Below are 288,358 nucleotides of genomic sequence, written 5' to 3' on the forward strand. Positions count from 1 at the left end.
TTGACCTGCCAGAATTTAACAGAACTTTTACTTGTAAAAACTGGAAGCACCTGATTTGTGGAATAGTGGGCTGTATTTCCTTTGAGTGTAAGATCACAAGCAGAACAGGCCTGTAACTAAATGGGGAAATGAAACTTTTAAAAAAGGCAAACCACTGTTTGGCTTCCAAATGTAGCATCCAGCGTTCTAAAATGTTTTCACTTATTCAAAGCTTAAAAGGAAACAAACTAGGTCAGGTTATTAGAAGTCCTCTTGATTCAGGAAAGCACAAGCCCTAGAGGCAAATGTCGGCAAGAGTGCTGCAGACATTGTGAGCTTGCTTACACCATGTTTCCAGAGACTGAGACTTTAACTAACTTCAGATCTTGATTTAGTTATACCTTGCAAGAGTTACCCAGAAGCTGTTACCAAGCTTACCAGTGTCCCTGTTTACATATGCACATGAACTCACATGTAAAAAGATATACAAAAGATTAAAAATAAAATTGAAACAACAACAACAACCCATATATAAAATCAATTCGAATCCAATGCACATAGCAACTGGGATAAAAGTTCCTGAGGAAGCCTACAAGAGGTTATTAGCTCCGCACCTCTTCCTGTGAAGTCACTTCCTGCCATGTGGCCATAGGAAAGTTACAATTTGGAAACCACTGGAAATCCTAGAACATCTAGCACCAAGATGAAACTGTTCAACCTGTCAGATGGGTTTTAATAGGTAGGAGAAGCTGTATTAATTGCAATTTATCCTTCAACCCACATGTGTGGGTTGAACAGACAAAAAACATTAGCTTACCACTTGCATCTAAACAGGGAGCTGAGCAGAGTTGTACGTCCCATCCTTAGCAGCAAACTGAAAGCATAGGAATTGGGCTGTGAAGCATTCCTTGAACAAAGCCTCTCCTCCTCACAGAGGGGAGGATTTATGAACGGGAACCGTTCCCGCGGCAGCAGGGGGGCGTGTTCGGCCCCCTGTGTCATCTTCCAGCTGCTGCGCTGCTCCCTTGGCTGACCAGCCAATAGGGCTAGTCTGGGGAAGGGGTTTAGCCACATTCAAGCGGCCGCAGCAGCCTCCGCGCCTCATTCAGCCCCCGGAAGACGTCGGATCACCCGCCCACCCACCCTTTAGGCTAGGTTCATGTTTTCAGCCTTGCTACGGACTTTGGTTGGTCACCCTGGTTGCCCAGGGGGCCTGGTAGGAGCTTTTATCCATTTGGCTAATTGGCACCAGCCTCTTGGTTTTTCGCCTACCTCATAGCAATTCGTCACAACTTTTGGGTATTGGCGGTTAGGCATTGGAATATGTGTTGTGTGTTGGAGGGCGGGGTTTGGTCATCACCTACCCCACCCCTTGTAGGGTATTCCGTTAGAGGAATCCAGCAGTCATGGATCCTGTCCGATGCCCTGTTGGTGGCTAGGGCCATGGCATGACCCCCGGTGAAATCAGGGGAAGCTTCCAGTTGCATTTGCATCAACAAGCTCCTCCCACTGTTTGTTAACCTACAAAAGACCCCCGCTGCATGGGTGGGGTCATGTATAGGTTGTTTTATCCAGTGCCTCAGCCAATACCACTCACATGTTGTAACCAATAAAAGTTGTGGCCTTTTTCAGCCCATTAACCTAAAATTCTTGTGTCCTTGTCTTTTATTTACCACCACGCGGGTTTCGGTTCCTCGACTCACAAGTCCAGCTGCAAAGCAAGATGGCTCCCCTTTCTTACCCCACTTAACACAGAATCATAGAGAGACTGAGAAGTTTAAAATATGATTTACTTGCTCATAATCATGCACTGGTGCTCAGCAAGAGCAACAGTAAAAACTATGCAGGTAAATATATATTTACAGTAGAAACAGCAACAGGCATGTGCCTGACCTGGAGCAGGTGGGTATATGTCTGTTCCCACCACTGGTCAAAGAGGAGAGAGTGGGGGCGGGGAAGGAAAATACTATATGTTCCTTCCCTCTCAGGAGAGATGTGGAAATGATATCACACAGAGCCATCTCTATCACATTTCACATTTCTGCGGTCCGAGTCTCTGCCAATGGTGTGCAGAGTTCCAGCTGAACCAAGCTCACCAGTAACAAGCGAGAAAACAGCTGGTAATTAATTCTGGGTTCTGGGCTGTTTCCTTTAGGGATTAATAATTCCAACAGCAAAACAATGGTCATTATTACCTAACATATTCAAATATAGTTGGAATACAAAGTTAGCGCAAGCATAAAGTGACCCAAGAGTACATCAGGACAATAAAGATATGTATAGCCTTTGCCTTACTCATTTAAAGAATTGTGATCGTTTTTAGATAAGAACCCTTTCCTAGATCTCATTGTTATAAAAGACCCAGGGCACAAGGGACACTTAATTTTTGAATATATATTTTTCTGCATCGTCTTTAGTGAGAGTATTTACCCAGGATGGATAATTAAGATGCACAAGTTACCAAAAATTTGTGTCAGAATTAAGCAGTCACTACATGGCTTTGGGCAATAATTGTTGTAAACTCTAAATGTACATTGGTGAATACAAAGTGTTCTTATAATAATTGTTCAAGTACTGGATTGATTTTCAAGTGAATGTGTGCTCAGGAATCACCTCCCCCAACGCACACACACACACACACACACACACACACAAATACCTCGTAACATCAAGCAAACCAAACAGGATCAGGGGTCTCATTCTGAATAATTAGAAGTTGTGTTTAACTGTAAAAATGTTCCCAAGTGACTTACAAAGAATTCCATGGTGTTTTCTTAGAAAACTAGGCTTGAATTCAGAGCAAGATGTCCTATTTTAGCAGGCATTTAAAAAAACCCCAAACAAATTCTAATCACTAACAGATCAAATCTAATGAGATCACGCATAAGAGTATTTGGCAGAGATAGAAGACAAATAGACACAAAATAAATTATAGTGATGATTAATAAATTGCATAATTCACTACACTAGACAGGAAGAAAAGATCTGCTTTTATTATTCCCTATGTAACTATGAAGACTAGTTTGTGTTAGTATGACATGACACAAGAGAATGATAATTTTAATCATTGTAATGGGCAAAAAAATCCACATTGTGTGTAGATAAATACTTATAATTAGGATACTATTCTTTCCTAACAGTGATTTTTTACATTTTAATCAAACACCAAAATCTTCTAGAATGGAAAAAATGCATTTAAACATCTCCATTGTATTAAACAGCTTATTATACCAATACCTATAGTATATGGAAGATATAGCTAACGAAACCAAACAAAATTTTCATTTGCAGATAAGGTGACATTAACACTTCCAACAACTTTAAAGCAATCTTGGAAAACTAGTTGTTCCTGGGTAGAAGCCCTACATCAGGCATGGCCAAACTTGGCCCTCCAGCTGTTTTGGGACTACAATTCCTGTTGTGACGTGGGGTTTGTGATTTCAGCTCTCTTGATATAACATGCTGGAGACAGTTCTCTAGTAACACTTCTTTATTAAAGCAACAAGACTAAAGACTGGGGAGAGGAAAGCTACATTTATAGGGACAGGGAACTAGCAAGAAAGGATACATTTTGGAGGGAACAATATCAGGCAATCACAGTCCTGCCTTTTGGAGGGAACCAATAAGACAGAGGATCCAAATACAGCAGCTTAAATGGACCAATAGTAGCTGTGCCCTCTGGAACCAAAAGGCAGTTACTTTACCCTAATGCAAATACAGACAATAATAATACAGATATAAAATCCCTTGACTCAATACACAACACCCCTCCCCCCCTAGTGAGCACAGCAGACGTAATCTCTCAGGTACTGTGGGGTCCTACAACTTCTACTTGATCTCCTGACAACAGGTGTTGCAGGTTCTGGATTGGGTGTTACCTGTGGTAGAGGGGCTGCTCTAGGGGTTTCGTCAGGAACAGATGGAGTCCCAGACATCTCAGGATCCCCTATCTGTACCTCGTCATCATGAGGACTAGCAGACCCTGGTTCATTTGTTAAAGCCCCTGGTGACTGCACCTCTGGGCCATTTTCACTCTGGTCTTGCAGCTCTGCGTCGTTAGCCAGGGATGAATTATCTGGCTCCTCCCTGCTGAGCGCCCGGCGCCTCAGCTGATCTATATGTCTCTTCCACACTTGCCCATTTTCCAAGGTCACATAATAGGACACAGGTCCACTAGCCCGGGTGACCACACCAGCCACCCACCGTGAACCTCGTGAATAGTTCCTCACCCAGACCAGATCTTCAGGGGCGAGATACCTTGTTGTGTCAGTCTCAGCCTGGGGGGTTGCTCTTGAATTACGGTTTGGCATTTTATCCGGGTGGACATAATCCAGCACCGTTACCAGTCTCCTACCCAAGAGCAGCTCAGCTGGCGACTTGCCCGTTGCGGTACACGGCGTCGCATGCTGCAAAAATAACATTCGCGCGATGCAAGCTGACCAGTTACCCTCCATTAAGCGCGCAATGGATTCTTTGGCTGTTCTTACCATGCGCTCAGCCTGCCCATTGGAGGATGGGTGAAAGGGCGCGGATGTGACCCCTCTTATGAAGTTATCAGCCAAGAATGCCCTGAATTCTTGGGATACAAAAGCTGCCCCATTATCTGATACAATGGTCTCAGGTAACCCGTGGGTTGCAAACAGCTGCCTCAACACCTTGATTACGGCAGCTGATGCCATGCTAGGGACCATCGCCACTTCTAACCATTTGGAATATGCATCAACGATAACCAAAAAGACCTTTCCTTGGAATGGCCCAGCAAAATCTAAGTGCAGCCGGCTCCAGGGAGATCTGGACTGCTCCCACCAGTGGACGGGTGCTCTGGCCACTTCTGGCCGCACCTCTTGGCATGCCTTGCATGTTCGTACCCATTGTTCTATGTTCTGGTCCATTCCAGGCCACCACACATAACATCGGGCTAGCGACTTCATCCTGACCATTCCCGGGTGTCCCATGTGAAGCGTCTCAAGAACCCTGTTTCTCAGTGGTGCTGGGATGATCACCCTATCTCCCCACAGGAGACAACCCTTATGCATGGACAACTCGTGCTGCCTAGTTGCATAAGGCCTGAATTTGTCTTCATGCGGTGGGGTGGATGCCTGATGCATCAATTTTAAACCCCAAGAAATCCACAGTTGGCACCCCAAAACTGCATTTTTCCTTTTTCAGTTGCAACCCCACCTCCTTGAACTTGAGCAACACTGCACGAACACGCGCAACCAGTTCCTGTGGGTCTTTTCCAGCAATCAAAACGTCATCAAAAAATGGCAAGACCCCCGGCAGACCTCTTAACAGGCGTTCCATGAGCCCTTGAAAAATCCCTGGGGCCACACAAACTCCAAATTGTAATCTGTTAACTCTGAACGCCCCTTTATGTGTGACAATAGTCTGTGCTTCCGCTGATTGTGGGGTTACTGGCAGCTGTTGGTAAGCTTGTGCCAGGTCAATTTTGGCGAACACCTTGCCCCCAGCCAGTTTAGCCAACAGATGTGATACGACTGGAATGGGGTATGAGTTTCCCCTGAGTGCCTTATTGATAGTGCATTTGTAATCTGCACAGATCCTGACTTCCCCATTTGCTTTAAGGGGCGTGACGATTGGAGTCTCCCACTTAGCAGAGTCCACGGGTGAGAGAACTCCCTGCTTGACCAATTTATCCAGCTCTGCTTCGATCTTGGGTTGCAGTGCAAATGGCACTCGCCTTGGTTTGAGTCGGATTGGGGCCACCCCAGGGTCCAACTCGAAGTCAACTGGGGGCCCTTTATAACAACCCAGTTTTCCATTAAAGAGACCAGCAAATTCTTTGCATAATGCCTCGCTCATCTCAGGGCAGGTTTGGATTGAATTAAGCCCTGATATACTCAGTCCCAGGGCGGGGAACCAGTCAGTGCCCAGGAGACTGGGGCGACTGCCCTTCGCAATCACCAGTTTGAGTACAGCCTGTTTGTCCCGGAACTGTACTCTCACGGCACACATTCCCATAACATGGATGCGGCCCGCTGAGTATGACTGCAAGGTTGCCGGGAAGGGTTCCAGAGGGGGCAACTTACCCCTGGGGAAGAATGTCCTCGCGGTCTGGTCCGACACGATAGTGAATCCAGATCCGGAGTCCACCTCCATGTCGCACTGCTGACCCTCAATCTTCACCTTGACGTGTGCCTTGCCTTGCGCTGGGAACTGCACGACCCTCCCATTGATCTCCGTTACGTAGTGGCAGTCCTTTAGAAAATGGGTTGCTGTGGGCGGTCTGCGATGCTCCAGTCTAGGTGCTCCTGTCGCTCCCAACGCCGCCGATCTACAGACCCTGCCGATGTGACCTGTCTTCCCGCACGTCCGGCACATAGCATCCCGGAAACGACAACTCTTCCGCTCATGGTTTCCGCCACAATCTGGGCACCTGCCTCGGTGATCTTTGTGCACTGTGCAGGCCTGACGCACTGACTCGACCCCACGGACTGGGCTCTGGCTCGGAGTAGCCTCTAGCTCGTCCATGGCATGCACAACTTCTATCTGTGGCTTAGGGGCCTTGCGACTGGCATCAAGCTCCTCTCTTTCATAATTCTCCGTGGCGGTGGCCTCCTTCAAGGCTGAAGCAAGGGTAACCTCTTCTTTAGCCACGATGCGTCTTCTGGCTTTCTTGCTGCTCAGACCACCGACAAACCGATCCAGGAGAGTCTCTTCCAGATTTTGGAAGTCGCAGTGCTGAGCGAGCTTCCGCAGTTCAGCTAGAAATGCAGATACAGACTCCCCAGTACGCTGCTGCCTCTTATGAAACTCCATCCGCCGGGCCATCTTGGTCTCAGTAGGCGCCAAGTGGCTTGTTAGGCAGGCAAGAATATCTTTGAGAGATGTCTCACTTAGCTTCGCTGGAGCAAGCAATGCCTTGGCCAGCTTGAAGGTCTCAGGCCCACAGTAGCTCAGGAATGTGGCCCTTCTTTTGCTGGCATCGGTGATCCCTTGAGCCTCTGCGAAGAACTCGAAGCGTTCGACGTAGTCTTCCCACGTGTGGGGCTCTGATGGCTGGAAGGGCTCCAATACCCTTGGACTCTCCATTGTCCTGTGGCAGGGTCGTCTTCTCAGCTGGCCAGTGAGTCTTGTTCTTAGCTGCAATCCGGACTCTGAGGCAGGGCTGCGTTTAACCGCTCCTCAGCATTCCGGATCCCACCTTCGTCGCCAGTTGTTGTGACGTGGGGTTTGTGATTTCAGCTCTCTTGATATAACATGCTGGAGACAGTTCTCTAGTAACACTTCTTTATTAAAGCAACAAGACTAAAGACTGGGGAGAGGAAAGCTACATTTATAGGGACAGGGAACTAGCAAGAAAGGATACATTTTGGAGGGAACAATATCAGGCAATCACAGTCCTGCCTTTTGGAGGGAACCAATAAGACAGAGGATCCAAATACAGCAGCTTAAATGGACCAATAGTAGCTGTGCCCTCTGGAACCAAAAGGCAGTTACTTTACCCTAATGCAAATACAGACAATAATAATACAGATATAAAATCCCTTGACTCAATACACAACAATTCCCATCATCCCTGACCACTGTTCCTGTTAGCTAGGGATGATGGGAGCTGTAGTCCCAAAACAGCTGAAGGGCCAAGTTTGGCCATGCCTGCCCTACACCTTCCCTGCAGACCTCTAACCTCCAAGTAACACTGAGAGGTAACCTTCAGTTCCTGGAGCTAACTATTCCTTACAGTGGCCACATGGGCATCCTTTCTGGTTTAACCCAACAACATTCAATAATGACATTAGCAAGCTATGTCAGAAAAAGGTAGCTGCCTCAAGATGCAGGCATACAGCAGTGCATCCAAAGCAGTGTCCTTGCTCCAAATATGGTGGTGTTCCCATCAAGAAAGAGTCGGCTTTTAGAATGCTCCGTGCCATCGTGACACTCAGTTATTTTGGCTTGCTCAGCTACTTCAACACACATCCTAACTGGGACTTGCAGCTTCCTGATTCAAGTCACGGTTTAGAGCTATTTAAAGCACATGGAATCCACATGGTAGAAGCTTTCACTGTTATGTTATGTGTCAGCTCAAACATTTCCATGGCCTTCTTCCCCCTATGTGCCTGTTTTCCAAAGGTACCCAGCTGAAGATAAAATGAACCATTTGCAAGCAAAGTGAATGATGTGCTTAATCATTTTCTATATAACTGAATTCTATTCTCCTTCTGTCTTGTTTCTTTGAACTTCACATTTTTCCTTTCTGTTTGTTGCATACCATTATATTTCTCTCCCCCTTTTGCCACTCTATCCATATTGTATGCCTTGCTCACGACACTGGCCTTTACAGCACTGACAAATTTAAGCATCTCTCTCTCTCTCTCTCTCTCTCTCTCACACACACACACACACACACCAATCTTCAGTGAATGCAGCAGCACTAAATCCATTTATCAGTCATATGTACTCAAGAATAAGACAGAGTAATAGCAATGTGCCCCATCTCAAATCATTTCCCCAAATTACTAAATGCACTATGCTTTTCTTTCACATGAAAGATGATGGGGAGTAGATGATCACTGAATATTACTGCAGGTTAGACAGCCTGTCTGGAAAGAAATAGCTACATTTGCCTACAGTCTGCTGGTAAATTCTATAACATATCAATCACTTTCAGTATATAATTTTTCTGTAATAGTTTGTCACAACACGTGCTTTGCTAACATCTACCTAGGAATCCAGAGCAGCAGTTTTAGAAACATACCTTTCAATATTTCGTAGAAACAATTAAGCTTTTATGCTTTACGAAGTTTTCCTAAGTTAGTTTTTTTTTTAAGAACCCCACTCATAGAAAGGTTCTGATTACATTGTACTCTAATTTGAGCAAAATTACAGCAATTTGTTTCTCTCCCTTGTTTCATCTTGCCTCTGACTAGTATTCTCTCTATTCAGTCATGGTGACACACACACAAAGAATATATTCATCTTTGCGGTGCTGGGAGGGGGGGGGAGCTGTTAGCAAATGTCTGGAATAATAAAAGAAATGACATTCACATGTTGAACATTACCGATTATCATGTAACAACTGTTTTGCTGTGGTTCCCCCCCCCCCTTTAAAATACACACCAGATATGCACCAGCACTTTGGTCCATCTGGTTTTCAATATATGTGTTTTTAGTGTATTGTGTGACAAAAGCACATTGGAATGGTTATGGCAGATTCATTCCATGATCTAGCCCAGCAATGTCGGATCCAAATATTGGAGAATGTCCTCAGTGACTCATCTCTCTGAGTGGGCCTCAGGTCATTCCCCTTCCTGTTTGGGGCCAGGACAAGAGGGAGAAAGCAAGGTGAACAGAGACTATTGCTCCTGCTCTTTGCTCCTGTCACAGAGCTCACTTGTTTGGAGGGATTAGGTCAAGGGGCAGCCACTGCACAGAGGAGCAGAAGCATGAACAGGGTCAAGGGACATAAAGAGTTGGCAGTGTGTCGCCGGCTGCGAAAGAGGCCACAGCATGTGCCCAACAATGATGTCCCCTAATGGAAAAAAACTTTAAATTCTATGTGAACCACTCTGAATCTTTTCTGTGAACCTCCCTGAGACCTCCAGGTATAGGGTGGTATATAAATTCAATAACTAATAATAATAATATGTCTATTAAGCAGTAGTAACTCCATGAAAATAACACAGAGAAGTGAACTGGGGAGGGGGGAGGGTATAGGTCAGGATTCACTGCCAGACAGGGAGAGAACTTGAACAAGTGGAAAAGAACATGATTTTTCTCCTAGCAGCCAAGCAAAATAAAGCATTTTCAGTTTACTTAGGTGTTAAATATTTTTAAAACAGCAATGCTTAAGTGTCCACAGTACTTTTGCAAGAGAGGAGGATGAGGAAGAAAACCAGAACTCTCATTGGCCACTCCCCTGTGACCTCTTAGTGGGCACGCACTGACTGGCTGTAAGGTCATAGAATCATAGAATCATAGAATCATAGAGTTGGAAGAGACCACAAGGGCCATCGAGTCCAACCCCCTGCCAAGCAGGAAACACCATCAGAGCACTCCTGACATATGGTTGTCAAGCCTCTGCTTAAAGACCTCCAAAGAAGGAGACTCCACCACACTCCTTGGCAGCAAATTCCATTGTCGAACAGCTCTTACTGTCAGGAAGTTCTTCCTAATGTTTAGGTGGAATCTTCTTTCTTGTAGTTTGGATCCATTGTCTCGTGTCCGCTTCTCTGGAGCAGCAGAAAACAACCTTTCTCCCTCCTCTATGTGACATCCTTTTATATATTTGAACATGGCTATCATATCACCCCTTAACCTCCTCTTCTCCAGGCTAAACATGCCCAGCTCCCTTAGCCGTTCCTCATAAGGCATCATTTCCAGGCCTTTGACCATTTTGGTTGCCCTCCTCTGGACACGTTCCAGTTTGTCAGTGTCCTTCTTGAACTGTGGTGCCCAGAACTGGACACAGTGCTCCAGGTGAGGTCTGACCAGAGCAGAATACAGTGGCACTATTACTTCCCTTGATGTAGATGCTATACTCCTATTGATGAGGCCCAGAATTGCATTGGCTTTTTTAGCTGCCGCGTCACACTGTTGGCTCATGTCAAGTTTGTGGTCAACCAAGACTCCTAGATCCTTTTCACATGTACTGCTCTCAAGCCAGGTGTCACCCATCTTGTATTTGTGCCTCTCATTTTTTTTTGCCCAAGTGCAATACTTTACATTTCTCCCTGTTAAAATTCATCTTGTTTGTTTTTGCTCAGTTCTCTAATCTGTCAAGGTCGTTTTGAAGTGTGATCCTGTCCTCTGGGGTGTTAGCCACCCCTCCCAGTTTGGTGTCATCTGCAAATTTGATCAGGATGCCCTTGAGTCCATCATCCAAGTCGTTGAAAAAGATGTTGAATAAGACCGGGCCCAAGACAGAACCCTATGGCACCCCACTAGTCACTCTTCTCCAGGATGAAGAGGAACCATTGATGAGCACCCTTTGGGTTCGGTCAGTCAGCCAGTTACAAATCCACTGAGTGGTAGCATAGTCAAGACCGCATTTTACCAGCTTCTTTACAAGAATATCATGGGGCACCTTGTCAAATGCCTTGCTGAAATCAAGGTAGGCTACATCCACTGCGTTCCCTTCATCTACCAGGCTTGTAATTCTGTCAAAAAACGAGATCAGGTTAGTCTGACATGACTTATTTTTCAGAAATCCATGCTGACTATTGGTGATCACAGCATTCCTTTCTAGGTGCTCACAGACTGTTTGCTTAATGATCTGCTCCAGAATCTTCCCTGGTATTGATGTCAGACTGACTGGGCGGTAATTATTTGGGTCCTCTCTTTTCCCCTTTTTGAAAATAGGGACAACATTTGCCCTCCTCCAGTCTGCCGGGACTTCGCCTGTTCTCCAGGAATTCTCAAAGATGACTGCCAGTGGTTCTGAGATCACATCTGCCAGTTCTTTTAATACTCTTGGATGCAGTTCATCTGGCCCTGGAGACTTGAATACATCTAAACTAGCCAAGTATTCTTGTACTATCTCCTTAGTTATTCTGGGCTGTGTTTCCTTTGCTGAATCATTTGCTTCAAATTCTTCAGGTTGGGCATTGTTTTCTTTATCGGAGAAGACTGAGGCAAAGAAGGCATTGAGGAGTTCAGCCCTTTCTGTGTCCCCTGTTTGCATTTCACCATCTTCTCCTCTGAGTGACCCCACTGTTTCTTTGTTCTTCCTTTTGCTACGAACATACCCATAAAAGCCTTTTTTGTTGCTTTTAACCTCTCTAGCAAGCCTGAGTTCATTCTGTGCTTTAGCTTTTCTGACTTTGTGTCTACATGTGCTGGCTATTTGTTTGAATTCCTCTTTGGTGGTTTCCCCCCTTTTCCATTTTTTGTACACATCCTTTTTTAATCTTAACTCAGTTAAAAGTTCTTTAGATAGCCACCCTGGCTTCTTTAGGCACCTTCCATGTTTCCGTCTCATTGGTATTGCCTGACGTTGTGCTTTTACTATCTCCCTCTTAACAAACTCCCAGCCATCATGAACTCCCTTTCCTTTTAGTATTACTGTCCATGGGATCTCACCCAGCACTTCCCTAAGTTTTATGAAGTCGGCTTTCTTAAAGTCAAGAAATTGAGTCCTAGTATGCTTGGCTGCTCCTTTCCGCTGTATAGTAAACTTCAGAAGAGCACACCCACACAATGCATTTAAAACACATTGCTTTCCCAAAGAATCATGGTAACTGTAGCTTGCCACGCACACAGCTACTGTAGCCTTATTGGAGTTCACCAATTGGGTCTGCGTTGCTCCTGGACAGGAGGAAGGAAGTCAAATGACACCGAGGGTTGATTCAGAGAAAGAGTTCTTTATTTCTGCTCTCCGGAACAGCAGAAAGGCATCTGTGTGGTGTATCCACAGCAAGTCCAAAGAAATGAGAAATTTCATGCAGTATATATTTCCTCCAGGCACCCTCTCCCTCCTTCCCCAGGAATCCAACCACGTCAGCCTATATACGCAGGTTGACATCACATATGCTCCTGCTCCGGTATTCTTAACCATAAAAGGGTATTCCTTCCTGTACTTCTGACCATAAAAGAGTATTCCTTCCTGTACTTCTGACCATAAAAGGGTATTCCTGTTCCTACTCTTATCTTGGAGCAAGAGGTCACCAACTCCAAGAACACACTCTGGCGCTGTTCCCAGAGTAGGTCTGTGCGTCAGGACGTAAGATAAGACCTAGACATGTCACCCCTACTCCACTGAAACAGCCAAAGTCATCCTTGCCGTCATGAACTGATAAAGGAGATGACTCTGAGCACTTGTTTATACAGCTGGGTTTTTGTTTATATATTGACTTAGAGCTCAAGTGAATGGATTTTAGCTAAGGAAAAATAGGGATTTTGGTGCCCGTTTCAAGCTGCCTGCACAGTCAGTTTTGTGTTTGGGAAACCCATTCCTTCACTACAATTTCCTGCACCCCCTTCTTTGGGAGAAGTCACATGCTTTGTAGTCAGGTCCTTTGTACACTGACTAGAATTAGGCTTCCTCAACCTAAGCAGCTGCATCAGAAGATGAGGGTAAACTGGATAGCTGTCTGTCAGAGATGCTGCAGTTAAAGCCAGAATTGTGGATCCTGCACTCACTAGATGACGTTCAGCTCCATATATCTATGACTCTAGGAAGAGAGGAAGACCTTACCTGAGACCCCCAGCAATCTAATTATGAGGAGGGTTGAAATTCTGTGCACCATTTTCTGGGAGTAAGTCCCCTTGAATTCACCACAACTTACTCCCAAGTATAAGTGTATAGGACTAGGCAACATCTCTGCTAAATATCAGTTTCTTGATATCGCACATCTAAAGTGCTGCACGAAGACAAGCAAACTGGCAGAAGCATAAACCCCCTTTGCAGATGCGATCATGGCAGTGTTGACAGGAGCATAAATGCGATCTTTCTCTCCACAGTGGAATTTGAGAGACATCTATTTGCAGTGAGTTCAGGGAGCTACAAGGGATAAACGGCACAAGTCCTCCCCCACCCCATTTCACAGGAAAATCTTCACTCCATTGGCCTCAATTGCAAAACTGCCATTACAGCAGCACAACTAAAATATCACTCATCAGAGCCTTGGCAAAGGAAGAAAGCAAAAGAGTTTTCCATTCTGACTGAAGAATATGGTGATAGTCACCAGGCTGATAGATTAAGTGAATAAAAGTGGTCTATTTCCCAAAGTGTGCTCTAGACATTTCTTCCTGGTTCATTCTTCACATGCCATTTCCCAGGGAGCCATTCTGCAGAGAAGCTGGCAGGCTTTCCTCACTGAAGCCAGCAGAAAGAGCAATATTATGTGGTCCACTGGGAGCTTAAACACCAATCTGTCTTCTGTATACACAGTCTCATTGAACTAAAGTGCCAAGGAGATGAAAGCACTCCAAGCAAATGCCTGATAAGACTCTGCTTCGCTCTCCCTCCTGGACTTATTGAACTGCCCAGATGTACACCCTCAGAGGGAAGATTCAAACACTGAATTTTACTTTAAAGGCTGACTTTGCTGGAAGCTAAAATCAGAGATCCCCACTCTTATTTTTTTAATGTATTGTTAATGTTCTCTAAATGGCATCTGAAGATGCATTTCAAAGAAGCATCATTTATTTAAGTCTTCCCTTATCAAGCAAATGTAACAGAGGAGGAAGAAGAAGACAAACAGCCAATTCCCAAAACCACAAAGATGAGTTTGTGTTGGAAAGGGTGGTATTTGGGGCAGAGAACCATAGGCAGAAAATGCTCAGGAGGAGTACAGACAGTCCCCATCTTCAATGGTAGAGCTCTGTGTATCATGCAGTCTGACTACATTCCTTAAAGTAGAATGTACAGGGTATGGTGAGGAGTGATGTTGTCTCATTGCCAGTGTTGTTGAAGCAGTGTGGATTCTATTCAACTGCCAATCCAGCTGGCTTCTCATGGGCCAGCCCTGGTGGTAGCATTAAAAATAAGCTCACTTTGTGACTGCAGCCTATCAATATCTGGCTCATCATATATACAGTTGGAGGAGTCTCATCGTGGAATTGTGGTTTTAAGCAGTGGCTGCATAGTAAGCAATCTTTTCCAGCTTGAATTAAAACTCCGTACAAAAAATGCCTGCAGTATGGTGTGAAATCAGCTTCTCAAAGGATTCATTTGGATTATTCTTTATCTAAATAATTAGATGGTAAGTTACCCATGAAGAATACATGGGTAGCCCTGGTAGATCTGACCATGGGTCCATCTTCCAAGTCAACTTGCCCCAATCTGGTACTTTCCAGGTGTTTTGGACTACAGTTCCCATCATCTATGGCCATTGGCCATATTGTCTAGGGCTGGTGGGAATTGTAGTTGAAAACACCTGGAAGCTTCAGGTTGGCAAAAGATGATGCTGAAGTCCAGCATCCTTGTTCCATTATTGTGAGTCAGAAGCCTCCAGAAATTCTTAGGGCAAAGTATAAAGGTAATAACCTCCCTTTTTTGCCCCAAGACCTGGTACTCAGAAGTTTACTGCATCTAATGTAGAAGGTCCATTTAGCTATCACAGATATATCTGTTCAATGTTTTTTTTGTTGTTGTTGTTTTTTCAAAATGTCTATGGTGGTAGCTATCACAACTCCAGTGCTGCTCTTTCTGGGTAATGGAGGCAGTAGCATGGGATCTGAACACAGGATATAACTGGATAACATAGGAAATGTATTCCAGTTCCATATGCAGTTTGCCTGTCTTGTGCCAGGTTGCTTTTTCCATGGCTAGCTAGTAGATGGGTGTAAGATGCAGCAGAATGCTCCCATCAGCCACCCACTATCAAGGATCCCTCAAATCGTTGATATCAGTTGGCATTGTTTATGTCACAAATCCAGGAAATGTTGGGGGGGGGGGGAACCACCACTGGAATTGTGGCTGCTGCCACTTGTTTCTCTAGTACTGATAATGGGTCCATAAACAAAATCCTATGTGTTGACTCTGTACCAGGAATAAGGAACCCGTGGCCCTCCAGATACTATTGGATTGCATCGTCTATCACCTTGACCACTGCCCATGCCAGCTGGGGTTCATAGGAGTTAAAGGCAGACATCCAGCATACAGTGTTGCTGGTCCCACGCTGCAGAAATCTCTTCCAACAAAGATTCAGCAGACACCCTAGCGTTTGACTTTTAGGCATCCCTTGAAGAGCTCTTTATGATGACAGGCTTTGTTGCTGGTTTTTTATTATTTTTATTAGCCCATCAGTGTGTTGTTTTTAATGGCATTCCATGTTTTAATCTTGTACACCGCCTTGATATTTTATGATATGGTGGTGTAGAGTAGAAATACTTTTATAAATAAATAAAATTATGGCCAATGTCATCTAGAGGGCCAGTTCCCCATTCCCTGATCTATGCAAAGTGATGCATCCAAAATAAGGTGCAGGATGGGACGTGAATGCTACAGATTTTCTGTATGGGTGAAATACTGTCAGTGCCCAACAATAGATCATATTAAGATTCTGGAATGATGGGCAGATCTCCAGAGCATCATCACCTTCTTTATCTGCTAAGCCTGAACTTCATTATAGCAGGCTTCATTTGATATTATTCTGTTGTCTTTTTAATCAGGGCTTGTTTATTTGAGCAAAAGCACAAATGCAGTTGGGACCTAAATCAAAAGTTATTTCTGAACATACTGACAGGGCAGGTGACGGGAACCATTACGCGTCCCAATATGTTTGCACAGAAAAAGAAAATGCTGCTATGCATTTTTTTTCCCCAAGAGAAGAAAGAGAAAGTGCCATAGTTCAAAGCAGGACTGAAGTCCTCCATTTAAAAGGAGGGTCATGAAGGTCTAATTTATAGCCTGGGTACCTAAGGACAATTACAGCAATGTGGTTGTGGTGCACTGTGGAAAGAACAAATAGTCTCTTTTGTGTGATGCTGAAATAAAACCGTAGATAGGAGTCATTCTTTGATGCCTTGCTACTCCATACCCATGGGATTGGGTTCTGAGCTAGAGCTGGAGCTCCTTTTTGCCCTCTCTATTTTGGGACACACACACAAATTAGCTAAAAAGCAGTGTAGAGGCTATAAAGGATGATACAAATGTCTGGCTAAACACACTGATAGACAGGAAATAGGTCAGAATGCATTAGACATTTTTTGAAACTAATTTAAAACTGCTCAGAACAAGGCAAGCGGGGGATAAGAACTGTCTTGCCGAAAGCTTAGAGGAAAAGAGTGCAAGTCTAGAGAACAATATAATGTGGGTCAGAGATAACACTGCACAGGGAACTGAAGTGCTAAAAAGAGAAATTTAGCAAAAACTTTTAAAACATGATAAGTTCTTATAGGAAATATAAGTGCCTCCCAAAAGCTAAACTCTGCTGTTTGGGACTTGACTAAACAGTCAAAAATACCTGTGACAAATCTTCTTAAAGGCAGGGGGTTGCAAGGTGCTTAAAAGATTCAGAATCCTATAAACAACAACAACAACAACAACAACAACAACAACAACAACAACAACAACACCTATTTTCTTAAATTAATCATTAATATCTTGCTCTTCCTAAGAAGACTGTATGGTAAAACAATAACAATAATGTAAACAAGTGAAAGTAAACAATACAACCCACAGAAGTCCAAATAACTGAGAGCTCAAAAACTATGTTTAAAAAGAAAATATTTAACTTCTCCCCAGAAAGAGGAATAAAGATCAGAGATGGTGGGGCCACCACAGAAAAGACCCTCTTGCATGTTGTCACTTGATGAATAGATGAAGAGTAGAAGATCTCGGTTCTCAAGCAGGAATATATGGAGGAAGGTAGCCCTTCAGCAGTCTAGTCCCAAATTGTTTCAGCCTTTATAGATAAAAATCAGCACTCTGAACTGTGTTCAGAGGGGGTACGAAAGAAAACATAACGTCAACCATATATCCAACTCACATTAAAACGCCTGACTGCAGCATTATGAGACAATAAAAGTTTCTAAACAGTCTTCAAGGGCAATCCCACAATTCATGTTACAATAATCGAGGTGAGAGATGACTAAGACATAGTTCACCAGATATGTCGGAAGGTTCCAGAAAGGAATGCAACTGCCTCACCGGTCTTGATTGTCCAAAGCACTTCTGGTACAGTCAAGACCTTGAAATTTGACTCCAAGGCCAGTTCCAAGAGTATCCCTAAACGACCAGCTGAAAACTCCGCAACACCATGCTCAGTGTGCAGTTTCTGTAAATAAAGTAGGCTCCCATCTGAGCATTTGAGTGGATATATATCTGATTGTATATTTAGGATGATAATCTCGAAAGGCCAGCCTATTTTTGGATTTCCTACATCAAGCAGCAGATTAGATTACAAGGGCCCTCCAACTCCATGATTCTATGAATGAATGCTTCCTCCAGTCTGAATCTGCCAGAGAAAGATATATCAGCTGCTCCCAAAGTGGCTAAAATAAATATTAATGAGAAGATTTATGATTAAGTCAAAGTGCTTAAGAGACTCTTCCTTGAAATGAAAACACCACGACGTTCCAACTGATATGAAGTGCATAAAAATATTACAAAATTAATCAGTTCAAGCTATCAATTAAACGTGGTGCTTGAGTCCTTGCCCATTTGTACTATTTGTGGGAGAAGATGATGGAACAGATTAAGTGCTGCTTTGAATGTAGCAAAATTCCTACAAAGGTCCACAAATTCCAATGCCAGGTTGTCACTGGTGATCGTCATCCTTCAGCCTGGCAATAACTTGCAGCTAGTGACTGGCAGATACAGTCTCATACCTAACTTTGCACTAGGATTTGGGGGCAGCAGCAGTGAGGAGTCTCCCTCCAAAGAACAGTGTGATGCCAGACCCTCCTCCCCAAATATTGTAAGTCTCCCTGCATTTCATACAGGAAGGGGGGCAGAGACAACTCGCAAAAATATGGATCACTGATTCCCTTGCAGAAAGCCCTATAATATAGGAAAGATAAAGAACTCCATATGTGATTGTCTGTTGAGCATATCCCACTGTTTTATTCTGCTGGAGCAACGTAACTTCACAACCAATTTTGCCCAAACTTACTTTTTCATATGAATTGTAATGGAAGTTGGTACAGTGGACATAGGAAGAAGACTTTTGTGAATTAAGGAATAGAGATGGACTTAAAAGGTGTATCTTGCAGAGATAGCTAACCTGTTGAGATGCCCAGGTGTAGTGGCCTGCACAATCAGCCAAGATGTCTCCTGACACAAACTACTTTAGCCCTGATGTTAGCAGGAACATTTGTTCTCTTGTGGGGAGAGGATGGTGGGAAGATGCCCAACCAAAGCTGTTCACAACCCCAGCTGCTTATACTATTTCTTCTTACCTACATCCCTATGAGCCTTCCTCCATGCCCATCATGCCATATTACCATTTCTACCCATTCACTCTTGGGAACTACGTATCTCAAAACCTTGTGAATCATTTTGAATACAGAAGCATTGCTTCCCTCAATCTATGCCTTATTTGGATAGGAATCAAGTTTCAGCTATATAGACAAAGGATCGGTCTTTGGCATGCTGGAGAGGGTGAAAGGCAATTGGTACAACTTTCTGTAAGTGGTGGACATGTGAATTAGTGTAGCCATTTTGGGAAAGGGTATTTACAGAAATAAGCAAAATTACAAACCAGGACATACAACGCAAGCCATGAATAGGTATTAATCATTTTTAAAGAAACCCAACTTAAATTGGTACACAAGGAACTTATCACTTTTATTCTGGTAGTAGCACAATTATTTATAGCAAAAAAACTGGCAAGGACTTGATCATATGCACGTCACACAATGGAAACAGAATGTATGGACAATAGCTTTATCTGAGCAACTAATTAAGAGACTGCGTGCTCTGAATGATGCATCTGATGCTGATGATTTTATAATGAACACCCTGATGACTGGCACTCACTAACTACAAATATAGGTTTATGGAAAATTTTGATGCATTAATATTCTGTTCCGGGGGAGGGCAGAGGAGGAGGAACCAATTGATTTGATAATGTTGATAATGTTTATGTTCATGCTTCTATTTGCGCTTGAAAATTAATTTTTAAAATTACATTATTTTAAAAATCAAGGTTATACAGTGAGATTTTAGATGGTCAAGCCTGAAGCCTTATGGATGCAAGGCGAAACCCACTAAGACTTCAGGTCACTGCAAACTCCCACCTTCCTGAAGGCAAATAGAATGAAGAGATGGGAGGCATTTTTACTCATTGATCTTGGAAACTGAAATTTCAAGCAAGAGATTATGCTACCATTGCCAAGAAAGCCACAAAATAGTTAGGCACACACAGAGCTCTGCTAACCTCTGCAGATTCAGGACACTGGAGGCAACTGAGCCCTTTTCTATCCCAGAGGAGCACTACAAGTAATATAAATCACAATATATGTGTGGTACAAATATTGGCAGCAGGTGACAATCACAATACACCACCACCAATATCCTTTAATATGATCATGCTTTTATCTGTTCATATCTGGTTTTAAAATACATAATCTTAAAATTCCTGGTCTAGGTAAATCATAACTTGTTGAAGCTCTTTCAGTTGAGAATATTATCTTACGATTGTTTCCCCCCCAATTAATTACGCTAGTGCTTTAATGCGTTATATTAAATGTGTTAGCATTTGAAACATAACTTGTTGATTACTTATAAGCTCAATACGAGCACTTAATTGTTTTACTTAATTGGTTAATGATAACAACTTGGTTAATGATATCAAGTTGGTTTAGGTTAAGTGGTAGATTCCTTAAACTACAAAAAAAAATAAAAAATGGTCCCAAATATTCACATTCAATGGTCCCAAATATTCACATTCAATGCTGTATTTATAATTGGGGTGGTGGTGAGAGAATTAAAATATATTTTATTTTATTTTTGAAATTATTTCAATGCTAATGAAATAACTTTGGAGCATGTATCCAGAGACAATTCTCCAACCAACTATCAATTCAAATCTAAAGGGAAATGTGTACAAATCTAGGTTTACTCTGAGTGTTTACTTGAATAATATGTTTGCCTGTGAAATTGTTTGCCAATGCTAAGCCTATTAGCCAGAGTTTATCTACCTCAAAAGGCTCTGCTTTACAAGAAAATGAACACAACACAAGGTTAAGGGAGACAAATCGCAAGCAGAATTAAATATGGTTTGTTGGGATTCAACAGGACTGATTGGCAGGTTTCTTAAGAATCAATGCTAATCAGTTTCTTCTAACAGTTCAACAAAACTAATAGGAACATACATTTTGTTCCCAGAGTATGGATGAGCACACTTGCTCCACTCCACCCTGTTCATTGCAGTCCTCAGTATCTTCTACAAGTTGGATGATGAACATCTGCAATGGGGAGCTTGCTCTACTCTGGTAGGCTCCTCAGTCCTGATGCTTCAGGGTTCTAAAACTCAGTAGCAGATAGTGTGATGTGGCATCCGCCATTCACCTGACCTCTGGTCAGTTGCATTTCTGCTGCTTACTAGGACAGAGGGGAAGAGGTGAGGTGGTAGGGGAGCCAATCCAGTACTCCTGCCAGTGAGTTTGCACTGTGCCAACCTCACTACCATTTCACCCCAGTCAGCAACACAACCTATGATAGGTCAGGTGCGTGACAGCACCTTACTGGACCACCCACTACTGCTGAAACTGGCACAAGCAGAGATTCCCCATTGCAGTTGTCCTACAAGTTGCAGAAACTGTGAGTGTGCCAATCTCTAAACGGCCTTGGCCCAGTATACCCGAAAGAGACTCTCCACTCTCATTGTTCAGCCCGGACACTGAAGTCCAGCTCTGAGGGCCTTCTGGCAGTTCCCTCACTGCGAGAAGTGAGGTTACAGGGAACCAGGCAGAGGGCCTTCTCAGCAGTGGCATCTGCCCTGTGGAACACCCTCCCGTCAGATGTCAAGGAAATAAATATCTGACTTTTAGAAGACATCTGAAGGCAGCCCTGTTTAGGGAAGTTTTTAATGTTTGATCTTTAATCGTGTTTTTAATATTCTGTTTAAATATTTTTTATTACATTTTTTCCAGATAGAAATACAAAATCAGATATACAAAGAAATAACAGAAGAGAAAAAAGAAAGAAAAAGAAAATCATCTTTTCAAAGCATTTTTCCATAACCAACCGGACTTCCCCACGTCTCCCTCACCGTGCGTTCTTTACAATAAAATTTTTCAGCAAATTATAACCTTATTTCGTGCATTCTTTTGTTCTTTCAAATACTTGTACTTTACGTTTAAAATACTTATTGTCAATTTACACTAATAACATATATAATATCCTTTTAAACATTAGTCCTTTCATTAATATAACTTAATTTACCATACCTTAATCTTATTGCTGGAGCTGAATTTCCCTAATCATGCGAATTCTTAACATTCATATAACTTATAAAATTTTTGTAAATAATCTTTAAATTTTTTCCAATCCTCCTCCATTGCTTCTTCTCCCAAATCTCGGATCCTGGCAGTCATTTCGGCCAGTTCCATGTAGTCCATCAATTGCGTCTGCCACTCTTCCAGTGTGGGTAAATCTTGAGTCTTCCAGTATTTTGCAATGAGAATTCTTGCTGCTGTAGTTGCATACATAAAAAAAGTTCTATCCTTCTTTAACACCTTCTGGCCGACAATGCCCAGTAGGAAGGCCTCTGGTTTCTTGGGAAAGGTGTACTTAAACACCTTTTTTAACTCATTATAGATCCTTTCCCAGAAGGCCTTCACTTTTGGGCAGGTCCACCAGAGGTGAAAGAATGTCCCTTCAGCCTCCTTACATTTCCAACATTTATTATCAGACAAATGATATATCTTAGCCAACTTGACTGGGGTCATGTACCACCTGTATATCATTTTCATAATATTCTCTTTCAAGGCATTACATGCCGTGAATTTCACGCCAGTGGTCCATAACCTTTCCCAGTCTTCAAACATAATGTTGTACCCAATGTCCTGAGCCCATTTTATCATTGCTGATTTGACTGTCTCATCCTGAGTGTTCCATTTAAGCAGCAAGTTATACATTCTCGAAAGTACCTTGGTCTTTGGTTCCAACAATTCTGTCTCTAGTTTCGATTTTTCCACCTGGAAACCTGTTTTTTTGTCCAACTTAAAAACCTCTTGAATTTGAGCATAGTGAAGCCAATTTTGCACCTTATTCTTTAATTTTTCATAACTCTGCAGCCTCCAAGTTTCTCCTACTTTTTCTATAATTTCCCCATATTTCGGCCAACCAACCTCCATATTGGGTTTTTTCCGGGCCTTGGCCTCTGCTGGTGATAGCCACCTCGGAGTCTTACCTTCTAATAAGTCCTTGTATTTTGTCCAGACCATAAATATTGATTTTCTGACAATATGATTTTTGAACATTTTATGAACCTTTGCCTTGCCGTACCACAAATATGCATGCCAACCAAAAGCATTATCAAACCCTTCCAGATCTAGGACATCAGTGTTCTCAAGAAGTAACCAATCCTTCATCCAGCAGAAGGCCGCAGCTTCATAATATAATCTCAGGTCCGGCAGGGCAAACCCCCCTCTTTCTTTCGAATCAGTTAATATTTTAAACTTTATCCGGGGCTTTTTGCCCTGCCAAACAAACTTGGATATATCCTTCTGCCACTTTCCAAAACATTCCACTCTGTCCACAATCTGTAGGGTTTGAAACAGAAATAACATTTTCGGCAATACATTCATTTTTATAGCTGCAATTCGACCCAACAAGGAAAGTTTCAATCTTGACCAAATTTCCAAATCTTTTTTGATTTCCGACCAACATTTTTCATAATTGTCTTTAAATAAATTCAAATTTTTAGCAGACAAGTGAACCCCTAGGTATTTCACTTTTTTTACCACACTTAGTTCTGTCTCCTTCTGAAACCCATCTATTTCTGAAGATGTCAAGTTTTTCCCCAAAACCTTAGTTTTTTGCTTATTCAACTTAAATCCCGCCACCCGACCAAACTCATGAATCAGTTCTAATACTCTTTTTGTACTAGATTCTGGCTCCTGTAATGTTAAAACCAAATCATCTGCAAACGCTTTCAGTTTATATTGTTTCACTCCGACCTGTATTCCTTGTATCGACCGGTCCTCCCTAATCATGTTCAATAGCACCTCCAGGACTGAAATAAATAAAAGAGGGGATAGGGGGCACCCTTGTCGTGTCCCTTTTTCAATTTTGAACTCATCTGTCACCACATTGTTCACTATCAGTTTAGCTTTTTGCTCAGAATAAATTGCTTCTATTCCATTTTCAAACCCCCGTCCCACTCCCATCCCTTCCAAGTTTCTCTTCATAAACATCCAAGAAATGTTATCAAAGGCCTTCTCCGCATCGATAAAAATTAACACAGCTTTCGTATTGATATTAGTTTGTAAAAGTTCCAAAATATCAATAATGTTCCTAGTATTATCAAACAGATGTCTCCCTGGGAGAAAGCCTGCCTGGTCCTTGTGAATTACTTCATTAAGTATTTTTTTAAGTCTACTTGCCAAAATATCAGCAAAAATTTTGTAATCCACATTTAGGAGTGAGATGGGACGGTAGTTCTTAAGCTGAGTCTTTTCAGATTCCAGTTTAGGTATCAATGTGATGAAGGCTTCTTTCCACGTTTCCGGTGCCCTCCTCCCCTCCATAATCTGGTTACAAACCTCCATTAGTGGTTGTATCAAGTAGTCTTTTAGTGTCTTATAGTACTTGGAGGTAAGTCCATCTGGGCCTGGAGATTTGCCTAGTTGCATATTCTGAATGGCACCCTCTATTTCCTGTTGTGTTATTCTATAATTCAAGATTGTCCTCTTCTCCTGAGATAGTTTTGGTAGACCATTAACTTTTAAAAATTGGTCTATCTCAGACACTTCCTGAGGCCCTTGTGTATAAAGTTTTTTGAAGTATTTCTGGAAACACTTTCTAATTTCTTCTGGTTTCTGAATATTTCTCCCTTCCACCTCTAGATTAGTAACAAAGTTCAATTTTTGTCTCTTTTTCAACTGCCATGCTAGCAGTTTTCCACATTTATTCGCCGATTCAAATGATCTTTGTTTCATTTGTTTAATTTTCCATTCCACTTCTTGATTTATCAATTTCGCATATTGAGCTTGGTGGAATTTGATTTCTCTTAAAACCTCTTTTGATTTTGGTTTTAGTCTCAGTTTTTTCTCTCCTTCTCTTATCTTCTCTAATATCCTGTCCTTTTTTCCATTCCAAAGTTTTTTCTTGATTGTGTTCTGTTGTATCAGAAACCCTCTCATTACTGCTTTACTTGCGTCCCAGATTGTTCTCTTTTCCACCGAAGTGTTCAAATTAATTTCAAAATAATCCTTTAAAGTTTTTTGGGCCTTCTTCACAATCTCCTGATCTCTTAATAGGGTGTCATTCATTTTCCATCTGAAAGAACCGGTTGGAGTAAGTCTCAATTCCACTTTCAAAGCATTATGGTCGGAGCAAGTCTTTGGGCAGATTTCCACTTTTTTAATCTTGGGTGCCAGTCCTCTAGTTGTCCATATTTGGTCGATTCTTGTCCATGACAGGTGGGCCTCAGAAAAGAATGTTCCTTCTTTACCTAAGGGGTTCCTTGTCCTCCAAATGTCAATCAAGTCCATGTTGTCAGTTAGTTCAAAAAAGGTTTTAGGTAGTCTGCCGTCTTTGGTTAAATTTTGATTTTGTGACTTATCCATGTGAGTAGAAACCACCCCATTCATATCGCCCATCATTATGATGTTGGTATAGTCCAGATAGTCCAGCATTATCTCATGCAGCTTCTTGTAAAATTCCGATTTCCCCTCATTTGGTGCATAAATTCCTAAGATCAAAAATTTTTCTCCCTGTGTTTGTATTTCAATTGCCAAAATTCTTCCTTGCTCATCTTTAAATAAAAATTTCGGTGACAAGTTCTCCTTTGCGTAGATTACCACGCCTCTTTTTTTAACTCTATCTGATGAAATAAATTCTTGGCCTAGTCTTTTGTTGATTAGCACTTTCCTGTGGAGTCTAGTCACATGCGTTTCCTGCAAGCAAATAATATCCAATTGTTCTTTTTTCAGAATATGGAAAATCTTTCGTCTTTTTTCCGGGGAATTCCCGCCATTTATGTTCCAACTGTACAGCTGCAGGGACATTCTGAATCAATCTGTTGTTCCTATAGTGGGGTGTCTTCCTTTTCTTCTGAACCCGAGGGTGTAGGTGTCGGTGCTATTCCAGGCAGTGGCGGTGGCCAAGAGGCTACTGCTCCCTTCTGAAGGTCTTCTCCGTGGTCGTGCAGGAACTTCTGGTTATCTTCTGTTGTTTTAATTTTAACTTTCTTTCCTTTAAAATTAAAAGATAAGCCTTGGGGGAACTCCCACCTATACGGAATCGCGTTTCCTCTCAGTAGTCTTGCTAGGTCTGTATATGTGGCTCTGAGGTCCAAAAGTTGTTTAGGAATATCTCTATAAAATTCTGCTCTTTTGCCTTGGATATCAAGTGATTTCTTAAAATGGAGGCCTAGTATTTTATCTCTCTCCTGCTTGGATCTCAAAATAATCAAACAGTCTCTGGGCTTGTCCCTCCTCACGACTCTTCCCAATCTAAACGCAGTTGTAATCTTGAAGTCTTTGTCCTCTTCTATACCCCAGAACTTAGAGAATTCTGCTGTCAGATAACCAATTAAATCTTCCTGTTCAAGCTCTGGGATAGCTCTTAATCTCAGATTATTTTCCCGGTTTCTCAATTCCACCATAGACAGGTAGGCCTGCTGGTCACTAATGTGCTTGTGTAGTGGCCTTACCTCCCCTTTTATAGCCTCAACTTTCTGGTTTGCTTGTTCTGCTTTTTCATTGGCTGCTTCAGCCAGTCTCCGATTTTCCACAGTTGCTTCCTTAAGATTCCCAATAACTTGTGTATGTTGTGCAACTTGGTCAGACAATTTAGTAATAGAGGATGTGGCTTGATCTATTTTTGCCGATTGGTCATCCACCTTCTTGTTCAATATTGCAAATTGTTCTAGCATTTGTTTTAAGAAGGTATCCGATCCTCCTTCCGCCATATCCTCTGATGCAGGCTGTGCAGTTTCCTTTTCTTGTACTCCCAAAACAGCTGGGACAGATGATCTACGTGACTGAGTAGTCAAAGTTGTTTGCACAAGTTGGGCTTGTCTTGCTTTCGTTTTAGCAGATCTTGTTTTCGGTTGGCCACTCATTCCACACCTGTCTATGAGTCAAGGTCAAGTTGTATATTGTCCCATGGGAAGGACAGTTCCAAAGTGTAAATAACAAAGCAGCAGATAGTCAAAATAAAATTTGTTCCCAGGCACTTGTAAATCCAGAACTCCACTAGGGGGAGTATTACTGTAGTTCATAAAAAGGAAAGAAATTTATCCGCCATTAAAGTCCCTGCAGCCCCAAACAATTTAATTTACCAAAAGTCCTTCATAAACTTTTTTAACTTACAGAGCACTTCCCAAGCTGCCACAAAGTCTCAGAAAAAAGGTGCCAATAACAGTTTCTTTAGTTGTATCTTACCAGTAACACTCAACTGTAACAGTTTCTATTTTAAATACAGTTTCCGCAATGGCAGCTCTCTTTTTCTCCTGTCAGTCCGAGATTTGGTTCTTAATTCTTTATAATCCACAAAGGGGAGGAAAGTCCCATTTAAAATCCAATGCACTTAGAAATAAAAGTCTTTTCTTTTTCCTTTTGTAAGCCAATTCTGTCAGCACACGATAGTCCCAAATTTATGATCTTTTAAAGCTGCTTCCCGCTTGTTAAACTCTTTGCCTTTGATCTTTAAAACACTGCCGGAAGACGGACTTCCTGTTTATCGTCTCCCGCTTTCAGCCAAATTTAAAGTTTTTAGTCCCAAAATGATTAATCCTTACTCACGAGTAGGTAGTTTAGAGCCTGATGTTTCAAGAAGAAAGGTCGGCGCTCATCAGCAGCAGCCGCGCGGCTTCGCTCCCGCAGAAAGAGCGATGAACTCACAGCACCGCTCCCCCTTCCACGTTTCCGGAGCCCCTTACGGGGTTCCTTCTTCGCTTTTGGGGTCGCTCCTGGTGCCCGCCGAGTCCCACGGCCACGGGCTCACTCTGCCTGTGGTTTTTCTTGATGGGTCACCGCTGTGCCGCAGCGGACGACCCTTTTCTGCGGAGCCCCTCTTCAGAGACCGAAGAGGACCGCCATTGCTGTTTCGCGCCGCCTCCGGAAGTCCCGTGTTTTTAATATTCTGTTGGGAGCCGCCCAGAGTCACATCTTGATTCTGTGATCTAAAGCAGTGGGGGAGCTTCAGGCCTGAGAGCCAAATGTGCTCCCCACAGGCCCTCTACTTCCAGGTCACACTCTCCACTGCCTTTCTTTGCACCCATTTAAGAGTGATTTTGTCTGGCTGGAATATGCCCTAGAGTGCTCCCACTGCATTTTGTGTGCTTGGATGCAGGACAGAGGGGGGTGTGTGTGTGTGTGTGTGTGTGTGTAGAAACCAGCCTACTTAGCAGAGGTAAACATTTGCATCAATTGCTCTGCTCACTTTAGGCCTGCTCCCCACTTCCATGTGCCCTGCCCCAGTCCTGGAAAAGTCTAGAAATGCATGCTGAAAAATTTCACCACCCCAGCTAGAGGGTAAAAAGAAATTGCTGCTAGATTTTTAACAGATTTTGGAAAACAGATTTCAAGATAATTGTCAATGGACCTAATAATTCACTGACAGTCACTTTCAATTTAAAAACAGCATCAAGGGGAAGTGGGAGTGGGAAATGGATGGTGATGGAATTATAGACAGCAGTCAAATTGAAGAGTTTACCATCAAGGCTACATGCCATGATACACAGAGTAAATTTCCTATTCCTTCTCCTAGCTAGGGCTCAAACCTGACATCAACAGACATACTGACAGAACCCACTTAAAGGCAAAATACTGTTGATGTGCCAGCTAAAGAAAGCAGAATCTCAAGCCTACTAGACTAATAAACACTGCCTTCATGTTCTACTCTGCAAATCAGTGTATTCAGTAAGAGAAAATGTTTGCTATGGAAAATATCACTTTCCCTGTCTCTCCTTTCAGTGGGATTAAACCCCTGTAGACTCCAGTAACATAAGCTTTGAAGAAACCCTTGCAAGTTCAAGGGGATGAGCCACACATTAGATTTGACTGCACTGCTTTTTAAAATATTTATATGCAGACAGTGTTCTAATGATGAAGAGATATGGCGGATTGGAAGCAATAGGAAAATAGAACTTCCTAATAACCATCCATCATATGAATGGCAACAGGAACCCCTTGCTCATTATACATGTCCCACACTCCTGAACCGGAGGAATGTTTGGTGTTCGTGAACCAACAAGACACCTTGACCTGATTAGGTCTCCTTCCTCTCAAGGAGCTAGGCACACACACTTTCCTTCCCCCAAACAACCTTATAATTGAGAGACCCAATACGACAACAAATAATTAGGCAACCAAGCAGAAGTGGTGTGAGCTGGAATGAAGGCTGGGAAAAGCAATAACTAATAGGATGGCTCACCAGAGACAAACAACACGAAACATCCACCTACATATAACCACCTCTTGCCTTAGAAATAATTGTATTATGTCACCCTCTCCATGTCTTCCACGCTATGCAGATCACTTTGTGGAAACATTTTGAATTTAATAACCTGCATCACAGCATCACTCATTATGTCCACTAAAAAAATAAAATACAGAAGGAGAGAGAAAATAATGTAACTAGGGAAACCTGCAAAGTTTACAGCAGTAGAGAGCTCTTCAAGATAGAGTTACAAGGCCAATTGTATAATGGAGGAAAGTAAGCTTATTATTAGGTGTTCTGAGATAAATTGTTGGCATGAAAAAGAACAAAAATATAGGATAAAATATAGTCTCACATTACTTCTCACACTAGTCCTCTCTACACTCAAAAACACCTTTACTGATACAGACTGCCTCCATAGACCTGTTAATTTACTTCCTTATGAAGATGATATGATCCTCAGATTTCCTATCCTACATGCTCATCTAATCCCAGTAGCTGACACCCATGGAAACACCTCCAGCCTGCCAACACCCAGGTGTTGTGTGCTTACTGTCAGATTGCTGGTGAAGAAGCTGCTGGTGACCTATTCCTGGACCACAGCTGGTCCTGATGGACCACACTGGCTTCCCTTCAGTGACCAGTGGAACCTGAGAAGGATCCTATCTGGCCCCACTGGAATGATGCCTCAGGGCCATGCTGTGTACCATGGGGCACACCAACACAACCTTGGCTACCTTCTCAGATGTCCTAGTCATATAGTGCTGTAGTGGAAACAGAAGCACCACTTCTTCAATATCCTGAATTCATGCCCCACAACCATGTAAGTCACCTGCTGTGCCTGTCTTAGCACAGGGCAAGTGGGATGGGGTTGGCAGCATGTGGTTCCCCCCAGCCCACTGTGTAATGAACAGTTTCTCAGATATTAGATGCACTCTATCCTCCTGCCCTTAGGTGCCACCTCTTGTAGCTATCGGAATGTGTGTGCATTTGGTTGTTGCTCCCTGCTGATGCTTCCTCTCCATCCACCACCTGTTTGCTTTCTAGCTGGAGGATGCCTTCCTTTGGTGGTACATAACTTGGGGGTACTTCTGCATCCATTGCTGTCACTTGAGGCTCAGGTGGTAGCCAAGCTGTACCCTTATCTGGATGGGCATAGCCTAACGTCAATCATCTATGCTCTGGCAACCTCTATGTTAGTTTAGCAACTAGGTTTGTTGTTGTTTAGTCATTTAGTCGTGTCCGACTCTTCGTGACCCCATCCATGGACCAGAGCATGCCACGCACTTCTGTCTTCCACTGTCTCCTGCAGTTTGGTCAAACTCATGCTGGTAGCTTCGAGAACACTATCCAACCATCTTGTCCTCTGTTGTCCCCTTCTCCTTGTGCCCTCCATCTTTCCCAACATCAGGGTCTTTTCCAGGGAGTCTTCTCTTCTCATGAGGTGGCCAACGTATTGGAGCCTCAGCTTCAGAATCTGTCCTTCCAGTGAGCACTCAGGCTGATTTCCTTAAGAATGGATAGATTTGATCTTCTTGCAGTCCATGGGACTCTCAAGAGTCTCGTCCAGCACCATAATTCAAAAGCATCAATTCTTCGGCGATCAGCCTTCTTTGTGGTCCAGCTTTCACTTGCAACTAGGTTAGCAACATGTTATACATATGAGCCACCCCAGACCCTGAAATCATCATCTGAGGCCCTTCTTTGTGTCCTTCCTCTGTTAGAGGTCCAGAGGGTGACAACACAGGAATGGGCCTTTTCTATGGTGACTCCCTGTTTGTGGAATGCTCTCCCCAGGGAGGCTTGCCTAGCGCCTTCATTCCATATCTTTAGGCACCAGGCAAAAACATTCCTCTTCTCCTGGGTCTTTGGCGAATTGAATAATCTATGACATTTTAAACTGGCGGGTGCTGGTTGTTTGTTACTGCGTTATCTATTTTTGTTTTTTTGTGATGTAAACCACTTGGTTATCCGCAGATGAAGGGTAGTATAGAAAACAAACAAAACTATTTTACACCTTTTTTATTTTAATGAAATGAAGTGTGTTTTCCTCTCCTGAGTACCTAAAGGGCAGAGCAGCTGTTCCATAGGTGTAGAGGCAGCATCCTCCTCACAGCATCATTTGATTACAGGATTGGTCTGCCCAAAGCTGGCATCAAGCCTGGCGATTTGTTACTTCCCAATTTGCCAGGTCAAATTCAAGTTAACATTAAAAGAATTGAGCAATCTGGTCCGGCACAGCTGTGGCATTCCTGTCCTACAGCAAATCTTCCCCACTGCCAAGCACCAGGTTTTGAGCAACTTCTTACAAATGACAGAAGACAAGTCAAAGCCCAGTTTGAGGGCATGGCAGGCATGTCACAAACTCAATTGCAACAAGGGATGTAATTACCCTTTATCCTTCTAAGGCAGAAGCATCTTGCTTCTTCTTTTTATTGACATTCCAAAGCATATTTGAAAAACAAGAAATCTACTTTTTAACTAGATTTCCAGAAGATATATATCACTTTTTTTTTCCTTCAGAGAGAGGAAGAGGATTGTATTTCCCAAAGTCAGGTTTATTGATTAGTCTTCTAAGTACATTATAAAACTAAAAGACATGTTCACTAACGGCTGTATATACGCTGACTCTGCAGACCACTCGAGATCGTATGGGATATATTTTCACCTTCTAAAGGCCCATGTTCAAGGTCACTAAGGCTATTTCTGGTGAGCTTTAATATCATACTTCTGCACGTGCTAAATCCTAGATATTACGCTATTGACTTACAAAAGAATGACTTTTTTTCAGCTTGACTACTTTCCATTCACGGAAATTTATCGTCTTTGCTTCAGTGCTTTTATTGGAGGCACTCGGCAAAGTGGGAAAGCTCCAAATGAATTTTGCAGGGACCCGTTTATGCAGCAACAAAGTGCAACTTTTCTGGAATGCATTTCTTCAAACTTTTTCTGACCCAGGATAGAAACTGTATTCGTAGAATGGGGTGATATCCTTTCTGCACAACGAGCTCTCTGACACCAAGGTGCCCTCCACACATTGCAGAGAGCAATAACCCAAGCAGAGATTACACATGAAGAAGTGTTGTCACACCATTAATCCAGCTGCCTCTGTACTGTCTGTCTACTTTTCCTTGCAAAGGCTCTTCAGGGTCTCAAGCAGATCACTATTTCCCGAGATCCTTTGATTGGGGATGCAAGATACCAAAAGATTAGGACTTAAGGAAAGACCCATTCCCTTTTAAAGGCAGCCAAAGGACAGAAATTTTTTCACCAAATGTACAAAATTTCCAGACAGGAAGCAGTGATATATAAATGTATCACTTGATAGAAAGTGGTAGAAATAGCAGCAGCTTATGGATGGAATCACCTCCTCAACAAAATACAGCTGTGCTTTCAGTGCTTACTGAAGACCTCTCTGTTCATCCAGACACTGTCATGCATTTTATTATGATGGTTTTATTGGAATTTTTTTGCACTGTTGTGAACCATCCTGGTATTGTTGATGAGGGTAAGAATAGAAACCTTCAAAATAATCATCTAATTTAAACTTGTATGTTTCAGACAGTGGTCCCAGCAAGAGGAAAGGGTTGTAATTCAGTGAAGCTTTTGCTAGGCAGACTCTAGGGACCTTCAGACAGGGTCCAGGAGAGGAGGGTGTAGGGGGTGCATCATATCCCTGTCTGGGGTCAAAAAGGGGTGTGTGGGAGCCAAAGAAGGGAAGTCAGAGGTTCCTGGGAACTCAGAAACTGCTTGCATATATTGTGTGAAGACTAGCATCTACATTCTGTGTAAACCAACATGAAACACTATGAAACTTCTTCTCCCGCCCAATTCCTCTTCTGCCAACTGCCTACTTCTCCCAGAGAAGTCCCGCTGAAAGATGGTGCAAGAAGATGGGCTTGCTTTTCCTCTCCTGCAGGTGACTCACTCTCCCTACTGAGGGGACTGCCATCTGCCAGTGAAGGGCAGCAGGTGTCAGTGCTAACACACAGGGGTCAGCAAACGTTTTCAGCAGGGGGCCAGTCCACTGCCCCTCAGACCATGTGGCAGGCCAGACTATTTTTGGGGGGGGGGGAATGAATGAATTCCTATGCCCCACAAATAACCCAGAGATGCACTTTAAATAAAAGCACACATTCTTCTCGTGTAAAAACACCAGGCAGGCCCCACAAATAACCCAGAGATGCATTTTAAATAAAAAGACACATTCTACTAAAAACACACTAATTCCCGGACTGTCTGCGGGCCAGATTGAGAAGGCGATTGGGCCGCATCCGGCCCCCGCGCCTTAGTTTGCCTACCCAATGCTAACAGCAACTAGCCTTCGAGCTGAGGCGGGCGAAGCAGCGCATTGCCACCATTTTCATCATGAACTGGTGAAGAGCTGACTACGTCTGTTGAAATTATCTTTTCCAAACAACTCTCCTAAGAATCAAGAGGTAGTTAATATTTGCACTGATGCAAATTATATTTGTAAAGCTATAATAAAGGCAAAAAAACCCCCAACCCACTAAACAAATTAAAAAAAACACCTCTAAGATATTTCATTGTGCTTTGCTTTATTAATAACTGAGTTCCAGCTGAAAGCAAAGCCTTGGTCCCAAGAGCAGTAAGAACATGACTCGTCAGAGGTTCCAGTCAGGAGAGAAAGAGATTGGTTTGGACAGTTTTGGAATCATGGAGAAGCCTGCGAGAAGAGGGCTGCGAGAATGGAGCTGGTGGTTCTCAAGAATGAGAAGCCATGCTGTGAGGTGATGGTGGTGATTCTTCAATCAAGTATAATAACAATAATAATTTATTATTTCTACCCCAGCCACTCTGGGTGGCTTTCAACAAAACATTAAAAATAGAATAAAACTTCAAAAATAAAAAAATTTCCCTAAACAGGGTTGCCTTCAGATGTCTTCTAAAAGTTGGATAGTTGTTTATTTCCTTGACATCTGATGGCAGGGCATTCCACAGCGTGGGCGCCACTACCAAGAAGGCCCTTTGCCTGGTTCACAGGTAGCACAACCCAGCATCAAACAGTGGTCTACCCACAGGGAGAATTTCAGTAGGCAGTCCTTGTAACATCTGAACCATCACTGAAGTAAGAAGCAGCAGAAAGAGCTGGAAGAAGAGGGAAAATGCTATATAGTATCTAATCCTGGTTTGGCAGGGATGAAGGTGTCAGGGAACTGCCATCAGTGCCGGAGGGAGAGAGCAAAATCCAGAGGGATTCCAGAGAGCGTCCCGGGATTGGGAGAGGCAGCCCATCTTCTGGGGAAGAGAATCAGCGTAGCACCAGTGGAGAAGGGGGGCAGATGGGGGAAGCGGCGAGGTGGTCCCATGACTCCTTGCCGGGGACCAGCGGGGAGAGTAAAAGACCTCCGCTGCCTACACCCTCCTTGCGCAGAAGGCTTTTGCGCAGAGAGAGTAGGAGGAGACTAGGCGTCAAAGAGCTTCTTTGCTGGAAGAAGTTTAAGAAACGCCCACTCACGGATTCTGCCAGCGACTGAGTCAGCCACGGGTGAGTGGCTGTCCGGACAGAGGAGGTTCACTTTGGCAGCCCAGCCAGGTGTTTGCACCCAGCCAGGGAGATAGGCACCTGCTTACGCACGAGCAACCCCTTAGAACCATTACATTTATCTTTAATCCTCAAATTGAAATGTCATTATTTCCTTTTCTTTTTCATGCAAAAAGTCTATGGGAGGTTTCCAACCTTTAGTAAATGTTGACAATGCACAAAGATGGAAAGACTCATCATTACCAACAATTGCTAAAATTAATGGAATTAGCCGAGATGGCGAAATTGACATGTTTAATCTGATTAAGAACTTTTCCATGTACTAGAAAAAGTAGCAAAGCAGAAATCCTAGCTGACCGTGTAATTTGGAAGCTTTGTTCAGAATTCAAAATAAGGTGGTGGTGGGAAACAGCACAAACCAGAATTCCAAGAAGAAACGGCACTTTAAAGTATTTTATACATAATAACTGCAGGGAACATTATGAATATTAATGCAGCTTAAATACTACATATGTATTTTCTTTTTTGGCATTAATCTTTGCCTGCTATCAGTCGATTACCCACACCATCGGTTACGCACGAAATTACATTTTTAAATCTAAGCCTGTGTAAACACAACTATCTTTCCAAAAGAATATGCAAACACAAAAACTTTCTAAACATGCAGCATTCAGCAGATTAATGTTCCAGAGCATTAATTCCAGTGGAAAGCTAAATCCCAAACCAGCTAATCGTGCTAATCGTACTGCACTCTATCTGGTGTCAAACGACAAGCGTCTGGATTTTAGCTACGCTGGCATTTGCTCATGAAAATTGGTGAAGGGGGAAAGAACAAAAGAACGACAAAGTTCCCTCTGGGCTAAACAGAAGAAGTAACAGCAGAAACAATAGCAGCTTGTTGTTATGGGAGTTTAAGAGTCAGGGCTCTGTAGTTAATTGGCTTGCTCTCACTAGTCGTTCGTGTCGCTCCAAGAATGGAAATTAAGATCAAAGAGAAAATGGAAACTTTTAAAAACAAATTAACGGGGTCAGACACTGGGACACAACCAAGACTTTTGGGTGCCTGAGGCAAAGGACAAGATGGTGACCGTACATTCAAAGCACGACAGTACCACTTTAAGCAGACATGGAATTCTGGGAGCTGTGGTTTGTTAGGGGAGCTGTCAGTTGTTAGGGGACTCCTATTTCCCTTCCCAGGGTTCTAGGGGAAGAAGGTTTGATCAGCAAACCACTAAAACTTGTGATCCATTGCAAGTTCTGAAGGAAGACCTTTTCCCTCCCTGAATAAGCAACCCTGTAGCCCAGAGTTGCCTAAACTTGAGCCTCCAGCAATTTTTGGACTACAATTCCCATCATCCCTGACCACTAGTCCTGCTAGATGGGGATGATGGGAGTTGTAGTCCAAAAACAGCTGGAGGGCCGAGTTTGGCCATGCCTGATGTAGACCAGAGAAGTTTGAGAAACCCTGCTGTAGCCTATGGGGCTAGTCAAGCACAAAGACCAGCTCCTCCCTCTGCAGATTCAAGTCAGGTCCAAGGATGCAGCAGTTACACAGCATCCACACCTATCCCACATTCTCCAACTCCTTCAGGGGTGTGGGCTGTACTGGGCTTTCAGGAAACCACTATGGACTAAGAAGTATCCCGAAACGCAAAATTCTTTCCCATCTGGCAATTGGAAAATGATACTCAAAGATTGGCCCAAAGTGTCCCCCCGGTTGTTCAAAATTCAGCCGAGCCGCTGAGCCACAAATCCCTCAAGCGCAAATGTCTTTGTGTATAGATAGTAGTTGACTGCTTGGGAAATAGCTTTAACCTGCACTTGAAAAGGAACCTTTCACGTTGAAACCCCACGTGGTGATTAATGTAGCTATTTCCATTCCTTGCAGAGCACAGTATGTTCAAAAGGATAATTAGCCCAGCAAGGAGTTCTACACCTCAATACGGCCTCTGCAATGCAGACATTTTAGCTATATTACAGTGCAGCTACCCCCCCCAAAAAAAAAATCTAATGAGAGGCAGATACTCATAAACCATCAAACTATTCTTTTTGACAAAATAGCTACAAACATTGCAGACAACGCTCGGCCATTATATAAATATCGGTGTGATGACAGAGTCGCTTGATTTTCGAAAGATTTTCAGAATAGAAAACAGCCTTCTCCTGATCCTTGTGTCAGAACCTTCAGAATTAAGTGCAGCTCATATAGTCATTCAAGTGACAAGGAAGCAATGTGGTCATGTTTCTTAGCCGTGGGGATATTTCAAATCGTACTAACTGCACAATACAAAGCGCAGGATGGCCGTGATGTTTGCATCACAATATGGCACAGGGCTGGTTCACATATGCATGGGCATTGCACAGCACAATGGCACTGGATGAGGTACAGCTGGAAACTGACATCATTGAAATGTGTGTGTGAAAGCAGGTTTCTGCAGCCACTGTTATGTATTTGGATACACATCTGCAGTGCCATGCTTGTCCCAGCTTAATCGAACGCTGAATGCGTAACTAACTTCTGAATCAGGAGAGCTGGCTCAGGTGCTAGGCCTGGAAGTGGTGATGGGTTGGAAGAGTTTTCAATAAGATTTATGATCATCAGGGATTGGGATAGCCATGGGAGCAGTCTTGAGTTGTGTTTTAGACCAGGTTTTCCCAAACTTGGGTCTGTAGCTGTTTTTGGACTACAACTCCCATCACCCCTTGCTAGCAGGACCAGTAGTCAGGGGTGATGGGAAGTGTGGTCCAAAAACAGCTATAGACCCAAGTTTGGGAACCTGTTTAAGTACCCAAAACTGATGCTCTTCTTGCTGATGTTTCCTCTTTCACTTTTATGTACCTTTCAAGGGGGAGAAAAAGGTGACCATTCCCACCCACCCATGATAAAGAAGGCGATGAGCAGGAAGTTGGAACAGAGGTTTTGTAGGCTCAGGGAAAATTTGCAGAGGCACTGTGGTAACAACCCCAATCTCGACATACCAATGATCCCGTAAGGCAACTTCCTATTTTCCTAAACCAAGACAATTCTAAGAGCCATGGAAACTAGACCCATGACATTGCATTTCTTTAAATTCCAAATTATTGAAAACAGGTGCTCACAGCATTGCTCACTTTTTGGTCCTGGACACTTTTAACTGAACCCCTTACAGAACACCAAAGAAGCAATATTCACTTATGAGGCCGCCTCCTATGCTGCACAAACCCATAAACTGCTCGCATGATGCCAGAAGCTGAATATTCTGTCATATCTTTACCACATAGCAGTGAAGTCAGAACAATTCTTTAGACCTACCTTGGTGCTTCCAAAACTTTCCTTCAGAAACTTCAAGCTGACTGGAGTGATTGGTTGCTTCATAAAAGACATTTGCTTCCTGTGCAGCAGAAAAATGCTTACTCATTTTTCGAGAAAGTAAGTGGAAACTGCCTCAAGAGGGGGTGTTCATCAGTTTCTTGCTAGTAAAGCTGACATGATTGCCTCTTTACCTGCTGATATTACTTTGCACCTGAAAAGATGAAAATGTAAATGACACATTTTGCAAAAGCACATTTTCAGAAGAACCTGGCGCTCTTTGAAGATCATCTACTTGGGATATGCCTGCATTTTCCTTAATCTGTTCAAGGGGGCCAGAAATTGGTAAGGCAATATCCACTATTGGTCAGGCAATTTGACAATGAGATGACACATTCTGTGGTTTCTAAAATGAGTCTAAAATCCAAATACATTTTTTCCTCATGCAGACAGCGCTTCCAGCTTCTGACTTGAAGATTTACAGATGGGGGGAAAAACTCAGCCATGGCTGATGATGAAGCAGGTGCTCAAACAAAGTTAAAAGGCTTTCTGCACGCATATTTTCCCCCTATTATAAATGATTTCCCAGAATTGTTAAACATTTAAAAACAATTATTTTAAATAAATGATCCCCCAAATTGTGCCTTGCTCATGTTGCCATAATGAAAATATTTTAGTAAAGCACTTCAGACAAAAATATAATCATAAAGTAATTGTAGCAAGGCATTGTTAATTTTGTGTACTGCATGGATTAGGGCCCATTTGTTGTTGGATCTAAATTTTCATCAGACCCAGCCCAGGGATGATGGAATTGCCCATTCAGATATTGCTGAACTACAACAGTTTCCTCTATTGCAAGGTAATTCATACATTCTTCTCTGTGGGTTGTGATTGTGTGGGGGGGGGGTTTAAAAAGTTAAATACATTATAATGGGAATAAATGATCACCCTGCACAGGGCTTTCTTTTGCAATTTGAGAAGCCCTTTCTTAATATCAGTTGTCATGTACCACCTACACACTATGCATAGGCAATTTGATTAAGATTCATTATGGCTAAATTGTGTTAAGTGTTTGATAGTTAGCCAGACCATAGCTATCACTCTGTCATAAACCTTAACAAGATTAAATTCCCATCCCAGCTGTTCATTTCCTACAGGTATGTGTCAGAAAAATCTCTGAAAATTTACAATGCAATTCTATGCACGTGCACTTAGAAGTAAGTCCCTCTGTGCTTTACTCCCAAGCAAGGGTGTATAGGGTTGTAGCACTCTGGATCTTCAGGTTGCAAACACATTTCTGCCTGTTTTCAACTGGAGCAAGGAATTTGGACAGACTATTAGTGGGGTAGGAGAGCTGAAAATAATGCCAATATATTTCACATCTGGCAACCAATGCACTCCTTTGGTTTCAGATAGTACATGGATAAAAAGGTAAAGGGATCCCTGACCATTAGGTCCAGTCGTGGCCGACTCTGGGGTTGCGGCACTCATCTCACTTTATTGGCCAAGGGAGCAGGCGTACATGGGTAGAAGAGTCTAAAAAAGCACAGGGCACAAATTATCATAGCCCTCTAGGAGGCTTAGTTTGGTCAAAACTGAGTACACACTTCTAGAGGTAATGCTAAATACAATACATTTAGTAAATGAGCCTCCATAGGCATGAAAATTTGTGTCCCAAGCTTCTTAGACTTGTCTACCCATGTACTATCTGAAACCCAAGAGGTGCACTGCTTGTCAGATGTGAGCTTTTTTCAGCTCTCCAAGCCCACTATATAATTTACTCCAATTCCTCTTTGATGATCCTTTGAAAGATGCATGTGGCTTTCCTTCACAATGAACGAAACAAAATACCCTGTGCTTCACAGAAGGATTGTACAATAGTGACCACAAGCTTTTGGGGGCAGCACAAAAAGAGAGAGAGGAAACACATCATATCCAGTCATCTTACATCTTGGCTTATGCTTTTCAGAGTCTGACACCAACCTGGCCCCAAACAATCCATGATCCAAAATCATGCCCACAAAGCAGTGATTGCATACTTTTAACTAGGAAGTAGATTTCCACTTTGATAAGATGTCCAGGTTCCCCAGCAAGAGGATGTAATTATACAACAGTTAAAATGCTCATTCATTATAGTGGCACAACCAGAATCAATTTATCAACTTCTTGGGAACATGGGCAGAGTTGCCTAAGCGCCCATTCACCATAGTTAAAAAACTGAATAAGGTGGAAATGTGGGCCTCTATAATCCAAAAACAGAGTTCATTTTATTAAATGTATTAAAACTGTATCCCATCCCTCCTCAAGGAACAACTGTTATCCATTCTATAACCCTGTGAGGTGAAAAGCTTTGTTTTGTAAGGAAGCTAGGAGGGTGCTTGTGAAACATGCACCACTCATAAACGCCATCTCCAACTCATTGAAAGATTCCATTCTCTGAAGAATTTTACACATCACTTGGGAAGACAGGCAAACTAATGCCAGTGGAAGAAGCAAAGATCACCAGTGTCAAAAGCAATGATTCTTCAACATAAACTTTGTTGGATTGGTCATGTTGTGAAGATGCCTGATGATTGTCTTCCAAAGCAACTACTCTATTCTGAACTTAAAAATGGAAAGCGTAATGCTGGTGGTCAACAAAAGAGGTTTAAAGATTCTCTCAAGGCAAATCTAAAAAAATGTAGTATAAACACCAACAACTGGGAAACACTGGCTTGTGAATGCTCTAATTGGAGAACAGCCTTTACCAAAGAAAGGTGTTGTGTGCATTGAAGACGCTCAAACTCAGGACAGAAGGGAGAAACGTGCTAAGAGGAAGGCACATTTGGCAAACCCTCACCGTGATCATCTCCCGTCTGGAAACCTATGTCCTCACTGTGGAATGACGTGTGGATCCAGAACTGGCCTCCACAGTTACTTACAGACTCACTGTTAAGGCTGTGTTCATGGAAGACAATCTTACTTGGCTACAAGTAATTGCCAAAGAAGAAGTAGAAGTTCTCTGTTATAGTCAGAAAATGTTTGCTTTCAGATCAGATTTAGAAGTGATGCTAGCTGGCACACTTTCAGTAGTTCCTCATGCATCTTTCATTGAACACCTGAAGAGGTCTATAGTCTCCTCCAAAAATCCAATTTATCAACAGTGTGAATGGAATCATTAAAATAAGGAGGCTTTTCCCAGCTCAACTGACTATCTTGTCTCATGTATTAGCCCTTCAGCCCCCTCACATCAACAATCAATACAAGAAGGTGGTGAGTGGTTAAGCACTTTTTGACCCTGAAACTGAAAATAACCCTAACCACAGAAGTGACACATTTGGCACATGCTCCCTATGTAAAATGAAGCCTATGACCTTTAGTGGATTGTATCAGAAGGAGTGGTAGGGAGAATCACAAGAGGAGAGGAAGTGCGACTACATAGGAGACAAGCAGAGATGGTGAATTGGTGGCTTTCCAGATGTTGACTCCAACTTTCATAAGTCCCAGGCAGCATGGCCAATAGGGTGGAAGACCACAGAATCCCCAGCCCTGCTGCAGAGAGTTAGAATTTGGGTCTGAAAGGTTCCCAAATTAGGCTGCAGTCCTAAACATACCAAGGAGAAGGCATGGAGCCGAAATTCGATTCAGATCACATTTAAAGGCATGGCCTACATAATCTGCATTTCCCAAAACAATATGCAAATAAAATACAGCCACCCTTCAAAATTCACACTTCTCCAAATTTTGCAATGCAGCTCTGCAGCCTAGGAGTGTGTACAAAAGTGCATGTACCAAGGTAAAGTGTAAACAAAAATGTATTTATGTGTGAAAATAACTTACAGAAATGCAATTAATTAGGAGAGATTTCTTCGGGGGGGACACTGTATATTAGGCAAAATTACATGTAAAATGTGTATTAGGAGATATTTGCACTAAAATGTCATGAATTTTCATGAGGATATTAAAAAGAATTGCAAACTGATAGAGGAAAAATAAGAAACAGGGAAACATAAATAGACACATTTGCCCACTCCTAGTAGGAAAAAAGCCCCATTGAGCACAGTTGGATTTCTATGTAAACATGCATGGGGTAGGGTTGTTAACAATTGCAGTCATGCAACTGTTTGCCGATGCTTTTCTAACCAGTTAGTTTTACACATAAAATCCTCCTCCAGTTACATAATTTTTTAGCATTATAGGTGCATTAGTACATAATTTATTGTGAACCCACAACCAATGACTACTTGAATTATACACAATGGTCACTGGGCATTTGGAGCAGCAAACTTGCCGTCCATGAACAGAAATACATTTGATGGGACCCGGCATTTTTCCAAGGGAAATATAATGGATCATAACAGTTTTCTGAAAGCTTTATTATTCTGTACTATGACTGGCTATGCAGTCAGTTCCATTTATTTAAAAGTACACTGGAACCAAATCTGCAGGCATTTAAAGAAGTTAAAGCAAATTACATAAAATGAGAGGAACAAAAGTACTTAGAAGTCAGCCTAAAATTATTGTCTTTAGAAGTTTTCAAACTGAGACTCAGCATTTCTTTCAGTAAGTCAAAACTATCATTTTCCCCCAGTTATCTGGCATCTTCACTTTCAACCAATTTCTTCCTATTGATCAGAATTAAATCTAGAACAAGGGTTGCTATTTCATTTCATTTTCTTTTCTTTTATTACAGTTGGTGTATTTTGTTCCTTCCTATTCCTCTTTTCTTTCCTTTCTTTCCTTCCTGCTTTCTTTCATTATCAATCTACTTTACCTGGCAGCAGGTTTCAAACAGGAGTCTTTCTCAACCCCACTTGGAGATCCTAAGGAGTGGATTTAAGACCTTTGGCATGCAAAATTGATCAACAGAGAGAGTGTTTTTACTAAAGCTCTCAAAGCCCTGGCATTGTTAACCATGCTGCACAATAACTGCAACTCCTAGATAAGATGGTTTGCACCTGTGATGGCTGATTGGGGAAGGCCAAAGGGAAAACCAGGAGGCAGGATCAAGTCAGAAATCAGGACCAAATAGAAGGTAGAATAATCAAGGACACAGGATCATTGCAGAGCTCAGGAAGACAATGTGGCTCATGCAAGGCTTAGCTGGAAAAGGAATCTCTTTACATTTCATCCTTCCCAGAAGAACCTAGTGGTTAACCTGTGTCAGCCTAGTGGCTGAAGAAGGGGGCCACCTGCAGTTCAGAAATTCACTACATGGGGCATATTAGATCCAGCAACTCCTGAAACTGAGAAATGTTGTGTCAGAAAACAGCCTGAAACATCAGCAAGAATGTGTTGCACTGATAGCACTACCCAGTGCTAGAAGTCACTGCATAATTAACTAGTGTTGCAGCTGCCACTATCAAGGAGAGAATTACTATGGTGACTGCCACATCACAGCATGAGCCTATCAAAGTGGCATGATTCAACGATGCTGGATCATTTGAAGCTGCATTTCTTTCAACCTTATTTAATTTATTTACTTATGAAAATATTTACTTATCTATTTACTTTATATACTTACCATATATATTTATTTCATTAAAAACATATAAGTGGTTTACAAAAATACATAAAACCATACAGTAACCATATTGGTTGCCATCTGTCTCGGAAGACAATAGGGGAGTGCGCCATTGGGCACCGTTGGAGAGTTACAGCACCTGCTGTGGCTATAGAAGAGAGACATGCTTTATTGCAGCTAGGGCACATGAAGACATCTGGTTGTGCTGATACAGGTGTACCATGGCATTTCTTCTTTCTGTGCCCCTCCCAGCAGTTATTACTCCTCTGGTCACTGATGTGAATGCAGAACCTGATTGTCTCCAGGCACTATGGTCATCTACAAGGGATTCACACATGGCAGGGCTGATGTTGCCAGCCTTTATGTCACATTTTCAGCCACCTTTGTAATGGAAAATTGCGTTGCCAGTGGGTCTGGTGCCTGAAGCCAGCTCCCCATAGGACACGTCCTTGGAGATCCTGCCATCTTCCATTCTGTGGGCATGACCAAGCCAGCGAAGATGTCGCTGAGACAGGAGTGTGAATATGCTGGGAATGTGGGCTTTGCACTGTGATGCCCAAAATCTTCCTGACGCAGCACATATGGAAAGTGTTGAAGCGTCGCTCCTGGTGGTGTAAGTTGCCCATGACTCACTTCCATAAAGCAGCATGCTCAACACTCAAGCCTGGCAGACCTTCATTGGTCATCAGCATCACATTCTTCCATACCGTTTTGGAGATGTGAGCCATTGCTGTAGCTACCTTGTCAATATGCTTGTCCAGTTAACCACTGACAGAAAGGTTGATAGTTCTGGTGGTTGATAGCCCAGGTAGACAAAATCGTCTCCCACCTTAAGCATGTGGTCACCAGTGCTGATGCATGGAGTGCTGGTGACATCCTGACCCAGAAATGTTGGTCTTCATCAGACTGGTGGTAAGGCCAAACTTCATGCAGGCTTGGGCAAAACAATTGATGAGACTCTATAGAACTGTGCTGTCAATGCTGCATCGTCTACAAACCACAGCAAAAAAACATTGCCTGCAGCATAGGTCTGGCTGAATAGAAAAGTTTCCAGCAAGCATTTCAAAGCTGAAACCTTAATGCATCCATAACAAAGCACAGGGTCCACTTTATATACTAACTCAATTAATCTTCTTCTGTTCAGATATAGTTTTAGAGGTTTACAATTATAGGCTCATTTCTCATATTTATTGCACATTAACACCCAGTTGTATCTGTCTCCTTTGTCTTTTGCCTCGCTTTCTGTCTGTGGACAAATGCTGGCTTCTTCGGCCAGTAAAGCGAGATGAACGGCGCAACCCCAGAGTTGTCCGCAACTGGACCTTTACCTTTACTTTTTTTAAAAAAAGCAGCACCATCAAGATATAAACTATGGATTGTATCACTTCGTGTCCTTCTGCTCACACAAGTCCAGCAAAGTCTTCCACCAAGAGAAGCAGGAAACAGTCAATATAGCTAATCCCCCTTTCATCTGAAGATTCCCTAGGTGGGTGGACAAACTTGGATACTGTGGCTTGCAACCCAGTTTCAAAAATGTGATTTCAGACCCAAAGCCACGAGAATGTTGGTTTCTTTGTTTTGACATATTTGACATGTATCAGTGTCCTAGAAAATATTGGGTTGGATCCGGAGCCACACTTTGGAACCACTGAAATAAATGAGACTTAAATGAGTTAAACTGATTCAACAGAACCTAAGTGTGACCATCCTACTCTGCATCTAACCATTTATCTACAGCTCAAAGTTCACATTTTAAGTGCATATGGGAAGGTAGGCTGGGCATTGCATGGCATTTTAAGGCCCATAGGGATGTGTTTACTTTCAGGGCACTAGAGACAAGATGCAGCCACTCATCCACCAACTCAGTTCAACTTATTGAAAGCCTAAGGAAGGAGACTTGAAGTTACAGCCCCAGCAGCTCACCCTAACAGCATTAGGAACAAGGCATCCCTAACTGCCCAAAACAAGACAGCAATTTATCAGGCCAGTTATCAGGAAACAGGAACTGCCCCTTGTAAATACGAATAGTCAGAGTGCATGTTGTCATAAATTATAACTGCTTTGGTTTAGTTATGCTGATTAATAGCCGAGATAAAAGCTGAGCCCTACCGTGGTACAGCAGTAAACCTGTCAATTAAGATAAATGCTTTTTTATATCCCTGTAGAATGTTTTGTTCATACCTGGTAACAGCAGTTGTGAAATGTGATAAAAGAATGATTACAAATAAAGAGAGCATGTGGTGGTGTACTGTACTGTTTTAAGAAATTCTTCCAAAACTTGACACACACACACACACACACACACACACACACACACCCAAGATGTTGTTGGGACACCAATTCCCATCAGCTAACATGGCCAATGAGGGTTGTACAACTCTTGACAATATTATTGGGAGGGCACCAGGCTGGGGACAGCTGTTTTCAATGGATCCTCAAATGAGGACATCATCATTTTATATCTATCCAAGCTCAAAGTATAGGTCTCTTAGCAACCATAAGGGCTCACAAAATCTACTTTTGTTCTCCTGCTGTTAACCCCCATACTACAAGAATGTAATTTAAAAGTACATGACAAACTGCAAACATCAAGGATTTCATCAATACAAAATAAAAAAATCCTTCCAGTAGCACCTTTAAGACCAACTAAGTTAGTTCTTGGTATGAGCTTTCGTGTGCAAGCACACTTCTTCAGATACACCAGTGTGTATCTGAAGTGTGTATTCTTCAGATACACCAGTGCTTGCACACGAAAGCTCATACCAAGAACTAACTTAGTTGGTCTTAAAGGTGCTACTGGAAGGATTTTTTTATTTTGACTATGGTAGACCAACACGGCTACCTATCTGTAACTTCATCAATACAAAAATTGATACAGATAACATCAGACCAAGAAAAATATATCACGGACATGCCCAAATCACATGACTTAAAATCATAGAATTGTAGAGTTGGAGGGGTCATCAAGTTCAAACTTCTGCATTTGATGAATGTCCAGAATTAAACCTCAGGAAAGACTGGAGCCACTGTACAACAATAATCCCAGTATCACCTGCCACAAGGCAATCCAGAGGGATACCATACACATTTCCCCATGCCATCAGTTTTCATTTACTTTTGATAAGAATTTGGAAATAGTCCACATGCCAGTGAAATTAATGGCCAACCACCACAATATTAATGCTTCTGGATTACAACTTTTGTGAAGGTGCCATTAAATAGAACAATATATTGGTGGGTTACAGTTGCAGCCATAAATATATGTACCTATGTGGGGAAATTAATCTCTGTGCAGATAGGGTGAAATTGGAAATTATTGTTTAAAGAATGAACAACATCTGGGCAATACAGATTGATTCACTGCACTCAAGCAAATATTTAACAGTGAATGTTTTTGTATCCCTGCCAGGGCTATGCGGCTCCTCTGCCAATTCATAAACAGATTAATAGATAGGGAAATATTAAATTTTGGGAAATGTAGATATGCCAGGCAATCTACTTTAGCCTTCATTTAATGTTTAATTTCTTAATCTCAAATAGTTTAGAATCAAAAGTCTGCTGTTGACAGCACAATCCTATACATGTCTACTCAACCTAAGTCCCACTGCGTTCAACAGGGTTAGCTTCTGGGTAGATGGGTATAGGACTGCAGCCTAAAATCCCCAAATACCTGCAATACTAAGGGCAATTATAGGAAGGGAAAAGTCATGTTTATGCTCTCCAATATGCCTATGCAAATTGACCAGTAAGTACCTCCATCATAGCATACAGATAAGGTAAAAGAAAAATCAAAGGGAGCTTAACTAATCAGTTTCCTGCTATCTGGAAGTAACAGCTGGAGAAATATAATGCCCTAAGCTCTTAATATCGCTGAGATGATGTGATCTTATCCGATGGGTCTGTCAAACTGATTTCTGGTATATTGAACTTTGTAAGAAGCACACCAAAAACTGATAGAACGGTTTTGATGTAAGCTCACAGGATTCTATATCTTCAGAGGTAAAGAAAGGTTTAACTTTCACAATTCTTTGCTGGAACAGAGAAAGTTCACACGGTCAGACTCCAAAGCGCAGCTCTGACTCTCTGAATGAGTTTTTATTTTACGAAAATAAACCAGGGCTCCATTTCTATTGTAACTTTTTTTGCTGACGTCGATCTACCAACATGTGTTCCAAATGTTATTACCTAAACAGAAGAGCGCCTGGGAAGCCCAAGAGGTATATCACACAGAAGGTGGAATAAACTCAGACCACCTCCACCAAATATATGGAATTCAAAACATGCTTCATTTTTCAGCTACTTTTCACTACCAGTACTAGCAAAGAGAAATGTTGGGACTAGTCCTTGGTTGGTACTAAACCTTGCTGCTGATTGTTAGAAGACCTGTGTATGTATATAACCCTTCCCCACCTAGCACACCACAATGGGGATGAGAAGACCCCATCCCAGTTCAGGGAGTCGGGAGGGGGCATGGCATAGATTAGGTCCACCAGCTCTAGGTTCCTCATCACTATATTGTATCTTGTAGCATTTAGTCTACGGTGAATTAGCTTTACCCAGGGCTGTTGTCTTCTGTCCCCAACTGATACTGAAAAGTAAATGGCACATTGGTTACAATTTTGGCAAATCTGTGATTCATTTTAATGAACGGCTTCTAGTCATTGCTGGCCAAGTAGGCACAGAATAAGGATAAATGCAGCAGTTGTCTCATAGAGAAAGATCGAGCCAGTATGGAATAGCAGAAACGATATTAAACTAGGATTGAGGAGACCACAGTTCAAATCTCCAATTGGCCAGGAAGCTCACTGGGTGACCTTCAGCCTGTCACTATCTCCCAATCTAACCAACCTTGAAGGGTTGTTCTGAGGACAAAATTGAAAAAATCATGGGTGCTGCTTGGGGTCCCTTCGAAGAAAGGAGATAAGAATAGTTACACAGCTACAGTCTGTGCATAAGAAAAAAATCAGGATCAGAAAGGTATTTAAATAGCAGTGTCAGAAAGAAATTTTAGGCTGTGTGAGAGAACTTGATGTTTTTTCTAGAAAATTCTCCATCTAGAACCTTGTCTATGGAACATGCTCAGGAGTATTCCCCTAGCCTAGAAATTATATCCCTAGTTTAATTTCCTGCCAACCGTGCCTCTTCCTTTGCAATCTTTTTATATTTGTTAAGGGCATCCAATAATCACAAAAACCTGGTTTGTATACACAGCAAACTTAACAGCACACTCCCAATCTGCAGCGAATCAAGATATAATCCTAACTATTTATTGAAATGCTCGTTGCATACCCTGCCAAAGGCTTCCTCATTGTTGCTGCTGTTACTACGATTCATTTGGTGAAACTGCATTGTCCGGATCTAGTTCTTACAAATAGGTACAATTCTTGTCATTTGCACAGGTTGTGATAGAAGGAGCCTGCAGACAAATGTGGCCAGACTCCTGTCAATTATTTTGTAATTTACTGGCCCGTAGCTAGACTTAATTTGGCTCCATTTATATACCTGATCTTTTCACAAGTGACAAGGTGTCTCTTCCTATCAATCTAATGAACCTATATGCCGTGCTTATTTATATAGCTTACTAACTAAATCTCCAATGAGACAGATAGGAAAAACTCAGAAAAAAAGAATAGAAAATATTGTTGCATGGCTGATAAATACATCAGGGTTCATGCTGAATCCTAATTTTGATGAATGGCACCTTCCATAAAGTTGGGAAAGTCTGACAGCTACAAAAGAGGAAACACAGAAATACATGGGTGTCTGCTATACTGTCTCTTGATGCATAACAAAAATATATATGATGGCTTTACAATGTTTAACAATAGGAAGCCTCTGATTTAAAAGGGCCACTGCTGGCATTGAAAGAACAGAAGGCACTTTACTAGCACATGGATGGCGGTCCTTAATTTCTGCCCATTCCTCCCTGATTGCATCACATGTGTACTTTGCAAAGGGTCCTCTGGTCCTCAGTTGTAGTAATACAGGGCTGTAGCATGGGGGGGAAGAGAAAGGAAATCCCCATTATACACACAAGCCTTGACTCATGCCTCTCTAGATCCAAGGACGTGTGTGTACATGCATGTGCACATATGTGTATAACCTAGCTTCCAATCATTGCTCAACTGTAAATTCCTAAAGTAGCCTTGTAAAAAACCATTGCACCTCAGCTTCAGCTTCCTGCGTGGGGAAGTGGAGCAGCCACTTATGGTGTGGCCAGTGTGGTGTAGTGGTTAAGAACGGTAGACTTGTAATCTGGTGAACCGGGTTCGTGTCCCCACTCCTCCACATGCAGTTGCTGGGTGACCTTGGGCTAGTCACACTTCTCTGAGGTCTCTCAGCCTCACTCACCTTGCAGAGTGTTTGTTGTGGGGGAGGAAGGGGAAAGGAGATTGTTAGCCGCTTTGAGACTCCTTAGGGTAGTGATAAAGCGGGATATCAAATCCAAACTCTTCTTCTTTTTCCCGTCAGTAAATACAAAGGATACTGCCACTCCAGGGAACTTCACACACATTCTCTACCCAAAGGGAGAGGAAGCATTGTCATTTTTGACAGGACTGTCAGTTCGGGATGGATGGGAAAATGAAGACCTTCCTCAAACTAGAGACACACAGCACACCATTCTGCATACCTCTGAGTGTTGGATGACAGGAAATTTCCTCCACACTCCTGATACAGAGATTCATGAAGCTGCCTTGTACCAAGTCAGATTTTTTGTTCATCTAGGGCAGTAGTATCTACTCTGACTGGCAGCCACTCTTCCCGAGCCTCTGTTAGTCAAAGGCCTTTCCCATCATCTGTTACCTGATGCTTCAAACTGAGGATGCCTGGGACTGAACAAACCTGGACTCTTTCATAGGCAATGCATGCTATCAGTACCATAATCCATAAGTAGAAGCCTGGTTCCTTGTACAGATCATTCTTACTGGATCAGGGTGATATCTGTGGAGCTCCTAAGAGAGGCAATGAATCCTGTATTGCTGCTTGAGGTGAAATGGGATGAGCTACTCTGCCCTGCCGCCTCTCCCACCACCACCACATCTGCTGCTGCTGCCACCATCGCCAACACTGCCCGCTCGGCTGCCGCTGTGCACCCTGTCAATTTTAGGCAAGAGTGCATTGATTTCAGGCAAGCTCTTTCACAAAATGGGTGTGATCTTGCCCAAAATTGGTACCGCTGGCAGCAGCATTTGTCCAGCACTGGCAAAGGCAGTGGGACAGGCTTGTGCCACCTAAAGCAGTGGCCTCACTCTGCCCAATGACTGGGCCAGCTCTGTCCTAAGGCTACAGTTCTAAGCTCACCCACCTCGGAGCAAGTCTCATGGCAGTTACTTTGATCATAGTCAATCAGGATCATAATAAAATAAATTGGTATTTCAACAGTGTTTCCGGTACAATCCCTTGCATGCCTCCTCAAAAGTAAGTCCCTCCGAGGTCACTCATGCCTAGAATTGCACTGTAAAAATTCTACTGAAATGCTGTTTTATTTTGTTGTGATACTGATTGGAAATGATTTATGGGATTACCATCTCAAGCCCAGAGCAATTACACAGACCAGTGGAGGGATTGCATTATCCTCATCTAGGGCCATGTAGAATACTGAACACAATTGTATGGACTAATTTAACAGTTTGCGCGTCAACGTATTTGCTCATATATTTGTTTGCAAACCTTCAGAATCTTAGCGCCGTCTCTCTTCCACACAGGTCAAATGGTGGGCTGTCATTTCAATTATTTGAAAACATGCTCCTAGGCAAGGGTGCAAAATAATATTCTGTGTAACTAAGTGACTCTGTCAACATATATATATATATTCAACCCCAAGGGAAAATAATATAGTAAGCCAGAGCTTTACATCATACTAAAGTATAAAATTGACTATGCAAAAGCCTTTGACTGTGTCGATCACAGCAAACTATGGCAAGTTCTTAAAGAAATGGGAGCGCCTGATCACCTCATCTGTCTCCTGAGAAATCTCTATGTGGGACAAGAAGCTACAGTTAGAACTGGATATGAAACAACTGATTGGTTCAAAATTGGGAAAGGAGTACAACAAGGCTGTATATTGTCTCCCTGCTTATTTAACTTATATGCAGAATTCATCATGCGAAAGGCTGGGCTGAATAAATCCCAAGCCGGAATTAAGATTTCCGGAAGAAATATCAACAACCTCAGATATGCGGATGACACAACATTGATGGCAGAAAGTGAGGAGGAATTAAAGAACCTTTTAATGAGGGTGAAAAAGGAGAGTGCAAAATATGGTTTGAAGCTCAACATCAAAAAAACGAAGATCATGGCCACTGGTCCCATCACCTCCTGGCAAATAGAAGGGGAAGAAATGGAAGCAGTGAGACATTTTACTTTCTTGGGCTCCATGATCACTGCAGATGGTGACAGCGGCCACAAAATTAAAAGACACCTGCTTCTTCGGAGAAAAGCAATGACAAACCTAGACAGCATCTTAAAAAGCAGAGACATCACCTTGCCAACAAAGGTCCGTATAGTTAAAGCTATGGTTTTCCCAGTAGTGATGTATGGAAATGAGAGCTGGACCATAAAGAAGGCTGATCGCCGAAGAATTGATGCTTTTGAATTATGGTGCTGGAGGAGACTCTTGAGAGTCCCATGGACTGCAAGAAGATCAAACCTATCCATTCTGAAGGAAATCAGCCCTGAGTGCTCACTGGAAGGACAGATCCTGAAGCTGAGGCTCCAATACTTTGGCCACCTCATGAGAAGACTCCCTGGAAAAGACCCTGATGTTGGGAAAGATGGAGGGCACAAGGAGAAGGGGATGACAGAGGACAAGATGGTTGGATAGTGTTCTCGAAGCTACCAGCCGGAGTTTGACCAGACTGCAGGAGGTAGTGGAAGACAGGAGTGCCTGGTGTGCTCTGGTCCATGGGGTCATGAAGAGTCGGACACGACTAAACGACTAAACAACAACAACAAAGTATAAAAATCAGTGAAACCAACAAGTAGGGGCCCCTTCAAAAATTGTTTTATTATGCATTCATGATTATTTATATTAATGGTGGTATCGAGGCAATTAGATATTATCTTGCTTTCAATACTAAAAGTGCCTACAAAGCTTTTGAGGACATACTGCTTCAATTCCAGTAAGTGCATGTCCTGTAACTCCCCTTGAAATCCTGTAACTTTTATACCACAAATGTTCCACATGGGTGGTTCGCTCTTTGTGTATAAGACTGCCCCTCCAGACCGCAATAATCTTGTTAAATACTGGAGAAGCATCACAGAGCTACTAATAAAGCAGAATTATATATGGACAGCCTAGTGTAAATCCACTGCAAATGCACTGCAAACCCACCAAAACAAAACAAAACACCATTCTGGAGGGATCTGAAAATGATTGCAGGAAATACTAGTCTAAAGGGACCCTTTTAAAGAGGAATTCATTATTAGCATTAACAGTTTGAAGTTGAATCAATAGTTTATGTAATGTCATATGACGTAAGAGTGCTTGAAGGTCAAACTCTGAGGACACAATTTTCTTCCAAGAAGCTGCGGAGGTATGAAACACTTTTCCTTTTCTCCCTTTCCAATTAGGTCCCCTCCCCACAATGGCTTTTTCTCCACGGGGATTTAATTGTCCCTCATTTAAATTTCAATAGAGGGAAGCTGCTTGGCAGGGCAATAAATGGTTAAACATGTCTCCTTTTCCCCTTCTTTTGCTGCTACTCTAATCTCAAGTTTTCTCTCCAAAATTTGTTTTTCTGTTTCCCAAGGGGGGAATCAGGATAATATTACAAACTTCTACATGAAACATTCACTTTGGCCGTGAGCAGCAGCATCACTTTTGTTCTTACCAGTCTGGGCGATTTCATTGTAAATTGGGGAGATTTTAGTGGATTAATTTTCTTGTTTTCAATAGATCAGTTATAATATATCTGATAATCCCTTAACTAAATAACAGAGACCAATCATTAACAATTTATTATTCTTGTAAGGGATCATGTGGCCCACTGCACACCCTCCAATGTCAAAACATGAAAATAGGGACTGTTTCTTGAATGTGCTTATGCACTCAATGTCCATAAAAGAAAGTTATAGCAGACAATGAAGGAGCTGGCTTTAATGCTGCATTAAACCATTTGAACCATTTCAAGTTAAATGAGTCCTGGAATATTCGTTGAAGTAAACCTAAGGGAAGCCAGTGGAACTAAAAGAGTATATTAATATTACTGTTGAGTCATGAGAAAGCCACCTAAAAGCTAATAGCGTGTCACAGTGTGGGGAGGTGGACATCATCAATACAGGCCTAAACAATTTGGGACCCACCAAGCTAAAAGCAGACCGCCATAAGGACAGCTAAGATACAGCAGAGGCCTCATACATAAGCTATAAAGCAACCACCATTCAGTTCTGGACCATCTGAATTGATCCTTAATAGCTACTAATTACACATGTAGTGAATGGCAACGGCAACAACAACAACAACAACTTTTGTTGCAAGGTAAAGACAAACAAAAAAGGATGAGACCTACAACCAATTCTTGGAAACAATCCTACACTCATAAAAGTAACTGGAGGGAAACTTATGGTTGTGTATAGGCAACTCCCTTACCATTGACAATTACAATGGTACCTAGGGTTACAGATGCTTCAGGTTACAGACGCTTAAGGTTACAGACTCCGCTAACCCAGAAATAGTACCTCGGGTTAAGAACTTTACTTCAGGATGAAAATAGAATTTGTGTGGCGGCAGTGGGAGGCCCCATTAGCTAAAGTGGTACCTCAGGTTAAGAACTGTTTCAGGTTAAGAACGGACCTCCAGAACAAATTAAGTTCTCAACCCGAGGTACCACTGCATAGTGTAATCCAAATGCAGTCTACTCAGAACCAAATCATACATAAATCAATTGACTTTAATCCCAGATAAATGGTGTTAGGAGTACACGCCTTAATTTAATTTGGAGTTAGGAACTGCACCTTTCCACAAAGCCAAATGCTACTATGCCCCTTTAAAAAAGCAACAACTATTTGTGATCCCAATTGTACAATCCATCACATCCAGGGTACTTCATGTAAATTAATGTTGTATTGAGAATTAAGTGTGTATCAAATGAGCCTAACTTATTAACTATTGTTATTGTTGTTATTATTATTATTATGTAAATTGCTTATATACAGTTTAATTATCAAAGTTTCTAAGCTGTGCACATAAAAATTAAAAAACATAACATGGATAAGATCAATTAAAATTAATCATAAAAACAAGAAACTTCCTTAAAATGCTTGTTGAAATAGAAAGGTATTTGTTAAGCACCTGGAGTTCAACAGAGAGCAGGCCTGTCTAATCTTAGTCTGGAAGGAATTCCATACAACTCCCAGTGCAAGGTGTATATGAGCTGTGCATCTGACGTCAAGGTAAATAGATCTGAACAGGCATAGATCTGAAAGTCAACAACATTTGGAAACCTCTTAGTGAATATTTTAATTCTATGGACACAGGAATTTAATTCAGGGAGACAAATGGAACATGATAAGATAGAAGAAAAGGAACTCAAATTAAATTTTGATTGCGTCAACCAAAATTCTAACCAAAATTTGATTGCTTAGAACAGAGACTGTTGGCTTTATGCACATTACAGAAACACAGTTTGCTGTTGTCCTCCATTTATGCCTGCTGCACGTATCACCACTCGTATATTGTGAGTATCTGTTTAAATGGAAATGCATTTTTTACCTGCCTACTCTCCCCCTCCTTTGCTTGCTTTTACCTAGGCCTGCACCTGATGAACTGAGTTTTACCTCCAAAAGCTCATGCAGAAAACCAACTTGTAAACTATTAATCCAGTGCTACTTGTCATCAGCTCCACAATACTGTCAGGATTGGGCTTGGGTTGTCAGGCACAGGAGGAGGAGGAAATAGGGGGTGCCGGTTGGTGGGAACCAGGGATGGAACAGAGGGCTCTCCCCACTCTTCCTTTACTTCATCTGTTTTGGACAGGGGAGTAGGGATGCCAGCTTCTTCCCCAACTTCCCAACTAAGTGGAACGTCTCAGTGGAGGTTGTAGGCAACCATGGCGGGGGGAAGCACCTTAGGAGGAGGCAGCAAATGATGAGAAGCCTGAACAGGAGAGTGCAATATTGTTGCCTGGAAACAGGCACTACCTCTGCAGAGCAGAGCACTTGCAGCCACCTCAGAAAAGCATGTGTTTTCAATCCCAACATTCCCACAAAGTGAGTGAGTCTCATGAGTGAATGCATCACACCTCACCTTCAAAAGCTTGGCAAGTGGGGTGTGGAAACTGTTGGGACATCTGCATTGCTTCCATCCAGTTCTGAACATCTTGACTGATTCCTGAACTCCTGAACTATGATTCCTGAACGGGTCTGCTGCCAGGTCTGTACTGTTACTTGCCTGAATAAAAATCTCTTTCTTACTTATACATAGAAAAACCTCTGTCTGTGTGGGTTTGGTGAGAGGCAGGACACTACTTCATACTTCTACTGATCTTCATCAAAGACTAATGTCACAAACACTAAAAATTTGAATTTCCAATACTTTCAAAATACAGAAGGTTATGCAACACTAACTAAACCCATATACAGTGGTGGTACCTCAGGTTACCTACGCTTCAGGTTACAGACTCCACTAACCCATAAATATTACCTCAGGTTAAGAACTTTGCTTCAGGATGAGAACAGAAATCGTGCAGCGGCGGCGCAGCAGCAGCAGCAGGAAGCCCCATTAGCTAAAGTAGTGCTTCAGGTTAAGAACAGTTTCAGGTTAAGAACAGACCTCCAGAACGAATTAAGTTCTTAACCAGAGGTACCACTGTACATGTAAATTTGGAAAAAGTTAAATGAGTAGCAAGTTCCACATTGCAAAAGTGGACTCCAGATGACTGTCTATGGACACATGTGATATGTTTGTCCAGGTATGTATATAAGCTGCTGTCAGTTTGGTTAGTGCCTGGGTGAATTCTTTGCAAGTCTTAAGTAAAATAAAACTTATTCCTATTCAGGAAGGATGTTCCTAACCACCCAGCATAAAGTTACATGGGATGGGGGAGGAAGGCACATATGTGAGGATAAAGAGCAACGCTGATCATGACTCTTGCTATGCAGAAGAAGAAAAATATTATTAAAACACATTAAAAGACGCTTTAGAACATCAGCAATATGTAGCCACTCCTGATTTGCTGTGTTCTACTGTCCTCCAATGGATGCTCTTGATAATACATTGCTGATCTATAAAACCAGCAAGTTAGAATTTCAGCTTCATGCTTTAACAATGCTATAATGCGAGATGGAGCGTAACACTAAACTGAACCGACACCTTAAATTATTCTTCTTGGACTCTGAGAGTTCTCTTAATTTGAACAAGTGTCAACTAAACATTCATTTCCACAAATATATGATTAGATTTATATTTTTAGTCAAATGGGTAAAAAGAAAGATGTCTGATAAAGCAGATAGGTGTTTTGACTTGATAATCCTGGAGGAAAACACAGAGAAAGCCCTACTCATTCTCTATGCCTACTGAAATTTTCGAAGCTATCCTTTGCACAGTAGCATTGCTGCAGCACAATTTAGCCTGGGGCATACTGTAAATTCAGCATTGAACTGGCAGAAAATACTGATGCTCAATTATTCACCAATATTGTAAAACAGTGACCTATAAGATCAGATCATTAGTCACACTACTTTCTCAGACTGAGTGGTTACATTTAGATCTCTCAGCAAACAATGACAACATGCTTCAGGAGGCATTGGGCTTGTGCATTCCCCACTCCTTTGTGTATGTGCCTCAGACTCACACACTTCTTCGTTTCTTCCTTTCCTTCATAGTTTGGAGCAGCTTTCTATTTCTATTTCAGATATTCAGTTTAAAAGCTAGAGTGTCAAATCATAGTTCAATCGTCTGCTTTCTTAACTAGCTATGGTTTTTGCAAAGCAGAGTTTCCCAAATTTGGACAAAATTGGAAACGGTGGTTTGTTCCAAACTACAAGGGAAGCTTTAAATTACCTCCTCATTGGTGAATGAGGAAGAGAGGGTGAGAACTTGAGCCCAGTGCTCATCCTCATAACCATAAACCATGTTTTGTCAGTACATCTGAATCAGGCCAGTGGTGAACACAGTTTGTCAAAGCTCAAACTTTTATAAATTTACATACACTCAAAAATGTTGCAAAAGACACTAGTTGACTTGGCAACTATATCAACTGAACATGCCCAGGCACCAGCACTTGACCTGAAGGAATTGGTGACAAAATTTGCAAAGGAAAATGCACAGAAAGTGTGGTTTTGTGTGCCTGAAATTGAATTTTTTAAGACTTCAGTTCACAAGATTATTCAAAATGATTTGTGTGCTAAAACATTTTCTTTTGTATTTGAGAAACATAATCAAAGACTGTTGTATTGCTAATTCTTCCAATGTAAAATAAATGTAGCAGTTTCAAGTTTTGTGCTTTTCAAAAAAAATTACAACCTGTTTTTAAAAACCATAGTTAGCATTTTTTAAAGGGGGCTGCAAGTAGCTAGCCTTGCCCAGGGAGCAAAATAGCTTGGCACAAGCACTGTGTGGAGGTAAGAGAAAAGCAAAGCCTGGTGGTGTCTCCAAAACACATATATACACAATTTAGAATATGAATTTGGTATTCATGTATGTATTCCAAAGCAGATGCTATTTGCCTGATAGTTATTCTCCAGTTTAGATAATAACCTGAGCCAGAGAAATATTGATTCCAGTCTCTCCTGCCACCATTTACCTGCTAACTGCAGCAGTGGCAAAAAGAAGACTGTATTTCTTATGCCCTTAGCTCCACATTCTTGGGCCTAGAAAGCTGCTACAGCGTTGATACAGCTACCAAAGACCCTGGGAAATTAAATTTCTCCAGATCACACAATGTCTTTAGTATGGCTATATTTGATCAGAAAGATAAAGGACTGGAAGCAAGTTGGAGTGGATTATTATTATTATTATTATTATTATTATTAATTATCATCATCAATTATATTAATTTATATACTGATTAATTGCAAAATAGTTTTTAGGTGACTTGCAAAGCATGAAAACAATTACACAAACACTGAACTAAACATATTCATAATTAAAATATACAATAACATAATAGCATTAAAACAGCACAACAGTTGTCAGATTTTCTGCTTTGGGAGCTAAGGGAACTTTCCCTGAACATTCTCCAGTTTCATAATTGCTATGCAAATTCCCAACAGAAAGAAGGGAGTTTGCCCATCACTGAAAAGGTCTAAGTGTAACACAGTTTGACAGAACTAGAGGGGAGAAGGCAAAATGGATTTCCCTTGCTACTCTCAAAACCAGTAGAGGCTTAGGAGTGTAGATGCTCATGCACCATGAGCAGCAAAAAGCATACTGAATTAAATATATACCTTCTTAAAAAATGAAACTGCCCGAAACCTCACAATTACAAAACCACCAAGCATCTTGTAAAGATTTAATTTGCACTGATGTTGTTATTACATCACAATAAACTTGATTTGTACAAATGTTGTCCATTGTGGAAAACACGCACTCCATGTATATCTTCGGAAAGACCTGATACGACATACTGTGCAGCCTTATAAAGGTTTGATAGAGTCAGAGTCTACGTATTTCAAGCAGTTGCTTCCCACACCCATCTTCAATGAATAGTCACTTGTGACTGTCAGGAACACAAGGAAGCAAACTCTGGTGTCTGCAAGAGTTGTTGCCAATATCTTATTATTGGCTGAGATCACAGCTTCAAATGATAAAACAGAATCATTGTTACATCGTAGAGGAGGCCTTGAGGGGATGGGTACTGTTGCCCTTCCTTTGATGTGTGGAAGGCTGGACAACACTGATTTCTTTCCAGCATTCTCAAAAACCTAGCTTAGATGGCTTTAAAGGGAGAAAGACAGCCAAATATTGGCTTCAGTGTGTCTGGGGACAAAAGCAGTTACATTGTCTGTACAGAACACCAACATATGGCAAAGTATTTGTGCTTCATATATGCACTTTGGACCTTACAAGCTGTCCAAGAACTGATATTACGGTATTTATGAAGCTAAGTAGATGTAGTCCAATCAATTTCTTAGATGGGGTACCACTGAAAGCCCCATGTAAGTATTTCTGTATTACATATTTAAAGGTTTATACTTTACATTTGCTATATTGGTGATTAGAGATAGCACTCCTCTAAATATCAAAATAATTGGGGGGGGGGGAACCACCGGGAGAAGCTATTGCCCATGTTCTGCTTTTTGAGCTTTGAATAGGCATTAGTTAGCATATTACAAGAAGCCAGATTACAAAAGGCTAGACAGGTTTTGGTCTGATCTAGGTAGGCTCATCTTATGTGCTGAGTGGAATTTCCCCAAGTATTTCCCCAAGTATTTGTACCACTGGGTTAAACAGAAAGCTCTGGGTAATCTGTTTAAACTGGTAATTTACATATTAAAATATCCTACCCTATTTATCCCCATCAATGTCCATAAATAAAAGGCTTAAAAACACACCCGCAGCATCATTTGTTGTCTGCCTTTGCTCACAAATGTCTCTTTCAATTATTTTACATGGAACTCCCTTTCTCAATTAGCTTTCACTTTCCTCTTTTCACATTCAATCTTTCAAGTAACCTCCCAAGCTCTGCGCGCAAGTCAAGTGGGAATGGCATAAATTGGAGTATCTAAATTTAGCTCCGTAACTAAGAGTTACTATAGCAGATGATTAAATTCTCTCTTTAAAAATTCTAGACTTATTGGCTTCCTTGGGAAAATATCTGTATAAGTAGGTTCATGGGGCATCAGTGGTGCTCATCACTCTGAATGCCATGTATGTTTTAGATAGGCGGCTGCACAGTAATGTTAAGCTGCTGTTTCCACCTAAAAAGAAGCTTCTTTCAAATGAGTTTTGAAGGTTATATAGTGGAAAACCTTGGAAGGAGTTTCAATAGAGCTTTGGCAGGCCAGTAAGGACCAGTCCCATTCAACTCGCATCCCACAAACAAGACAATGTTTATTGGAAATGTTACCATATTGGTCCAGCTATAAGCCTCCCATAAAGCCTGTCTGTAGCCCTAACATGTAACAGGCACCTGTGCAGAAGGACACGTGATGCTTTTCCTAAAACTGCCCAAAGTTCCATGCACTTCCCAAGGTCTCGTCTTAAATTAAGGCTGCTCTACCTGTAAGAGAGCAATTATAGGCCACACCCTGGTTTGATACAGGCCAGCTTTATGGAGAAAGTGTGGCCTCAATATGGTACATTTTCCTGACAAGCATATTCTACCATGATAAGAAACATGTCATGAGAAATGTATGTATGCCTGTATACCTGAAGGAGCATCTCCACCCCAATTGTTCAGCCCAGACACTGAGATCTCAGCCTTCTGACAGTTCCCTCATTGAGAGAAGTGAGGTTACAGGTAACTAGGCAGAGGGCCTTCTTGGTAGTCGCGCCCACCTTGTGGAACGCCTTCTCATCAGATGTCAAGGAAATAAACATCTGACTTTTAGAAGAATTCTGAAGGCAGCCTTGTGCAGGGAGGTTTCTTGAGATTTTTTGTGTTTTAATAATTTGTTGAAAGCCGCCCACAGTGGCTGGGGCAACCCAGTCAGTAGGGCGGCATATAAATAATATAAGCATTATTATTATTATTATTATTATTATTATTATTATTATTATTATTATATTACATTCCCATTAAAACTTGCCCCAGGGGCAAAAATGTGTGAAGAGGGAAACTTCCCTCTTGCCAAAAGACCCATAGGGAGGTTTTATTCTGAGTTCCTTATACTCAAGAAATAAAGCATGCTAATAGAATTTTTCCAGCTGGCCTGCAATAGATATACTGGTGCTGGGTTATCATGCATTGGCCTGGAATGGATATGCTGGCTCAGTGCCTAATTAAAGAAAGGAAAATTTCCCTGGAAATGGAGTGAATTGTGACAGGGGAACTCTGATTTATATTTTATTCAGGCAGTGGCACAAAGGCACAAAATCAAAACAGTGCGTTCTTTGGCTCTCCCCCCCCCCCCCACAAAAAAGTCAAAGAGAGATCTAAGCAGGGTTACTTAATTAAGCTGAAGGGTAGCCCAACGCCTCCCTTGATCTGCTGCCTCCAGTGAATGCAAGAAAATAATTGTGGCATTTCCTTTAGTCAGCTCCAGAGAAGGAAAGCAACTATTAACAGCCTTTCAAAGACGTTATTGTTTTAAGGGATTTTCTCTGGTGTTAAAACTAAACTTCAGGTCTACTGCCCAATTAATGAAATGTTACATCCAAGTCTGGTGCATGTTTACCCAGAAGTAAATCTGACCTTCTTCAATGGAGGCATACCCCAAATAAGTATGCCTAGGATCTGAGCCTTCATTACGGTAGTTGTATTCATGTTAAGGTTGGTTGTTTTGAATAATGCTATAATTTAAAAAAGGAAAAAGGCTGTCCTTTTAGAGCTAGGACTCAGCTACATTAGTAAAGAAAATGTGCTTTATTTGAATTATAACACTGTGACACCAGATGGCGCTGTGGAGTCCTGTCTTTCTCCAACGGGATTTCCCTTTTAACTGAATCGCTTTTTTGATATGTCTAGATCCAGGCCTAGTGTGGGGAGGAACTGGTCCTCCAGACCACATAGAATCATAGAGTTGAAGGGATTACAAGGGTCATCTAGTCCAACTTCCAACAATGCAGGAATCCTTTGCCCAACATGGGGCTCAAACCCACAACCCTGAAATTACAAGTCTCATGCTCTACCAACTGAGCTATCAGGTCAAGATGTTGCTGAAGTACAACTCCCCAGCAAGCATAGTCAAAAGCCAGGGATGATGTAGTTCAGCAACATCTGGAGGGCCAATGTGAGCACCATATTCCTCTACACACCTGCACATATGTGCAGAATCATGAAGAAACATGACACATTCAAAACAATAGCCAGAAGATATGTTTTTAATATGGGTGCATCTTTGAAACCCTGTCCATATCTGTTACTAAAGAATCCTAAAGTAGTCATCTCAAGTTTGGGGGTTCGGAAACCGCCCTAAAGAAGGAAACCCAAGGAAGCATACCTGGGACTAAACCTCATTGAACTCAATGGAATTTAATCCAACGTAGAGCAGCAGTATTAAGGAGCCAGGTGTGAGCCAGGTCTCTAACTGCTACCTATTGTGAAATATTAAAAGATGATCTGTATTAACTGTGGCTGTTCAGCTGAGATGGACATATTCTGAAATGTTGGTGCTGTAAGCAGAGTTATATATATATATATATATATATATATATATATATACACACACACACACACACACGCACCACAGAACAGAGCATTGTTATGGTTGAACAATAGTTCTGAGTGGCAACACCTTTGAGTAATTTGGCTGTGATTTAACATATATGCAAATTCCTCGAGTTTCTGACTGCATAATAGAGCAATCAGGAGAGAGAGAAACGGCAGAAGTGTTGCCCTGTTGCTGTCTGTCCATCTGTTACACTTGGCAAGATAGTGGATGCTCACTTATGGTCTGTGTTAGGTCTGCTTCCTCCAACGTCGAAAGCAAATGCAGGAGAGAGCAGAAACTTCTGTCCTCCTGAATTATTCCTCTTTCTTGAAGTTCTCACAGTAATATCAATAAGCACAAATCCATTGGAATCCAGGTTCTGAAACTTACTGGTAAGCTGTAAACTAAAAGACTTCTAGAAGATTCACTAGAAAATGGCACAGTCCTGTGATACTACTTTATTCTCAAGTAAAGCTATGAGGCCAGGTTATCTCCCTGAAATATGTATGTTGCCTGAATAGTCTAGCTCCTTGTCAGTTTGTAAGCATGATGTCAATATCAACAATTGTCCTATTGTGGCATTTGTTAGTTTTCGTTTTTACTCATTTAAAGTTAGTCTTCCTTTTTACTTATTTACTTCATACAAAATACCATACCCTCTAACATTTCTCTGGTGAAAATAGGGAAATGCATGTCATTTTGGATCGCCCAGTCCTTGTCTAAGGAATGGGGCTTGTTAAGCCATTCCATGAACCAGTGCTTTTTTTCTTTAAAAAAACATTTAGGGGTACTCTCATTTTCCTATTCATATTGAAATACTGCCCCTCAATGAGGCCAAACTTAGATTCACAAAATGTCTAGGGGCATGTGTATACCTGCGTCCCCCCCCCCACCGAAAAAAGCACTCCTTTGAACCATTCTAGCATTGGTGGAAACACAGTACAAACTTTCATCCTCTTGAAATTACCTCAGGGCGAAGCTTTGATTTGGTTCTGGGGGAGCAGGGCAAATACTAATTTACCAGCACCCTGCCAATTAGCATGAAGACCAACATGGCAGAACCTCCCCACAAAAGCTTAGCTGGTACAATCCACCTGACTTTTGCTATTCCTCTGTTTTGGTTACTAGCTTCTTGATTTAGGATTGTATTCTTCAAGTTCTTTCCATAACAATTATGTGATTCCTCATTTACTACCTGCCATGTACCTGAGAATGCCAACACAGAATATAGTATATTCCTTACTATAAAATTTGTATAATACTTCTGAGTTTACCGTAACAAAATTAAACTTTCTGTGTACACTAAGCATACTCAATTTTTAAAGAAAACATACACACACATTGCACTGAGATTAGTTCAAAGGACTCACATATTATGTAAACAGATCTTCCCACTGGAAAAATGTATGTCCAGATTCATCTGTAAGAATAATTCAGTCTGATACTTTAGCTCCTCCTTGTGGCAAGCCCTTGGTTATTATAAAGTAAATATATCACATAAAATGTTTAGGAGTTGACTAACTTCAGAGTTCTTATTAAAGAACAATTAAAATCAGTGTTATAATATAGCAATGGTGGTTTTTTTTAATGATATAACAAAGGGAGCCTTAATACAATGTGTACTGTTAACCACACAAAATAATATTCGAAGTGTGGTGGTAGAACTAATTCATATTTTTTATTTAAAAACTTCTTTATAGGCAAACAGAATCAGCAGTCCCAACACAGTAAACTGACCTGAGACATATTTGCATAAAAATGATCTCAACACAGACTCATTGTCTGATTTTAGAATAGCCAACTCTTGAAATAAAAAAAATGAACTAGGGTGGGATACAGTTTTTTTTGTCAGGGAGAGCAGGTCCTGGGGCTGAGTGAAGCACAAAATTTGTCCAGCCATCTAAAGTGCATAACCTTTTTAAGTGAGGGGAGATGCAGGCCAGGTTGAGTTTTTCCTCCCTAGTCAGTTAGCTCCCCATCCTTTTTAATTAAACAAAATAAAACAAATTTCAATATTTATACTGATTCCCCATTGTCTCAAATAGGAACTCACCAATTGGTAGAAGGAAAATTTGTGCTGTATGCATTTAATAGAATCCAGTCTGAATAGGGCCTTCAGCATGTTATTCTCCCCTTGAGCTTCAGAACTGCTGTTCAAAATATTAGACAGGCACTAGGCATAGATAACAGACTTTCCAGAGATAAATTCAGAATGAAAACTCCCAGGCTGGCAGTGACAGCTGATTCAAATGTAGTTGAGAACCAATAAAGCAATAATGTATGACACAGAGACACATATGTCATAATAAACCTCAGATACATAGAATAAAAAGAATATGTTAAAAATGAGAGTTGTACAGATAGAAATAAAGATAATGTTCAGCTCAAGTTGAGAAGCAATTTCTTAGTATTCAGCTCAGCAGGCAGAGAGCAACAATTTTCAAACACGATGCAAAGTGACTTAGAAATATATTTCATTTCCAAAGCACCATAATCTGAATCAGTGCTCTATAAATAAAGAATAGTTAACATCAATACTTTGTTACCAGTTATTCCAGCCAAAGCAAGCTGTATAGCAGGGGTCCTCAAACTACGGCACACGGGCCAGATCCGGCCCGCCCGCAAGGCTCAAGGCTCGGAAGCGGCTGGGCAGGAAGAGTCCTGAGGTAAAATCATGCACGTGTAACGAAGCCCTGGTAACACTGTTGCTACTGCCGCTGCTGGCTGCTTGATATCGGCACGCTGCCACTTTAAGCTGCCGGAGGGCAGGACGGCAGCGAAGGAACCCCTTCATGCCAGCCCTTACCCTCCTCCCTTCCCCTCAGGCCAGCTCCGTCCTCGCGGGAGCAGCGCCTCACCGGCCGGTTGCCTCCTTAACACGCATGCAGGTCCCATGTGGCGGCCTTGGCAACCTTAAAAGTTAGGGAAGCACCAGAAACACAGGCAACATATGCAAATAGAATTAGCAAGAAGAGAAGTCTGAATCGCAACAGTTTATCATACAAGGGAATCTCCATGTAAATAGTGGTGGGTTAATCTTTGAAATAAAGCTCTCCACCCAGACTTCCCCAAGTTTGAAAATAAACTTCAATGCAGAGAAAGTCATATGCATGAGGAACAACAACATCACAAATAACCCAGAAGAAATGAAGTATAAAGGTGAGGTATAGGTAACTTATATTATTACTGATAGTGCCTGTTGTGTGTCTGTTCAGGATATTATTTTGAAACAAGGTTTTTAAAATAATAATTTAAAAATACATGAAAAAGAGCATGTTTCTGGCACCTTTTTAGTCCAGCCCCCAACAGTGTCTGAGGGACAGTGAACTGGCCCCCTGTTTAAAAAGTTTGAGGACCCCTGCTGTATAGGGACCGATGGCTGAGCATTTAATTCCCCACAAAGCCTCTGATGAAGCATCATTCCAGGGCACTGTGGGAAACCAAAATGCCCACTAGCTGTCACCTTCAGGTAAACTTTTAACTAAAATCCAAATCAAGCGCTAGCACTGGTGGGACCTAGCAGATACCTCAAGTTGCTGGATGCTGGTGCCAGACCTGACTCCAGTTGCTTTTAAATTATGCTTTTCTTCTCCTGACCATATTTATCATTTGTCACCCTTCCCCCATCCAAATGTGACCAACAGCCAAAACGCAGCATTCCTTCCTTAACTGGCACTTTTTGCTTCCAATAGTTAGAAACTATGACAGCAGCAACCTTTCTTAATAAAAGTCGTTCTTCTTTCTCTGCTTATAGCACCTTTCAAGTAAGTATGTTCTGGGGTCAAAAGGTAAATTAAATTTTAAGTATCACACTCACACTCACATTCTTCTCTTTATCCATAATATCCTTTTGTTATCCAGAATATCATGGCTTTATTAGAATGTTTTCGCTTTCCTTCAGAAACCTTCAACACTTATTTTATAATTTATTTAAATAATTAAGGAAGGTGTTTTCAGAAAAAAACAACTAATGTCAAAGGAAAAGTGTCACACGTACCTCCACCTTCCACCAGGTCAAGTGAGCTGGGAAAAATGGCTCTTACCCCTTGTTTTCTCCCATATCCTCCCCTAGACATTGAAAAAATGTATGAAATGCATGGGTCCCCCCCCCCAAAAAATAATGCTTTGATAGAAATATAATTTCTTAATTAAAATGCAATAGTTAATGGATACCTCAGAAGTCAGGCTGATAACACTTCCTCCACTCTTTCTGTATGAACATTAGAGGACACTTTATAGCCTTGGGGGTGAGGATAATCAACCCCACAATGTAGTAATATTTACGCTTCATTATACTTCCTAAGAGATACTACTCTTAAGTTTCATTTTAAGTCAAATTTCAGTGAACATGGAACATGGAAGACTGTCAAGATTTAAGGGGGGAATTAATTTATATAAAGAGAAAGGGAGGTGAACGGCCTTCCATAATCTCCACTAATTGTATTTCCCAAAATTCAGATGCTAATGAGTTAGTGGATATCGAAAGAGAAATAACAGCTGCAGCTTATCCCGCTGTGTTCTTCAGTAATGACAATGTTATACCACATTAGCAATTGTGACATTAATAAAAAGAAGCCCATAGGATTAACAGGCGACAGCTGACTTTAGTCAAATGTAGGTCATGCTTTGTTTGCTCAGAGCTGGGTAATAAATTTCCAGGTAAGTGCTCTCATGTGTCACACATATACACCAGGAGCATAATTTCACCCACACTCACTGATCCACATTCTTGTATTTTTGTAAGCCGTTTTTGAATTACTGTTAAGCATTTAATTCCACCACAGCATCTCACGAGCTTTTAAAAAGGTATTAACTCACATGACACTGATGCATAGGTTTATTCTCTTTCTCCCACCCCAAATCACCACCAATACCAGTTAATAGCATCTAGATCTTGGCTTCCCTTTCACCCGAGGATAGCAGCAGCTCTGAAGTGTGAGCATTTAATAATAAGAGATATTTAGCATGTCTCCAGACCCAGAACACTTTCCAGCTTTGGATAAAAAGAGGAAAACACTGGTTTGGACTGGAGCCAAGCAGCAGCAAGATCGCTTCTGCCACAAAAGGCAGGCTTTGTGTCGGGAGAAAATGTAAAAGGAAAAAAAGGCATAGCCTTCAACTGTTCTTCAAAACATCAAGCTCGCTTAGCATGGAAAGTCTTCAATGTTAGGATTCAAGCGTATCACCTAACATGAAATATGTTCATTGCAATTTCAATTCTTAAAACATGCTGGCACACATATAGAATTCTTTTAGTGTTACAGAAAGCAGAGCCTGGTGTGTGTGGACACACAGAAGCACAAGTAAAAGCTTGGAGAACTGAAGATGATCCATAAAGTATAGGACATAAAGTATGCAGTGAGGAGGTGAAAATACGTAGCAAAGTTGTGAGAAAGGAGGGATTTGCTTTTTGTTAATAATTCTCAAAGTGTTCTCAAGAAGGCATAATTTATTCACAGATCCTGCCCTCCACACAGAGCTAGGAGAGCATTAAGAACGGATTGATATGCACAACTTGATTTAGCTTAAAAATTAAAAAGCTGGTGTCAATGCCCTGATTTCTGATGCGGTCAAGACATGACTAGTAGTACCAAAGAAGTGAAGAACTTGGGCACATTAAAGGCTTTCTGTGAAATTTGACTCTTTTCCAGGGCCTCTTTTTATTGCCTGGATTCAGTTGTGAGAAGTAATATTTAAAAAGATGGCCTTTAAGAATATGCAGGTGGTTTTCTACCAGTTAAGTACAACTAACTAATTATAAGGAACTGCTTGTACCTGTACCAGAAGTTGCATCAGCATTGATGCTCACCAGGATAGAAATACCGTATTTTTTGCTCTATAAGACTCACTTTTTCCCTCCTAAAAAGTAAGGGGAAATGTGTGTGCGTCTTATGGAGCGAATGCAGGCTGCGCAGCTATCCCAGAAGCCAGAACAGCAAGAGGGATTGCTGCTTCCGCTGCACAGCGATCCCTCTTGCTGTTCTGGCTTCTGAGATTCAGAATATTTTTTTTCTTGTTTTCCTCCTCCAAAAACTAGGTGCGTCTTGTGGTCTGGTGCGTCTTATAGAGCGAAAAATACGGTAATCTAATGGTAGAACAATGTGTTGCAAGGAAACCCAGGTGCCAGCTCTGGTCCTGATATTTATTGATCTGTATAAAAATGTATAGGGACACAGGTGGCGCTGTGGATTAAACCACAGAGCCTAGGACTTGCCGATCAGAAGGTCAGCGGTTTGAATCCCTGTGATGGGGTGAGCTCCCGTTGCTCGGTCCCTGCTCCTGCCAACCTAGCAGTTTGAAAGCCCGTCAAAGTGCAAGTAGATAAACAGGTACCGCTCCAGCAGGAAGGTAAATGGCATTTCCGTGTGCTGCTCTGGTTTGCCAGAAGCGGCTTAGTCGTGGTGGACATGACCTGGAAGCTGTACGCCGGCTCCCTCAGCCAATAAAACGAGATGAGCACCGCAACCCCAGAGTCGGCCATGACTGGACCTAATGGTCAGGGGTCCCTTTACCTTTTACCTTTATAAAAATGTATACCTCACATTTCCAATACAAATGTACTGTATTATATGAGGCAGCTTTCAGCAGTTAAACCCCTGGTCTAAAAATACAGCAGCTATCAGCAAAATAAAAACCACAGTTTCATTAGTTGAGAACCATGCATTGCAGCACAATTTGACCTGATGTCTCTCGGGGTCCTTTCCAACTCTACAATTCTATGATTCTATTACAGTATTCTATGATCACCATCACAAACATGGGTGTTGGGAGAGGGGGCCTTGCCCTTCCCCCAGAATGCTAAACGTATTTATTTATTTTAGTGTACATAGACACCCACACATCCAGCTAGTCAACAAGAGGCTTAGAGTGAACTCAGGGAGATTTAAAGGGATCCTATTGAGAGTGGATGCCAGACTTCTGAATCTGCATTTTCCTGGGCCAGCAAGCAGTTTAGAGTAATGCTACTTGCTTTGATCAATGATGCTGCTTTGCCAAATATTACAAGATTCAGAAACCCTAGAAATACGATGGTGTTATAAATAAAGGAGTTCTGATGTTTTTCTGTGAGGGGCTAAAAGAAGTTGTGGATCATTATGACCAACACTCTTGAAGACTCCCTTTCTTGTTTAAAGAATGATCAACGGAGGGTTGCCATGGTGTCAAGGTTACTGCGGGTTTGCGGGGCCCTGCGAGGCCTAAGCGCGGGCTGGAGTTCCCTGGGCCGGGGGCTGCTGCAGCTGACGGGGGCCGCCCACTCCATGGGGGCCGGAAGTATCCCCAGTGATGAAGAACAGGCTACAGGAATGGAGAGGAAAACCATGAAAGCTTTAGAGAAGGGGCTGGATCCTTACAACATGCTACCACCCAAACAATATGCTGGGACAAAGGAAGAACCCAGCATAGTCCCTTCAGTTACAGACAAGAGGCTTGTGGGCTGCATCTGTGAAGAGGACAACAGCACTGTGATCTGGTTCTGGCTGCACAAGGGGAAATCCCCAGCGCTGCCCCTCCTGTGGAGCCCAGTACAAGTTGGTTGGCTACCAGTTGCTCTGATTTGGCTTCAAAACTTTGCTGAGCTCTCCATTTATGATTTCTGGATACAGGGCTGAGCTATGTAGCTGTTTACGTCATGATGTATCACATTCCTTGAAACCTAATAAAGTCTTTGACACATAAAAAAATAAAAGAATGATCCACTTTGTATTATATTTTTCTTTATGTTATGAACCCACAAACTACTGCCCCCCTCTCCCCAGGCAGATTCCACCCCCCTTCCCCTGGTGCACACTCACCAATGTCCTGCCAGACCCTGAAACAAGGTGACAAAACCTTGGAGCCATCTGAGAAGATACCATCTTCACGATACCATTGATGGTTCCAGTCAAAGAGCAGAGTCCATAGGCAGTTTATCCCGGTCGGCTGATGGAAATTTGCTGTACTGATTCACAGATTTACATTTTAAAACAGAAGTGCATCAATAAAAGTTTTTCTTGACCTTCAAAGATGATCATGTTACTTTAATGTAGTGATGTTGACTGGCTTAAACAAAAGCAGCACATACTTAATTAAAATAAGCAGCAAATTGTGGATCAAGTCTTACTTAAGGAGTAGGTATTGTATATACGTACATAATTTCTCCTTTCAACAAGAAAACGAATTACTCCTATGCTAAAGGAAGAGTTATTGATCTGGATTGTAGAAGTTGGTATAATGTAGTAAAGAAAAGACCCTTTGTAGCAGCTAAGAAAACTACACAAATTAATGTGTTCCCTCTAAAACAAACAATTATCCAGTGGGATATGATATCAGCCGGCTGTGAACACTTCAACAGCATTTTAAAAATATGCTAATAATTTATCATAACATGATACAGTGATTATTACAGTAAGCGACCTGAAACAGCTATCATAGTGTGTGTCATTACAGATGCTACTGTCTATTTTTAGTTCAAGTGTCCAACCTTGAGAAAATCCATCCAAACAGTGTACTATACCAAGGCACAATTCCTGCCAAATGACTTTGCATCTTTGTTAAGAGGAAAAGAGTAGCAATAGTGTTATCTGAACAATCCAGAGAGGAAGTGCAAACAACTTCAACATTACTTCAAGCATCAGTAGTGCATTTGACAAACAAGTGTCAACAGGTTTTGCCAACAATAATATTCATAACATACATGCTACATTTTTACAGTTAGAATGAAAAATGTATATAAAGCACAGGTCCTGACAACAAAGCGCACTGCTGACTCAAATAAAATAGTACATGATGCAGCAGAAACAGTGGTATTTCATGGGTTAGAATTGTACCTGCAGATCTCCCTATTTTAGATCTACACCGGAGATGGGAATCCCTTGCAGATGACTGCAGTGCCTGGAGATAGAAAGTCAGGTTGAGCATCTATAGCAGTGACCAGAGGAGGAATAACTGCTGGGAGGAGCACTGATAGAAAAAATGCCATGGTGCATCTACAGCAGCACAATTGGCTGCCTTTGTTGGCTTCAGCTGCCACAAAACATGTCTCCCCCCTATTGGTCTCTATAGCCACAGCCGGTACTGCAACCCTCCAACAGTTTGACTCCATCCCCAAAGGCGCACTCCTCCATTGTTTCCTGAGACAGAAGGATGCCAACTCAGGAGTGGGAAACCTATGGCCCTCCAGATCTGCTGGACCACATCTCCCATCATTCCTGACCATTGGCCCTGATGAGACTTGGAGGTCTGCAAGATATGGAGGGTTGCAGGTTCCCAACCAGTGATCTCTACAGTATTGTTGGAAGGGAAAACTCTGAAAGGGAAAAGGAGGACATTGTTGATTTAGGAAACCACAAGTTGCCTCATTACATTGTGGGAAATTATGGGCTAATTCAGTATGAGCTAATGGTGTCTGATATCTCAATCAATTTCAGCAATACCCCTTCTTTAGGGTTCTCGTCACTGGAGCAAATGGGAGCTTCCCCTCCCTCCCACCATGCTAATACCAGCTGCAGGGCCTTCAATCAAGATTGGGATCACAGCAGGGGTCAAAGATGTGGACCCTCCCACCCTCCATGACATGGTCACGATCCAACTTAGTACCTCCTTCACACCCTCATCATTTGTGAATGAAAATCTTACACTCAAGGGTAAACAGACGAAGAATGCAATGTGCAGTTTGACCCTGAATGTAACAGAACTGCAATAGGAAATCTCATTCTTTAATGGGTGTCATTCATATAAAATATGCCTTTCCCATGTCATTTCTGAATACAACATTGTTTCCTCTTGTCCCATGGTGTGAACCTAATGAGGAGATTGAACATTTTATTAGCTGGAAGTGGCTCATCACCTAGATAACAGCCATTAGGGAGAAACGAAGGGAGAGGGATTTTGAATTCTTTTGTCCAACAGGCAAAATTCCTGATTGCATATAATATTTACAGCTGAACAATGATCCAATTCCCTTAAGTTGCTAGACAGCAGTTATTGGCATAAGGAATTAAAAAGCTGTCAAGCAGACAATAATTCATTGCCTAAAGATGAGTACGAAGCCTTTAGATTATGCCGTCTTGACAACTGTCATGAGATGCTAGCAAGAGGGCATCAAACTGTACTTCTTTAATTAACCCAAGTGGCAATAAACTGCTGCTCATCATTCAGGCACTGAAATAATATACTGCACAGGAATTGTGCTGTAGCAAAACAAAATGCTCCAAGGTTGCCAATGTTTGGATCCTTGAAAAGCAGTAAGCCTGCGTTAAAAATTAAGTTCTGTGCTTCAGACAAAAGCAGGGCTGGAAAGAAACTGCAGTAGTATTCGTAATGTATTACATCTTATTAAATAACTGGTTTATTATACAACTAATTTTTCTGGTTGCTGGCTCTTTGTTATGCATGAATATTGTATGGTACATTGTTATGTTTATGTGCATTGTAGTAAACAATTTTTTCACCTTTCTCCAACCCAGGCTGTAGTTGCCCGTTTTACTTCAGGGATTATTATGACTGGAGATGAGAAATATTTAACAAGGAGGGCTGGGTAATAAAGTGCTAAGAAGGATATGTCCCAGTGGTGCTTTCAAGCCAATCTTGCTTTTCAGGCTCAGGTTAAATGAAATGCTTCCATAAATCTATTTAGTTCAAATAATGCTAATCTACCCTTCTCAACACATGGTGTTTGGAGGTGGGGACAGTAGGCACAATCCAGCTCCCCCTCTGATTTGATATGTAGTTTGAAAGCCTGCTTTAAAAAATGCCCCTTCGTGGTGAAATGTGGACCTTTGGGGTATAACTGCCCTGATCTTTTATTCTTTAATAAAAACCAGTTTTATCTCCCTTGTTATGTTTTATGTATTTCTATGTATTTGTCTATACCATCAGTTTTTTTAAAAAAAATCCTTGATCTTAGAGATATCCTTTGAGACAGCGAAACCATGATCAACCAATTTATCGTAGAACAGTGCCAAAAACTCATGTAGCTGAATTTGTAGATGCCACAATTAATCTGTAGGAAAAATGGGTTTTATTTCTATAAATACAAGCTGGTTTTCATTTTCTCCCTATGCACTTTTAGCTTACTTAAAATTCCAGGAACAACCTATTTAATTAATTTGATCTTGGAACTTTACAGATTTCTGGAATAGTATTGAAGGAATGGGTATCTTGTTGATAAACTATTTTGATTGGAGGGGGAGAATTTTAAGTTTTCTGTGAACTGATCAGAATTCCATTCAGTATATTCATGTGAGCAGCTCAAAGATGAAAACTGAGTAGCATTACTGCCAGTCACTTTTCATTATCGCATCTTATCTCAAGTGTGATCCTAAATAGATCCAGTAAGTTACAGATGATTACATGTAAGTTAGTACTATATGTATACTTTCATTTACCTATGACACATGTTTGCCATCTACATGCAATTAATTCTTAAGCTCTCTTATACAAATATTATGAATGCCTACAGTCATGCTTCAGAGTAGCTGGTTGATATTAGGCAATGCTTTTACTGATATTAACCCTTTTGTTTATTTTAGGGTGTTGAGCCCTCTAAACAAGAACAATTTGAAGAATATGTCTATTTCTATCTAGAAATGCAACACAGAGGAAAGATGTGTGTAACTTGCCACTTTATTTTGTTATGTTTACTTGTTTAAGAGTTTTGTATACAGCCCTTGACATCAATATATCCCAGGGTGGTTCACAATAAGAAGTAACAATAAGAATAATTACGTTGTGAAAATGCTATCTAAAAACACAGCCAAAATGCAGCATTCTGTACTAGCTGCAAATTCCGAGCCAACATCAAGTGCATTACACGAGTCCAGTCAAGAGGTTACCAAGGCCTGCAACACTATGAGTATGCTATTGCTGTTATGGGAGTTGGTTTTGTGTGTGTATATTAATGACTGATAGGGTTTTTGTATGTTTTTAAATGGTATAATGTAGCTATGTTATGTTTTTAGCTATGTTTTATGTGTCTAGAACCTTTATGAGGCAACAGTAAATCATATTCTAGTGACTTCAGCCCATACTAGATTCTGCTGGTGACATGTTTTTTACGGACACTTACATTTTCAACATAGTTCTAGATCTTATCAGATTGCCACCTTCCAGATTTCATATTGATGTTAAATCAAATGCTGATAATGTGCCCTGCAGATGACATTTTGAGTCAACATTAACTTAAAACCTTGAAAGTCAAAATACCATATGTTTTCAACACTTCCTTTCAGGGGAAATGTCATAGGTAATCAGCTTTTCATTCATTATAGCATTAAGACCAGGCCAAGAAGTCATGTTGCAGATTTCCAGGTGCAGTGATTAATTAAATCAGTCCTGACCTCTCCGTGTTGCTGTACAAACTTGTCAAGTGACTTACAAACACCAAGAATCTAGACTGCCACATGTTACAACTGTTCCCCACCCAACACACTTGTGCTCTTTCCACATACGGCCTTAATTTAGAATCTTCCAAGCACAACATGGTTCTCTGCACCCGGGAATGGCTCTTCACTATAGAACAAAGTCTATGCATCCAGCTGTGACACTCTACCAGCTTAGCGTATTACCATACATTTACTGGAGAAAGAGAGAGAGAATAAACGCATGCATGAATGAGTCACCAGTCTTAGGCCTGCAATTTGGAATTCAGAGTTGGGTTTAAAAGGTGGTATTCTATTCTTTTGGACAGTTTTCAGAGACATCATGTGTGACATTGCAAAAACATTGATGGGATTTACTAGGAAGACAAGGATGTCACATAAATTAGCCTAAAGTTCACATTAGCTAGTAGCATTTCATCAGTAATATCAGGTCCATATGATGAACGCCAATATTTCTACACAGCTCCACAGCACAACTAGAGTGTCTGATATTTTATTCCTTACATTTAACCTTGAATAGACAGTTATCCACTGTACTGTTTTGGAATATGCATCTTCAAGTTAAACCTTTCTATACAATGGTTTGGTTGGTCTAACACAGCCAGGCAAGGAAAGTTCAGAGTCAGAAGTAAAGTCTACAATGGTGATCTGGTTGACCAAAGTGACATCATCGAGCCAGGGCTGCCCCGACCTTAAATGCTCCCTAGTAAGCCCGACCCACCGCCAGCCGATTGGCTGGCGCGGTGAGTGATGAATAATAATGAGCCCGGGAATCCCTGAGTCCCGCGGGGCTGCAGCCAGCCCCGCGAGAGTGTAGATGGGGGCGTGAGCCCGCAACCCCTCCCCCTTCTTATGTCGGGAGTGGCTTTCCCATCAGTAAGTAAGGCGTCACCCTCAAGTCTTTATTTCCCTGCATTCATCTGATCTCTCTTAAAGTATCTCTTCTGCATGTTATATATTATGTAACTAGCCAGTCTGACTCCATTGTTTTTATTTGTAAGCTTGTGTGCATATACATATGCTTGTGTGTTGAGAGAGTTGCCTTCCTATTTCCACCTAATAATTTTTTAATATATCTTGACATTTGGCTTCAGTGGTTTTAAAAGGCAATTATCTGGAATCCCACACTAAAACCTACCCTTGTGTGCAAAGACAGCACAGCTAAGCTACTTTTTAAAATTATAATCATAGCTCACAAGGTTCTGTAAGGATTGGGGCTTGGAAAACATAAATCCAAAGCTTCCCTCTTTCTAAGTCTGGGCTGGTGCAAAAGGCCTAAGAGAGTAAGGTTCATAAACTCACTCACCCAGCTAAGCAGACCGGGGAACAGCAAGATGACCACCCCACCTAGTAACAATTGCAATGTGGGGGGGGGGGAGAGAAAGACTCTTATACAAAAAAGGAATTGACCAGTAAGTGAAAGCCCTCCTCCACAGATCAGTCCATGTAGGAAAAGAAGTCTCCCATCACACATTTGTTCTTGTAAAGACAGCCAGCTCACTTTCTTTCTGGCCCAGATATGCAAGCAAGCAGCAGCAATAAGAGAACATATCCAATGTAAGTGTTATGTGCCACCCTAGTGGCCCCAAACGCACTGGAATCTATTTTGATAAGGCCTGTTTTTGTTATAGTAGAATGCAACCTGGCAAGTATTGCAGTATTTGATTTTTTTTAAAAGAAAACCTTGTTTATCATCCCATTCTTATCACTGATGGCACCATTCTTCACATGATGTTGCACCCAAAGGAATGGCATTGTCATATGCAAACTGCTGGCAGGCAGAACAGATCATCACATAGCAATAGGTCTAGTGCTTAGAAGTCAACAGGATGACATAATTTAATGTTGGAGCACTGGGAAGTAATGGGATAGGATGCAAAATATCTGATATATTTTGAGCATTGAGCACCAGATAGTTACAGTGACAAATTGCAAAGGGGAGCAAAGTACAGTGGTACCTCGGTTTTCGAACATCTCCGTTGATGAACATTTCAGTTTTCGAATGCCATAAACCCAGAAATAAATGCTTCGGTTTTCAAACACGCCTAGGAAGTCAAACATGCCATGCAGCTTCTGCTGAGTGCAAGATCCAGAGGCCTAGCTGTCGCCTATTGAGTTTTCAGTTTTGAAACGTTTCAGAACTCAAATGGTCTTCTGGAACAGATTACATTCGAAAACCAAGGTACCACTGTATTTGATGAACTTCCACAAATTGTCCCTGATGTTTAAGGCACTGCACGTATGTGTATTTAGGTTCAAGGATGGCATTATGATGTATTCTGAAGTCAAGTAAAAGTTGCTAGTTAGAACCTTACTCCCATAAAACATGACCCCCTGCTGGTGGACCTCTTTCAGTCCTGCTTGAATCTTAATCAAACATTTCAGAAGTTGCTCATGGCCTCCTGCCAACACAGTGAGGAACTGAGGATGGGAAAAGTTCCAAATGTCTGGAGATTCACTTCAGCAAGGCAGGCAGAAATGAAACTTCCCCAGACCCTTGCACAGACACCACTCTGGCTGAAGCTTACTAAACCAATGAAATATGTTTGAAGCAGTACAAGTAAACCTAAGAATTTCACTGCTGTGGTACTTTAGGGTTTATAAAGCTCCTGTCAATTTTCTAGTCTTGGTACAAGAACCATGAAATGCAGGCCCTGTCTGCCAGATTATAAACAAATAGACACAATGACCCAGTCTAAGGGAAGTGATGGCTAAGTAAAATCTTGGTGGCTTCACTCTTAAGGTCCTGCTGCAACTCTGCTATACAGAGCTAAACCATGGTCTGTCTTAGTGTTACGTCCAAACCTGATCTCTTTGTCTGGGGGAAACAAACCACCCAATAATAAATATTGGCTACAGCTCGTGGTTTGTCAGGAGTGAGACAAACTATGAGCCCAGATTTGGATATGAGGCTAAGCTGAATCGTGGCTTGGCTTTGGGTAGCATCATAGCAGCAGAAAGACAAAAGGAGGAGTAACACAGTCATGACTTTTACATGCAAACTAGGTAAAGGTAAAGGGACCCCTGACCATTAGGTCCAGTCGTGACCGACTCTGGGGTTGCAGCGCTCATCTCGCTTTATTGGCCAAGGGACCCAGCGTTTGTCCGCAGCTTCCGGGTCATGTGGCCAGCATGACTAAGCCGCTTCTGGTGAACCAGAACAGCGCACGGAAATGCCATTTACCTTCCCACCGGAGTGGTACCTATTTATCTACTTGCACTTTGATGTGCTTTTGAACTGCTAGGTTGGCAGGAGCAGGCACCGAGCAACGGGAGCTCACCCCATGGCGAGGATTCGAACCGCCAACCTTCTGATCGGCAAGTCCTAGGCTCTGTGGTTTAACCCACAGCGCCACCCGCGTCCCCTTCATGCAAACTAGAGGAGTATAAAAATAATGGTGTAGCAGTAAATAAACCAACTACACTTGCAGGTCAGTCCTCTGCATATCTAATCAGAAATAATTTCTCTTGAATTCCCAGTGAAGTATGTATAGGATTTCAGTCCCAAATACCAATTTTAAAATAAAGTTTACATTACGACTATGATTACTATACAACTCTCAAATCAGAGGTTTTGTGTATAGCAGACTTTACAGTCAAATTATTCTGCCTTTATTAGTTAGTTCCTTATATTCAGTAAATCCTTCCCAATAATTTGAGAGGTTTTAATTAATTCAACATACTCCTTCTCTTTTTCTGGATTTATCAGTTATTTTACAGGGTTGTGGGGGATGTAGATAGGTATAGATATAGAGTAAACCATATTACTATATGAGAACTGAATGAAACTGTGATTCTAAAGCACAAAGGATAGGAAAACAAGTAATCTAAAGGTGTTTGCATTAAATCTTCTTATTGCTTTAATCATGTATTTTATGAAAGGAATAAATACTCACTAAGGACTTTTTACAAGCCAGAACTGAGAGTCTGGAGAATTAAAACATCAGAGATAGAATTAGATTGCAGTAAAATTGCAACATAAAAACAGGAAGCACAGATAAAATCAAGCAAGCTATTACTTTACCCTAGAATTGCAACATAAAACCGGTAGTCAGATGTATTCACACCACTGAAGGGAATCAGAGCTCAGTTTAAAAGTAACAGGGCACAACTTAGGAAGAGATATTCCAAATGTTTCTAATATTGATTTAGCAATAGTGGACATACTATAAAAGAGATCCAATAGTCAAAGTCCAGGTAAGAAGAGTTGGTGTATGCATGCCATATTTCAAACTTAGCAGTTCTCAGAACCAAAGTTTGAAACTATATTTTGATTATTGACAGTGGATATCAAGAATACTCAGCCCCAACATCCCGACTTGACACCAAAAAGCACAATGTTATTATTACTGTTACTAGTAGTTGCATTTGTTAGCAGCTTTGGACAAAAGAAAAGTCTCAAAGTGACATAACTTAAAATGTAAACAGATAAAAATCAATTTAGAAGCCAAGGTAAAGTGTAGACCAAAATTCCTTAAACTGCACATCCAAAATGCCACAACAATAAGAGCAGCAATCAAAAATTGTACTTACCGGTGTTGGGAGTGCAGCCAGAGAGATCTTCTGATGCTCTGCTGAATCAGGTGCCAATCCACCAATCACAGCTGAGGCCAGTGGTTTTTCTTCACAACATGTTTGGAGAAAATCTCCCTGTCCTTCTGAGAAATCCAACTGTCAGGAAAAAAGAAAGCCAAAACACTTTAGTGCATCGATAGACAAACTAAGGCCAGGGGGCCGGATCTGGCCCAATCACCTTCTAAATCCGGCCTGCAGACGGTCCAGAAATCAGCATGTTTTTACATGACTAGAATGTGCCCTTTTATTTAAAATGCATCTCTGGGTTATTTGTGGGGCATAGGAATTCGTTTATTATTTTTTTCAAAATATAGTCCGGTCACCCAAAAGGTCTGAGGGACAGTGGACTGGTCCCCTGCTGAAAAAGTTTACTGACCCCTGCTTTAGAGCATGGGTAGGCAAATTAAGGCCCGGGGGCTAGATCCGGCCCAATCGCCTTCTAAATCTGGCCCACGGATGGTCCAGGAATCAGCGTGTTTTTACATGAGTAGAATGTATCCTTTTATTTAAAATGAATCTCTGGGTTATTTGTGGGGCATAGGAATTTGTTCATTCCCCCCCCCCCAAAAAAAATATAGTCCAGTTCCCCACAAGGTCTGAGGGACAGTGGAAAGGCCCCCTGCTGAAAAAGTTTGCTGACCCCTGCTTTAGAGCACATGATCAAATCATAACTTTTAATTCAAAATGTACAAAGTTCTCTTCTTTATTCCAGATGCATATAAAGTTAGAATTGTGGCATTCCAACCCTCCACTGCTTGCTGAAAACTTCCTGCTCTGGTTTATTAATTCCCAACTCCCTATCCCCCATCTTCTTCCTCAGAACACTAACCAATCCTCCATTCTCTGCATTTTTAAACAAAGCTCTCTTATCCAATTGTTAAAGTCTTCCTATACGCCTGTAATCACAAGCAGCTCCAGCCCACACCAGATGAGCACACCTACAAAACTGTGACATCCTATACAGGTTGCAGAAATCAGCCCGAGGTCTTGCATGTCTAACTTTGCTTTGCACAAGGCCTCACAAAACATCTCTTTCTCTCTCTTTTGGCTTTTAGTGATTGAAGGGTTCCACCCAGTTGTCTTAATCATGACATAATCCTTGTAAATATATAAGTACATCAATCAACGGAGCAGTGGTAAATTTTGAAATGCAGGAGTTTATTAAGACAGCCTCCATAGCTATGCACCTAAAGAAAGTCAAAAAATGCAGGCAGTTGTGTTGGCCATAATGCAACACACACTCCCCATTGACTGAAATCCATTTCAGAGTTTTCTGGAAGTAAACTCCATTGAACTCAGTAGTGCTTGCTTCTGACTACATAGGGTTAACGCAGCGAGCTTTAACAAAATACCTTCAACTAGCTGAAATTCATCCTTTAGCTTTTGATGAGAAATGCAAGCGATCTTGCTTAGAAGTGCTACCATTTAAAAGTACAAGCCGCATAAGAGAAAAAGAATATAGTATCTATCCTCTGCTTGATTGTGTTCCTCATCCTATGACTCACTCCTCTATGCTAATCTGTCACAAACTAACCTGAATGCCTCATTATCACCTCATTCCCTTGCCAGAGCAAGAAGATCTGTCAAGTACCCTCAAGCAGATTACAGCATCAGCTCCTGCTTTGAAAAAGCCCCAGATGGGCACTCTCCTGTGTCTCCCCTCACTACACATTACCAACATCCATGCAGATCATAGCCACTTAACCTACACATAGCCATAACATCAAACGAGGATCTGATTTTGCTTTCTTTTGTTTGCTTATCACATTAAAATCAACATTAAAATTTCCCATAGCACAATTATGTTTCGGTACAGCACACTCCTAAGCATATTTATTCAGAGGTAAATCCATAGTAATCAGAAGAAACTGGACATGACATTAATTGCATGATTATTATTAACATGCATGGCTTTTGTTATGTAAATAACAACCACAGGGAAGCCTGAGCAGTCCTGGGACAAAGGGGGATGGTGAGAGGGAGTTTAACTCTTTCTCCCCCTAACACAATCTTGAAAGATGTTATTTGCATTTCAAGAAAAATCTCCACTACTGGGACTATGGTGAGGAAAGAACCCACCCCACCCCAGTCCTGCGGGTGCTATTTACATACAAAAGCCACACACGTTAATTGCATTCACACAATTAACATCATGTCAAGTTGGGCTGTCAGTGGGGCTTGTTCACAAGTAAGAGTGCATCAAACTGCAGCTCAAGCAGAAATCTGGTAGGACTCTGGGCACTAAGCATGCCACTCTTCAAAAGCTGTTGGGAAAACCAGAAACCACATTCTCCCTCTTTACAAAGGGTAGCAGAAGAAGGGGTCAAAAGGAATGGCCTGCTATCCATGAAATTCTTAAAAAGCCACTCTGCTGCAGCCACTCTCATGAGTCATGGACCACAGAAAAAGAATCTCTTTTCAGCAGGAGAATCACATCATTTTGCTTTTTCCAGCTTGAACTGAATACATTGTTTTAAAAGAAAAATCACAAATGAAGGAAGGATGTCAAATTGGATAAATGATCCAGATCTGGATATACTTTTCCAATGAAACATTTCAATCTATTCACCTAGCACAAAGATATCTTCTATATTTTCAGCACTGATGTATATCTATGTTATTAAGGGATACCATTTCAGGTTTCAAAGGGGTGTGAAGACATTGCAGAGTGAAGGCAACACTCAAAGTGTGTTCTTGGATCTACTATACAATAAGATGAAAAATAAAAATTATTAAAAATTCAGCACATGTACTGTTTTGTTTTGTTTTACTCTTCATTTCTTGACAATAAGCTGCAGCTAAATAGTTGGTCTTAAGGGACCGACAAATGTGTCCTGAAATGTAGATTCCATCCTCCATTCTATGTTGTCTTTCACGTTTTATGCATAAGCCAGGAGCAGAACGCACAGTGCAAATAATTACTCAAAAGAGGCTTGCTTATTATGTGGCTGGCTTCCACCGATCCACCACCATCCACAACTCAACTACATTATTGTAAAACCTACACCTTTAAGAACTTTCCAGAATGTTCCGAAACAGGCTTGCCTCCATGAAAATCCTTACACATCGTCCCCCATTTCAGGTGTTGACAAATGCTTTAGTTCCCACATAAAACCTCAAACGGTTTTTCCAAAATAATAAATTTATATATAGTGTCTGAACATGTGAGAACATTCATAGAGTAGCCCTGTTTGCAAGAGTCGAAATGTATATTTGCAGGGAGTCTGGAGAAGCGGGCTATGAGCTGCTTTTGCATTCCTCCGGTTGTGATTGGTCCAAGCATCCATTGTACTTGAGATTCATGTGTGCCAGCTGTCAGTGAGCTTGCCAGGAGATATTATAGCAGCCAGAAGCAAAGCCCAATTTGGCACTGCACAGCTCATATGGTTTTTTTCCCCCAGCCAACACTGGAGACATAAGGAGAAACTATAAGTAACTATGAAGGTGTCATATTACAGTTTTCCAAAGTTGTAAGGTTCAACATCCCGGGACAAACAAACAAACAAACATTTGCTGAAGGATTGCATACTGGAATAGACATACATTCATAGCAGTGTATAACACATGTGGAACCCAATTCAATTTGGTTATTCCTTGGCCTTTTTAAAACGCAGCACTGAACACTACAGCTTTATGCATGCTCACCATCGAGATGAGTGTCAATTACTGTATATACATAGTCCTTAAAGGATTTATCATACTGCATACTTCCTTCTATTTGACACTGCCACACATCTTGTTTTATTTTGTGTATATCTCTTTACTCATTTGAATTCTGCCACTTTGGTTAAGGTATTTTTTATGAGTAATTCATGCTTCATAGCATTGCATTTACATTATTTTTTACCTTCTGTGACAAGGTTTTTATACAGAAACCAAGCTCTGGCAAGAATGGCCTGTCAAGAATACTAACAGCTTGATAGCTAAATCTTTCTCTCGGGAAAATGATTCATTCAGACAATATAGTCAGGCCCCTTTGGAGAAATATGGAGCAAATGGCAAGCCAGTTTGGTCTACAACAAAGAAAGATTCTGAGCTGATGGCAGTTGTCACCCAGAAGAGACCGTGATACTACTTATAAAATAAACACACCCTCACAAAGGCATCAAATGTAACCTTTTCCACTATTGTTCCAACTACCAGCATAGGTTCATGTCTCTGATTGCTTGCAGACAAATATTTGACAAAGAATTATATGTATCTTTATAAGTGTGTACATTATATTTATTTATTTATTTATTTATTCTAGTACTTTTAGGTAGCCGTTTAGGACAAAGCACTCCCAAGGTGGCTTCTGTAAAACATAAGAACACAACAACAACATATATGTGATACATCTATTTTGCGATCTCTTTACATCGTTCAAAAAACTACACACCTTTAAAACAACTGTATCATCCAAGAAGAGTAACAGCAACAATAGCAACACACCATTAAAATCAGTTTAAGCACATAAAACATTTTTAGCATAGCTTTAAGAGAAAGCAACAAAAACCTGTTGAAATACCTGTATTGTTTCTGAGCCATCTTCAAAAGTGGCCTCATAAAACCTGAATGTCCAGCAGCTAGTCTGGATGTCAGTTGTTCATGAGTAACCAAGACTAGATCTGCTCTCGCTAGGCAGGTCATAGCTGGCATACCAACCAAAGCTAGGGGGAATGACCAAGCTGTGACTTGGCCCTTCAGGGGAAGTGCAACCCTATCCAAGACCAGTTGCAAACCTCCATCCAGATTAGTCAGGTTTCCTGCCCACTACATCTCTATCTTGTCTCAATTAAGCCTCAGCTTGTTCGCCCTCATCCATCCCCAAACCGCCTCCAGATAGCAGTTCAAGAGTTCAACAGACTCCCAGGAATGAGTGGGTGAAAACAAGAGGTAGAGATATGAGTCACCCACATATTGATGACGCTGCAGCCCAAAGACAGGATTATATATATTGTATATATACAACACAGATGTTTAAACTGGTTCTATAACTGCAGATAAATTGTAAGAGACAAAACTCTCAGCAAAACCCACAGTAGCTACAGTCTCCCTGGTCCAAAATGTTCTAATTCAAAGTGAGAATATTTCTACACTGCAAGAGAAATTCATATCCAGCTTTCCTGGCCTCCAGTTGAACCCCGTGAATCAGATGATGGAACAAAACATGCCACAGCATATAGGAGCGGGGAGTGTTTCTTTGAACTCTTCCTTTGCATTGTTTACCAACCTAAACCAAAGTCTTCAGGACCTAATTATTCCAAAGGGATATTTACTTGTTTTTCAGCAGCAAAAGCTTCAGAAGAAAAGAGGCTGCTGTTTCTCTACCCTCTTCCCACCAGAAAAAAGAAAAGAAAAGTGAGAGTCTCACAGAGGTGAAAAAACTCACTGAACGCGGACAGCTGTAACAAAAATTTACTTGGCTCTGAGATATTTTCAATCAAGGTTCTTTATTGAGGGACTCTGAAGGGACTTGCAACAAAGGACTGATGCTCATACCTCAAGAGGTATTCTGTTGAGAAAGCGGTATATAGATTTTGCTTATATAAATAAATAAGCAATGCCCTTTTTCAAATGAGCAACATTATGTAGAATTCTTAATATGGCCATAATAAAGATTAGACTAGATTGTTGTCCTCTTTGGTTTATATTAAAATTGCACTGAGAGGCGTACTAATTTAATAGTCTGCATAGATAACTTTTTTAAAAAAATGTGCTAAGGGTATGTGCTGCAGAATAAGGGCCAGAGCTTATGTGGTATGTAATAAACATCATCACAGTATAATTGATTTAAGCAACCCAGGGACTTTGAGAAGAAAAATAAGATTATCTTTTAAATTATAAATAGTCCACTAATTACTTCTGGCTTTAGATTATCTTTATACAAATCTCATAAAGAGACTGTGATATTTCCCTTGTCTGCAAGAAATCAAAGTGGCCCATGCAACAATTTGCAAGGAAATTATATACTTAAGGTAGAACCAGCCGTCCTACCCAAAGGGATCTGTTAATAATTATGCAAATTCTCTCACCTCAGTATGCACATATTTGCGTAAAATATGTCTTGCTGCTATGCATATGATAACGTTTAATGCAGAACAGTTTAAGCAATATAATAAAATGGTAAAGCTTAATGATTCCGAACGTATAACTCAATGACCAAATATAATGGCTTGTATCAATGCAATAGTAAATTCCTATACCCTCTAAAGAGCTGTCAGCTTAATTTGTTTACTTCACACAGTTGATAACTTGCTTGCAATCCTGGCTAACTAGATTTCAAATGGATAGCTGCCTACAGCAATTATTTTAATAAAAGCTGAACATCTTGAGGCAGGGGAAACAATTAAGAGGGTGCTTGTTGGCTTCCCTGTATTTCAATCACTCTAAATTCCTCACTTTGTCCCACAAAAACATGCTCTTCTTTAGTAATTTTGCCCTGCTTGTGATGATGGACAACAACTAAACCAGAGCATGAAACTGTTGTTTTAATAAAGGCATTCAGGAATGTCTTCTCTTTCCCCAGTTCCACAGCATTTAGGCATGTGCCAGACCATTAGCGCACTTAGCTCAGTGTCGTCTACCCTGATTGGCAATGCCTCTCAAAGATTTCACACAGGAGTCTTCCTCAACTCTGCCCAGAGATGTCAGAGGTTGAATCTGGGACCCAGCACTTGCAATGGATGTGCTCTGTCACCGAGCCCATCCCTTCCTCTTCTGTATGCTGTTGCAGGGAACATAGCAGTCAGAATGACAGAGAAGTGCAAAAGAAGAATGAGTGAAAATGCAAGGGGTATACAGTAAAATGTACGCAGGATTAGCAGAGTGCCACCTGGAAGAGAACCAGGAATTCTCACTGCTCCTTGCAGTTGCCCCATGTGGAGAGCCACTAGATCTGTGGTTAGTGCAGTATTCTCAGGATCCAAACTGAGCTGACCTTTGGACTTTCCTAGACAAGGTTTCCTGGGCTGAGCAACGCCAAGCAATACATTCCAGCTTGATCCAGCCAAAGCGAAGAATGTGCTTTGGATTTCAATGAGTACGGTATGGACCATTCTTCAACTCTCGCCTATTGAAATCAGTTAAAAGAGCTTAACTTAGTCTGAATTGTAAATTTAGTATTCTCCTGCACATATAGTGTTATTTTTGGGGAACACAACCAAATTATCTCAGTGACAAGGAGGACTGCATAAAGGTAAGTGGGTGTTTGCTTGGGGTGTCATACGCACAAGCGCAACTTGCAATTAGACCCTTGTAGGTGATGCCTACAGAACAGTGAGGCTTTTTCCTCAATAACCGGTGCCTGGGAGTGGGGAATGACGGGGGTGTTAAGAGGACAGGCCTAGATACACTACATGGCCAGCCCTTCATCCCGTAAGCTAGGATGAAATAAGTGTTGCAAGTGTTGCAGTAAGATTCAACTGCCGGTCTACTTGGCTTCTGCACATGTGCACCATCTGGTCCATTGTCTCCGGCAGCCAAGCTTGTGTTGGGCCAGCTCTGACAGCCCCATTGCAAAGCTGCTGAAAGTGGGTTGACCAGGGTGGTGGTCAATGTGGACTGAACTACAAGGGTTGGTTGTGGTGAAACACAACTCCCAAGCCCAGCTCAGCTAGCAATAAATTCAGTCCACATTTTCACATCACCAGCTTGAACTGTGAACAAGCCCTCAACCACCATTTTAGCTTAGACAGCAGGAAACATCGCTCCCCAGGAGTCATCAGTTCAGCTTCAAACACCAAAGCAAAAATGTGGCTAGTAAGCACTCACTGTGGTTTCATGCAGCATTGTATTGAAGAGCCTTAAATCTGTCTCGTATGCAGCTTTTGGACTTTAGAGCAGATCTAAAGCAGCTAGATTCAGGAAGACCTGGCAACATAACAACATGCAAAACCTTGTACATTTTAGGGTTAAAAAACTGAACCAATTTCTGTAGGATCTCTTTTCAGTAAATTATTCAGCACCATTTAAAACTGCTCAACTGCCAGATTGTACAATCCCCAATGTAACTTTTTGTTAGAAAACAAATGTTTAAAGACAAGCTTGGCTGCAGAAAGTGCTAATGAACTTGCATCTGGTTGGGAGAGGCGTAGCAGCAGGAGCAGAGGGCAGAGGAGATAACGAAACCCTTAACAAGGGAGGCATCAAGTCATAAAAACAGCAACACTTATAAATGACTTCTTTGTTAGCCACAGTGCTGCAGCCCCATCATCTGCGTAGCTAGAGCAAAATGTTGCTGAGAAGGTTGTAATCAGGCTGTTACAGACTGTTTTCACAGCTCTTCATAGGACTAAAACAGCAACTGGAGAATCAGACTCTGGCATCAGATCATAGTCTAAAAATTTACAAACACCCGATGCAACTGTGATGTGAAATAACAAGTACCTGCATGTGTGAGGATGAAGAAACAATTTATGGATAGCATCCCTGCCACTGTCCTAAGTTCTGAGACTTTCACACTGTTCTACCCTATGTATTCTCATTAGCCATCCCATTCCCCAGACAGCGGTATGGGGTGGGGGAGAGAGGCTTGAAGCTTATGCTGCCCCCTCACCCCACAAACAGATTTCCTCATTATTTCCAGAGGGACAGCTATCTTTGTCTCTTGCAGCAAAAGCGGAAGAGCCTTGTGGCATCTTAAAGAGGAGCAAATTGATTACCTCATACATTTTTCTGGATCGCTTTATCAGATGCATGGTTCTGTCCTCAGTTGCAGGTATTTGTACCTGTGGTGTGTGTGCATATCTATATGTAGGGGAGGAGGTTGTAAGCAGAGAGGTCAGAAGGAGATGAAAGCTGGAAAAATAAGGACAGTGATAATTACCATACCTTAGTAACAGTAGCTATTTACAAAAAGAACAACCACACACACAAAAAAACATTTTACAATAGAGACATCCTGGAATTGTAAGCCAATTGACACATGTAGTGTGATAAAAATCCATTGTGGAGATTCAGTCTGCAGCTGATGGTGCTGAACCTCTTGATGTATTGTAATTCAGCAGCTTCCCTGCTGCTGTCTCCCTTTGAAGATCTTTTGTTCAAAGAGGGCCATCTTAAGATTAGTTACAGAGTGTGTGCTGGCAGGCTGAAATGTTTCCCCACTGGCTTTCCATTTCTGAAGACACATTTGTTGCCTCCTCCTTCTGGATATCTGCATTTTACAAAAACAGGCCAAAGGGCATTGTTGGCAAATAATTGTTTACACGTCATCCTTAGATGCTGTGGAGGACATTATCGGGTCCTGTAATAGTGCTGTCAGGGCAGCTTTCTGGGCAGAGCTGGCATCTGGGTCCATAACTCTCTTGAGTGTCATGTTGTCGCTGGTAAATAGCAGGTTTAGGTTAAGAGGCTGTTTGCTGGTAAGTTTTACCCTGTTTGGATTTTTAATTGGATTTTTAAAATGGTTTGTGCTGTGTATTTTCCACCTTGGATAAAGGGCAGGTAAGAAAAATTATGAATGAATGAATGAATGAATGCAGGTCTGGCATCCAAGGCCTGTTAAAAGGAAATGTCATTGTCCAGGACGGACTGTAAATCATTGATGGTACAGCTGAGTGGTCTTAACCGTTGACTGTAAATTACAAGTGGTGGTCATTTTCTCTTCTAGGTCTGTTCTGTAGAAGATTGTTCCTGGATACCAATCTGACCTTGCTGGCCTGTTTTTTCACTTTGTTTGGTGGGCACTGTAGATTTCATCACAGGTAATCTATAACACAGTTGTCACAATCTAATGATAAGGAGTTCACATGAAGCATGTATACCGACAGTTAGAACCATAAAATGTGTACAGTCTTTTGTTTACTGTGTACCATACTGTTAAAATTCTTTCTGGAAAAAATACTAATCTTTTATTATTTTTTGTTGCTGAATTAAATTTTATTCTGAAAAGTCATGCAAGGTGAAACTTTTTTCTAGTGCATATATTGTAATCCCTTACACACAGCTTGCTCTTTAATTAAACAATTAAAAACAATTTTGAACGCAGAAGCAAAACTGAATCCAATATAGGCACAGACTGGGATAAAGATCTCCACTTAAAAGGCTTGTTGGAAAACGATGGTCTTCAATTGGCGCTGAAAAGACAATAGAGATGGTGCCCGTCTGATATGTAACTACCGTATTTTTTGCTCTATAACACGCACCCGACCATAACACGCACGTAGTTTTTAGAGGAGGAAAATCCGTAGGCATGCCACCCGTAGGCATTCCCTCCATAACACGCACAGACATTTCCCCTTACTTTCTAGGAGGAAAAAAGTGAGTGTTATGGTGCAAAAAATACGGTAGGTAAAAAGGTAAAGGGACCCCTGACCATGAGGTCCAGTCGCGGTTGACTCTGGGGTTACAGCACTCATCTCGCTTTACTGGCTGATGGAGCTGGCGTTTGTCTGCAGACAGCTTCCAGGTCATGTGGCCAGCATGACTAAGCTGCTTCTGGAGAACCAGAGCAGTTCATGGAAACGCCGTTGACCTTCCTGCCGGGAAGCACACTTTTTGGCGTGCTTTCAAACTGCTAGGTTGGTAGGAGCAGGGACTGAACAACAGGAGCTCAGCCTGTCACAGGGAATCAAACCACCGACCTTCTGATCGGCAAGCCCAAGAGGCTTAGTGGCTTAGACCACAGCGCCACCCGCATCCCTAGACTAACTAGAATAACTAGAGGGAGCTCCAAAGGGAAGGTGCCACTACACTAAAGGCTCAATTCCAATATCTTGCAGAACAGACCTCTTGATGAAATGATATGCGCAGGAGGCCCTCTCCTATAGAGAACAGCGATGGTATCCTTTGATAATCCATGGCACATCCTATATCTTCAAACTACAGATTGATGCCATCTTTGCTAGCTAAAATTATGCCATGTTTAAAAGACTCTCTAACATCTCTCTCTAACCTCTTTCCAAGCTCTTACTCTTGCAAAAATGTTATGAAAAGAAATATTTATTATTTTGAACAAACTAATACTGAGTTATGTTTAAATCTAGGGAAGGAAACATAGCCATCTAAATATAATATGTTATGCAAAATGATGGCAAAGCCACAAATATTCAAAACTTGGACCTTGAATCTTTTTGCTTCCTTAAAAAGAGAATGCTTCAGAGCTGAAGGGGATAAATTGGTACATGTTTTTGAGCAAGACTGCAGGGAATACTAATAACAAAACATGTAATTAATAGGACTACTATAAATTAAGTTATCCCCCATCAGATGTCTTAGCAAAAACACAGGCATAAAAACAATACACCTCGGCCACATTTTAAAATGACTGAGCTCTAATGTACGCAGCCTGCTACATCTGTTATTTTTGTGCCATGTTCCAATCCGTACTGGTGATAAAAGACTGTACAAGACGTAGTAAATTACTGTCTTTTTGATAGGAAACACAGATCCAAAATACCAGTCTGCCAAGGAACAAAAGCTCTATAGAATCTAAGGAACTATTTTGTAAGCACTTCAACCATATGCAGATAAAGTACCTGAACAAAAATGATGGGAACACATCAAACTCTAGGACAGAGAGCTTGTGGAATTTAAGTTGTTCGAGATCACTTATGTAAGGGGCAGCCTTTATTCCAAAAGCAGGGGTGGGAAACCTGTGGTCCTCCAAATGTTGCTGAACTTCCACCACCCCCAGACAGCATGTCCAGTAGAAATTATGGGAGTTATAATTCAAGTCCACATCTGGAAGACCCCAGATTCCTCCCTAGTCATGCTTTATTCAAAGGAGCTGCCTTCATTCCAGAGCACTGCAATCCCATGATCAATGTTGCTTGTTTCGAATGCTACAATATTAAAGTGCCCATCATTTCTGAACTGCTTAGTTAGCAGAACTCAGGTATTCATAGGAGTGACACTTCCATTACAGGCTGAATGGTAGAACCGTCCCTCAGAACATATATACAGTGGTACTTCGGGTTAAGTACTTAATTCGTTCCGGAGGTCCGTTCTTAACCTGAAACTGTTCTTAACCTGAACCACTTTAGCTAATGGGGCTTCCCGCTGCTGCTGGGCCGCCGGAGCACAATTTCTGTTCTCATCCTGAAGCAAAGTTCTTAACCCAAGGTACTATTTCTGGGTTAGCGGAGTCTGTAACCTGACGCATCTGTAACCCAAGGTACCACTGCAATGTGGTCCTAAGGAAGGCCTTCAACCCAGTTGGCATAACTATCTAATCCTTCAATTAACTATCTCAGCTGTCTTGTTGGATGCCACAAATACTAATACAATATAGAAAGGAAAAGGAATATAAGTCCACCAACAGAAACTGGATTAGAGAGCATGTTGATTTTTGAAACTCGTATACAGTGGTACCTCAGGTTAAGTACTTAATTCGTTCCAGAGGTCCGTTCTTAACCTGAAACTGTTCTTAACCTGAAGCACCACTTTAGCTAATGGGGCCTCCTGCTGCTGCCGTGCCGCCAGAGCACGATTTCTGTTCTCATCCTGAAGCAAAGTTCTTAACCCGAGGTAATATTTCTGGCTTAGCGGAGTCTGTAACCTGAAGCGTATGTAACCTGAAGCGTATGTAACCCGAGGTACCACTGTGTGTACAAAATGCAATTATAGACAACTGCAAACTTGTTTAATTTTTACATATAACAACTCACAGCCTGTGGTCTAATAACTTGGCAGGTTTCTCCCACAGAGACGGACTGTTTGCTCCCTGCCCACACTTCACCGTTGGATTACTGGCTGCCTCTGAATCTTCCCACCACCTCCACTCTCCAAAGACAAAAACAAGAGCTGCTAAGAGGAAACAGATCCACTGAGTCTCCATTGACCGTTTACTCAAATTTCCCTTCCATTGCCTGAGTTTGAACTCAGCCTTGTCTCAGCCTGGCTGAGATTTTAGATCCTGCTCCCTTACATTAAGAGCTTCTCAACAGGAAACCTACTGGATCAGGCTCAGGATCCTTCTAATTAAGCATCCTATTTCTAACAGAAACCAGCCTGATACCTGTAGGAAGCGTTCAAGAGGGTATGAAGGCAACATCCCTCCCTATTTTATTTCCTGGTGCTTAACGATAGACTACGTCTGAATACGAAGGTTCCGTTTAGCAATCAGAATTAATAGCCACCAATAGACAAATGGCCCCATTTGGTGCAGAACTGTCATTTCGAGATGTATATACTGGTTACTTAGAATTTGTTTTCTATGAATACTTGAGTGGTTGTCTGTTTCCTCTGTTTCCCACTTCTGTACAGTGGTACCTCGGGTTACATACGCTTCAGGTTACAGACGCCCCTAACCCAGAAATAGTGCTTCAGGTTAAGAACTTTGCTTCAGGATGAGAACAGAAATCGTGCTCCGGCGGCACGGCAGCAGCAGGAGGCCCCATTAGCTAAAGTGGTGCTTCAGGTTAAGAACAGTTTCAGGTTAAGTACGGACCTCCGGAACGAATTAGGTACTTAACCCGAGGTACCACTGTACTTTTGAGAAAAACTGGCAAAGCCACTTTTGGAAAGTGCTACATAAGTGTTCAGTTTCGTGACTCCTGCAGATGTAAAGAAGAAACCTAGGCCTTAATCCCTTCACATTGCTGTGAGAAAATGTCTAAAACAGGAGGTTAAACAGAATCAGTTTATAGGAAGCGTTTATGCATGCTGTTCGAGAAAATGCACTTGTTGCCTCCTGATTCTTTTTAAGGTAAAGCTTATTCTTTTTTAAAAAATGTCAGTACAGTGGTACCTTGGTTCTCAAACCGCTTAGTTATCAAACAAATCAGCTCGTGTTCCTGTTTGCGAACGTTTTTCAGAAGCTGAACATCCGACGCGGCTTCCGCTTGAGTGCAGGAAGCTCCTGCAGCCAAACGGAAACCACACCTTGGTTTTCAAACGCACCTTGGATTCCCAGAATGGATTAAATTCGAGAACCAAGATACCACTGTACACTGCTTGCATTGTGTAATTAGTAAAACCTACTTGAAACTTGTTTTGAACAGATCTACTTAAAGTGTTCATTGTAATTTGATGTTTTTAATGATATTTTTAGGGATATCTTTGTGAATTTTGTTCTTATATGTTGTATTCCACCTTGTTGTATTCCACGTTTTAAATGAAAGTGTGGATTATACATTCATAAATTTTTTAAAAAACACCAACTGTTTTGCTTTAAAAATAAAAACCTTTCTAGCATATGATTGGCAAAACTGCCAATATTTGTTGACTTTCTTAACTATAATAATTCCAGGTCATGCTTATTTTCTGGCCTGACTCGTTCTCACTCTTCACTACAGACCATTTAAAGCACATTCAATGCAAATGTAAAGTAAATAGCCTCCCCCAAAGAATCCTGGGAACTGGAATTTGCTAAGGGTGCTGAGACTTTAGCTCTATGAGGGGTAAACTACTATTCCTAGGGTTCTTTGGGGAAAGTCATGTGCTTTAAATGTGCAATGGATGTGTTGTAAATCTATGCTGTCAATCTACATGAAGTCCCTTTGCTGAGACAGAACTGAATCTTATAATAACTCATTTTATCTCTTCATTCAGGTGCATGGGCGTAGCCGGGGGCAGGCTTTATGTTGGGGGGGGTGCAGAACTGAGCTATCTGTGATGCGCTTGGTCAGTTATTTAAGTATTTTTATTAATTTACTTGATTTGGGGGGGACAGTTGCCCCCTGCCCCCCCCTTTGGCTGCACCCAGGTTTGTGTGGCTGTGGGTATTCGTGGCTGAAGATAGAAGACAGCACCTCCGTCACACTGAATGTTCATATTGATTTTTAACTGCAGTTTTATCACTTCTTTTATTCGTTACTTTGAATTCTATGGAATTGCAATTGTTACAACGGTCAGAACAATCATTAAGTGGTCTACCCAGACCCTCAGCAATTTTCAAATTGTCCATGGGGGGAAACATCTGGGAGCAACTGAACTAGGTGGTTAACTTTATGACAGTTACTTTAAATACAAATGTTTACAATATTTGGTTACTGTCATTTTAAATGGTACATCAAATACAAAAGAGGGCTGCTGCAACTAAGAGGATAGTTATGTGACTTTCAGTTCCTTTCCCTTAAAATAGAGGAGGGGGACTTTTTTCGGCTCCATGGGCCAGATCCTTATTAAGATCAGTTTCCTTTCCTTCTTGTTTTTCGATCTAAAAATGTTTCTGTGCCTGAAAAACTGACTTAATAAAAATAATCTATACAAAAGAGAACCCAAAAAATCATTTTTCATGTGATCATAAATAAAAGGGCAGAAATCTGTTGTGTGGTTTTTCTCTGATTACTGACGGAATTCTGTAACACAATGGACATGAATGGGTATGTATGTGTGTGTGTGTGTGTGTGTGTGTGTGTATAAATAATAGCTTGTAGACCACCTCCCAGTCGCAGCTGCTTGGAACACTCCCTTGACTATTTCCCAACATTCCATACTAACAATTATTATTATTTATGTTGAAATACTGCATGACGTATTTTGCCTCCCACCCCCATCCTCACATTTTTCCTAACATGAAGAACCAAAGGAAGAATGGGGCAAAGGCAATAGATGAAAATCCAGCAAGTTACCCACAATGGAATCCAACCGAAAGCAACAGAAAGAGGACTAAGTTGTTCTGACTGAGTTCAGTATCTTTTATTTCATTGGCATTTAGTCATGACTAACTTTTACTGGATTGTGCCCAGGGAAGAGGAAAATCAGTTAAAAGGAGATGACAGACTAAGAGCCAAGAAGATCAATCATAGGACAGAAATCCCAGGTGATCCCATAAAGGACATCTTTCTCCTTAATATTAGTTTCCTAGTTTCCGTAGATATTTTTTTATGACTGGAAACAGTAAAGTTCATAGCTTTTCAATGCAGTAAGCAAATGTGAACTCTGTTCCAGATGCCAGAAGTAATTTATTATAAAATAAATAAGCAAACGTGTCCATGAAGTGACAGACACATCAAATTTATAACACACCATCATCTGCTCTCTGAAAATGGAAAACTAATTTATGCCTTTTTGTCACTTGCTACACTCTTCTTTACTTTCTTAACTTCTGGTGAAGTAAGGTCTTGCCAACATCTGCAGAGGAAGCAGATTTAAACCATTCTCTCCCTGCTTCTGAAAACCAATGCCAGAGACGGCTTAAGTACTTTCATACGGTACATGTCCACTGTGTGTGTCTTGGGCCCGTGCAAGTAAATATAGCAAAGTGTAAAATCATGATTCATGTCTTTCTTAAATCTGTATCTTTGCTTTGTTGCAAAGCAGCCAGATTTGTTCTCTGGGAGTTTGATGGTTGTTCCTTCTGAATGTGCAAAATGACAAAGATAAGTGTAAGGAGCTGTGATATGCTGAACATTTTGCAAAGTTTGATTGTTACTACAAATATTTCTGTTTCATAGGATGATAAAATATTCACACTCCAAAAACCTACCTTCCACTCCTGCAAATGTTTGCATCTATTTGTCTCCTGGTGTACAGATGCAGTGGTGCAATTTTGTCCTACTTAGAATAATAGAACTGTAATGGAAAGGAATTGCTGAAACAATTAACAGAAGTGGAATACAAAAAGGGAGGTGTGAGGAGGTCACTGAAATAAGTGAATGAAAGATAAGATACGGAAATTGTTCGATTTTTTTTTAATTGTTTTTGTTCTGTTAGTTTAGTGTGTTGTGTAGTGTTTTTGTATTGTGTTGTGTTGTTCTTTTTTCTTCTTATTTTTGTGTGTGTTTGAATTGTCGGAAAAGTAATAAATATTATTTTTTTTAAAATAGAATAATAGAACTGTAGGGACTACGAGGGCCACCTAGTCTAACCCCCTGCAATACAGGAATATTTTTGCCCAACAAGGGGCTCAAACCCATGACCCTAAAATTAAGAGTCTCATGCTACCGCGGTGGCTTTGAAACAGTTTCTTCACTATAGGATCCCAGCCAATGAGGGATCATATAGTAAACATCTTGATGTTATTGTACCCTGTGGCTAGTCAAATTTGCCTATATGAACAGTTTAAGTATTTGTTTCATTTTAATGAATTTTTATTGCATATTGTATGTTATCCTTGCAAATTGCTTCGGGACTTCTTTTGTGCACAGCAATACATAAACTGACTAAATCTAATCCAATCTAATCTATATGTCACTTTCACTGAGAGTAAACAAAGTGTCCCATTGCCCTCACTCTAAATGTGGGAGAAGATGGAACATTTCCTCATTTCCAAGGCTGATGCTTCCTCCCTTGTCACATTGCACTAGTGTTTTCATTGATCTTCAGCGCTACGCCCCAGTCCACCTCTAGCTGTGTGTAGCAGAAATATAATATAGAGAAAACTGCATAATCAGATGCACAGCTGAATGAATATACAGTCATACCTCGGGTTGAATGTGCTTCAGGTTGAGCGCATTACTTCTGGGTTTTGCCGCTTGCGCATGTGCAGACGCTCAAAAATGATGTCATGCGCATGCTCGGAAGGGGCAAAACGTGACCCGCGCACATGCAGATGCGCCATTGCGTCTTACGTTCCATTCAGGATGTAAACGGGGCTCCAGAACGGATCCCGTTCGCATCCCGAGGTACCACTGTACCTAGATAAGAATGTGTGATTAGGCTAAAGTGAAGAAGCAGTTTCCCATTTGTCTTAGCAACAGGGACACATTTTCCCAAACATCAGACTCCTTGCAAACAAACAAACAAACAAACAAAGCTGCCCAGGAGGACTCCCCTGCTGTGAGTACCTGCAGGTCCTGTCCCTGCCACTCACCACTTGGCCCAGGGCGGGGCCTGACAGGCCTCATAAGGACGGCTACCACTGCTGCTGTTGCCGCCCAGGAGAACTCAGAACAGCGCAGAGTTCTTTTAAAAATGTTTTTAAAATTTCTTTTTTACCTTTTTAAATTCTTTTTGGTGTGGGGGGGTGGGATGGATGTTTAGCAGGATTTGGGAATTTGTTTATCTCACATCATATGTAACCAATATATGAAAAAGACTTTAGAACCTGAGAAAAGTGACAATGCACGTACTTTTGTAAATAAAGAAAGTCTTCAATAATAATTTATTTTTTTTTAAAAAAAGAACATAGTCATTGTGGTCAGTAGTGCCAAGCCCTAAAAATGTTTACTGTTTACCTTTTTTAATGAAAGCATGTCGGTATCAGCTGCAGCAGGAATAGGAAAAGTTCAAAAAGTTGTTAAAATAGTTTGAGAATGGCCTAGAATTGATCTTTTAAAAATTGAGAAGTTAATTTGTCACTTATCTTTTTTGTTGTATTCCTTTCAAAGAGCTTTTTTGTTCAGCCACACAGCTGAAGTGTTCTACAAAGCTAAGGTGTGCTCCACAAATAAGGCCTTTAAGGAAATATGAAACTGCAGTACAACCACAGGGTCCAGTAACATAGCGTTTTGAGTATATTTTTGTGGCAGAATAACAGCACGGAACTATCAGATGAGCTAATAAATTAGTTTGTACTGGAAAGCTCTTCACATACAAGCCTACATGTCAAATCCAAGATTGGGAAAGTCTAGCTCAAAGAACCTTGTTGGGGCTTCAGTTAGAGATTCTTGACATGCAAAATCTGTACCCTTATTGTGCTTTGAGATCTTCTACCTACAATGGCAAGGTCGTTGCTGAATCGCTTGTTATTGCTGAACTAAAACTGGAAAACAGAGTTTATGGATATTTCATATCCTGCAAAATCCTTCCTTGGCAGTGTCCCACTTCTTTGCAGAAGGGTGCAGCACTGTGTTTGTTTGTTTGTTTGTTTGTTTGTTTGTTTGTTTGTTTGTTTGTTGCAATAATAATAATAATTTATTATTTATACCCCGCCCATCTGGCTGGGTTTGCCAGCCACTCTGGGCGGCTTCCAACAGAATATGAAAATACAATAGTCTATTAAACATTAAAAGCTTCCCTAAACAGGGCTGCCTTCAGATGTCTTCTAAAAGTCTGGTAGTTGTTTTTCTCTTTGACATCTGATGGGAGGGCGTTCCACAGGGCAGGTGCCACTACCAAGAAGGCCCTCTACTTGGTTCCCTGTAACTTGGCTTCTCGCAGCGAGAAGGTCCCCGGCACTGGACCTCAGTGTCCAGGCAGAACAATGGGGGTGGAGATGCCCCTTCAGGTATACTGGACCAAGGCCGTTTAGGGCTTTAAAGGTCTGCACCAACACTTTGAATTGTGCTCGGAAACATACTGGGAGCCAATGTAGGTCTTTCAAGATGGGTGTTATGTGGTCTCGGTGGCTGCTCCCAGTCACCAGCCTAGCTACCGCATTCTGGATTAGTTGTAGTTTCCGGGTCACCTTCAAAGGTAGCCCCACATACAGCGCATTGCAGTAGTCCAAGCGAGAGATAACTAGAGCATGCACCACTCTGCGGAGACAGTCTGTGGGCAGAATAATGTTGGGGAAGAAGAAAAAGGAGAGGAAGTGGTAAAGTTATATTCTTATACTTAGTGTTTATGTGGGGGTTTTTATGTCAGCATCATTTGGGTAGGTTCTTTTTCTGTTTGTTCATTATGTTTCCTCAATGGTGAAAGGGGTTGGGTGGGGACCCCAGGGCATGGTTGGTTGTGTTTAGTTGGCTGCAGTGAGATTTGTTTGCGAGGTGTGGGGAGTTGTTGGGTCAAGTTAGCCAGATTGTTTGTATGCTGTCAGTGGGTTCTTATTGTCCTGTTGGGCTGCATACGTGATAAAGGTGAGCCATACTGGGGTAAAGGTATCCTCCTCTATTTGTCCCACTGTCACTTTCAGTCTATTGGCTAGCTTTTCTAGTAAGGCTGTTTCCCATACGATTTGGTACCATTGTTTCATGTCCACTCCTGACAGGTCTCTCTCCAGTGTCTGGGAATTGCAGGTGATCAGAATGCTGTTGCACTCAGGTTCTATTTGCAGGCTCCCTATCTAGTTGGCCACTGTGATAATAGGCTGCTGGACTAAATGGGTCATTGGCTTGATCCAGTAGGGCTCATCTTTCCTTACAAGAAGCACTGGGCAAGGTGACTACAGCCACCACAACCCTTATTCCCTTCAATGCTTCTGGGCCCTGTTCCTAAAGTACATAACATCAGGGCTCAGTAGAATTAGTGGGGGTTACTACAACTGCCTCATCTTGCACTTTTTTCCGCACCAGGCTGAGTACTGGGCGGCCAGAACTGCCCGCCCACCCCATTTCCTGATAAGCTCTCTTTGGTGAGGATTACAATAATATTACTGAGGGCCCCCCCTCAAAATTGATATTAGCACTGAGTAAATATATGTCAGTTCCTTTAGTACTAAGATGCAACTCAGATTCAAGAATAACAAGGCCAACAGAAACACTAACAATAGCTAATACCAACACGCACCTTAAATGCTCTCTGAATATTTTAAAGCTCAAGTAGGTAGATGCATCTGTTTCAGAAATTCCCACTTATACAGAAGTGAAAAGGTGTGAAAAACTAAAAGGATGCTATAACACTCATCTCTCACATGTTATTGAAATTAAAATGGACCACATCTAAAACAAAGCATAGCCCTACAAGCTTTATGCTCGGATAATGTAATTCAGCCATAGTCTTATAAGCAAAAGTAAATAAAATTAAATGACGTGACTTCCGGGGTGGTGCCATCGGCAATGGCGGACTCCCTCTGAACTGGAGGGACCAGCTCCGTGCGAAACGGGTCTTTTCCGCTACGGCGAAGCGGGGACCCTTTTAGAAATCACAGGCGGATGAAGCCTGTGACCATGGGACTCGGCGGACACCCTTAGCGCCCCCCCAACCCACAAAGGAACCCATTAACGGGCTCCGAAGCGAAGAGGGGGAAGTGGCACGGTGCTGCGAGTCAACTGCTTTTTCCGTGGAGCGAAGCCGCATAGCCGTTGCCGGAGAGCGCTGCCTTTTTCCTGGGACAATTTGGCATCTAAAATAATCACCCGTGAGTACATAAACTTTGAACAATTGGACTATAAACAAGGATTGGCGAGCAGAAAGGAATTGGACTTAAAAATTTAATCTAATTTGGTATTGAAACGGGAAGGTCTAAACAGGAAGTCAGCCTTCCGTTTCTCTGTAGACAGAATAAAGCAAAGACAACGTAAACTAGAGCTTAGAAAATTACTTCTAAAGGATTGGCTTTCATCATTTAAAATTGTTGAACCCCCCTTTGGTAGCAGGAGAAGAAGGGGGATCTTTTTTTGGACTGTTTAAACCTGCAGAAGCGAGTTCAAAGTAAAGTAACTTTCCTCCGTCCTGATCCTGGAGCGGGGTGTCAGGACTGATGTTTGAAGCTCATTGACCAGAGACAAATGCTTGTGACAGACAGTTAAAAGAAGTGTAATATAGTGATTCCACTGTTTCCTTTCACATTTTAAAGGAACAAATATTGACAAAATATCTCTAAAAAGAAACTTTGTTGCTATTGTCTTTAAAAAGAAAGAACAAACAGAAGTTTTCCCCCTAGAGGGAGACTGTGAAACTGTAACTAATTTCAGGGAGCTTGCAGCTGTTACAGATTACAATTGTGGGAAAGGACTTGTGACCTTGCAGGACAATGTTTTCAGAAGCTCTGTTGGGTGCTCTCTGTAAAATAAATGCCCTACTGGACCAGTTAAATCAGAAGACGGACTTGATGACTAATGCGGCCAGAACTTTTGAACAGGTAGTGGGAAACTATATGGAGCCCACCCAGGAACTAAAACAGGAGTGTGCCCTGACAGAACACATGAGAAGAGGACGTTGCTGAATCTTGGGCGCCAGGGATGGAGGAAGCTGCGGCCCTGCAGGAACATGAGCCTTTGGATTTGACAAATGATCTTGGAAAAAACCAGGTTTGGAAAGATAAAGTTTGGATTGGTTTGGAAATGGGGGGTTGGATTGACCCCCCCCCCCCATGCAGGGATGTTTGGACTTTCCGAGTCTGGCAATGGGCCGTCAGATGTTTGGAGCTGTGGGGGCTCTCAATTTTGGAGGGAATCTGAAACATGTTCTTAAATATCACATGGAGTTTAGTCCGGACTATGGAAAAGGGGCTGATTTGTTGAAAAGGGTCAAAAACATTACCAAGCTGGAGTTCCCACGAATGAAAGGAAAATATGAAGAAGAGCTGCGGAAGGGACATGGAAGAGACTTGAGGGCCTCGGATATAAGGTTACCAGGTTAATGCGCTAGATCAACGGGATAAAAAGGACTGGCAAAACCCGGGACCAGGAGGAAGGGACGCTGGATGAAGATTGGATTGTTCTGATTTCTTTTTTCTATCGTTAGGATTGTTTTATAAAATTGATGAATGTTAGAAAAATGTTGAAATGAAATTACTTGGCTCTAGCAAAAATGTTTAAAGAATTAGGTAAGAATATTATGGTTATGAGAAGTTGGTAAAAATAAGATTTAAGCTTTAAGCTTTTTTATAAGATAAGATGAAAATAGATTAAGGTAATGTAATGACAGAATATCATGAATTATGGAAAGGATTTGCTGTGATGATTATTAATTAGGATACAAGAAAAGGGAGGAGGAGGAGGTCAAAGAAAGAAGGTAATGAAAGTTGAGAATTTGAGAATGATGGATTTATTTTTTCTTTCTTTTTTCTTTTTTCTGTTTTGTCTTTTTTTTGTAATTCTAAATTTTTTTTCAATAAATATCATTTAAAAAAAAAAGCTGTTCAAAAACCAAAAAATAAAATAAAATAAAATGACGTGTTCCCTCAGTTTGTTTGGGAAGCGTGTTGTCAAATTATGCACAGCACATATAAAATGTTTTACAGTGGCAATTAGAACGTGTATCAAAGCTTACTTGAAGAAAATGGGCGATCTCTATGTTTACTTCAGTTAGATTAGATCCAAGGTGAAGATAGCCATCTTTCTATTAGCCTCCCCTCTGTATGAAGAGAGGGGAGGAAATGTGTATCCAGTTTTTCTGTTTGTCTTACTCTCTGTACACTGACCAATCCACAACATTACAATTCCTGGCCAATTTCTGGCTCATTACTGGCCTCAGTAAGCAGAAGCAGCTGTGATACTTATAGTTTTGTGATCCTTCACCTCATGGGAAACGTAACATAGCAAGCCATTCAGCTGATCTCCACTGCATTTGGACAAGCAAAACAATACAATCAAAGTGGAAAGATTCAGAGAGTTGAAACACTTTCAAAAGCGAGTTGTATTTGTTTTCTCAAAAGGAAAAATAAACTTGGGCTCAGTGGTTACAAACTGGAGAAGTAGTTGGTGTCAGTCAAATATGTATTATCTAACCAGTTAGATAATTACAAGTACAAGCTAGTGACTCCAAAAGAATTAGGATTGCATAAATCTTGATAATCTTCTAAAGCTAATCCCATCACAGCTTCACTCACTTCTCCCTGACCTATCCAGAGCTCCTTCTGCCTGCCTGCACCACTTATACAAATCTTTCTTATCAACTGTGATAAACAGAACCTCCATGTGCAGATGTAGTATACCCCTGAAAACCAGTTTCTGGTTTAACAAGGAAATACTATGGCTCTCATGCCCTACTTGTAAGCACTCTAGTATTTGGCTGGAAACAGAATGCTGAACTAGACATAGATATACAATCTGCTCAAAGCCAGAAACTGAGTTCAAGGCAGAAATGTGGTGTGAAAGCCAGTTCCGCCAAACCACTCATTCAATCTCACATCTCCTGCTGCAAAATCCATTTTACTGATGCTAGGGTGGCACTGTGGTGTAAACTGAGTCTTGGGCTTGCCGATTGGAAGGTCGGCGGTTCAAATCCCCACAACGGGGTGAGCTCCCATTGTTCAGTCCCAGCTCCTGCCAACCTTGCATATAAAGATGAGTATTTGGGGGAGGGGAGAGCAAGCTGAAAATAACTGTGAACAGGTGCCTCTCCCATTTGCTCTAAGAAACAAGGAGCAGCCTCCCAGTACGTTTCCGAGCACAATTCAAAGTGTTGGTGCTGACCTTTAAAGCCCTAAACGGCCTCGGTCCAGTATACCTGAAGGAGCGTCTCCACCTCCATCGTTCTACCCGGACACTGAGGTCCAGCACCGAGGGCCTTCTGGCGGTTCCCTCACTGCGAGAAGCCAAGTTACAGGGAACCAGGCAGAGGGCCTTCTCGGTAGTGGCGCCCTCCCTGTGGAACGCCCTCCCACCAGATGTCAAAGAGAACAACAACTACCAGACTTTTAGAAGACATCTGAAGGCAGCCCTGTTTAGGGAAGCTTTTAATGTTTGATGTATCATAGTATTTTAATATTCTTTTGGAAGCCGCCCAGAGTGGCTGGGGAAACCCAGCCAGATGGGCGGGGTATAAATAATAAATTATTATTATTATTATTATTATTCTACAGATCCACTACCACTTGTTGATTTGTATGGGAAACAATTCAGATTACTTTTGGTATCTTCACTTGTAATTAGCAAATTACATTGTTTGTGCTTTAATTTACTTACTATTTTTATCCTATCCCAAGCGCAAGAATTAGGAGATATTAGAATATAAAAAGTTCATTTTCTCCAAAGTTCACAATGCACTTTGGGTTTCATTCAAGAGGGTTTTTCCATTTTTTTCATCTTGACCAGTACAATCCATTTTGATGTCTTCTTCTCTGATATACCATAGGCCAGGTGTGAGGCACTTTTGGCCCTCCCGATGTTGCTGAACTACAACTCCCATCAGACACAGTAAGCATGGCCAATAGCCAGGGAGCTATTGTCTGGAAAACCAAAGGCTCCCCACACCTGGCATATACAATTAATAACACAAATTCCTGCCATCTACTCATTACTATTCTCCATGGTTTAAGATACACCACATTCTACCAACCAGCTTAAATCTGCCCCCACATGCATATCACTTAACATCCCACGTAGGGGTCCCCAAACAGCATTGTGTGGTAACTTGTAACATAACAGCAAGTATGGAAGAAGGATGTGGTAAAGGAAATAAATCAACTTTCTCAGACTTGATGACAAGAAACATCTAGGCCTTTAGAAGTTTGTCTTTTTATATGCTTCTTCACAGATTAGATCTGTCTTTTTTCTCAGGTTTCTTTTGTTCCAAAACCATTGTCCTCAGCCCTCAACCATGCATAATCTGCCTGACTTCCTCTGAAACACAGCATCATATAGGATGATACGCAACTGGAATCAACTATTCTTTACAACAAGATAGACAAATATAAGTACTGTATTTTAATCAAGAGCTTTGATCATATACTTCAAGTTACAAAAATATAAGCAAAAATAGCTAAAGACAATCCGTTCCTCTGAGGATTTTTGTATTTCCGTCTTCCTTCTGCTCAGAGAGGGGAGAACTTTTAATTCCTGTACTTGATTAAGGGATAGCTAATAGTCTGAAGACAAATTATCCAGTTATACTTAAAAGGTAAGGGTCCCAAGTATGGAGAAGGTTCTACTTTTTGCCCCACTATTTTACTGATTTCTTGACACTAAATACTGATTTATTTTGTACGCCAGAATTTTGGTGAAGCCATCAAAACATGTTATTCATTCCACCCACTTCATCCTTAATATATTTTATCTTTATTCTTTAGGATGCTGCTTACTTTGTATAATACTTGAAAACGGTGAAGCTTACTGATTTCACATTGTTATTCAAGGGTAACTCTCCCTCCCCATTGTGGTTCCACTTAAATAATAATTGATTGTGAAACTGCTTTCTGGCAAAGGAGAGGAGGAGCAGCAGAAGATGCTTGAAAAGAAAACTGAGAAAGATTACTATGATGTTGAACAGCGCTTGTCACGTTTGCATTTTTGGATAATTAATGTTTTTGACTAATTTTATGAACAAGTATAATCTCGTATTTCAGTGCTTCAGACCAAATTACGAAGTCAAACACAACATTTCTGTACACCTTTACATTATTTAAATCCCCTACGCTTTGCTTAAAGATTCTTTTTCCCAGTGGAAATTAAATACTAATTACTTTTGGTGAGGAATTTTTTTTTTTTAATAGAAGGTACTTCTTCTGTTTATTTATATTTATAGCCATATACTAAAAAATGTTCTCCAATGCTCTGCTGTTAGCAGTGACACTTATTGAGTAAAGTGATGTTTAAAAAAATCAAAATATACTTCAAACATATCACAGTAAAAATAAACTTGTAATACACTTGTCTCCCAACAAGGATCACCACCAAACCCATCCCCATTCCCGCTATTATATACTGTAATTCTGAAGGTTCTGCTTCAGTATGCTGGGCTGACTTTTTAATAGCCTGTTCAACAGTGTTTTTGAAAACAGAGTATTATTTTGGTTAGAAATAGACTAGGAAAGCATCACTGTACTGTTGTATTAATAACAGTTCAAAATTAAGCTTACCAGCTGCAGCACATGATATGGCAGCCTCTAAAGCACTTTAGTGTGTGTTGGGGGGGGGGTGCAGTCAAGGAACAAATCTCTCCCATGCTAGTTAAATCTTCTGGAATCCCTGAGAAAAAAAGAGCTGAATCAGGAAGAATGGCCATTCTAGTTCCAGACAAGATTAAAATTTGCATGTATTTAAAATAATTATGACACCCATAGAATTCAACACAATAACAAACAATATAATCTTAATATTTTGCAAACTTCCATGCACAACAGCCTAGGCTATAAAAAAAAATCCAAACAGATGGCAAACTGAAGTTGAGACACAAGAGGTTTGCCCAGTGCCATCCAGCAAGTCTCAAATGCCCACACCTAACAGTCTGTCCTCTTGTCCATGTTGCCTTTTTTCTTGCATCTGGGGCTTTCAGCCACCTGCTTAATTTTGGTTGGGGCTTCTGAAAACTGATTCTGTCTAGTTTTATTCTGTCATTCAACTGTTTATCCATTCAGTCAAAAGTTCTGTAGTCTAATTCAGACATTATATTTTGTCATCAGGAAGTAACTAACAATCATCTTTTCCATCACTGATTTTCCATGCAGCTGCACATGTGTGGAACAAATTTGTTCTTACCTCTTGCAAATATGAAGAGATGGCCTGCATAGAAAGAGTTCATCTCAAGGTAGGTGGACTGACTTTCCATTCTGCCCAATTATTCTTCACTGCTTTTCTTTCAACTGCTTTCCCAATATTGGGGTCAGGGGTCAGCACTGTGGCACAGCTACCTTCAAGCGCGATATTCAAGAAGGCCCACTTGGGATGTTGGGGGCTTTGCTGGCTGAGTAGGGGTTCTGCTCTCTGCCAGGCACAACACCATCACTTATCCTACTCTGACTCAAAAGCATACCCTCCAACATTTTTCTGATGAAAATAGGGATGTCCTATTCCATGATGATGATTTTATTATTGATACCCCAGCCATGTGACTGAGTTGCCCCAGCCACTCTGGGCGGCTTCCAACATATATAAAAACATAATAAAATATTAAACATTAAAAAACTTCTGTATACAAGACTGCCTTCTGATGTCTTTTAAAAATTTAATTGTTACTTATCTTCTTGGATCGGGGAAGGGGGTTGCATAACTCCATACCCTCCAACATTTCTCCAATGAAAATAGGACGTCCTAAGGAAAAGCGGGACTTTCTGGGATCAAATCAGAAACCGGGACAGCTTCTGTAAATCCAGGACTATCCCTAGAAAATAAAGACACTTGAAGCATCTGCAATATGCAGGGTGGTACAAAGGCACCGCTCAGAGAGAGGGGCCTCTGCTCATTTCCTTACTCTCTTTCTCTAGGGTGGCACAATCCCTATTTTTTATTATTTATTTAACAACATGTCTATACCGCTTGATTGTGGGAGGGAAACCTCAAAATGGTTTACACTACAGTACCAGAAAACGAAAGCGATAGGCAAGTGGGCACAATCTGTGCTTGTGCAAGGTGTAGCCACCTCATTTTCTCATGTTCTCACTTGCGTACTCTCTGGGTGGTGCACTGGTGGAGATATGGGGCCCAACCCTCCTTATTGTGCCACCCACAAAGAAAGAGAGAGGGTGAGAGAGCAGAACAGGTAGATAGATGATCCTGCAGCAGCAAAAGCTTCTGCTTGCTCACGCTGCTTGCACCAGAGAGTCTGGACAAGCTGATAGAGCCTCTTTGCGTGTGTATTTACACAGGCAAGAAATCAGTAGCAACAACTGTCATTGCTTGCCACCGTTACTTGCCCAACCAGCCTTGGCATGCTACTAAGTAAGGGTGAAGACAATTATTCAGGGGCATCAACTGTTCCCACAAGGATCAGCCTCTTCCTCCTTCTCTGTCTTGTCTGTGTCCTCATTAAAGGCAGCACTGCAAGGGAAACTGAACCAAATCTCCACACCACTTCTTGCCCACTTGCCCTTGATCTCTGGGCTGCATACTGGGGAGGAAGGGGCAAAAAAATGGCTGCAAGGAGCAAACGCTGCTCTTCCTCTGCCTAATGATCCTCTGCTCTCTGGGCAGAGTTACTGAGCGAGCAGAAATTGCCACCGCTGTCTATACTTGGTTGTCTCTTTCCTGGCAGCACAGCACGGAGGACCCTCACTGTTTCACCCAAAGAGCGCTAAAGCACCTCAAGGGCTGGCCCGAGAATAATAATAATAATAATAATAATAATAATAATTTATTATTTGTACCCCGCCCATCTGGCTGGGTTTCCCCAGCCACTCTGGGTGGCTTCCATAGAAACCAAAAATACAGTAAAATATCACAGATTAAAAACTTCCCTGAACAGGGCTGCCTTAAGATGTCTTCTAAATGTCAGGTAGTTATTTATCGCTTTGACATCTGATGGGAGGGCGTTCCACATGGCGGGTGCCACTACCGAGAAGGCCCTCTGCCTGGTTCCCTGTAGCCTCACTTCTCGCAATGAGGGAACCGCCAGAAGGCCCTCAGCACTGGACCTCAGCGTCCAGGCAGAACGATGGGGGTGGAGACATTTTGACACCTGAGGCAGACCTGAAAACGGCTTCCCCCACAGCCGCCAGGGAAGATCTACAGCCGTGGTTCCCAACGTGGAGCACACGCACCACAAGGGGGCAATTTGATTTTTAAGCGGGGCAATTCGAGAATGACTTAACAGTTTTTTTTATTTTGTTGCATTTCTTATGGTTCTACTTATCTTGAGGTGAGTTCAAATTGAATTTTAAATTTGTTAGGTACCTAAATTGTATAGTAATTAAAATGACCAAAGTGTTACAGAAAAAGCTTCCGTTAAAATTATTTTATATTTGTGCATTTCAGTTCCCTTCTTTTATGTTTTGAAGCTTTATTTGCTATTTTTCATATTCTTTTTATTATTAACAATTTCTTGGTGATTTCTTCCTCAGTACTTCAACTGTCCTTTTGTTCTTTTATGTATCTCTTTCATGGATGTCATGTTCTTTGGAAGCTTGTTTAGACCAAGTTAATGGCCTTTTAGACTTCCTCCATGTGAATAGGAGTTCACTTTTTGAATAATAAGAATTGTATGTCGGGGGGGGGGCATCAGGATTTTAGAGATGCTTAGGTTAGGCATGGCCAAAAAAAGGTTGGGAACCACTGATCTACATCAAGAACAGTGGGGACAAGGGAGCCATTAGGATCTCCTGAGGCAGTCACCTCACCCCGGTGGGCCTTGCTTCTTGTACAACCAGCCGCCCCTGTCTTCTGAGGCATCTAGGTGGTCGCCATGACAGAACAGGGGGTCTGGCCTAGGTGGGACCCAGCAGGTCCTTCTTGTGCTAGTCAGAGATGGCAGCTCTCTCAGATCAGACCCCCTCCCACACCTCAGGGACATACAGGCAGTACAGTGGTACCTCAGGTTACATACGCTTCAGGTTACAGACTCCGCTAACCTTGGGTTAAGAACTTTGCTTCAGGATGAGAACAGAAATCGTGCTCCTCTGGTGGGAGACCCCATTAGCTAAAGTGGTGCTTCAGGTTAAGAACAGTTTCAGGTTAAGAACGGACCTCAGGAACGAATTAAGTACTTAACCTGAGGTACCACTGTAGACCCTTCCAAGTGTCCCTATTTCCCAGGGACAGTCCTGGAATTCTGGAATGTCTTGCTTTTCCTCAGGATGTCTTTAATTTTCCTCAGAGAAATGCTGGAATTGTTGGACGTCCCTATTTTCACCTGAGGAGAAATGTTGGGAGTTACGCAGCCACAGAGCCAAGGAGATAGGCAACAATAAAACCTTTTTAAGTCACCCAAAGGCAGAAACTTTTTAAAAAATGTTTCATATTTTATTTATGTATATACATGTGTGTACTGTATCTTTGTTGTTGTTTAGTCGTTTCTGACTCTTCGTGACCCCATAGACCAGAGCACGCCAGACTGTATCTGTACTGTGTCTACATCACCTCCAACTTTTGCATATATATATATATATATATATCTCCAAGTTTTTATATATAACATATATATATATGTTGGAGGTGTAGACCGCTAAATAGTCGCTTTGCTCCAAGATATCCTTGGTTGGTCTCTGTTCTTCTCCGACCGATAGAAAACCTTAGTGGTCTCTATACGGGCTCCTTGGTGAACCTCATACAGGGAAAGGAACAAATTTTATTTCTATAACAGGCCACCCAGAGTGGCTGAGGCAACTCGTTCAGATGGAGGGGGTTGTTGTTGTTAAGTATTTTCATCGGTGTGAGAGAGAGAGGCTGAGAGAAAAGTGGAAGAGCCCGACGTCTCCTGGAAGAGGACTGTGGGCTCTGGAGGTCGACCAACCAAGCGCCCCCTCTCCCCCTCCGCCCTTAAACTGGCGCCCTCGCACGCCACGCTTCCCAACCGCCCTCAGCCCGCCGCTGGGGAGTCGGCGGCGGCCTCCTGGCCACGCCCCTTCCCTGCCGCTCACCGCGGCTCTGCCCACTCAGCACCTCGCTCCCTTTTCCTTTCTCCTGCGCTTACCCAGCCTCCTCCTCCTCCTCCTCCTCCCCTCAGCCTCCCTTTCCCTTTAAAACTCGTGCTTCCCCTGCCCCCGCCCTGCGGCCGCGCGCGCAGGCGCGTTCTCTCTCTCATTCCCCTCCCGCTCCCACCTCTCCACTCGCTCCCGGCTCCTCAGCGACTTCGCCTCAGCTCCGTCATTCTGCGAAGCCAGCAACCCAAAGCGCGCCTCCTGTTCTTCCCCCTCCTCGCTTCGAACTCCAGGCTTAATTGGCCCAGTCGGGAGCGCGCGCGTGGGCGCGCGGCGGCTGGTTTACTTTTCTTCAGGCGGCGGCGGCGGTGGAGGAAGCAGCAGCAGCTGGAGAAGTCACCGCCGAGGGAGGGTGGAAGGAGGAGGAGGAGGAGGAGGAGGAGGAAGAAGAGTGTCGGGCGCGCATGTCTCGCTGACCGGCGCTGAAGAGGAACTCGCCCACCCCCTTCACCTCCCGACCCCCCCCAACCCAGCCCAACCCTGCTGGGCGCCCCCTCCTCGCGACGAGGATTTGACACGCCGAAGCTGGAGAGCGAGAGACCCGCGCCTGCCCTTCCTCCCACAGGTAAAAGCGCTTCTCTTCGTCCACACGCTCCCCAGCCCCCCCTTCCCCACTCCTCAAAGTGCCCCCCCTCAAACACAGCTGCTGCCCCCCCTTCACTACGAAGCCCTGCTCTCGCCTCCCCCCCCCCCCCGCGCGCTGCCCACCATGATGCTTTATTGCCCAGGAGGCAGGACACCCTCCTTAAACCAGCCACCCCCCACTGGTTTCATTGGGTGGGGGTGGTTCCATCCAGGATGCTCCCCAGGTTCCAGTTAACCCCCCCCTCCAATCCTTTCTGTTTAGCCCATGTTTCAATGCTGGCAAAATAAGTACTTGCGCTAAGGAGTCCTCCCCCCCTCACCTCCCTTGTTCCTTTTTTTTTGCCCAGTTCTAGGGCAAATATTTCTCCTCTTCACCATCCCCCCTCTGCTCCTTGTGCTGAATTCTTCACCATCCATTCCTCTGCTTGCCAGGCTGCCCCCCCCCCTTCAGTAGATTCAGAGAGTTGGAAGGGACCCCAAGGGTCTTCTAGTCCAACCCCCTGCAATGCAGGAATCTCTGCTAAAGCAACCATGATAGATGACCATCCGGCCTCTCCTTATAAAACCTCATGACCATCCTGTTAATGCCCTCTCACCACCTTTCTTAGTTGGGAAGGGGAAAAGGTGGGTCTTGAACCCCCGATCCTTCTGGGCTCAGTGAGGTGTTGATTCTGACCCACAATAGTGGCTTTGTGTGTTTCAGTGCTGTATGTTGAGGCACCTGGACCAAATGGCTTCTGTTCCTTGGAGATACACTTATATGGCAGACACTCCTTTCCTTTTCTCATGCAGCACATCTCCTGTTTTAGGACCTCCTACCTCACCACAACAAAAATACTGCTGTTGCCTGTTCAACTTCCTGTGGCAGACACCCCCTCTAAACTAGTTTTTGTTACAGCATCCCTGACCCACCCAAGCAATAGTTTCCACATTCTGCTTTTATCATAGCTGTGTCGTGTCTAGTTCTAAAACAGGGCATGTCCACTAATATATGACCCTTTCCACAGCCTTTTAGTCACTGGCCCTGATACTCTGCAGTAGGCAAACCCTCTGCACAGTGTCCTTCCAAAAGTTCTTAATCCTCTCAATAAGTCCTTTGTCCTCCTAGCTGCTCATAGTTTCTCAAAATATAGGCTGTCAGAAATGCTGTTTGGGTGCTTTATTGTGCTCATCACTAACCTGACCTCATCAACTAAAGTTTTGTCCTCTGAAAGATCCGCTTTATAAAAGAAATGGTACCACTCTCAGGTTTAGCTACACACACACCTTTTCCCAATATAACAAATATTCTCTACAATAATTCCATCACTCTTGAGCCAAAGCTCTCGTTAGGATAACTATGGCAAGGACTTCCTCAGATGTGACCAACTTTCTATATGATTATCACTTATAGGAAATTATATGACTCTGTGTGTGTTTGTGTGCGCACATGTGTGTGTCATCTAAGGTGATGGATAGACTGTTTTATCACATGGAACTCTCATGTCATGCTAATGAAGGAAACATTGCATATTTGTAATGGCTAATAGCCACGTGTGTGGATTCTTACACCCAAGTGGTTCTGTATTGGAAATTCATCATGTAGAACTCAGTGTTTGTTCCCACTTCCTGAGAAAATCCTCCATATAATATACCACAGCTATCAAGTGTCCTGTCATAACTCAGTCATTACTGTCCTTTCTCTGTCTTCTGTGCTCTTGGTGTGCTGCTTTTCATCATCACCAGTAATACCCCAGTAACTTCTTCATTGCACCATACTACTGACTCAGCCAGATATATTTCTCTTCCTTAAAACAAAAGGCCATCCCCTTGAGATTTTTGCATTGTTCCCATCATTCTCCCTATTCTTGTTGCTTAGCCTTCTATTTTCATTGTTAAAATAAATGGAGCCACCAGACCTATTCTTGAATCCAGTTTCTCCCAGGTTGCTCTGCTATTGCTGGTGTCGCTGTCCCATTAGCATTTACCTTCTTTGTCCTAATTGCCCCTATTCCATATGCACAAAGTAAATTATCTTTTTCCTTCCAGTTAGCGAGAGAAATGCTTTATTGAGAAGTAAAGCACCAATTGCTCTCCTTCATTATTACGGTCTTAAGTTCTCCAAAAGAGGAGGTGGTCAAGCAACTTCCCCCTTTCCTGCCCCTCACTCAAAACATGTAGAGAGAACAAGTCTGTAGGCTTTTGTATGATTAGCAGCATCTTCTTTGTAGCAAAGAAATATCTCATACCTCCCACCCACTCCTTTTTCTGAAATGTCTCCAATATGTATCCCAGGCCTGCCTCAAGCCTCTCTTTTTGGTTGGAAAAAACCACACCGTCTCCTTCCTTCCATCCATCGTCCACTCTCTGTGTTCCCCCTATTTCATTTTGCTACATTTCATGTCATCCTGCCTTTCACCACCCTGGTTTTCTCTTGTTTCTGCCTTTCCAAGAAAGTGCCTGAGAAGGAGAGGATGTCACATTTTAAAAGTGTCCATTTCGACCTCTTGACATTTCCACTACTGCATAATTATGTCTATGACATGTGGCTCCCCACCCCCTCTGGGGAAATAGAAAAATAAGTGACTTGTATGTATCTATTCTGTGTGTCTGTGTCTGTATCAGTCCAGAGCAGCTGCTTCAGTCTCTTTCTCCCCCTTCGCCCCCTGCCATACATTACAAACCTTGGCCTAGTTGGTTATAAACCATATTCCCCTGTTCTCCTACTCTCCCCTCCCCAATGTTTTGATCATTTCACCCTGATTGGCTTCTAATGAAGATGAAGTGAGGTAATGCTTGCTGCTGCTTTTCACGAACCCAGCAGAAATGTTCAATTCATCTTCGCTTATATGAAATTAAAGGCTGCTGTAGAAGACATCATCGGTGTCTTTCCTTGCCATTTGAATCCCAGTTTCTAAGGTTCTGTTTATTCTTCCTTGAGTTGAGTGAGGGATAAGGTAGAAAGGGAGAGGACTTGAAGCCCCAGTTCTGTGCATTTTTATGTAAGTTCGTAGACAGCCCAGATACTTTCATACTCATGTTTCTCCTTCATTATCTTGTAGTCTTGGAAAGACTTTAACCTCTCTGACCCTTGTGCATCCCTATGTGTTTCTCTTACCAGACGCTTAAAAGCCTTTCTCTGGATGTGGAGTAATTTAATAGAAAAGGGATTTAGGCAGTGTCTCTCCCCCCCCCCCCCCAGTTTTTTATGTTTATTGCACTATGACACAACCTTGAGGCTACTTGATTGTGTGTGGTATTAATAACGGCAATAAAATACTTTCCTACAGTGTCACTCTCCCCTGTTGATTTTCAGATCATTTGTTGTTTTGTTTATTTTCTTTTCTTTTGACCACATGCAAAAGGTTAAACTTCACAGGCTAAATATGTTTTTATCTCAGTTATATTTAGCTTTAAGCTCCTTCAAATAAAATATAACTTGACGTGTAGTTTAAATGTTTGCAGTATATAGCATGGAAGTGTGTTTGTGTGTGTGTGTGTGTGTGTGTGTGTGAGAGAGAGAGAGAGAGAGAGAGACATCTCATGACAGATTAAAACATTTATTTTCTGTTGTAAAAACTGGCATTACTTGTTAAAGTAATGATATGTTATGGACTGCTGCTGTTATGCATTTATCTGATGAATGGTAACCTAAACTTCTGAAATACAATATAGTTCTTTTTCAACAGCAGTAATATTTGTAGTACAATTGTTAGGGCAAATGTGTGCTTGGAATTCACTAAAAGGGTTACTGATGTTTTTCTGGTAAGTCACTCCGAAGTATGTGCATGTTGTGCCATCATTCCTTTCAAAACGTGTTATGTAAAAAAGATCAATAGTTTTTAGGAAAGAATAGCTAAAATAGGAAGGCAACTCTGTAACCTTTCCTCAGATTTTTTTTAAAAAATATTTTCTAGGGCTGTCACTTGATTGATACAGTCTTAACAGACTGATATAAATTTGTATATGAGAAAATAGTTGTAAAGGAAGAAAAGCCATAATTTGAAGCACACAGAATAAGCTGTTGCTTTCTCACACAGAGAGAATAACTCTTTTCAAGTGTTTCTTGAAACATTATATTAAAAATTATATTTAAAATCTGCCTCATTCATCTGGTGTGCCTTTGCAGTGGATCAAAATGTTTTTAATTTAATTGATTGACTAAGTGTAGCCCAAATATTTCCTTTATTTAAAAAATAAAAATAAAACAAAGATTCAACTGATTCCTGTAACCCAAATCCTGTAACATTTTTGACATAAAAATGCTAGTCTTATGCTACTTTTTAATCAATGGTTGTAAAAAAAATATGTTGCTTGATCTGGTCATTTTTGCTTAATGTCTTAAATCCTAAGCTAATTTTGCTTGCAAGTAAGGGCTTGTACAGATGAAGCAGCTCAGTAGAAATTACTCACTTACTGACTTCCAAGTACTATTGGTGCCCACATCATGGCAAAATCAAAAGACATCATAATCCAACAAGGAGCGGGGATTGCAGTGTATGTGTTTTTAGAAAAATACTGTAATCTAAATTGCTCCCCCTGCCTCCCTGGGCAGTATTTTATATTTGTGGCAAATATTGCAGGATGTTTACAAATTGCCTATTGTTGTTTCCCACCATGAGTAAGAGGGGCAGTGAAAGAAGTGTACTGTCTTGCTGTGGGAGAGGAGACGATGCTAGATTTTTCTTGCTTGACCCATATCCATCATGGCTGGCAATAGCTTGCTGTGGCCTGGTTCCAAAAATTAATTTCCTCATCTTATATAGGGTATTTTTATCCTGTCTTTCAATCTCACAAAAGCTTCCCAAGGTGGCTTTCCAATTAAAACATAAGCCTCAAAGAAAGAAAATGGCAGAATCTGCCTAAAATCGGATTAAAATTAACAATGATAAAACTATAGAGTAGTAAAATTCTATAATACTTGTAAGAGGAAACATTACAATTCACTTAGTTAGGCACTGTTTCCATACACATTGCAAGAAGCTCTTGTAGATTACTGATTTTTTAAAAAAAAATAACGATGTCCTTCTGATTTTATATGAAGGTTGCAAATTTCACTGTTTTAACCAAAGTGGAAGAGCAGTTGGTGGTACTGTTGATTCAGACTCTTCTTGGTGAAAAGGATTTTCTGTATCTGCTTCCACCTGGTTTCTAACCAGGTTATGGGAATAAGACCCACTTTACTGTTCTTGTAAACTCTTTTGCTTTGAGGAAAAGTTAAGAGGCATGTTCCTGTTTACTCTTAAGAACTTTCTGATAAAGCAATCATACCCTTCTGGTTTAGCCTCAGGTGCTGGGCGCTGGAGTCAATACATTGCAGTTGCTCTGTTATTTCCCAAGTACATTTCAGAGGCTGGCACTGGGAGATTACTATTTTACTGTATGCAGAGTTATTCAGATCCTTGTTGCTACAGAGTTCCACATTCACGTGTACCTTACGATGTAATTAACTGTCAGGGAACTGCCATCAGTGCCGGAGGGAGAGAGCAAAAACCAGATGGATTATAGAGAGCCTCCAGGGATTGGGACCTCTTCCGGGGAAGAGGATAAACGCAGGTCCAGTGGAGAGGAGGCGCAGACGTCGGAAATGGCGAGGCGGTCCCAGGACTCCTTGCCTGGGAGAAGCGAGGAGGGAAGGGGTCCTCCGCTGCCCACGCCCTCTCTGTGCAGAAGGCATTCGCGCAGAGAGGGAAGACGCAGACTGGGCGTAAAGGAGCTTCTTTGTTGGAGGAAGTTCAAGAAACGCCCACTCACGGATTCTGCCAGCGATTGAGTCAGCCACGGGTGAGTGGGGCTCTGGACAGATAAAGTTTACTTTGGCAGCCAGGCGAGGTATTTGCAGCCAGCCAGGGAGATATTTGCCTTCTTGCTCACGAGCAACCCCTTGGAACCGTAACATTAATGGTCCTCTCTACCAGTTTTTGGAGGGACCAGAAAGGGGCTTAAATTCAACAAAGTCCGTCAGATAGGATAGACTGCACATTATTCCCATGATTCCCCAACCAATACAGCTTTTTACATCTATGTACGACATGATCTCATTATTAGTCCAAGGAAAGAGTTTTGGGGTTGCCTTACTAAAAGCTCTTGCAGTTGCGTGTAAGACAGGCAATTTTGGAAATGCCACAATTTTGTAAGACGTCAAGATGGCCAAAACTTTTGTATCATGACATGCATTTTTTGACACTTGCTCTTGGACTATTGGGTTTAAAGATAAAATAAAAACCAAATGTGTCCACCCCACCTCCCATTCAAATCAGAACCACAGGTGAGACTTAAGCTTTTCCTCCCCTACAGTGTTATTAGATATATCACCCCTGTGTGGCAAATTGCAATAGTCAAACTCCCCCAGGTCTACAGGGGCGTCCAGAGCTAAGTCTTGTCCTTGTTGGATGAATTTTAGTTGTTCAGGCATGAGAATGTTATGTACAATATTATTAGACACGTACAGCCTGCCACCTGCATGCTTGACCTTTGCTTCTCTTGGCTCAGTGATGGAATGACTGTCTGGAACCAGGAGCTGGAAAATTCTCCTTATGAGACTGAGTTGCCCTTAAGGAGGCAGTTGTGAGGCAGAAAAAAAATATTCCTGGACCTGGAAGGTTGTAATCGGTGTTAGAAACTGAGATATGAAATCTAGGAGCTAAATGGCACCTTAAACATACCGTATTTTTCGCCCTATAGGACGCACTTTTCCCCCTCCAAAAATGAAGGGGAAATGTGTGTGCGTCCTATGGGGTGAGTGCAGGCTTTCGCTGAAGCCTGGAGAGCGAGAGGCATCGGTGCGCACCGACCCCTCTCGCTCTACAGGCTTCAGGAAGCTATCCACAAGCCTTGCGAGCCCGGGGGAGTTCCCGCGGGCTCGCAAGGCTTGCGGGCAGCAGCCTGCAGCCCAGAGCATGGGGCGCCCTCCGGAGGACGCCCCATGCTTCGGGAAGGTGTCAGCAAGCCTCCCGCGCCCGGCGGGAGGTCCTGCGGGGTGCGCGAGGCTTGGGGCGGCAGCCTGCATCCCGAAGCATGGGGTGCCCTCTGGAGGACGCCCTGTGCTTCGGGAAGGTGTCCGCAAGCCTCCCGCGCCCGGCGGGAGGTCTCTTGGGACGGCAGCCTGCATCCCGAAGCACGGGGTGCCCTCCGGAGGACGCCCCGTGCTTGTGGAAGGTGTCTGCAAGCCTCCCGCGCCCAGCGGGAGGTCCCGCCAGGCGTGCGAGGCTTGGGGCGGCAGCCTGTTCTTGGGGTCGGGGGAAGCTCGGGCTTCCCCCGCGCCTGGGGGGGAAATAAATTTTCTTTTCTTTATTTCCCCCCCAAAAAAACTAGGTGCGTCCTATGGGGCAAAAAATACGGTAGGTTATGGGCACAACAACGGAATGTCTAGGCACCTCTTTTATAACAAGAATACAAAGCTGAAAATGAATGAACTTTAGGTTCATTTTTCACAAGGTCTAGTCCTTCTCCTGCCCACCGTCCTAATATTCTTAAGAGGGTCTCTTCTCCAGTCTTCAGAGAGTAGCTAGACGTGAGGTGGCAGAAAAAAGGTCCTCCGTTTCTTCCACTCTGCAGTTTTAATCTGAAATCTTAGGCGCAGTACTGTGCCCAGAGCTCAGAAACTGCTTGTGCTAATGAAATCCCGTTGCAAAATGTGCCTAGAACAATGGGAGTTTCGAACGCTGGTTGTAATAACTACCAGCTTGCTAAATTTCTTTTCCAAGGAAACAGTTTAAGAGCCAGGGAGATGGTGCAATTCCATTATCACTTGGAAGAGACTAACTATTTGAATCCATTTTGTTGAGTTTTAGACCCAATTTTGGCTTTGAAAGCACTTTGGCCATCCTGATACATTATCTGTGCTGGGGAAGAGACAGGATGAATGCAGCTCTTTTACTCATCTGCATCTCTTAGCAGCTTTTAATACCATCATAGTATCTTTCCAGTAGGCTGTCTTGGGTTGTATCATCTTTTTCTTTCCTGAGGATTTTTAATCTAGATTTCGGCTGGGTTTTTTCCTTGTTGACATTTTTATCTTCATGATGCTTTATTTTGAAGTTTTTGTAAGTTGCCCTGTTAAATTTTACTGATGGGTAGAATAGTTCTGTTAATAGATAAAAATAAATCCAGCCAAATGAAAATAAAGCTGAGTCAAAAATAGATCTATCCACTGTTCTACCCTGCCTTCCTATAAAATTAGAATTGGTGTTGCTCAGTCTTAAAGTAGTCCAACTTGTACCCTGCTGTGCAGTTTGAGATTCTTGGCTTTTATATATTGCTATATTAATGTCCCTTGTAGATTACAGATCTAACCAAAGTTTAAACATACTGTATTAACTATGTTTCAGTAATAACGTTAAGAATATGTTTAAATGCAATGATCTGACTTTAACTTTAGTTGGATTGTGCACAGGAAGTTTTTTAAAATACTGTACAAGATTGTTGTAACTAATGCCGGTTGATCCTAAGCATATTTATTCAGAAGTACTATTGTGTCCAGTAGGAGAAAGTGTACATAAAATTGTAATCTCAGTGTTATTTAAAGGTACTGTAGGGCTTCCATCCAAATTTAAGTGAATCCAAATCTTTACATTTTTAGGCCTTTATTTTAGGTGCCAGCTTCTTGCTGTTTGCAGCTGTGAGTTTAAGGCAGACGTGTGAGAGATATTAAAACACTAGGTTTTACATCTAGAGTACTGTACTAGGTTGAAGATTATTGATTAAGTGAGGCTGCCTTCTAATTTCAGATGCATGTTACATGTACACACTCAGAATCATACATTTTATTACTTAGGATATTCTGAGGACTATCTCCTAAAAATAAAATAAAAACAAATTGAAAAGAGTCTTCACCATAGAAGAAGTTGAGGAAAGAGTCTGGAGATTAGCATAGGTGTTGGCTTGTGTTTGGTATTAAATTAGATCAAATCTTTTTGCTCTTATTTGAGGAAAGAGAATCCCTGTACATGTTATCCCAAAGAATGGAAAATAGTCTATATGATTAAGGAAATAGATTAGGGTTGCTATATTTCAGAAAGTGATGGACGAAAAAGTTGTCAACCCTAAAATAGATAAGGTGATTATTATGAGTTACCGTACTTGCTAAAACAATAACTCTGTAGTGTTACTTCAGGCTTCTAATTTATACATTTAGCATTAGCTCTCCTTCGCTACCCTTCTTTTCACAATAGTTGCTTATCTTATCTGATTTTTTTTGTTTTTTCATCTAACACAAGTGAAGACATATAAGGATAAAAGTGGAATGCATATAAATGAAGTATTTTTCACATTGTGACATTGGAACAAAAATCCCAAGATTATTATGGAAGTGTTTTGGTCACTTTAAAAAGCAGCATCACAAAGCAGTATATGAACAAGAGCAAGGCAAGATGATCCTTTACAAACCCTGGCCTCAAAATGTAAATATCAAGACCAACACTTCAAATTATGACCAGAAGTTTAATGTGGCTGGTGCAGTTGGTTTAAAATTGGTATTAGGAGAAAGATAGAATCTTTTTTATGTATGCTACGACAGCAGCAAGAATACTCATTGGAAGACACAAGACCTACCCACTCTGGAAGAATGGCAGATGAAAGTGATGGACTATATGACACTGGCTGAGATGACTGGCAGAATCCACGACCAGGGGAAGGAGACGGCGGAAGAAGAATGGAAGAAATTTAAAATCTATCTTAAGGACTATTATAAACTTGATGAATGTTAGAATGTCGAGGTTTTGAGAAAGAAAGGGTTACAGCGATATAAGATTAGACTGAAGGAAAGATTAAGAAGACATATGTTTGACAGAACTATTTAGAAGTTGCTGGAAAATTTTGGACATTGGGATGCAGAAAGGGGAGGTATGGGGGAGTCCGAGAAAGAAGGTTTATGAAAAAAAAGGTTATGAAACTATACGTGTTTGTATGTCTTTTTATATGTTTGTATTGTTTTAAAAATTTTGTAAAACCAATAAAAATTTATATATAAAAAAAAAAAAAAATTGGTATTAGGTTCTCAAATTTCCTTGCTTTCCACCATGTCCTTGCTTCCCAGCATCTGGATCATCTTAAGAGGCAACCAACCCCATGTGCATTGTAGGTTTGCTTGGAGATAACTAGTATGTGGATAACTTAGATCAATGTGTGACTCCCACTTATAGGGTTGCAGCCAGCATACATGCTGGACTTGCTGCCTGTGTCTCACCAGACAATTACAAGTTTACAACAGATTTGCTAACCTGGTATGTTCCATAGGTTTTGAATGATAATTCCATTGCCTGCCCATGATGGATGGGAGTTGTCCAACACACCTGGAGGTTGCCAGGTTGGAAAAAGCCGGTCTTGGAGTACCCCAGACTTCCCAACCCACAGATTCTTTGTCTTCCCAAGATGAATTTCAGCTTCGGCTACCCAGATACATTTCCTAAAAATTCTGTTGCCTCCCTTGGATTCTTAGGTTGAAAAGAAGTGATGCAGCTGTATGTCATCTGCATGATAGTGATGCCACAGTCCAAACCTCTGGATGCTTTCCCTCTCCCAATGGCTTCATAATTTGTTTGGATGAGTGATAACCAAAGCTATGATTTTATTTATATTGCTTGTTTGTTTTCCATTTAGAATCTAAGATGTCCACTGAAGGGCAAAGAGTTGACGATAGTCCAAGCACTAGTGGAGGCAGCTCTGATGGAGATCAGCGGGAAGGTGTTCAACAAGATCAAGAAAGAGAACAGGTTCAGCCCAAGAAAAAGGAGGGCAAAATATCTAGCAAAACAGCTGCTAAACTTTCAACTAGTGCTAAAAGGTACTTGCTCTCTGTGGACTTTTTCTCTACCTTTCCTGTTAATTAACATCATTAGTAGGCATCTATTCACCTGCTGACTATTTTATTACTCCACAGGGTTGTATGTTTGTGTTAGCCTTAGTATGATCACTGGTTGGTTGACTCACTGGTTCTTAATCCAAATGACTATAATAATAGTTTATGTAAATGCACTGACATTCCTATATTGCTATTAAAATTGAGGCAGTTTTGTACCTTTATACATAGATATGCACACTTGCGTTTATGGGATTGACTAGTTTTCAGATTTGTTGGCATACGTCAAGGTTAATTAGCTAAAAACATTTTGGACATTTCAGCAATTCAGTGTGATAGAATGCTATAGTAATACTTACTGCTGTAAAATATGATGTTTTCCTTTGCCTGCTTGGTTAGGTAAAATGTCAGTATGACTGAAAATGCATTTTCATTTCATAGTGTTAAACAGCAGACTTTCTTAGTACTTTTGGCTTTCTCGTTCCCAAGAGAGAAGGTAGATTTGGAGAACAGCTAGTTAAGAGATCTTAGGCTGTTGCATCAGTCACTTCATGAGAACGATTGGTGTGCTTAGACTCTGCACAGATGGAGCCTGCATTAATAGTTTCCCCGAAAGCGCATGGCAGCATAAGCCTGAACAGAAGAATTCAAATTCTATTTCTGGAGAACTCAAACCAGTCATGGATTTAAAAACCAAAAACCCTATCTAAAGTATAGTCCTACAGACATGAAAAACTCAGGGCAACTGATTGCTTTGGCATCTTACAGTGTGACTGGTTAAATATGTAATTAATTGTTAAGTGTACCAGCTGCATGGTGACATTACTGCTTGCTTTTCTATTGCTCCATGTTACTGAGTCGTTCTTCGTTCTGGCAACACCAGTTTTGTCTAAAACATTGTTAGCGTTTCCTCTGATCAGTGTAGCTACTCCATCATGCACATGAAACACTGCATGAGTAACTACTACTTGGTTCACTTCGTTGTGTGCAAAATATTCCTCAAAACTCTGTGTATGGCAACCACTGAATAGAATATATGCAAATGCACATTAAGATTCCTGTGGATTTCTCAGTTGATAGTTTTATATGCCCTTTAAATAATGCTCATTCTCAGTCCTCTTAAATTTTCAGGTTGTTTTAAGGCAACAACGTATGCTTTTAATGCTTGATCCATAACTAGCCAGAAATGGTCGCAGGGAGAGCAAATGACTTGTTTCTTAAAAGGAAACAACATTTAAAACAATGGGCCAAATGACATTCATAGTGTATTCCTATTGTTGATAGTGTTTCTTACTGTATTCTCATGGTAATGCTTGTTTATATCGTTGTAAACTGACTGGTATGGATTAGGCCTATAATTTGTTTATTAAATAATGTCTATTTTGCTCTTGTTGAGGTCTGAGGAATCCTTCGCCAGGGTAGCTTTTCAAACACAAATATATAAGCCAGAAAAAGGGGGGTGGGGGAAGCAACAGTGTAAATAGCAGATAAAGGTAGCATAAAGCATTGAACAGTTCACAACTCCATAGTGCCCTACACAGCAGTTTTTGCAAGTCTGGTCGAGGTGTCCAATGCAGCACCTTCCTATATTTTATGGGATTATTTCAGTTTATGTGCCCTGATGATGTGAACAAGACACTTGCAATGATGTGACCAGCTTCTTACTCAATTGACCTCTGTTCATCCTGGCTGGGTCCAGGGTGTTGTGAACACATCTCAACTTAATGGAGTGGTGCTTGCTGCTCTTAAACAAATACCGGTAACCTCAAAGCTTGATTATTACAGTACATTCTATATGGGGCTGCCCTTTGTGCCTGGTCCAGAAGCTCCAACTGCTGCAAAATGCTGCAGCTAGACCATTGATTTACAAAGATCTTAACGATATGAGTCTAGGGTATCTTAAGGATCACTTGATCCCTTATAAAAAGGTGAAAGACCCCTGGACAGTTAAGTCCAGTCAAAGGCAACTATGGGGTGCGGCACTCATCTCGTTTCAGGCCGAGGGTGTCGGCATTTGTCCACAGACAGCTTTCTGGGTCCTGTGGCCAGCATGACTAAACCGCTTCTGGTGCAACGGAACATGTGATGGAAACCAGAGTGCACGGAAATGCCATTTACCTTCCCGCCGGAGTGGTACCTATTTATCTACTTGCACTTTGATGTGCTTTCGAACTGCTAGGTTGGCAGGAGCTTGGACAGAGCAACGGGAACTCACTCCGTCACAGGGATTCAAACTGCCAACCTTCCAATTGGAAAGCTGATCCCTTATATCCCAGCCCAAACACAGAGATCCTGGGTGGAGTCTCTTTGTTGGTCTCCTGTGGCTCAGGTGCATGGCCAGCAACTACTAGAAGACATGTGTTCAGTGTAATGCGCCCCAAACTGCAGCACTTTCTCAGCTGAGATAAGGCAGGCACTCTCCTTGCTGAACCTCAGACCCATGATTAAAACTTTCTGTCCCAACAGGCATTTAAAGTACTGTTCAGGTTTGTGATACATTTTTATTGTCTCATTTTCTGAGACAATAAAATGTCTTAAATAGATAAATAGTACTGTGCATAATATATGAGCTAGCTCAGTTGGTAGAGCAGGGTCGTGGGTTTGAGCCCCACTTTGAGCAAAAGATTCCTGCATTGGAGAGGTTGGACTAAATGACCATTGTGGTTCCTTCCAACTCTACAGTTCCGTGGTTCTATTTTAAGTGTATAGTACTACATACACAGGGACGCGGGTGGCGCTGTGGGTTAACCCACAGAGCCTAGGGCTTGCTGATCAGAAGGTTGGCGGTTCGAATCCCCACGACGGGGTGAGCTCTCGTTGCTCTGTCCCTGCTCCTGCCAACCTAGCAGTTCGAAAGCACATCAAAATGCAAGTAAATAGGTACAGCTCTGGCAGGAAGGTAAACGGCGTTTCCGTGCGCTGCTCTGGTTTTGCCAGAAGCGGCTTAGTCATGCTGGCCACATGACCCGGAAGCTGTACACTGGCTCCCTCGGCCAATAAAGCGAGATGAGCGCCGCAACCCCAGTCGGCCATGACTGGACCTAATGGTCAGGGGTCCCTTTACCTTTACTACATACACTTGTGAGTAAGTCCTATTGAACTCTGTAGGCTTTTTGAATAAGCAAGCATAATTTGTATCTTAAGTCTTTTTAACCAGGTTAAGTTGGCATAGCCTACTGAAAAGAAGAAATGTTTTCTTTAAAAGTTTTGTTTTGCATAACAAAACACCTTCATTTAGTGGCAATTACTGCTAACAGCATGACAGTTTGTAAAAGGCTTGGAAGTTACATGGCCTTATTGCTTATGGTTTCACAGACAGATTTTTCCCTGCCTCTTCGATTTCTCATCAAAAAGGTTTTGCAGATTTTTGAAGCCCCACAAACACACGGAAAACCTGTTTGGCAAGAGAAATATAACACAACAGAAGAGGTGGAATCAGTGTGTGCACCTACAAGAAACTGTGCTTTTGTCATACAATATCTGAACAATTATATTTCATCTAAATTTATAATGTAATGTTTTTCTTTTTAAACGACTGTATATGTGGAGATACACTTTTGTCTGTAATGGTCGCAGTAATGGTCATATCTTTATGAAAATGTTGGCATACCTATGTTAACTACAGCAAATATTTCATTCTAAATATAGTTTTAATAATAATCTTGTAGATTGAGGAGTTAACTGAGCCAGAAGAGAAGATGAAACAGCTGGTAGTTATGTTAAGCTTTGTTCAAGATGCACTAGTTTATGCCCCAAACAGATAGCACTTGAAAGCAAAAGCAATTTCTAAACTAATTACTATTACCTGTACCTCAGATACAGACTATTTTCAAATGAAAAAAGAAGGCATTCTTTAAAAATCCATGCACTCGTGTTAAGTTAAAGTACAGAGTTTTAAGTATAAATGTGTTTTTAAGATTAAGGGTAGCAGAATTTTAAATGATGGTTATCAATTACTTTTGACTTGAATATAATTGTACCAACAGTCCACTAATGTTGGCTTATCCACTTAGCCCATATGGTTGATCTTGTATTCCTATTTTGTGCCCTAGCTACTGGAGGTTTGTTATATGTACATTTTCAGGTTATGACTGTTTATAACTCTACCAACCAAAGAGCACAGACATTGCATTGTATTATATGTAGAGATGATATTATGCCAAGTAACTATTAGCCTTAGCTTCTGAAAAGTTACTGGCACTTAAAAGCCCAATCCGCTGTTTTTGAAAAGGCCTTACTTCCAAATAAGTTTGCAAAAGATTTCATCCAGAACCTTCAAATAGATGATCTTGCTTAATATCCTTGTGGTATGTTGAGAAACGGCTAAATATAAATGCCTTGTTTCTAAACAGATACCAGTCTGCAATGCTTTGGATTTTATTTATTTTTTTGTAAAAAGGCAGAGTATATATGCTAAGCATGAATGAAGAATTGTGCCCTGCATACCGAAAGTGTTGTGTTTGTAGCCAGATTCAATAATGATTCTATTTAGTTGCAAACCAGTATGTTTTGTTGTAGCACCCATGCTTGTTCATAAAATATACAAAAAATTAAATTAAAAAAAAGATGATGTGCAGCCATAACTGTATTATATAATTCTTAATATAAAACTATGAGGCTCCAACGAAGTCCTACTTGAAGTAGACTCTTTAAAATAAATGGCCATGGCTAATTTAAATCCATTGATTTCAATGGCTCTACTCTCAAGTATGAATTGGTTGCGTACAACCCTTGATTGATAAATACTAGTAGAAAATCTATCCAGTATGAAGGGAGGTGAATGGAAGGATGGTTAGAGAGAAGAGAAGGCCTTTCAAAGAGTCCTGGGGGTTTGCAGCCCAGCCCTCTGCAGGATCTCTGCTGATAGGGGCTGGGACACCAGTGTCAAAAGTTTCACCACCATTGGTGTTTCCGCAAGGGCACTGCATGGGATTTAATGACAGCTACCTTCAGATGCTGTTCGAGTAGAGGTATCTTTTAAGCTACTTCTATGAAGTGAGACTGAGTTTATTTTCCTGGTGCTAACGAATGCTCCCTGTTGCTATTCATTCACAGCATCAGGGGATGAGTTGTTTGTGTAAATTCAGTATTGAGTGATCACCACAGTTGGGATCAGCGGGACATAAGCTGACTTCCCATGGTAAGCGTGGGATTGTTGGGGTGGCAGTCTCTCTAATTTTATGTTATGCCATGTTCCCTGTCAATAGCTATTTTTTTATTTGTGCCCCCAGCATTCTCTCAGAATTTGAAATGTGCTCAATGATCCAAAAAGGTTTGGTGACCCCCAGTGTAAAGGCTATCCATTTCCCAGCAGTTGGTGACCCCAGTTGGAGTGTGCAGTAGATTCAGCCCCTTCTCAACCATGTCCTAAGTTACAAACGATTTACTTACTTTTATACAAGTTTACTATATGGCCATTTCATAGAAACTTGGATTTGCCATGGAATATACATTAAACAGGAAATTTGAAGCCACATCTACACTTCACATTTTAAGGGTACCTATAAAACATCTTAGGAATATGCCTAAAAATAATATGTTTAAAGACATGTATTTAGCTATGTTCTTGTTCCCATCTACATAGCCTATCCTGGTGTCTGTTTCTTGGTCACACTAGAGCAGAGCTTTCCAAACTATGTTGCGGCACGTTAGTTTCTCAGCTGCAGTGTGTCATGTGAGCGCTCCCCACGCTCCTCCCAGGACTAGAAAGGGGTTAATTTAACCTCCAGTTTGCTAGCAAAACTGAATTACTGTGTCGTAAAATCATGCATGTCTAAAAAGTGTGTTATCAACATGGAAAGCTCTGCACTAGCATGTGCTAGAACCTTCATGATTGAATGCAGAAGTGTAATTATAAAAGTAATTTGCAGTGATCAAGGGTTATAAATATCTACATACCCTAATTTCTAATGTTTTTTCTCTCCATTAATGGTTTAGTTTTAGTTCAGCATTGTTCTATATGGTTATGTTAAAGAGGAGAAGAAAAAAACTTGAAAGCAAGCTAGATGCCATTGTTAAATACCCTGTGGAACAGTTTAACTAGAACGAGATAGGCTTTTTAAAGTCCTTTTTTCCTTCCCCTTGTGAGATTGAGTATTAGCCAGAGAGGAAGATCTGTTTTTGTTTAAAAGACAGTTTTGTTTTTCTTGGTAACTGCAGCTGTGCTTATTTGGATGACATGTGAAAGGCAGAATTCTTGAGTTTCATTACGTTTCAAATTCTGTTGAATATTTTGAGGTCTAGTTGTAAATGGAAATATAAGAGTCCAGTAAATAACTTCAGCGGCATACACTTAAGTTTTATAGACACATTTGCACATCACACTAAACCATAGTTCATGCTTAGCTATGGTTCAACCTGAACAAACAGCATGCTAATGCATGTTGGTCAAGAGTTTCTGTTTGCTGTTCTTCTGCTCCAGGAGCAATATCCTACAAGCCTTGCCTTGCCTTGTCATCTGAAGCCAAGCTTATGGTTTGTTGCCCTCCCACCAATCCAAGCCAAGAACAAACCTTTGGATGACTTGATATGCCAAGGCTTGTCGTTTATGGTTGCCAGTGAGGGGAGACTTCTAAGCATTAGCATACTGCTCATTCATGTTAAACCATAGCTAAACATTATCTACGGTTTAATGCGACTTGTGAATCAGGGCATGCTATACAGTGGAACCTTGGGTTGCGGACGTAATCCATGATGGGGGCACGTCCGCAACGCGCAGCGATCGCATCCTGAAGCGCCGCATATGCACAGGCGCGATTTGGCGTTTCTGTACATGCACGAGCAGCAAAACCCGGAAGTAACCCATTCCAGTACTTCCGGGTTTCCCACAGTCCGCAACCTGAAAACACGTAACCTGAAACGGCCGTAACATGACGTATGACTGTATACCAAAAAGGTTTTCCTGTTCTGCTGGGTTAATTATGGGCAACTTTTCACACATACTTTGTTATTGCCAAGTCAAAATGCAAGACTTGTGGGTCTTTTTTAAAAAGAGAATATAATTTTATTAATTTGTAGTAAAATAACATGGATCAATTCCAACAAAACCTGTACAGTGTTGCATGCTTATATTAATCACATACAAAAAGAAAAGTTGAACTGGGACAATGTCAAATAACTGAATCCTTGAATGCATTCTTCACATTAACACATATCCATGTGTGGAATTCGTGGTTGCTTATCTATTATTTAGTTTAAATGTATTCAGCTAGAACAGTCTCTTGAAGAATTCAATTTCTCAGCCATATACGAAAGTGCCAGCAAAAAGTCTACCATTTATAAAAAACAGCAAGCTTTAATATTTCTCCAAAGTCATGTTTTAAAGGGTACTTTATTTTTATTTAATAATTGTTAAGGATGAGTTCTGTAAACTTCCATTAAAATAACATTATAAAATACATAAAACCACTATAAAAATAAACTGCAGATGATGCAGCAAAAACATAAAAGCAATGTAAATTCAGATCCAAGAGTTTTTGAAACATTTTTGAAAATGTACTGAGTGCTGCTTCTCTTCTAAAATCTTGAAATAAGAGTAGCTGAAGAATCCTGATAATATATATTGCTTATGCTTTCCTGCGTGAAACTAGAAAATGCACATACAGCAGTTGTTAGTCCTTTCTTTCAGGACCATGGGTAAAATGTACAGAGTGGCACCTTGTAAATTGAGAATACATTCTCTCACACATACACTTACTGTCAAGAGCATATTTATTCAGGGACTGCGTACACATTGTGCCACGAAACGGATCACTTTCAATAACCAAATATACTTGGCCAGATAACCTGCCTTATGATAAATACCATGTACAGGAATATTAATATAGATGATCAAATATTTTCAGTTTCCCATCGTCAATTGGACAAGCGGTAGAAAACACAAAGAACCCATTTTACAGCAGCTGCAGTCTGCAGGAAAGTTTCTCCTGAAAGTCCAAAAGATCTCAGAAACCCACTCCACAGTAACTCAGAGCAGAGCTTTTAGTGTGGCTGCCCTGTTTTGTAAAAGAGATCCAACAGACTTTCCCAGCTGATTAAATGGGTCTCGTCATGAGCGTTTATTTTGTATTGTCTGTTTCTTTTTTGTATTTAATTTTTTTGTTCCTTTTTGCTGTTTTTGTTGTACATCACCTTGAGACAATTGTGTAGAAGGAGATACAGTGAATAATGTTCTTAATGAAGTTTAGTTTAGTAATGAAGTGTGGTTTCTTGGAATGAAGCCGTATTGAAGTTGATTTACATAACGGTTAAAATTAAGTATTTAAATGTGCTATTTTAGCAGGAAGTGTTGCCAGGGTACATGTCAAATTCCTGATATCTAAACCATTTTTCAGGCTTTTATTGATACTTTAGCATAGCAGAAGTGGAAGCTGGGGAAGAGTGTGCAAGATTCTACTTCTTGGTTTGTTAACCATGCCTATCAGATATAAATGTTATATTCCTCCACCACCACCCAACCACCACCACCCCTGAGTCACAGTGAATATACAGTCGTACCTCCTTTTGTGTCCGGGATCTGTTCTGGAGCCCCGGACGCTTGACGAAAGAGACGCTCGACAAAACGCCCTCTGTGCATGTGCGATGTAGTGCTTCTGCGCATGTGTGAGCGGCAAACCCGGAAATAACCCGTTCTGGTACTTCCGGGTTTGCCGCGGACGTTGGACAAAATGGACCCTAAATGGGGCAGACTCAAAAAGAGGTACGACTGTATGTGCTCAATGAGTTGCATCCGTACTCAATTAGTTGCATTTAGTTCCTGCTGAAATAAATAGGACTTAAGTAATTACTAACTACTTCACATTGTAGGTTTCCAGAAGAGAGCCAGTTAAACCAGCAAAACATCTTCTGGCACCTTAAAGACTAACAAATGTATTATGGCATAAAGTTTTGTGTAGTACAGTTTACTTTGTCAGATGCATGAAATATTATCTCTCTGTGTGTGTGTGTTTCTTTTACACATACATGGTAGTGGTGGTTTTAAATAGTGAGGTTAGAAAAAAATGAAATGAATAGATGTGCAAGCATTGATAATTATTAACAGTGGCTATTCACAAAAAAATGGATGAAGTGGGCTGTAGTCTATAAAAGTTTATGCTATAATGAATATGCTAGCTGATTCCAGTGAAGTCCAAGTGCAACTACTTTAGTCTTGATCCAACCAATTTTGTGTAAATGGATCTTTTACTTTGATTGTGTTGCAGTATCTAAATTATCATAGTTTTAGAAAATCAGATTCTTTACGTTATGGCAGATGGGCTGACTGTAAACTTTTAGCTCTGTAAACATGTTGATTCATTACCACTTGCATAGCATTTCTCAGCTAGGAACCCATTTTTCTTTATAGGTGGCTTAGTCATACACATTGAACATCTAAAAATGCTGAGTGATGATGTAAGATTAACTCAAGTAATCCAAAGGTGTAGTCCATTTGCCTTTTTGGAATTAAAGCATGTCCTGTCAGAGTAACACAATTCTTTTTATCTTTATCTTGGGAAATCAGGTTTTTGTGCTTGTATGCTGTCTTTATAGGGTTTGTTGTGCTTTGCAAGGTATATGTGTGCTCAGAATTCACCTCCTTTGATAAAGCATATCTTTGAGCAAAGGGAATTTGTTATACAGTATAGATTTGGGGGGGGGGATTGAAATGCAAGAAACGAGGCAAGTAGCACATGAATCTGGAAAGCATGTTGAGGCAGTGCTTGCATTTATTTGTGCTTGTGTTTGTATACACACACACTGATTGTGCCCATGTCCATTTTGCATGCCAACTCTGCCTACCCACCACGCCCCCTCATAGCTCCTACTAAAAGGTAAAGGTAAAGGGACCCCTGACAGTTAAGTCCATTCGAAATAACTCTGGGGTTGCAGCACTCATCTCGCTTTACAGGCCGAGGGAGCCAGTGTTTGTCCGCTTCCGCTGACGGTTTTTCTGCGTCATGTTGTCAGCATGAAGAAGCCGCTTCTGGCGAAGCCAGAGCAGTGCACAGAAACGCCGTTTACCTTCCCACTGGAGCGGTACCTATTTATCTACTTGCACTGCGTGCTTTCAAACTGCTAGGTTGGCAGGAGCTGGGACCGAACAACAGGAACTCACCCCGTTGCGGGGCCTCAAACCACCGACCTTCAGATCAGCAAGTCCAAGTGGCACAGTGTTTAAACCACAGTGTCACCCGCATCCCTAGCTCCTACTAAACTCACCCCAATTCCTTATGCTTTCCACTCAGTAACGGGAAGTTATTTCTTCCTTTTGCTACCCACTCCACCTATCTGGGCAGCCAGCTCATCTGCCTGCTGCTCATTCACTCCTGCCTGCCTACCTGCCTGGGCTGCCTGCTTCCAGGGAGTGGGAGCACAAGGGGCAGAAAGACTTTCTTCCCTCCATCTCCCTGCTTTGGCTGAAGCAAGAAAGCCTGCAATTTTGAAGTGCAGCCTTTATTCTCTCCTTGGCGGCAGCAGTGTGGCTGCTGTTCCCTTTTAGTCCTCTCCTCCCCAGCCCACAGGATAGTTGATGGTATGTGGGTCGTGGAGCAATGGGGGAGATGAAAAATCTACTGAACTGCTGGCATTGGCTTCTTGGTAAGCTATCATGCCTTATGTCTGGACTGCTTTTTATACCTTGGACATTTTTAAACAGAAACTTTGGTTCTGTTGGGTTGTTTTCAAAAATGAAAACTGCAAACATATTTGGGGCGTTATTTGAAGTGTGTGCCCCCCAGCCAATTAGGATCAACGTGTAACTTAATTTTTTGTGGCATATTTCCTGTACCATAAGGACTTAGTTTTTACACACTGGTGTTAATTTTTTAAAAGTTAATAAATTGGAGGAAAAAGTAACTCTCTCCCTTTAACTTCTGTCTCTTTTCTCTTAAGAATTCAGAAAGAACTTGCAGAAATTACATTAGACCCTCCTCCAAACTGTAGGTAAGTTTTGAAATTGATTTTATTTATTTGGAATGTATTTGACACCAGAGGTAAATTTTGTCTTGTTTCACTTTGGTCTGCTTGGTTAGGTTTCTGGCATAAAGGTTTGCAATTACTAAATTTTAGGAGACTTTCATGAATTACTTCAGAAACTATGATCATAATTCAATGCTAGAAAATATTAAAACAGGCCAGGTTCAGTTAAATTTATTTTTAAGGCTTGGTTTTGCAGTTTTATGTTAATTGTTGATGTATTTTGTTGGTGAATGGTTGTATTTTTAGCAAAAGAGAAAACTGCCAAATTCTAGGTTTGCTCTTCCTTTTTCTTTGGCATCATGCTCTTGTGGAAGCTTGATGAAATAGATTGTCAAATAGTTTGGTTTTTTGTAGAAGCAGGTTTTGGCTATTTGCATTTTCCCCTTTGAATAAATAATTTGAGCATGTAAATCCTGATCCGATATATTTCAGCAAGACTGTTGCCATGCTACTATGATTATCTCTCTCAAGTTACATATTTGCCAACTTGACATAAGTTCAGTCTTGGAATTTGGCCAAGATTGTACTTCATTGTTTACAGAGGTGCTTGATTATTGCACTTCTAGCTATGGAAGTAAATAATGTATTCAGCTATATAGTCAGTTGGGTCACTGTTGGTTTTGAGCTATTGCTTGTGAGATATTATAATGAGATTAATGGATATTTGATTTCAGGAAGTCTCTAACACAGATTGCTTCTTATTTCAGATTTGAAATATGTTAGACACAAGAGCTGTCTTTTCTGATATCTTGACAAAATTATGTTTGTTAAATCTTGAAGTATTACTGGAAGACTAAGCACAGTCTTGTAAAGATGATCAAAAAGTATTTCAGGCTGTTCTGGGGATTCTTTGCAGGCTGAAAGATCTTAATGTCCATCAAACACTTTGCATATGCATATCAAAAATGTTTGGCGAGTGTTTACTTCGGCTTGCTGAGAGATGCCTGTTAGTGGATTGATAGTATTACTAAACTCCCTGTGTGCTGCAGAGGAAGTTGTAACTTAAGAATTATTTCATTTTGAAAAGTTTGCTGTTGCTTTGTGAATTGGTCTCTGTTATAGGAAAGTGGTTGTACCATTTTTTTATGCTTGGCATTGCTGTTGTGGCAAAACAGTACGCTTTAGAGCACATCTGTGCTAGGAAAATCAAAATATTTGTGTGAAGATGGTGTATTTTTCAACACAATATTATAGTTAAACTTGTGCATTTGTTGCTTGCTTCTGTCTAACTTCTAAAGATGTAGGTGCTGGACTCTGGTATTCTCATAGAACATGCACATTGCAAAATATGTGTCGCAATGTCTGCCTGTCTTCCTTGTTATCAACTCTGATTGAAAAGTACTGTGGATTTGTATGACAGTGTGAGCCCCACTAATCAGTCTCTCTTGTAATCCCCTGGCCTGCTTTTTGTGTTGTTTCACTCTTTTATGCGTTAGCCTGCTTTTTTTTCTTTTTTCTTTTAACAAACTTTTGGTTTTTAACAGCAAGAAATTTGTACAGAACAACGAGGTTGTTTTAAAAGGTAGTGCAGTGAAGCTCTTTCATGTCTTGGAGTCCAACACTGCAAGCTTCTGGTTGGAAGTGATGCTTGAAATTATTTTCATAGGAAGGTTTTTCCTCTGTGAGGTGAATTGTGAATGTTCTGTATATAATCAGGACAGGGTAGAAAACTCGTATGTTTCATTACTTGTTATGTGTCAGGTGAATTTGAAGGCCCTAGGTTTGGTCTTCAAAGAGTGTTTGTTTTTTGGTAACAGAAGGAGCTCACTTTTAAAAGCAGGGTTGAGATACTCTTGCATTCATAGGAAACCAGATGCTGTTACTTAAAGGGAAAAAACAAAGATCATAAGGGCCTAAGGAAAAACAGAAGCATAGAACACTACACATTGAACAAAGCACTTCAGTGATGTTCTGATCTGGTATATCTTAGGATCTCCTGAACTCTTACAGGGGCAGGTTAAAAGAAAGATTGTGGAATAAGTTATCAACTATTGACCCTACTTCAAGATGAGGTGGGTGCTAAAAGAGCATGGTGAAGAAATTGGGAGGCGGAAATTGTTTTGTAAGAAGCCTCAGTTGGATAGAGGGAATGGTTTGTGCTGTTACTTTTCGCAGTATTTCCTGTGAACAACAGCTGAATGTGAGAACTGCAGATTACACACCCATTAATACATATGCCTGTGCTAAGGAGAATGCATATTTTTGAAAATGAAGGGAAAGAAAAAACTTGGACCTGGGTTACCAGCATGCCCTAGTATTAGAAAGTGGCTTGCTACCGCAAGCTCTATGTATTGGTCCCTTCTGATCTCTCTTGGATCTCTGCCACAACTGCAGAAGGAGGAAATAATGCTCATCCCCACACGCAGAAGGACTGTTCAGAAACACAGTAGCAGAAACGGAGCAAGTATAGTAGTAATTTGAAGGGTACTGGTATAATTATTTTCATTTGTATGGATAAACCCGTCTCCAGTATCTAATAAAACTGGACGTCTGTCTAATAAAACTTCACTATCAGTGAAGGCAGAAAATATCTGCTGCTCCACTACAGCACTTACCATTTCTGTAGTCGTGCTGTATTTTTTAAAAAACCAGCTGTGGGTCTATGAACACGCAGTCCATCTAGGCTATTCCATTTTTACATATTGTACAACAGGGTTGCCACCCCAGTGCCAGCAGATGCAATGGCATCCATAAAAGCTTCCAGGGCTGCTCTTGAGCAGATGCCCCAGGTTCTTAGTTTTTGGTATAAAAACAAAGCAAGTGTCCAGCCCTCATAGAAAGTTATTAGGCAAAATGTAGCAGTACCTCTTAAGTGATTTCTGTAAAATGAGAGTGATGTGGCTACCTTGCATATTTTTTTCTGATAGTGCAGCCAGTCCTTTCCAAAAGTGGGGATTTCAGCCATCGCAACCAGCTGGTTGCTGCCAACTGGTCTGTAAAGGAATAACTGAGAATGTGATTGGCTCCAATCATTAACAGACTTTTTGTAGCATATGAATAGCCAGGTTTACTGCAAATATGCCATGGTTATGATCTTGTCCATGAGTATAATGCTCCATATTTTATAATAGCAGCCTCACAAAGACAGAGTGTGGTATGCAAAGCTACATAAGTGGATGACAGCTTGCTCAACAGGGCTGCCCTGCCCTGCCTCCTGCATCGCTTAAGCTACTTCTAAAAAAGGCTTGGATTGATGCATCGGTTTTAAGCCAATGTTGGCATATTTTCCTTTCCAAATGAATTTACTAAACAGTTATTGTATCTAAGTCCTGCAATTCTACACCATTATAAATTTTAATTATCCCCTTATTTAAACATTTTAACAGTATTTCATCAGAATGTCAATATTATAAAGTCTAATACCTAAACGTCTAACTCTAGTATTCCACTTAGCATATTTTTCCGTGTATAACACGACTCTGTGTATAAGACAACCCCTGTTTTGGGGGTACTCTAATTTGTTTGATTTACCTGACAGTAAGACAAATTGCCAGATTAATTTAATATTGTCATCAAATACACCAGTGAAAGGTATGGGTTGCACATCTGCATGTAAATCTAGTTTTTATTAATAAAAACCCACCGTCAGTCCTTCGCTGTGAACCGCTGTTGCCATTGTCTCAATATAGTTATTAAACATAAGAAGGGACAGTGGACTACACTGGCTCAGTTTGCACATAATGCTAAGCCAAATCATGGCTAAGTGTCACCATGTGGGGTGGCGCTGTGGCCTAAACCACTGAGCCTCTTAGGCTTGCTGATCAGAAGGTCAGCGGTTCGAATCCGCACAACTGGGTGAGCTCCTGTTGCTCTGTCCCAGCTCCTGCCAACCTAGCAGTTTGAAAGCATGCCAAGTCAAGTAGATAAATAGGTACTGCTGTGGCAGGAAGGTAAACTGTGTTTCCATGCGCTCTGGTTTCTGTCACAGTGCTCCATTGCGCCAGAAGTGGTTTAATCATGCTGGCCACATGACCCGGAAAGCTGTCTGTGGACAAACGCTGGCTCCCTTGGCCTGAAAGCAAGATGAGCACTGCAACCCCATAGTCGCCTTTGACTGGACCTAACTGTCCAGGGGTCCTTTACCTTTACCTTACTTAGAATAAAAACCACAGTCACTTCTTTCCTGGTTATCCTGATGTTGCACTACCCAGCTGTTATGCCTGACCAGGCTCATAGTTGGTCTACCCAGACAAACCAAAAGCATTGAGCCAGGAACAAACTCGGGTACAGATGCAAGCTGGGCTTCATATGTACAGCTAGTGAGTCCACCATTTGAAAAATCAGACTTTAGAGCCATGTTACCCAAAAATGGCCGCTAGAAATTCCATTTTGGCGACTGTGACCTTTGTTTAAGGGACCATTTGGCACCCAGCTTTGAGTTTCTAACACTGCTTGTAATGCAACCTTTGATTTGTTAGCTGTCTTTGTGTCCTGAGAGTTAAAGAGAATGTACTTAGTGTGCCTGTGGTAAGTGATGGAAAGGGCTAATCTAGAGTCTAAATATCATAAAATTGTCTTGGTTTAAACTTCTTATAACCACGACATGCAAAAATAATGCCCATGAATAAAAATGGAAGTTAAAGACTTCAGTAAAAATTTGGAGGAGACTCTGGACAACAGACAGTACTGCATTAATTCTCCATGCCTTGCCATGAAATCCTTATTTGTTCCGACTTTCCCAAAGAAATCTGGAGGGAGGTGGAACCCAGGTTTTTAAAAGCCTTTTTCAAGTTTGCCAAAACAAACAAACCACAAAATAGTTGCTCTCCTCTTTAGGGGAGGGGGAGCCGGGGGGGTGTACAATGCTTTAAGAAGTGTGTTTCTTTGTATGTTTATAATTGGCAGTAGAGAGCTTGCTCTAGAAGAGAGGCCTTCATTGTCTTAGATTGGAAATGACATTTCTGAACTCAGGTGTGGTGCTTCTTGCTAGAGAGCATGGGATTTGCAGTTCCCAGATGCAGTTTATAGAAGAACACAAATCCCATGTCCCTACAAGGTAGTGATGCGTCGGAGTACGTTCAAAAACAAAATTTCCAATACGTAGAGGCTAGCAAGGCCTGTTCTATTTCCAGAAATTGCTCTTTTTTAAAAGAAATCAAAATAAAAAATATCATGCGTAAGTAAGGCCATAACATGACATCGGGGGGTGGGGGTGTAATTCCTCAAGGTTTGCAAAATGTGTTTGTATAAATGATGTATTATTAAAATGTTACCTGGTTTCTGCTGAGATTTCACAACCTGTGACTCTAGTTTCTCATATTAAAATTGGTTTAGATGATCAGACAAAAAAATTTTTGATTCATGTTGTGGGCAGGAGGACTATACCTATATTGGATCATGACCAATACACTTAAGTTGAGACCAGTTCACTTAAGACCATTACACTAGTTCATGGAAGAAGAATTTTAATCATCTGTATAATTTCCCTACTCTTAGCTTCACAAATAGACTACTTGTGTTGGCAGTATTTTGTGGAACTAGCTGATGGTCCGTTGCCAAAACTGACTAGATTCACAGATTCTGTTTCTGTGTCCATTCTCATTTTGCTTACTTTGTCGCAGTGAAAGAGTCTGTAACTATATTACTCCGATTTCTTGAGTTGTTATTTCTGTCTTCCCAGGAACGCAATACGATTTTTAGCTGTATTTTAACTTTGAATATTTCATCAAGGCTGAGCGATGATGATAGCTCGAGTGGATTGTTTTCATTTCCACTTAGTTGTAAAGCTGCTTTGATATGAAGCAGCATCGGAAGTCTTTTGTATTTTTTTCATTATTAAAAACAAGACGTAAACAATCCCCTGAGCAAACATGAACTCTGCTAATCTAAATACAATGAATAAACAATAGGAACTTCTCAGCAGGGTTTGCCAAATAAAATAATGGAACTATAGATAAAAATGTTTAGAAAAAGCTGTATAAAACAATATAATTGAAGTATAGTCAGCTGAATTAACAAATTTCTGACAGAGCTAGCTTGGAGTTTCTTAAAGAAATCTGAAGAAGCCTACAATAGCCAGCTGCATAATCATATGCAGGCTCTGAATATGACAGATCTGAACTACTTTGTGCATTTATTGGAACATGCAGTGGGCTGTTGTTAATTCAAGTGCCCCTTCCATGCCTCCACTGCACAATTGGAGGGAAGATTACACTGAGGTACTGCCATTGAAACTGAGTGCCTGTTCTGGTGTGTTAGTGGTTGGTTGCTTCCATTCCTCATCAAAAGGGAAGCATGGCCATGCCCTTCATGTTAATAACGTAAGGGAATTCTCCTTTGTTCAGTTTCTGCATTCACAGCAGCCCTGTTGGTTTAAACAAGTTGGCCCTGAGTGACCTTTATTGTAATGCTTTTAATAAGTGAAATCTTTTCTTCTAAGTGATGAAATAAAAAGGAGTTCTGTATATACAAATAAGTGAGTTTCAGCCTATGCTTGTCTACAAGGATTTAAGAAGTGGCACGTAGGAAGAAAAATATACATACTTGCTTTCCTGGTTTCCTGTGGTGCTGCTAAGCATTTAGATAACTTTTTACTACAGCGTTAAAAAACTCTGAAATGTTTGATATTAAAACCTTCAACCTTTGCATACTGTAACCCGGGTTATGCATTATGTTATTAATAATGTTGTCTAATTATGAATAGTTGTTTGCGAGGGACTGATTTTGGAAAATAATTTGCTTTTATACAGTGCTAACTGACAAAGTTGCAAACTTGAAAATAGTGCTGTGCCAGAAATGTGAATCAAAGGTTGTTGTTATTCTTGGGTATCATTCTATGTGCATTACAGTGTATTTGTTTTAATTATACATTTGTGGCTTTGCAGGCTTATTCAAGCATCTAATTGGCTACAGCTTTGAATTATATCAAAACACATGCCAAATGTTTCTTAATTACAATTAAGTTATCTACATGAAATTATCTTTGTTTTCAATTTCTTCAGTTGTCGGTTTACTTTTTACCTTGTTTATATGCTCTTTTCCCAAACAGCTTTTATGAGTTCCTGAGTTTATTTTTGTTTCAAAGATACAGAATTGGATTAAGCTGTCTTTAAAAATGCTTCCATGTTGCTTGGCAGGAAGCCAGTTACTATATTGTATATTGTATATCAGTTTAACTAAAACCATACATCATACACAGCAGGTTATTTTTATACTATTAACTAAGGTCAATCCAGAAACCTAAGTTTCCTCTGATTTAACCATAATAAATAATGAACAAAAAGTGTGTGATTGTGCATGCTGGAGGATGAGCTATCCATAACTTCCCAATTTAACCTGTGCTCTGCACACAAGCACCATTTAGGTGACCTCTTATAATTTTGGGATTGCTTCTAGAGATCCAGATGACTGATAAATATGTGGTCTTTGCTTTTATCTCCTGGTATTTATTACTTGAAGTATTCAGCTTTGCTTTTGAAATAAAAACAGAGTTTTGGTTTTGTCCTCACAGCAGGGATTAGTTGGCATAGATAACAGTGCTACTCAAAACTTAGATGTTACTTTTTTATGAAGTGAGCTATGGATTCTTCTACTTTGTGTGCTTCTGTCTGGCACTTATTCTTGAACAGAAGTAGCTACATAGTCTGCTTCTGTGTAAATAAAGCCTAAAAGAGAGAGGAAGATGAATGCTTTACGCTTCATAAGGGAAAAAATGCAAGGAGGCCATTGTTTTTGCTTAGTAGAGGATTCATTGTCAGCAGTGATTGAAAATGTGTCCCCAACTGTGTGATCTAGATAATGGATACACATGTGTTGTGGAGCCTCATGCAGTTGGCAACAGTCTCATAATAAAAGGGCCACAATTTTATCTATTTCTATAGTCAAGTCAGATGAAAATGGAGTGCAGTGGGGAGAGATGGTCTGTTATATAAGCGGTCACCAAACATGAGGTACTAGCTTTCCCTGCAGAAATTGCTCTCAGGTAGACTGCTCGTGCCTGATTACCCTACCTAAGGGAACGGCTTGTGAAGGACCCCAGGTTCAGCAAATGTAAATCCTGCTTTATAGTTGCCCAGAATCTTCAGGGTAGGCCCAAGCCCAGCTTTGCCTGCGATGATTGAGTTTGCAAGCACCTCCCTTGCTCTGGGCAGATCCCTATCCTGGGCCTAGCACAGGGGTCAACAACCTAAGGCCCATGGGCTGGAAGCAGCCCATGTAGGTCATCTGACTGGCCCACGAGCCACCCCCAAACTGAGTTACTGCTTGTGCACTGCGCTAAATGAGCGCAGCACAGGGACACACTTCCGTGGCACCGAAAATTGCATCTGCGCAGATGCCAAAAACCACAGGCATACGCACTCACACACGCACATGATCTGGCCCATGGAGGAATCTCTGCAGGACCAATCCTGCTCAGGCAAGATAAACCTTGCTGACCCCTGGACTCTAGCACTTCTTCCTGAAGCTTAGATGAGATAGAATCTTCTCCCTTCTCCTCCCTATTTCATCCAACATCAAAGCTGTGACAGGTTAGCCAGGAAGGGTCCACTGGGGTATATTTTAGTTTCACAGATGATACCCCAAAGGAGGTGAAAAGATGCTTCTTCTCAATCAGTTGATATGGCCTGTAAAAGAGAAACAATTTATAATCTAGGGTAACCTTATATTTAAGTGAGAGTGCTTGGGACACACTGTTCATGCGGCCGCGATAGAGGCAAGTCCACATATGCATAGCCTTTGCAGAATCTTGTAAGAACAGAAATTCTGTGTCTTGTGAAATTCCAGCCTACTGTGTTCTCACAATAACAGGCTATCCCTGGAACTGAGAGAGCCCCATCTGGCTGCCGGGGTAAAATCAGAGAGAGACCGTCATAGCGTACAAGACAAAGACCTCATAATAATTCATTATTACAACAAGTCTGTGGTGTACTTTTGCCATAACTACCTGTGTGTGGCTTCTGGACTGTGTGTTGTGAAAAGGTTCCAGAATGGCAGATTTCGTTTTAAACAGCATAGAGATTATAGTCTAGTCACTCCTGCATGTAAATACAAGGCAGTCTTTCCAAGTAGTCCTCTCACAAGTACCACATCATAAGCTGAGTTGCAAATTCCCCTGAATTTAAAGTAGCTTTGATGTAGCCAAGGAAGCTGCTGCTGATGGAGGGGCCAACAGAAAGACACCCCCACTGTGTTTGTGAATTACATTGCCTTTGTGAATGATACTTGCTGTAAACAAGAGGTCTTAAGGATTTCTTCTTGTGACATGCAACAAAAGAGTATAGCAGTTCCAGAAAATACAACCTGTACCCTCCTTGAGTTGCATCAGTTTGTCGTAAAATGCTAGCACCATATATAGGGTTCAGCCCAGATTCTGCTTGTAACATCTGTCTTGAAACACTCACATGAGCTGCATAATTTGATGGGTTTATTGTTTAGGATACATACAGAATGCTTGCTTTTGAAAAGTAATCTCTAATTTAAAGTGTGTGTGTCTTACCTTAAATAGTTGCATTCTTGCTGTTTCAGTTCATTAGGTTAACTATAGAAGATGTAAAAAAGCATCCTGATTCTAGTGTGGGTCGTAGGATCTCAATTAGTCTTGCTGGTCTGACATTGGCAGTTCCTGGTGTGTGCTAAAAACAGAGTTTTCTTTAATTAGCTGATTAATTGAATAGCATACAGCGTGACCTCAACATCATTTGGTGAGAGAGGGGGTCTGTAGGGGTCTTGCTGCAACAGGAGTCCCATGAGTATGTTTGTTTGATTCATTGCTATGCGGCATCATTTCCATCTAAGAGGAGAGAGGAGCATAAGCTATGACATCGGAAAGGGCATTTTAGTTGGCTGATTGGAGTTTCAGCCTGCTGAAAAATTACCCACTAGCAGAGGATGATGGTTATTTTTCTAAGCTGTCTCATGGCCCAGCTTTTCTTAACCCAAGACACTGATGGAAGTCCCTTCAGCATTGAAATCAAATAATGTAGACAGCTTTGGGGGGGGGGGCACCCCAGCATAATTAGTTCTCTGTCTTGATTGGTGTTTTTCAGAAAATAAAATAGCATCTGTCTCTTTATTTTTGGAAGGGGTTTGCTTTCCTGCCATATCTCATTCACAGAAATGTCTTGTTAATTGCAACAGGCACTGAGAAACACATTGATATTACACACACACACACACAAAAGTGTGTAAACATTTTCACAGCTGCTGTTGTTATTGCAAGCCTAAAGATATATATTTTATAAAAGAAATTAAAAGATTTACCTTTCTCTAACTTCATTCCTTCCCTGTTTACAAAGGATGAAGGCATCTGCGCAATGTGACCATCAAATATACAGTGACTCACTTCTAAAGTGTGTGTGTATATATGAGCATGTGTGTATATAAACTACACACACTCAATTTGATGTACATTTCTCAGGAGAGATGAAAAAAAAAAGTTACACACTTGTTAATAATGAGGATTGAGTGGGCAGACAACAGTTTCAGTTCTCATTGAAAATTGGCTTTTGTATCTATCTACACGGTGCTCTCTTCTCACCAATAGAACACTGCTATTAAAATTACATAACATGTACAATTACCACTTCTGTTACTTTGAGTCTCAGAGCAACTTCTCATAGCTGATTATTTTCTTGTATCAATACATCATTTCTGTATCATGTGAGTTTCCACATGAACACATTTTACCAGTACACATCTGTCTAACAGATGTATTTGGCTTGTAGCAAAACAGGTAAATGTGAAGTTGTGTACATTCAGCTTCACACAGGAAAGTAGTATTTGTAGGACATCCATCATGCGTGAAGCAGTCAGTATTTTATTTGCTAAACCAAATGTTGTGGGTTAAAAAAAAATACAGGAAGATAAAATCCAACTAAAATTCAGCACAAAAATCCAAGATGTATGATTCAACTACATGAAACCATGGCATCATTCAGTACAGAATAGCTTTATACCAAGTGATACTTTGCAGGATATAGCAATTGATCTAACTTATATGTACTTAAATTTCTCACTTATCACTATATACAAAGCTACTTTATAAGTAACATTTATCAATTTTAATCTGTTTTAGTATTTTAACTTTTGTATGTTTAAAAGTATGTTTATGAATTTTTCTTGCTTTTATTTTTTGTAAATTGCTTTGAATGCTTTTGTAAACTGCTTTGAATTTTATTTTTTTTACAGTCAAGCAGTATATTAATTTTATGAAATAAATAAATAAATGCCAGCAAATAATTCTGGTGAGGATTTGCTAACACAGAAAAATTCTTAAATAAGGAACTGATCCTGAAAGATTGTATATTTGTATATTGCATTTTTTATCCTGCCCTTCTTTGCAGAAGAGCCCTGGATGCAAACCAGCACAAAATAGTACATAATGCTCTTCCCTAAACTTTGCTCATATAAGAGGTTGATTTCCAGAAAGACAACAGTATATAGCAGGAGTGGGGAAACCTCTAGCCCACAGGTCAAACTTGGCCCACCAGGGTTCAAATTTGGCCTGTGAGTTAATTTTCCCCAGACTCTTGCCACCTGGTGTCCTCTGTGATGTTAGGTATAACAGGTATAGGTGTGGCTGCCAGGTCACAATCATGAAAAGTGTCTCCCAATTGTGCAAGCTCCTTTACGTGCCCAATGGTTAGGCTGCACCCAATGGTTAGGTCCTTCGCCTGATGTCAGGTGATTAACAGGTGGGTGGGGGTACTTACCTGTCAAATTTGGTCCACAAGGATATATCCTAATAAGGATCTGGCCTGCAGAGTCAAAAAGGTTCCCTACCCCTAGTTTAGAGCGTATATTCTATTCTAGATTGGGGGTTTTAGGGGTTTCAGATTTCACAAAATTGAGGTTTCTAGAGATACTCGTTCTGTGAAGATATCATATCGGGATATATTTTTTGAATAGCTGTTACACAGTCTTTTGCAATTTGACCTAATACATGATTAAAGCTTTGTTTCCTAGCACTAATTAAGGGAAGTCTTACTTCAGCCAGTAAAATGGTATACTATTAGGTAGCTGATGAAATCACCTCTAATAGGTTTCTGAGCGTTCAGTAAGGAATTAAATACTCTTCCAACTAAGGACTGATAAGTGGTGTGCTAGGAGGATTCAAGAAATCTTCCCATATAAGAAAAAGCAGTCGATGGCAGGGCATCACTCTTGCTAAATGCTCAAATAGCTTTCCCAACAGTATTGGGAAAGACTCTCCTCCTGCAAAAGAGGGGAGTGGTTGTGGGCGGGAGCCGGTCTCTGCCTCAAGCAGGGGGCGTTACCCCCCTGCCTCCCACTCACCTGGCTGGCACCACGCCCACGGGCAGGCACCCAACCAGGTGCCTTTGAAGGGGCGTGGACGGCAGCATAAATCGCTGCTGTGCCAGCCATGCGGCCTCATTCTTCGTCGTCCCGTCGCGAGTCACCCACCCTCCACTCCCTTAGAGCTCAGGGTCTCAGTTTTCTTTTGGCCTTGCTATGGACCTTAGGTTGGTCACCCTGGTTGTCCGGGGGGGCCTGGTAGGAATTTTTCCATTTGGCATTAGGCTTTGTGGTTTTTTCGCCTACCTCGTAGCAATCGTCACAACTTTCGTGGTATTGGTGGGTAGGTTAGGCATTGGAATAAAGTGTTGTGGTGTGTGGAAGGGCTAGGTGTGGCCATCGCCTACACCTTCAATTTTTGGGTATTCCGTTAAAGGAATCCGGCGGTCATGTATTCTGTCCGATGCCTGCATGGCGGGGGGCCATGGCACGACCCTCGGTGACATCAGGGGAGAGCTTATAGTTGGATTAGCATCAACAGGCGCCACCTACTGGTGAATAAACCCTCCTTTCAGGCTCACCCCTCTCCGAGTGGGTGGAGTCAACTGACGTAATCCAATGCCTAAGCCAATACCTTTTCACTTGCTGTAATCAATAAAGTTATAGCCTTTTGTTGCCCATTAACCTTATATCATGTGTCTGTGTGTTTTCATTCCACTATGCGGGGATCGGGTCCTCGAACCACAATGTATAGACCTCACATAAGGAGTTAAAAAAATATTATTTTAAACCTCTGGCCAAGAAACACAGAAGTTTGTACTTCCCAGCCGTTAATGCTTTTGTATGTACTTGTAAGTTCACTGGTTTTTGAGGTGGTATAATAAAGCTTTGGCATCACTATCCCCCAACAAACATGGAAAAAGGCCAAATTGTAATTGCTAGTGCAAGTTCCATAATCAACCATGTACAGTTTGTTTCTCGGAATTGGACCAGTGTTTCAAAGAGAGCATGCAGAGATGATTAGCAAATAACACAGCACTACTGTGATATGAAGCTACTCTGCTATAGAAATGTTATAGTGGAGTTATTCATCTGAGTACTTAAATGCATGCTTACATTTTTCTTATCATAATGAGCACCAGTAATGTTTAATTTTAGTAGCCATTTGAACTGAAATGCTGTAAAGGAAGCAATTATTTTGTGTGTGTGTGCATGCATGGTATGTTATACAGGTATAATGAAAGCCATCTGGTATTTGCTTTCAGATTGCTTAGAGCTTTATGCAAATGTGAAATACTGTGAAGAACTGAAATTCTTCTTTGGAGATTTGCCTTAACAGTTTGTCAAGTACGTGTTTTAGTTATGATCCACAGTGCTACACTGCACCAGTTACAGTCTACTGACTTTGGAATACTCTTTATAAAAACACCAAAAAACAACAACAACCTGTTTGTTGACAAGGCAAATAGTAGTCTGAGAGCACCTGATCCAGGAGTGCTGTTGAAGCTAAATGATCATGTCAGCTTCTTTTGAGCTGTTCATGGGAACTACAGGTAAACCAGAGCTGAACAGTTGAACAATGTGATACACAAAGAGTGCCAAATACAGTATACAGTCAGAACTAATTAATCCCAGATGTCTCCTTTCTCTCTCCAAAAAGACTGGTTAGAGCAGGTATTTAAAGCTGGTGTTCCTAGTTCCTGAAGCCCAATGTGAAAAAGTGAACTATCTTCCTTTTTCTTTTTCTTTTTCTTTTTTGGTAAATGCCATACTTTGAAATATGATTAGTATTTGTCAATCACTTAGAAACAAGAATATCTCTTCAGCCAGGGATGCATTAGAAATTTTTTCTTTACGAATTCTGAAAAAATTATAGTACAAACTGATACCTTCTGGACTAAAGTTATGTATGGTGTGTCCTCAGAGTGCACAGAAACATACTTACGGATTTTGTGCTTCTCTAAATTTTCCAGAGCAGTTCTCAGAATATATACGGTATATAAATATTTCTTTTTTAAAATGAGAGAAATTCATTCTACGTGAGGCAGTTTGTTCAAAAATATGTATTTAAATGAAGTGGAACTGGAGTGGAACAGACTTAGGAATGAACATGTTCGAAAATGACCTAGATTGGAAATAGACTGATATTGCCATCCCTGTGTTCAACAGACTTTGGTACTAAACCATTTTAAAAGCCTACAAAATGGATTCAAACATAGTAATCTTACATGAATGCACTGTAGTTAAGACTTCAGTTACTCTTATCTACTCTTTCCCTTTGAAAACGTAACCTATAGCTACGCTTGTTCAATTAGATGGCTGGTGTGCAGAATGGAAAACTGCTAAGTTCACCAGAACATATCGTACTTAACTGATTATATAGCAAAATGTAGAAGCTTTTTCCAAAATTTTGCGATCTATTTCACCAAACAAGAAGACAACAGAAGTTGCCATGGGATAAATGTGAGCAAATGCAGTTACAGTAAGCCCATAATTTACGTGGGGGTTACATTCTAGGGATTGCACATTGTGCATAGCCAAAACCCATTGGATTCAGTGGTGGAGGAATCACCAAAGTCATTTCCCTCAGAAACCCCTTCCCATTCCATCTCATACAGCCATGTGGGTAAATTGAATGTGCGCAAGTTAAATGTGTGTAGGTTATATGTGTACTCAAGTTTAATTACAGTTAAGAATTATGATTAAGGGTTGATTCAGATACTTACAGAAAGGGTAGGCATTGAAGATTTACTTGACGGTGGAAGAGAGGTTAAAGTATTACCAAAATCAAGTTTCCGGTACACAAATTAATAGAATCTTGCCTACAGAATATCATTGGATATTTTTTAAATGCCATGTGACCACCACCTACGTCCAACCTTACGGTTATTGATTAGGCATTTTTTTGCTGCTTGTTATATTTTGTAACAAATAGGCTTTATGTGGCTATGCAATTTAAGTCGCTGCCTACTCTTTAGTTTTCACTTGTTAATGAAAGCAGGGTGGATCGATTAATACTTCTTTGTGGTAGCATTCCCCATCTTCCTCAGTTTGGTTTTTGGATCGTTACAACAGAAGTCAGAAAGTGTAATCTGCGATGAAATGTCAACTTGGGATGTTATTTCAAATATTCAAGTAATAATTATAATTACAGACATTTAGAAGGTTTGCAAAATTAATTAATGTGTAGTTAAAGAAATATTTGATGAAACCAAGCTGCTCTTAGTACAAGTACTGTTTTTGCAAGTAATTTACTAGGCCAACAGTGTGAAAAGCCTTGTGCTTTTCCTTCTGAAAGGGAAAGACTTGCAAAAGCCCTGGAGGTTAGCTTTCAGTTTCAGTTAGCTTCCATGCGTTAAGCTAATAACAACTTTAATACAGTTACGGTGGTATTTTATTTTATTTTTGGGAAAAAGCAGTATTCCCCTTTTTGTGTGGAGCAGATCTGTCCGAATCAGGGTAGTGAGCCTGTGTTGGGCTGAAACAGACCCACCAAGCTATTTCAAATGGTCCACCAGCTCCATTCTTCCTCCCCGTTGAAGTGTGGACTTGGGGGTGAGGTTCCTCCCCTCCCAGTGCAGTGTTTGTACAGGGGGGGAAACTGCAGTCTCTGCTCTATAGCAGAGACTCTTAAACCTCACCAGGAAGCCCAGCACTGCAATGGGCCAGTGTGTGAGAGAGAAATCAGCATGTGTTTATGCATGTCTGCCAGTGTGTGTAGGTGCTAAAGACAATGGGTGCAGTGTGGCCACTTCAACTTCGGTGACACCCACTTTTGCTTTGGCCATGTCCTCCTCTGGCAGGCAACCCGCAGAGGTTAGCCAACAGCAAATGCAACGTAGGAGCCAAAAAGCTTAGGCTGGCAGTTTTCAGTTATTTTGTTACATATTCTGTTATAGGGGGAAGTTGATTATATCTCTATATATTTCATGGGTACAGAGTTTGATGATGGCGTAAGTGTTTGTATACATTACAGTTAAGTTTTTTAAGGCTGATTGATTTCACTGGAAGAGCTAAGCACATGCCTAAATAGCTTGTTTGTTTTCTGAGATTTATATTTCATAAATGTCACCTGAATGCCAAATGTCTATTGATCAGGCATTTAATCTTACAAGATTTTAAAGGCAATGTTGTTATGCTTGAAATGCTGGATTTATCCATTTGTTAGGATATTTCTATTCTGCTTTTTGCTGCCATGAATAATTATCAAAGAAGTTTGCTATTAAAACAGCCATACAATAAAGCAGAATAAATTCAAATCAAAAGTTGACAAAATAATCACAAGATAGACACCAGGAACTAACATAAATGGTTAGAAGAGTGCTTGCGTAAATAGGGAATATCTATGGGTAATATCTGTTGTCGTTTTAACATAAGCAGAGGACTCCAGTGGTTCAACTGTTTAGCAATATTGTTTAGCTACTTTCTTCCTGAGCTACTTGCTAGTAACAAACGCAAAGAAAAACAAAACCCTGTAAAAATTCATTTTGTAATATTTTTCACACAGAATCCCTGTTTCCAGCTATATACTTTATAAGTGGTCAAATGTTATAAAGGTGCCCATTACTAATCTTAAAATGGCTGCCTCTGGGACTTTTTATAAGGCAGTATAATTGATGTTGGCATGTAATAAATCTGTAGTTCTTTGAGTCTGATTATGTAGCAAGACTGATAGATTAGACTCCCCTGAGAATTGACTTGGGAGAACGGATAGCCTACTGCAATAGTTTTTGTCAGCTTTTATCTCTGTGTTAAAATAAATTAATTATTTCACCATAGAATAGTTTTAAGGCCACCAGTGTATGTTCATATGTATATATATATATGTAAAAATGCCCAAAAGGCGGCTTTGTTTTGAATGACATTCATGCTGTTCCATTAACAGAACAGTTCTTGATCCACTATTAGAATAATTTTTCTACAGAATCACTCTTCTAACTAACACCCCACGAACTCAAAAAATTACTTCCAGAGGGTTGGGGATTGTCCAGAACAGCATGCAAGGAGGCACAGGGTTGTGGGAAATGGAAATCAGCAAGAATTTATCCCATTCTTAAGGGATGCCTCATTGGGGAAAATCCAATCTAAATATAAAAGCAACAGTGTTAGGATAAAACATGTATTTATTCCAGCTGAATACTTTTTGTATATGATGATACAAAATACAATTTGAAGTGCTTCTTTTTAAAATTGTATGTTTCTTATAGCTAATGTTCATGATTGTTTAAACTAAAAGACTGTATTCTCTTTGATTTATAGAAACACTGCTGACAATAACAACAGCTTAAAAGAGGAATATTTCTTTCATCTCTGTTTTTCTTTATTTGCAATATGTATATAAGAAATATATAAGTGTTTCTGTGTGTGTGTGTGTGTGTGTGTGTGTGTGATCTTTTTATGGTATATATGTAACCATTTAGACACATAGAATTATAATTCAGAGGGACACGGGTGGCGCTGTGGGTTAAACCACAGAGCCTAGGGCTTGCTGATCAGAAGGTTGGCAGTTTGAATCCCCGCAATGGGGTGAGTTCTCGTTGCTTTGTCCCAGCTCCTGCCAACCTAGCAGTTTGAAAGCACATCAAAGTGCAAGTAGATAAATAGGTGTTTCCGTGTGCTGCTCTGGTTCGCCAGAAGCGGCTTAGTCACGCTGGCCACATGACCCGGAAGCTGTACGCCGACTCCCTCAGCCAGTAAAACAAGATGAGCGCCGCAACCCCAGAGTCGTCCGCGACTGGACTTAATGGTCAGTGGTCCCTTTACCTTTACTAACTATAATTCATGCACATGTAATTATAATGAGAAAACAATCCTTTGCCACCCTTTTCAGCGATATCTCCACCCTATATCCCCCAGCTATTGGCTGAACTGCTTAGATATCATGAATCTGCACATTCTCATGAGTCAAGTCGTCAATAATAGAATATTTGCAGACAAAAAGAGTGGTGTTAGCTTCTGTGTGAAGTGAAAAGTCAATTGCTCACAGAAGGCTTGAAAAACAAATAAATGGAATTCAAAAGAAGTGTGGCTGAGGGCTGTAATCATGGTGAGGGACAATGGAACCCAGAATGTGGAGAAGATACAGGAGAGACAGACTGCCTCAATGTTAAATGAAGGGGTTGTGGGTTGAGAAACAGAAATCAGTAAAATTACGTCAATAAAAACAAATTCCAAATCAGTGAATCTTATTAATAACTCAAATTAACTGTATCACTCCTTGGAGAAACAAATATCCTTTAATAGCAAGGCATGAAATTAATTAACATCAAATATAATGTTGTTGATATCATATTTTGTATGCAGCTTAAGGTCCTGAGGGGCTATGCATTGTTGATAGCAAAGGACTTAAAAGACAAGAGAATCGTGGATGTTGAAGAGCGAACTGTGGAACAGAGAAAACAAATGGGGCAGGGAAGGGGGGCTGGATTGTCTCTTCATTTGAACTAAAATGCAGAGTGGTAAAGGTTTGGAAAAATGTCCTTGCATTGTAACTTTCCAGGAAAAGGAGCACTGTGCAGTGTAAATGCTGTCTCAGAAAAGGCAATGTCAGGGATATCGACCATATTAAGCTCCCCCAAATTCCCTTTCTTAAGCATTTTGTTGTAGAACATCCCTTTTAATGTGCTTTCCCTGATGGCCTCCAAAGTAAGCTGACGGAGGTGCTTGAGAGGTCACCTTAATTCAGAACTTTTAACTTTTCCCTACATATGCTTTCTACTTCAACCCCTTTCCCACCCCCCCGCTGTAAATCTCCATGCACCATTAAGGGTCTGGTTGCAAACCACTAGGATAGATTCAGCCATGCCGTTGTATCCTTACAGTTCCTTATCACTGTATAAAACTAAAAACATACAAATGCTTAATAAGTGATTTTTTAAAAATTAAATTGATAATTATTGATATACTTCCCTCAGAATTCCATAACTTGACACGCTATTACTTAGAAATGAAGTGTATATATCTTTTAAATGAAAGTTTGGGCTTTACCCAACTAGAATAGAATTTGATTGTAAATATTATTCCAGTATATGCCATCATGAAAACAGCTTCAGTATGATTTATTTCTGGCTTGCTTGTTTCTTTAAGAAAGGCCACTTTGATTATTTCATATGATTATTGTGATATTATGCCACATGAGTGATGCTGCTTGTTTTAAACGCTATCCTGTTTTTAAAGCAAGTGTTGTTTGATTTGTGTTTATAATTCATGGCATTGATGTACATAAACAAGCAAAGCAAAACTACTACAGCCATTTATAAAACATGGCTTGCCTTGCTGCCACACTTTATATCTGGGGTTGCCTTTGAAAATGCCTGGGAACTTCATCTGGTCCAGAATAAAGAAGTAAATTTACTTCATCAGAGAATAGACGATAATGATATCCCCCCCCACACACACAATCAAAATGCTGGCATTAACTTTTAAAGTCCTAAATGACTTGGGGCCGGACTTATCCCAGATATCCAGACCCCCATCTTCAGAAGCCCTTCTCTAGCTGTGGCTGGCTATTTAATGGATGGTTACTAGAAAGAGGGGCAACTTTAATTATATACTTTATATAATTTATATATATAATTATATACTTTTATTATAACTTTAATTATCATTATCATACCACAATTTGGAATGCCCTTCCCAGAGAGGCTTGCCTGGCACATGCAGTATATTTTTGGCACCAGATACTCATTTTTCGCCCTTGGTTTTCCAGTCTTAAATATCTTTAAGGTGATGTTCTACGTTGCTGATCTTAAATTTTATATTTTGTTATTATTTGGGTTTTTTTATTTTAAATGTTTTTATTCAGATAACTTTTTGTTATTGGGTCATATATGAAATTTGTCAATTTTAAATATATATATAACTAACAATCCTATGCATGTCAACTCATAAGTAGTGTCTTCAGTTGGGCTTGCTCCCAGCCAAGTAGTTATAGAAATGCAGCCCAAATAATGTTAGGCCTAGTAGCCTCAGTGTCCTTAGTGGGTGGGTAGGGGGTGTCTAGGCTTGTTTATCTGTTTTAAGCGGATCTTGTGTTTTGCAAGAAAACGGGCATTGGGGTTAGTGTACTGCTGATATCATGTATCTTCACTTAATATTATTACTGTTAGGTGCAATAGTGGTAACTCAATTTATATCCCACCCTTCCTCCCAAATGAGCCTAGGGTGGCAAACACACAAATGATAAAAGATCTAAGAATGATTTCCATTAGAGTTGAATACTGGGAAAGATCTCTACTTGTTCAAAGAGGAAGGCTTTCAGTAGGTGCCAGAAAGGCAACAGAGAGAGTGCCTAATATTTAACGGGAATGAATTCCAACACTAAATGCCCAATTCTTTGTGCAGAATGAACCTCCTGATAAGATGGTGTCTACAGGAGGCCCTCACTTGCAGAGGTTTTAGTAACTGACATTATCACATTGATTAACTCTGCATGGTACCATAATCATGTTACACTGTGGCTGACAGCTGACAGAATACTAACTTAGTAGTAATCAAACTTTCAATGAACTATACTGTATGTGAAAATGAAGACTATAACATAATACTCCTTATTGTCTAGCTCTTTGGGAAGGGGTGAGGTGTATTGGGAAGATTATATACTCCAGTCACTCCTGCTGTCTTTTAAAGGTGTCCTGAAAGTTTTATTGAATGTTTTGATTATTAGTTGTATTAATAAATTAGTTTTGAAGTTGTAGTTCCACTATGAGGCCGCAAGGTGAACACTTTCTAAATTATTATAATAAATCATTTTTATTTATACATATGATGAAATTCAACCAAATTTTTGCTGAAACTGCAACAGTCTCAAATCTGTACCACTTGGTGCTCCAATGGACTTTTTTTATTGATAATTGAAGAGAAAGTCTCGGTAGTTTTGAAAACTTTTAACTTTCTTTTAGCACATATTAATGTTTTTTAAAGTTGCATATGTTAACTTTAGGGAAATCGTTTTTAAAAACTGCTGTATTAGATTCGTAACTAAGTATGTTTCTGTGTACACACATAAATATCCTCCATTTTCTGAGCAGCTCAAATGCTGTAATAGAAGTACTTTGAAGTGTATGTGAGGCATATTATTCTAAATCAACTGTTCAAAAACGGGGGTTCCTAATGTTGGCTATTTGCAGTTTAGTAGGACTTCCGGGGGCAGCGCGAACGGCAATGGCGGTCCTCTTCTGACCGGGAGAGGAGGCTCCGCAGACACCGGGTCGTCCGCTACGGCAAAGCGGAGACCCACTTCGGAAAACCACAGGCGGCAAGAGCCTGTGGTCTTGAGGCTCGGCGGGCGCCTAAAGCGACCCTCCAAACGTCAAAGGAACCCCGTAAGGGGCTCCGGAGCGTGGAGGGGGGTTGCGGCGCTGTGAGCCGTTTCGCAATCTGCGGAGCGAAGCCGCGCTGCTGCTGCCGGTGAGCGCTGATCCCTTTTCCTGTGAAATTCGGATCCGGAATTAAAATCAACTTACTCGTGAGTAAAGACTGAATCACTTGAAATTAGAGACTTTAAATCAAAAGATTTGAACTTGGCCGAGAGCGGAGAGACGTGGAAACAGGAAGTCCGTCTTCCGCTGCCATTGAACTTGAAAAAGCGAAATAGCTGGAGGAGTGGAGGCTGAAAAAAGAACTTTTAAACTTTATGGATCTAAGCATCCACTGAACCTGCAATTTAAAGTAAAGATTCTAAGTTAAAGATTTGGAATTATCATTTGTATTTGACTTTCCTCCTTTTATTGGATTACAACTAAAAGGTGAAACCCAGGGTCCGGAGCTGCCTGAGCTTTGAGAGACTGAGCTGTCAGTACTGCAGATTTGGATACTGTATATTGGAACTTGCAACAATCTGAGGGTATTGAGACCTTCTAATTTGAAACATTTTTTTGGAAACAAGTAAGCACTGCTTGTAACAAAGTGATTATTAATATCAACTCTGCTGAATATTTGTACTTGAAGGTTCCTGGATATTAAATTAGACTCTGAAAGACATTTTAAGCTCCCTCTAGAGGATTGGATTAAAACAGTGACTTTACATTTACTTTCGATTCCCTGGCTGTTTGCTTTCTCTGGGCCTTTCTATTCCCATGGGAATAACTCAGTGTGACCTTGACTGATAGATAACGTTGTAATGAGTGGCACAAGAAGAAGAGGAAGAGTTAGACAAACAACTTTGACAACTCTAACCTCAGCCTCACAGACACGCAGATCATCTGTACCTACTTTGCCTTCAGAATTAGAAGTAGAAGAAGTTGCCTCGTCACAGGCAAAAGAGGGAGAGGGAGAAAGAGAAATAGAGCAGTTACAATTGGAAGATATGGCCTCAGGAGCATCTGCTTCTATTTTAGATAAAATTTTTGAAAAATTGGAAGCTTTGGACAAGAAAGCAGATGAGCAAACAGCAAAGATTGACCAAAACACAGAATGCCTAAATAAATTAACTGTACAAGTGGCACAGAACACACAGGCAATTGGACAGCTAACGGAGGCCACAGCAGAAAATCGGAAATTGGCTGAGGATACCAGACAAAAATTAGAAAATTTAGAACAAGAGGTAAGACCACTCACCAAACAAGTTGGGGAACATCAGATTTATCTTTCTATGATAGAACTGCGAAATCGTGAGAATAATTTGAGGATTAGGTCGCTACAAGAGGCAGAAGAAGGAAATCTAGCTGAGTTTTTAACCAAGGAATTTTCCAAGTTCTGGAACTTGGAGGAAAAGGACTTTAAAATTGTGTCAGCTTTCAGACTTGGAAGATTTATAAAGAAGGAGAGGCCCAGAGATTGTTTGATAACATTGAGATCAAAGGAGGAAAGGGACAAGATTTTGGGCCTACACTACGGAAAGTCACTGGAGGTTTTGGACAGAAGAATTGAAATTTACAAAGATATTCCAAGACAACTGCTGGACCTTAGAGCCGCCTATTCTGAACTTGCCAAATTACTAAGGAGCAACGCAATTCCATTTAGGTGGGAATTCCCCCAAGGAATATCCTTTACCTTTAGAGGGAGAAAGGTCAAAATCAGAACATCGGAAGAGAGAGACAAATTTCTGTCTACATACGGAGAGGACCTTCAAAAAGGAATTGAACTACCTTCTGGGCCTGGGGCAACGCCAGTACCAACACCAGCACCTGGGGAACCTGAAGATTCTGTGAACAAGATACCACCCCTGGAAAAATAACCAGATTAATTCAGGATGTCTCTGCAACTGTTGAGCTGGAATATTAATGGTTGTAACATTCCGGAAAAAAGGAAGAAAATATTTCATATATTAAAAAAAGAACAATTGGACATTATTTGCCTACAGGAAACACATGTGACAAGGCTCCACAGAAAAGTGTTAATAAATAAAAGATTGGGCCAGGAATTTATATCGTCGGACAAAGTTAAGAAGAGAGGTGTGGTGATATATGCGAAAGAGAGCCTGTCACCTAAATTCTTATTTAAAGATGAACATGGAAGAATTTTGGCAATTGAGATACAACATCAAGGAGAGAAATTGTTGATATTAGGAATCTATGCACCTAATGAAGGGAAATCGGAATTCTACAAGAAGCTGCAGGAGACAATGCTGGATTATCTGGACTACAACAACATCATAATGATGGGAGATATGAATGGGGTCGTATCAACTAACATGGACAAGTCACAAAGTCAAAACGTTACAAAAGACGGCAGACTACCTAAAACCTTTTTTGAAATGACAGACAATATGGATTTGATTGACATCTGGAGGACAAAGAACCCACTAGGAAGAGAGGGAACATTCTTTTCTGAAGCCCAACTGACCTGGACAAGAATCGACCAAATATGGATTTCTAGAGGCCTGGCACCTAAGGTCAGAAAAGTGGAAATCTGCCCAAAGACCTGTTCCGACCATAATGCAGTAAAGATGGATATGACACTACTACCAACTGGATCCTTTAGATGGAAGATGAATGACAATTTGTTCAGAGATCAGGAAATTACCAAGAAGGCCCAAAAAGTCTTGAAGGATTACTTTGAGATAAATATGAATACTACGGTGGAAAAAAGAATCGTCTGGGACGCAAGTAAAGCCGTAATGAGGGGATTCTTGATACAACAGAATGCAGTAAAGAAAAGAACACAAAATGAGAAAAAAGATAAGATCTTGGATAAAATAAAAGAATTAGAGAAGAAGTTAAGACTGAATCCGAAGTCACAGCCAACTCTGAGAGAAATTAAACTTTATCAAACACAATATTCTAAACTGATAAACCAGGAAATTGAATGGAAGGTTAAATTAATGAAACAAAAAACGTTTGAGTCGGCGAATAAATGTGGAAAACTGCTAGTTTGGCAGTTGAAGAGAAGACAAAGATTAAATACGGTTACAAACTTAGAGGTTGAAGGAAAAAACATTCAGAATCCGGTGGACATTAGAAAGTGTTTCCAGAGATACTTCAAAAAACTATACACCCAAGGGCCGCAAGACGAAGTTGAGATTAAACAATTTTTGGCAAAAAATGGACTATCTAAATTGTCACAAGAAAATAGGACAATCCTGAATTCTAAAATAACACGACAGGAGATTGAACAAGCCATTCAGAACACGCAACTGGGCAAATCTCCAGGGCCAGATGGGCTGACCTCCAAGTACTATAAGACATTAAAAGATTATTTGATACAACCTTTGATGGAGGTCAGCAATGAAATTATGGAGGGGAAGAGGGCTCCGGAGTCGTGGAAGGAAGCGTTTATCACATTAATACCAAAGTCGGAAGCTGAAAAGACACAACTTAAGAACTACCGTCCCATCTCCCTTCTAAATGTGGATTACAAAATATTTGCAGACATTTTGGCAAGTAGATTTAAAAAAGTTTTAAATGAAGTAATCCATAAGGACCAGGCAGGCTTTCTCCCAGGTAGACATTTGTTTGCTAATACAAGGAACATTATTGACATTTTGGAACTTTTGCAAACAGATATAAATACAAAAGCAGTTTTAATCTTTATAGATGCGGAGAAGGCCTTTGACAACATCTCCTGGAAATTTATGATGGGAAATTTAAAAGAGATGGGAGTGGGACGGGGTTTTGAGAATGGGATTGAGGCGATATATTCAGAACAGAAAGCTAAACTGATAGTTAATAATGTGGTTACAGAAGAGTTTAAAATTGAAAAAGGAACACGACAAGGTTGCCCTATCTCCCCTTTGTTATTCATCTCGGTTCTGGAAGTGCTATTGAATATGATTAGAGAGGATCGGTTGGTGGAAGGAATTCAGGTCGGACAGAAACAATATAAATTAAAAGCTTTTGCAGATGACCTGGTTTTGACCCTGCAGAAGCCAGAGCCTAGTACGAAAAGAGTATTACAACTGATTAATGACTTTGGTCGGGTCGCTGGATTTAAATTAAATAAACAGAAAACTAAGGTTTTGGGAAAAAATTTGACTGATACAGAGTCAGAACGGTTTCAGAAAGAGACGGAACTTAATGTGGTTAAAAAAGTAAAATACCTAGGGGTAAACATAACAGCAAAAAATCTAAGTCTATTTAAGGACAACTATGAAAAATGCTGGGCAGAAATTAAGAGAGACTTAGATAGTTGGTCAAAATTGAAACTTTCTTTGTTAGGCCGAATTGCTGCTATCAAGATGAATGTATTGCCAAAGATGTTGTTTTTATTTCAAACACTTCAGGTTTTGGACAAAACGGAGTGCTTTCAGAAGTGGCAGAGAGATATTTCTAAGTTTGTCTGGCAGGGCAAAAAGCCCAGAATTAAGTTTAAGATATTAACTGATGCAAAACAAAGAGGGGGCTTTGCCCTGCCAGATTTAAAGTTGTATTATGAAGCCGCAGCGTTCTGCTGGCTAAAAGACTGGCTACTTCTTGAAAACACTGATGTGTTAGATTTGGAAGGGTTTAACAATGCTTTTGGATGGCATGCATATTTATGGTATGACAAGGTTAAAGCAAATAAGGCCTTTAAGAACCATATTGTCAGAAAATCACTGTTTAATGTCTGGACAAAATATAAAGACTTGCTGGAAAATAAAACCCCAAGGTGGCTTTCACCTTTGGAAGCTAAGGCCCGAAAAAGACCCAATATGGAGGCTAAATGGCCAAAATATTGGGAAATACTAGAAAAAGATGGAGACAACTGGAAATTGCAGAGTTTGGAGAAAATGAAGGATAAAGTGCGAGGCTGGTTACATTACGCTCAGATTAAAGAAGTTTTTAAAAATGACAAGAAACTAGGGTTCCAGGTGGAGAAATCGAAACTAGAAACAGAATTGTTAGAACCAAAGACCAAGGTACTTTCAAGGATGTATAACTTGCTGTTAAAATGGAATACACAAGATGAAACGGTTAAATCGGCTATGATAAGGTGGGCACAGGACATTGGGTATAATATCATGTTTGAGGACTGGGAAAGGTTGTGGAGTACTGGATTGAAATTTACTGCATGTAACGCTTTGAAAGAAAATGTAATGAAAATGATTTATAGATGGTATATGACCCCAGTCAAACTTGCAAAAATTTACCACCTGACTGACAATAAGTGTTGGAAATGTAAAGAGTGTGAGGGAACGTTCTTCCACCTCTGGTGGACTTGCCCTAAAGTGAAGGCGTTCTGGGAAATGATTTATAATGAACTGAAAAAGGTATTTAAATATACCTTCACTAAGAAACCAGAGGCCTTTCTTTTGGGTATTGTCGGCCAAGGGGTGGTAAAGAGGGACCAGACATTTTTTATGTATGCAACAACAGCAGCAAGGATACTACTCGCAAAGCATTGGAAAGCTCAAGATCTACCCACACTGGAAGAATGGCAGATGCAACTGATAGACTACATGGAACTGGCTGAGATGACCGGCAGAATTCGTGACCTGGGAGAAGAGAGGACTGAGGAGGATTGGAAGAAATTTAAGAATTATTTACAAAAATATTGCAACTTGAGTGAATGCTAAACAGGATGCTAGATCAAAATAACTGAGCACCACTAATTTAGATGATTTTAAGAAAATAAGTAAGATTGTGAAAATATAACTCTTTTTGAGAACTAGAAGATTATGAAACATAGAAGGGATATAAGAATGTAAATAAGATAATAAATTGCTGACAAAATGTTATAACGATGAAAGTGGGAGCGGGAGATGTGAGGAAGTCCAAAGAAAACGTGAAATTATGTTAAGATATATGTTACATTGTTTATTATGTTTATTTCTATTGTAAAACCCAATAAATTTCTATAAAAAAAATATTTGCAGTTTAGTAGCGCTGCAGAGAGCTTGCTGGGGAGACCATGCATAACAAGGAACTCAAAAAAACTTTAACAAGGTTTTAATAACAAAAACAAAAACTCCTTTTACGCTAAAGATAACAACAACAAACATGACCCAACCACCAACCCATCCCCCAGAGTAATGAGAGAGCTAGGTGCTGCTGCTTATATACTATGCCCAAATGCTGACACAGCTTAATTAACACAACCTAGCAGCACCTGCTATGTTTCACAGCTGTAAGACTGGGTCTAGTTGTTTGCCCTGGCCCTTAAAGACATACACAACTTGTGAAACAATAATGAACCTTCACATTTTACAGAGACCATTCAACACCTAAATGTTGGACTACAACTTCCATAATAACTGACGGTTTGGCCATGTTGAATGAGATCGAGGGAGGGCATAGAACCCACATGTAGGGCCACAGGTTTAGAGAAGAATGTGGCAAACCACAGCACTACGTGAACCATGGTTTTATAGCTAGAATTGCACACCATGGTTACAAATGAGCCTGGTTAGTATTATTTACAATACATAACATAGAGGAGGCAAATACATATTTCAGAAACTGGCTCCTAACTATGGTTTCTAAGGAGCTAGCATCTGTGACTGCATGTTGATACCACTCCATTTGTCAGATACCATGCAATATGAAAACGAAGTTCTCTGTGCTAATTTTGCAAGAAAATAAAAGTGCTTAAAAGCTTGGAAATATAAACTGTTTTCATCTTGTTTAACTATGTGATGAATTTTTTTTCCTCAAAGCTTAACTGTGGTGATTTAATTTCAGAACATTTCTTGAATCACACCTTTTGGAAGCTATTCATTTGCAACCTTCATATTGGTCCTTTCTCTAAATACCTCTCAGTAGCAGCCTGTGAGCTGGGTTACTGAAATATAATGACCCACCCAAAACTTCTACCCAATTTATGGTTTTTGAAGGTGAACAGAAATTTGGAAGTAGGATTCCCAATCAAAGTTCTACCCATTTTGTTGGTTCCATGTAAATACGTGGTGTATTCATCTTCTAAGGTAGCTTAGTACTTTTAAGTATATAGCACCAAAAATGCATATTCTATGTAATCCAGCATTTTATCTGATATATAGTATCAGTTCAGAGAGAGCAGCTGCTATTATTGTAGAATTTAGAATAAATAGCATAGAAGTTACAGTGCAGTGTTCATATTGAATAGTGTAGGCTCAGCAAGTAAAATGATAGTGAGGTTTTCAGAGTATAAAAAAGAATGCTTTCCGTGTCTGACTTAGCTATCTATTTAGTTCACATATAATAACATTTGAGTTGAAAGCAGAAAGTCATTTTATCCTTTAATGTATTAGTTAATTATTTTTCTGGAAAGCATGGTTGCTTGCCACAAGAAATGATACTGGCTCAGCTGTGTTCACACAATGCATGTTCATTGTTTTAGTTGACATTCCTGGCACACACACAACTCATTATAATGTGAAAAGAAAACTTCACATAAAATGGATACTGGATGACAGGCTGCCACTGGCAACATACATAATTCTGAAAGTACAGGCTGGGGTTTTAAAAGTTGCAGACAAAAGCAATTCAGTAGGATTTAACTGCTATAGCTGTCACTACTTATAAAGGCTCACTGAATTCTCCCTAAGTAACATGTTAGGGAGGGGGGTAATCAATGCTTGTTAAAGTGTGTGATTATTAAATTTCCAGGTTTGTCATTAAATGCTGTGTATAAGGAATATGTTCAGTATTTTACACCTTTGCATCTTTGAAATTGCAATGTACACAATTAGAAATTACTGATTTTACTGCACAATCCTAGGAATGTCTACTTGGAAGTAAAGTCTCAGTGAATTTAATAGTGCTCAGTCTTAGTTAAGTGAGGTTATAATTGCAGCCTTGGTTTACTTTTAAAGCCAAACCTTGTTCATAGAATCATAGAGCTGTAGAGTTGGAAAGGACCCTGAGGATCATCTAGTCCAGTCCCTGCAAACTAGTGCATTGCCAGTCAAAACCGGAAGAAAGGATTAACAGTGTTGCTTCAGTGATTATGTTTAGAACAGAGCCTTACATTATTGATGTGGGGTATACTTGTGTATATGTTGTACCACTTCAGACTACAAATTGGAGCTTGCATGATATAAAGTAGTACAAATAAAAACTATTGCTTCACTTATGCAGCTTTTTCACTAATTTCTTTGGTTGGGCCTCGAGGATTCCATCATGCAAGCTTTTGCTGCAGTCCGAAGTACAGTAGTAGGCAGCCCAAGCGCAGGTATATTTTCTCAATGATAACTAGGTTAGAGTTTTGTAATTAAAATGTTGCACTTCTGCAGCTACATAATACCCAAGAAAAGCAAAGGGAGGTGAAAATGCATATTCTTACTTGAAACCTTTCTATTAACCCATTATGGTTTCCTTTGTGACATGCAAGTAAAGACAACGGCAAGAGGCAAAGGACCTCAATTGATATTCCCTTTGTATCAGTAATGTACTTTGCATTTTTTGTTGGAGGATCTTAAGATCCATGATAAGGCTGAACTGCACACTTAAGGGGGGGGGACCACTCACATTTCCAGGGGGGCGGAGTTGCAAGCTGGCCATGAGCATCCCCCATGTAAAGTTGGGATCTTGGGGATGCCTCCCACGTCATTGGGAGTCCCGGCCGCGTCATGCCCCACAGCCGACCAATTGGGTCAACCGTGGGGCGTGGCTTATCAGATTTAAACTTCCATGTGGCCAGGGACCAGTCTCCTTTTCTCCCCCTGCATCAGATCTCCCGCCCTATTTTAATACGTTCGTCATCTTGGCCTTGCTGTGGACCACGGTTGGTTGCCTGTTGAGGGGACCAGGTAGGAATTTTCCCACTTGGCAAATTGGCACCAGCCATGTGGTTTTCTGCCTTGTAGCAATCATCACAACTTTGTAAGGTTTGGCGGTTAGGCATTGGTAAACCTGGTTTATGGGAGGGGAGGTTGTGGCCTCACCTGCCCCTCCTCTTTAAGGGTATTCCATTAAAGGGATCCAGGGGTGTGGATCCTGTCCGAAGCCCAGGTATGGGCTAGGGCCATGCCACGACCCTATCAGTGACCCTGGGGGAGCTTGCAGTTGATGTACATCAACAGGGCTCCCCTACTGGTGGTTGACCCTTATGAGACTACCTGCATGACAGGCAGGAGTCAGATATAGTCGGTTCAGTTCTAAATACCACTCACATCTGTAACCAATAAGTTGAGGCCTTATTTATCCCATTAACCCAAAATATTGGTGTCCATGTGTTTCATTATCTAAGAAATGGGGTGGTGCTCAGGGCCTTGCCCTTGCCATGCAATAAAATTCTACTGAACTCTGTGGTTTGTGATTTTAGATCGCAGTGCATGTAGTTCTCAAACAATGCAGTCCCATGTAGGTTGACTTGAAAGTAAGTTCCACTGATGGAAAAGGACACTCCCAAGTAAGTGTGCTTAGGAATGTAGCCAAGTAGTGCTTTTCCCGAGAGTTTCCAGGAAGGCTTAAGGGAAGTACTTCAGCACATTCAAGAGATCAAATTGGTAAAGAAGGTAAGTGTTTCCCCCCTGAAGAGGTAAGATACTATTTTAAAGTAAGGCTATTTTAGAAATGTTTGTCTTTTTGCCAGAGATGGTTGAGCAGAGAGAACCAAATGAGACTTTTATCTGATGTAGCTGGACAGAGCTGTCTGTGTACAAATTCATTGACTTTTACAGTCATATAAGAATATATATAAAAAGGATAGCAGGCTACACAGTGAATTCTTCAGTGAATCATTGCCCTTCTTTGAGAGATACTGTATTATGCATGTCCTAGACTGAAGTATTTCTTTAGAACTAACTTACTAAGTCGGACTGCTATCTTACAGTAAGTTATTTTGCACCATTAATCAGACATCAATTGAACCAATTGCTCTCTTTTTTACTTTCCTTTTTAATAAAGCCTGCATGGAAGGCATCCTAGCATTACTGTATCAGACAGTGCTGGTTGTGTAACATGCTAGTAAATTGCAGTACTCCAGATTTGTTGTACAAAATCTTTTTTAGCTTTCTTTTAGGGTTAAGGAAGGGACGCTCAACCACAGAGCCTAGGGCTTGCCGATCAGAAGGTCAGTGGTTTGAATCCCCGCGACGGGGTGAGCTCTCGTTGCTCGGTCCCTGCTCCTGCCACCCTAGCAGTTCGAAAGTACGTCAAAGTGCAAGTAGATAAATAGGTACCATTCAGGCGGGAAGGTAAAGCGGCTTAGTCATGCTGGTCACATGACCCGGAAGCTGTCTGTGGACAAATGCCGGCTCCCTCGGCCAGTAAAGCGAGATGAGCGCCACTACCCCAGAGTTGTCCGTGACTGGACCTAACAGTCAGGGGTCCCTTTACCTAGGGTTAAGTACTCAATTTAAACTATAGCTCTGAGATAATTTAATGCTAATAAACTTTATATGGCCTTCTAAATGTTTTTGTGGGAGGGGGGTATTGGCTTGTTTTCATTTTATTAAGTATTTTGTGTTCTTAGTTTGTATTTTTATGTTGTGAACAGCCCTGTAATCTTCAGATGAAGGGTGGTATATACATTTCAATTATTATTATTAATTAATATTATTATTATTATTATTAAAACATCCAGTTATATGGGCTGTCTTCAAATTTTCATATCAAAAGTGAATCAGAGCCACACACAGGATTTTCAAGGGGTGGCACAGCTAATAGGTTTTATAAGGTGTTTAATAATAGGAAGTGGATTGGAGGTAGGGAACATGTTTCTGGTATATTTCCAGATATCTCTATACAGAAAAAATGGGGTTGAGAAGATTAGTGTCTTACTTTCTTTGTTACTAGGGCTTCAAGAATCTACATTGAGGACTAAACACAGTGTATATATAAAAAAAATGAACTGGAAAATTGAGTAGTCTTCTTGTTTCTCCTTCTTCCCATTATTATAGTCTCTACATTAGCCTACTTTTGCTAATATTCCCTGGTGTAAAAGCTATTTAGTTTTGGGGAAATAAATAAAAATTGCCACAACATCTTATATTTCATTTTAATTTGACCTAGCTTAATTGAAGTAAAGGCCAAGTGTGCTTTAATGATACTAATTCCTTTACCCACCTTTCTGTGAGTATAATTATGATGAAATATTGGCTAAGAAGATTACCAGCAGAATAATACAAGAAGGGGTGTGGATGTATGTGGAAGGTGATATGTATATATGCTTTATTATCACTCTAGGTAGGCATTGCTCAAGAGGGAAAATGTGATGTTGCTTTGAAGGTAGAAGAATTGGAGTAACGCAAAATATATGTACGAGCAGAACTAGTTCTCCAAGCCCACTCTCACACCTCTCACTTCCCAGGCCTGCTTAGCTATGCCAAAGGCAACAGTTAACTTGGGAGACCTTTGAAACCAGTAGGAGGCCAGCATAGGATTTCTTGCCCTGCATCTCTTCATCCACATGTCTGTGTTGGGCCTCCTGTCAATGACTAGCTGTTTTAATTGGAACAACATCATGTGAAAGTTTTTCCTGAGCCTCGGTTTCCTGCCAGCATTTATAGTTAGATAGATGTACTGCATGAAGTCAAGGTGCTGCATTCTTATGCATAATTTGAATTTCTTCTGAGTTGTGCTGGAAGTGAAGAGCAACCTTGCCTCTATTCCTTGCAAATATAGTACCTTTTTCCTTTTAGAGTTGTGTTTTCCATAGAGCATTGACTATTGCTATTAATGGCAATGGTCTGTGATCATTTATGTGGGCTCTATTTCTATGTTTATGTTTTATAACAATTCATTTATCACTTTGAATGGTAATGTTCTCTAGTAAATGAGTTTTGTGCGTGGCGTTCTCAGATACCACCTATGGTGCTTTTGTAATTTTCTAATTCCCTCTCGTGGGCTTACATAACTCTGTTCTTTTTACTTCTGAAAGCATTTTTATTTTCCCTATCCCATCCTATTTTCATGGTAGTCCCTTTCCTTTCATTGCTGGATAACTCTGCACAATTTAATTTTATGTTAGTGTATCAGAAGAAATGGGATAGATAGGGATAAGACTTCACAGTAAAGACTTCATTTAGACAAGAAAATGAAGGTCTGATGACCGCGAGCTTGTTTGTTCTGTTCATTTTCAGTTTGTGAATTTCATGTGATTTAACCTTTGGCTACAATACTTCAAAAGTAGATTACCACTTGCAAAACAGCAAAGGAAGAATGTTCATGAGGAACACTTTAGTGTCTGCCGTAATCATATTAGCAGTGCATAAATATGATTAAATGTATTGGGGGAGGTTGGGACAGTAAATATAATACCACATGACTTTCTGTTTAAAATATCAATGAAACAGTTTTGTTTTCTTTTAAAAAACTGCAGTGTTTTGCAAGCAGTCATTTTAATGAGTATTCAAATACTTGCATGAACAGGACACCACCAGATTAGATAAATCCCTTCAGAGGACACAGAATAGCAATTTCACCTGGCTCTTTCTGTATTCCTGCCACATCTGCAAGCCACTGATCACCAGCTTTCTTCAACCCATTTGAAATAAAAATTTAATCTAGGATAAAACTGTCTAACAGTGTCATGAAAGGGATTGCATTGGCCAATCATAATATTAGGTATTATAATATTGCCTGTTTGACATTAAGCCTCTTTTTCTTACTCTTCTAAATCTCTTAAACTAGATTTATTCCAGTGTGCTTTAAAGGTAGTCTCTTTCAATTTAGATCTTACGATTGCAGCCCTTGGCTGTGATCCAAAGAAGTGATACATTTGTGCAGGAAAGAACAGCGTGCACAGCTGGAACTTCACTTTCTTCTCCTACTGCAGCAGCTTCCACAGCCAGTTGCTCTTAAGCAGACCAGTAGATGGTTCCTTCCACAGTGAGAACTGCCGTGCAGAAACATAACACATTTCCAGCTGCATGTGTGGTTCCCCTCATGGTTACAAACTTTAATTTATTTGGATCATAGTTTTTTTGCGAGTTCATCTGCTGCCAGCGTACAGAAATGTGTACAGTTGGGGGGGAAATTCCAGCCCATGAGGATTTTATTGGAGTCCGTTGACTTGTTTATGTAATAGACGAATGGAAATGGAAGGTTCTTGACCTTTTTCATAAGGCCAGCAGTTTCTCTACAACAGAGTTTGGGAGCCTTTTTCAGACTAAAGGCTGCATTCTGTTCAAAGTAATCTTCTGGGACCCAGAGGCCGAAGTGGACTGACAATGCAATTAAACGTCACCTTTATACAGTAGGCTAGTTTCTATACACAACCACACACACTGATCCAGGAAAGCAAGATCAGGGTTACAGCCAGCAAAAAATGCTCAAGGTGTGTGTGAAGCAAGGTCAGTGAGGGGTGTGGCTTGGGGAGAGTCCAAGGGCCGGGGGGGGGGAGACATTTCCTGTTTATGATGCATCTCTGCTTCCACTTGCATCTTCTCTTTTATGCATGTAATATTTAGGCAAGCCCACCTTCACCCAAAATGCATCCAGTTTTGGGAGGTGTCTAACTCAGGCCAATTTTATTCTCTCTTGCCATTTCTGTTTTAAAAGTCACGGTAATTATTTATTTTGGCATACAGTATAGGATTTTTTATTTAGATTGGTTACTCAGATTGTTCCTTTGTTCTTGTCACCTGAACAGCAGTCTAACTTGGTCAAAGAAGAATTTACCTTGTCTTCATTTCACTGTGGAACTGGTTACAAAAAAGTGAAGAATCACTGCCGAAATGCATTACATTTCTGTAACCACACAGAGGGCCTTCTTGGTAGTGGCGCCCACCCTGTGGAATGCCCTCCCATCAGATGTCAAGGAAATAAACAACTACAGTGGTACCTTGGTTTATGAACTTAGTCCTTTCTGGAAGTCTGTTCTTAAACCGAGACCATTCTTAAACCAAGGCATGCTTTCCTTTCCTTAATGAGGCCTCCCGCCGCCGCTGCCCTTCCACCAGTCGGCTTCCGTTCTTAGACCGAGGTAAAGTTCACAAACCGGGACACTACTTCCGGTTTTGCGGAGTTCGTAAACCGAATCGTTCGTAAACAGGGCTGTTCTTAAACCGAGATACCACTGTACCTTACTTTTAGAAGACACCTGAAGGCAACCCTGTATCAGGAAAATTTGTTTTACAAAAAAATGTTTTACAAAAAAAAAAGTGCTGTAAGCCGCCCAGAGTTGCTGGGGAAACCCAGCTGGATGGGCGGGGTATAAATAGTAACATTATTATTTTTATTATTACATGTTCTAAGTCAAATACCAGATACTTAGATCCTATGTCTAAAATTAGACTGTTTGAATTTGGTCAGCAGCCACAGTGTGACAGAACTTGAGAGTTCATGCGGAACAACAGAGAGAGTTCCTTATTGCATTTGTGTGCTCAAGTTTATGCTTCCAGTTGATTGAAGGGTCCTAGTATAGAAAGGGTTCATGATTCAGTTATGATTCATTGATTTGCAAAAAGAAAATTTCTTACTCAGCATTGTTTCAGCTGAGTTTGTAATGCATTTGGCTTCTCTATGACATAAACTAACCTGATAGTTTTACACAACCCTTTGGCATCTTTAATCTGCAAGGGGAAATAAGTTTGTCCCAGGTTATAGTATATAGGTCACTGAGAGCTTTCTGGGCAGGCAGCATCGCCTGATCTGCTTAATGTGTTCTGCATGCAGCCATATGTGTGTGTTATTATATGACTTGCTTTTACTTTTTCACTCTCAGTATAAACTCGCTAGATGTTAAACTCTAAATTGATGGCTCTGGCACTTAGAAGGTGAATTGGGGGAGGCTTGTGCCTTTGGCTGAGTATGCACTGATGAATCTTTTTTCATCTATAGGAACTTGCTTTACAAGCTGGCAAGGGAAAATACTAGATGCTGATAGTGGTAGCCTCTGTAGTTCTTGGAAGCTAAGCAGTACAGCCTTAAGAGTCATTAAGAAGAGTGAAGAGCAAGAGACCCATGAAGAAATGACTTTGGACTGAAAGAAAAGCAGACAGTAGCAGCCTGCTATTGTGGGGTTCCTGTGTGGACTATCTCACACAGTATTTTGCTGAAGCCACACATGCAGCAGCAATGTTAGGTTCTCACAGCTGTCAGTTGCCTGTACACTGAATGCGGGTGTGAGGGTGCATAACAGGACAACGTGTCTTGTTTATTATCTACACAACCAAGAACATGGCCTTGGTGAACTCAAGTAGTTATAGTGTTAAGGGCCTACTACTTTGAGTTGAATTTCCTTCCTCATACCATTTGTGTGGATTTGACTTGTTTGCAACCCTCCTGAGTACACAGGCAAGTAACTAAACAAAGAGGATTTAGCTACTTGTCCAAATGTCCTATCTGACTTGTATTCAGAATTACCGTATAGATTTGAGGGGGAAAGCCAGTTAGCTTGAATTGCTAGTTTGAAGGTCACCCAGCTTCGTTGTCATTACTGCAGATTTCATATTGATCACTAGAAATACATTTCTCCAAGTACAACAGAAGGTGTTTTTGGTATGACTCCAACAAAAAACTAATGGTGGTTCTTTAGCAGAATAAAAAGTTGCTTAAAACTAAAAATCAATTGAATGGAAACTAACACAATCTGTCCTAACGTTGCCTTGTCCCTCTCTATCTAGCAATAATTATTGGGGCCATTCTGTGAAGGTTGGATCTAGAATACAGTACTTCTACTTAGTAAATGTACTATAGTATAGCTTGTTTTGTAAAGCACCGTGTAAATAATTATTTTGTATTGGAGTTTGCTTTTTTCCTTATTCCTCTCCACCCTTTTTTCTTTATGTCTAGTGTCTCGTGGTTCAGTGGTGGAGAAACTTCAGGCTGTATGTTCTACTTTGAGGTTTTTGCTAGAACTCCCAAAATCCACCAGCCAGACCTGGTGGAATTCTGAGCTCAGAAAGTTGTTTTGAGTCTCAGAACTGAATTGAATTCAGTGGTTTTTATGTGGAAAGACTAAGATTTTTGCAATTTACCTGTGTAATGTAGAGTGGGATTTAGAAATCCTTGCTAATCTACTTGAAGTCACTCAGGCATATGAGTAGATCAACAATTACTTTCTGTTTACTCCTGTTTTGATTGTAAGCCTGAATGCAAGGTCTGTCTTGTTTTTTATTTACTTGTAAGGCACTCTAGGAGCATTTTCAGCTGAAGAGTAGAATAAAAGCATAACTTGATAATATAATTAAAATGTAAGCTGTTTCAAGTAAATATTGTATGATGAATAACTTTAAATGTTTGGAACAATACAGATCACAATTTAAAATCTGCATTTCACCTTTATTTAATTTTATTTATTTAGTGTATTTCATACACTAGACATCATTGAAACCATAGAATAATTCTGTGTAAATAACAATATTCTGGTCAATAGAATTCTTGTTTTATAAAAATAGAGAATGTTGTTCTTAATGTTTTGTGTTAGTTTGGGAAACATAAACCATTGCTTTAACACTACATTTCATACTAATTGTCAATTCTACTATACCCCAAGGATATTTAGAAGGTAGCACATAAGGGTTAATGTAATATGACATAAGTATGCTATGTAAAGATTAATCTCTCCTTCATGATACTCTTCCATGACTGTAAATACATTCTTCATTATCTTTTCAGGACTATAAGAGTCTTGGATGCTTTCCAAGCTTTAAGCATTGAATGTTTGTTTCACTTGTTTGCTTTTTATTAAAGGCTTTGTGAAATAGGTGAGGGGAGCATTGATTTTGTTGTCCTCCTTGTTGATTCTGAATGTATGTACAACAATTGACTTTCTGTCCCAATTGTAAAGTATAAACACATTATCTTATTGTATAAGGTAATCCCATTGTTTAAAAGTTTTTATGGGAAGAGTGATTAAATGTGCTTGTTTGTTACACTGCCAGTCAGAGTTTAATCTAAATAGGGAAATACACCGCAGTACTGCAGTTTATGAAATAAGCCCACATTTTTCTTCTTCTATAGCAGGCATATAGAGGCTGCAACCTACTCCCACTATAAAAAAACTGGGAGAACGACCCAAAGTTGTTGAGCTTTTTGGGGGGGTGGGAATTGACCAGGGGACACCCAGTGATCAATCAGTAGATCGTGATCAACCGTTTGGACATACCTGTTCTATGTTCTATACCATAGTTTAGCTATATGCTGTGCCTGCTTGCTATTAGTGTGTTTTTTAAGATACAGTGGGACTATGCACTTCATATTTAAAGCACCACATGTCTGGTTTTTTACATAGGTATTTATATCATTGTGCAAAAGTATTCACGGATTGGTAGCAAGCGACACAAAAATTCCTAGTCTTCTTTTCCAATCTGGTGGATATTAAATGTCAGGAATTCTGTTCAGTTTTTGTTTTGTTTTTTAAGTTCTGCATCATCTCTGAGCATTTCTTATGCTTTTGCAAATGGTTTAGAATTTTCAAAACAATTTTACAGACTGGAAATAGTGATCCAGTACAAGATAATCGAGTCAATTGCTTATACCTCTAGCATAAATACAGGGAGCAACCATTTTAGATGCACCCAATTGATGTGTGGTTGCCGACACATGGGTCCTTTTGGACCTGAAAGAAAGTGGAATGGGGGGCACACTCATACATGTTCTGCTGTATATGTGCAGGAGACTCCCTCTCCCTCAGTTTACGTTGGAATTCAGAATATAGTACACAAATCATAGAATTATAGAGTTGGAAGGGATCCCTAGGGTCATCTAGTCCAACTGCCAGCAATGCGAGAATCTCAACTAGATCATACATAATGGAAGCAATCTCTGCTGAAGAGCCACATCTGGAAGGTACCATGTTGACTACCTCAATGCTAGACTATTCTTACTTCTGTATCAATACTTCTTACTATGCAAGAAGCTTCTGTGTTTGAAACTTTTTCTTTGTTATTACAATAATATATATATTTTAAAAAAGGTAAAGGACCCCTGACAGTTAAGGCCAGTCGCGAACGACTCTGGGTTGCGGCACTCATCTCGCTTTACAGGCCAAGGGAGCTGGCATTTGTCCGCAGACAGTTTTTCCGTGTCATGTGGCCAGCATGACTAAGCCGCTTCTGGTGAAACCAGAGCAGCGCACGGAAACGCCGTTTACCTTACTGCTGGAGCAGTAGCTATTTATCTACTTGCATTTTGACGTGCCTTCAAACTGCTAGGTTGGCAGGAGCTGGGACAGAGCAACGAGAGCTCACCCCGTCATGGGGATTCGAACTGCCGACCTTCTGAGCGGCAAGCCCTAGCTAGTTTGAGTGGTTTAGACCACAGCGCCACCTGCGTCATATAATGTAACATAAATTCCTGTTACCCTTCAGAACAAAAGTGATTCAATTTGTCCTTTGCCTTGGAGCTTCTTTCTCTGTTATCTCTTTTGAGACCTTTTATTCCAATATACAAAAGAGTTTTTCTTCCCTTTCCATGTGAAACCTTCCCTCTAATATGCCAGGGCTAGCTAGCCAAAGGCTGGTTTATTGTCATTCAAGTTACACGTGCTGAATTGCCATCTTCTGCACAGCTACTAAAGATGCAGGAACCCTGTCAGGTTTTATATCTGGCCTGACCCTACTCTCCTTGTGTTGCTTTCTTCCATTTTCTGTCTTAAGGGACCCACAATGAAATTTGCATGATGACTTCAGTCTTTTCAAGATAGTCCAAATTCACAGAATACGTGGGCAACATGAATAGTATTTGGCGAAAATCATTATGTGGATTTTTCTGAACAATGCAGTTGTGTTCCATTGGTGAAAATAATTGCTGTTAGGATTTTCCCATTTTGGTCACCCATCAGAATACATGTTAGGAAAATGTTACGTTAACAGCAGCCAACATAATAAGTTTTTTTTTATAAAAAAATTAGCTGTTGCTGATCTAATTACTATAACTGAAAGTTATGTGGTTCATATTCCTTTACACGGAGAAGGATGTGCCCATTTTTTAAAAGCATCAGTAGTGCTAGGCTTCCCTCTTCTTAAAAGCTGCTGGGAAAATGTGTCCTTTTGTTGAAAAACTAATAATAGTAAAATGATTTTATCTTTGAACTAAAAAAGCAACTGCCTGAATTCTGCTATGTATTTCTCTGATAATTCAGTTTCTTCTGTTGGCCTGTTGCTGCCATGGGACTTACCCCTTTTCCTTTTTTATGCATCAGTTTGTAAGAGCTGAACTGTATATTGTAAACAATTTTCCCCGTTCTTTAAAACATTTGGATTTTTGTTATTTTTGACGGTTGTACAGTGGACCCTCCAGATACGAATTAAATTCATTCCAGGGGTCCATACTTAACCTGAAAAGTACATAACTGGAAGTGCCGCTTCTGCGCATGCACGCGGCACAATAGAGCGTTTATGCACATGCACGCGCGGCGAAACCCGGAAGTCTACAGGTTTGCCATGTTCGCAACCCGAAGGTTACATAACTCGAGGGTCCACTGTATACAGAAAGGCAGTGTCACCATACCACAGCTATTTTTAGCAATATATTTCCATGAGCCCCAATCTAGTGCTGATTATAGTGTTCGACCCATGTGTGAAATGTGAGAAGGGGTTGCGTTTCTTTTAAAAAAGGGGGGGTAAAGGACCCCTGACAGTTGTCCAGTCACAGATGACTCTGGGGTTGCGGCGCTCATCTCACTTTACAGGCCGAGGGAGCTGGCGTTTGTCCGCGGACAGTTTTTCCGGGTCATGTGGCCAGCATGACTAAGCCGCTTCTGGTGAAACCAGAGCAGTGCACGGAAACGACATTTACCTTCCTGCCGGAGCGGTACCTATTTATGTACTTGCACTTTTTGGCATGCTTTCGAACTGCTAGGTTGGCAGGAGCTGGGACCAAGCAATGGGAACTCACCAAGTCGCAGGGATTCGAACTGCCAACCTTCTGATCGGCAAGCCCAAGAGCCTCAGTGGCTGAGACCACAGATCCACCCGCGTTTCTTATTTGCTGCTAATTGCCTCTTCTCGGCTTACTATCCTACCATAGTTCACGACGCATCCCTTTTCTCCCAGAGTCCTCTGCAAAATTCAGCAATAGTGTGAGACACTTCGCTTTCTATTTTCCAGAACTGAGTCTTCAATGTTATGCTGAGATTTGAAGCTCAGCAGAACAGAAAGGTATTTGAGCATACAACCTGCTCCTAGGCTCAGTACAGTATAACAGGCTTTCTTTCACCTTTCGTCAACTGAGTCAGGAAAGGAAGTCATATTGTGCTGAGCAGGGTCTGCACTAAAGGACCAGGTGCGGTTGCCTCTGGTGTGTAGATTTGGAGGCCTGCTTTCAAAGAATAAACAAAAACTGAAAACTGATGAAATGGCATTAGAGGAGAATCTCCACTAATGCAGGGGTTCCATTCCTGGCTGCTACTGTACAACCTGCTGGGACACACACCCAGGGTGGATTTGATTTAAATCAAATCAATTTAAATCACAATTTAAATCACTAGTCAGTGATTACAGGAAGACTCATTCTTGCTGGTGTAATCTTAATATTTACAACCAGATAAAGGTTTCATTTTTGGAATAATAACTTTTCAGAGTAGTTTTTACAGTTATATATCAAAATTTACTGATTTGGTTATACTATTAGAAATACATAGACCGATAATTATGAAATTATTGTGAGGTTTAATAAGTTAACTTTATATTTGGACAACTTTTCTGCTGTACTTTATTGGAAGGAGAATTTCCTTAATAACAATTTAGACAATTTATTTAGCTAAAACAATAACATTATAGCATATGTATCCATGTTTGTTAACTGATGTGTTTAAACAATTTAAAACAAAAACTTGGATTGAGTTTTAGCACATATGAAAAATTTAAAACAAATCCTTATTTTCTGATGAATAGCCTTTGGACTATAATGTAACTTAAATAGAAAACTATCTTTAGAAAGATTTTTTCCTCCAAAAGCATTTTATTTTAAAAATCCAATTTAAATAAATAAATAAATAAATCATTGATTTTTATCCACCCTGCACATGCCAATGGAGAGTTACCCGTTCAACCCCTGCCCCCTTTGGCTCCAAGAATGACACATGTGTCAATGGGAGCACGCATGCTGATCACGCATAGGTGTGCTCCTGTATGTAGCCTCCTAGCTCTTCGCAGCTTCTGCTTGTTTCAGTAGTGCTAGAACAGCAAGCATACTATGAGACAATACAGGAAGATGGTTTATGCTGCCTTTTGAACCTTATTTTTAAAGTTATAGTTCTGCCGCTAGTCATTCATTTAATTTGCTTTTATTGATTCCCTCCCCACCTTTTGTTTTTGCAAGAAGTGGGATATGTTAGGTTCAGCTACTGGCACAAGGTCACTCACATATCTGTGAGCCAGAACATGAATCTGCTTTAGATAATATACAATCATAAGTCTATGTATTATGGGAGTGGGATATCCCATTTGCCCAAGTTTAAAATATAGCACATCTGGTACTGATATAATCATACACAGGAGCACAATTTGTCGTTAGTACACAGGAAACAGATAACCATCTTGGTATCATGGGTGGTATTCAAGTAAGTTTGAGTAAGACCCGTTGAAATTAATGCAACTAAATTTCATTTATTAACTTTGGTGGTTCTACTCTGTGAAATGCTTACTGGCTTACTTACTTACTGCCCATTATATGCAGGATTTGGCAAAACTATCTAGTTTGCAAAGCACCTGGGTAAGACAGAGGTTAACACTTTGTATGCAAATTCAGTATTATGAAATAATATTTGGAAAATAGCGTTTTGAGGTATGCATATAAATCTAATTTCCCTTCACCTTTTGTTCTCTCTCTCTCTCTCTTACACACACACACACACACACACACACACAACATTGCAAGAAAGTTAGAATAACTTTGCTGGGTCAGACAAAAGTTCCATCTTGTCTAGCATCCTGTTTCGCATAGTGACTGACCCCTTGCCTTTCAAGAAGCCTCAAGTGTGACATTTATTTCCTCTCTCTTGTCTTTCCTGTGGTTGCAACTGTATTTATTGGCATAGTGCCTCTGACTATTAAGGTTCAGTTATAACCATCATGGCTAATATTGATTGATAGACCAATGCTCCATCACTTTGTGTAATTAACGCCTTCTCAGACAGTATCCATCACTACATCTTACTGTACCAGTAAATTCTATAATTAAGCATTGTGTGAAGAAGCATTCTATTATTGTCTGTTTTGAATTTGCTATCCATTTTAATTGAGTGACTCAGAATGAAACTATGTCTCTCAGAAATAGGTACTTCCTTAATACCATGTATCATTTTTAAGATGTATCCTCAACACCATGTTTCATTTTTTATGTTTTCCCCTCTAAATGTTTCCTCCAAAAGCTCAACAGACCCTTTAATCTACTTTGCAGGTTCCAACCCCTTGATTTTCTTTCCCCCCTAATAATTGCTAATATGAAACTTGCCATTTTGAAAAAAAACACTGTTGCCTACTGCAGCACCAAATATCTCTTTCCTGGTTAGTCAATGAGATGCCAGATTTCATTGATATATTTGTAGTTAGTATCTTTTGCCCCAGTGTACATAACTTTATGGTTACTTTAACTGAACCTAAGTTGTCATTTTGTTGGCTTTTTACCAATTTACTTAGCTCTTCGGCAATCTCCCCATTCTTCAAAAATCCCTTTACGTATTCCTTTTGTCATCTCAACAGTTTTGACCACCTTTCTAACTGGTTTAGTGCCTCTGGTGTATTTAAATACTGTAACTGTTTACTGCTTGTCTTAATGTTTCTAGCAATATGCTTTTAATTCCCTTTTTCTTGCTTTCCGTACTGTCAGCTTACACTTGTTTTGCCACAGTCTGCGAAGCTCTGCTTCTTGAGCAGCCTTTTAAAAATAAAAAGCTGTCACAGCATTTTGTGATTATTTTCTCTGCACAATGGTGGATAAATCTTGTTAGTTTTTGTTACTCATCCATTTTCTGCTATGGTTGGCCTGGTTCTATGATAGCTTCTTATCCACTCAACTAATACTCAGTTTATCCAGAAAGAATAATATACACAAAGTTGTCAATGAGATTGATAGCAAAGTTATAGAGATCAAGCCATAGAATAAGAATGGGCAACCTGTGCCCCTCCAGATGTTGCTGATCCAGTGTGGTGTAGTGGTTAGAGCATCCCGCCTTTTTCTCCAAGGAGTACATGGTTTACCCCCTTCCTGAATTAATCCCTACAATGACCCTGTGAGGTAGATTAAGAGGCTGTGAGTGGCCTCATGACTGAGTGGGGATTTGAACCCTGGCCTCTGAGGTCCTAGTCTAACACTCTAACCACTAAACCACACTGGCTTCCTAGCAGAGTAGTTCTGCTATGGAGCGGCTATATAAATTAAGTAGAGAATAAATAAATACAGGGAAAGCAAAATGTCACTTAGAGATCTGAAATATTTTTTTGTTTACTTTGAATTTGTCTTATTTTGGATGGTTTTATTAGATGTTTTAATGTGTTGTAAACTGCTTTGATATTTTTTCTTTAACATATAAAGTGGTATAGAAATGATGATGATGATGATGATGATGTAATTGGGAGAAAGATGCTTAGAAATTCTGTTGTGGCAACTTTAACCTAGGTTTGGCAATTAGCTGATATGTCTGAGTTTCTAACACTGGTTTTGAGATAGTATCTATCCTACTGCTTTCCACACCTATCCTTGAGAAAGCGCTTCTTGATCTGACTAAATCAACTAATCCAGTGGTTTTCAACCAGTGTGCCGTGGCACCCAGTGGTGGCTAGAATGATGTTCAGGGGTGCCGTGGGCAACACTGGCCCCTGTCGCTCTTTCCTTCCCTCCCTCCTCTGATGTCCTCTCACATCTCTGCCCCCCAAAGGCTTGCACAGCTGTTTGTTGCAGCAGCCCTGGCTACAAGCTCCCCAGGCGAATGATGCCTTTGGGGCTGGCCAGTGGGTGCTTCCCAGACCTCTGTGGGGCAGTGTTAGGAGGCACCTCTCTTTGGGGTGGGGGGGCAGCTCAGAGAGCAGGAGCGGCAGCTGCAGCTGCAGCTGGCCAGAGGACTCCCAAGGAGAAGAGGGGAGGCTGAGGGAACACCCCCAATGGAGGGTGTTCAAAAAGGGGTGAGGGGCTGCCAGCTCTGCAGGCAAGGGGTGATATTATTGTGCTCCTGAGCCCCACAGGGGTGCCGCAGAAAGAATGTAGTTGGCCAAGGGAGCCGTGGAGTCAAAAAGGTTGGGAACCTCTGAACTAACCTGTTCTATATCAAGCAGTAGGAAAACACTACCATAATGTTAAGGGGAAAAACTCTCTTCAGTACAGGATGTGTCCTTGTATCTTTTGTAATATGTAGTTTAGAAACGGTGACCTTATAAACTGACACTCAAGTTTCAGTTTGAAAGCCCTCACAAAAGTCAGCTTGTGGGAGCTATGAGGATGATGGTGGCATTAGTAGGGCTACAGGGTTGGTGAGCATTAAACCCAAAATTGGTTTGTTTTTACATATATTATATAGTTGTATTGGATATTTTTATTTTTCTGGTATGCTTTAAATAGTTTTTTTGTATCCTCTTGTGCATTGCCCTGGGCTCCCTTGAGAGGAAGGGCAGTTCAGAAATGTAACTAACAAATACATAAAATAAATTGTTTACTCAAAAAAGGAAGCATGCATAAGTTTGCAACCTTAGATAATACAGCTTTTCATTCCAAGCAGCTGGTGAAACTGCCTCCAGTATGTAAGCCTCTGATAGAGCTGGGATCGCTGACTTGTGCAACCTTAAAACATTTACTATTTTTCCTTGATGTTAAAATAATACAAACTTCTTGAACAGAGCTGAAGTGATAATTTCCATGCATCATGAAATGCAGGAAGTTGGTTTCTCAGTAGTGGCGCCCTCCCTGTGGAATGTCCTCCCTTCAGATGTCAAGGAGATAAATAATTACACAACTTTTAGAGGACATCTGAAGGCAGCCCTGTATTGGGAAGATTTTAACTTGATGTTTTTAATACAGTGGTGCCCCGCAAGACGAATGCCTCGCAAGACAGAAAACCCGCTAGACGAAAGGGTTTTCCGTTTTGGAGGTGCTTCGCAAAACGAATTTCCTATGGGCTTGCTTCGCAAGACGAAAATGTATTGCGAGTTCCTGCGGGGTTTTTTTCCTCCCCCCCCCTTTTTCCCAAGCCGCTAAGCCGCTTATCAGCTGATCCGCTAAGCCGCTTAACAGCTGATCGCTAAGCCGCTTATCAGCTGATCCGCTAAGCCGCTTAACAGCTGATCGCTAAGCCGCTTATCAGCTGATCGCTAAGCCGCTTAACAGCTGATCCGCTAAGCCGCTTAACAGCTGATCCGTTAAGCCACTAAGCCGCTTATCAGCTGATCCGCTAAGCCGCTAAGCCGCTTATCAGCTGATCCGCTAAGCCCGCTAAGCCGCTAATAGCGCTAATCCGCTAAACCGCTAATGGGCTTGCTTCGCAAGACGAAAAAACCGCAAGACGAAGAGACTCGCGGAACGGATTCTTTTTGTCTTGCGAGGCACCACTGTATGTTTTTAGATGTGCTATAAGCAGCCCAAAGTGGCTAGGGAAACCTAGTCAGATGGGCAGGGTATTATTATTATTATTATTATTATTATTATTATTATTATTAGCCTGCTCTTCCTTCTAGTTAAGGCCAACCCACTAGTGGAAAAGGGGGGCAGTGATAGCTGTCCTGTCCTCTTCCTGTCCCTTGGGCCTCCCCCTCCTAATATCTCTCTTCATTTGCATCCATCTGGGCTCACCAAGCATCAGTATCAGCTGCCTTCTCTGGCAATTTGTCACTCATACATATAGCAAGAATGGACCTGTCACACAACCTGCCTATGGGCCAGAAATTCCCCACGCTAATTCTAGGTAGCTGAAAGTTCTATATCCCAACATAAACTATTTGCATACTTGGCTGATACACATTTGTCACCATTTGAAAACGCAGCAGAGAAATATAGCCAGTTTCATGTGATGCATTGATTTGTTTAAAACATAAAGAAATGGATCAAAATTAGAATCCTTTTGTACTTTTAGGAACTTGTGATGTCACTTTTCAGTGGATGAAATGTTTCTGGCCCTAGTAGCTTTTAATAAAGCTGTGTTTTTAGAGTTCCAGAGAAACTATTCAAATATTTAATAGATGAGCAAAATGCCTTCATTGTCATTTTATTCTCCTTCCAAGGCCAGTAAAGTAGCTAAAACCACCTGGTTTTACAACCAAAGAGATAGAAAGCAGGACTAATTAGAACAGCTAAAACCTTCCTGAAATAAATTATCTACAAAATATGTTATAAACAGTGTTGATGCAGTATGGCATAATAAAGTTTTGATTAGTGCTTGTACAGAATAATCTAATTGCATTAATGCAACTACCCATGACCTCTGTGTGTAGACAAAGCTTCCAAGCTAGAAGCTCATTATCAACATTTTCTATACATTCTTGTAACTTACACCTTCAGTGAGCAATAAGACAATATAGCAGCACAAAGATAGGCCTGGTTCACACATAATGCTAAACCATGGTTTAAGCATACTTAATCCATCACAAGTTACCCATGAGTTCTCCTATGACATGCATGTACAACACGTCAGTTGTGATCAACCAGTTGATCGCAGGGTCTTTCTCTGCAACTTTGGATGCAGCTGCTACTGCTGCCAGTCTCCACGGTGATTTAAGCATCTTGTCCTCCATCTCTTTCTCGAGCCGAGCCTCCTTCCTCCAAAGCCGACTTGCCTTCCTTCCCGTTCTGTTTTGCGCTCTCGGGGGTTAGACCTGCAGTGCCCTGAGGGACGGCTGGAGTGTGTGTGTGTGTGTGTGTGTGTGTGAAGGGGAGGTGTTCCCATGGATACTAACTTAGGGGTGAGGGGCATAACATGTTTGGACTCCAGCTGGTCAAGGCTCTGACTTCCCCCTGGCTGAGGATCTGGGGAGTGCCTCTCCTTACCTGCTAGAGAGGGGAAGGTGGTCTCCATTCCTGCTGCTCACGTTGATCTGGCCACCGTGTGTTTAGGGAGAGAGAGAACAGGCTCCTCAGAAAGAGAACTTTTGCCTCCCTTTCCTCCCCCCCCCCACTTAAACTCCCCCCTCCCACGTCCAGTTAGCTACCTCCTTCCACACATGCACCCTGTTTGAGTGTGATGCACAAGGCAGACCAGTTTGGCCTGGAGGGGGTCTAAAATAAACACAACAAGTACACACGTGTTAAGGGGCAAGCGGGCAGGGAGAGTGTGTTTAAGTTGAAGAATGACAATGTGGTAGATCACTGCCAATTTTTTATACTGGTTAGTAGATCAAAACCTACTTGAAATTGGGCATGCCTCTTCTATGATAAAGCAAAGCATGACTTGTTTCCCCAAAGTGTTTTCTTTCCCAGGTGGTCTTGCATTCCTTTCTAGTTTGTTCATAGTCAAGCAAACCACAATGAAGGAAGGGTGCTGGATTTGTATGTAACACCAAGCCAAAGTTAAACTAAACTGAGGTTTGTAAGCCAACAATGAACTCTGGTATCACATTGCAGTTTGCTGGCAGAAAACAAACCATTGTTAAACTGTAGGGCAAGACTTGTACATTTTTAACTATGGCTTAGCATTATGTGCAAACCAAGTCATAAGGTAGTGAAATAGCCATCACCTGCGATAGATGCTTGTTTAATCTGCAGTATAATTGGCCTGGCTTCTATAAACAGGCAGGAATAAGCATGGATTGGATAAGCAAGTATTAGATGACAATGTCACAGGGAATAATGCCTCCCCCCCCCCCCCTTTGCAGGTTCAACTGTTATTGCTGAAACTTGCATAAATGAAAAACAAATGACATGTCCACACATTGCTTATTTAAGGGATTACTTGTGATGTTTCTGCACATCTCATATCTAAAGTACATGTTAACTTATGAATTCCTTAAACCCCCCCCATCTACTTCACATGACTAGCACACATATCATTAGAGATACTGAAATGAGTGCTATTGGAGCAGGAGAGAAAACCATATGAATGGGCATTTTGAGAGATTGAATCAAGGGGCACATTTTTTCAACCCAACCCTAAAAATACTAATGTGGACCAGTCTAAATGGTATGGCTTCATGTGTAGGCTTCTGCACATTATTTTCCTTTAGGAGCTCTCCATGCAGTAGACATATTATTTGAATGTCCTTATGGTGGGTATATTTCCAATGTAATCCTTACTAAAAATGGAAAGGTTTAATTCAAACCATTCAGTCACATACTGTCAGGGAACTGACATCGGAGCTAGAGGCGGAGGGAAGGCTCTCAAATGATGCTGGAGAAGGGCCCAGCAGGGAGAGAGGCAGCTCAGCAGATGGGGAAGCAATTCAGCGCAACACCAGGAATAAGGAGGGGCAGATGGGGGAATCGGCGAGAGGGCTCCCAGACTCTTCACCGGACACCAGCGGGGAGAGCACGGGTCCTCCGCTACCCACGCCCTCCCTGCGCAGAAGACTTCCACGCAGAGAGAGTAGGAGGAGACTGGGTGTCAAACAACTTTTATGTTGGAAAAGGTTTAAGAAACGCCCACTGACGGATTCTGCTAGCGACTGAGGCAGCCACGAAGTGAAGGGCTGTCCAGACTGAAAGGTTTAACAAGGCAACAAAGCCAGGAAAGGCGGCAACTTACGCACGAGCAACCCATACTCTTTACACATACGTACCATCTTTTAACAAAGTTTACTGTTTAAATGTGTGTTGTATTAAAGGGAGAAACTAATTATTCAAATATGAAACAAATTAAACCATAACATTTGGTTTTCTCTTACTTCCTAAATGGCTTAAATAGCATTCATTGTATTTTTATTTTCACTAAACTAGCAAAAATGTTATGTCCTGGGATGAGTGCAGAATGCTTTAGTGATGAAGCAGATTTTTTTTTTTTTATGGCTTAACACTAAAAAGTCATTGCTAATGTGCTATAAAATACTGTTTAAATAGAGATACTATCATTATTAAATTACAGCTGATGACCTCCAGTTGCCTCATCTGCCTTATTCAAAGATAATAGACACACAGAAGCTGTGTTTTAATTATCACCTAATATTTGTTCTAAATTAATTTCAGTGCTGTTGGGCTGAATCTGCAATGATGAAGCAATTAAAACCATTATCTGGTCATTCAAAGTATCAGCCTTCTAGTTAAACTCAATAGTATGTGATCTTTCTGGGAGTTAATGCCTAAAGTAATGAGCTAAACATTACCAGAAAACTTTTAAAGAAAATGTTAAATAATTCCATAGAAATTGTGCTGCACTCTGATGTTTTGAGGTACTATGAATGATTAAATCTGTGTTGTGAATCATAAATTATGATTTATCCTCAAAATTTGTGTCAAGTGAAGTGCCGTGATCCATGGAGGGGACATGTTTTTTCCTCTCCATGACTTTCAGTTTTGTTTTTTGTAGGGGAGGGGAGGAAATGTGAAGAAACACTGATCAAAACCGCTATGCATTATTTTCTCTTTTGAAATTAATTGATTGCTTTTAGGACAAAATTTCAACTACACGTGTGTTGTATGAAGATTTTAAAGTGGAACAGTTTCATAGCATTTGAGAATGATATTCTCTGTCCCAATAGTATATACACATGTGTAATACATATAAAACTTAAAAGCGAGATTCAGTACAAGAGGGTCTGCTACCTCTATGCAAGGAATATATAGGCCCCATACTTCTTAACTATTGCCTACCTTCTTTTTGTGACTTCATTGTAGTCTGCATCTGCTGTCTTGTTGCTTAAACAAAATTAAGGTTTCAGTCCTAGAGATGCTTACCTGGGAGTAAGTCCCACTGAACCATTGGTGTTAATTTTGGAGTAGACATGTATAGGACTACACTGTTAAGTCATTTATACCTTTGAGGTTGCAAGCCTATGGATACTTAAGCAAGCACTGCTAAATTACTTATGAGCATACATTGCTTTAGGACTGCCCTGCAAATTTCATTTATAACTTAGTGTTGTACTAGCCAGTATACAGTCGTACCTTGGAAGCCGAATGCCTTGGCTCCCGAACAAATTGGCTCCTGAACACCCCGTCGCAGGGATTCAATCTGCCCACCATTCAACTGGCAAGCTCAAGCAGCAACAGTGGTTTAACCCACAGCGTCACCCGCGTCACTAACCACTGTATTAGCAATGCATTCAACATTAAAACATTAAAATAAAGTTTAGTACAGCCTCTATTACAGTTCACCCCCCCCCCAAAATGTGACCTTGTTGAAACCATAGATGTTACTCCACCCATCACCTTGAGTATTTTGTCAATTGATACCTACAACTACTTTCACTTACAATGTTTCTTTGATCACTGGAAAGTTGTTCCAGTCAGTGGATTTGTCACTGAAAGTATTCCCACCTCACCTATGTTTGTGAAGTGGCTACATCTAATGCACACAAGCAGGTGGACACTTCCCCTTTGACTCAGGGCTCTCCTTTGCACACTTAAATGCCACAACACCTGACCCAACCCAACAGTTGCACAATGGTGGTGCCAGGAACTGCTGCTATTCCTGTTCATACTTCCTCTTTGCAGCAACCATCCCATTGGCATTCCTAGTGCTGCACATGCCTTCTGAAGATCTATGAACCTCAGGGCTTGCATGACCAAGAAGCATGTCTCTGTCATCCTGGCACTGGGACTATTACTCCCTGCTCTATTAATTTCTGTGTTGAAACAAGTCTACATCTTTGTTGCCAGGGCAACAGGGCAGAAGTCTTCTGTTGTGGCTTTGATGCCCATTCAACCAACTGAGTCACTCTGTTCTGCTGCAGTGGTTGCTGCCACACTTCAGAAAGGGGTGTGTGTGTATGAAGGGAGAGAGGGCTAGGAATTATGAAAGCCCCTGAATTAATATAGCTCAGTGTTATTCAGTCAGGTTTTAATGTTCTTTGGTTAACTTTCAGTTAAGTTACATAATCTTTGCAGCAATTCGTTTTTCACAATTAATGTTTAAGAAAAGGCTGCCGGTAAGAAAGAAATGATTATGAAGAAGGTGCAAATACTTCAGGAGACGCTCATAATAGTAGCTCAGGCATTGTAAGTTATGAGAAGGGGCTGCAACTGAAGTACAATATTTCGGGCCAGAGTTAGCATTTCAGCATATACATTAATTAGGAGGAAAATCAGCGTAGTTGAAAAATTCATTTAGTAATGTTCCTTTGTCTGCCTTTTTAAAAAAAGTAGAATGCACTGTTACTTCAAAAAACAGACTCCACCCAAAGTGGTTATTTTGTATGTGCCTTGTTTCAGTGTTGGTTTTTAGCATGTGTAGCGAGCGAGCGAGAGACTGTATCTATATCTGTCTGTATACTGTATCTGTATATATGAGTGAGAGAACAGGTTTGTTATAAGAAAAGTTAACATGACATTAAAACTGCAAAAATTGTGGGTTTATTTTCACACTTTGTCAGGGACTCGCAGGACAGTGATGGGTGTGCACCAGGAGAAGAGGGACTGGAGTCAGACTCAGGAGAGCGGGGCAGTGATTTGTGGGGAACTGTACTGGCCAGGAGACAAGAGTTGGAGGCAGGGGAAACTTCAGAGATGGAAGGTGGAGCACAGGATGGGTTGGAAGAAAAGGAGGAAGAGGCAAGTCAGGCAAGTGAGGGGACAGGTGCTTGCCCACCCTCTCCAGCACTGTCCCAGAACGAACAGGCTGAAAAGGGCTGAACAGAGAAAATTTTCATGTAGGCTCAGTCTTCAGCTGTGTGTGCACAGTCTACTGTAGGAAGGTACATAAAACTGGTAGAAGGGGAGTGGTCCCCTGTTGCTGCAACTGCTCCCTAGAGCACAGACCTGGGAATAACAGACCACATGCTTGATTGATGTGTGCAGATATCCAGAGCTGCAGAAACGACTGTAAGCGCTATCTTGGACAATAAAGAGTTAACTATCTGCCATTCCTTTGGCTGGGGAGTGCTCTTGACACACTTAGGGGGCAAAATATTTTATTTGTTTGTTTAGTAAAAAAATATTTGTATACCGCTGTGTTATAAAATATCACAGTGTTTGCAATAATGTAAAAGCATAAAGCCAGACAATAAAATCATAAAAGCTTGGAAACAGATTAAAATCAAATAAAAAATAGAAACAGACATCAATGGAACATTGTGGGGGAATATACGCTTAATTGGCTGCATAGGCCTGGCAGAATAGAAAAGTTTTCAGCAGGCATTTAAAAGTTGGCACAGAAGACACCTCTGAATTTCAGTCAGCAAGGTGTTCCACAGGACTGGGTCGATGACACTAACGGCTTGATTTCTTATAGAATACAGTACGAAACGTGTGTGTGCATCCAAGTCTTAAACACACACTGAACCCTGTATAAAGGAGCAGAAATCTATTGTGGGATTAAGGGCTTTAGAGTGTGGTGTTCGGTTTCTTTGACTCAGGTGGGATACAATGGATGCTGACTATATTGGAGCACTGTTTGCACACGTTTCAGTCACTGCTCAGGCTTAGTTTAAAGGGAAGCATATAGCTAAATGCTGAGGATCTGTAATAAAAGCAAGCATTTGTTGTTGAGCTGTAAATCTGTTAAAGCTGCTCTTAAGAAGACTAAATAAATTATGCTTTTCCAGGCTCCCCTCAAAATGTGCCTGCCTGTGTGATGCATACAAAGAATGCAAAGGGTTGCCAGAAATAGTGCATCCCTAAAACACCTTTTTATGCTGCAATAAATTATTGCTTGTCACTTTTATTTTACATATTTTAAAAAGTTCTACCCCACTTTTCACCACGTATTCCAAAGCAACTTACCGGGGTGGAGGGGTGGAGCCATATAATATGCAAAAAAATTAAGCATACAACATTAGAGTATAGATTTTTAGAACAATATTCAAGGTGCAAAGGCCTCTTGTAATAAAACTGTTTTAGCTTTGTGCCAGAAACCTAACAGTTTTATTGCATCATCAACATACATGACACTTTAAAAAGTAAGATACCTAACCAGGTATACAGTTGAATAGCTGAGTAGGAAATTAAGATAGCCAGGTTTTTAAAAAATGCATTACATGTATTTAGGCTTTATTTCAACAGGGTGGTTCAAAGTATTCACTATATAATTAAGGAAAATATTATTAACATGTCTAATATGTATTTTTAAAATTAATATCACTGTAACTACCTTCCTGGATAATCCATGTGGTATGAACTTTCTATTTCTTCACATTTCCATATTTTCTGCTGAACATTAATTCTTATTTCCAGCTATAACCAAGTTTGAATGTGTATTGTCTCTTTGTCTCTCCCTCCACTTTACCTGTTTCCTTTCTTACTGTTCCTTTAGATTGTAAGCTCCTTTGGGACATACAAGTTGCATGAATTTTGATGGTGGTACAGCCAAAATAATATTTTAAAAGATGAACTGTATACATAATAAATGTATCTAAGTAAGTTAAGAAATGTGCTGTCCAGCAGTAATTTTCTTCAGAAGGTGTTTGTCACATTTGTGCAGCATTACCAAAGTCTTTAGAAGCACATGAACTGATAAATATATTCCTAGTTATTTTTCTGATCTTTGAACTTCCTCCCCCTTTTGAAAATAATCAATTCCTCTTCTAATGTGTGAAATATTATCTGTATTTTTCAGTGCATCTGCATTTGAAATCTTTAGTTCCTCTGTTTAATCTGTCCTTGTTTTTTCAAAGGCTGTGTTTTTCTTTTCTTCCCCCCCCCCCACTGCAACTGCTTAAATACTATAATCTTTTAAGAAATGCAATTTTCTCTTCGTATTTCTGACTCTGAGAAGTGTGGGAGGTTAATTGACTCTGCTGAATATACACTTGAAGTGGAACAAGTAGAAAGATGAGATGGGTCTTTTGCAACAGGGTATGTTTAGACGTTCCCCATGTGTTTTGCAGTTGCTGCCTTAGTAGGAGTCCTTATTTACGACAGCATACAATAGGCTTTAAGGTTATTTCCTACACATGTGCACCCAAGCAGAGAATAGCAATAAATGCAGAATGTTTGGGACAGGAAGTATAGTACAGTAGGAACATGATGCTAAGATAAGATCTGGATTCTGTTTTCCTGCTTGCAATTGGATGGTTGTCTTAACTTGGGCAAGTTTAAATAACTTTGGGTTCCACTAATATAAAACAGAATGACTGAGTAGTAATCCAGTTTACTAAGGCTGCAAAGTTATGTGAATGCAATAGCTGTAGTTGTCAACCTTTGGGGGCCTGTGGGCACATTTTGAATTTTGAAAGAGTGCTCCATCGCCTTAGGTTGCTTTTTTCTCTCCCGTCTCCTAGGTCACTCCCCACTGTCCCCTCACCCCAACAGAGAGGGGGAAAGCAAAGAGATAGCCATTTGCTTTACCTGGAGCCCAGGTAAAAGTTAGATCCAGTAGAATTGAAATATGTCCTTGTTTAGAACCACGGTAGTCCTAGAATGCTTGGAAACACAGATCAATCAGTCAGTCAATCAATTGATCAATCATTTTATTTGTATGCCGCCTTTCCAAAGTTAAATCCATGCTTAAGGCAGTTTACAACATGATACCTCAGGTTACATATGCTTCAGGTTACATACACTTCAGCTTACAGACTCCGCTAACCCAGAAATAGTGCTTCAGGTTAAAAACTTTGCTTCAGGATGAGAACAGAAATCGTGCTCTGGCAGCGAGGCAGCAGCAGGAGGCCCCATTACCTAAAGTGGTGCTTCAGGTTAAGAACAGTTTCAGGTTAAGTACGGACCTCCAGAACAAATTAAGTACTTAACCTGAGGTCCACTGTAAAACATAATTACAAACATAACAAAAGTAGTCACAAACACTAAAAACAGCAAAAAGCACACACAAACTTAGTATCAATAACAGCAACAACCCCACCCACCCCTCAAAAAACCCTAAACAATAACCCCAGCCCAAGAGTCTGTTCAAATAGCCTCAGCTTTTGTAGCTGGAGTCAATCAGGTCCCCACCCTCCCAGGCCAGGCTGAAAAAGGCCTGCAAGGCAGGGAGCAGCTCTTCCGGGACTCAAAAGCCATGATGGTCCTCGTGAATTTCCCCCCATTTTTACATCAAATCACAGAACACATCTGTGGGCACAGAGGGCACGTAGGATTTTGATAGTGGTTTTGTGAGGATTGCTTATAAAAATTATGAAACTCCATATAGATCCATGCTTCTGATCCTTGTTTTTTGCACAATGCAACCATTTCAGACCACCAGATCCATAACGTCTATGGTTTAGTCAATGGAGACAGCACAAAAAAAACCAAATACGCAACTTGAAGAGAACGTGCCTTATGGGATTCAGCTTTTGTGTGTGCATGTGTGCCACCTTTCTCTTCCTCTGGCACTCTGGTCTCTCTCCAATTTGGCTGTGTCTCCCAAAGCCCCTGCTATCTTCAGATGGCTCCCCTTTTCTTCCTACCCTCTCAGTTGCTGCCCAGCTGCTCAGGTACCGATCTGAGCATTGAAACCTGAACTGAAAGAAGAAGGCGAGAACAGAACTGAACATCCTTTAGCTCTGTACTTTTTTTTTATTGGAAGGAGGTAACCACTTCACAATGTAAGGAATGTGAGAGCAGGAGATCACAGACATCTCAGGTGCCAGTAGAATTTCTCACATGTCCAACTGAATCAGTGTTGGTGGCCCTAGGATGTAAATACATAAAAACAATTAGGAAATAGCTTTGTTCAGGCTTTCTCACACAGGTACAATCAGCAGCAGTTGTCATTCTTTCACAAGAAGTCACACAAGCAGACCTAACATTTTTTTATTTCGTTTCACTTCTTCCTGATACGTTATAGCACATGTTGCAAAATAGCACTTTATGAGCAGTTCCATTCAGTTATATCGTGCATTAGGTTGCTCAGAACTATTCACATATGTTATTTTGTTTGTAATCCAGAAGAACCCTGGAAAGTAGGTCAGCAGATGGGGAATCTGAGACAATATATTATTGCTTGCCTACATGGTGAGTTCATGTCAGAGGTAATCTTCGACTGGATATATCTTTATTCATTACTCAGTCACTTACTATGCTGCACCCAACTTGCAAGACACAGGGGTGTTCATAGTTGAAGTCAGATTTCTAGTTCCAGCCCTTGATCTTCAGTCCACCCACTACCCCCCCCCCAATTTTTTTTTTACATTCTAGTACAGTTTGGGACGTGGGCAGCGCTGTGGTCTAAACCACAGAGCCTAGGGCTTGCCAATCAGAAGGTTGGCGGTTCGAATCCCCACGACGGGGTGAGCTCCCATTGCTCACTCCTAGCTCCTGCCAACTTAGAAGTTCGAAAGCACATTGAAGTGTAAGTAGATAAATAGATACCGCTCCAGCAGGAAGATAAAAGGTGTTTCTGTGCGCTACTCTGGTTCACCAGAAGCGGCTTAGTCATGCTTGCCACATGACCTGGAAGCTGTATGCCGGCTCCCTCGGCCAGTAAAGTGAGATGAGCGCTGCAACCCCAGAGTTGTTCACGACTGGACCTAACGGTCAGGGATCCCTTTACCTTTTTACAGTTTGGTTTAAGAAATGTCCTGTATCGGACCTTTAAATCCAAGGTTTTTTTGTTACGGTGAATGTACCTCCTATATCCTGAGTGACCATTTATGCACGGCTCCAGTTATATTTTAGTAGGCGAAATATTATTAAATTGCTTATTAGAACTGCTTTGCCTGTTAAAAGGTAGCAAGGTGGTGTATAAAAGTCTTGCCCGAGTCTGCTAAGAAGTTCTTTCAGTCTTACCTCTCATTTGAGAACAATTTGTTTGTGATTGCACGAACATTACTCTGTACCTGTTTTGTCTTTTCTGTCTAGCCCAGCCTTGTAAATAAGCCCACCTTAAAAAAATAAAATAAAATACTGATCCTGCAGATGCTGGCAGAGGCGTAGCAGAGTACTACATTTCTGTGCTGGTCAAAGGAGGGACAGAATGCTCCATCTTTCCTCTGCTAGGCCACTCACTTGCCTACATGCAATTCCTGGTCACCTGTGGGTTTTAATACAAGGCAAGGTCTGTCAGCAGATTTTAGTAAAATAAGCTGATTTTCAAGTGTATTTGTATTATTATGCTTGTAATCCAATTCCGTTTCTTAAAGTGTGATACACCACAACCAACAGTATTTTGAAGCACATAAAGTGGAATACCAAAGGGTATGCTTATTTTATTACAGTTGAACTTGATTACTATGTTCAGCCACCATTAAATTGTTATAGACAAGGTGATATTGCTCTAACAGGCATTATATTTTGCAAACAGTTTCATTTGGTAAACCAGATGCTTTCACAGATAATGCTGTCATGCTATTTGTTAAAGGCTCATTTGGTTTTCTGGCTTTGATTCAGCATAAACAAAAGTGCTCCTACTGATACATCGAAAAGTTATTTCATATAACAGCTTATGTTTTCAGTCAAGATATTCCTTACTCTGCTGAGATGCAAAATAAAAATGTACATACTAGCCAATAGCAACAATGGCAGTTGGTGTAGTCAGCTCCACGTTTCCTTATTCCAGATGTGTGTAACTATTTGCAGTATATATTTTGCAGTACAAAAGTGATGTTTCTACCAACCCAGCTATTTTGTAGTATGGTTATTACAGTATCACTTCATCCCAAATACATATTATACAATCTGGAATACTTTTAGCAGAATAATCCTCAGATGCTTCATTTATTTAAATTTATATAGTGTGGTGCATAAGTTACAAGACAGTGCAACAAACAGAATAAAAGGAATGCATAAAATCCATGAAATAGCACAATCATTAAACTACACAACATCACAACTTGTAACAGTTCACTAAATAGTCACTTACTAACAACAGTGGCTGCTAATTCATGTATCTGATCAGGTCTCCTCCTCCTCCTACAAATGGACAATGAAAAAGGTGCATCTTAAATGGCTTTTCTCATTTTAGACAGGAGTTTTCTTAAGTATTTATAACTATTTATGTGCATTTGATTTCATAAATCACAAATTTACAGTGCAATCATAGGCATATTTACTTGGAAGTAAGTCCCTGTAATCAATGGTGAGTCTGCATCAGAGTGCAAACTTAATTGCTGCTAATATAGTCACACAGCTGTAAAATACAGTTGTGCTTAGAGCAGCAGATCAACTCACAGGCCAAACAAATCAGTTTCAAGTTTTAATAAAACTTGGGTCAAGCTGAATACATGTGGCTTACATAAACCAGCTGCTTGAGTGGAAGACTGTTCTCTGATATGGCAGGGATCTATTTGTGGTGATGTTTGTTCCTTGGCCAGCCAGAGCAATCTGAGAAGCTAATAAAGAGAACGATGCTATGTTTGCCTTAGTGTAACATCTAGTTACATCCTTATGTCAACTGAAACTGACTCACATGACTGCTTTCAGTAAATATCTGAAGTTATAATCTGGGCTAACCTCCTTTTACACTTTCCCCAAGGTCTACAATTCTGAATATGAAAATGAATCACTTTGTAGGCTAGAATGGTTGTAGCTGCTTCTTAAATAGATTTTTTTAAAGGAAAAAAAACCCTCCCCATAATAGGGGGCTGAAGGCTCTGAAGCCTTATGGAAATTCTGAAATTATTTTCTGTGGCAGAATAAATATCATTTATCTTTTTAAATATCTCAGAAGAATCCCAGCAGTAACCTCCTCCTTCTTTTTAACAAATAGAGTTGTGGTTTTTAAAATTTCCAGAAGAGCTTGGCAGGAAACAACTTGCCTTGTGTTTTAAATACATACAATTATTTTAAATATTCTTGAAAGCAAATGCATTTGCAAGTACTCACTATTGTTTAAAGGTAATGGACAGGCATTTTGTCTTGGTATCTTCTTTTGCTAGACTTTCTCATTATTACTCCACCAATGGTTCCTAGTCCTCCTCTGTTTAACACCTTAATTACAATTTCGGAGCAGGAGGGTATGGCAGATATACACGTATTCTAAGTACAGTCGTACCTCGGCTCCCGAACGCCTTGGGAGTCAAACGTTCTGGCTCCCGAAAGATCAAAAACTGGAAGGGAGTGTTCTGGTTTTCGAACATTTTTTGAGAAGCCGAACGTCCTATGTGGCTTCCGCTATTGTTTTCAGTGTGCCTGCACAATCGGAAACCAATCGGAACCTGTGCCTTGGTTTCCGAACGTTTCGGAAGTTGACTTCCGAGGTACGACTGTACTCTCTTAATATAAAATCCATGTATGTTTGCTTGCCTTTTCATAGAGTATCGTTTTTATTACTATGCAGAAAAATAATTTTGATTAAGTTCAATGGGACTTACTCCTACATAAGTGTATGTATAAACTGGCAGACTTAGTCCTCCACCTCTGCTGCATCAGTGATAGATTGTATACTGTTGGTTAGCAGTTCCAGAATTTAAGGTTTGGTTTCGTGCTGGTGAGAGGAAAATTTCCAAGCATGCCAGCGGTACTGCCCCTCCCCTTACACTCCCCCCAAATGCATATATTTTCTTATATATAGTGATAAAATTGCTTAACTGAAAGGGATTTCCAGATTGTGTAGCCCAGTTCCTTGCAGTGAGACTCTCCCGTCCTCAGATATTCTTAAAATATTTGGTCTCATTATCCATATGATCAGTAAATGAACTGGAAGCAAGTTTCAGGAGCAAGCAAGGGTAATAAATCCAGATGTGAACTGCCATACAGTGCTCTACTGACGCCAAAAGCTAGTTAAATGGGCAAGTAAGTGTTAACTCAACTGTCAATAGCATGCCACTATGAAAATTATGAATGCACCCAAAGCTGCTCTTACCTGAATTTCTCTTGGAAGCAGCCATTGTAGCAACATATTAAAGAGTGTAACATAGTTTTATGGGTCTCTTATAGCATCTGTCTAGACTTGAAATATAGAAATAGATATTTAATGCTGAGTTTGGCACTGTTGCAATAAATAGGATGCAGTGTCATTATTCTGAACTCCTTTCTTTTTAACCTTTCTGCTCAGTGACATCCATTCATCATGAATAAATGGCCAAATCAATTGACTTGTTCTGTGGCAGGATAATAATTATATTTTGACATTTTACCTATAGTAATAGTTTTCTGAGAGATTCTCATAATTGTCCCATTGAATTTGGAACTTTCTCTTTTATTTTCCAACGACTCTTCATACTACAATCCCAGTTTAAGAAAGGAGGTAAACTGCTGTTGTATTGAACATCCCTTTTTGAGGCAGAACTGTATCCCCAGGAAACTCCTGACTCCTCTGTCTCATTTAACAGGGACAGAAGATACCTGAAAATCATATCAATAAGGCAAGGCCATTTCCCCCATTGCAGCCATTTTATATTTTATATTGCCTCTCAGGCATGTGTGCGCTGGTTTTCCTCTTCGAGCTATTTGCACCTTTTTGCCCAACCTGGGAGAGCTAGTAGACAATAGTCTTGTGGCATATATATTCATAATGATCAATACTTCCATGGTCTGCAAAAGCTTTGTTATTTTTGCCACAACAGATTAATATATCTACCCTTCTAGAAACTGAAGGGGAGAGGAAGCATCCTTGTTTACTTGCAATTAAATCTTCTCCTGGAAAGCATTCAAATATCAGATTTCGTCCTAATGCAAATTGCACCTTTAGAGGTATTCTGTAGTAATACTGCTTCAGTTAATGCTTCTTGTAGCAGCAGGTGCTCACAAAAATGAAATGTTTTCGCAGAAATGAACAATCACCAATTTCCCATTTGGGGATAGATGAGTTGTACAGATGCTTATCTTCAGTGCCTTTAAGCTCACAGAAGTGCTAGCAAACTGTACACCTTTCAGAGTAAGGTCTTTGCTACAGCCAATTGAAGAATTCATTTTTATTATTTATTTGTTTTGTTTTTAGTACAATATACCATTCTTAATAGCTTTATCAGCATACAAGAAAATAGATGGCTCAAAAAGACTCTTTCAAAATACAGCTTTAAGAATGTTTTTCTTTAACTCTATAAAGATTAAGGGAGTTACTCATCCCTCTGGCTATTTAAAATGCTGTTGGTGGTGTGGAATCATGCTGTGCTACATGGAGATAAACATGAGGATAAGTTAATTCCTTTTAAAGAATTACTGGTTTATACAAAGAAGTTTTATACTTATAATCAAAGATGCTTTGAAGTATCTTCTAAAGATCCATTTCTTTGTGGGACAGCAACATATCCTAGGTATATGAGAAGCAAACATTTTGTAATGTAAACGTATAAATCCAGATTGAGTTATTTAGTTGAAAAAGGTTTAAATGATTTACAATTAAGTACGGTAATTTGATTGTAAATTAAACCAACTGTAAACAAATTCACTGCAGGAGTGTTGGTGTATAACTTTTACAGATTGCTATAAAGCAGGGTGGTCCAACATGTGGCCCAAGGGCCACATGAAGCCCTCAAGGCTTTTTTTGGCAGCCATCAGCAACATTTGATGCCCCTACCCAGCCCTCACACTGCATTCACAAAGCCGGATAAGTGAGCCACTGGTTCCTAGAGTCTGCACACCCCCTTCCCAAAGCTTAGTTAGCACTTACCCAGCTTTGGGGAGGAAGTGGGAAGGCTCTAGGACCCTACCAGAGCCTTGCGCCTCCTTCCCAAAGCCCGTGTGTGGCCCACGGCTTCCATATTGAAGTACTCCTGCAACCCACTTGGTAGGAAAAGTCCTGCTATAAAGGCATTTTCCTGAGACAATGTGTCTTTTAATTTCCTTTATCAGAGTTGTTAGTCACTAGCAGTTAACTAGTTAGTGTGTTGTCAGTAGTTTTTCTTTTGCAAGGAATCAGTTAAATAACAAAACAGCTCTCCTGTAGGCTTGTAGAGGAATAAATGTAGCTTAATTCAGATTGAGGATGCTATGCTGGGGCACAGGAACCATTTCTCCATCTGAGTCCCCTCCCCTGCATCTGCTGTTTGCCTCCTGTTGGGGATAAAGCTGCACAGAGGGAAAGATTTCTGCCCTGGAACTAACTGTGGCCACTGTCTGAAATTAGGTGTCTCTGTGGCTGCATTTGCCATTCTTAAAAAGACTAGATTTCCCATAATCTTCTTCAGTTGTACTTAAAGTCAGGAAGAAAAGCTGCATCTTGAAATAATCATAGACTTTTAAGAGTTCAGTGGGACCACAAGGGTCATCTAGGTCCTGCAATGTAGTATAAAGAGCAATGGGAAGAATGTTGTGTGTCAGTTTGCACAGACAAAAACTACTGTCATACAGTAAGGCAGGTAAGAAAGAGGGGCAACTATAGTTTGAATAGAATGAAGGATTTACTGGAGAGATGTAAACAATTTAAAACAACAATTTTTCTTAAGTTCATGCTATTCCATGTCCATCTGCCTTTCCCCCCAACTATCACTGCTGAGCTCTGAGTGTGCTTCTATGAGTTACTGAAGATAATATATTACACAACTACAAGCGCCATTAGTTGTGAAGCAGATATAACATTAGCTTCAACCCCTACGAGTTCAGCTGGAGTTTTGCCATTGTGTTGAATAGGATAAATGGAAAGAAAAGGCTAGCATGCCTTACATCTTGCAAGGCTATTTAAAACTTTTAAATGGACTGTTTTGAAATAATTGCAATGGCGGATAATACATTTAGCAAACTGAACCTGAATCTTTTAACAATTACAATTAATTCTATATTTCATGTAGGCAAGTTAAAATTTAATTCCGTACAGTTAACATTTAGCTCTGTGAATAGAGCTTGTATTACCCCTGTGTGACATTTGGATCTATACTTCATCTTTGTGGCTTTTAGGAAGAGATTGACAGTGATTACAAAGATTCCCCTGCCAATTATTTGCTGAGATTAGGAAAGGGGTTCTTAAATATTCCATGACCTTGATTATTAAACCAGAATGTTGCAGGATATGCTTCAATCTCGTCACTGTCTAATCTTTGTTTCTCTAAGCTATACATAGCTAGTTCCTTTGGGGGGGGGTGTTATGTGCTAGTTTTCCAAAGCTACTCATCTGGATCACAGTTTGCTTTCAGATTTCAAAAAAAAAATTAAATTCAAGCAAAAACTGGAATATGGTTTTGCTGCTACGGGAGCTTCATTGTTAATATTCTTATTTACATATATATTCTATCCTTTCTCCAGGGAGCTCAGAGGAAGTCTGGTGCTTTCCATATGTTTGCCCTCATTATAACCCTTGAAATTGGTTACGCTGAGAGTTTGTTAATGGCTCAATGTCTTCCAGTGAGCTTCGTGCCACTAAGTGGAGATTTGAATCCAGGTCTCCCCAGTTCTAAATCTATCACTGTCTAACCACTGTACCACACAGGCTCTCTCACTTTTGCATAAAGTGCTTCTTACTGCAGGTAATCTATGTAGTTTTAAACAATCATATCCAACTGTAGATTTGTGTTTAAATTACAATCTATTAAAATACCTGGTTGTTTTCAGTGATGCTAGAGCAGTGGTTCCCAACCTGTTTTTGGCCATGCCCCACCTAAGCATCTCTAAAATCCTGATCCCTGCCCCTCTTGAAATATAATTCTTATTATTCAAACAATGAACTCCTATTCCTGTGGAGGAAGCTTAAAGGCCCTTAGCTGTTAATAACTCAATTCTCAAATTGCCCCCCTTAAAATTCAGCTTACCCCCTGTGGGGCGTGCCCCACGTTGGTGCTAGAGCTTTAACAGTCTCTCAAGTGCATCATTTGTGCACATTATTTTTCTTATCAATATATACACCTTCAAATGTATATAAAGTGGTACTTCAGGTTACATATGCTTCTGGTTACATACGCTTCAGGTTACAGACTCTGCCAACCCAGAAATATTACCTCGGGTTAAGAACTTTGCTTCAGGATGAGAGCAGAAATCGTGCTCCGGCAGCTTAGCAGCAGGAGGAGGCCCCTTTAACTAAAGTGGTGCTTCAGGTTAAGAACAGTTTCAGGTTAAGAACAGACCTCCAGAACAAATTAAGTTCTTAACCCGAGGTACCACTGTATTAACATCATCATTCTGTTGCCTGCAGCCTAGAACAACATTTTACAAGGACTATTTTGAATGTATTTCCATCCGTGTCTGTAATTCCTCCTAACTTTATATCATCATACTTGCAATTTCTTCATTCAAGTAATTATCAAAGATACATAAAAACAAAGTGCAAAGCAGGCTCCTTTAGAGTAACAATTCTGACACCTTTCCTATTTCATGGCATCAAAATTATTGACATTTGGCCTGGAAAGTTCCACTGGATTGCCCCATTGCAGATTGATTGCCTGTTTCCAGTGCATATTTGAACTCAAGATGTTATTCCTTTATTCTCCAAACCAGCTGTCCTCTCAGAGGGAAAATTGGTATAATGTTTTGCCACGGCTTGTTATCCACAAAACTTTGTGGTCTGCAAGTCCCCTGTTTTCTTCTACATGTTCTTCAACATGCTGTTTTGCGCTAATGTTCCTGAGATAAAATATAAGTAACATTGTTCTAAGAAGCACATTCTAGAATTATGGGAATAGTTGTGGTAGTGGCAACGTCACCATCCTGTCGCTTGCCTTACATACCATGTCACTTACCATCTTGTAGTTTTTTGCTGCTTATCATGTCAAGACACTTAAAGTTCACTTTCTTCTAAATTATCAGTATGTAAGAATACAGAAATACTTCTGAAGTGCCTCTGATGCACAAGCAACACCCCATTAGAGCCATGAAAGTATGTAGTGCAGCACATTTGTATCATGAGGGAGGAGAGAAATGCTCAATTTAATACTAGTGACAGTACTTTTATGCTTTGCACTTGTATTGATCTACTTTTATCACCTTTTTGAAAATGAGCACAATGATGGACAACCCCCTCCCAGCTTGCTGTAATTTCCCCTTGAAAAAAAATGCTTATATTTTTAGATATAATTTAGTAGCCTAACCCCCATTTACGAGGTAGTTTTCTTTATACTTTCTCAGGGGCTTTGTTTCAAACTCTTCTCCAGAAATGAATTTCGTAGAGGCCTCTCTGGCAACCAGTTTCCTGTGCTACAAGAGAAAGTTGGCATTTTGGATCATTGGCATTTTCCATTTCCTATCTATATACTTATCGTAAATTCCTATCTCACAATATTTAGTTTTATGTAATGATGCCTTGAACCTCTTTTAAAGGAACAGCATGCTATGACAGTCTCCCAGGCAGAGAGACAAATTTGCAGTAATCACTCTTCACTGGCATCAGAGTTGTTTTCATTGACTGTAAAAAGGAAATAATATTAGCCAAGAGATCTTTAATTGCAGTGTTCTAATAAGGTAATTTCACTCAAGGCTCATTTGTGACAGTAATTGTACAAATCCAATTGAATCTGTCAGACGTTACAAAAATATTTATGGCTCTTCCACCTTGGATTTATTTGCTTTGTAAACTGCCTGTACAGCAAAGAGGTGACAATTAAGAGCAAGCTCTCAGCACTGGAGCCAACCTTCTATGCATGCTTGGATTTAGCAGAACTTCCCCCAAACAATACAAGCCATCCAGAGCACAGAAAAGGGAAGATACCAAGACTCTGTCATGGTACAAGGAATCACAACAATCCTAAAGAATACCCTTCAATCAGCAATATAGCCATACTATCCAAGAACACAGTGGGCTAGGCAGCAGAATGTGTCCTATCTTGAGGACTTGTCCTGGTGTGCACTGCATTCACACAGTTCTACAGTGATCTGGAGATCTATTTCTATGGTCCAGTTCAAAGAGTGCTTCTGCCACACATATGAATAATATATCAGCCCACAGCGACTATCCTTTTAGTTCTTCCAAATAAAAAAATACCCTGTATGACTTGCGTTATAGCTAACTTCTTTTCCTGTCGCAGTAATTCAGAGTGAGGAAAATGCAATGCAGGAAATATTCCCTTACTCTGCATTGGCTTCTTTTTTCCTCTGACTCCATTCCACAGCAAAATCTACCTATCTGGAACCACAATTTCTGTAGTCATTTAGGGAAGAAGAAAGAAAAGGAAGAATACCAGTGAATCAGGGTATGGAGGCAGGAAAGAGAGAGATGAATGGGCAATGAAAATAGAAGCAAGGGGGATTTGATTCAGTTTATGTTCTGGATCCAGAAACCACCAATTACATTCAGTTGAAAGTATTTAGCAAAGCCTTAAGAACTTTTAACCTATTTTTTTGAATGTAAAATGTATTTCTCTTTACATAAGTCTTCATCTGGACTACTCTTCATGTTTTCAGTGGTTTGGGTTTCCTGCTGCTAATGTTAATATTCTGGAAAGAAATATGGAATCTTACTGATGGCTCTGTGTTACAGTTACAGCAGTACCGATGTTAAGTGGCAGAATGTGGATACTATCACATTTGCTAGTGACTGTCTAATGTTAAAATACTACTAGTGGTAAAGATGCTAGATTAAAGGCTTAGCACCTATTCTAATCTTCCTGGATTTTTTATGGCACTATATATTTTTTTCTAATTAACTCTTGGGAACATGAATGCATAATGTGTTTGCCTGAACGACTCCGTATTATGAATCATTAACTTTTCAGTTTGCCGTTTTCTAGATGCTTAGGGTTATAAGCAGTTTTATAAAATCTTAAATTTATCACAATTTCTTTATAATGCATCTTTTAATTTTTTTTTAAATATCAACTTTCTTTCTGGGGTCAGTTGTTGGTGGTGGTGGTGCATGTGTTTCGAAAAAGTGTTATGACAAGAAAAGAGAGATTTAGGCCAAAGGAACGTAATGGGAAGGCACAAGGAGGAGTGATGAGGAGCTCTGTCCCCTGAGCATTTCAACCTAGAGTATTTTGGTGGTGATGCCAGCATATTTTCAAAAAGGTCTCTTCAACTAAAGGGACAACAACCATTCCACATCGCTGTAATATCACATAGCACTAGAAGCACTGAAATATAACCTGTCTTACAGTCATCAAATTGTAGAGTTGGACCCTGAGGATCATCTAGTCCGACCCCTCTGCAATTCTGGAATATGCAGCTGTTCTATATGGGATCGAACCTTCGACCTTGGAGTCAGGCCATTGGTCCACTTAGTTTAATGTTGTGTGTGCCAACAGTTCTTCAGGGACTCAGACAGGGGTCTATGCTAGCCTTATCTGGAGATGCCAGGCACTAAACCTGGGACTTTTTGCATTCATGGCATGTGCTCTACCACCAAATATGGTCCTTTTCAGCTGCAGCCACAGATATTTCCGTGACTGGGGGAGAGCATTTTTACCAATCTTCAGCTAAGAACTACAAGCCTGTAGGTGCCCATTCTTTGACCGGAGGTTGTTAGGAGTCTGCTCTGTTTCAGAACCTTGTCCCTTAACCAGAGAGGTGTCAGTGGTCTCTATCTCCCATGTGTTCTTGTGGTATGCTGAGAGTTGGCTTCTATGCTATTGCTGGAGGCAGAGGCGCCAACATCTCAAGATGATTGAGGGGGCTGGACACAACATCCTGACATCACAAGTGTGATGTCATGAAGAGCCAGGGGATGGAGCCAAACATTCTCTGAATATTGAGGGGGCCTGCCCCCCCTAAAAAAGTTGGGGGCCCAAAAGTGCCTCGGCCCCAGGAGCTAGCACCTATGACTGGAGGGGTACATCTGTGCTGCATATATGGAAAAGGTTGTGAATCATGCTCACTGGCATTTATTATTTAAAAAGAGAGCATAGATTCTCATAGTTCTAGTTCAGTTTCCAGGTTTGTACAAAATCTCTGTGCTCTGCACAATTCCAGACCCTTATCATGTACCAGTCATACCAATCTGTTCCTCTTTTCATATGTTTCAATTAGTAATTGGACCAATATACACTGAGAGATATACAATTAGTCAAAGACCATTCTGCACTATTCCACTGGCTTAATTATGTTTTTCCAAGATGGCAAGCAGAACACTGTAAAACAAAATATAATTTTATAAATTAAAATCACAGTGTAACCAATTGCATCCAAAGCCAGCATTGCCCTCGAAAATTTAAAATTTAAACCCACAGCCAATTAAAAGAAGAGTGAGCAACAAAAAGGAATCCTAATTAAGAGCAATCTGAAATAGAAATGTGTCCAGGGCTCGCCTAAAATACAACAGAGTAAGAAGTACCATAAATAAGCTCCCCACTCCCATCCAAAAAAACACTGTGTCTCATGTCTGCCATCCTAAGTGTCCTATTGGCAGACACATGAACAGGGCCTTTCTTAAAATTACACCAGAATAATTGCAGTTCTCTGTTGCCAGAGAATGACTAATCTGATGTGCTTCCAGATGGTGCAAAGGTATTCACACTTTGAGCTTTGTGTCCAGACTATAACCTAGGAAGCTAATGTCAAATTGAAACAGAGATGACTGTTGATATAGTCCTTACGTTTCTCACCATTCACACCATGATTTGCAGAACAAGTCTCCTGGGTCATGTTTCTGTCTGTCTCTTGAGATTTACACATTTCTTATTTCAGCTCAGATTTTCTTCATCTCTACTGTTAAAAGACAAGTTACCTTGATCTAGACGAATGCCAGCAGCTGCATGAATGTTTGTAGAAAAGCACAAAATATCACAAAAAAGTTCACTTTTTAGGCTGGAACTTTTATTAGTGAAGCTGGAGAAGTCGCATTTGGATCTTGTGTATGGACTCAGGTCCTTGATGCTGCACTTGTGTTCAATGAAATCTCACTTTATCTATAGTATGCAAGTATAAAATTTGGGGAATCCCAAATCTTTTGATGTTACCTAATATCTCATGTTCCTCTCTGTATTTTCAGTGCAGTTTTTTTGGTTGCTGCACAACTGATTCACATAATGACTTGACTCCATAGTAATGTGAGCAGGACTCTGAACACACACACCCCCGGCGGCTTCCAACAAAAGATTAAAAATACACTGAAACATCAGTCATTAAAAACTTCCCTAAACAGGGCTGCCTTCATATGTCTTCTAAACATCAGATAGTTGTTTATTTCTTTGACATCTGATGGGAGGGCATTCCACAGGGTGGGCGCCAGTACCGAGAAGGCCCTCTGCCTGGTTCCCTGTAACTTCACTTCTCGCAGTGAGGGAACTGCCAGAAGGCCTTCGGCGCTGGACCTCAGTGACTGGGTTGAACAATGGGGGTGGAGACGCTCCTTCAGGTATACTGGGCCGAGGCCGTTTAAGGCTTCAAAGGTCTGCACTAACACTTTGAATTGCGCTCGAAAATGAACTGGGAGCCAATGTAGGTCTTTCAGGACCAGTGTTATGTGGTCTTGGTGGCCACTCCCAGTCACCAGTCTAGCTGCCGCATTCTGGATTAGTTATAGTTTCTGGGTCACCTTCAAAGGTAGCCCCATGTAGTGCGTGTTGCAATAGTCCACGCAGGAGTTAACTAGAGCATGCACCACTCTGGCGAGACAGTTTGCGGGCAGGTAGGGTCTCAGGCTGCGTACCAGGTGGAGCTGATAGACAGCTGCCCTGGACACAGAATTGACCTGTGCCTCCATGGACAGCTGTGAGTCCACAATGACTCCCAGGCTGTGCACCTGGTCCTTCGGGGCACAGTTGCCCCAAATGGGGTGCCTTCCTTAAGTGTAAGTTCTAAGTACAAGGCTATGCTTCCTTGCTTTTATTGTGTATGAAACCACAAATTCTTCCCCACATTTATATTGATAACTATATGTTTGGCAATAGTTAGATTTCTAAGGCACATGATCCTGGTATTGTGCATGATACAGATTAACAGTCCCTCTTCACACACTCTTCATCACAGCCTGCACCCTAGCTTCCAGGTGGAATCCCTTCAGTTTATCCTGCCATCTTTTGAACTTATTGGTATGGCTATGCCTTGGCATCTTTCCCAGATCATCATCCTTCTGAAACATCTGCTGTAGTGTAGCGCAGAGTGTGATGTAGGTAACACATTTCAAATGCAGGAAAGAAACAGATATGTATGTTTCTTCGATCACTTCAAAGCTTAAAAGAAATGTGTAATTTCTCAAAGGGTATTTTGTCAGTGTATGGAAAAGCTTTTTGTTTGTTACGCTAGTAAGAAATCCTGCACACACTCAATTTTCAGTTCTATTAAAACAATTTTGTTTTGAGTAGGCTACACATGGACATAAAGATTTCAGATAGTCCCCAACTGCTTTTTCTTTTTCTTTTCTTTTTTACTTTCTGAGTGTAATAGATTGGACAAAATAGCATTGCTTTTTGAGTGGGAGTTAATGCTTTTGAAAGCAGCTAATACACTTAACTACAGAGTATTAACAGTGGGCGTTCTGCTTATTTTTATTGCAAGCTTTAGCACTGTGCAATTTCCTTGCAACATGTTAACAATAATCCACTTCATGCTGGCACTTAAATATTTGTTGAACATTACAGTAGAAAAGTTATGGGAAAAGATAGATAAAGAAAACAAATTACTTCCCAGTGTGGCATCCTTCCTCTCATAAGAAGCACTGAAGAATATTAGGGTTTTGTTTTAAATGTAGCAATGTGAAACACATTTTGAGCATCAATTGCAGTTGTTCTCATGAGAAATGAGGGTTCTGTTCTGGAAAGGTTACAAATAAATTACACATGTTTGCGCCACATTTACTATACAAAAGGGATTTTATAGCAAAGGAAAGTTTACAAATTCACAGCTCCAGGAAGTAATTTTTCACCATCCTTCAGATAAAACTCAATTTATTTATTTTTTTAAGGTAGGAATTGTCCATTCATATTTAGAATGCTTTTCTATGGCATTTATTGCTTGTCAATATTTAAGAAATAATTTTAAGATATCCACATTTCCATCAAATGCAATCATTTGGCACACAAGCTAATTAGGGACGTATAGATCATCTTAGCATGCCTAATGTGAGTTTTGACTTGTGTTTTTATTCTTTGCATATTATTATTATTATTATTATTATTTTAAAATTTATACACTGCCCTTCATCTGAGGATGGTTCACAAGATAAAAATTCAAGATAACAGTACAAATAAATAGTTAGAACTTTAAAAAATCCTCCCTTCTACAAACACATTTAAAAGGCCATAGAACAGCCCCCTAGCTTCCACCTCAAAGAATATGTGATATGATTTTGGGAAGGGCTGTTATTCCCCCTGAAAATGCACAGACCCTTGAATGTGCCTAAATGAATTATCTGGATTATGATCTTAATGTTTGGATCCAGAGAAAGATTTTGCACCTCTTGGCTGTATTTAATCTAAATATATCCGTTTGTTCAAGTTTGGTTTGTTTATGAACCAATTGATTGTTCATAAACCTGATGTATATGATTGATGTGACTCTTCTCAACCATGGACAAGCCCAGCACCTACCAGGCCCCACATACTAGCAGGCAGCTACAGAAGAATGGAGCAACCCAAAACTACCACTGGCTGCTGGTGGTGATAGTAGCTTCTGCCTGCTCCTTCCTTGATATTGCCACTATCCACTCTTGCTTATTCCTCTTTTCCCTCTGGTCCCAGACTGGCAGATGCTGCCCCTCCTCATCTCATTTTGTGCACATGCCCATAACACCTCTCCCAAAATCCCATGAGAAGTCCATCACACCAACAGATATGCTGCTGCTCCATCAGTCTCTGTCTGAGCCTTCATTGCATCACTAGGGCAGCAAGGCATAAGCTTTTCAGCATTCTGCATAGCTTCAGTTTCATTGCCTGCTTCTTGGGTAATCCATCTCAGGTTGCCATCAGGCTGGCTTGGCTAAGTGCTGTTCTTTTGTTTCTGTGCTGGGCACAGCAGATACATGGATGTTAGCGAGGGGAAGGAACATCCAGTGCCTCACCCTTCAGTCACACAGAAAGCAGAAAATGTGTAAGGAAAGGGTAATGGTTGACTGTTGCCTATATCTTGCCCAGAACCCATAAAAAAGTCAGATATGTCCAGAGCCAGTTCTTTTCATGAACAGAGACTGATTGATCAGGGCCAGCCAGGCATGGAACACAGCACTTAAAGGCAAATCACAGCCCACCGTGGGTGTCTCCTGTGCAAATGTTGTGGTTCATCATTTGTTTCAGGCTTAATTTTTTTTATTTTAAACTACCGGTAGGTTGGCATTAATTTGAACAGTAAATGTGTTGACTGGCAAAAAGGAATTGTCATTTTTCCCCCTTAAAAGATTGTTTATTAGTCTGTTCAATGCCTGCTTTTTATCAGTTTCATGTCAAGAAAGAACTTAATAGTATTGAAGGTAAATTCTATACAACATAATTTGATTTTTTTCTTATATATGAAATGAAACCAAATTAAATAAATAAGCAAAATAATCCATTAAGATGAAAATTAAGATGAATCCATTAAGATGATTATGAGAAAAGGGCACATGTCTCTTAAGTGGATAATGTGGCATAGGGAGCATCTAACATGTTTGCAAGAGACATATTGCAGTTAAATATGAACATCTTTTGAGTAAACTATTTAAAGGATATGAGTATCACCTTACAAAGGGGGAAAGACATGGGAATTTTAAGGATATGTCATGGTGAAAGAAATCTTAGATATTAAAGAAATCACCATTGTGGTGTTAGATGCAACAAAAGCATTTGATAGGCTGTGTGTCCATATTTATTTGATGTAACATCTTTTTTAACATCTCCCCAATGATGACTCAATTAGCAAAGATTTATAATAAACTGTCAACTGACAAGAGAATTACACCTAAGGAGAGGGGCAAGACAGTGGGGGGCCTGTGTCAACATTATTATTTACTTTAGCAATAGAGCCCCTTAGCTTGTGCAATTAGAAGTGACACACAGAGATACAAGGAATAAGAATGAGAAATGGCCAAATTAAGATCTTACTATACGCAGATATGTTATCTTTCAAAAATCCAAGAATATCTCTGTCCCAAGTATTTCATGTAATACGGTCTCTGTCTCTGGATACAAGGGTAATTAAAACTGAGGTCATTGCAGTTAATCTTGACATACAGGATAAACAGCAGATCACACAACAATGTGAGTCAAATGTAACAAATAAAGCAGTAAAGTATGAAAGGTGTGAAACTGGTGTAAGATGTCAGTAAAATTGGCAAAATAAGTTGTGAACTTTTCGGCAGGGCTGCAAAGTCTGCTATAGTTAGAGCAAGTTAAACTGATGGACTGCAGGGATTAATGCCATAAAAATGGTTATCTTGCCAAGATTTTTGTTTTGTTTACCACTCTACTCCTCTCTGTAGAATCAAGAGAATTTAAAAGCTGGGTGAAGAGCTTAGAGAACTTTATTTGGCAAGATAAACACCCTAGAATTGTCAGTAAACGTATGACTGTGCAAGCATCAAAGCACAGAGGTTTAGCAGTCCCTAACCTGACTATACATTATGAGGCTGCACTGCACAGCTAACATGTTTGAAACTATGGATATCGCAAAAGGAAGAGGAAGATCTCTATCAACTTGCAAAGCTATTTATTAATGACCCCACTGCAAATCTGATGTGAACACCAAAGAGGGAGGAGGTCTTGAAATAAAATTTAATCCCCTTCACAATTGTTTAAAATGTGGGACTAAATATAAAACAAAACTGAGCCAGGAAATCTCATATATGTCATCTGCGATATGGCATCATATTTTAAAGGAGAAATCAGGTATCAGATTTTGTGACTTGGCAGTGGAATGAGATGCCACAATCTGGAGAATTAATTCAAGATGGGCATGAAATCTCATTCAGCTTTGCTGGGTGGAAACCACATTGGTACAAGTATTTCCAAATTGGGAGTGACCTGTTGAAATTACTGGTGCCAAGATGGGCATGTAGATAGGAGACAGCTAAGGAGTAAATTATGAAAGCAGATGCAAAAAAATATGTGTAAACGACACATAATTAATAGGGGGAGAAGAACAATAAACAAAGTGAAATGGGAAAGACTACACGGAGCAACTCTGGATTAAATGTGGATTCAGGTAGATAAACCTTCAGATAGTTTATCAGTTAAAGAAGCCAGTGGTGTAATATCTGGTTGTGTAATAAGATTTACAGTACTGTTTAATTTTATTGGTGAAGACGTACATAAAAGACTGAAACCACTAGTCTCTTTTTTAATAATGGCTACAAATATCATATGAGCCAGAAAGTGGAAGTATTGAAATATCCCAACAGTCTCAGAATGATTAATAAAATGTTTTGAGCTGATGGTTATGAACAAATTGATAGAATGTGTACAAAGGAAGAAAGGAAAAAGGAGCAGGTTGTAGCCTGTAGAGTGATTGTTTTATAGATTATTTGGATGTACAATAGGGCAATGTGAGACTGGAAAAACATTTGTTTATGTGGCGATGAGGAGGAGGAGGAGGAGGAGGATAATTTAATATTTATACCCCGTTCATCTGGCTGAGTTTCCCCAGCCAGTCTGGGCAGCTCCCAACAGAATATTAAAAATGCGATAAAACATCAAACATTAAAAACTTTCCTAAACAGGGCTGCTTCAGAATATCTGTGCCATAGATAAATTAATAAATAAAACTAAAAAATCTGTTCATTTAAATATCAAATTCTTTAGGATTTATATGGAAAAGTAAAATGCAGATGTGCAAGTGTGGCATCAAAATTCTGGCTGCAGATCCTACTACAAACACTGGGCATATTGTGACACATTGGTAATGGAATACTTTTTATTAAAAGCACAGGAGTGGCAAATCTGTGGCCCACAAAACTTTGCACTTTGAATGTGTGGCACATACAAGGAGTGTGTGTTGGCCGCTTTGACCATGACCACCACTCCAATGCAGTCCTTGAAGCATTAGCTAATGCTCAGCACACCTTTTGGGTTAGAAAAGGCCAGCCACTTCTGTGCTAACATAATCATCTTGTTGTTCTAATGATAACAGCTATTGATCCCAGACACTCTAATGAGCTAGTATAGATGCCTGGGGAGAGTGATTTTGCAAACTGTTTCCCAGAGCGTGTGTGAAAGTTTTGGCCTCTATTGGTTCAATCTATTTAGATCTGGTTTGCACATGATGCCAAGCTAAAACTCACAGGGGGGAATTGTGGGCACTTCATTTGTCCCTGGTCCTGCTGCCACCATGCTATCCAGAGCTTAGCCATGGTTTGGCTTAACTGCATCCTCTATGTCTCCCTCCCTCCCTCCCTATGAGCTATAGCCAAGGTGTATTCTTGGTTTATTGAGTATGGTTCGTCTGGAGGAGGCAAAACATGAGCCTGGGTGAGTTGGGGTGTACTGCTAAGCAGTATCATGGCTTCACTTTGGGTAGTGAGGCAGCATTACTGGGGGCGGAGTGAAACAGCCATGATGTTTGCTCATTCACAGTTAGCCATGGTTGGCCTTAGTGTAATGTGTGAAGCTGGCCAATATGCGTGAATGTGCCATTTTAAAGCCAAACACAGATTTAAATTGATGCCTATTTGACTAAGCTCTCCCAGGGGAGATGTTTTTTGTTTGTTTTCGGCCTATCCCTGGCTTCCTTTTAAAGCATGTCTAGGGTTCAAAAGACACCTAATCCTAGGGAAGTTGCTTATTGTCTGTCAGGTCAACGGGCTGCTCTACGGAAACAATTCCGTGAAACCTGAATTGCCTGAAGGTCACAAAAAGGGTCTTGCTTTGCTGCCTTTGCACATAAGAGTTCGTATTCTGTAGAAAGAAGTCCGAGCTCAATTGAATGTTTTTATTTGTTATTGTAAAGCTCTTTTTCTAAGCCTTTGAAGGCTTCTCGGCCCACTTTCCAGTCATGGGAGCCATTTGACCTGGTGTTCTGTCGGCGGGAGAGACCTCCAGCATCAAATGCAAGTTAATATCTATTTGACAGTTGCCAGGCAGATGACATGGTTGTCACAGAATTATAATTACTGAAATACTATCTATTTAGAGGTCACACAAATTACAAAGGAAGTGTGATGTATGGAGGATTAGCTGTCTATCTGCACTGGACCCTATGCCTGGAGTTTGAGTGGTTGGACAAATTACTATGCAAGCCCACAGAAGAAAGCACTTGTTGTGAAAGGAGCCCTCTAATTTAGTTCTAATTAACACTTGACCGGCAGCTATTGAAAAAATGCATTGCATTTTGTTTCCTTAAAGTCCTTATTTATTAAGTTGCCCAAAGCAATATGAAAAAAATAACCAGAAAGTCACACAATTATTGTATAGTGTTCCCCAAAATATCAAAATAGTTTAACTGTTAATTTGTATGTGCCATTGTCTGCTTGGCATGAGAGGGTTTGTTTCTCTTCTGTAGATGACATAAGTGTTTAGCAGAGTACGTAGTTCAAAGAAACTATTTAGCTTAGCTTAGTGTTAAAGAAAGTGAAGATTTCTCCCCGCTTTCCTTTTATGGAAATTGTGGATATAATTTGTAATGTGTATGGGTTGCTCGTGCGTAAGTTGCCGCCTCTCCAGGCTTTGTTGCCTTGCTAAACCTTTCAGTCTGGGCAGCCCTTCACTTCGTGGCTGCCTCAGTCGCTAGCAGAATCCGTCAGTGGGCGTTTCTTAAATCTTTTCCAGCATAAAAGTTGTTTGACACCCAGTCTCCTCCTACTCTCTCTGCGCGGAAGTCTTCTGCGCAGGGTGGGTGTGGGTAGCGGAGGACCCGTGCTCACCCCGCTGGTGTCCGGTGAAGAGTCCTGGAGCCCTCTCGCCGATTCCCCCATCAGCCCCTCTTTATCCCTGGTGTTGCACTGATTTGCTCCCCCATCTGCGGAGCCTCTCTCCCTGCTGGGCCCTTCTCCAGCATCATTTGAGAGCCTTCCCTCCGCCTCAAGCTCCGATGCCGGTTCCCTGACATAATTATTCCCCCAATCAGTGTGTGTGAACACTGGGATTCAAAAATATATTTTTTATGTATTTAATGTAGCTCATAGTATAACCATTGTGCACAGTTCAAGGTTTTTTCAGACTAAATTTCTGCTGCAGCTCTTCAAGCCCCCTCAAGTGCTTAGGGAAAGAACAGCATATGATACAATAATTTGTGACTCTTATATGTGCACAGAAGTGCTTTCACATTGTGCACAGAGCTGTTTGGACTGCAGCCTGGAAATGAAAAATGCTTGCTAATGTGAAGCTTGCTTTTAAAAAAAGTGATTAAAAAAATACAGAATTCTGTTTTAGTTTCTTTAGCCACACAAACTGTTTAGTAAATCCTTGTTCTTCTATACTTGTATCAGATTTGGACAAGGAAGGGCTAGAGCTGTACATTTCATTAAATGTTTCCAGACTGTATTCTGATTCTGCAATCTTTATTTTTAATGTAACTGACTGAATATCAGTAATGTTTCAGTTGTATTTTCTGTTTAAAATGTGCTCTTATTTATATGTGTTAAGGGGAATGTAAGTTGAGCTGTCATTGTTGCATAATAACCAGCCTTTGTACACATTCACCAGGCTATAAGCAGCAGTTATAACCGTACAGAGCTAGTACATTAAGCTTGCCCTACATCAGTCCCTGCAGAAACCCAAGGATGGAAAGAAGGCTGTCCTCACCATCAAAAATAAAACCCCCAAACCAAACTACTTGGACTGAAAAACAGTTTCACCAACTTAGGGAATTCACTCCATAAAAGTAACAAAGAACCAAATAATCTTCTAGAGGATCAGTTTGGCACACCTGCTGAACCACCACCTGCAAATTGAATACGAGTGAACAACCCAAAGTTCTCCCAAGTATGGATATCACCGGGAGCTATGGTTAGCTCAAAATCAACAGCATCTCATGAGCAAAAGAGGAGGGTGGGGTAGAAGGGGGACTGGACTCTCTGAGCCCATTGTAGTGGGGAACCATGGTTTCTTGTATCTGAAATGATGCTATTTCCTTTGCACATCCAGTTGGACATGGGAGCATGAAGTTTAAAAAGAAATGTCACTAAAAATTGTCTGGTCTTAAAACTAGACTGCTTTCATTTATTTTATTTAAAGTCAAGCAAGTACCATAAGTATACCATGCCTTTTTAAACCTGATCCATAGTATGCCCTGTTCTGAAGAGAATAAGTCTTATAAATGTTTATCGAGGGGAAAATAATTTGCCTTGGGTCTAGGTGGGATTTTACTGTAGTCTGGAAACTATTGTAAAGTATGTATCCCTTAGTACTATGCTACATTCTGGTAACAGTGGCATGATTAAATTTTTTTGCATCATACAGATTTATTTTGTCTATGTTGATACTTTTTATTGCACTCTTCTTTGTCATTTCACTCGCTTTATTTTTGTCTTTAAAAATGTCTCCTCCTATAGTCAACCTTAACCTAAATTCAGCTGCAGAAGAGTTTAAATATACCCACAGGAGCTATGATCTTAATCCTATGGCCTCCTGAGCATAGTGCAAAGATCTGTTGAAGAGGGGAAAGTTAAATGCATGAAGCTTATAAGTTCCTGTTTTGCAGAGACTAACTTGTCTGTCATTAAAGTAACAGGTCTGTAGTCTCTGAGTTGATATAAAATTTAATACATATAGCTATAATATTTGTATGATAATCCTAAATTAGAGTAATATGAATTGTTGGCCATAGGAAGTACAGCATCAATGTAAAGAGATTGATGATCCTAGATTAAGAGAGGCAAGCAATACTACCTATATTGTAAATGTTGGGAAAGAATGTGAAAAGAGCAAGATGATAGTGAATTATTTTGAATTATATGACAGGTTCCTGTGCATGTAGTCTTAAAATCAGTTTGCCAGTGTCACAAAATTATTGTTGGAATAAATTAATAGTGTCATTGGAAGTGTAATCTAGGCTAAGTTTTTGTTTGATTCATTCATGTATAGAGTGTTAATATAAGAAAAAGGTACCCTAAGGCTATATCAAGGGTGCCACTTCTATATGTAATAAATAAATATCACCTTTTTTTTTTACTAAGAAGTGGCTCTGAATAAGAATTACTGTGACACAGCAACAAAAGATAATTCTGCAAACAGAGTAACAGCCTTCCTACTAAAGCCTCATTGAAATGAATGATGCTTCATGGGCAGCACATGATGGATTGTTCCCTTGCTTTACAAGAGATGATAGTATGAATTCTTTAACATTTTCCCATCCTTCATCCACTTGCATACCTAGCTGTTAGATACATGTAGGAAATATTGAGGAGCGATGCTTGTATAAAAAACATAAATCCTCGCCTGTGTATTCATAAACCTTATGATAGTTAACTAAAATAATTTTTCAAAATATTTATTTCCACTGCTGATACTGTTCATTTATCATTCGTACTTCATACGGTGCTTACGTACCCTACTGTGCTTTTCAGTGATGGTGTACGTCAAAACCCTGATGCTTGTACTTACATTTCCAACTATGAAGGTAGCTATGCCATAAGTTAGCCATAGTTGATTCATGGATCAGACCCAGCCATCCACAACATTTTCACAGCCTGGCTTTGGGGTCAGGGTAGGCAGAGAGAAATGCAATTTTGTCACATTTGACGTTTGTGTCCCTATCTTTATATGGGCTTATCTGTATTGTATTCTCATAAGAATCAAGTGAGTTCAGTTAGACTGATGTCTGGCCCAAGGTGAACTTTAGCGAAGCATCTGGTTAGTCTACCTTCCTTGTACTCAGTTTCCAGGTGTCCATGGGAGGAAGGTGGTGCAGCATGCATACCTTAAGAGCAATTTGGAGCCAGGCATTTAAAGGTATAGGCCTCTTTCATGGGTGGCAACCAAATAACTTGGATCTGGTGGTTCTGCCTTTTCTTTTCTTCTTTGTAGCTGATAAATCAAGCACTTTCCAGCTCTGCCCTCGGCATGAATATTCTCTCTCAACTGCATCTCTCTCTTAAGAATGCAGCGCACACTTGAAATGAAAGCTGTGTTTTTATTCTATTATCTAACAAATCGTTATGCTATGAAAAATAGATTACTATTAATAAACAAAATTTTCTTCTAAAACCAAGAAATATGCACATCGTTGTAAGGAAGCAGCTGCTCTCCCTATTAGAATGGGGACTTGGCAAGTAACATAAATTTTAAAAAAAGATTACTTCTAAAGAGATCAAAAACATTGTAAAGCTCCAGAATCTTGTCTGAAATATGCAAACATAAAAGGAAGAGGGGTTGATTCACTATAATATGAAAGTAGTTTCTCTCTTTTTTGGCATTTTATTTTATAGAGTGCAGAAGATGCGATAGTTTGGAAAGTTGGAAATGAGTTAGAGGCTTGTACATTTCATTCCTGCTCTTGTGCAACAATCCTTTCTGCCTCTTTTGAGCTTTGTGAGTGGGAATTACAGTCCCCATTATTTTGGGGAAGAAATGTGTTTTAAATTTATTACATGTATGTACCCTCACATCCATCTTTGCATTTATTTGTTGGAGAGACATTTTCACAAAAGAGGCTCAGGCTGTGTACACACAATATTTTATTCTAGAATCAATATTGACTAAATATTTGTTTTCCATATAGTCCACACAGAATCTAGATTTATTTCCCCCCCCCACACACTCTATATCTATAACCATGAGTGCTGAGCTTACTCAGGAGTCTTTGGTGAGGTTGTCTGCGTACTTACTGTGAAAAAGCTTTTGACAGTGTCAAGTGTCACCTCTATCTATATGCTTGTTGACACACTTCAAAGAACTCTTAATAGGTTATCCTTCCTGAAGCCATTCTCGTTTGGTTTCAGAAAGATTACCTATTCTATCTGCTTTGTTTTCCTGGAACATGCTTTTCATTTAGAATAAAAGGTAAGGAAGACAAAATGTGATAATGCCACCATAGGCATTAATGCAGCTCATATTCATAGGAATTAATATGGCTTAGCATGCAACCTCTCCCGTGTGGTCCTAGGTGGTACAGTTAGTACCAAAGCTGAATCTTCAGACTGGCTACCCGTTATTGCCACCAGTTAGAAAGAGACACAGATATTTTCTATAACTAAATGTTAAGCAGATCCATCAGTATGAAGCCCTGAATGTTTGCCACCCTAATGAACAGGAGATGCTATCTTAATGGTTTATTAGGCAGGGAGGAAAATATTTTCTAAAGCCTTACATGAGATTTATCAATGTGATGTGGTTTAGCAGTAAGAATAGACACATAGATTATGAAAGGCTAAAAGCGATAAGCAAGATTAGAAAAACATTCAGTGCGATTGATTGCCATTTCAATCTCTCTATTAAACAGAAGGATATCATGTTGTGCTGAGATAAAAGTTCCAGTACGAGTGAGTGTAGGTAGAATACAAAGCAAGAACAGTATAGGGTAAAAACAAACAAAAACATTAAAAAGCAGATGCAGACTGTGATCCTAAGCAGCCTTACTTGGACATTGTATCAGAAAAACTTCAGTGAAGCTCATAAATGGGATTTTATGTTGTCCCAGGGAAATAGGAAGTAGCTCTTTTGATAGTTCACAATCTATAATCAGTGGTTTTATGATTGTAGGATGAGATAAGCCTTCAATAATGCAAATATAAATATAGTGAGAAGATACACAGGATAGTTTATCAGAACCCGGGTGATACTGTGGAAGCGCTTATTTCCCCCCTCCTACTCCACATTCCTCACCCAGGTATGCATCCTTACCCACACAGCAGCAAGGTTGTGAAGTTTCAGTTCTGCACAGAAGCATGCAAGTTGTAAAATATATAAAAACAAAGTTCCAGTAGACATTACAGTTCCACATACAGCTTGCAAATGCTACTTTCAGACTCAGCTGACAGTGTAGCACCATAAACTTATAAACCATCATAAAAAGGAAAGGTTTCATGGTGAAGTTACACAGGTTTTGCACAACATTCCTATCACATGTTACAGTATTGCAGTACCACCACCACCCCAACCTGGAAGTTTACAGTATATTTTTCTGGCTGCATGAAGTTGTGGTACCTTTAGCCATTGATAAGGCAACGGGTCATTAACATTAGTTTCCTTACTGGGATGGGGGACAGAGAAGCAATTTCTTCTTGGTTCATACATGTCCTAGTTCATTGTCTAAGATCAATACCACCTCTGAGTCTCAGTATTTGCTACATCATGAGATACTCAAGTAGAGGATTCAGCCATTCCAAGAAGACACAGTGAAGAAGCTGTCATGCACTTTTTTTAAATAAATAAGAGCTGTTTGATTGGAATAAATAGATTTCTCTAGTGAAGTTTCAGAGTGCAGGGCAGCAATTTTTGGCAAGACATTCAAGCCTGTGTTTAACAGAATAGTAGACCTCTATAATTTAAATCCTCCGGGTCTTTTCTATCCTTAAAGAAAATGGGATTCATCTATCACTCTCTTCTTTCCCCTAAAGCTGAGTTCAGCCATTTTTATCTACTAGTGGTACAATATGCCCCAGGGTATAATCTTTTATATTATGCATTATTCTACTGGTAATAACAGAATTGTTCACCCTCACACACAAAGAGAGAGCTATATTTGAAAGTATGAAAAGATTTTCTTCCCAGTTTGTGTTAAATGTGGAATGTTTCATTTACTCACAAAATTAAAGTTAAGCTTTAATAGTGCTTCAGATCTTAATTGTGGGCATTAATGGGTACCTCAGTTGGAAGAGCATGAGACTCTTAATCTCAGGGTTGTGGGTTCAAACCCCACGATGGGGAAAAGATTCCTGCATTGCAGGCGGTTCGACTAGATGACTCTCCTGGCCCCTTCCAACTCTACAAACCTATTTATCTACTTGCACTTTGATGTGCTTTTGAACTGCTAGGTGGGCAGGAGCTGGGACTGAACAACGGGAGCCCACCCTGTTGCGAGGATTCGAACCACTAACCTTCCGATCAGCAAGCCCTAGGCTCAGTAGTTTAGACCACAGCGCCACCCACGTCCCCCCATCAGCCTCTGGCTCATTTCCAACTATCCAAACTGATGTTCTAGAAAGAACTGCTGAACTTTAAAAACAAAACTCATGGTCAAAACAATTAAACAGAATCCTATCAAGTTGATATAATAATAAACTACTTTCTTGGCAGAAATACTGCACTGTCTTGGAATAATGAAATCCATGAAATAATATTTACAAAACTTAATTGCTAAAAAAAGCTTCACTTTGATAATACTTGATCATGTACCAAAGCAGAAGACGCTATGTAGACGAAACATCAAGCCTTGTACTGGTTCAAAACTTTTGTTTGGAGCTGATCTCTAATTTTATTTAGTTTCAGATGATTCTCAAGAGGGAAGGGGAAGAGAAACCTTGTGTGTTTGGTATTGACCTACTTTCCTAATGCAATAGCAATAGTGATATATTGTCACTGTTTTATTTATAAAAACTGCTTCTTTTTTATTTGCTTTAGGTGTGGCACAGAAATACTGGATCAAGCCTCATGTTTCCATCCTGGCCACAAAGTGAGGGTTGCAGATTTTTCCATACATTTATTCTCTGAGCAGTAGGTTTGTAACTCTATACAGAACAGACATTAAGTATAAGAGCATAAGAAGAAACTGCTGGATCTCCTATGGGAAACCCCTATGGGAAGTCTGCAAATAGAACCTCAGCACAGTAATTCTCTCCCCTCCTGTGGTTTCCAGCAATTGATACTCAGAAACACACTGCCTCCAACTTGGAGGCAGGGCTTAGCCGTAGTGGACAGTATCCATTGATAGCCTTTACCTCCATGAGTTTTTCTAAACCCCCCCCCCTGCACTCCGCAGGCAGGTGGGACCGATCCGAATGGTCCGCCCCTGCCACTTAATGAATCCAAATGCTTTTTAGAGAGTGGTACGGGACATTTTATCTCATGTTGATGGCCTCCCTGGTGACCCGTTGGAATGCGGAGTTAATCAGGGCTATCGACTGTCTGGTTCCGATGCGCCCTCTCTGATCGCATGGAGCCCGGTCAGCCCCATGGTTTTCCCCAGAGCTGAGGGCAATGAAACAATCACTGAGACAGCTAGAGCGCTGGTGGTGGAAAACTCATTCTGAATTGGGCCAAACACTGGATAGAGCTCAACGTCGAGCCTACCAAGTGGCGATAGCAACGGCAAAGAGGACCTCCTTTTCCGCCTCTGTTGCATCTGCAGAAAATAGCAGCAGGAGACTCTTTCAGGTGGTTCACAGTCTAGCTGAACCACTGTTGTCATCGGGGCCAGGTGAGAACCCCAAGATCTCTTGCAATGATCTTGTGAAGTTTTTTGCAAAGTTGCTCAGATTTGGAAAAAGGTAGACTCCACTGTGGGAGCAGGGCTGGGGCAGCGGAGTGCTGGAATCCTGTCTAGTCAAATTATGTGGGATCAGTTCCAATCTGTTACCTCCGAAGGTGTGGACAGGCTGCTTGGACAAGTGAAACTGACCACTTGTTTTCTTGATCCTTGCCCATCCTGACTTATAAAAGTGAGCCAGGCAGGGCTGGATGATCGGCTCCATGGGGTGGTGAATGCTTCCCTCTGTGAGGGAGTCTTCCTAGACCCGCTTAAAGACCGCTTCTTAAAAAACTATCTTTGGACCCAACCTTCATGACCAACTATCACCCAGTCTCAAATCTTCCATTCTTTGGCAAATTGAGCAGGTGGTTGCTGAGCATCTCTAGACACACCTGGAGGATGTGGGCCATTTGGATTCCTTCCAATCAGGATTCAGGCCTCATCATGGGACTGAAACTGCCTTGGTTGTGCTGGCTGATGATCTCCGACAGGCTAGCGACAGAGGTGAAAGCTGTTTCCTGGCCCTGCTGGATCTCACAGTGGCCTTTGATGCCATCAACCATGGCATCTTTCTGGACCATCTAGAGTTGGGAGCTGGGGGCACTGTTATACAATGGTTCTTCATCCTCCTGGGCCGTGTTCAGAAAGTGGTGTTGGGGGATGAGTGTTCAGACCTCTGGGCTCTCACTTGTGGGGTGCCTCAAGGCCCTGTCCTCTCCCCCATGCTTTTTAACATCTATATGAAGCCGCTGGGAGAGATCATCATGGGGTTTGGGCTAGGTGTCCACCAGTAAGCAGATGATACCCAGTTCAACTCTCCTTTAAATCTGAACCAGTGAAGGCAGTGAATGTCCTGTGTGAGTTTCTGGAGGATGGATGGTGGCTAACAGATTGCGGTTGAATCCCAACAAAAGTACTTTTCTTGGGAGGTGGGCTGGTGTGGAGGACTCCCTGGTCCTGAATGGAGTAACTGTGCCCCTGAAAGACCAGGTGCAGAGTCTAGGAGTCATTTTGGACTCACAGCTATCCATGGAGGTGCAGGTCAGTTATGTGTCCAGGGCAGCTGTCTACCAGCTCCATCTGGTACGCCGACTGAGACCCTACCTGCCCTAACATTATTATTAGCCGACTGAGGCTCTACCTGCCCTAACATCATCATCATCATCATCATCATCATCATTATTACCCATGCAAGTTGATGGCCATCAGTGCCTTTGTGGAAGCAAATTCCATACTTTTATGTGCTATACAAAGAATTACTTTCTATTTTCTGTTCCATATCCTTTTCTGTAAACTAAAAAATCCTAAATCCTGCAACATTTCTTCATAGGGGAGGTGATCCTTTTGGTAATCTGTTTCTGAACCTTTTCCAGCTCTACAATATCCTTTTTTACATGAGGTGACCAGACCTGTACAGTATTCAAAAAAATGCAGTTGCATAATTTGTATGAGGGCATTATGATATCAGCAGTTTTGTTTTCAGTTCCTTTTCTAATGATCTAAGCATGCAATTCTGCTTTCTCACAACTGCTGCACTGGGTCGGCATCCTCAATGAATTCCCCACTACAACCCCAAGGTCTCATTACTGGCCAGTCACTGCCAGTTCAGATCCCATGAGAATATATATGAAATTGCAATTCATTTACCCTGGCATACACCACTTTATACTTCATTATGTTGAGTTGCATTTTCCTGCCAAAAGGATGGATCCTTTTGAAGCTCTTCACAATGTATTTGTGTTTTAACTACCTTGAACAATTTAGTATCCTCAAGCAATTCTGGCTAACTCACTGCTCACCCATAATCCTAAATCACTTATTAATAAGTTTAAAAGCACAGATTTTTGGAGGGGTCCCTTTCATATCCCAACATTGGAGAAGCTATCCATTTATTCCTACTCTCTGTTTGCTTTTTCTTAACAAGTTACTGATCCACAATTTATTGATCCTTTTGCACAGGTATATGGCCAGCATGGCCAATGGCCATGGATAATGGGAGTTTTAGTCCAATAATGGATTCACCTGGAGAACCACAGGGTTCACTAATCATGTTTTAGCAGAAATCCAGTCTCCCTGCTGTCATCCTGGTTCAGGTTCTTGTAATCTCTGGTGAATAATGAACATAGACACAATAATGGTTATTTCATATGCAGTCCACAATGGACTGGAGAACATCATTAAAAACAAGCAAAGAAAGATTGGTGGCCAACATGGAGTTGATCTGAAATCGGCATATTTTGCCTTGACATATGCTTCCCTTTTTTATTTGGGTATCAACAGTGAATATATTATATTTAAATTTACCTGATAGTTGGATTAATTCCATGATAATCCCTATGGAAGAAGCTGCCAACTGACTGATTTGAAAAGGTGGTAATTTTTTCTACAAATTACAGCTCTGGTTAAAATAAACATCTGTAGCATTGTCATTGTCATTTCTAGGGGAAATACATATCAGTTAAGGGAAACTGTAAAATGCAGTTCTGTGGAGACTTCTGCAATCAGTTACATAGCTTGCTAATCTTAATGATTACATTTTCACACGTATTTATTGAGTGATGTTTTGGATAAGTAACTTTCCAGCAGGGGTTTCCTTCAAGAAGCTACTAGCTTAAAATGCGTTGGTTTGCAAATCATACTAAGTCAAGCCATAGCTTTGAAAAAAATGTTTTTGGTTTACAGCTCATGGAGAGAACTGGAGAGAGCTAAATCTCAAGTCTGGGGTTAGATGATAAAGCCAGCCAACTCATGGTTTAACTCAGCACAGCGCAGGAGCAAAACAACCAGAGAGGAGTGAAGTGGCTGTAATTTCTTCCCTGGGAGCTTACATGGTCACATTAATACATGCTTTGGTTTCACATGATGTAGAAACCAGCCCATTGACGAAACCAAAAATATTTAACCTAGGTAGCTACATTTAAGATAAAATTGAATTTATTTTCAATGGTTTACAAAGATTTATTCTATTAACGTTGGTGCATACCTATCCCACCTGCAGTCTGGACCTGTATACACCACATAAGGTATTTATATTGGCCATGGACCCAATCTTTTCTTGGCGCAGAATGTTTGTTTCCTTGCTCAGGATGTGTTAGTGGGTTGCTGTTATTATTAGTATGTGCACCCCCTGTTTTGGCCTATTTCTCAGTCTTTTTGAGGGAATGAGGGCCACTCCTCAGTTAAATATACACTTTATCAGTCAATGAGATTGCCCAAAAAACTGAGAATTTGCCTCATAGTGTATGGATATTTAGGAATGTAGGGAAGAAACAGAACATAGCGTTGACTGCAATTCTGAAACTGTAGGGTGACCTTCCATTTGCTAGTAATGAGCATTGTGCTTTTTTCAATATTTACCGATACTGCAAAGAGCAAAGGCGTAGCTCTTTCAGCAGAAGCTTCTCTGCTAAATAGAGTTGACTTGAATGCTTGACTGCAATTGGCATTGGGTGTTCCCCCCCCCCCTTTTGTTACCGTGTCCCAGAAGAACTCTCATTACCCCTGGTCTTGGTACCATTATGCCCAATTTACTATTGTAAACACCTCTATTCATTAGTACCTCTTTTTATTTGTTCTCAGATAGTGTTGGAATTAGTGGGGGGTGTGAAAGGATGGTTGGAGGCAGACAGATGATAGGGAAACTACAAGCTTCTGCTTTCTCAAAACTAGCCTGTCAGCTTCTTTGGCAGCATTCTGCATCCTGTATTTGTTTATGTGTATTTTGCTATTAAAATAGCCACATGGTATTTTTTAGCAGGGTTACCCTGCAAGACGGCAGTATACTGCAACCTTTATTAATGTGTGGAACTGGCACACCACAGTTTGTTGCTATTTCAACATCCCCAGTGAATACGATATAATATATAATAGATTATATCATCTATTTTATGAGACGTGTAGCTGTAGATAGCAATTTCTGACAAGTCATTGCTGATACAAAATCTTGCCTGTTCATGCTATATATACACTCTCCATTCTGTGTTGCAGCTTGTAAGGAGCAATCTAAATATTAGAAGGATACATCTAAACTCTTTAATCAGTGCTTACATGAACCGACTTATCTTTATGGTTCAGCCATTTCCAGCTGGATCTACAGCAGGGAGCTTTGTCTTGCTACTGAAATTGATTACCGTATTTTTCGCTCTATAACACGCACCAGACCATAACACGCACGTAGTTTTTAGAGGAGGAAAACAAGAAAAAAAATATTCTAAATGAAACAGTGGGTGTATGATTTTTGTGGTTCATGCTGTGGCCACAGACATGTGATCTGACAGTGAGTTTGGAGTAGCCCAATGCAAAAATCCTGAGGATCCATGTGGATCCATGCTTTGTAACCACGTTTTTGCACCATTGCAGCCCCAGGCAACAGTGGGTGCGTGATTTTTTTGGTACAGACTGTAGCCATGGACATGTAATGTGATCTGATGGTGAATTTGGGGTGACCCAGTGCAAAAATCCTGAGGATCCATGTGGATCCGTGCTTTGTCACCACGTTTTAAATGGGGAGGGAAGGAAAGCAAAAGCCCCCCCCCCAAGCCAGACAGGATATACGAAGTATGATTTCTTTTTTATTTACGGTATTTCTTTTTTGGCCACCTCTGTCACTGCAACCTTTGCTCTGTGCTTGCACACTTTTGGGCAATAGGGCATGTAACACACTTTTTTTCATCTGCCAAGATATAGAAAATCAATTTTAATGTCCCTATATAAAATGCCTAGTGAAGCAGAAGGGTATTACATCAGCCACTGTATTAAGGCTAAACGTTTGAAGAACAGCTCTCTATGGGGGGGGGGAGACTAAATTCCATTTTCAATCAATTGTTATTGTGGCAGCAATTATCAGTGTATAGCGCACAATGAGGAAAAGAACTTTAAAAAATATATATAAAAAACATTCTCACGTTATACTTCAAAGAAGAGTATTAGGCTTTTAATGAAGGGGAGAGGAGAGATGCTGTAATCCTCCTGGCTCAGGAGATTCTGATTTACCAGCCGCGTGTAGAAAGTATAGATTAAGATATTTGATATACAGCATATAAATCCAGAGATTTCCATGTCTCACTCTGCAATCCAGCCTGCTGTTACTTACGAGCAGGGAAGCAGGGTTTCTCTTCCAAACAAGCATACTGTCTCCCTCCAGCAGTACATTGCTTGGAGAAGCTGTAATTTGGAGGGGGCCTGGGGGCAGGGCTCTCTGCTTTTGGAAAAGAAATGAGAAACCTACCATTGTAAAGCAAAAGTCCCCCCCCCCCCCCACCCAAGCCAGCCCTCTCTCTCTCTCTCTCTCTCTCTCCCACCTGCATGCTTTTGCTTTTCGGCTGCCTGCGAGTCCCTAGAGCACGGAGAGGAGGAAGTGGTGGGCTGGAGCCTGCACGCAGTGTGACTAGGAAAGAATTAGAAGGAAGGACTCGATCCTTTCCTTAACCCTCTGCTTGCCAGGAGGGCAGGGGATTCCCTGCTCTTTGTTGAGTTTGAGCAAACGCAGCAACAGAAGCGGGTGGGCAGTAAGACCCTGAGGCAGAATGCAGGAAAGCTTCCGCCTTCCCCCTTCCCTCCGCCCGCCCGCCCGATCTTTTTTTTGCTTGATTTTTGCCTATTTTGCCCCTGCGCTCCGGCGAGTCAGCGCCAGGGTCCACACATTCGCTCAATAACACGCACAGACATTTCCCCTTACTCTTTAGGAGAAAAAATCTGCGTGTTATAGAGCGAAATTTACGGTAATTTAACTGAGGTTGACAGCAACAGCACACATAAGAGCTGGGACAGTTCAGTCTTAGAAGGATTAGCTTGCCCTTTCTCAAAATTGGTGTCCATCTGAATCAGTCTATTGAAAGATAATATCATTTCAAATGCTGAGATGATTCTTTGCTTTCACTGAGGTCTGTGGTTTATTCGCCAGCACAATCAGCATTGAATGGCTGTATAAATCACATGAAATATAAAATGCTGGAGCTTCAGCATATTCGGCAGATGTCCACACAGAGAAGAGAGCAATTAAATTCTCCTGCGTTAAAGCAGATAGAATTATTCTCCTGCAGAGGACTTGCACATATGGGAATTTTCTCTGGAGAAGCCTGGTGTCTTGTCACTCCCTTGGGGATTGTGAGTGTATAAATGGCTTAATAATTGTGAAAAAGCATCAAAGAAGAAAATGAAGCATTATTAATTGCAAAAGAAAAAGTGTGGTGCTAATCATTGCTATCTGTTTTTTTGAATGGAGCTTATTTATTTTGAATTCTTCTGTAGTAACAGAAAGCTTCAGTGCAATCTTAAGCATGTTTACCCATTGAATTCTGTGGTGCAAATAAATACTCATAGGACTGGACTGTTTGAAACGTATGCAAATGTACTAGTATTGATTTGTATTGCTAAATTATTAAATGCATTTAATGAATTCAGTGATTAATTATTGAAACACTGAAAATCTTTTACACAAGAACAGAGGAAGATTTCTTAAACAGAGGTAGGTCCCTGTAGCTCAGTACTGTTTACAGTGACTGGCAGCAGGTCTCGTTTCAGACAAGTCCCAGAGTCAATCATTCAGGAAAACCCTGCTACTTGTGAGCATATGGGGGTCTCCAAATGCAAAGGAACTCCTTAACTGATGTTGAAATTATGGGGACATTAATAACAGCGTAGCTTTTCCCTAAGATACCCTGGGCCCACCTCAGTTAGGGTTTTACCTTTCAAAGATGGGACATTGAATTGGGATGGTGAGCTACTGATGGAGTTGTTTCCACAATAGTGTTGTTCTTCTTCTTCTTTGGCGATCACTCGTAGCCAAGTAAGATTGTCTTCCATAAACACAGTTTTTACAATGAGTCCATAAGTGACTGTGGAGGCCAATTCTGGAGCCACACATCCCTCCACAGTGGGGACATTGGTTCCTGGGTGGGAGTTGATTATGGTGTGGATTTGCCAAGCGTGCCTTCCTCTTAGCACGTTTCTTCTTTGCGTTCTGAGTTCGAGTGTCTTCAAAGTCTATGGCACCTTTGGTAAAGGCTGTTCTCCAACTGGAGCGTTCACAGGCCAGTGTTTCCCAGTTGTCAGTGTCTATACAACATTTTTTTAGATTTGCCTTGAGACAGTCTTTAAACCTCTTTTGTTGACCACCAGCATTACACTTTCCATTTTTAAGTTCGGAATAGAGTAGTTGCTTTGGAAGACAGTGGGAGCCCAATATGTTCAGTACCGGGGCTGAGTCTTCAAATATGGGAAGAAAAGAAAGTATCTTGGATCATGTTCAGAGTTTTTCTCTCACCACTCAACCACTGAAACCTCCGCCATACACTTAGAATTTGAGAGGGGGTTGCTCTTCAGTTCATGGTTGCCAGTATAAAGTGGGAATCCATAATCTTTTCACTACAAACACACACACACTTCCAGGTTTCCTCTTCTCAATCCTGGCCTCTTTAGCAGTTTTCCAGGCATCGGCACTTTTTTAAAAATCTCCATCTTAATATACTTTACCAGAGCATTAAGGAATGAAATGCAGTGTGGAACTAAGCATTTCCTTCATCCAAAGTTGTCTTACCAACCATCTCTTCAGTCCTAAGATCTTTGGCTGCAGCTGCAACTGGTTTTCCACAATATCTGTGTAAGGCGCTGAGGGTTTGGAACATGGGACTCTGCCACCAGGGCAGCTGTCGTGCAGATGGAATAATTGGGCTGAAGTCTTCTGCAATTTAGCCACACTCATATAATGCCTAGAGATGCTACTGCTGCTCTGAAGCCCCTCTGGAATGGGTGACCCAAGGAACCAATAACTGTTGTCCCATGCTTGGTTTTTCAGGCTGAGCAGTCTTTGAGTAGTCTGGTCCAACCTGGCCTGCTTTACTGGCTTTACCTGAATTTGACCCAGCTGTCCTTGACTATGCCCCTGCCTTACTCCAACCTCAACCTTACCTGTTTGGAAGTATGCCCTGCCCCTGGGCCCTTGAATGCTGATTTGCAAGGTCAGGCTGGAGCAAGCAAATCAAAGCCAGAGGAAGAGTGTAGCCCAAGGCAGTAGCAACAGATCTTGTGCTACAGTTCTGCCTACTTGGACCATGCCTTTGTTTCAGCATCTGCCAATTAATAGCAGCTCCCTGCTGGGCCTGACAATAAGTGGGCTGTGAGAAGCAGACAGAACTGGCAAATAGTAGAAGCATTTAATTGCATTTAACATTGAGGCTTTGAGGAGGAAAGTTGAGAAGCAAGAAAAACAGCAAGCATATTTAAAGGCATGTTTTCTGCCAGTTACTTTGCTTCTTTCAGTGATAACATGGATTGAAAAAAGACAGAAATAGAACACAACTAGGGAACCTATGGATAATTCCCATCAAGACCAAGCCAATGTCGGCAGTGCTCAAGGACTCTGGGAGTTGTAGTCTAAAGGGCCACAGGGTCCTAATCCCTGAATCAGAATGTTATATTTGGTATCTTTGGATCAGTGTTCAAAATTTGCCAGGTGCGTTTTGCTATTGGCGCGGGCCCAGGTGTGACTATATGGAGATTTCTGGGCACTAGATTGGCAACCACAGTTTAAAAGCCTCTGCCTTAGTCCATAGTTAATACTATTTCCATTTCCACTGTGTGTGTTTCTCCTTCTTGCATACTGGGACAAATGAATTGTCACAAGAGCAAGCTGCAGTCAGGCAATGTAGTTGAGATCATAGAATTGTAGCGTTGAAAGGGACACTGGATCATCTAACCCCCCTGGTGAATAGACATTCCGCTGTGGCGACCATAACCTAGATTGAAGGTGCCATTACATATCTGAGTTTCTAACACTGCTTCAGATTGCCTACTCCAGGCCTCACCTTTAGTTGCCCAAAACATGTTTGGTGGAGAATGTTGTTGTTTTAAAAAAAGAACAAATAAATAAATGTTGCTGCTTCCTTAAAATTAGATAAGTGGGGTTTTCAACTAGACAGCGTCTGAAAAATGTGACTTATCCTATCTATTTCCTTTGTTCTCATTTGTGTGACTTCATTTTAAGTTTCTCTCTACAATACCAATAGGTATTTTTCCCTGTAATTATATCATGGAAAATCTGGAAAAATACTAGCTTGACCATCTGATGTTGAAGGACTGTGCATTTCACTTCGTACATTTTATATATGAATTGGGGGGAGGGGGCCATAGTTCAATGGTAGAGCATCACCTTTGCATGAAAAAGGTCCCAGGTTCAGTTCCCAGTATCTCCAGGTAGTGCTGGGAAATATTCCCTGCCTGGTAGTCTGGACTATAAGGCAGCTTCCTGTGTTCCATTATTTCTTGTTTACAGGGTCTTTCTTCTTAGGCATGCTTAGAAAGTGTGCTATGGCTGTGGCACATCCATTTTTTTTAGGTTGATAAAGAGTAGTTAGCCACCTTTTTGGTTCAGTAACAATTAAACCTTCCCAGTCAAGTTGTGATTGGTATTTCCATGGATGGCAGAAGTCCCTTTCATTATTAATTCTCTAGTTTATTTCTTATAGCAGTCTCAGCTGTACTTTATTACTCAAAGGTTAATGCAAACTGAGAACAGGGTAAATTAAATTCCATTTGGCAGCTAGTTTCCTGATATAGACATTGTCAGATGCGAATGAATGGCAATGCTGTGTCTGTTTCAATTGTTTAAACAGACCAGTTTTCCCTTTAAAATAAAAACTATGTTTTCTAATCCTTAAAAGATTTCATAATACAATAAGATCAGCATCCCACTTTATAAGGAAAGTATGCCATTTAGAAATCTGTGAAACGTTATCAGCTATTACAGAAAATTAATGCAGATACCATGACTAATGAACTGATACACTGCTTTAAACAGTAGTCATCATTCAGTTATATGCAAGAAATCATGCACTTGGATATTTTATTGAAGGGAGCCTAAGGAATAACAGTTAAGAGGGTTTTATTAACTTTCAGCACACAAAATGAATAGTTGAGCATTGAACACGACATGATGCCATGTGATAATTGCATGCCTTGGTTATATTGCAAGGCATGGAACATAGCCAAAAGCCTTCATCTGTTCTGGATATAGTTATTTTTTACACTCTGCTTATTGAGTACATTATTGCAGTAGTATTATTACAGTTGTAGCTGGTACTATTTCATAAGAAATGCCCTGAAAATATATTGCCATATTGTGGCTAAATCGAATCTTATTTCTTTCTGCTGAATAATAGTGAGCAGCAGTTCGCAACAGAATCACCATCAGTCTTGTCTGACAATAATATCTGATATTATTCATTTATTGTGGTGGACAACAAAGCTAGAGGCATATTGTAATTTCAAATAGAAGAAGGTTTTACTTAGGAACAAAGTGAAATAATGATTTAGACATAAATATTTTATTCATCAATCTTGAATTATAGTAATTAAAAGAGGGGGGACAATTTTCCGTTAATGTTAGTATAGTATACATTGCAGCAGAAGATCCTGCTACTAATTACATACTAAATAAAAATATGGTATCAAGGTAGATTACACTTACTGATTACTGATTCCTGTTTGGTTTTTTAAAAGCATATTCCGCTCCACTTCCAGAAAAAGAATACAGTTTTACAATGTTCATTAGTAAAAATCTTGTAAAGAGAGTAAAGAGTGGTGGTAGCTGTACAAGCGGGGGCCACAAAAATCAACAGCAAAATTACTGATAATTTTAGTAATTAGGACTACAGGTTGTTTAGAAGAGGAATTAAAATCAGCACATTCTGTTAGGAGGTTATTAGGGCTTGTTTTTTGTTTACTTAAAATAATAACCATCAACTTTGTTCTGTGGTTTTTTTATTTTTAAAAAATGCAGTATTTTTTGGCCGCTTTGTAACCAGGTTCTCTGGGAGACTTTCAGCAGTTACTGCATTAAGACTGAAGCGGGGGGACGGGGGACACTAGATAATGAGGCTGCCTTTTGCCTGTCCTTCATCAGGAGCTCAGTTATGGGGCCAAATTATAGCCCAACACCGCAGTGACAGTACTGTCCCAAGATTGTTCAAAAAGTTATGTGATTGAAACCTTGGATTTCCTGACCACATAAGCAGTGGTTCTGATTAGTCAGAACTGGAAAATAACCTTTTGAATATGTAAGCCACAATTGTTCTCCTGGGAAAACCATACCCAGTTGCCCGGAAAATGTTTAGTCATCCCCCAAAACTTTTGTTGGCATGTTCAGTTGTGGGGGGTGGGTGGGTTGGGGGGTGGATAAATACCCTAAAATCCTTTGCAACCCCTTTCGAAGCAGCAGCTACCACTTCCATATTGAGAGCTGCCTTCTACTTCCTTGCTAAGAGCACTTCCGCAGCCCTTAAGAACGTCTGCGTCCATCAGGTTCTGCAGGCTGACGCCTGCCAAAGAGATAAAATCTCTTGCAATCATTCTTGAGAGCAGCCAAAGCTACAGGAAGCACTTATTGAGAGCAGTGGGAGATCATATTTCTTCGGCAGGCATCAGCGATGGTTATGGGGTGGAGCAGAGCAAGCCAGCGATTTTTAAAAAGCGGGTGGCAACTTCAAAAAAGAGAGAACTACCAGTAAGCATCCCCTATTCTGAAGCCAGCATAAATTATTGGAGGGAGAGTTGGGTGCACAAATTCTTCATAATTCATTAACGGACCCCTGATAGTCAAGTCCAGTTGCGAACGACTCTGGGGTTGCGGTGCTCATCTTGCTTTACTGGCTGAGGGAGATGGCGTTTGTCCGCAGACAGTTTTTCCAGGTCATGTGGCCAGCATGACTAAGCCGCTTCTGACGAAACCAGAGCAGCGCACGGAAACACCGTTTACCTTCCCGCCGGAGCAGTACCTATTTATCTACTTGCAGGAGCAGGGACCGAACAATGGGAGCTCACCCCATCGCGGGGAGTCGAACCGCCGACCTTTTGATCGGCAAGCCCTAGGCTCAGTGGTTTAGACCACAGCGCCACCCGCGTCCCACATAGTTCATTAGTAAGTAGTAAATGGAAAGGATCCTCTGGCTTGCAATGGAGGAAGTGTGTGGAGACGCTCTTCCTTAATGAATTAATGAACTGATAACCTAATGAATTTAAGGATACACTGCTAATAATAATGAATGATAACTTCAGACGTGCATACCTTTGCACTTTGGCCACACCTGCTTCATCATGTGACCTCCATAGGGTTGGCTGTGGGTCAATGTGGCCCTTAGGCTGAAAAGAGTTAGCATTCCTGGTTTAAACCATTGATCTTCAACTGGATACTTGGGTCTTGCCCAGATTTGACGTGTGTTGCACCAATGACACCCTCACTGTTTTCTTCCTCTGAGGTTGTGTGGGATATCATTAAATTTATGTCCCTCCCTCCCAAAGGGGAGAGAGGGAATATTTTTCTATGGGTATTTTCACCCTGCATGAAAAGCACACTTTACAAAATTTCTCTTCAGTTTGAAATATTAAAAATATAGGACACCCGCTTCCTTTGTATCTAGGGTTTTAAAAAAATGAATACAGTCGCACCTCATTTTGCAGCCAGGATCCATTCCAGAGCCCCATCCTCTAGCCAAAAAGGACACTGGGCAAAGAACTGTGTCTGTGCATGCGCGTGGAGTGGTTTGCACTTCTGCGCATGCACAAAGCGTGATTTAGCGCTTTTGCGCATGCACGAGCAGCAAACTCAGAAGTAACCCGTTCCGGTACTACCAGGTTTGCTGCAGACGTTCACTGGAATGGACGCTAGACAAGGCGGATGTTCACGGAGGTATTACTGTACATTGCAGTTTGGGATTGAGTGCAGGTTCTTGGTCTGAAAAGCTTGGAAGTAGACCAGGGTTTCCCATACTTGGGTCTCCAGCTGTTTTTGGACTACAATTCCCATCATCCCTAACCACTGATCCTGCTAGTTAGGGATGATGGGAGTTGTAGTCCAAAAACAACTGGAGACCCAAGTTTGCATGAATCCTAAAGCAGACAGATGTAAGTTTTTCATAAGAACACTGTCCTTGCAAATGTCACCATATATTTTATAGGAATTATTATAGTTAAATATAGTTACAGCTATAATTGTTTATTGTGAATAGTATCAGAAGTGAAAGCATCCATCAGAAACACAGTGTAATTTAACTTGTGATACTCCAGGTTCCCATCAGTCTCCAACTCCCATCAGCCACAACCAGCATGGGTCATTGGTTTAAATGAGTAGAAAGGGACCCTGAGGGTCATCTAGTCCAACCCCCTGCAATGCCGGTATCTCAACATGGGGTCCCCCATCCAATCTGAAACCATACCTGCTTAGCATTGCAAATGTGCCAGCAGTTTTCTTGCTGCACCTCCTGTATTTTGAATGTTTTTCATTATTACAGATAAAATCTCATTATTGCTTATTCTAAAATAAATATGGTTTTTTTAATAAAAAAAGCAATGTGTTACGATTCATAGGGCTGTGGTTTTCATATTTTGGCTGTATGTAATGAGTATAATGTGCATAGTTGTGGGGTGGGATTAGCAACAAGTTATGCTGTTTCTCAAATTTTTACCCTCAGAGTGTAAACTTGGGGAAGGGAGAGTCTTGATACCTAGACTGAAATTACCACATAATTGTGTGTGTGAAAGAGAGAATTTGCTGTTTTCTAAACTTACTTCTGTGTTTCCTTTACCTTTTATTACAAGAACGTGAGTTTTAGATGTAAGTTGTGATAATCAGAATTCTTCAAAGAGTTTGTAAGGTGTGTATGGATTTGGTTTATGCACCTGTGTTTATTACAGACAACATCTTTCATAATTTAACTGGTCTGAGCATCCTTTCTTGAGCTTAGTTTCCACTTCTCAGTGCATTATGTAATAATTGTTGGCTGCAGTAGCCTTCTGTTGCTAGAATGATCTAGATATCTGTTTTAAAATGTTGCTTGTCATGATGCCAGCCACCTGTGCTTATGTACATTAGGAACATCTTAGTTGATAATATGTATGTGAGAGAGACAGAGAAAAATCATTTTTCTTTGTGTTTGTTTTTACTTTGAATACATAGTGTCGTAATTAAGGAATAAAGAAGTCATCTGTTACTGGAATGGCTTAGGTGTCCAGAAACAATGTTGTTTGTCATGGTGCCAAAGTTTTATGGTAGCATATCCTCCAAAATAATGTTATTACAATGCCACCTAGTGATAAGGTGAATGATAAGGTACATTAATAGAGAATGTCTTAACTGGTCTTTTTATTTTTTAAAAAAAGGAAACAGAAATTGGCAACGTGAATGACAATATAAAGTAATACAGAATGTCTAACAACTGTTTCTGGGGGTGGGGAAACCTACTTTAGGTTACAGAAAATGACCTCATATACACAGTAAACAGGTCCAAAAATGTGATTTATTTTCAGTTCTAATCCACTTTGAAAACAATACTTATGAAAAATATAACTGATGTGCTGCACAAGTATTATTTTTCAGTTATTTAATATGCTTTACTTTATTTTACAGTGCTGGACCTAAGGGAGACAACATTTATGAATGGAGATCAACTATACTTGGGCCTCCAGGTTCTGTGTATGAGGGAGGAGTTTTTTTCCTTGATATTACCTTCTCACCAGACTATCCCTTTAAACCACCCAAGGTAAGGGATGAGTAAAATTAATAATTTATACTGAAAAGTAAGTAGTTTCAGAACCAATCTTGATACACGTGTAGAATTGTATTATGTACAAAAGGAAATGAACAAAATACTTATAAAGGTGCATGGCTGCTTTTAGAATTATATGAAGAAATAATGACCATTATGATCTGATGTCTGTCAGGTGATGTCAAAGACCCAGAATCCAATCTCATTAGACAGAATTGACAAATATTTCAAGAACAAACCTTGGTTATTGCTCATGGTTTGCCTTTCTTTCCTTCATTATAACTATTTTTTAAATATTAAGGCTGCAGTCCTATGCATCCCTAGGAGCAAGAACCAATGAACACAGTGGAATTACTTACAAATAGACATATATAAGATTTCATTGTTCTGTGTATATATTTTAAGGAAGTTCTCCAAGAAATAAAGTCAAAAACTGTGGGTTTGTGCAAGTGATCAAAGATGGGGAATGTTTTAAAATTTGGTTAGATTCTGGCATTTTTCCAAAATTGGGGTGGAGGGAAATAAAACAAGGGCTTTCAAAAGTATTTGTGATCATAGAATCATAGAGTTGGAAGAGACCACAAGGGCCATCGACTCCAACCCCCTGCCAAGCAGGAAACACCATCAGAGCACTCCTGACATATGGTTGTCAAGCCTCTGCTTAAAGACCTCCAAAGAAGGAGACTCCACCACACTCCTTGGCAGCAAATTCCACTGTCCAACAGCTCTTACTGTCAGGAAGTTCTTCCTAATGTTTAGGTGGAATCTTCTTTCTTGTAGTTTGGATCCATTGCTCCGTCTCCGCTTCTCTGGAGCAGCAGAAAACAACCTTTCTCCCTCCTCTATGTGACATCCTTTTATATATTTGAACATGGCTATCATATCACCCCTTAACCTCCTCTTCTCCGGGCTAAACATGCCCAGCTCCCTTAGCCGTTCCTCATAAGGCATCGTTTCCAGGCCTTTGACCATTTTGGTTGCCCTCCTCTGGACACGTTCCAGTTTGTCAGTGTCTTTCTTGAACTGTGGTGCCCAGAACTGGACACATGATGTTAGGGTTATTATGTATTAGACTTTACTTCTTTGTTGTTTTAAAAGCCTGCTATGTCAAATCCCATTTGAAGACCTTGTGGTGTTTCATCCAACTAGAGTTCACAAAGTCTGAGTTGACAATGTCATCTCTTGATTCTATAGAGAGACTGTCGAGCTGAGGATTTGTGGAAAAGTGTAAGTCTGTACTATACCATGTCATGCAAGAACCTAAAGGTCACTCAGCATCTAGGATATACAAAACTATACCTTTGAGGATAGTTAAAACTATCTCTCCCTCCCCCCCCGGCCCGTTTTAATTTAATCTACATTCAATTTTGCACTATTCATATTGCATTGTATTATTTATATTAAATTATGTAAATATTTATTCAGACAGAATAAAAGCAATTTCCTGCATATGTTAAGACATAATAAACATCAAATACTAAAAAACAATTTTTTTAAATGCGCATTATAGAGCACCACAATTAACAGGTAAGTAGGGCATCCCCTAAAACAACATCCACTATAAAAATACAATAAACATTTCACATTTCAGGACAACATAATTAACAACTCATCAAAATATCTTCTGAAACATCACAAATGAAACATCACAAATGAAAGACATCTATAAAAAAATAAAATAAAGATGCCACATTTTGAAACAACGTAATTAGCAACCAATTGAATGAAAAATAAAACCACTCTTCCCAACCCACCATATGTGCAATCCATCATAAAGTTAAGCAAGGCAATCCAATTAAATTCCCAGCCCCCTATACAACCATAAATGCAACTTAATGTAACTACATCTAAAAGTGCATTCCACTCAGTTCCTCTCAAGCATACTATTACATAAGGTACTCAAACATCACTCTTCTAACACCACCTCCAATTCGCTCTGCAACTACCCCCATAATTCAGTCTCATATCTTCAACCAATGACCCACTCACATGCCTACACCACGAGACCCAGACAAATATATACTGACATAGAAAGCAAGCAACAGTACACAAATAAAAAACATATTATATGGGATTATAATATTTATATAATATTTCCTTCTTTATAAAATGTTTATAGTCAGCCAGCTCCCATGAAACATCATGGTGGTATACAATAATGTATGCAACTGGCACGATGGCTGTTAACCAGAAGGCTGGTGGTTTGAGTCCACCCAGGGGTAGCTGTGGGCAGGATTCGTGCATTGCAGGGGGTTGGACTAGATGACCCTTGGGGTCCCTACAATTCTATGATTCTATGGAAGCACCATAAAAACAATACAAAATAATCATTAAGATGACTGGCTAATCGATAAAGTTTAAATAGCTGCACAGGCCTGTTAGCATCAAAAGGTCTTCAGGAGACACCTGAAAGTCAGCATATATCTCTTTTGAAAGAGAATTCCAATGCTTGGGTCCAATGATACAAAATGGCCCAACTTGTTCAAGCCAATCAGGTCTCTGTGATACCATGTGGGACCAGCCACAGTGCAGAGAGCCATGCTCTCTTCCACTCCACCCACCTTTTTTTATGCTTTTTCCTGTCAACAGTCAGTCAGCAGTCCATGCTAAGCACACTCAGGACACATTGGGCTGCTTTGACTCCTCCCCCCAACACACACACACACACACAAACAAACACACACACACACACAGGTGGTTCTTCTAAAAATTGCTTCTACTTCTACAAACATTAGGGTCCCCCTAAGCCTGCTGATTGGACGCGGGTGGTGCTGTGGGTTAAACCACAGAGCCTAGGACTTGCCGATCAGAAGGTTGGCGGTTCGAATCCCCGCGACGGGGTGAGCTCCCATTGCTCGGTCCCTGCTCCTGCCAACCGAGCAGTTCGAAAGCACGTCAAGGCGCAAGTAGATAAATAGGTAGCACTCCGGCGGGAAGGTAAACGGCGTTTCCGTGCATTGCTCTGGTTCGTCAGAAGCAGCTTAGTCATGCTGGCCACATGACCCAGAAGCTGTACGCCGGCTCCCTCGGCCAATAAAGCAAGATGAGAGCCGCAACCCCAGAGTCAGTCACAACTGGACCTAATAGTCAGGGGTCCCTTTACCTTTTAAGCCTGCTAATATCTTCCTCTTGTATGAGAATGGTGCTGTTTTGACTATGTAAGGGCCAGAACTTGGACAAATTAGAATGCTTTTTGTTTATATGATGGAATGGAGTGGAAATCTTTATTAGCGTGGATAATTGTTGGTTTGTTTAGTCCCTGCCTTTCACCCTAAGATCCCAGGCTGGGTTACAACATTAAAACACAAAATAATAAAAAACAGTTTGAAGCAAGTTGTATTTATTACGAATAGCAGTATATATTTGATTTATTATAAATAGTAGGATATATTTGATATCTACTCAATTGTTCTTGGTTTTCCCCAGGTCACATTCCGGACAAGAATTTATCATTGTAATATTAACAGTCAAGGAGTGATTTGCTTGGATATTTTAAAAGACAACTGGAGTCCAGCATTAACCATATCTAAAGTCCTTCTTTCCATCTGCTCACTTCTTACAGACTGCAACCCTGGTAAGACTTCTGCGCTGTATTGTATATAGCTGGATGGTGATATAACAGATTTACATCTTCAGTTATCCATGAAAGGCTACTACAGTGATTTAGATTAGCAAATGGTTAACCCAAAGTACCTGTGTTGCAGGTAATGAATGCAATTTAGGCTGAGTGCATTCATAGAGTTGAGCCGTTTGCCTAGCCCTGCTACTGTGTTTTTAACAAAAATCTGGCATGCAGAAATTGAGCATGCTGGGGAAAACTTTTCCTGCTTAATTGTTACATTTTAGGCTTCTGTTAAAGTGCAGGGCGGCAGGGAGTGGCATCTCTATTCATTCAGTGTCAGCTGTCAAAAATATTAATAGATGGAGTAGTTTGTCTGTTTTGCTATCAATACTAAAATCTATTTAAGTCAGTAACATATTTTTATTTGCAATAATAAGTACTTCATACGTTTCGATGGTAAAGATAGCAGCTATTGATTTTTCTATCTAGTGTTGGGGGGAAATCACCGACAAATCAATTGAATTGCTTTTTGCACTGAAAAGATTTTCTGCTGATTCAGCCACCCTGGAGTTTTTCTCTTAATTTAATACCATGGCTCAAACATGGTTTGGCACTAGGGAACAAGCTCAGGCGTCGCACACTCTCCTTAATTTCTTCTTCTCTTTGTGTATTCTACTTAAATAGTTAATTTCTGATTTGCAGCAAAACATAGTTTAATGATGCATTGATGATCTGCAGCATACCAGAATCAACCTTGGTTTACAATCCTGGTTTAGCAGGGTGAGCACAAACCATAGTTTATTGTTTTGGGATACAAGGTCAAGTTGTGGTTTGCTGCAAATGAGAAAGTTACTAACTAAACAGAGCTCATGCAGGGAGGAGTGAGCATCCAAGCCAGGGGTTCCACAATAATAATAATAATAATTTTTATTTATACCCCGCCCTCCCCAGCCAAGGCCGGGCTCAGGGCGGCTAACAAACAATAATAAAACAAGTTGAATGAATGCAACTTAAAAACAAGATTAAAAAACAACTTTAAAATATTGAAACAGTAAAATATTAAAATGTTAAAAGTGCAGCCTCCATGTAATGTGAACTAACCCAGTTTTTCAATACTTAATTTACGTTTAAACTACTCATAGGAAGTGATGGAATTAATATTCTACAGCTGGTGTGAGCTGGGTTTATCCGACTACTTAATGCCAAATTCATACGAAATGCTTTCTTCAAATTTTTCCTTTCTTGCCTGGATCATTTCTTTGTTTATAACAATTGTGCATTTGTGGGATGGTGTTTCCTCTTTAAAACCGAAACAGATTCATACAGGGACTTTTAAGGGAGAACTCACGATGGCATGATGGAATTTCTTTTTTTTTAAATAAATTCTGGCAGTGCTCTTTTCTGGCTTTAGGCCCATTTCTTTTAGACCCAGTATAGGTCTGGTGCAATTTTAACAAATTGTCAGATTAGTCATGCTTTGTAATCTGATTTTGAACATGAAGAAGCAAATTGACTACCTTTTTTCTTTCAGTGGGGGAATTGCTTTGAGAATACCCCAGGCACATCTCAGAGAAACACACACACACACACAGAGTGTTCTCTGTTCTCTGTCAGCTGGAAGCAATTTTCAGTGCCCTCTGTCTTCCCTTCATCTTAGCCTGCCCCAGCCCACTTTAAAGGCAGAAACCTGGCGGGGGCCCTGCAATGATAAGCAACCTTGTGCTCTTTGTTCACTACTCATCTAATGGGCAAAAGCAGATCAGGTCAAATGGAAAGGCAGTAGCGAGTCCTTCCACAAAAATAAAATACAAAACATGCAGGTTTTCCAACGCGAAGGGGAGGGGGACGACATGTATTAGTTACCCAGTAGGCTTGGATTTATGCAAATCTTCATTAGAACAACAAATAGTAATAAGAATGGCAGCTAATTAACCTCCAGCCATACGCAGTGATTAAACTGAGTTTGACGCACAGCTGCAGCTTCATTGGCAAGCACCGCTGTTCTTCTCAAGCAAGCCGTGCCGAGGAAATGAAAAAGAGGTATTTGCTCCTGAAACTTCTGGTGTTCTTGCGGTAATCTGCAAAAGATGTAGAGGAGAAGATCTTCCCTCTCTGGCTTTACATCGCCGGCCTTTTATTTCTGATCACTCAAGGCAGGCACGTGCTTGTCCCTTTTAAACAAGCGTCGTGAGATTTGACTTGTAAACTGTGTCAGCACCATCAGGGAGCAAATTGTAGTTAACTGCTTTCCGATTCTTGCTAGCAACTAGGTGGATTTATTGCTGTGTGTTGGTTTATTCATTTATTTTATTAGCTTTATATACAGCCCTTCATCATAAGATATCAGGGCGGTTCACGGAATAAAATACAGGATAAAAACAAGGAAAGAAGTAAAATAAAACAGCAAAACAATAACCCCCCCCTTCTACCTTGGCGGAAGAAATAAATGAAGTAGTTGTGATAGAGGAATAAGAAATTATAAAATGATAGCATCTGCATTATTATTATTAATTATTGTTATTAATGTTGTTGTTGTTGTTAATTTGAAAAAAATGATGCCATGAGAATGAGATACCTTGTCTCCGGTCCCATTTACAGTTTTGCACGGGAGTGAATGGTGCATGCATGAAGCTTGCTGGTATTTCAGCCTTCAGATTTTGCATTGTCGAAAATGGCAAAAAGCGTAAGGGAGCCTTGGGGTGGGGGGAAACACTGGATTTGCATTAGAACAGGTAGAGTGGAAGTTTTGCTCCTAAACCCACCAAACTGCATACTCGCCATTTGCTAGTAAAGAGGCGAGACACTGAGGTCTCCATGAAACCACAAGTCACTCCTGCATCCAAATGAAGGCTGTCTCATTTATCTGCCCATCAGAAACGCAACTAGGGTTGGGTCATATCGGATATATATTGTTTACTGTAGACTGTGTACCATAAGTTTGCATAGCACTTTGCAAAGTAGCGTAGAAGATGATAGTTCCTGCTCCAGAGAGCTTTGTTGCAAACTACATGTAACATGAAGTATTGTAATTAGGACACCCTTCAGAATCAGGGGGGTCAGTTTGGTTTCTGTCTGTGGCACAGATGATAGGGCGCAGTCCTTCTTAGTCAGTGTTATTCCTTTATTCTAACATTCAGATCTGGCATCATGGGTGCTGTTGCTTTTGCATTGTGGCCAGAGTGAACAGTTCGCTTAGAGCATAGCAATTGGTTGACTGGTTTTCTCCCTTTGCAGCTGACCCCCTGGTTGGAAGTATTGCTACTCAGTATATGACAAACAGAGCAGAGCATGACAGAATGGCCAGACAGTGGACCAAGAGATACGCTACATAGGAATCTGCTGTGGAACATGCTGGACCTGTGCAAGCACATTCACCAAGTGCATCAATAGCCCTCCCCTTCTTATTTTTATTACGTTTGGAAGCATTTTGTGACAAAGTTGATTGCCCTTGTCCCCTTTCCCCCTTTATTTTTATTCTTTTATTTTATTTTTTTCTGTTCAACTTGAAAACTGTATCTTTAAAATATAGATTGGGAATTTGGGGTTACAGTGCAAGGAATGTTGGAGCTGTAATAGTATAGAGCTTTGTCACAAAGCTTTGTATTAATGTATTTTTTTTCTTTGTTGTGTCTTTGGGGGGGAAACAAGCAAACAAAACTCAGAACTATATATTGTTTCTACTTAAATGTAGTGTTTAGGGTTATTTTTTTGTACGGAAGTCTTTAATGGTGGGTGCATGTTACTGGGAACCGGTTTTGTATTAAAAAAAAAAGCATAAAACTTAAGAATCACTGTGCATTACTAAGACTGTGTTTTAACACCAGCCTGCTCTTTTCCCAAACACTAGGCTGCTGGGTTGAACCAGATGATACGTATTTTGATTTACTTAAAAGAAAAGTGCTTGTAAATTTCTTAGGGACCTGCCACTTTTGACTGTGGATCAGTTGATGTACACTTGTATTATTAAAGCACTCAATAAAAAAACAAAACACTGTGGCTGATAACATGCACTTCTTGTAATGCTCCTTGTGCAGTGGACCCAGGTCAGCTCCGCATGTTTCTGAACTTGCATAAAACTAAAGAATCTACAGTTGCTTTTAGTTCCGAGTTGTTCTTTTCCCCCTAAGGGCCAGCTCCAGTATGCTATTTGTGGATCAATTGCCACGGGAAAAGGGAAGCACAACGATACTGTTAACACATCCAATTTTAATGTCCTTTGTTAAAGATCATCATCTCCAGGATGACATTGGCAGGGTTAAAATCCGAGGTGTCTCCACTGCCCTACAATACCCAGTTCACAAGAAGCAATTCCAATAGCTGTGTAAAAGGCAATCGCTGTTGACATACTCCCTGATTTTATCTGGGATGGCGTCTACTTGATTAGCACTTGCAAACATCTCTCGATCTGCAGTGGGATGCGTAAATTATGTTGTAATAAAATTTGTTCATACTGTTCCACTTTTCACAACAAAGCAAATCTCTTGTCATACAGTATGTGTCACAACATTATCAAGGTTTACAACACATGGCAGCTTACACTGGATCTTTAAAAAAAGGATCACTCGTTTTTTTGTAGGTAGCAATATCTTAACACTATATAGGTTATATCATTCACCTTATATCAAACAAAATATGCTCACGTCGAAGAGCATACCGCAATTTGTTGTGTCATTTTATGCTTATCAGTTATATAGAATCAGCAGCTCTCCTAAAACGCAGCTCTTTAGCTTGGCACTGTTTCACCTTGTCTCTAGGCTCATCTAAGGTGTGTGTGTATATATATATATATGTATATACATACACAGGTCACTTGCAAATGATCCACGTTTAACATACGCTTTCAACTTTACGCAGTTCACAGCAAGCCAGTTTAAAAGCTCATTTTGCGTTGTAGAAATAACTTTTGGGGGAAGACTCATTCAGTGCAGTGCTCCAGAAGGTAAGATTGCTCATAGCGGGCTGGTTCTAAGGTGGTGGTTTGAGTACAGTGGAACCTCGGAAGCCGAATGCCTGTAAACTTGGAATGTTTTGGCTCCCGAACGATCAAAAACCAGAAGTGATTGTTCCGGTTTTTGAATGATTTTCAGAAGCTGAACACCTGGCTCAGCTTCCAGTTGATTTCAGGACGCTCCTGCAGCCAATTGGAAGCTGCACCTTGGGTGTCAAACGGATTCCGTTTGACTTCCAAGGTATGACTGTATAGGCATTTCTGCCTATTTCCCACAACATAAACCCAGTGTAAGAAGCAAGTGACTTGTAATGCATATCTGACTTGCATCCTCAGCACTGAAATCATTTTGCAATCCTTGTAGGTCCCTGAACTCACAGGGTTACCATGCTTAAATTTTTTACTGGTTCAAAAAATGCAAATTTCTCAACTTCAACCTATTTTGCAGTGGAAATGTTTGTGAGGACAGGTGTCCTGTGATCACAACTTTTAGTATAGATGATGCCATGAAGAACAGTAACAGACAAAAAATCTGAAGAAGCAAATATAAAAAGGAGAGGTCACAAATGTGTAACAAGGGAGACTTGAAGGAAGATGAAAAAGGAGCGCGGCCAAGCATCTTCAGGAATTGTGGAGGGACAGCTCAGCCCTTTAGTGGAAACTGGTTGCACTTCTAATGCCAGAGCACTAGAAGGAACGGAACCAAACAAAATATTGTCTGTTGTCAACAACATGCTGCCTACAAGCTGGATAAGAGGAAAGAAAGCCAAGTTCAGACATAGCTGTGAAATCTTTGTCCATGCAAGCACAGGGCACAGCACTATTTATGTTCAACCCACATATGCAGTTTTGTACATTTTGTCTTATCCATCCTTGGATGCAGGAGGTTTTTACTGCTGTGTGCTGCACGCTAAAACTGCACTGAGTGTGCATTGTCTATGCCGTCTCGCCCATTGCCCCATGGATTGTGTTTTAAACTTTTAAAAGCAACACTTGTCCTTACTAAATCCTTGTTGTGCTGTTCAAAAAACAAGTCTACTGCACTAAACACTTCCAGCAAGGGTACTTGTGGCAAGGCTATTTCTACTCAGAATTGACCTTCAAGCTAATTTTAGACATGTCAGTATGGAAGAAAATACTCTGCTAAGTGGGTGTTGTGATTTGGAAAGTATAAGCTCCAGTATTGATATTTAAATTGTCTTTTTTTTTTTTTTTTACAGATGCAAGCATGTTGCCTCTTATAATTTCACAATTTTACTTAATTTAAAATAAATATACAAAAGTGAAATGAAGTACAAAAAAAATACAAATTCAAAAACCATTTCTGCAAACTATAAAACAATCATTCCTATAAACTCTAAAACATTAAAAACCATTCCTTTAGATGTACAGTAAATCTTGATACATACGTTAAGGCTGCAGTCCTGTATCTACCTCTGTGAAAGTAAGCCCTATTGAACTCCGTGAGGCAAGGATAATACCCTAGTATATCAGAATCTTGTATCATACTAACACTAGTCTTATTCAGGACGAGGAAGAATGAGAGAAGGAACTTTGTATAAAATATTGTTAAGTAATACAGTTTTTGCAGGAATTTTAAGTATGTACGTGCAGTATTATCTTGTTACTTCCTTAAAATGTAAAGCATGTTTTAATCTTGTTCTAATATTGATTGCATTTTATATGTCTCTTGGTAAATTACATTGGTAAATGTAAATTCAAAGGGGGGGGGGAACGTCTTGATTCAGTTTGATTCAGCTCTAGAAAATTTTAGCAAGATCTCCTAACTAGGGCCACAGGAATCCTTGTACAAGAAAGATGATTGAAAATATTTGGGGACTAGTGTCAGTCTGTTTGTCATTTCACGGCCATTTGGCTTAAATGTGCTCTCTGGAAAAAAAAAACTGGAAAAGATGGCTAAACGATCCATCTGTATTCATTCCCATTAGCTATGCTTGCTTTTAAAAAAACCCCACAGTCTTTTCCTAATTATAATGAAGACAAACAACATGTTCACAGGCAAGAATCTTGCATTCGCTCACCAGCTCTGCTGTTTGGTACTTCAGGTGAAGGTAAATTACAATCAATAAGGATTATGTCTGCATTTAAAAATGGTGTCAAGGCAAAATGTTCAAGCAAGCACCAGGAGGCAGGATGCTAAGGGAAGCAATTATTGGAAACGATGCATTGCCTCATAGTTTCTACTCCTCCACTCTTGCAATGCCTCCAGTGACATTTGCTGCAGACTTATCCCTAGCCTTTGGCAAACATAATCAGGTTAACATGATAAAGTTTGTCCATATGTTTTGTATGAGACTTTATGAAGTCAGTCAATTATTTCATTTAAACCTCAGAATAAACCACTTCTCAATCCTCTTCACAGTGTAAGTCTATGGCAAATTAGATCTTGTTTCTCAGTGTATTTCACAACATTTACAGTGGTACCTCGCAAGACGAATGCCTCGCAAGACAAAAAACTCGCTAGACGAAAGGGTTTTTTGTTTTTTGAGCAGCTGCTTCGCAAGACGATTTTCCCTATGGGCTTGCTTCGCAAGACGGAAACGTCTTGCAAGTTTGTTTCCTTTTTCTTAACACCGTTAATACAGTTGCGACTTGACTTCGAGGAGCAACTCATAGAACGCGGTGTGGTAGCCTTTTTTGAGGTTTTTAAAGACTTTGGTGATTTTTGAAGCTTTTCCAAAACTTTCCCGACACCGTGCTTTGCAAGACGAAAAAAATCGCAAGAAGACAAAACTCCCGGAACGAATTAATTTCGTCTTGCGAGGCACCACTGTATATGATTATGCCATCATTCTGACATCTTGAAACGCCTGGCTTTCTCAGATGGCAGAGCATGAGACTCTTAAGATCAGATCAGAAGAATATTTGCATCAGCCACTAGCCATAGCAATAAAATAAATGTACTGAAGATAGAGGTAAAAACTTAACTGTACAAAATACATTTTGGAGGTTTCCATCAATAAATAATAAGATCTTATTGCTCCCGCTAAAAACCTTGCAGTTTTTGCTGCCACCTGATCATCTTGATCTGCTAGACAGGGGTCAGCAAACTTTTTCAGCAGGGGGCTGGTCCACTATCCCTCAGACTTTGTGGGGGGCCAGACTATTTTGGGGGGGCGTGAATGAATTCCTATGCCCCACAAATAACCCATAGATGTATTTTAAATAAAAGGACACATTCTACTCATGTAAAAACACACTGATTCCTGGACCGTCCACAGGCCGGATTTAGAAGGTGATTGGGCCGGATCCAGCCCCCAGGCCTTAGTTTGCCTACCCATGTGCTAGAAGAAAGGACACAGTAGCAATGCTGAGTGACCTGGCATGGACAATAGTAGAGGGGTAACAACCTCACTCCTCAAATCTTTAGAAAGAGTGCAAACCAGAAGCACATGAGCCACTGACTCAATACTGTCGTCTCCACATGGACATAACCGTTTTCCCAGCGAAATTTTTTGAAATCGACCCTCAAGCATAGCTGAAGGCAGTATATACAATCTTGCAAAAGTGAAAGCGCGTCTGTATTTTGGAATTGTTAAATTTTGCAAATAGGGTGTGCCAAAGTGTCAAAATGACTAGGTCATACCATGGACAAAATTTCCTTATCGTGGCCAAATTATTCTGTTGCTCAATATCCTATAGGTGCTGCCTAATTAAATTATTTGCTGAAGCCCAGTGTTAATAACCGTTGCGGTGATAAAACAGAAAAGTAAAGCTTTGGGTTGACAATTTTAGTCCAAGCGCTGTCTCATGACAATCTTGTGATACTAAGGGTAGTAGACGAGTGGGGTTTGAATTTAGGCGAAGCCAATAATTAAGTGTCCTACACCAAATCTGTAATTCAACAGAGGGGAGAATAGCCTCCAAGTGCAATGAAGCATTTGGAATACGGGATGGAGCAGGAAAAAATTGCCTTAGGAACTTAGATTGAACAGCTACTATAGTTCCAAGGCGAGTGCCTGTCCAGATCTGAGCCCCATATAATAACTCTGTTAGGGGTTTAGCTTTAAACATTTCAAGTGCCAATGATATGTGATTGCCACCTTTCATATGGTAGAACATGAGATTGCTGGGGGTTGGACTAGATGCTTGTGGTCCTTCGCAACTCTATGATTCAAGCAGAGGCCCAAATCGACTTTCTCAGATAGCTACCACCCTCACGTCCTGGTGGTAAACTGCCCCAGACAGACGGCTGCTATGGGAAAAGGGTTTCTCACACACGATCACCGCATATATGAATTAGCCCTATATAAAGCTTTCGGCTGATTCAACGTGACAAATGTTCTCATATAAATTCCATTTTGATCCAGTGAACCCTGACTTAGCCATACAATAAAAAGCAGGAAACATCTTGAAGCAATAAATCAACAGAAGGGGGGGGGAGTATATCTCTTGAGGAAATTAATGGGCGCTTTTCAAATCTGCTTGTGAATTCATAGTAATCAACTTTGTAGAGCTGACATGTTTAGCTATGTATTAATATATGGAACCTTTATGCCCTAGAGCAGAGTCACTGAGGGAACAATATTAAGCGAGGGAAATAAGACATGCTTAGAAGTAATTCTCAAACATTATTCCACTACATATAAACAGTAAACTAAACCACACATTTAAACTCTGCTGAAAGGTTCTAGTAATCTTAGTTAAAAGACAGCTAAGGACGTCCTGTACCGAAACACTTCATGCCAAAATCCTTGCCTTTGATGTCGCTGCCAACCACTTACAATCTCTCTGAGGTGACTCGGAGGAATGCTAGCCTGTAAACAAGTGTGCGCCTTCGGTTTCTTGAGCTAAAGAAAAGGCCAGTGTTTTCACACATCATTCAATCCATGGTTTTTGGTTTGCTGCCTGTTTAAAGCACCGCTTATTTTTCAGCGTAACGTTGGACCCTTTTCTGAAAACGCATTTCCCCCAATTTACAAAGGAGAAAGAATTGCTGGCAAATTGCATTGAGCATTACAAAATAAATAGAATTAGCTCTTCCAGATTAATGAGGATACGGTGTAGGTACCGTTGTGTGAAAAGAGAGAATTTGGTAAGCACTGGGGCCTGAGAGTACAAATGCCACACTTTGCAGCCTGATGTCTTTAGTGGCCTTTTCACACATGATCCTAAACACTCCTTTGAGCTTCCCTTGCAGTTTTGTGTGCCTATGTGAATGTTGCTTATGTAGGGTACAAAGGAGAAGAGAGTCATTTAAATCAAGCATACAATGTCGTTAATACAGGTGTTGCATCTTAAATTTTAAAAGCCAGAAAAATATGAATGAGACTTGTGTGAAAATGAATGCTTTTAATTGAGAGAGAAACAAAATCTCTGGAATGCCCAACAGCATTTTTAAGCTGTTTTTTATAGCAAAATGTCACTTATATGAAGGTGTCATTCATATGCATTCCAGAGCCAAGCTACATGTTACTTTTTCACCCTTTTAGAAGCGTGCATAAAAGTGGCCATTTTTACTTTGAAGAAATAACTGTTGAAGGACCTCAGTTTAGAACATGCTCGCTATGTCGGCCGGGGAGCCAGTTTCCTGCATAATGGCAAGAGGCATGTTTGGGAGCAAATATGGAGTATGTATTAAAAATAGAAGTTACATGTTCAGTCATGTTGCTGTGTGAATGTGAATAATGGCCCAGTACGCACATTACATTAAACCCTAGCTCAAACCAAACAATGGCTTAATGTGGGTGAACAGTTTCATGCTGCTCAAAAGTTCCCACCGTGCTAGCTCAGTCGGTAGAGCATGAGACTCTTAATCCCAAAAGCCATGAGTTCGGGCCCCACATTGGGCAAAAGATTCCTGCATTGCAGGGGGTTGGATTAGATGACCCTCGGGGTCCCTTCCAACTCTACAATTCTGTGATTCCTCACCTGCTCTTGCTGCTGCCATGCCACAGACAAACAGGCCAGAGTGTGGATTAACAGGACACCCATACCCAGTGCCGGATTTACATATAAGCTAAACAGGGGGGGGGGGGCTGGATGTACATTTCCAAAATATAAGATTAAAAAAAACACAAACCTACTGTGATGGCCTGGGATTCGGACTCAGAGGCTGAACCTGAGGAATCCCAGCCTGCACAGGAGTCCCCGCCTCCAGAACCAGCTGAGCCTGAAGGGTCCTCACCTGTGCTGGATCCTCAGGTGCAGGCACCAGCTGAGTCTGCTCTTGCTCCTGAGGTGATGGAGGACCCATTGCCTGCAGGTGCTCCACACTCAGCCCTGTCAGGGGAAGAGGAGGTTGCCTCTGGGTCCGGTAATCCTCCAGCCTCTCCTGAGCTGCAGAGACTCAGGGCAGAGAGGCAGAGGGAACTAAGTTTCTGCAGGAGGAGTGCTCGCCTCCAGGCCAAGAGAGGCGAGTCGCCTGTGGGCCGGGGCCGCCCTATGCCTCGGGGCAGATAAAAGCCAGTCAGCCCCAGTCCCAGGTTGTGGGAGCAACGTTGTTGCTAGCCTGTTCCTGCCTGCACCCTGTCCTGCTCTTCTGCCAGAGTTCCTGATCCCACCTGACTCCCTGCCTTGGACCCAGCTACAGCTTTGACGGACAGCCTCCATACCGCACCATCAACCTCGGACTGGACTTGGACCTCACCTCTCGGTTAGCCCCCAGGACCAGCACACCTACATACAGCAACAGTGTTTTCTTTTGTGTTGTGTAGGCTCTTATGATGTAAGTACAGTGGTGTCCCGCAAGACGAATGCCTCGCAAGACGAAAAACTCGCTAGACGAAAGAGTTTTCCGTTTTTTGAGTCGTTCCGCAAGACGAATTTCCCTATGGGCTTGCTTCGCAAGACAAAACGTCTTGCGAGTTCTTGCAAGTTTGTTTCCTTTTTCTTAAAGCCGCTAAGCCGCTAAGCCGTTAATAGCCACTAAGCCGCTAAGCCGTTAATAGCCGCTAAGCCGCTAATAGCCGTGCTTCGCAAGACGAAAAAACCGCAAGACGAAGAGACTTGCGGAATGGATTAATTTTGTCTTGCGAGGCACCACTGTAATGGGCCCCACCTGCTAGCCTGCTCCCTAAAATATAGCATATATTGAACACAAATTTATTCCACACAACAATTTATTGTTGACAAAGGACAGCTGGGCATATATAGGGCCTCATTACCTTCAGTAGCGTAGGGCCTCAAACCTAAATCTAGCCCTTCCCATACCAAGACTCCTAGTAGACCCCACCTGCAAACCATGAGCAGCAAACCAAGAAGACTTGGACTTGCTATGTTCAAAACACAGCAGCAACTAATTCACACCACTCACAAACCAGTGCCATCTATTACCTCCTTACCTTGAACTGTGCCAGCTGATCACTGAAAGAGCAACTGTTTAAGAATTGATGCCCGAGTTCTTTTTTGTGGGATGTGAAACACAAGAACAGACAAGTACAACATTCCTAGAGTGAACATGTTTACACATGGGGAGGAAAGTTTGTCCAGCCAGCAGGTAAACTTCCTGTTTCCTTCTGGGCTGGGACAGACTTCCTCTGCATGTGACTAGAGGTGGGCGTGGCCTCACCTGTGCAGGTAATGACAAAAGGGCAGGGCAGCCATCTCTCTCTCTTTGACTACATGCATCGAAGAAGCAACATCTGCTTAGCCAAAGATGCTCTCCTGGCTTCCAGTCAAGAGAGGACAAAGGACTGTCTCCATATGAGATCGTTTCCAGGTGTATGTAACTTTTCTAAACTAAGCCTGCCTTCTGGGATCCAATTGTGAACAGAATGTGAGTAAACTCTTTTTATACTTTTATAGGAGACTGTGTCATGTCTTATCTTTTATGAGGGAAAAAGGGGGAAATACCAGAACAGTTATTATAGAGGTTTTAGTGAGCCTGAGCAAACGCATCCGCTGTAAGTTTAAAAAGGGGAATGTTACTCTGCTAAATTGTGAACTTGTTAACACTAGTTGGAAAGGCTATAATCAAACAATATATCCTCTCCTGCATCCCTGAACATTCCCACATTTTTCTCCCTATTCCTTTTCCCTTTTGTGTTGTGTTTTTCAGACTGTAAACCTGCAAGCCGGGGCTATTTTGTTTTAATTGATTGTATATAAGCTACTCTGGGAGACTTTTGGGCTGAAGATTGGGAGTACCAAACGCTCTAAAACTACATAATGTACAATATAATGTACAAATTAGGCCATATTAATGTGTCGTTTGGCTCCTTACCGGTTCTGTAATGTCCAAGGACAAATGAAGTTTCCCATTTCTTTCTCTTTAAACTTGTATTTTATTTTTTTCGGTTGTGGCCAAAACTGATTGATTTATGATTTGGAAACATATTTAACTAACTGCTGAAAGTTTGCAGCCAGCAGTTTTGGCAGTTTTGCAACAAGGTTTCTCATCTGCCCACTACAATTAGCACTTCTACATGCAATTTGTTTGGGCCTGGATTTGGAAACAGTGTTGACTCTATCTTTTCCTAATTCTTTGCAAAGGCTTGCAGTAAGATGCTTCTCATTTTCTAGTCTCTCAAACCATTCAGAGAGGGCCAAGCTAGAGATGATGGTAAATGCGCAGATGTTGCTGAAATCAACCACCATATGCCTAATTCTGCCCTCTCCTTCCATAATATTTAGCAGAATTTAAGTACAATCATCACATCATGACATTCCATGTTTCCCCATTCTTCGCCATCTGCAACCAATGATGTATTGTAGAGTAACAAGAATGTTGTGTACCTTAGAAGACTGTGGCATCACAATATGATGAAAGTATAATTGTTATGGAAAAGGTAGTGAAACTAGGTGTGTTTTGTATTTTTTAGTGCCAGCCGGTGTTTTATCATGCTTTCTCATTTGAGCCTAATTTTTTTTTTTTAATGAGATATAAATACACAGTTTTGAATAAGTTAAAGGGGAAATCTTTCTTCATTTGAAGGATGAGATGATGGCAACAAATATGGTTTTGTCTTGTAGGAAATGCGTATCTACTATCTACATAAGAACAGCTTTTGAAAGTTCTTGAATATATATATATATTACTAAAAGACTATTTCCTTTAGTACTATTTAAAGTTGCGTTTTCCAGTAACTTCTCTATGTGACCATCATGAATGCCTAGATATTTGTGAAAATATTGCTAGAATAAGACATTTGCAGGGGACAATTTGCTTGAATAAGACATTTGCAGAGGGCTTTCTCGGTAGTGGCGCCCACGCTGTAGAACGCTGTCCCATCAGATGTCAAGGAAATAAAAAACTATCTGACTTTTAGAAGATATCTGAAGGCAGCCCTGTTTAGGGAAGTTTTTAATGTTTGATGTTTTATTGTATTTTTAATATTTTGTTGGAAGCTGCCCAGAGTGGCTGGGGAAAACAGATGGGCGGGGTATAAATAATAAATTATTATTATTATTGTTATTGTTATTGTTATTGTTATTGTTATTATGACATCCACAAAGATTAGTTGCAGAATTTATCCCAGTATCAATGTGCCTTAACAGCTGGCAGTTCAAATTATATTAGAACTCTTTTAGTTTACCTTGCTTGCAGATACATTTACAATACACCTTAAATATGTGTATATACATAGCTTGAGGATGAATTTAATTCTAGTTGCTATAGTTAGGGCTGCAGTCTGTTGCTATTGCAGTGTTTTGCTTGGCTTTGATGAAAGTCCCAATCTAGAAGCATAATATCAGTCCATATGCCTTCTTACACAATTAATGAAGCTTTGTGTGAGCATAAACGAAATATCTGACTGTAGTATCAATGTTTTTACTTCTCCGCGACTTTCAATGGTTTCATTTTGTATATATTAGCAATACTCTGGAAAGATGAAAAATGTGCTCTTGCTTTTGCAATACACAATTCAGCTCCTAAGGTCAGAATGAGAACAGAACAAGGCAAAAACTGCTAGTTGATTACTACAATTAATTGTTGTAATTTGTTGATTTCAGCTTGAAATGGATTGTAATTAGGTTTTAATTGGACCTGTAGCCCATGTAAGCCTGGTGACTATTGTTATGAAGAATCCACAAGCATTTCTTAACTCAGTGAGTTCAGTGTGACTGTAAACTGTATAATTGCTATGTCAGTGTCAAAGCTAAACATTTAACAAGCATAAAAAAGCCACTTAGAAAACTTTAATTAATACCAAAGTCGGAAGCTGAAAAGACACAACTTAAGAACTACCGTCCCATCTCTCTTTTAAATGTGGATTACAAAATATTTGCAGACATTTTGGCAAATAGATTTAAGAAAGTTTTAAATGAAGTAATTCATAAGGACCAGGCTGGCTTTCTCCCAGGAAGACATCTGTTTGCTAATACAAGGAACATTATTGACATTTTGGAACTTTTGCAAACAGACATAAATACAAAAGCAGTTTTAATTTTTATAGATGCGGAGAAGGCCTTTGACAATATCTCCTGGAAATTTATGATGGGAAATTTGAAAGAGATGGGAGTGGGACGGGGTTTTGAGAATGGGATTGAGGCGATATATTCAGAACAGAAAGCTAAACTGATAGTTAATAATGTGGTTACAGAAGAGTTTAAAATTGAAAAAGGGACACGACAAGGTTGCCCTATCTCCCCTTTGTTATTTATTTCGGTTCTGGAAGTGCTATTGAACATGATTAGAAGGGATCGGTTGGTGGAAGGAATTCAGGTCGGTCAGAAACAATATAAATTAAAAGCTTTCGCAGATGACCTGGTTTTGACCTTGCAGAAGCCAGAGCCCAGTACGAAAAGAGTATTACAATTGATTAATGACTTTGGTCGGGTGGCTGGATTTAAATTAAGTAAACAGAAAACTAAGGTTTTGGGGAAAATACAGAGTCAGAACGGTTTCAGAATGAGACGGAACTTAATGTGGTTAAAAAAGTAAAATACCTAGGGGTAAACATAACAGCAAAAAATCTAAGTCTATTTAAGGACAATTATGAAAAATGTTGGACAGAAATTAAGAGAGACTTAGATAGTTGGTCAAAATTGAAACTTTCTTTGTTAGGCCGAATTGCTGCTATCAAGATGAATGTATTGCCAAGGATGTTGTTCTTATTTCAAACACTTCAGGTTTTGGACAAAACGGAGTGCTTTCAGAAGTGGCAGAGAGACATTTCTAAGTTTGTCTGGCAGGGCAAAAAGCCCAGAATTAAGTTTAAGATATTAACCGATGCAAAACAAAGAGGGGGCTTTGCCCTGCCAGACTTAAAGTTGTATTATGAAGCCGCAGCGTTCTGCTGGCTAAAAGACTGGCTACTTCTTGAAGACACTGATGTGTTAGATTTGGAAGGGTTCAACAATACCTTTGGATGGCATGCATATTTATGGTACGACAAGGTTAAAGCAAATAAGGCCTTTAAGAACCATATTGTCAGAAAATCATTGTTTAATGTCTGGACAAAATATAAAGACTTGCTGGAAAATAAAACACCAAGGTGGCTTTCACCTTTGGAAGCCAAGGCCCGAAAAAGACCCAATATGGAGGCTAAATGGCCAAAATATTGGGAAATACTAGAAAAGGATGGAGACAATTGGAAATTGCAGAGTCTGGAGAAAATGAAAGACAAAGTGCGAGATTGGTTACATTACGCTCAGATTAAAGAAGTTTTTAAAAATGATAAGAAACTAGGGTTCCAGGTGGAGAAATCGAAATTAGAAACAGAATTGTTAGAACCAAAGATTAAGGTACTTTCAAGGATGTATAACTTGCTGTTGAAATGGAATACACAAGACGAAACGGTTAAATCGGCTATGATAAGGTGGGCACAGGACATTGGGCATAATATCATGTTTGAGGACTGGGAGAGGTTGTGGAGTAATGGATTGAAATTTACTGCATGTAACGCCCTGAAAGAAAATGTAATGAAAATGATTTATAGATGGTATATGACCCCAGTCAAACTTGCTAAAATTTACCACCTGTCTGATAATAAGTGTTGGAAATGCAAAGAGTGCAAGGGAACGTTCTTCCACCTCTGGTGGACTTGCCCTAAAGTGAAGGCGTTCTGGGAAATGATTTATAATGAACTGAAAAAGGTATTTAAATATACCTTCACTAAGAAACCAGAGGCTTTCCTTTTGGGTATTGTCGGCCAAGGGGTGGCAAAGAAGGACCAGACATTTTTTATGTATGCAACAACAGCAGCAAGGATACTTCTCGCAAAACATTGGAAAACTCAAGATCTACCCACACTGGAAGAATGGCAGATACAACTGATAGACTACATGGAACTGGCTGAAATGACCGGCAGAATCCGCGACCTGGGAGAAGAGAGGATTGAGGAGGACTGGAAGAAATTTAAGAACTATTTACAAAAGTATTGCAATTTGAGTGAATGTTAAATAAGATGCTAGATCAAAATAACTGAGCACCACTAAATTTAGAAGTTTTTAAGAAAATAAGTAAGACTGTGAAATTTAGCTTCTTCTGAGAATTATAAGATTAGGAAATATAGAAGGGATATAAGAATTTAAATAAGATGATAAATTGCTGACAAAATGTTTTAACGATGAAAATGGGAGCGGGAGATGTGAGGAAGTCCAAAGAAAATGTGAAAATATGTTAAGATCAATGTTACATTGTTTATCATGTTTATTTTTATTGTAAAACTTAATAAATTGCTTTAAAAAAAAAAAAGAAAACTTTAATTAGTTATAGCTAGTATGATAAGAACAAACAAGAAAAGTAAAATATTCCGGCTTGAGTTTTCCATGACTGAAGCGGAGTAAAGAATGAGAAGACTGAACTGGTAACAGAAAGAAAACTTATTTCCCTGTTAATTATTAGACATATATTACCACTATCAGCAACTTTCTCCCACCATCCAATAATTAGCATCCATATTATATATATATGAATTGAGAACCGGGATAGCTGTTCATCGCTGGAGCCATTTGTGGTTCTGTGGACAATTAGATTCTGGCAGGACCATCGATGTCAAAAACAGCATGAAAATCTCTTTATTAGCCTCCCAACCATCAATTGGCTTCTGATCTAGGCCTGAGTTTGTGAGCCAAAGAGGGGAAATTGGCTAATTCCAGCTGGGTTGTTAATGAGAGACAATTAAAGGAAGGGCCTTAAGCCATAAAATTCTTCAGCCTGCAGATGAGAGAAAGAAAGAAAGAAAGAAAGAAAGAAAGAACAGCGTTTGTCTGCCTACTATCCTGTCTACTAATGGAAATTCAGTTGTAAGAAATCCTTTATTCATTTTCTGACATCGGTGCTTTAACCTTGATCATGCAAATACTCATTGCACTGTCCTTTGCTGTTAAGGTTTGCATGTTTTCAGTCACATTCTGGTTGCATCAGCCTCCTGAAGTCCCAGGACTTCTCTGACAGCAGGGCATAGGTAAAGGTAAAGGGACCCTGACCATTAGGTCCAGTCGTGACCGACTCTGGGGTTGCGGCGCTCATCTTGCTTTACTGGCTGAGGGAGCCGGCATACAGCTTCCGGGTCATGTGGCCAGCATGACTAAGCTGCTTCTGGCAAACCAGAGCAGCGCACGGAAATGCCATTGACCTTCCTGCCGGAGCGGTACCTATTTATCTACTTGCACTTTGACGTGCTTTCGAACTGCTAGGTTGGCAGGAGCAGGGACCGAGCAACGGGAGCTCACCCCATCGTGGGGATTCGAACCACCAACCTTTTGATCGGCAAGTCTTAGGCTCTGTGGTTTAACCCACAGCGCCACCCACGTCCCTTGACAGCAGGGCATAAATACCAATAATTAATCACTGCAATATACAGAGAGTTGGGTCCAGTGGTAGTCTTCTGTTGATTGAAGGGTCTATAAATCAAAAAAGGGGTGTGGTGGTTTTCACAAATCCCCACTTTCTCCTGCCCCCCAACCCCCTGATTGCCACCTCCCACTTAACTCCAAAGGGTTCCCCACCATCTGGAGCAGATAGGAGGAAGGGGAACTGCAGGGGATGCAGGCAAAAGGGGGACTTGGTGAAAATCATGACCACAGAAGAATGCATTGGATCAAAGCAATAAATTCGGAAATGCTTTGGCAGGTTTTGGAACAGTTGTAGAGCAAAACCACCTGTTCTTCGCCAGATCATATGATGCTCCAAGGCACACGATGCAACAACCTTGCTGAAGCAAGAAAGGTGAGTCTGCATCAATGGGACTAGACAGTGGGGTCCCTTCCAACTCTACAATTCTATGCTTCTCTTCTAAAAATACAAGGTATGCTGGTCCTCCTAGCTTTCTGCAGTTTGGCTTCCTGAAGGGGAAAGAGATTGTTTGGAAGGTACCTAACCCCTTCAGCCAGGGCAAACTCCAAGAGCCATTCAGTTCTGGCTTCAGAGCCAGTGTGGTGTAGTGGTTAAGAGCGGTAGTCTCGTAATCTGTTGAACTGGGTTCACTTCCCCTCTCCTCCACATGCAGCTGCTGGGTGACCTTGGGCTAGTCACACTTCTTTGAAGTCTCTCAGCCCCACTCACCTCACAGAGTGTTTGTTGTGGGGGAGGAAGGGAAAGGAGAGTGTTAGCTGCTTTGAGACTCCTTAGGGTAGTGATAAAGCAGGATATCAAATCCAAACTCTTCTTCAACTCTCTGTTTTCCTGCTCAGATGGTCCAAGATCTGATTTAAACTTCAGTGTTATGGAATATTTAAAATATTATTTTCCCCTTTAGCCTCTACCCTCTGTAGAATTTTTTAAAAGTATTTTTGTATTTCACTCATTCTGTTCCTGAACTAACCATTGTGGGTCAATTTCTGCCTTAAGGATTTTGCTCACAAAACTTCTCCGTCAGTGTATTTTATAGTTGTGTGTCCTGGTGATAACATAAAGGGGTGTGACTTTTCTTAGTTCAACAACTTGCTAACAGCAAGGAGAAGGGTGAGTGTGGTTAATTTTCAAAGGATAGGGGGTGGGGAATAACAGTAATGAGATCCTCCTCCCTAGTTTCTGTGCTGTTTAACAAAAATTTTAGTGACCTGAAAATGCTTTATTTAAGGATGCATGTCTGTCCGCCCACCCCATTTCAGAAAATATATCATAGAGCAGAGAAGCAGGGGGCCTGAAATCCATGTGAAGAAAAATGTTGCAAAGAGAGGCTGGCACAATTAGCATATTTCCCATTTAGAGAGGTGGTGGCAGGTTGTCTAGAGGCATATAATAATTATACAGTGGTACCTCGGGTTAAGTACTTAATTCATTCTGGAGGTCCGTTCTTAACCTGAAACTGTTCTTAACCTGAGGTACCACTTTAGCTAATGGGGCCTCCTGCTGCCTCCGCGCTCCCGGAGCCCGATTTCTGTTCTTATCCTGACGCAAAATTTCTTAACCTGAAGCACTATTTCTGGGTTAGCGGAGTGTGTAACCTGAAGTGTGTGTGTAACCCAAGGTACCACTGTAATATAATATAATAAAATTATTTATACCACGTCCATCCATCTGGGTTTCCCCAGTATCACCAGCTTGCCTGGTTTGGAAGATGCCAGTAGGAACAGCCATTTACCATTTCATCCAACTCAGAATCTAGGGGGACAGTCAATGAGATTAACACCCAGCAGATATATTCCAGCTGCTCACTCTCTCTGCCAAGGGAAGTAAAATAGTCAAGAGTAATAGCTCTTCGAAGTTTTATCTGCTACTTGGCAATGAAGAACCAGTCATGGAGAAGGAACTCAGTTGCAGCGGTGGAAGCCAATGGACAGAGCACACCTCTAAGAAAGGAACGGGGACCTTTGGTCCTCCAGATGTTGGACTCCAACCCCCATCAACCCAGTCCATTGGCCATACTGATGGGAGCTGGAGTTCCATGACATTTAGAGGACCACTGGTCCCCACTCCTTTTCTGAGAGATCAAAGAACTCAAACAGGCCTAGGCAAAAGTTTCACTGATGGACTGTAGAACAGGCATGGGGAAATCTTTTTTCTGTTAAGGGCATCAGTCCCTTGGGGTAATCTGTAGGGAGGGGGCGGTCCCATGCTGTTCGTAGGCCTAAAGTGGAAGGGATGCCATTTTTTTCTGCGCCACCCTTGTTCCCTCTATTTTCCCTCTTTGTCACCCACATGAAATTAATGCACAATTGTGTCAAGGGCTGCATGTGGCATTCAGGATACAAGTTTCTCACCCCTGTTCTAAAAAACATGTTTTAAGATCACAATCTCTATAAATAGTGGAACCTAGGAATGTCAACAGCTTTTGGTTAAGAGCATAAGGGCATGTATTTTCCAGCTGATTCAAAGAAAGAAAGAAAGAAAGAAAGAAAGAAAGAAAGAAAGAAAGAAAGATTTGTAAAGCACCTTTCTGTATACCATTCCACAAGGACTATGACTACACTATGGATAATAATAATAATAATAAATTTTATTTATACCCTGCCCTCCCCGGCCAGAGCCAGGCTCAGGGCGGCTAACACCAATAAAATTACAGTAAAAACATAATAGGAAAAAATAGGGGGGGTAGGAAAATGGGGGGGACCAATTTAAAATACAGGTTAAAATGCAATTTAAAATGCGGCCTCGTTTTAAAAGTAGCCCATAGATCAAAACCTTAAGGGGAGGGAAATATAAGGGTCAGACTGAGTCCAAACCAAAGGCCAGGCGGAACAGCTCTGTCTTGCATGCCAAGCTGGACTCCAGTCAACCCCAATCCAACCTAGTTCCTATTTTACAGTGGCTGAAGTAATTGTTGTGAGTTTCCTCTCTGTCAGAAACACCGCCCTTTTCTGAGTCTCTTTGTGAATTAAAATTACCATGTTGGGCATTGCTATGCTTATTTTCTTGCATAGAGAATCCCACTTCCTGTGTTCCACTTCCCTTTCTTAACCACACAGTCATAAGTTACAGTGTGGGCTAAATGTGTGTGTGTGTGTGTGTGTGTGTGTGTGTGTGTGTGTTCAAATACGTTAGAGCCCACACCTGCTATATCACATGTAACAACAGATACATAGACTTGGAACTGGAAGCTGGCCAGAAAAAACACCTGGATGGTAGTGAAAGAGCACAATAATTCCACCACACCAGGCTAATATACTATATTGAGAATCTGGTTAAGCATAATATTTCTCTCTCTCTCTCTCTCTCTCTCTCTCTCTCTCTCTCTCACACACACACACACACACACACACACACACACACACACACACCTTGCTAGATCTCAATAATACATACAAGTTAGATGCTTAATCCATTTTGGGTGGCTGGTGTTGTTTTCAAGACTAACCGGGCATCCAGGTAGCAGTATCTTCAGGCTCGGCAGGCTGTTGGCATGGTTACTGAAGTGTCTCTGGGCGAGGGAGGTGGTCCTTATCTGCTAAACCCATCTTCTCCTTCCATGACCCATTTGCATCCCACCACCGGTTGTTTCACCGCCATAGCACAAGGAAGCAGGATGCCTCCCTTCCCCTTCCCCTTCCCATCCCATCCCAGAAACTCCCAGATGCATAACACAACCAAATAATTCTATCCCCCAAAAAAACATTACCATAAAGAAAAGAATTACAAATAAACAATCCAGAGGAACTAAAAAGCAGGGGAATCTATAAAAAAAAAACACGCCTCATGTTCAATTACTCAAAGCTGCTACATCTGTGTGTGTGTAATTTTTATTGGGTTTTTTTATTGGTTTCTTTTTTAGCAGAATATTTCCAACATTATCAAAACAAGCAATTATACCCTTTGCTCTGCCGAGCTAAAGCTGCTACATCTTGGCTGAGTCGAGAAAGCCTTTCTGTGCACCACAGCGGAACCAAATCATCTTCTAGTTGTCACCAGGTCCTACATCAGTTCAGGTTGCCCTGTGTAATAACATCATTTACTAACTCTAAAAAGTAAGAGGGAGAGAGAATCACAATAGGTACGGCCTTCATTTTTCCAGATTGCAAACCTTTAAAGAACCTATTTAAAGAACTTTAAAGAACCATTGCTCTGACAATGAGCCCTCATGGTACCATCTTTGTTGCTGCTAAGGCCCTAAAGATTGTTTAACCTATACAAAAAGCTCGTATATTGTTTGATGTGCCCAGAAGGAGCTGCCCAAAGATATAGTTAGGACATTTTAATTACCACATATTTGACTAGGCTCAGCATCAGTCCTTGAGTTACCAGGGAGAAAGTTACGGAAGCCCCTGATTAAATCCACAACTCTTATTCCCTGACTCCCCACAAAACTTAGCCAAATCACAACCTTCTTAAAAACAGTAGGGCTGCTGACACAAAAGTTAAGGAATCCCCCACTACAGGGCTTTTTTTTCCAGCAGGAACTCAGTTCCAGCACCTCTCAAGTGGGTGCCATTGCCATTCCAAGTGAACAAGGGAGGCGTTCATGATGAGTTCCGGCACCTCTTTTTCTAGAAAAACAGCATTGTGCCTGTTAGGTAAAGGGACCCCTGACCATTAGGTCCAGTCGTGGCCGACTCTGGGGTTGCGGAGCTCGTCTCGCTTTATTGGCCGAGGGAGCCGGCGTACAGCTTCCGTGTCATGTGGCCAGCATGACTAAGCCACTTCTGGCAAACCAGAGCAGTGCACGGAAACGCCATTTACCTTCCCGCCAGAGCGGTACCTATTTATCTACTTGCACTTTAACGTGCTTTCAAACTGCTAGATTGGCAGGAGCAGGGACTGAGCAACGGGAGCTCACCCCATCGCAGGGATTCGAACTGCTGACCTTCTGATCGGCAAGTCCTAGGCTCTGTGGTTAACCCACAGCCCCACCCGCGTCCCACATTCTGCCTGCTAACCCCTGGTAATTTGAACACACAACCGGCATGAGGAGCAGTCCTATTCCTGGATAGTGTAGGCTCCTCCATTCCTTTAACACCATTCCCATTTCTTCACCTGTTTGGGGAGCTGCACTAACACAATTGCACTGGCACACTGACTGGGTTAAAAATTAAAAATTAAACCTCTGCCCTGCGCCATCACAGCCCTGATGCTCTGCCCTGGTAGCTTCACTTCCCAACCGGTTATTTTGCTGACATCCACAAGATCTGGGACCAGTCCTGCTTGGCTCGACCAGGGTGACTTGGCACCATTAGGTATTCAACCCTTTTTAAATAAAACTGAGAAACACCCAACCATGTAGAAACAGAAACCTCAGCCACAGTGTAGCATTGCGTATGTAAATTCAGCTTGACTCTCAATATTGCTGTGCATTTAACAGCAGGCTGGGAAGCTAGAGAGGACAGCATTATTTATGCATCTGTCACAAGCGATTTGCCAATCTAAATAATGACGAGGCCCTTTGGACAGCTCATGTTAACTTCCATTTCCAGTCATATTTCCTCGTTGCGATGGAGAGAAAGGAGGCAAAACTCTGTGGAACTTTTTAGCTTCAGATTTCTGAGGCAACTTTTCGCTGGAGAAGACAAAAGGTATTGCTGGGAAGCCAAAACAGCATGTGGCCCAAATGTGGTTTTTCAAACCCTGTATTAGATTTGTAACCTACCGGCAGGGTCAAAGGGATATTATGAGTAGGTCATGGGAAGCTCATTGCTCTCGAGTCTTCCTATCAGAAGGGATTTGGTCTTGTTACAGAAGCTCTGACAGTTCAGCAATGTTCGCCATCATATTGTGCCCACTGTGAAAGGTCAGTCACCGCCAGCTCTCGCTTCAGACAAAATATTTCCAGCAGGAGATCTCCTGACAATAAACTCGAGATATATATATATATATATATGTCTTGCCAGAGCTAAGCATGACTGGAGTGCACGTTATTCCATTGGAAATCTTTAATCCTAGAATCGGAGAAAGCAAGCCATTTTCTTTTCCACTCACGGCAAAAACTGATCATTTCATCCACAAGCTTATCTCGACGCAGAGAGGAGGATGAGACAGGTCATTACAAAATGAGATGGTTTGTTGTCAGTTATTAAACACCTGAGTCATTAAAATCTCCTGATTACCCAAATTAAGGAGGGCTGCAGTTCCGCATGCGGGTTTTTAAATGCCGTTGTCTTTAATGGGATTTCGGCTAGCCGAATGGCACACAGAATTGCAGACACTGTTTCCACCAAGCGGTCTTGTGTAGCCCTATGTAAATGTCATTCATATTTTCTGAACTTCAATCAGAGTGTTTTGGGTCTCCCCTTGAGCCTTTGTATAATGAGGCAGTTCTGTAATTTAAACGTGACGCCTTGGGACTGAAATAATAGAATTACATTAATGGGGATTTTGTGTTTGCAGAAAAAAGGAGGAGCTCCTTTGGTGCGTTAGCTCTTGCCAGTAACTTCTTATTTGGCCTCTCAGATAGTTTCCATTTACAGTGATCCCAGTCGTTTTAGCTCTGTTTCTCAAGGGAAAAAACCCCAGCAATCTCATTCTTAATCTTCCATTTTGGGTAAATGAGGGTAAAAATGTAAGTTAATGCTATCAAACAAATTGGAGGGGGGTACTTAATTAAGCCCTATTCAGAGTTCACACATTAAAGTTAATGAACCTAAGTCAGTCATGTCTATTAATGCCAATGGGGCTACTCTGAGTAGGATTAGCACTGGATACCATTTGGGGTATTTGCAGTGCTATGGGTAATTATTATTATTGAGGGGGTTGTTGGTTTTAAAGACATTTCTGTTGCGAGTTGCCTTGTCCTAAAATGTAACTTGACAACAAGAAAGAAAGAAAGAAAGAAAGAAAGAAAGAAAGAAAGAAAGAGAAAGAGGGCACATAAAATCGTATCCTTTCTTTCTATCAAATGATTGCACTCAAAATGTTATCCGGTGGTCTTGAGTAGCTCTTTCCATTTGTGATCCATTGCACACACCAGCTTGGGCCCACCTACCTTCTTTTAAAGGGGGTGAGTTCTTTGTTCTGCTATAATATCTAAGGCACAACCTTTGTGATTATACCATTAGAGGGAATTGGAGCTTTCTGCAAAGCATATAGGGGCATAAGAAGAGCCCCGCTTGATCAGGGCAAAGGCCCATCTTGCCCAATATTCTGTTTTCACAGTGGCCTAACAGCATGGCCATCTGCCATGGATGCTTTAGCTGAGATTCCTGCATTGCAGAGGGTTGGACTAGATGACCCTTGGGGTCCCTTCCAATTCTTTTTTTTAAAAAATATATATATATTTTTATTAATTTTTTAACATCAGTTCCAACAGTCATACAACATAACTTCTCATCTTATACAATATTTTTGGACTTCCATCAACACCTCTGATGATTTTCTGTACTTTTATCACTTATTATGCATTTCTTAGTTTCTATATTACATTTAATTATCCTTAATTAATAATTCTCTTCATAGTCTTTCTTGCAATATTTCAAATAATCCACCTTACAAAACTTCTTGCAGTCCTACTAGCGTAATCTGTTCATCACAATTACTTTTCAAATATTTCATATATTTACTCCAGTCCTCTAAGAATCTCTGATCCCACAGGTTTCGAATCCTTCCTGTTAATTTATCTAATTCTGTATAATCCATCAACTTCATCCTCCATTCTTCTTTCATCGGTAATTCTTCTTGCTTGGGGTCCCTTCCAATTCTATGTGCAAAAAGTCCAGTCTGGACTGCAGCTCTGGAAAACTTGAAGGTGTGACACACTTTTGTGATGTTTTTGTTCATCCCTGTTTTTGTTCCCCCTACTCTCAGTTTTGGAGCATTTTCATTACAGTGTTCAGGTTTTTGTTTTTCAGAAAGTGCACACTAGCTAAAGACATCGGTCAGACATCTAAAGGCACAACTTGCTTCTGAAAATCTAGAGTCTGAATTGTCACCAGGGAGCAGTGTCTGTAAGTTGCTTGGATCGAATCACCTGGGGAAGCCTCAGTAAGTCCCTGTGAGCTCCTCAGAGGAAGATCAGGGGAATAAGTGTTGCAAATAAACAAATAGGCTGCTGACTGCGTTGAGGCAGGGCTGGTCCGCCTGTGAGGCAAGATGAACCGACTGCCTTGGGCGGCTGATTCAACAGGGACAGCAGATCCCAAACAAGATCTTTATCAGCCCCTTGTTTCTTATGTAGATCTTCGCTCACCCCATCTTCCCTGGCAGGGAGGGGGCACCATTTTGTGGTTCACCTCAGGTACCAAAATGTTTTTGAGGACATTGGATTTGGCTGTGTTCGACCTTTGGGGTATTTGGGGGTAGATCTTGATGCTGACCTCTGTTTATGGCAAATACGGTTTGGAAGATAGGCTGATCTGTGACAAATTACAGTGGTACCTCTGGTTAAGAACTTAACTCATTACGGAGGTCTGTTCTTAACCTGAAACTGTTCTTAACCTGAGGTACCACTTTAGCTAATGGGGCCTCCCGCTGCCACCGCGCCTCCACCGCACGATTTCTCTTCTCATCCTGAGGTAAAGTTCTTAATCCGAGGTGCTACTTCCGGGTTAGCGGAGTCTGTAACCTGAAGTGTTTGTAACCCGAGGTACCACTGTACTTTTATCACAATGAGGAAAATAAAGGAAACTTCAGCACAGATGCAAGTAAACCAAAGAATAAATAGCAACAGGTATATTTTAGGAAGCTAGACATGGGTGGACAGATTTGCACAACATGCATTTTTTTCCCTTTTCTTTTTTAATCAAGGATTTGGGAAATGCACTGGGTGTTTTGGTTCTGTTTTGTGAATTGCCACTGTTCACTACATAATTATGTGTACTTTCTGCATTTTTCTCTGACCTCGCTGTGTATAATCCCCACCACCCAAAAATCATGTTTATATATACCTGCAAACTCAGCCAACACTTCATGCATCTGATTATGTGAAATCTGATACGGCAAAAGTTTATGCCACAATAAACATGTTAGTTTTTAAGGTGCCACAAGACTGCTGATTTCACTGCAACACTGGGCTACCCCTCTGGAAACTCATTTTGTAAGACTCTGATGTTCTGTTGCGTGAAAAATGCGGAAATTATTGAGGCATTTCTTTATTAGCTGCGGCCAGCAAAATAATTGCAAGGATCTTAGTAAACCGTCTCCTAATTATATCTAAGGATTATCATCTTCCAAAGCAACTACAGTGGTACCTCGGTTTTTGAACATCCTGGAAGTCGAACTTTTCAGTTTTTGAATGCTGAAAACCTGGAAGTCACTGCTCCGGTTTCTGAACGCTTTTCGGAAGTCAAACGTGCCATGTGACTTCTGTGTTGAGTTTTTCATAAGTAAATGCTTCTGGAAATGTATGCTTCAGTTTTCAAATGTTTTGGAAGTCGAGCGGTCTTCTGGAATGGATTACGTTCAAAAATTGAGGTACCACTGTACTCTATTCCCAACTTAAGAATGGAAAGCGAAATATCAGTGGACAACAAAAGAGGTTTAAAGACGCTCTCGAGGCAAAACTAAAAAAATGTAATATAAGCACTGATAACTGGGGAAAACTGGCCTACAATTGCTTCAGTTGGAGAACAGCCTTTACCAAAGATGTCATGGACTTTGAAGATGCTCGAACTCAGGAGAAACTAGCTAAGAGGGAGGCACATTTGGCAAACAGGAGATCTGAAATCAGAAACTCGTAACAGTTTTTCAAAAAAATTAAAAATAGCTTCAGGAGGCCCAAATTGACTCAGAACTATATTTGTGGAGGTGGGAAGCATCATTTAACCCTGTCCTGACCCTTCATCTTTTCTTTTACACGGGGAACTGGTAAAATCCCAGGTATTCTATCATTCAGCACAAAGCTAAAACCAGAACCAATATCCTGGGCAGCTTTTGGGATAAGCTTCCTAGTATACACTTCCATAGATGCCCTACTGTTTACCAAGCCTTAATTTTATTTCTCTCCCCTCCCTCCTTTTTTGGCAGGAGAGGAGGAAGGGTGGGAAACTACTGGAAGATCTTTGGATCAATACTCTAAAGCTCTTTTCTTTTTTTGAGAGTTGCTGTTGTAATCTACCTTAAATTGATCTGGATAGCTGCAGGCACAGCTGACTCCAGCAATTCAGCTTTATCCACGTTACCTGCAACAGCTAAGATACGCTTCGTTAGCTAGGTATCTTGGGCTGAATTTGGCTCTCAGTCATGCTGCTTCATATCTGGAATAATTCCATTGGTTACAGCCATATTACTCTGGATTTGCACAAGGAAACTGCGAGCAGAATTTAGCTCTCCCCTTTTTCTGTCCAATTGCTTCAGCAGCTGAACGCTGCAAGCTGCATAACATTTCCACAGCGCAGGTACCGTTCAAAGACCCAAGGGGATTGCTAAGTCGCAGAAACCTAATGTTATTTGTATTTACGCTGAACTCTCTAAGAAGATGGGATATTTCTGCTGCAAAATTTAACTTTTGTTCGAGTCGGGGGGGGGGGGGGAATGTTGAAAGAGGCTAGCTCTTCTGGCAAATCCGCCAGCTCTAAAAACTGATCACCAACCTTTGGTATCATTTGACAAGGTATCATTTGGTAGGCATTTGACAAGGTGCCCCATGATATTCTTGTAAAGAAGCTGGTAAAATGCGGTCTTGACTATGCTACCACTCAGTGGATTTGTAACTGGCTGACTGACCGAACCCAAAGGGTGCTCATCAATGGTTCCTCTTCATCCTGGAGAAGAGTGACTAGTGGGGTGCCACAGGGTTCTGTCTTGGGCCCGGTCTTATTCAACATCTTTATCAACGACTTGGATGATGGACTCAAGGGCATCCTGATCAAATTTGCAGATGACACCAAATTGGGAGGGGTGGCTAACACCCCAGAGGACAGGATCACACTTCAAAATGACCTTGACAGATTAGAGAACTGGGCCAAAACAAACAAGATGAATTTTAACAGGGAGAAATGTAAAGTATTGCACTTGGGCAAAAAAAGAGAGAGGCACAAATACAGGTGGGTGACACCTGGCTTGAGAGCAGTACATGTGAAAAGGATCTAGGAGTCTTGGTTGACCACAGACTTGACATGAGCCAACAGTGTGACGCGGCAGCTAAAAAAGCCAATGCAATTCTGGGCTGCATCAATAGGAGTATAGCATCTAGATCAAGGGAAGTAATAGTGCCACTGTATTCTGCTCTGGTCAGACCTCACCTGGAGTACTGTGTCCAGTTCTGGGCACCACAGTTCAAGAAGGACACTGACAAACTGGAACGTGTCCAGAGGAGGGCAACCGAAATGGTCAAAGGCCTGGAAACGATGCCTTATGAGGAACGGCTAAGGGAGCTGGGCATGTTTAGCCTGGAGAAGAGGAGGTTAAGGGGTGATATGATAGCCATGTTCAAATATAGAAAAGGATGTCACATAGAGGAGGGAGAAAGGTTGTTTTCTGCTGCTCCAGAGAAGCGGACACGGAGCAATGGATCCAAACTACAAGGAAGAAGATTCCACCTAAACATTAGGACGAACTTCCTGACAGTAAGAGCTGTTGGACAGTGGAATTTGCTGCCAAGGAGTGTGGTGGAGTCTCCTTCTTTGGAGGTCTTTAAGCAGAGGCTTGACAACCATATGTCAGGAGTGCTCTGATGGTGTTTCCTGCTTGGCAGGGGGTTGGACTCGATGGCCCTTGTCGTATCTTCCAACTCTATGATTCTGTGATTCTACCTCGGGTTAAGTACTTGATTCATTCCGGAGATCCGTTCTTAACCGGAAACTGTTCTTAACCTGAAGCACCACTTTAGCTAATGGGGCCTCCTGCTGCCGCCACGCCGCCAGAGCACAATTTCTGTTCTCATCCTGAAGCAAAGTTCTTAACCTGAAGCATTATTTCTGCGTTAGCGGAGTCTGTAACCTGAAGCGTATGTAACCTGAAGCGTATGTAACTTGAGGTACCACTGTATCAAAGAAGCTTGCTTGTGTATATTTGAATAGAGAATGATTGGCCACCAGATCGGAACAAAGTTCTTGCATGGGAGAACACATATATTATAAATTTGATTATAATAACTTGCTTCACTGTGAAGCTGGACTCACACAGGAACTGATGATTTCATACATGGTAGGAAGGGTGAGTTTACATAAGGCCCTGAGTCCAGACGTTGGTAAGAAGAAGAGGAGTATGAATTTGAGATCCCGCTTTATCACTACCCAAAGGAGTCTCAAAGCGGCTAACATTCTCCTTTCCCTTCCTTCCCCACAACAAACACTCTGTGAGGTGAGTGGGGCTGAGAGACTTCAGAGAAGTGTGACTAGGCCAAGGTCACCCAGCAGCTGCATGTGGAGGAGTGGGGAATCAAACCCGGTTCACCAGATTACGAGTCTACCGCTCTTAACCACTACAGTATTTCTATCTGGGGGGGAAATCAGGTGGCAAGGCTGGCAAAGATCTCTTCCCTGGACACCCTGGAGAGTGGTTTGTTTTGAAGCATTTCTAAAATGCATTATAAAAGAGACTCCTGGAGCAGCTTCACGGATCACTAAAGCACCCAGTCAGTCTCAGGCTTACAATCTAAAAGACATATAACATGAAAGCAAAATTTTGTGAGGGAGGGGGAAAACCTCAAAGCTAGCCACAAGATCTTTAAAGTTACAGAGATCACCTTGAATGGAAACAGTTTGGGGAGAGGAGAGGGGCCAATCTTTTCTCGGATAAGCCTTGCTTCATGTATTTCCATCTGATATGCAGCCTTAAAAATGGCTGCTGCGAGGAACAGTCCCTCAACAAGTTCGTTGTTCCTAGTCAGCATAGACAATACCTGATTACTGGATCCTTAGTCTGTCTCAATATAAACCTGTCCAAAGGGACAAAATACTGCCCTACACCGAATCAATCCATTGGACCACCCTCGATGTAGAGCTTGGCTCCTGCCTTGTTCCCAATGTAGCTTCACTCACCACCCCCTGTGGTGAGTGCCTGAGGGCCCTGCTCTTGCCACTTACCATCTGGCCTGGGGCGGGGCCTGAAGCCTCACAAGGACTGCTCTGCTGCCCAGGAAGACTCCCCTGTGGTGAGTGCCTGAGGGCCCTGCTCCTTCTTGCCACTTACCACCTGGCCCAGGGAGGGCCTGACAGGCCTCACAAGGACTGCTCCTGCCACTTACTATCTGGCCCAGGGTGGGGCCTCACAAGGACGGTTGTTGCCACTGATGCTGCTACTGCCCAGGAGGACCCGGAGGGGTGCAGAGTTCTTTTTAACATGTTTTTTTATTATTATTAAATATCTTCCTTTCCCTTTAGATTTTTTATATAAGGGGGTGGGATGGATGTTTGGGTGGGTTTGGGAATTTGTTAGATTTTGATGAATTTGTAATTTTTGCAGTTTTTATTTGTATTTTATTGTTTTCTGGGCTGTTTTTGTTTTTTGTTTTTATTGTTTTAAGGTTTTATTGTTTTAGGCTGCGAAAGAATAACATTAATTGCCATTAGTGGAGGCTACTATGAGGCCTGGGATTGCTATCATGGAGGGGCGAGGGAGGTATGGCGGTGGGGGCAGATGTTATAGGCAAAGGGGATCGAGATATGGATATGCTCGTACCCCTTCCAATCTGCGCCCCATCCCGAGGGACGAGGGTAGGGTGAGCAAGGATTACTCAACTCCGTCACTGGTGCTGTGCAATGCCAGGTCTATAGGCAATAAAACCGCCACCCTGCGAGATTTCTTTATCTCGCAGGGGGTCGACCTGGCTTGTGTGACGGAGACCTGGGTGCGCGAAGGGGCAACAGTTACCTTACGAGAGATGGCGCCCCCAGGTTTCTCCGTCCTCCACCAGTCGCGGACTGTGGGCCGGGGGGGGAGGGGTGGCATTATTAATCCGGGAAGATTGTCCTTTCAGGGCTCTACCATCGCCATCGATCCCCGGCATTGAATGTGTTGGCCTAGTGTGGGGCTCCGAGGAGAGCTTGGCTGTCTGGCTGGTGTACCGGCCACCTAGCGCACCAGCAGCCACCCTGTCAGGCCTATTGGAGGCGGTGGCCGGCTGGGCCTTGGAGTTCCCTAACCTATAGGTCCCTCAAGGGACTTTAACATCCATGCTGATGCCACTCCCTCCTCACAGGCTCTGGACCTGGTGTCTTCCATGGCGATACTAGGGCTCTCCCAGTTTGTTTCGGGCCCCACACATCAAGCAGGCCACACGCTGGATTTGATCTTTGGCGTAGGTATAGATGTGATCATGTCTCCTTCGATGAAGGTGCCATGGTCTGATCACTACGCTCTGAAAGCCAGGATTGACTTTCCACCCCCACCCTGCTTAGGTGGCGAGCCGATTTGGGCTCGCCCGCAGAGGCTGATGGACCCTGATAGATTCCACCAAGCCTTGCAGGACCTTGCTCCCCCTGGCGACTCATTGACTGAGCTTGTTGAGGGCTGGAATACCCAGCTCCTGGCAGCCATCGATGAGATCGCACCTAAGCGCCCTCCGCGACCCCGCAGAAACCGGGCTCCCTGGTTTACTGAGGAGCTCCGGAAAATGAAGCGGGACCTCAGACGGCTAGAGCGAGTATAGCAGGGTGCCCATGACGGAGCCTCAAGAACATCTTATAGGGCTTTTATGAAAACCAGTGAAGGCTGCTAAGAAGTCTTACTTCTCGGCCTCCATTGCATCCGCTAGCTCTCGCCCGGCGCAATTATTTAGTATAATCAGGTCTTTAACGTCCCTTGAGGGACAGCCAAATTTAAATAACAATTTGACACACAGCTGTGAGGCATTTGCGAGCTTTTTTGCGGAGAAGGTCTTGTTGCTCTGCCATGACCTCCCGGCCAATTTGGATACAATAAAGGAACTGGAGGCCCCTCGACTGTCCTCGGGTCCAGTATTGGACCATTTCGACCCGATATCCCCAGCCGATGTGGACAGACTCCTCCGAGCTGGAAATCCCACCACCTGTCCTCTCGATCACGAACTTCTGGACCACCGCCTTGCCGACGTGGGGATCCAGGGCACAGTCCTTCAATGGCTGCGCTCGTTTCTCTCTGGTCGGGGACAGAGGGTGGTGCTTGGGGGGGAATTGTCATCGCGCCACTCCTTGGTGTGTGGAGTACCTCAGGGTGCGATACTCTCCCCGATGCTTTTCAACATCTTTATGCGCTCCCTCGCCCAGCTTGTTCGGAGTTTTGGGCTGGGTTGCCATCAGTATGCCGATGACACCCAACTCTATCTGTTGATGGATGGCCATCCTGACTCGGCCCCAGACACACTGACCAGATGTTTGGAAGCTGTGGCTGGATGGTTACGTGGGAGCCGGTTGAAGCTAAATCCTTCGAAGACAGAGGTCCTGTGGCTGGGACGGGACGATATGGGATTGGGGGGCCAACTCCCATCTCTTGCGGGGGCGCAATTAGTGCCAGCACCGTCCGTTAAGAGTTTGGGTGTAATCTTCGACACCTCCCTTTCCATGGAGGCGCAGATTGCAGCTATAACAAAGGCGGCATTTTTCCATCTCCGCCAAGCTAAGCAGTTGGCTCCTTACTTCTCTCGCCCTGACCTAGCCACTGTGATCCACGCGACGGTCACCTCCAGACTGGATTATTGTAACTCACTCTACGTGGGGCTGCCCGTGAGACTGACCCAGAAACTCCAGCGGGTGCAGAATGCTGCAGTGAGACTCCTTACGAGGTCTTCGCCGCGAGATCACATTCACCCAGTGCTATACCAGCTGCACTGGCTCCCGGTGGAGTACAGGATCAGGTTTAAGGTGCTGGTTTTAACCTTTAAAGCCCTATACGGCCTAGGACCCTCGTACCTACGGGACTGCCTTTCCTGGTATGCCCCACAGAGAAACTTACGGTCTTCAAATAAAAACATCTTGAAGGTCCCAGGCCACAGAGAAGTTAGGCTGGCCTCAACTAGATCCAGGGCTTTTTCGGCTGTGGCTCCGATCTGGTGGAACACTCTGTCACAAGAGACCAGGGCCCTGCGGGACTTGACATCTTTCCGCAGGGCCTGCAAGACAGAGCTGTTCCACCAGGCCTTTGGCCAGGGCACAGCCTGACTCCCTCCCTCGGCAATCTTCGCGGAGCTCTGGCCCAATGGTTGCCAGTGGCTTGAATTAATTAATTTTATAATGAATGATTTTAGAATGTTGTTTATGCTGTACTTTTGTACTGTTTTATTGTTGTTAGCCGCCCTGAGCCCGGCTTCGGCTGGGGAGGGCGGGATATAAATAAAATTTATTATTTATTATTATTATTCTTCCCTGATGGGCCTGAAGTTATTTTCTGAGTTAATTTTGTACTGGATAAATCATTCACTGTTGCTGGTATAACAGAAGCACAGAATTGTAGAGTTGGATCCTGAGGATCATCTGGTCCAACCTTCTGCAATGCAGGAATACACAGCTCTCCTACATGGGGATCAAACCTGCAGATGCGCATGTAGACTGGGGACTCCACATCCAATATTTTCCTATCTAGACCTCTGAATCTCCCTACAGTTTACTGTAATTTTATCCAGGTGGTTCTTCCAGATCTTTCTTGCCCTAGATCTCAGGGCGATTTACGACATTGCAAACTTTAATATCTACTTTTGTTGTCATATATATATATATATACACACACACACACACACACATATCTTTACAGGTTTATACATTTCATTAATTTTACAATCATTTTAACATTTCAAAGCTTAACTTCCTTTCCCCTCTTTCTGTAGTTCCTTAAATTTATTTTTTAATATCTTCTGCATATCCAAATTCATTTAATTTGCTCATTTAATTATCTACTTTAAATATATACTCTTAAGAAACTGCAGATTATTTCAGTAATCCTGCCAGTGGTTTTTATCTGTTTATCTGTAAATATTCAATAGACCATTTCCATTCTTTTATAAAAATCTACTTTTGCTGTCTTACCCCACACCACAGGAATACATATCATATCAGGACATTTAGATGGTACTTACTGGCTTAAATGTTTAAAGTGAGATGGATGTATTGGGGTCTATTGTATTGTTAACAAGAACTGGCATTTCCCTTTTTGCCCTTTTTGTCTTCTTTCTTTCTTTCGTTTATTAAACGTGCTATAATACAAGATTAAAGCAATCTCTCTACTGAGTAATTATTTGAAACTTGTTGTTGTTTAGTCGTTTAGTCGTGTCCAACTCTTCGTGACCCCATGGACCAGAGAACGCCAGGCACTTCTGTCCTTCCACTGCCTCCCGCAGTTTGGTCAAACTCATGCTGGTAGCTTCAAGAACACTGTCCAACCATCTCATCCTCTGTCATTCCCTTCTCCTTGTGCCCTCCATCTTTCCCAGCATCAGGGTCTTTTCCAGGGAGTCTTCTCTTCTCATGATGTGGCCAAAGTAAACTTAGCACCAGGTTTTTATTTCTTACTGAATTTCCCACCCTTACATCAATGCAGCTCAGGCCAGAAAACACAGCCCCCACCCCACAATTTAACCTAACAACAAACCTGTGCTGTAGAGCTGGGTGGAATCTAGACACATCAAAAAAACGTTGTGAAAATGCTTTTTTAAAAAACGTTTTGAAAAATATATTGAATTTGCCATAGCTCACCATCACCATCTAGTGTCCAGTTGTATAACGCACTTTACAACACACATAAAACGTTTTGTTTGCAGCAGAGAGAGAGAAACTGAGAAACTGGACCAAGATCACCCAGTGCACTTCATGACTGCATGGGGATTTAAACCTGCATTTTTCCAGCACTGGAACCGTTATACCAAACCAGCTCTGATCTCAGTTTTCTGATATTAAAAGATAATAAATGACCAAGGCATCCTATGTGCCATCAATGGCGAAGAAGAAGAGTTTGGATTTGATATCCCGCTTTATCACTACCCGAAGGAGTCTCAAAGCGGCTAACATTCTCCTTTCCCTTCCTGCCCCACAACAAACACTCTGTGAGGTGAGTGGGGCTGAGAGACTTCAAAGAAGTGTAACTAGCTCAAGGTCACCCAGCAGCTGCACGTGGAGGAGCGGGGAATCGAACCCGGTTCACCAGATTACGGGTCTATTAGGGGTTGGCAAGGTTTATCTTGCCTGGGCCGGATTGGTCCCGCAGAGATCCCTCTGTGGGCTGGATCACACACACGTGTGAGCACGCCCCCCTGCGATTTTTGGCGCCTGCGTCTGTGCAAATGCGATTTCCGGCACCGCGGAAGCAAGTCCCCCTACCGTGCTGCGCCGGTTTAGCGCAGCACGCAAGCGGGCAACTCAGTTTGGGGACGGTCAAATGACCTGCGTGAGCCACTTCCGGCCCATGGGCCTTAGGTTGGTGACCCCTGGTCTAGTCCATATAATATCTTCAACAGTGACATCTCTGCGCTCTCTCTCTCTCTCTCTCTCTCTCTCTCTCTCTCTCTCTCTCTTAAAACTACACTCTTTTACAGCCTTCTGCCAAGCAGCTATTGTGTTTTTCTGGGAAAACTTTTTCTAATTCAGCAGCGACTTTAGCAGGAAATAGATACACTTCACAGCACATTATTTTTCAGGCAACAATCACTTCTCACAAGTACTTTTCCACAAGCACTTTAATGCAAAAAGAGAGAATACCCGACTGCTTTTGCCAGTCCCAGAGTGCATTCCCTATTTGTATCCTATCTTGCGAGAGACCCAGATCATAGCTATGACCTCTTGTGGCCATTTTCTTTATATAAGCACTACATTGTCTCATCAGATAAGCCCCATGCACTTGAATTAGATCTGGCTGATTATTTTTGGGTCAGCCAGAGATGCCACCTTTAGAATTAAGCGGAGCCGATTCGCAAGAGATCATTGTATTCAGAACCAGGCAAAAGCCGGCTCTGGAGAAGCATAGCAGAATTTATTTTATTTTGCTATTGCTTTTTCATGGCAAGCACTCTTGCAATGAAAACAGCAGCTTTCAGGAATGCCCCAGGTGCAAGCCCCATTTCTTTCAGCAAGCATTAGATCCACTTCAAAACTCCTGGCCAATATTTAAACAGCATCAAAGACAACAACCCCCTGCTGCTTTAAAAAATAATAATAACATTTTTATTACATTTTCAACTAAAATAACAAAACACACAAACACAAATACAATAACAACCACAAAGAAAGAAAAATATACACAAAAACAATATAAAATCCATAAAATGGGACTCTCCAAACCCCGTAACTCCACCCCCCATTCCTTAAATTTTCTTTTCAGCTGCATATCACTTCTACTCCAAATTTTATTTTTACTTCAGATTTCCTGTACTATTTCTAAAATCACAAGTGTTTTAAAAATCCTGCCAATGTATTAACTTGTTTGCAAGACTTTTGCAAATACATAATAAACATTTCCCATTCTTTTTAAAATTTCTTCTCGTCTTGATTTCTGAGCTTTCCAGAAATCAACCCCCGCGCTGCTTTGAGGTAGGATCTGTTCCACTCAGGCTGCATCTGTGCCATACTTTTGAATGAACTTTAACAAACACGACTCCCCACCCAAAAAAATAATTCTGGGAACTGCAGTTTTCTGAGGGTGCTGGGAATTGCAGCTTCATGAGTGGTAAACTACAATTCCCAGCATTCTTTGTGGGGAGAGCCATGTGCTTTCAATGTATAGTATGTAAAACAGCCTCAGAAACTCTTGGTTGCAACTGAAGCGCCCAAGGTGACCTGATCCTTGTCAGAAACAGTGGAGGTGACATTTGATGCAAAACTGAAATAGCAGTTCATATAAGCACAGCTGTGCTGGAGTGCACAACTTAGATGTGGGTCCTCACTGCCCCTTTGTACACCGGATGCAAACCCTGCTGCTTTAAGCCAGCTGACAGCATATCAGGTGACTGACAGATGCGCACTCCCATCTACCTGTCAGATGTGGCCTCTGGAAGGTTGACCTCTTTTTTTATCCAGCACACTGGATGAAAGTTGTTATGTACTGACGTTCTCTCCCTGGGCCAGCAGGGGGATACTGTAGATAGTTTTCACTCAGGTCCACATATGCAAATAAGGGATTGAAAGCGACGTTCAGTGATTGGATAGTTAAAGAAAGTGGTTACTGTTGCGTTCTAGTGGAGCTCTATATAAACAGGCTAGCTGAACCCTTCAGTTCAGTTCTGTTCTGGCCTGTGAATAAACAAGAGCTGTTTGAAGAATTGCTGTGTCGTCTGATATGTTCACCCACAACTTAACAAAAGTGGTTCCGCTACACCAGGATTTCTCAAACTTGGGTCTCCAGCTTGGGTCTCCAGCTGAAATTGGACTACAATTCCCATCATCCATGGCCACTGGTCCTGCTAGCTAGGGATGATATAAATAAATACTTATCTAATTATGCCCTGCCCTTACCGGTTCAGAAAACTGGGCTCAGGGCGGCTAAAAAAAATTTTGAACACAGAATTGTAGAAGCAGCATAAAATACAGTATAAAAACATGAATAACAATAAAATTCAAAGTTCAGAAATCAATTTGGGGGAAATCCATCTAATAAGCATTAGATAGTCACCAGGGCTAGCTGGCTGAATTAGTGCTACTTGGGCCAGCGAGGAGGCCAAGAGAGAGTTAGCTGTGGGGTCTCGGAGCGGGTAACCTTCATAAAAGGGGAGGGGGGGAAGAGAAGGGAAATAAAAGATCAGGCTGAATTCAAATTAAAGGCATGGCGGAATAACTCTGCCTTACAGGCCCGACGGAAGGAGGTTAAATCCTGAAGGGCCCTAGTCTCATGGGACAGAGCATTCCACCAGGTCGGAGCCATCACTGAAAAGGCCTTGGCCCTGGTGGAGGATAGTCTGACTTCCTTAGTGCCTGGGATCTCTAAACTATGGTTATTCATGGACCTTAAGGTCCTCTGCGGGGCATACCAGGAGAGGCGGTTCCATAAATACGAGGGCCCTAAGCCACAAAGGACTTTAAAAGTCAAAACCAGCAGCTTGAACCTGACCCTATACTCCACCAGGTGCCAGTGCAACTGGTAAAGCACTGGGTGAATATGCTCCCATGGAAGGGACCCCATGGGGGTTGTAGTCCAAAAACAGCTGGAGACCCCAGTTTGGGAAACCCTGCTCTAAACCATAGCCTTCCCCCAAGAGAATGAGTCTCCCTCATCCCTTTTCTTCCATAGCAGAAACTCTTACAAAGATTCCAGCTGAGAGTCTCTGCTGTTTTCCTGCCCTCCTGCAGAATTCATCATCATAAGTTTATGTATAAGCTGTTCCTCCCCCCCCCCCCCAGATTATGCTCAAAGACCCTCACAACAAATGTAAAATGTAGGTCCAGCGGAGAATCATGAATATATGAAATATATTTCAAAATATGATATCTAAAGTTACACGGGCAAGCAAAAGAAACCCAACAATGCTACCATTTTACCATTCACACCCTTTTCACAAACTCATCACACAACAAAACCTGTATTTTAAGAAAAATGGAGAAATTATATGATGCGGTCGAGAAAGTTTGATAACGGAAACCATGGAGGGCAGAAGTCTAGGTATTCAGGGAATCCTAAATGTTGATGATTATGATTACTGTTGGAATTCAAATGTATAGTGTAAAACTGAATAATAATTTTAAAAAATCTCTAGCAAAAAAAAAGTGCACTGGTGTCAAAACATTAGCATTCAAACCAGTTTAAATTCAAAGGTTTCTATCCAAACAGCAGCACGGCAGTAAGGCCCAAACCAAGTCTCCACTACTACCACCAGTAGCAGCCGCCTTTGTAGCTGGAGTCCATCAGGGTTCTGGCCTCTCAGGTCAGGCAGAAGTGAACCAGATAAAGAACCAGGAATCTCATCTTACAGGACTCACCACAATATGGTCCCTCAGCACCTGCTGCATCAAGACTAGCCTTTTCACACCTTTGTCCTCTAAAGGTCTTACCAGCCCTTCCCTGGCTCTTTTCCCTGCTTCCTGTGTACTTAAATGTTAGTTGTTTGTTTTTATGCCTTTAGCAATTTGCTGCTCCAGTTCCTCCTTTGCTTGCCTTATCACCACCTAACACTTGTTCTTCCCAGAGTTTGCATTGCGGCAAACTCCCGATTTGAGCCAGACTTGATTCAGCAGCTGAAAGACGGGAGATGGGGGAAGTGGACACAACTAACAGTGCAATCCCAGTTGCATTTACTCATAAATAAGCCCCACTGCTGAGAGGGACGCGGGTGGCGCTGTGGGTTAAACCACAGAGCTTAGGACTTGCTGATCAGAAGGTCGGCGGTTCGAACCCCTGCGACAGGGTGAGCTCCCATTGCTCGGTCCCTGCTCCTGCCAACCTAGCAGTCCGAAAGCACGTCAAAGTGCAAGTAGATAAATAGGTACCGCTCTGGCGGGAAGGTAAACAGCGTTTCCGTGCGCTGCTCTGGTTTGCCAGAAGCGGCTTAGTCCTGCTGGCCACATGACCCAGAAGCTGTATGCCGGCTCCCTCGGCCAGTAAAGCGAGGTGAGAGCTGCAACCCCAGAGTTGGCCATGACTGGACCTAATGGTCAGGGGTCCCTTTACCTTTAAGCCCCACTGCATTCACTGCCTTGCTTGCCAAGTGGTGCAAGGATAGGGTACTTTTAGAAAATACACCATTCCTTAGAGGCCGGCTTCACAGAATTTGGCACAGTGAACTTATGAACAAACTTGCAAATCTTAGTTTCGAGTATGCAAACAAAGACCGTTGATGAATTTATCCAAAATTTGTGTGTGATATTTCAGAACTAATTTCAATAAAAGGTAGATCTGCATGTGTTTTCTATGAGGAGATGATTGATTGATTGATTGATTGATTGATTGACAGACAGATAATTGCCTGAAAGGGGTGGAGATGCAATTGAATCCATCTTGGTGCTGAGACACTTTGTGTAGAAAATCTAGACTGAAATTGTTGTTGTTTTACACCACCCTTCATCCGAAGATCCGAGGGTGGTTCACAACAGAAATATACAGAATGAGAATACAAAATATATAATAATAATATATAACACTAGCTCCTCCCAAGCGCTGCAAAATCTTACCTCCAGTTGTGCTACAAAAAACTTACACCTTTTTGGGCGCCAAGTCTTAGGACTGATAGCCCTGATCTCTCCCCAGACTTTCTAGAATAGGGATAAGGAAGTTGCACTCCTTGCTGAACTAAATCTCCCATCACCAGACTTCCGGGTTGGCGCCATCGCCGAATGGCGGACTCCCTCCGAGCTCCGGAGGGAGCCTGCTTGGCAGGGGCTGGGTCCTACCGCACCGGCGATGCGGGGACCCTTAAAAACCACGGCCACGGAGGCCGTGGACATGGAGACTCGGCTGGCACCGCTAGCGCCCTCCCGACTCGTGAAGGAGCCTTTTTAAAGGCTACGGATCGGGTGCCGGGGAGAAGCGTGGTGCTTTGAGTCCTCTGCTATCCCTGCCGAGCGCAGCCGCATGCCATCCGGCGGAGAGCGCTGACTTCTTCCATTGAAAATTCGGACTTCTTAACAACAACCCGTGAGTAATTTGGAAACCGGGTTCAAAAGGAGAAAAAAAAAGAATTTTTTTTTCGGATTGGACACGAGCGGGGGGGGATCCAAAAAGGAAGTCAGTCCCCCCCCCTACTGTAAACCTTCCAAAACAAGGACGGGGAAACCAAGGTCCAAAATGATGTGTATTGCTGATTAAAACTAAGAATTCCACGATGGGGAACTATAAGAACTGTGCTGGAGGAAGAATTGAGGGAGAAGAAACGTAACCCCCCCCCCCCTGGGAACCGGGGTGATTGAAGAGAGAGCCTGGTGAAAAGAGTCGGAGATTTTGACAGCTGTCAAAGTAGCTGTCAAAGTCGGAAAGCAGAGAGTATTTTATTATGAGAACTTTGCTGGTTAAATTTGTTACAATTTGCTATAACTTGCTAAAATTTGGATACAAAATGGCGAAAACATGGATAACAATCGAACTTTTGGACTAGAGAAAACAAAGTTACAACAATCCCCCTAGAGGAGTTTTGGGACATTACAAAGATGGTCGTAAGTGGAAAAATACCATTGGAATTTTACAGGACTGGTTATCTTCTGGGAAAGCTGCAAAACGGAAATAATATTTTGTCTACAGGGTGTTCAGCTAAAGGAGACAATAGAATTTTCTATTGAAGAAAGGAAGGGACTGAACGCAAGTTTTTGTTCCTGAATAATAATAATCCCTGCAGAGTTATTAAGCTTCTGAATTAGAACGTTTCAGCAGCGGAACAAGAGGAAACTGGACTACAACTTGGAAAGAACAATGGGGGGAGTTTTATTAAAGATTTGAAGTTAAATGTTTTAAAAAATAATTATAAAAAGAAAAAGCCAGCAAGGAGTTGGGGGAAATAGGTGATTTATGGACTTTAAGAATTCCAGGCAGATAACATGGTTTGGTGGTCAGGGGGAAATTAAACCGGGGACAGGGGGGGGGAGAACTAAAATCCAAAGGCTTGTCAACTTTTTTTTTTCTGAATGAGCTTTTTCTCATCTATTATACTTTTTATTTCTTATTTCTTATATTTCTATTGTGTGGGGTGTCCTTATCATTAAAAAAAAGGGAAATTGTGGAATGAAAATGGGGTGGGCCCTGGGGAGAGAATTTTTGTCTTTTTATTAAGGGTATTGATGAGGAGTGTATAAATTTTAAATTCGAATAATGGTCTAAACAAATTAAGTTTCAATTAGAACTGAGAGCTTGTGGAGCCAACAATATGAAAGAGGAATATGGTAGGGGTGGGGGAAGGGGGGAGTCCCGGAAAGTGGGTGTATGAAAATAAGGCTTTGAATGTATCTTAATTCTTACTTTCTGTATTTTTGAAAATCTTAATAAATATCATTTAAAAAAAAAAAAAATAAATCTCCCATCACCCCCAAGCATTGGCTCTGCCATCTGGGGCTGGAATTCAACAACATCTGGGAGGGCTGCTGATTTCTCATCCCTTTTCTGGGAGGAAAGAATATGGGCAATCTATCCGGAAGATAAATTGTATATCGAGGAGTTAGTGACCTGACATGGTTGCCCTCTTCCTGCCTCTGTTCCTTCCCCCTCTCCTTGTCTCTTAAGTTTTTTGATGGCATTAGAACAGCCTATAATGTCCTAATCAGTTAGGAGGAAGTGATAGTGATGAGTACCTTCTTTGATGTTGGACATCCTTTCGAGAGAGTGAGGCATTGGGGGGGGGGGGTGGCTAATGAATGACCTGCACATAGCCAGTCAGGCAAGCCACACAGGCTAGCTATCTAGCTATCTATAAATCGGATGGTTGTGGGCACAGTTTTTTGAGAAGCTCGTGCATGGACTGATCGGCCGTGCAAACTAAAGGCTACCTGGGGGAATCACTTTGCCACTTCTTGAGGGCTTCCAAGTGGCAGATGGAAGTGGCTTGCTTGGTGTGTATATATTGCTTGCTGTTTAGAATAAAACCATTAATCTTCTCACTCCCTTGTGTTTTGTAGCGCTTCTGAATCTCAATTTAAAAGAACCGCCTTGCATTTGGCAAGACAGTAAGCCAAGCTGAGATAGAATCCAGACTTCGAAACCACTGCTCTTCTGTTGCGTACAGCGAATCTCTTGGCTCAGCTAACTTTGCCAGCCCTTCTATATGCTCCAACCCTTCCCATTACAATCACCACGCCTTCCTGTTCCTGGGTCATCTTCCTGAAAGCAACAAAGCCCCTTATTGGATGTGCAACTTACAGATCCCTAAGAAATAGAGACAGTTTATTCTACATCAGTAGTATGTCCCTGTTTTCTGAGGAATGCTGGATATGTGTTTATCCTCCTTGCTCCTCTTCCATTCCTATTCATGCATTCTTAGTAAGGATCCAAGTGCCTTGCGAAGCATATCTGTTATTTTCCTGACAGCCTGGGAATTGGCAGACCTATCAGCTGTTCAGGTTGAGACCCGGATATGCTGCAGTCCCTCAGAAAAGCTTCCTACTCATAGCCATTCAAAGGTATTTAAAGTGCGTGCAGCACAATGGAACATAATTATTACTGTCAACTGGTGCAGTATGTGGAAAAGACCATTGGCACCTTTGTATTGTCTACAAAGTCACGTCAGCTTTTCTGCGGCTGAGAACCCTAGCGTAGACTGGGGGGCAGCTTTTGATGGCAGCTTTTACAGTATTCCCTCCCCCCCCCCCCCCAGTTTCCACCACTAAATCTGAAGCTGTCGCCTTGATAAACATCCCCACCGGATCCCTGACAAAGCCAACCAGTTAAGTACGTCTAATTTTCTGCTCCACTTTATTGAAGACAGGCGTGGCAGTCAAACGATGGCATCACTCTTCCAAATGATTACTTGGACATGGGTTATGATGTCTCTAGACAGCTTTTCTAGTGGCCTCAGAGATGTGGCCTGAGGGGCTCTCAGGGAGTGGGAAATAGGGTGTGTTTTGCACAGGGTCCACCTGCTGAGGAAGCTCAAAGAATTCCAGCATTGCTTTGGCTTCCTCTGTCACCCATGTTTGCAGACCCTCCAAGTGTCCCTATTTTCCAGGGACAGTCCAGGATTTACAGAAGCTGTCCCCGTTTCTGATTTGATCCCAGAATGGCCTGATTTTCTTAGGATGCCCGATTTTCATCAGAGAAACGTTGGAGGGTATGGAGTTATGCAACACACACCGAGCCTAGGAAATAAGTAACTCTACAGCCTTTAGAAGACATCTGAAGGCAGCCCTGCATAGAGAAGTTTTAAAATGTTTATTGTTTTATTATGTTTTTATATGTGTTGGAAGCCACCCAGAGTGGCTGGGGCAACCCAATCAGATGGGCAGGGCATAAATATTATTATTATTATCATTATTAAATAGGAGAAATGTTGGCAGGTACGTGTCTGCCATGGTTCATGACTGGAAACGGGAGCCCTCCCTCCCTAATGTTAGGTCCTTATCCTTTGACCTTGCTATGGACTTTGGTTGGTCGCCTTGGTTGTCCAGGGGGCCTGTTAGGATTTTTTTCCACTTGGCAAATTGGCACCAGCCACTTGGGTTTTGGCCTACCTCGTAGCAAATCGTCACAACTTTGTAAGGTTTGGCGGTTAGGCATTGGAGTATTCAGTTGGAGGTGAGGGGAGGTGGCGGCCATCCCCTACCCTTCCTATTTCAAGGGTATTCCGTTAAAGGAATCCGGGGGGGGGTGTCCTATGTCCAAAACCCAGACGGGGGCCAGGGCGATAGCACGACCCCATCGGGGACCCAACTAGGGGGAATTCCTAGTTGATGTGCATCAACAGGGCTCCCCCTATCGGTGGTTAACCCTTACTAGACTGCCGGCAGACGGGCAGGAGTCAAATACAGCCATTGGTTCCAATGCCTAAGCCAATACCACTCACATTCTGTAATCAATAAAGTTGTGGTCTTTTTCAGCCCATTAACCTAAATTCTGGTGTCAAGTGTCTTTATTCTACAATGGGGGAGGGTTCAGGACCTTGCCACGCAAACACATGCTCAAGTTGTCCATACATTACAGATCTGCCATGGCAGTCCTCCATAGGGTCTGTGTGCCAAGCACACTGCAAAGATCCTTCCTTTGCTAATGCTATTCCATTATTAAAGCACCCCAGTTCAGAAGGCTCAATGCAGGAAATCCTAATCTTAGATAATGCGCCCTGAAGGAGATTTAAGACCCAAGGCCAAATGCCTCTTCGTTTCCTCATTTGACCACAACAAATCAGAGCAGAGGTGAGAGATAGGATGTGAAATTTGACCGCTGCTTCCTGTGCTTACCCTTTCAGACTTGCTTTCTTAAGAAACACATGGAGAAACAGAAAAGGCATAAAAATGCGTTCCTGATGCTTTCTACAAAATAAATGCTTGCGTGCGTATTTTAACTGCATTCCCACATCATCACCAAATTGGCAGGGTGCAGGGAGAGAAAATGACCCCAGAGAGAAAACGGGGTGGACAGAGGGAAATATATTTTCCCCCCACCAGCCTCATCACCAAATTATAGCCATATGCTTTCCCCTATTGTTAGTCTCTTTTGCTGGTATGATGCGGAGGGGATTTTATACAGTGGTGCAAAATGTAACCCCCTGCTGGAGACAGAAGTGCCATAATCCCAGAGGGACCCTAATGTTCAAAACAAAACATAACAATGGAGTTAATTAGCACTGTGTGGTTCACAAAATCCCCTGGGGAGGGGGATTCTTTGCAGCTCTAAATCATCAGTTCTGCGAGACATGGAAATGGTCCCGTGGGGAAAGACCCCTTTCACAAACCTCTAATAGATATTAGCAACATTTCCCTCCATCTTCCTCCATTGGCTTTGGGAAATCTACCCGCTGGGCCAGAATAACCCACCTGCATGGGAATCATTTTGAAATATCCTCCGGCTCCACTGCAGGATTAATTAACCTCTGGGTAGACATCCTAACATTGCCTCTTTGCCACTGGTATTGAAGCTAATCTGCCATTCCTTATTGCTGTCTCAGTAGTTCCCGCCTCCCAGCCCCTCAACAGCTACTCCGCTTCAGGAGATTCCTACACTGAGTGTTCCAGTCTGCATGGGACTGCCTTTTAATAAGTCAGATGCCTTTTCAGCCTATGCAGTGGTACCTTGGTTCCCAAACGCCAAAAACCCGGAAGTAAGTGTTCCGGTTTTTGAACGTTTTCCGGAAGCCGAACATCCGATGCAGCTGTCGGCTGTTGTTTCTGGGGCGCCTGCACTGATCAGAAGCTGTGCCTTGGTTTTCAAACATTTCAGAAGTCAAACAGACTTCTGGAACAGATTAAGTTTGGAGCTTTTGTTTTTGCTATTTATTTTGCATTTTTGTTTTTAAGGCCTTTTCGGTTAATTTGTTTTTATGACTGTATGGAATCCAGTTCAGCTATTGACTGATTGATTGTGTGACTGTGGAAATGGATAAAAGCCCCCCATCCAAACAATGACTATCATCAGTGCAGGTAAGATTTTTTTTCCCTTTCAATTTTCATCATCTACAATACTGTCTTATTTATTTTATAGTACAGTACATTAATTATTGCTTTCAGTTTGTGGATCAATGGTCTCGTTAGATAGTAAAATCCATGTTGATTTGCTGTTTTAGGGGTTGTTTTTAAAAGTCTGGAACATATTAATCCATTTTGCATTACTTTCTATGGGAAAGCGCACCTTGGTTTTGGAACGCTTTGGTATTGGAACGGACTCCCGGAACGGATTAAGTTTGAGAACCAAGGTACCACTGAAACTGTCTACTGTAACTGCTGGCAGCCACTGTCAAGTGCCTGAGTCCGAGGTCCTTCTTCTTAGCTGCTACCTGATCCTTTAAACTGGTTATGCCCAGGTTTGTATCTGTGATTTTCTGCGTGCAAGCCATGTCCTCTATCTACCCCAAGCAATGGCTTCTCCCATAGGCCAGCTATATGGTTCTCCCTACAAGCACAATACCTAAGGAATCAATGGGGTGTTGCTTCTGGTGGGGGACACATCATGCTCCTTCTGCTGCAATTTCTTCACCTTTGGTCCCCACCTTGCACTAAGTTCTCACCTGTCTGCATGTTACAGCAGCCACATCCTGGGAAACAGCTTCAAACGACTGGCTAAACCGATGAGTCTCAAATTCTGATCCTAAACCTTTGCTGCCTTGCAGGATAGGGAGAAGAAAAGGCAGCTCTGTTGGCATCAATTGGGCGGGGGTTTTCCTTGCAATGCAAATTCTAACTTTAGAAGAGGGATTATCCTCAGGCCCAGAGAAGGGAAAGGAAGCCTTAAACTGCCCTCCATAGCAGTTGCAATCCTAATAATTAATTTGCACATAGCTGTAGATGCAAGAAGATGCCTTCTTGCCTAGGAAGAGCTGGACTAGGCTGTCTCTGATTGCTTCCCCCCCCCCCCTTCCCTTCCTACAGTTTTTGGCATTGGACTATGAACAATCCCTCTGTTATCCTCACTTAGATGATGGATGGCATCACAGGTAAGAACTTTTAAAATAACCACTTAGCAGTTGGAATCATCTAGTTGTGTTGTCATTAAGCATGCAAACAAAAACAAAAAACTGGCATGTTTACTGCAAACTCTCACTAGCCATGTCTGATACCCTATTCTCTCTCTCTCTCTCTCTCTCACACACACACAGAGAGAGAGAGAGAGAGAGAGAGAGAGTTGTTGTGGAAGATTTCACATCTGACAATTCCCTTACTATTTCTACTTAACTACATTCTGATTTGAAAGGGGCAGGGGGTTACCTGCACACTCCAACAAATGCTTTTGTTGACAAATCAGTTTCTTTCCTTTTAAACAGAGCAACAATTCCCTTCTCTTTAAAAGAGGGTATCAATAGCAGCTAACTTAGTTACAGCTCTGGAATGTCAGATGTTTACTAAATCAGGCAGTGGAGGTAAAAAAAACACACACAAAAAACCCCACGGTTGGCAGGCTCCTACAAATCTCTTTGAATTTTAGTAGTGATTACCAGAGTAAATGGTATAGATACAAAAGGATCTCTGAATCTCGCACACACATGTACAAATGAACTGCAACTGTCTTGGAGGTGAGTCCTGGAAGGCCTGCTCCCTGCCTTGCAGGCCTTTCCCCACGTGGTTTGGGTGAGCAGGGCTCTGACTGACTCCAGCTACAAAAGCTGAGGCTGCTGAACAGACTCTTGGGTTGGCAGGGGTGCTGTTGTTGCTGTTGGTTTTTTGTTTCTTTATTTTATATCTTGTGGTTTACGTGGCAATTGCTCAGCTTGGTTGTTTTATTTGTATTTTTTGATGTTTTATTTATTGTTTACGACTACTTTTGTTATGGGACGCGGGTGGTGCTGTGGGTTAAACCACTGAGCCTAGGGCTTGCCGATCAGAAGGTCGGCGGTTCGAATCCCCGCGACGGGGTGAGCTTCCGTTGCTCGGTTCCTGCTCCTGCCAGCCTAGCAGTTCGAAAGCATGAAGTGCAAGTAGATAAATACAGTAGGTACCACTCCAGTGGGAAGGTAAACAGCGTTTCCTTGCGCTGCTCTGGTTCACCAGAAGCGGCTTAGTCATGCTGGCCACATGACCTGAAGCTGTACGCCGGCTCCCTCAGCAAGTAAAGTGAGATGAGCACCGCAACCCCAGAGTCATCCGTGACTGGACCCTAATGGTCAGGGGTCCCTTTACCTTTACTTTTGTTATATTGCAGTTGTTATAATTTTTCATGTCATAAGCTGCCTTGAGCATGATTTGAACCGTGGAAATAAAATTATGTATGTACATAACCTGAATGCCTGAATTGGGCCTTGGTAGATAAACATGCATAGAACTACCATTATACCAGAATCTAATCATTTAAAGTGCACGCACACACGCAGAAAGAGTGAAATATACATAATCAACACTTTAACAGCGCCATCCTTGGATGTCTACTGAGAAGTAAGTTCCATTGGTTTAAATGAGGATTAAGTCTTAGAGCAGCGGTTCCCAGTTGGTGGTCTGTGGACCCAGAGGGTGTGCGTGGCCCAGCCAGGGGTCCGTGGCACCGTTCACCCAACAAAACTACCACAGAGACATGGGCATAGCCAAAGGGCAGCAGGGAGGGGCAGCTGCCACCCCACCCCCAAACAATAAAAATCAACAGCAAACTGAGGTTCTACCCCCCCCAAAAAAGGCCTGCCCCCCCAGTTAGAACCCAAAACTAAAACTTTGTCAAAGATGTATAACTTGCTGTTGAAATGGAACACTCAGGATGAAACGGTGAAATCTGCAATGATTAAATGGGCACAAGACGTTGGACATAATATTATGTTTGCTGACTGGGAACAGTTGTGGACCACAGGTTTGAAATTTACGGCATGTAATGCCTTAAGAGAAAATATTATGAAAATGATATACAGGTGGTACATAACCCCAGTCAAGCTTGCAAAAATCTACCATTTGCCTGATAATAAATGTTGGAAATGTAAAGAAACTGAAGGTACATTTTTTCACCTTTGGTGGACGTGCCCAAAGATTAAGGCTTTCTGGGAGATGATATATAATGAACTAAAAAAGGTATTTAAATATACCTTCTTGAAGAAACCAGAGGCCTTTCTCCTGGGCATAGTCGGCCAATTGGTGTTAAAAAAGGACAGAACTTTCTTTATGTATGCTACAACAGCAGCAAGAATACTCATCGCAAAGTACTGGAAGACACAAGAGCTACCCACACTGGAGGAATGGCAGATGAAAATGATGGAATACATGGAATTGGCGGAAATGACTGGCAGAATCCGTGACCAGGGAGAAGAGTTGGTGGAAGAAGATTGGAAGAAATTCAAAGACTATTTACAGAAATATTGCAAAATTAATGAATGTTAGAATGATGCTGGATTGAATTTAAGGGGTTTCTAGCTGTACAGGCTAAAAGAATATGGAAAATTTGGTTTTAATATGTAAAATTTAAAATTTAAAGTTATATTATATCAAGATGAAAGATTAGGATTAAAAAGGAGGGAAAGGAATTGTTGGATTAACATATTTAATTAGAATACAAAAGAGGGAGGTAAGAGGAGGTCCGGGAAACAAGTAAATGTAAAAGAAGTGAGGAAAAGATGAAATTGTTTTTAATTGTTTTTTTTTTCTTTTTTTCTTTGTATTTTTTCTTTTTATTGTTAATTTTTTCTTCATTAATGTGGTTTTTTTTTCTTGTGAAATTTTAATAAATATTACTTTAAAAAAAAAAAAAGGCCTGCCCCCCCAAATGAAAATCCTGGCTACGTCCATGCATAGAGATATCAAAATATTCAAAAATCAGGGGTCAGTGGCTTGGCTTTTGAAAACCAGGGATCTGCAGTACTTAGCTAATTGGGCACCATTGTCTTAGAGCATTGCAGCCTTCCAGCAGCTATCTCAAGATTTTTCTAATGCAATCAGGAGCTGTCCAGATTAATGTTAACATCTCTCTGGGGCTGGCTGTCCGAAACACTGACCCAGAGTATCTTTCCTTGTTCTCCAGAGCCTTCAGAATGTTCAGCACGTTTTCTTCTCTGAATCAAGGAATGTTTTCTGAATGCAATGCTTTCCATGCACAAAATGCACCCTGGTTCATGCACATCACTCTTAGTGTACATGGGACCTCTTTGGAAACATTGTATTGAAGCCAATGGTTTTAAAAGTAGGAAAGAAAGTAGCCTACTACTGGGTGAAAATAATTGTATACAGTGGTACCTCAGGTTAAGAACTTAATTCGTTCTGGAGGTCTGTTCTTAACCTGAAACTGTTCTTAACCTGAAGCACCACTTTAGCTAATGGGGCCTCCCGCTGCTGCCATGCCACCGGAGCATGATTTCTATTCTCATCCTGAAGCAAAGTTCTTAACCTGAGGTATTATTTCTGGGTTAGTGGAGTCTGTAACCCAAAGCGTATGTAACCTGAAGAGTGTGTAACCTGAGGTACCACTGTAGATGCAAGCCAGGAAAGTGCCTGGCCCTGCAGGGTCCCCCCCCCCCAAGGGAGTATCCTGATACATTCATACCTTGGAAGTCAAACGGAATCAGTTCCGGAAGTCCGTTCGACTTCCAAAACGTTTGGAAACCAAAGTGCGGCTTCTGATGGGCTGCAAGAAGCTCCTGAAGCCAATCAGAAGCCACGGAAACCCCCTCAGACGTTCGGCTTTCAAAAATAGTTTGCAAACCAGAACACTCACTTCTGGGTTTGCGGCGTTTGGGAGCCAAAACATTCGAGAACTAGGCTGTTCGAAAACCAAGGTACAACAGTACAAATTTTATTTTATTAGTATTATTTTTTTATTGCAATATGAAATATGCACGTATTTTAAATGATGTTGTTGTTGTTGTTGTTTAGTCGTTTAGTCGTGTCCGACTCTTCGTGACCCCATGGACCAGAGCATGCCTGGCACTTCTGTCTTCTGAGCTGCACTCCTGCTTTGCCCTTCCCCAAACATCCAGGGAAACTGGTAACCATCCAAATGAGGCCTTAGATTGTCAATTGCTGATCTTTGATCATTCAATTAATTCCCAACCAGGCAACAT

The 288,358-nt window shown here is 41.2% G+C and overlaps 2 protein-coding genes across 4 annotated transcripts in view; one reads left to right on the plus strand and one right to left on the minus strand.

The window, feature by feature from the left end:
• ZNF385D (zinc finger protein 385D) overlaps positions 1-106,751 on the minus strand; it is a 609,973-nt gene extending 503,222 nt beyond the window's left edge. Inside the window, exons 1-5 of one of the 2 annotated variants that reach the window (XM_080974820.1) lie at positions 106,263-106,751; positions 105,644-105,752; positions 88,071-88,206; positions 79,387-79,524; positions 37,741-37,951 (exon numbers count right to left, since the gene is read on the minus strand). The gene's annotated coding sequence lies outside the window, so the exon portion shown is untranslated. The remainder of the gene's footprint in view (positions 1-37,740; positions 37,952-79,386; positions 79,525-88,070; positions 88,207-105,643; positions 105,753-106,262) is intronic. The other variant, XM_080974826.1, reaches the window with a different exon arrangement.
• Positions 106,752-110,229: 3,478 nt separating this feature from the next.
• Positions 110,230-239,848, plus strand: LOC308459507 (ubiquitin-conjugating enzyme E2 E2). 2 transcript variants are annotated; one of them, XM_080975099.1, is made up of 6 exons: positions 110,240-110,699; positions 121,298-121,481; positions 132,366-132,416; positions 232,140-232,272; positions 235,705-235,852; positions 239,075-239,848. In XM_080975099.1, the coding sequence occupies exons 2-6, from the start codon at positions 121,306-121,308 to the stop codon at positions 239,170-239,172; spliced, it is 606 nt and encodes a 201-aa protein (XP_080831225.1). In that variant the 5' UTR covers positions 110,240-110,699; positions 121,298-121,305; the 3' UTR covers positions 239,173-239,848. The 2 variants fall into 2 exon arrangements, with proteins under 2 accessions (XP_080831226.1, XP_080831225.1); XM_080975100.1 differs by lacking the exon at positions 132,366-132,416 and having other exon boundaries at positions 110,230-110,699.
• Positions 239,849-288,358: the final 48,510 nt, after the last annotated feature.

This window comes from Podarcis pityusensis (assembly GCF_964106645.2).
Source record: "Podarcis pityusensis genome assembly, chromosome: 12".
In the NCBI taxonomy this organism is placed as follows: Eukaryota; Metazoa; Chordata; class Lepidosauria; order Squamata; family Lacertidae; genus Podarcis; species Podarcis pityusensis.

What these genes read in the sequence shown, in the direction of transcription:
- LOC308459507 (XM_080975099.1), top strand. Translation starts at nt 121,306, where the DNA reads ATGTCCACTGAAGGGCAAAGAGTTGACGATAGTCCAAGCACTAGTGGA. An exon ending in CTTTCAACTAGTGCTAAAAG is followed by an intron (nt 121,482 to 132,365) that starts GTACTTGCTCTC and finishes TTTTCTCTTAAG; the next exon opens with AATTCAGAAAGAACTTGCAG. An exon ending in GACCCTCCTCCAAACTGTAG is followed by an intron (nt 132,417 to 232,139) that starts GTAAGTTTTGAA and finishes TTTATTTTACAG; the next exon opens with TGCTGGACCTAAGGGAGACA.